This window comes from Papio anubis, chromosome 12 (assembly GCF_008728515.1).
Source record: "Papio anubis isolate 15944 chromosome 12, Panubis1.0, whole genome shotgun sequence".
Taxonomy (NCBI): Eukaryota; Metazoa; Chordata; class Mammalia; order Primates; family Cercopithecidae; genus Papio; species Papio anubis.
In genome coordinates, this window is record NC_044987.1 from 31,938,275 (window position 1) to 32,215,265 (window position 276,991).

Genomic DNA, 276,991 nt, shown 5'->3' on the forward strand with positions numbered 1-276,991 from the left:
GTTCTATTTTTATTCTTAGGTTTGATAAAGAATGGACAGCCATGTAGAAATGTGATTGGACGAAAGTCAGAGACTAGGGAGGCAAACCCAGCAAGGCCTGTCCGTTCAGATTCTTCTTGGCCTCTCTGTGTAGCATTCTTTCCTCCCTGGCATGAGGCAGGACCCCTCCGGAATGAAGGTCTTCCAGGGAGAAGGGAGAGAGTAACCTTTCTAGATGTTACGGCTCGCTTTGCAGGCAGAGGGATTCTAATTTGTATGACCCAAAGTGGGGAAGAGGAATTATGGTTTCTGTGACTCACCTCAGGGAAGAAAGGTGGATGGGAAACAGGCAGGTGGGAGAAGGTCAGAGAAAGACTTTGCTTCTTTGCTTTGGGGGGTTTTTTGTTTGTTTTTGAGACAGGGTCTTGCTCTGTCTCCCAGGCTGGAGCTCAGTGGTGTGATGTGGGCTTACTGCAGCCTAAATCTCCCGGACTCAAGTGATCCTTGTGTCTCAGCCTCCCAAGTAGCTGGGACTACAGGTATGTGCCACCCCATTCAGCTATTTTTAAAATTTTTTGGAGAAATGTGGTCTCTCTATGTTGCTCAGTCTGGTCTTGAACTCCTAGGCTCAAGCGATCCTTCTGCCTCGGCCTCCCAAAGTGCTGGGATTACAGGCGTGAGCCACTGCCTGAGACTTTGCTTCTTAAACTGCCTCTGAGGCTTTCTAATCTCCTTTAGTTCAAAGTACTCAGAATACAAAAATTAGCCGGGCGTGGTGGTGGGCACCTGTAATGCCAGCTACTCGGGAGGCCAAGGCAGGAGAATCACTTGAACCTGGGAGGTGGAGGTTGCAGTGAGCCGAGATCACACCACTGCACTTCAGCCTGGGCGACAGAGTGAGACTCCATCTCAAAAAAACAAGCAAGCAAAAAAAAAAAAATCAAAGTACTCAGCAGGCCAAAGTGCCATATTTGGGGTATTGTTTCCTGAGCCCCAAGAGATGCATTCTCAAGAACACTAGAAGGTGAAAGAGAACTCCCATTCCTCATCTCTCCCCATGCCAGAATTTTCTCAGATCATCTTCCCCTCACTCCACTCTCCAAGATACCAGAACAAAATAGGTTGCCAAAATACAAAATGTCTTTAATTCTATTTTACTAAAAATACAACCAACAAATATCATATTAAACAATTTGAATAAGTCAAAATGCAGTGACAAATATTTTAAATACATATGTTCAGAAAAAAATACCTTGTGTGGCTTTTTCTTCTTTAATTTACTTTTCTCTATTTCCACATAGAGAAAGTGTCAACCCGTCCCCTTGGAATAGATTTTTTACTATAAAAACTGGCCATCTTAGCTTCCATTCTGTTTTGTTTTTCTTATAGTCTGGGCCCTAGGTTTTTCAAGCCGAATAATAGTAAAGGAAAATGCAGAACTGAATAGAAATCCTAACAGCTGTGCCAGCTTCATTGGCATCTTTCTGGCTATTTAGCTCCATATTCCTGGAGTTCAGAACAACCAAAGTTTTGCTATTTAAAAGTCCATTGACCCTCTTAGGAAGATTTGGTCCCATTGGCACTTTTTTTTGAGACAGAGTCTGGCTCTGTCACCCAGGCTGGAGTAGTGATACAATCTCAGCTCATTGCAACCTCTACCTCCTGGGTTTAAGTGATTCTCCTGCCTCAGCCTCCTGAGTAGCTGGGACTATAGGCCTGCACCACCATGCCTGGCTAATTTTTGTATTTTTAGTAGAGATGGGATTTCACCATGTTGGCCAGGCTGGTCTGGAACTCCTGACCTCAAATGATCCGCCTGCCTTGGCCCTGGGATTACAGGAGTGAGCCACCATATCCAGTCCCCTACTGGCACATTTTAATGTGCTAATGTTTATCCATAAAATGAAAGCTTGCTTTAAAATCAGGTTTGTGCCATTAGTCAACGATTTCAAGATCAAAATTTAAATAGTTTATTTAAATAGAAAACATATGAAAGTAGATATATCTGTTTACTATTCTTTGCATGTTGGGTTTACTATCCTGTAACTTCGATATTTTACTAATTAAGGCTCTCTGAGTTGCAAAAAATGACCTGTGCCAGCTTCAGCAAACCCCAAAGCACAAATTAATCAGAATGATGTAGGTTTCCCTTGGAGTAAGCAAGAAGCAGAAACAGGAGGCTGCATCAAATAGCCTCAGGCCCTGTAACCCCCTATTTACATTTGTAGTTCAAAATTCCAGGCTCTTTTAAAAAAATGATCTGATAGGCCAGGATCAGGATTCATCCATAGACCAATCACCCGTAGCCTCTGGGCAGTCTGCTAGGAATGTCCCAGCTGTTGGCAGTTCCTGGAAAGGGAGGAATGATTCTGAGCAGGGTGTGCAACCCAAGATGCACCTGCCGCATGCACTTCGACTCATTTTCATGACATTCCTCCTCACGGTACAGATAAATGATGTTGCTCAAGTCCAACACCTACTTTTCTGCAAATGTAATCCTCAGGCTTAACTCAGTTAATGGAACTCAATGCCTATGATATGTGCAAGAAGCTACATATAAACAAGTATAAAAAGGCAGAAAAAGGTATCCCCATTTCATGCTATAACTTCCAAAGAGTTTTGTGGTTTACATGTAGTTTCATACCGACTTCTCAGTAAAAAAAAAAAAAAGATCTATTTTCCTGATATGAGAGACTATGCCAGCACTTTATACCCAGAATCTTTGATTATCATAATAACTCTGTGTAGTACACTGAATAGTATCCCAGAAAAAGTCACATCTACTTGGAATCGCAGGATATGACTGTGTTTGGAAATAGGGTTATTGCAGATGCGATTAAAGTAAGAATGGAGAGTTCATACTGGAGGGGGGTGGGCCTCAACTCCAAGGAAATCGTCACTATAAGAGACAGAAGAACACACACAGACACAGAGAAGATGAGGCAGATTGGAACGAAGGGCCTACAAGCTAAGGAAGGCCAAGGACTGCCAGAAACCGCTACAGACCCAGAGAGGCCTGGAGTGATTTCTGTCTCAGAGCCTCTGGCAAGGAAGCAACGATGCTGATTCCTTGATTTTGGATTTCTGGCCTCCTGAACTGTGAGAGAATGCATTTCTATTATTTTAAACTACCCAATTTGTAGTAATTTGCTATGGCAGCCCTGGAAATCCAATACAATCCACAAGGTAGATATCCTTAAGTAATTTGCCCAAGTTAGGCAGCTACTATGTCAGTGACTACTAGTCATCTACCTATTACCACCCTTTCCTTTTTTCTTACCAACAGAGAAAAGTTTTATTTGGGTTGGCAATATGCCCACCCTAATTACTACTTTTTCCAGCCTACTCAAAGTCACTGAGAGAGAAGCAGAAGTCATTGGGAAGACTAAATAGAGGAAACTGAGTTTTTTTCTCCCACCCCAACACAGACATCATGACTGAGCTCCCATAGCCAGGAAAAAACTTTAGAATGGAAATCATATTCTATTTTTTTTCATACAGGGTCTCACTGTCATCCAGGCTGGAGTGCAGTGGTATGATCCCAGCTCACTGCAGCTTTGACCTCCTGAACTCAAGCAATCCCCCACCTGAGCCTTCCAAGTTCCGAGTATCTAGGACTGGAGGCTCGCGTCATCACTCCTGGTTAATTTTTTTTTTTTTTTTTTTTTTTTTAAGACGGAGTTTCATTCTTGCTGCCCAAGAGTTTCACTCTTGAGCAATGGCGCGATCTTGGCTTACTGCAATCTCCGCCTCCCAGGTTCAAACGATTATCCTGCCTTAGCCTCCCAAGTAGCTAGGATTACAGCCCATCACTGCCCAGCCACTTTTGGCCAGCAGAAGCCACCCAGCGCCGGGCCATGGCTTGGTCTTTAACCCCTATAGTCCCAGGTTCACCTGGCTCTCAGCCTCCTAAAGTGACGGCAAGTGGTTTCAGAATGTACCCTGGTCTAATTTTTTTACCTTGAGACGGAGGTCTCATTTGTTGCCCAGGCTGGGAGCGCAATGGGTGATCCTACCATGTTCTGGCCCCAAGCTGGCCTTCCAAGTCTGTTCCTATAAGCATCACAGCCGCCTCGGCCACCTGCATTTTGCCTGTAGCCACCACACACAGGCTGGTCTCAAACTCCCGACCTTGTGATTCACCCTCCTCAGCCTCTCAAAGTGCTGGGATTACAGGCATGAGCCACTGCACACTGCCTTGCTAATTTTTTGTATTTTTAGTAGAGACAGGATTTTGCCATGTTGGCCAGGCTGGTCTTGAACTTCTGACCTCAGGTGATCCACCCACCTTGGCCTCCCGAAGTAGTGGGATTACAGGTGTGAGCCACCACACCCAGCCCCTGAAATTTGAATTTAAGACAATTTTTAACATGTCATGAAATGTTATTCTTTTGATTTTTTTTTCAGCCATTTAAAAATGTATCAACATTCTAGTCAAAACAAAACAAAACAAAACAAACAAAAAAACAGGCAGTAGACTGGATTTGACCTGCAGGCTGTACTCTGCTAACTCCTGCTTTAGACAGATGTACATTTATTCTATTTTTTTCTTAACTTGGTACATTTTTTTAAATGCATACTAATGATGAACTTCTTAAAGTCACAGTGCTGGTTATCTTGACCCACCAAAAAAAAGTGGTTGTAAATCATAGTTCCAAAATGTATTTAAGGCAGAAGATTGTTCAGAATAAAAATCACTGAAAAGATATATTTTTAGACAGAACTCCTTTACAATTACTTCTTGATACACAATGGAATTTAACTCTGCACTTATATTCTAATTCTACTTTGACAACGGAACTATTGGAAAAATTTTGGCATATATTTCTCTAGTTTTGGTTTTATATTTTCTCTATAACTTAAAAAATCTAATTATCATTCTTTTTCACGAAGGCACTCAATAAATGCTTTTTGAATGAATGATCCAGTCTGTTAAAACTGAAACATTTGCATTCACCCTGCCTTAGGCAAAATTGTAATGAAAGTTATCTTGAACAGGCACAGCCCGTATTTTTCTCTCTACATGGTATGTCTTCTGTTAATATTGTTTTTAAACCAACCTTTTCCCTTTCCTTCTCTTGGTGAGATCTCAATACCCTTGTGATCCCTTCCACTTTTTATTAAAACCTGTGCTCAGGGTGAATAAGAGTGTTACTCTTGCTATATTGTAAATAACTTGTAGCAGCAAACTGTTTTACTACTCTGTTGGGCTCATTTGCGTTTTAACAGAATGAATGAAGCTTTGTATCTGGCATCTTAATACTCAGGGAACCAACAGGTGGGGAAAGCATTTTTTCCAGGAACCTCAGGTAAACTTCTGCTTCAGAAATCATGTCCCACAGGAAGTCACCTCCTTCGCCTATGAGGAAAGACGACCACGCTGTCACTGGGCAGAATGGTCACAGCTGGCCTGTGGTGGAATCATGCATTGTAACAGGCAAAGGTTCCAATCAAGCCTGTCCTCGCCCTAGATCTGGGGCTGATAGTATTCTACGAGAAGAGCCATAAAATAAGAACAGGAATCATCTGCATTTTGGAAACACCAACACAGAGACCTATTTTGGAAAAAAACAGTGTCTGAAACGGAAAGCTTAGGGGAGACACTTCAAAGAACTCCCTGCTGAAATTTTAAAGCCCCACCACATAAAGAAAAAAGCTTGAAGTGTTTGACTAGCACCTGACAATTTATGTAGAATATCAACTTTCATATCACTAATATTTATATTGCCTAACTTTTATAAGGAACATAAAATATACACATGACTATTCAACCTGCCAAAAAATGATAGCTCAGGACACTGTCATTGGCCTTGGATCATCGCTTGCATTGAGCAACATAATAATTCAGAGCACAGACAGAGTCTCAGACTCACGGGGAATATAAAATTCTTATCCAAGGACAATGTAACCCGCTTGCAAATATAACAGCGCACGTGCAATTTGTCGTGTCTCTCTTTCTGCTTTTGTTCATTTGCTCTCCACTAGGGGATGTGATCTCTGAAACTGCTCTTTATGCAGATAGTTTGCAGGGGCTGAGTGAGAGCGGGAGCTGAAAGAGAAACAAGACCTTCAAGTTCTCACATTACATTATACTTTCCAACCGTTTGAAGTTAGTGTAACCCTTCGCTAAGTACTTCGCAAACTTTAAACTATACATCTGTGAAGCTGGGTTAATTTTTTTTTTCTTCACATTACCTTTCACCTACTTTAAAATAAACCACTCATTGTTCAAGAGGGAAAAATCAAATTCGTTTTTCCAAAGCAATCTATAATGGAGTAAAACATTGTTAGAAGGTTTGCAATTAACTAATTTACTGTGCAATAAATCTCAGAGGGAATGTAAGTTAATGAGGAAATCATTTTTGACCTTCAATATTTAGGCTTCTTTTATTATTAACAAAACATAAACTTTTTTAAATTGGAAAAGTATATGAACCTGATTTTTTAAATGTTTGCACCATGGAGAAACATAAAATTAAAGTGAAAAATGAATAGCTTGTTTTCTTGTATATCTGGGTTTGTTTGGGTATTAAAATAATGAAAGCAAACATATGGAAATAAGAAATTTGTTTGCAAATTTATTAGTTTAACTTTAGTTTTAACTCTATTTTCCCAAATTTTATCACTTAGAGATGACAAAAACCATTTTAAATCAGTTTAGAAAGTGTAAAGCGAAGGCCTACTGTGTTCCAGGCATGATGTTAGATACCAGAGGTGATATGAGGATGGAATGACCTGGAATCCTTAACTCTATAATAGACATTTGTATAAAATAAAATGGAAACTTCATATCTTGGCTGGTAAGGCCTTTAATGATCTTCTTTGCCTGGTTTCCACTGCTTTATCATACACACCTTGTCCTGCAGCCATACAAAATTATTTTTAATTCTCCAAACATGCCAGACCTTCCCAAGCCTTTATGCCTTTGCAAATACAGTTGTGTCTTGGTATCCGTCGAGGTTTCAGGACACTCCACAGATACCAAAATCCAAGGATGCTCAAATCCCTGATATAAAATGGTGTAATATTTGCATATAACTTACATACATCCTCCTGTACACTTTTGTTTGTTTGTTTGTTTCTGAGACAGGGTCTCACACTGTCATGCAGGTACGATCTCGGCTCACTGCAACCTCTGCTCCTGGGTTCAAGTGATTCTCGTGCCTCAGCCTTCCAAGTAGCTGTGACTACAGATGTGCATCACCATGACTGCTTGCCTCAGCCTCCCAAAGTGCTGAGATTACAGGTGTGAGCCACCATGCCTTGTCTCTCTTGTATACTTTAAACCAGTTCTAGATTACTTATAATACATACTACAATTTAAATACTATATAAGTTGCTGCTATACTATTGTTTAAAAAATAATGAAAAGAAAGTCCAGGCACAGTGGCTTACACCAGTAAACCCAGCACTTTGGGAGGTTGAGGCGGGTGGATGACCTGAGGTCAGAAGTTCAAGACAAGCCTGGCCAACATGGTGAAACCCCGTCTCTACTAAAAATACAAAAATTAGGCTGGGCGCAGTGGCTCACGCTTGTAATCCCAGCACTTTGGGAGGCCGAGATGGGCGGATCACGAGGTCAGGAAATCGAGACCATCCTGGCTAACACGGTGAAACCCCGTCTCTACTAAAAAAAAAACCAAAAAAACTAGCCAGGCGAGGTGGCAGGCGCCTGTAGTCCCAGCTACTCAGGAGGCTGAGGCAGGAGAATGGCGTGAACCCGGGAGGCAGAGGTTGCAGTGAGCAGGGATCATGCCACTGCACTCCAGCCTGGGCGACAGAGCAAGACTCCACCTCAGAAAAAAAGAAAAAAAAAATTAGCCAGGCGTGGTAGCACATGCCTATAATCCCAACTACTCAGGAGGCTGAGGCAAGAGAATTGCTTGAACCCAGGAGGCGAACTGTACTCCAGCCTGGGCAACAGAGCAAGGCTCTGTCAAAAAAAAAAGGAAAAGAAAGAAAGAAAGAAAGAAAGAAAGAAAGAGAGAGAGAGAGAGAGAGAAAGGAAGGAAGGAAGGAAGGAAGGAAGGAAGGAAGGAAGGAAGGAAGGAAGGAAGGAAAAAAGAAAGAAAGAAAGAGAGAGAGAGAAAAAAATGTCTGTACATGTTCAGTACAGATATGATTTTTTTTTTCCAAATATTTTCCATATGCAGGCGGTTGAATCCACAGACGCAGAACCCATGGATGTGGAGAGCTGACTACTCATCTCTCTACTTACAAGGCCCTTTCCCTTGGAATACTCCATGAAGCTCTAGTCATCTTTCACATATCCACTCAAATCACCACCACCTCTTTTTTTTTTTTTTTTTTTTTTTTTTTTTTTGAGGCGGAGTCTCGCTCTGTCGCCCGGGCTGGAGTGCAGTGGCCGGATCTCAGCTCACTGCAAGCTCCGCCTCCCAGGTTCACGCCATTCTCCTGCCTCAGCCTCCCGAGTAGCTGAGACTACAGGCGCCCGCCACCTCGCCCGGCTAGTTTTTTGTATTTTTAAAGTAGAGACGGGGTTTCACCGTGTTAGCCAGGATGGTCTCGATCTCCTGAACTCGTGATCCGCCCGTCTCGGCCTCCCAAAGTGCTGGGATTACAGGCTTGAGCCACCGCGCCCGGCCTTCCACCACCTCTTCTTTAATGACTGCCAGGTCCCTTAGGTAAGTAAAAGTCCTTGGGTCTGCCACACTCAAGCACGCCTATGTAACATATTTCTCACAATGGTTTCTTTTTCTTTCTCTTTTTTCTTTTCTTTTTTTTTTTTTTTAGACAGAGTCTCACTCTGTCACCCAGGCTGGAGTACAGTGGCGCAATCTTGGCTCCCTGCAACCTCCGCCTCCCAGGTTCAAGCGCTTCTCCTGCCTCAGCCTCCAGAGTAGCTGAGATTACAGGCACCCACCACCATTCCCTGCTAACTTTTTATATTTTTAGTAGACACAGGGTTTCGCCATGTTGGCCAGGCTGATCTTGAACTCTTGACCTCAAGTGATCTGCCTGCCTCAACCTCCCAAAGTGCCAGGATTACAGGTGTGAGCCACCTCGCCCAGCCCTCACAGTGGTTTCTAATTAGTGATTTCTTTTTCTGTCTATGGTGAGCTCCTTGAGAGCAGGGGGTGGGAATTTGTCACCTTGATATTCTCATTGATTATCCATCGTACCTAGCGCACGGTGGGCAACTAGGTTGAGAGTGCTGTGGAAGCAGCCAGGAATGAGTGACTTCCTCTTTCTGGCTGTAGGGAAAGACTTCCCAGAGAAGCTGACACGTGGCTTTGATCAGGAATTTCTCAGGAAATACCAAGTAAAGAAAATACAATGTGCCAAAGTATGTGCGTTGGTGTGGAAGCAAATGAGGCTCTAAAGTGGGTTGTGACTGGACTGAGAGGTCATTCCTGAGAAGTTCCAGAGTTTGGCAGCAGCATGATGGACACATTGGAAGGTGATGTGATTAGACATAGGGAGAACTGTTAGGAGACTATTCTCATAGTCTACGTAAGAATAGATCATGGCCTATGTTAAGATCACAGCAATGGGAATGGAGAAAAACATTAAGATTAGAGAAGTGTTTAGGGCATAGAATTGAGAATTGATTTGATGTAGGGTTCTGGGATACGTTTTAAGGACTGAGTCATATGATGAGGCTTATACTTTAGAAAGATCACTGGCGGCGGCTGCGTGGAGGGCAGATGGGATTAGAGGTGCAGGCAGAGGAGGAGGCCATGTAGAATACTACTCCCACCAGCTCAATTTCAGCCATGTTGTGTGCTAAATAGACTTTGGGGAACCAGTCAGTTGACTGGACTTTTACTTATTACATTGTTTCCATGGAAAAAGTGATTTGAGTCTTAAACTGATTTTCAACCACGTTTTTGGAACATAGCCCATTTGTAGTTTGAAACTGGCTGTACTGAGGGATGTGGTATGGTGAGCCAGGGCTTAAAGCAATATGGGTGCCAGTGTCAGTTAACTTCACAATAAGGACAAACAAGTGATGTTGTGTATGTGAAGAAATTACCACTTTTCTGCATCAAATACAATTTGTACTTTTCCACTCCTATTAAGTGATTACTACCAAATTGCTAGTTAGTAGCAACAGAGATCAACTTTCACAGCGTTTTCCTTGACTGCCAGTAAGTCCACAAGCTATCTATTTCTCGTAAATAATAAAAAGTATATGATGACAGGAAACATTCATACATGCAACATTCGTATTGTGAGAACAAACGGATGATGATATGGGAAATGAAAATCAGGTGGAAACAGGTAAAAGCAGAGGTAACCACTTGAAAGAAAAGTCTTCCATTGCCTTTAGGTTTAAAACAGGAAAAAAATGTCATCAGTGCACAAAACAATCTCAGGACAGGGAACTTTAATTATATACATTGTTTATAGTTTAAAACTTCAGTTTTCTCTGCAAGATAGATCTTGGCTCAATCATATGGCAATTAATAGTTAGGGATTTTTACATACTGCAGAATACCCTGTCCCACCACAAGATACGTCCCCACAAAACCTGCTGGCCCCAAGGCTAATAACTAGGTTAAGTCACAATATAACCCAGATGGGGTCATGCTGGGTCTGATAAGGAAGGAAAGGAACTGGTACAAAGAGGCTGCAGGTCCCAGCCAGCAAGTACTGGCAACAGCCAGGAGACTATGCGTGGAATTAGACTAAGGAGAGTGAAACATGAAAAGATAAGGGAAAGGATAGTGGATAAGGGAAAGTTAGAGTTTATCAACTCAGAGCAGAATATAGCATTTAACACCTGGAAAAGACCCGCAGAAGTGTCGCAGATAGGCTACTAGGATGACTTCTAGAAGCAGGGAAAAGTGAAGCCCACACTAAGTGAGGTGGACATGCTGGAAAGCAGAAGGTATTAAAAGGCTAAGAGAGGCCTGGCGCAGTGGCTCATACCTGTAATTCCAGCACTTTGGGAGGCAGAGGAAGGCAGATCACTGGAGGCTAGGAGTTTGAGACCAGCCTGGCCAAGATGGTGAAACCCCATCTCTACCAAAAATACAAAAATTAGCCAGGTATGGTGGTGCACACCTGTAGTTCCAGCTATTTGGGAGGCTGAGGCACGAGAATCACTTGAACCCAGGAGGCAGAGGCTGCAGTAAGCTGAGATTGCACCACTGCGCTTCAGCCTGGGTGACACAGCAAGATTCTGTCTCAAAAACAAACAAACAAACACCATCAGGGGACTATGTTCCATGGCAGGGCCATTTACCCAATAGATATATCAATTTCCAAAGCAACAGAGAAGGTGCTGATGAGAGTGGCGCCAGTATTACTGCCATGGTTTGAATGTGTCCCCTCCAGAATTCTAGTGTTGCCAATGTGATAGTGTTAAGCAGTGAGGCCTTTAAGAGGCAATGAGGCCATGAGGGCTCCTCCCTCGTGAATGGGATTAAGTCTTTTATGAAAGAGGCTTCACACAGCATTACCTTAGGTTGCTCTTCAGTTCTGCCATGTGAGGTCACAGCGCTCTGCCCCTCTGGAGGATGCAGCCTCACCAGACACCAAATCTGTTGGCACCTTGATCTTGGACTTCCCAGCCTCCAGAACTGTGAGAAATAAATGTCTATTTTTTATAAATTATCCAGTCTCAGGCATTTTTTTGTAGTAGCACAAATGGACCAAGACAATCACCAATAAGGTCAGTAGGGGCTTTTCTCTCTAGGCCAGGACTGCTATCAGGAGGCATCATTACAGGATAGAGGTCATTAACAGCCACAGGGTTTTAGGACCCTAAAGCAGAGGCCAGGTGGAAGAGCTTAGCTATTAAAAGGTGGGTATATGCAATTACCATAATGAATGGCATGATCAGAGGGGCAGCCAGGGACGATTGACCTAAAGAGTCATGGAGATGGTTAATAGAACTCAGCCTCCACACAGGCAGCCAGCAAGGGGGAACTCAAGCTATACAATCCAAAGAAATCAAAGATGGATAAACAGGAGGCTGAGAGCAGTTAGTTCAATAAAAAGTCATAATGCTTCTCCAAGTTTCTGAACCTTTTTTTTTTTTTTTTTTCTTCCTGAGATGGAGTCTCGCTCTGTTTCCCAGGCTGGAGTGCAGTGGTGTGATCTCAATTCACTGCAACCTCCGCCTCCCAGGTTAAAGGGATTCTCCTGCCGCAGCCCCCTGAGTAGCTGGGATTACAGGTGCGTGCCACCACGCCTGGCTAATTTTTGTATTTTTAGGAGAGACAGGGTATCACCATGTTGGCCCGGCTGGTCTTGAACTCTTGACCTCAGGTTATCCTCCCGCCTCAGCCTCCCAAAGTGCTGGGATTGCAGGCGTGAGCCACCATGCCTGGCCCCATTTCTGAACCTTGAGCCAGTTTTTCAACTTTGGAACCCACTAACTAAAAGAGAGGGTATGTCTCCAAGAGGAAGGACCCTGCAACACCATGGCAAGTTTATATGGTAAAGATTCTCCCAGCCCAAGAGACCAGTGGCCATGTGCTCAAATAGCTGCACACTGGAGAAGGGGCATTTCAGGAACCACTGGATGCCAATCTGATTTGAAATTGATACTCAGAGACTCAAAGCAATATCATGAGTCTCCTGTAGAGTGAAGCATATGACAATAAAATAATAAATGGAGTTTAACTTAATTCATAAATGGAATGGCTGTGCATTCCAGTGGACATTCCAATGTCCATTTCCCTACTCCCTAAATGTGTTACTAGAATAGATGTATTCAGCAGAAACCCACGCTGAATCTTTAGCCAGTAAGGTAAGAACTATCCACTAACGTGGTAGCCTAGGGGAAGTTCCTGAAACTACCCTTCCCTCCTCCCTAGCCAAGATACTAAACCAAAAATAGTATCTCATCCACAGAGAAATGGCATACCTTCATAACACTCTTTATGGAAGATGGAAAGGAATGCTATGGAGAAGAATAAATTGGGGAAGGGTGACAGACAGTACTTGTAGGAAGAGAGTTGCCATTTAAAATATAGCAAACAGGGCTGGGCTTGGTGGCTCACACCTGTAATCCCAGAACTTTGGGAGGCCGAGGTGGGCAGATCATATGAGGTCAGGAGTTCGAGACCAGCCTGGCCAACATGGTGAAACCCCGTCTCTACTAAAAATACAAATATTAGCCAGGTGTAGTGGCATGTGCCTGTAGTCCCAGCTACTCAGGAAGCTGAGGCAGGAGAATCGCTTGAACCTGGGAGGCAGAAGTTGCAGTAAGCCAAGAGCACACCACTGCCCTCCAGCTTCAGCAACAGAGTGAGACTCCATGTCAAAAAAAATAAAAAAATTAAAATAAATTTATAAAAAAATACAGCAGACAGGAGGGACTCACTGAGAAGATGACATTTGAGCAAATACTTGAATATGAGGGCTGGACGTAAAATAAAGAACTTCAAGATCAACTCCAAGGTTTTTGGTTTCAGAATCTAGGAAAGATGGCATCATCATTACTGAGATGTAAAGAAGAGAAGACAAGGCTTTGTTGAGCAGCTAGATACACAAGTCTGTAGTTCAAGGGGGAGTTTTAGGCTGAAGATGAAAAAGGAGATATTAGCATATACTGGTAGGCGGGGTTTAAAGCCATGAGAGTGGGCGATATCAGGAAGAGACTAAGTGTACAAGAGACAAGAGGACTGAACATTGAGCCTTTGTAATAGGGGAAATGAGGCTGTAATCAAGGGAGAAGAGGATCAACAAGGAATTTTATAATGCTAGAAATAAGATGTTTGCGATGGAAATGTTCCTGTAAAGAGAGGAAATTTGATCATGCAGAAAAGAAAGTGGAAACTGATAGAATGACATCCTTAGGCATTTGAAGGGATGGGATCTAGAATACAAGTGGAGGTGTTGATTTTAGGAGTGTAAACAGTGCGTGCCTAAAAGCACAAGGAAAAGCAGAGCATATGGGCAAAAAATGCAGGAAGGTGGGTACTTGTGGTATCAGGAGGATATGAACATTCTCTTCTGATTGCTTCTATTCATTCAGTGAAATAGGAAGAAATGTTACCAGCCAAGAGGGCAAAGATGTTTAGGCTTTATACTCTGTGGGATAGAGAACCACTGAAGTATTTTGAGAAGGGCTATAACGTGATCAGATACGGGTCTAATGATCTAGGACTCAAGGTAGTGAAGGGCGTGAGATAGTTAGAGCCATTCAGACAGAGGATGATGAAGTGCCTTAATAATGTCAGTGGAATGGGAAGATGTGGTATGGAGGCTTTTAGGAGATTAAATTAACAGATATGGTCAGGTTTCCCAAAATAGCCCCCCACTCTTCATCTCCTTATCTTTATTTATTTTCTGTATAGCACTTACCAATATCTGACAATAAAATCTACACTTGTTTGTAGGTTGACTGTGTCCCTCACTAGAATGAGAGAGAATGTGAGCTGTGTTAGGGTGAAGACTTTGTCTGGTTCACCCTTCTGGCCTTCCACATACAGAAACAGTGATTGGCACTTACTGGAGCCTTAATAAATACATATAGAAACAATGATTGGATGGAAGGGACAAGGTAGAGGTAAGAGTCAAGGATAACTTCAGAGGTCTGGCTGGGGTCATTGGGAAAATGTTGGTTTGAAAACACCCCAGTAGCTGGGATTACAGGCACTGGCCACCATACCAGGCCTAACTATGCTAGTTTCATCATTACTGTGAAAGATACTTCTGTGAGTCACTGATAAAGGAAAAGAGGAAATACATCTAGACAAAAAAGATAAATGAAAGAAAAAATTTTGCTGGCAGCCAGGCGCGGTGGATCACGCCTGTAATCCCAGCACTTTGGGAGGCCAAGGAGGGCAGATCACCTGAGGTCAGGAGTTTGAGACCAGCCTGGCCCACATGGCGAAACCGCGTCTCTACTAAAATACAAAAGTTAGCCAGGCGTGGTGGCAGGTGCCTGTAATCCCAGCTACTCAGGAGGCTGAAGGAGGAGAATCGTTTGAACTCAGGAGGCGGAGCCAAGATCGCACCATTGCACTACAGCCTGGGTGACAAGAGCGAAACTCCATCTCAAAAGAAGAAGAAAAAAAATTCCAATTAATAAGCAAAATATATTTTTAAAATTAGAACCATGAGAGGTATTAAAAATGGCTTTCTTTGGCAACAGAGTTTAGAATATACTGGTATTCAACACAGAATGTTAGACCTCTTAAATCCCTTTTGAAACAAGACTGAAGATTAATAAATGCAGGAAATAGTGATATCCCAAAAAGCCATTTAAAACGGACACTAAAGGGAAACCAAAATTTCATAGAAAAAAGTTTGGATTTCATTTTGAAAAACAATGAAATTATAAAACAAGTATATATTTATAATTCCAATAAATCAAGTATTTACCGTTTTATTGACATCACTTTTCAGGTATTTTTCACTATGTTTGACTTATCATTTTTATAAAAATGTAAATAGGCTTCGCCAATTTTTTTCAAAATGTCTCTATTAATCCTTTGCTAATCTAATCATTCTCTTTGGAAGCACTTACCTTGTCATCATTCTTGTTGATTTTTTTTTTCTTCAGCTTTTAGGTAATTTCCCTAGCAAGATTCCTGTTTGTGCAAAGAACTTGCTATCTCCATTATTACTTTCGTCAGCTTAATGTAATCCTGTATATTAGACAAGATTTGCAATTTCATTTAGAAATCAATTTGCAATGACCAAGAGACTGCTTGCCAGGCAAAGATGTAGACCCAGAGGAGTGTTTGAGGATAATTCTTTATAGTTTCACGCTATGCCTTTAAATGTAGGGATTTGATATTAACTACTCTGATGACCAGGAGCCTCCCAGAGCTGGAAGGAAACTTCCAGCATTTTATCAAACTCTTGTTTTATAACTAAGCCTCAAAGAATGGAAAGAGCAATTCCAGATCACTGAACAAATTAGGAGCAACTCAGGGCAAAATTTCAGACCTACATTCTGCCTCATATAACCACACACAAAAAAGGACTTGGTGCTGACAAGACTCACTCTTTTAGAACTTGCCCACCTGGAGGAACTCTGAGGAGAAGCCAATTAACTCATCCCCACACCAGCTCAGTCACCCATCCCATGCAATGATAGGGCTAGACAGAGAGAACCTGAAGCCTGCACTGAGCACATCTGAGATTAAATCACTGTTCACTGGGTTTAAATAGGGATGACAGCACGGTTATTCGCTAATCCTGCAAACTGCTGTTTCAAAAGCAATGCTCAGGGGTGAATCATTAAAATAAAAACATAACCAGCTCACATATCACCTAACAGGAAATGATGGGAGAGGAACAACCCAACTAACTTGTTTAGGCTTTTAATCCCCCAAATCAGCCTGCAAGCCTGAGCCTGAAGCCTCAGCCCTGCCCAGCTCCACCTGATTAAGCTCTGTCTCCAGAACATCTTCAAGGAGGAGCTGGTCTTAATGCAAGTCTGATAACACTTTTCACTGCCTCCTGGCTTCTTGATCCCGGAAGCTGGGCACGTGGAGGCGAGTGAGAAAGCAAGTTTACAAAGCGGCAGTTGATTAATGTAGGTATAAATGTTTTATTTTTCCAACTGAATAATAAAATTTGGTTTGAAATCAAGCCTGGTTTACAGGAGGGATATTAAAACCCAACTCAATTCCAGTTATAAAGAACTAACCGATCCTTCTAGTCATTTTTGAGAATTCAGAATGACATGGCCTGACCTGAAAAATTCCAAATACTTTAGACTCTAGGGGAATTCTTTGTGTGACCCTCAAATGAAGCTGCTAATAATGAGCTTAGGAGCTAAACTGTGCCTTGCATCGATGTGATCTCTACCCAGAGGAATCTTTCTAAAATCCAAATCACATCATATTCTCTTGCTTAAGATATTCAATGTTCCCTCTCTGCTTCAAGATAAAAATCTATAGCCACTAGAATTTATAATTTAGGAATTCTTTCATGATCTGGCCCCATGATCCAGCTTCACCTTTCCAGAGGGTCTGTACTACTTCCAGCTTCTCCCTGTCCTTGCTCTTATCCTACCTCTCTAACTAGCTGCAACGTGCTCTTCCTCCACAGCCCCCTCTACCTGTCCAACACCCAGCAATTCCACCCTCACAGCACTTCCCACTGCCCGTTTACCTGTTGGTCTTCTCCACTAGACAATAAGCTTCTTGGGGGTTATTTTGCCATTAAATCCCCAGTGTCTGGAAACAGGTAGACCCCCGGTAGCTATTTGCTGAATCAGACTGAATTTGGAAAGAAAAAAGAAAGAAACGAGCACTAATGAATACCTGTCAGAGCTTGGCACATAAACAATATAGATACATCATTCTTTTAATCCTCAGACAACTGTGAAATGTAACGATCATCAACCCCGTTTTGTGAATAAGGAAACTGAATCTCGAGAGTCCAGTCACTTGAGCAAGGTATATACAGGAGGTAGTACAAAATTGTCGCTAAATCGGGCAATGCCCTCTGCAGCAGCCGAGCGGCGCTGCCTCCTGACTACCGGAGATGCCTGGGGCTGCCAGAGCTCGCTGAGCAGAGATCCAAGCTCCGGGCCCAAGTACAGGCAGGTGTTCGTGCAGAGGCCCCACCCACCCTGGTTGGAGCCCCGCCCCACCCGCATGCCCCGCCTACTCCGAGGGCTGCCCCAGTGGAGAAAGCCCCGGGGCCGCCGGGCGTGCAGGATTGACAGGGCATGCCCTGGCATTCCGGAAATGCCGTGGAAAACAGCGAAACTTCAGCTCCAGGTGGCCTAGAGGCGTAGCAAACGAGAATGTGGAGGAGGTGTTCACTGCAGAAGGGTCGTCCCAAATCTGGGACCCAGGGTTCCCCGCAGCCCCGCAGAAGCCAGTCAGGCCGTGGTGCTGGAAGCTTCTCAGACTTGCCTCTCATTAAAGTCCTAGGGTGGTTATAAACTCCAACTGTCACGGCAAGTTGTGTTTTTGGAGACTCTTCCAGCTCCGCCAGGCTGTAAACAACGACTTTGCCTTAGAAGTTGCAGTTGAATAGGAAGAGTTTGGAAGAGCCCTTTGAGTTGTATTGCCAAGTCGGAGCTTTTGAAGCTTCTCCGAAGTTTACTTGAATTTCAGCCCGAACTACATCTTTTCCACAAGGGCTGGACATATTTCAGGAATCTAGTGTTTCCTTGGGGAATGTTTTCCTCCCCCTGCGCTGGAAGCTGCTCTCCATGTTTTCCCCCTCTTTCATTCCCATGGGCTGAAACTGACCCGCCCTGTGTGGAGCAAGTCCTCTGTAGGACTCTGGAGATCCGACCGGGACATCCACCAGGGCATTTTGGACCCCAGCGCCTTGCTTCTGTGTCTGATCTGCATTTGCCTTTCTGGACACCCTCTTCTGTGCTCCAAGACACCCTATACTTTTCTATCTTGACAGGGAACTTGACATCTTTAAACTTAACTATTTATTTGTCCGTCTCCTCCATGAGATTATGAATTCCTTAGGTCAGAGACATTCTATCCTTATGTCAGTACCTGACACATTTGAACTATGGTTGTGGAGAGAATAAGTTCCCTTAGCCATTATGAAGGGAAACCTCCCCAGCTTGTAAACTGTCTCCTTGACTTATAGAGGACTGTTCCAAAATAGTCAGAGGGGAAGATCCATCCAGGTAAGTCGGAAGCATTGGCAACAAGCAGATAAAACTTTCTTCATTTGATCTTTTATACATTGGAGCTATTCACGCAGATAGATTTTTGAAGCAAATAACTGCATTTTGCATCTACCATCCCTTGTCTCCCACATTTAACCCACACATATATAGATAAAATTTACTTGGGAAATTCTGGAACTGTTAAGTTGTTTATATTCAATTAAGAGATTTTTATCTTTATTAATCTCCTCCTCCGCATATTTTCATGCAAAATAATTATTGGGTAGTATAAGGGACTTTGGGATCGTTTTAATGATCAAAAAGGCCTGAGTATGATTTTTCATTTTTTGAAGGAAGAAATTTGTGCTTAACTCTGATGTTCATTTGGTTACTGATGGTTTTTAAATTTTAACTTGTATATTCAAATGAGTATTGTCTTTTTTTGTTATGTTTATTTAACAATGCCATCATTTCTCAAAGCATTTTATTTTACTTACTTTAGGCCATAAGAAAAGCAAGGTGGGCATGGTGACTCACAACTGTAATCCCAGCACTTTGGGAGGCTGAGGTGGGTGGATTGCTTGAGCCCAGGAGTTTGGGACCAGCCTGGGCAACAAAGTGAGATCCCCCGTCTGTCTCTCTCTCTTTTTTTTTTTTTTCTTAAATAAGAAGTTAAAAAAGAAAAAGAAAGAAAGAAAAGAAAAGCATACTTGTGGTAGGACGCAGTGGCTCACACCTGTAGTCCCAGCATTTTGGGAGGCTAAGGTGGGAGGATCCCTTGAGCCCAGGAGTTCGAGACCAGTCGGGGCAACACAGGGAACCCCTATCTTTTTTTTTTTTTTGAGATGGAGTCTCACTCTGTTGCCCAGGCTGGAGTACAGTGGCGCAATCTCGTCTCACTGCAAGCTCCGCCTTCCGGGTTCACGCCATTCTCCTGCCTCAGTCTTCTGAGTAGCTGGGACTACAGGCAGCCACCACCATGCCCGGCTAAGTTTTTGTATTTTTTAGTAGAGACGGTGTTTCACCGTGTTAGCCAGGATGGTCTCAATCTCCTGACCTTGTGATCCACCCGACTCGGCCTCCCAAAGTGCTGGGATTACAGGCGTGAGCCACTGTGCCCGGCGGAGCCTCTATCTCTAAAAAATAAAATAAAATAAGATGTATATATTTTTAAAGCAGACTTGTATCTTTATATAATACCTCATATACTCCAGAATTCTGAAGATAAGACGGTCAGGCCAAGTCCAGACTTAGGGCCACACTCCCCCTCCACGTTTTTTAGGGCCACACAACCCCTTCATGTTTTTTAAAATCAGTTAGTGTTCTTTCAACACGAATAGACTAAAATATCTCAGTTTTCTGAAACAAAAAGGAACATGATTTATTGACCTCATTTAACCAGAGGAAACATATGGTGTCATTTAACACTAAGTCTAGATTTGGATCAAATTTTTAGAATGAGCAATGCCTCTGATTTAACTAAGCATCTCCTGCAGGAAAGGAGTCATGCAAAGCTTCATCTGCTCAACTGAGAACAGAACAGGCCAAAGTTTAACTTTACATTCCCTGGGATTCTTCAGGTTATTAAAATATTTGGCTAAATGATTGAATACACTTTACGAAAGTCACAATATTTTCATATACAACATTTGGAAATGAGCTAATTGCTGCTCATGTGCTTCTCAAATGACAGACAGTACAGCCGCCTCAGAGATTCCCATAGCAATGGCCTATAGATTTTGCAAAATCATAGACTAACAGGGATGCAGTTTTTTTGGAGGATCAATTTTGCTGAATGGTGATTAGCCTAAAATATTTTATATTAAAAACCAAACAGAATGCAACATTTGTATGAATTTTTAAGATCAAACAGGAAATTCTAAAGAACAGCCCTCTCACCCTCAGATATATATTCATTTTCTTTTATTCAGGATTGTTTGGCGGAAGTTTAAGATATTCTGTAACCTAATATGTTGACATTAGTCAGAGCTCACTGACCTTGAGGAAAACTAATCTGACTTGTGTTGTGGTCTTTATCATTCTGGTTCTTCCCTCCACCCACCATCTGTCTCCTAGGTAGGCTAACTCTAAAACAGGCACAACTAAGGCTTACTTACCTTCACTTTTTTTTTTTTTTCTGAGACAGAGTCTCACTCTGTCACCCAGGCTGGAGTGCAGTGGTGCCCTCTCAGCTCACTGCAACTTCCACCTCCCGGGTTCAAGCTATTCTCGCGCCTCAGCCTCCCGAGTAGCAGGGACTACAGGTGCACACCACCACACCTGGCTAATTTTTGTATTTTCAGTAGAGACGGGGTTTCACCGTGTTGGCCAGGCTGGTCTCGAACTCCTTAAGTGATTTGCCCACCTCGGCCTCTCAAACTGCTAGGAGGACAGGCGTGAGCCACTACGCCCGGCCTACATTCCCTTTTAAAGGTTGCCTTTCTTCCTAGGCTGCACTTCGGTACTGTAAGAAGAGTGCTAAACCCTTATGAACTTTTTCTTTCTTTTAGAAAAAAGTTTGTCTGGACATACCTAAGTATTTTTCACGAGGCCCATGGTTTTAGACCATGCTGGTTTTCTCATATTACGTGTCCCTTTTCTGAGAGTGCTAATCCATGGACACACATGCACACTGATCTCTCCCATCCTGCACCCGTACCCTGACTCACCTGTTCACATGGCTCCATTCCCTCTCTAGCACCTGCAGTTACTTCTTCCAGTTTCTTTCCATGAATACAGACCTACTTCTCTGGCTGTACTGTAAAGACAAAAGGCAAAGGCAGGAGCCGTTTTCTGTTAAAATCTGCTAATGCTGATATGGCATTTTCCACATTGGCTAAAGTTAAACATAATTGATGATTCTATTTTATATACTTTTTTTTTTTTTTTTTTTTTAAAGACAGAGTCTCGGTCTGTTGCCCAGGCTGGAGTACAGTGGTGTGATCTCGACTCACTGCAACTTCCACCTCCCAGGTTCAAGTGATTCTCCTGCCTCAGCCTCTGGAGTAGCTGGGACTACAGGCAAACACCACCACACCTAGATAATTTTTGTGTTTGTAGTAGAGACAGGGTTTTGCCATGTTGGCTAGGCTGGTCTCGAACTCCTGACCTCAAGTGATCCACCTGCCTCAGCCTCCCCAAGGGCTGGGATTACAGGCATGAGCCACTGCACCCAGCTTATTTTATATAATTGTAAAGCTTTGTATCTTCTTTATTTTTTTCCCCATTATTTCAGCTCCTCCAGTTTTTGCACAAAACTTGATAAAATCTCTAAAATAAAACATTCTATAATCAAAAAACAGGACCATGCTCTAAAATACCTGGAATATGAATAGAAATGATATTCTAAATGATGGTTGTATGTTAGAGATACTGTCAAAAACCTAACAACCTCCCCTCTCTTCCATAACACAGAATAAGGCAGGACAGAAATGACTATAGGCCACTGAGAGAGAAGATACTTACTTTCCAACTTCTCATTATCCTCTAGAGAATTAAAAGGCAGTGTCCAGGAAGAGAGCAGAACAGGGTGTCCCACCTCTGGACAGATTTACAGTCCCCTCATCCACTGAAAATGTTATTTATGAGGAGCATGCAGTCAGGCTGGTGGAGAGAATAGAGAATGCATGACTATGGACTTGACTCTAAACCCCATCATTAACTACCACACAAATCATGTTTCCCATTCAAGCACGCAGTAACTTAATGCTGGTTCTTGAGAGGTGTGCAATTAACTCATACCAGCACTGGGCAGAAGTTTTAAATTAAACAGATGTGATGTATATTAATGGCCTAATGGGACATCAAAGGAGCAGTTTGGAATTATTTTCTTTTTTTCTCTAAATGGGCTTTGATCTGGCTCTCTTGCTCTCATATTGCCAGGATTAGTGTGATGGCTGGAGGCTCTGAGTTAGAAATGGACTGCCACTTAAGGACTGTGTGTGGCTGCAGCGGCCCCTCACTGAACCCAATTTCCTGCGAAGAGATGGGACCATCATTAGTGCTATTTAAAGCAAAACAAAACAAACCCAGGAGGGTTTAGTATATTGTACCAACAAATATTAAGAATCAAACTTTTTTTTAAGAGGCTGTTTTTATTATTCTCTTTGATGACTCTACTATTTTTCAAACATTTTTAATATATAAGACATACACTTTTGGATTTAATATGTATAAAATCTAATACTTGAAAATACAATAGGTTTAGCATATCAGTAGAGTACAAAGACAAAACAAGATATTATAATTCTCGTGTTTTTCTCCTTCTTTTTTTTTTTTTTTTTTTTTTTTGAGACAGTAGTCTTGCTCTGTCACCCAGGCTAGAGTGCAATGGTATGATCTTGGCTCACTGCAACCTCCACCTCCTGGATTCAAGTGATTTCTTGTGTCTCAGCCCCCCAAGCACCTGGGACTGCAGGCATGCACCATCACCCCCAGCTAATTTTTGTATTTTTAGTAGAGACGGGGTTTCGCCATGTTGTCCAGGCTGGTCTTGAACTCCTGGCCTCCAGTGATCTGCCCACCTCAGTCTCCCAAAGGTGCTGGGATTATAGGCATGAGCCTATATCTTTTTTTCATTGTAATTTTGGGAAGGAGTCTCACCCTGTCCCCCAGGCTGGAGTGCAGTGGCCTAATCTCAGTTCACTGCAACCTCCGCATCGTGGGTTCAAGCAATTCTCCTGCCTCAGCCTCCCGAGTAGCTGGGATTACAGGTTCGTGCCACCACGCCCAACTAATTTTTGTTTTTTGTTTTTTTAGTAGAGACGGGTTTTCACCATGTTGGTCAGGCTGGTCTCAAACTCCTGACCTCAAGTGATCCATCTGTCTCACCTCCCAAAGAGATGGGGTTTCACCATGTTGGCCAGGCTGGTCTCAATCTCCTGACCTCAAGTGATCCGCCTGCCTTGGCCTCCCAAAGTGCTGGCATTACAGGTATGAGCCACCATTCCCAGCCCAATAAAAAGATCTTGAATGCCCCTTTTTAATGATGAGGAGTTTGAGAGATAAATTTACTCTTTTGGTGAGTGTCAAGTTATATGACACTTGTCATATAACTAAGTGGCCATTTGTCATTCTTTTTAGTTTCTCAGCATTTAAACATCGCTTCCTGTATTTGGAGAGACCCACGCCTCCACTATAGAAGCTGAAAATGCTGGGTGTTTGCTTTCCCAAGCTACTTTGCAATCTAGAATGAAGACATTGGCATGAAGTGTCCATTCATCAGATGAACCTCTAATTGAACTGGAAGCAAGTGATTCAAACGAGCAGAAACCATACTGACTCTGTTTTGGCACAGGCAGCCTCGCTCTTATAGCCACTTCCCAGAGGAAGCAGGAACAGACATTTCGTGTCCCTGTCCAAGACTGATGATGTTAGAGGTGCAAGTGGCTGTGTGTGTCTGCCCAGCAGACTCACTCTGTAGCGTGAGTTTGGGCACGTGTGATGGATAATGTTGGGTGTCAGCTGAACTAGATTGAGGAGAGCCTGGATGGGACTAATGAGGCAATTACAAAGTCAGACTAAGGGGAGAGTTTTTGCTGCTTTATATTAGGGGGAACAAAATAGACTACCTAAGGTTTATTCTGAGGGTGCCAGATTAAGTAGGAAAGATGAAAACTTTAGGCTGAAATCATCAATGTGAATGAAATTATCAGAGATTCTGAAATCACTAGGCTAGATCGAACGGCTGGGAGCAATTCTCATTGTATGCTCCATTTCTATTTTAAAAGCTGGCCCATTGGCCAGGCGCGGTGACTCACATCTGCAATCTCAGCACTTTGGGAGGCTGAGGTGGGTGGACCACTTGAGGTCAGGAGTTCGAGACCAACCTTGCCAACATGGCAACATGGCAAAAACCTGTCTCTACTAAAAATACAAAAATTAGCCAGGCATGGTGGCACGGACCTGGAATCTCAGCTATTTTGGAGGCTAAGACACGAGAATTATTTGAACCTGGGAGGTGGAGGCTGCAGTGAGCCCAGGTGGCACCACTGCACTCCAGCCTGGGCGACAGAGTGAGACTGTGTCTCAAAACAACCACCACCACAACAACAAAACAGCTGGCCCACTGTGGCAAGCCATTGCCCAGACCTGCAACGACAAAGCCTCAAGCAGGTCTGAGGATGCAGAAAGGCATAAAAACAACAGGAACCAGATTATGTCCCTGCAGTGAGATAAGAAGTTTTCTTTTTTATTTTCTGGAAATAGGTGGGACCCTTGAATAATGGACAGCCTAAAGTGGTGTCAAAGGCAGTCATGTTTCTCAACTCCGTTTACCTGATGAATTCATCACTCTGGGAGGGCTGTTGAGACCATCAACTGAGGTTACACCTCTGTAATTAACGATGGGGATCCTGGCCGGGCACCATGACTCAAGTCTGTAATCCCAGATACTCCAGAGGCTGAGGCAGGAGTACTGCTTGAACCCAGGAGGGCAGAGGTTGCAGTGAGCCAAGATCATGCCACTGCGTTCCAACCTGGGTGACAGAGTGAGACTCTTATCTCCAAAAAAATAAAGTGGGGGATCCCAGCCGGGCACAGTGGCTCATGCCTATAATCCCAGCATTTTGGGAGGCTAAGGCGGGTGGATCATTTGAGGTCGGGAGTTGGAGACCAGCCTGGCCAACATGGTGAAATCCCATCTCTACTTTAAAAAATATGAAAATTATCTGGGCATGGTGGCGGGTGCCTGTAATCCCAGCTACTCGGGAGGCTGAGGCAGGAGAATCGCTTGAACCCAGGGGGCAGAGGTTGCAGTGAGCCGAGAATGTGCCACTGTACTCCAGCCTGGGCAACAGAGTGAGACTTCATCTCAAAAAATAATAATAATAAATACATAATTTAAAAAAGGAGATCCTGAGACGCTTGTTTACTCACACCAACATGTATTCTTAATCATGCGTGAAGGTTTTGAAGCAATTGTAAAGTCAAGTGAGAGAAGCCTTAGCTAAGTCTGAGCTGTCATTCTCACCAGTGCACAAACCTTGGTCGCCTTTGTGGTCTGCCCTAGCTTACCCATGCTAATTGAAGTTGAGGTGCCAGAAATTCCTTAGTATAATACAAAGGAAGTAATTCAAAGGCTTAGGAAAATAGGAATGCTGGAGTGGATTTTTAATGGATGAACTGCTCACTCCTCACCTAAATATGTCCCTTAAAGAACTAGAAGGCAGTGTTCACTAATACTTTTTTTTTTTTTTTTTTTTAAGATGGAGTCTTGTTCTTGTCACCCAGTCTGGAGTGCAATGGTGAGATTTTGACTCACTGCAACCTCCATCTCCCGGGTTCAAACAATTCTCCTGCCTCAGCCTCCCGAGTAGCTGGGATTACAGGCGCCCACCACCACGCCTGGCTAATTTTTTTTTGTATTTTTAATAGAGATGGGGTTTCAACATGTTGGCCAGGCTGGTCTTGAACTTGTGACCTCAGGTGATCCACCTGCCTCAGCCTCCCAAAGTGTTGGGATTACAGGCGTGAGCCACCATGCCCGGCCAGTGTGCACTAAGACTTTGAGAAACATTGGAAAGGGAAGCACCAGCATCTTTGAATATTGCTATCCTGGCCATCAGAAAATGTCTACATTGAACTGAGCTTCCTGATTTCCATGGGGAGAAAAACCATGATCCAGGGTGGCAGAGGTTAGGCAAAGGCATGGTGGATGTTCTTAGAAAAACAGGCAGCATGGTCGGGGGAGTTTTCAGAATGGTCTGATCTCATTACCTGGCAGTAGCTGATTGATTATGGGTCCCCTATGAACAGATTATAGAGCAGCTGATGCAGGTTCTGCCTGATCTGTATAGTAATTTAAAAACAAGAAAGTCTCTAGCATACGGTGAACAGAGGCCTGACTTGAACCACCCTGTTGGTGATTTAAAGATTCACAACTGCAGGACATAGCAGATGACCAAGATGGCTTTAGTAAGACACTCACCTGCATTCCAGGAGGGAAGATAAATCCCACAAAAACACAAGATCCCAACACTACATCATGTTTCTCAGGGTCTAGAGGTCGGGAGCAGATTGACAGATTTTCTCCTAAGTAAAGGTTAAAAGGACTGATAAACGCAACCATTAAAAAGATTTCCATCAACATAACATCCCAAGCAAAGTCAAAACACTAGTGACAAGCTGGAAAACTTTTCTACAACTTCTAATCTCTTATAAAGAACTCCTTTACATTCGAGAAAAATCTAACAACCCAACAGTAAAATGAGAAAAAGACCTGAAGAGACAATTCTGAGTAAAAGAAATACAGACGGGTGTCCGGGCGTGGTGGCTCACGCCTGTAACCCCAGCACTTTGGGAGGCCGAGGCAGGTGGATCACTGAGGTCAGAAGTTCGAGACCAGCCTGGCCAACATGGTGAAACCCCATCTCTACTAAAAATACAAAAATTAGCCAGGCATGGTGGCACGTGCCTGTAATTCCAGCTACTTGGAAGGCTGAAGCTGGAAAATTGCTTGGACCCGCAAGGTGGAGGTTGCAGTGAGTGAGACTCCATCTCAAAAAATAAAAAATAAAAATAAATAAATACAGAGTGGCCTTAAATATATGAAAGATGCTCAACTTGATTCATCATAAGTTACATACAAATTAAAACTTTGGAGATACCAGCTGGGCACGGTGGCTCACGCCTGTAATCCCAGCACCTTGGGAGGCCAAGGCAGGCAGATTACCTGAGGTCAGGAGTTCAAGACCAGCCTAGGCAACATGGCGAAACCCCGTCTCTACTAAAAATACAAAAAAAATTAGCTGGGCATGGTGGCGGGCACCTGTAGTCCCAGCTACGCAGGAGGCTGAGGCAGGAGAATAGCGTGAACGCACGAGGCGGAGCTTGCAGTGAGCTGAGAGCATGCCACTGCACTGTTGCCTGGGCGACAGAGCGAGACTCCGTATCAAGCAAAACAAAACAAAACAAAACAGAAAACTACTGAGATACCATTTGTTACCAAATTGGCAAAATTCCAAAAGTAAGATGTCACACTCTATCGGTAAGATTGTAGGGAAACTGAGACTCTCATAAATTACTGACAGGAATACAAAAATAGAACAAAACTATATGTTCTAACATTTATCTGTATGCATCAGATTATAAATGCACACATCCTTTAATTCAGCATTCTTGCCTCTGGGACTGTATCCTACAAATATAGGTATTCTTGCACATGTACAAAATGATATGTGTGCCATGGTTGCAGCATTGTTTGAAATGGCAAAAGACTGGAAATGATACATGTTTCTCAATAAACTATCAAATAGCATATGGTACAGCTGCACAACACTGTGCAGTTGTGAACTTTTTTAATGCACTAATATAGAAAATACATATTGTGAAGTGAAAAAGTGAGGTACTGAAAAGTGCATACATGTTATTTGTTTAAGAAAGATAAAAAGGAGGACTGGGCATGGTGGCCCCAGCACTTCGGAAGGCCAAGGGGAGGTGGACCACTTGAGGTCAGGAATTTAAGACCAGCCTGACCAACATGGTGCAGCCCTGTCTCTACTACAAATACAAAAATTAGCTGGGCGTGGTGGCATATGTCTGTAATCCCACCTACTTGGGGGGCTGAGGCAGGAGAATTGCATGAACCCAGGAGGCAGAGGTTGTAGTAAGCTGAGATCATGCCACTGCACTCCAGCCTGGGTGACAGAGCAAGACTCTGACTCAGAAGGGAAAAAAAATGATAAAAAGGATATTTGTTTATATTTGATTGTATTTCTATAAAGGAACTTCAGAAAGATGCTGAAGATGCTTATATGTGGAGAAGGAACTGTATTAGAGGAGGACATAAAAAAGACAAAGAATGAGAGTTATGGGAAGTGGGGACAAAGCTTGGTGGCCCTTTAGCTATTGGAGGTAACACATATTAAATGTGTGATTTGTTCTCCAGTCCATTTGTATTGAATGTATTAGTTATTGGTGTGGCTGCAAAACAGATGACACTGAAATTATCAATGCCTTAAACAAGACAGAAATGTATTTGCCTCTCACAAGACAGTCTTGAGGTAAATGGCCCAGGCCTGGTAGAACAGCTGTGCTCCATAGAACATCCAGGGACCCGAGGTCCTTCAATTATGTGGCTCTGCTGTGCCTGGGGTGTTGTACTTGTTCACATGCTTCATTTAGCATGATAGACTGGGCAGTCATTGCCCAGCTAAAATTCTATTTTAAATTTTAACTTCAGATTTAAAACATAATGGGAAAAAGGGAGAATGGACATTTTGGGTCAACCCACATCAATATCTGACATGCTGAGTGACCTGAAAAGGCTGTCAACTCTAAAGGAGCCCAGAGCATCAGAAGAATCTCCAGGTGGTTCAGGTTGGAGTACAAGATAGCTCTGCCACTTGGCCCTTGTGAGCCAGTGGATTTGATGGTGTGCAAAGTGTCTGTGGCCCTTCAGGAACCTGTGATGTCTTTATTGGAGAATCACAGTGAAGATCCCTAACAAAGACATACTTTTTAAAGCAAATTACTATTCTTTCTTTCTTCTTTTTCTTTTTCTTTCTTTCTTTCTTTTTTTTTTTTTTTTTTTTTTTTTTTGAGACGGAGTCTTGCTTTGTTGCCCAGGCTGGAGTGCAATGGTGCACTTTCAGCTCACTGCAACCTCCACCTCCCAGGTTCAAGCAATTCTCCTGCCTCAGCCTCCTGAGTAGCTGGGATTACAGACACCTGCCACCACACCCAACTAATTTTTGTATTTTTAGTAGATACGGGGTTTCACCATGTTGGCCAGACTGGACTCGAACTCCTGACTTCAGGTGATCTGCCCACCTCGGCCTTCCAAAGTGCTGGGATTACAGGCGTGAGCCACTGCGCCCAGCCCAAAGTACTATTCTTTTGAGAAACAGACCTTGTTTTACTACGGGGTGCCTGTAGCAAATAAATGCCATATCACAGGACACTAGGAGCATAAGCAATCTGAGCTGTCTTTCATCAAGTTGATGCTCTCTGACCCTCTAAGCTATATGATCAGGCATGTCCAGAAAGATTCTATCATTAAGATGAAGTAGTCTGTACAAGATCAGACATGAGCAGGTCCTGAAGGCACGAGCAAGTTATGTGGGCAGGTGAGTCACACTCCCACCATTCCCGCCCCTGCCACAATTCCTCCCTCAACACGCAGCAGAAGACAGACTAGACAGACACAAAATGAACAAATCTGAAAGGCTGGGATAGGTGCCTGTAAAAGGGAAATTCACATGCTTTCCCTTCTAAACTGCTGTTAAAGAGAACATCAGGCCGGGCACAGTGGCTCACCCCTGTAATCCCAGCACTTTGGGAGGCCAAGACGGGCAGATCACTTGAGCCCAGGAGTTTGAGACCAGCCTGGGCAATATGGTGAAACCCCATCTCTACAAAAAATTAAAAAAAAAAAAAAATTAGCCAAGTGTGGTGGCGCATGCCTATCGTCCCAGCTTCTTGGGAGGCTAAGGCAAGATGTGAGCTGAGATGGTATCACTGCATTCCAGCCTGGGTGACAGGAGTGAAACCCTGTCTAAAAAAAAAAAAAAGACATCAGACAAGGTAAAGATGTCTTACAGTTACTAAGACAGCAATAATGATGGACATAAAGAAGTCTAACAGAGAAAGCAGCGTATCAGAGTGCAGTCTAGATGATTCTCCCAGAGGGGCCAACGACCAGGGAATGATTTAAGGTGGTCTCCTCAAGTTAAAGAAAAAATCCAGAATTATTATAATAGAGACACCACCTTCTATTTACCAGGACAGCCATACTAAATGGTGGCAGAATGTTAGAGCCAGTGATCAAAATCAGTGTAACACCAGTACAGACTGACCAGTAATTAGTGAAATTACTGGTAAGTTTTATTGTGCACACAATCATTATAGTGAGTTCAGAGTCATTGTTCTGAGGGAACCTAAGAATCCTTAGGAAAGGCTCTGCAAACGTGAGATTAAAGAGGAGCATGAAGAAAAATGATAAATTGCATCCAGGTATGAACTGGATGATGGCCTGACAGGGAAACATGTTTCCCAGCTGAAACTATCCAACCGAGAGAACCAAAGGTAGACAAGATGTATTTGAACAATGGCTGTTTTTCGTAGACCAAGAAGTTATTCATTTTGTATCTCTCACCATAAACTACTTCATGAGACAAAGCTAGATGAATGTGTTAGATAAATAAATATCTAGGTAAAAAGGAGAGTACTGGATTCCAGGATGATAATTTTGCCTGGGATGCTCTAGGGACTGGGGATAGTTTGTTTCTTAAATTGGTTGGATCTGGCTAGGCGCGGTGGCTCATGACCATAATACTAGCACTTTGGGAGGCCAAGGTGGGCAGATATGTCTTGAGGTCAGGAGTTCGAGACCAGCCTGGCCAACATGGCAAAACCACATCTCTACTAAAAATACAAAAATTAGCCGGACATGGTGGCAGGTACCTGTAATCCCAGCTACTTGGGAGGCGAGGCAAGAGAATTGCTTGAACATGGGAGAATCGCTTAAATGTGGGAGACGCAGGTTGCAGTGAGCTGAGATCATGCCACTGCACTCCAGCCTGGGCAACAGAGCAAGACTGTCTCAAAAAAAAAAAAAAAAAAAAATATATATATATATATATATAGGATGGATCTAGCACCAGTGTTCTAATTACCTCATGTGTATGGTAACTCAGGCTCTTTGAAAAGGAAGGTTCATGAAAGACTTGGCACTGAATTAATGCAGCTTCTGAGGCCATGAAGAAATGATATACTTTACAATAAGAGAAACTCCAGACTTTCCCTGTTGAAAAAAGCTTCAACTCTCACCCAGACTTGAGAAGCGTGTAACTGAGGTTGAGCAGAATGAGCAACTGAACATTTAAAGTGCAGTTTATTTCAGGCTTTAAAATTTATTTGGATTTTAATGCCATTGAACTTTAACATGCAAGGGGATTTAGGTTTTTGGACTTTAATTTTTCCCTGGGAATTTCATATTGGGAGGGGGCTTATATTCACATTTGAGACATTTTAAAAAATATTTTGGGCCTTTTATTTTTGGAGTGTGTCTATGCACAGTACTATCAGAGGACCTTCTTTTCAAGATTTACTGTCATTGTGGAACTTCCAGTATGCTATGTTTGACAATATAGCTAGGTATCTTGGACTGGGGACTGAATATTTAGCCTTAGGAACACAGTGGACTTGGACCATTTGGGCCCTTTTTCAGTGCTTTCTTGGGAGACATTTATACTGCCCCCTAGTGATTCCAGGAGGACTCCCAAATAAGGAGGAGTAGTTGTGGGCGAGCCAGCACATGCAGCTGGAAGCTAATAGCCTCACTTCTGTGAACGGTGAAACCAAAAGTGTTAGAAAAAAAAAATCTGGGCCAGGCGTGGTGGCTCACGCCTGTGATCCCAGCACTTTGGGAGGCTGAAGGGGGCAGATCACTTGAGCTCAGGAGTTCAAGACCAGCCTGGGCAACATGGTGAAAGCCCGTCTCTTTGAAAACAAAAAAAAATGAGCCAGGTGTTGTGGCGCATGCCTGTAATCCCATGCCTGTAAATCCCAGGTGTTTACTTGATGGGGCTGAGGCAGGAGGATCACTGGAGCCTAGGAGGTCAAGGCTCACGCCACTGCACCCCAGCCTGGATCACGCCACTGATCACGCCACTGCACCCCAGCCTGGGTGACAAAGGGAGCCAAGATCACGCCACTGCACCCCAGGCTGGGTGACAAAGGGAGACTCTTTCTCAAAACACAAACAAACAAAAAACAACACAAGAAAGCAAAATCTGAAAAATGTGAGAAAAGTTAGGCAGAAACAGTTTCTCCCTCAATCCTGATTTCCAGGAGGTGGTGGGATTTATCTTATCTACTAATTGGGGAAGCATAAGGTAGGCTAGTGGCTTTCTCCTTCCTCTTGAGTGGGAGCTGCATCCCCAGGAGTGCTTTTTATCTTTGCTTGCATGTCTGAGTCTTACCTTGAGAGGGCTCACCCATCAGGAAGTGTGCCCTGATCCAGAGCTGCCTGCAGCTGGGTGTGGAAGTCTGCTTAATTCTAGGTCTCCAGTAGAAGGCCTGTTTGTCTCTCTCTCAAAGCTACAACATCCAGCTTAGCCTTTAGCAGAAACAAGGGGATGTTTTGGCTTCCATACAACTTCCTTGTTTTATTTCTCTCTTTTTTTTTTTTTTTTTCAAAAACCAATTGTGGAAGAGGTGTGCTATTTATTGGACCTGCTAGGATTTGAATGTGTCCCCTAGAGTTCACGTGTTGGAAACTTCATCTCCAAGGCAACAATGTTGAGAGGTGGGCCCTTTAAGAGGTGATTATATCAGAGGGCCCTGCCCTTATAAATCAATTAGTTGTCTCTGGAGTGGGTTCCTGATTAAAGGATGTGTTCCACCCCCTTAGCGCTATCTCTCAGCTCTTTCTTGTCCCTCTTTCAGCTCTCTTTCCCTTCCACCTTCCACCATGAGATCACACAGAGAAGGCCCTCAGAAGAGGCTGACACCTTAATCTTGGACTTCACAGCTTCCAGAAATGAGAGAAATACATTTCTTTATAAATGACCCAGTCCGTGGTATTCTGCTATAGCAACACAAAATGGACTAAGACAGGCCCCCTGAAAACTGCAAACTATTTCTTTTTCATTCCAGGGTGGCTGGGTACCAGGCCGATTGGGGCTGCATAACATTTGTTGATCTTGCTTGAATTCAAAGAAAATGACCAAAAAAGGAGGCAATAGACATTGTTTTTGCATACATGAATAAAAATGGCATTTATATTTTAAATCTCTATTTCTCTGGAAATTAGGAACCACCCTTCTGAAGTTAGCAGGAGCCACCAAGAACTTCCAGACAACTTCCGCTTAACAGCTCATCTTATTTCTGACATCCCCAGATGATGGTCAGGAGTCAGAAGTAAACAATTCAGTGGCATTTAGCAGAGAAGTAAGAAGGCTGGAAGGGGAAAACAACAGCTGAGTCAGGGTACAAAAGTAAAAACCATTTCCTCCCCCTCCTGTATACAGAGGCAGACAGTGGTTGTGTTTTATTCCTCAGATTTCTCGCTTTCCATTCACTATTCAACCCACTGCAATCTGGCACCCACCCACACTGAAACTGCTTTTGACAACATTTTCAGTGACTTCCTAGCTGCAAAATGCAATGGACGGTTTTCGGCCTTCATGTTATTGGACCTTTTTGCCTGATTTGAAAGTCTTGATTTGCTATCCTCTTTGTCCACATCTTTGACATAAGTTTCGCTTGGTTCTTTTCCTGCCTCCCGACTGCTCCTTCTTAGCCTGCTTCATTCATGTAAGGTCCTATGCTAGGTGCTGGATATAGCAGTAAACATGACAGACACAGTATCTTCCCTTACAGGGAAAAGCAGACATTAAATCAATAATTATATATCAATTTTTTTTTTTTTGAGATGGAGTCTCGCTCTGTTGCTAGGTTGGAGTGCAATGGCACATTCTCAGCTCACTGCAACCTCCGCCTCCTGGGTTCAAACGATTCTCCTGCCTCAGCCTCCCAATAGCTGAGACTACAGGCGTGCGCCACCACGCCCAGCTAATTTTTGTATTTTTAGCAGAGATGGGATTTCACCATGTTGGCCAGGATGGTCTCGATCTCTTGACCTTGTGATCTGCCCACCTCGGCCTCCCAAAGTGTTGGGATTACAGGTGTGAGCCACTCACCTGGCTAATACATCAATTTTTAACTTAGGATTATGAAAAGTACAACAAAGAAGAGTACAAGGGGCTTTGAGAGCACATGCCAGGGGTCTAGTTTATACCAGGGGCTCAGCAAGTCTTCCCTGAAGAAATGATAGTTAAGCTAAGACCTGAAGGATGAGTGGGGAATTGGGAGAACTGTCCTCCAGGCAGACGGAACAGAATTTCTATCTCTCCTTGTGAGATAGAAAGGAGTTTGCAGGTTTCAGAAACAGAGAAGCCAGCATGGCTAGAGAAGAGGGAGTGAAGGGCAGAATTGGGAGGGACAAGATTTTACAAGGCCCTGCAATCATGTAGGGTTTGGGACTAAATCTTAAAAGTAATGAGAAGCCACTCAAGTGTATAAGATAGGAACGTGATATGATTAGATCTGTGTTCTAAAAAGATCTCACCAAGTCTAAATCTGAACTTACCATATCCCCGAATCTGTTTCTCCTCCTGTCTCCCTTATGTGGCACCACTATCCATTAGAGACCCGGAATCATCCTAGATGACTTCATCTCCCTTAGCTTCCACTTCCAATCAATTACAAGTTTGTGAATTTATCTACTAATTATTTCTAGATTCAAGCCCTTTCACCATCTCTACTACCATGGACCCACTTAGGTCCTTATTATCACTCTCTTGGCCTATGCAATAGCCTCTTAACTAATCTTCCAGACTTGTCCTTCCTTCAAGCCATCCTCCACACTGTAACCTGTGTGCCTTTGCCTATCTCCAGCCACTGCTGCTTCCAGTCTCTCACTGGACAGCCTGGGAAAACCCATACTGTTTCACTGTATCAGTCTTTGCTTATATTTCCTTTTTTCTTTTTTCTTTTTTTTTTTGGAGACAGGGTCTCAGTCTGCTGCCCAGGCTGGAATGCAGTGGGTGATCATGGCTCACTGCAGCCTCAACCTCCCAGGCTCAAGTGATCCTCTCGCCTCAGCTTCCTGAGTAGCTGGGACTACAAGTGTGCGATACAATACCTGGCTAATTTTTGTACTTTTTGGTAGAGACAGGGTTTCACCATGCTGCCCAGGCTGGTCTCAAACTCCTGAGCTCAAGCAATCCATCCACCTCAGCCTCCCAAAGTGCTGGGATTACAGGTGTGAGCCACTGCACCTGGCCTTATATTTCTTCCGCCTAGAATCCCCTTTCAATTTTTCTTTCAGTGGCTATCTCTTACTCATCCTTTAAAACTTAACACAGGTGGCCGGGCGTGGTGGCTCACGCCTGTCATCTCAGCACCTTGGGAGGCCAAGGTGGGCAGATCATGAGGTCAGGAGATCAAGACCATCCTGGCTAACACGATGAAACCTTGTCTCTACTAAGAATACAAAAAATTAGCCGGGCGTGGTGGCACGTGCCTGTAATCCCAGCTACTAGGGAGGCGGAGGGAGGAGAATGGGGTGAACCCCGGAGGCTGAGCTTGCAGTGAGCAGAGATCACGCCACTGCACTCCCCCCTGGACGACAGAGCGAGACTCCATCTCAAAAAACAAAACAAAAACAACAAAAACAAACAAAACTCAACACAGGTATTAGCCCATCCCTCAGTGGTTTTGGGTCCTCCCGAATGGTTAATAACTGGAAATTCTGAGAAGCCCCAGACACAGGTCTGTCATGCTTCTGAAGCTAGAGAATATCCACAGGCCAAGAGAATATAAATGGAAGTCTGGGTAGGCCAAGGGGGTATCAACAATGCATCAACAGTACAGTTTCCACCGGAAGTGACACACATCCCTTCTGCTCACATTCCACAGGCCAAAGCAAGTCACATGGCTTCCAGAAGGGCATAGAGGTCACCCCTACCATGTGCTAAAAAAGCAAAGAGCTGAAAATATTTTATGCTTAGCACGAATGATCACCACCAAGCAATGTCAAAATTAATAAATGATAGGAAGGAAAATATTGGACCAAAACCAATTTTCATCTATACAGTTATTTACTAGCCAATTTGGAGGCACTTTGTATGTGTCATGCAGTGTATTAGGCTTATAATATTCAGCTTATATGTTAACCAAGAAGACCAGAATGATTGATTAAATATTGAAATATTATTGTATCAATTGGTAAACAGTATAACTTCAGTAAGTTATAAAATGAAATAATAATATAAATTCTAATGCAAACCATTTGTTGAAGCTAATTATTTCGAAAGTTGCAATAATAAATCCGTGAGCTCCTGTCCTTAAAACCTCTGAAGAACTCAAGCACTTTACTTTGGAGTTCAGTCTGTGTCAAGGTGGGCACGATGGTTGCAGCTGCACATCCTCTACAAGGCTCTCTGGGTGCTGGTGGGCTCACCAGTTTATAACTATCCTCAAGTGACACGGTTGTTGTTATTTCTTTTTTTTCGTTTGTTTGAGATAGAGTCTTGCTCTGTCACCCAGCCCAGAGTGCAATGGCGCGATCTTGGCTCACTACAACCTCCCACTCTGGGTTCAAGCGATTATCCTGCCTCAGCCTCCCAAGTAGCTGGGATTACAGGCGCCCGCCACTGCACCCAGCTAATTTTTTTGAATTTTTAGTAGAGACGGGGTTTTACCATCTTGGAAAGGCTGGTCTCAAACTCCTGACCTCGTGATCCACCCACTTTGGCCTCCCAAAGGACTAGGATTACAGGCGTGAGCCACCTCACCTGGCCTGTTTTTTTTTTTTTTTTTTTTTTGAGACAGGGTCTTACTCTCTCATCCAGACTGGAGTGCAGTGGTGTGATCTTGGCTCACTGCAACCTCTACCTCCTAGGCTCTAGTGATTCTCCTGCTTCAGCCTCCCAAGTAGCTGAGATTACTGGTGCGTACCACTACTGCCCAGCTAATTTTTGTATTTTTAATGCAGATGAGATTTCACCATGTTGGCCAGACTGGTCTTGAACTCCTGACCTCAAGTGATCCAGCTGCCTTGGCCTCCCAAAGTGCTGGAATTACAGGCGTGAGCCATGCGTCCAGCCTGCTACTTAATAGTGTAGGTTTTGTTCTGGTTTTATTAAGTTGTAATTCTGGTATAAGTAATAAGTATGTTGATAAGTAGGATTTTGAGGATTTATAATAAAACGTTAAAAACAAACAGCATCAAGAGAAATGACAAAATGTGGATAAGTTTTTTTATGTCTATTTTAAATGTCATACACACGAATCTTCTGAATCTGTGTAAGAACAAAACAGAAATGATGCTAAAATGAATTATACCTTGAGCTGGCTCTTCAAAGAGGGGGGCAACTTTGGGACCACTGAGAGGCTCCAGAGGTGGCAAAGGGGTTCCTGCACAACAGCAGGGGCTGTGATTCCCGTGGCTCTCGGGGCAATCGTTGTGGCAATGTAGAAGGCAAGAGAAAGGCAGATGTGGGGGCTGGGTGTGGTGACTCATGCCTGTAACCCCTGCACTTTGGGAGGCCGAGGTGGTAGGATCACTTGAGCCCAGGAATTCAAGACCAGCCTGGGCAAGATGGTGAGACCTCATCTTTATAAGAAAAATTCTAAAATGAGCCAGATGCAGTGGTATGCACCCATGCTCCCGGCTACTTGGGAGGCTGAGGCGGGAGGAGTGCTTGAACCTAGGAATTCAAGGCAGCACTGAGCCATGATCCCGCCACTGCATTCCAGCCTCGGTGACAAAGTGAGACCCTGTCTCTAATAAAAAATATAGAAAAATAAGAAAGAAAAATGACCAACACTGGATAAGGAAAATAAAAATTACATATAATTCTGCCAGTAAGAGATAACCTCTGTGATTAGTGCATGTTATTCCCTTTTAGAAATGTATCAACGTATTTTTCAACAAAAATGGGGATATATTGTCAGGGTGCAGTGGCTCATGCCTATAGTGCCAGCACTCTGGGAGGCCGAGGTGGGTGGATCATTGAGGCCAGGAGTTTGAGACCAGCCTGGGCAACATGGTGAAACCCCGTCTCTACTAAAAATACAAAAATTAGCTGGGTATGATGGCGGGTACCTGTAGTCCCAGCTATTCGGGAGGCTGAGGCAGGAGAATCGCTTGAACCCGGGAGGCGGCGGTTGCAGTGAGCCAAGATCGTGCCACTGCACTCCAGTCTGGGCGACAGATTGAGACTCCATCTCAAAAACAAACAAATGAACAAAAGAAAACTGAGCCAGGTGTGGCAGCAAGCGCCTGTGATCCCAGCTACTTGGGAGGCTGAGGCAGGATAATCACTTGAACCCAGGAGGCAGAGGTTGCAGTGAGCCGAGATCACCACCTCACTCTAGCCTGGGCAACAAGAGCGAAACTCCATCTCAAAAAAAAAAAAAATTCCCAGTCTCTAAAGTAGCACATAAAATTCATTTGATGTATAGTGCACTTGCAATGCTAATCAGGGGTCCTGTGGCCAAGACCCCAACCTTTGACCTAAAGATTATACAGAACTATGGAGGCTTATGTCAAGAAGGGAAAATTTTTCAAACAAGCCAGTTCCCTTCTCCCTGATGTCCAGCCCTGGTGAGTCAGTTGCCCTGGGGGACAGAGGCTCCCTGGTTGAACCTCAAAGCCAGTCAGAGAACAAGCATCTGCTGTTGGGTGTGGAAACCAATGCCTGGCTTCATGGGGGGACTTTTTACCATCAGGAATGCTAGTTTGACTTTAATTGGCTCAGGGTCCTTAAAACTAAACGTTTCAGCTGGGACAGGGCCAAGTGGGTAGATGTGAGCCAAAGAAGCGTGGTGGGAACAGAGACTCCCTTACAACATGCCTACAGTGACCCTCCCTCACTTCTTCCTCTGAGCATCTTCCTGACCCTCAGGGTCTGGGTCAGGTGTCTCACGTACGGGCTCCCTTAGCACAGAGGGGTGACTCAGACTGAGGTACCCTCAGGTGTCACTGCCGCTCAACATGTCTGTCTCCTTTATTCTGGCCCGGTGGTTCTCAGTCCTGGCTGCACACAAAAGTGGTCAGGAGAGCTTTGCAAAAACCCTGACACTCATACTCCCTCGATCCCTTGTCCAATTAAAGCCAAATCTCTGGGAGGTGGAGCCTACACACCAAGGTGTTTAAAAAGCTTTCCAAGAGATTCTAATATTCAGCCAGGATTTAGAACCACTTCCCTTGACAACGAGCATTTTGAAAGCAAGGAACATGCTTATTCATCATTGGTATTAAATGAGTTAACAAAGGTCTTAGAATAGTGCCTGACATACATTAAGCTCTTAATAGCTTGGCTGCTAGTAGTAGGGGTTTTTTTGTTTTTTGTTTTTTTTTTTTGAGACGGAGTCTTACTCTGTCATCCACTCTGGAGTGCAGTGGTGCAATCTCGGCTCACTGCAATCTCCGCCTCCTGGGTTTAAGCGATTCTCCTGCCTCAGCCTCCCAAGTAGCTGGGACTACAGGTGGGCACCACCATGCCTGGCTGATTTTTGTATTTTTTAGTAGAGATGGGGTTTCACCATGTTGGCCAGGCTGGTCTCAAACCTGGCCTCAAGTGATCTGCCTGCCTCGGCCTCCCAAAGTGCTGGGATTACACGTGTGAGCCACCGTGACCGGCCATTATTAGCGGTATTAACTCCCCATTGTCCATTCCGGTTCCTGACATACAGCAAGCACCTCATCGCCCATTTAACATACATAAATTAAACCATATATTCTAGAGAAAGCAGAGAGAGCAAGAGAGAAATAATGTTTCAGAAGCCTGGGCGATTCCACTGACGTTTCCACTCAATAAGCACAGGCTTCAGAGTGAGCTTGAAATGGGCAATCTGGACCTTCTGTTCTTCCATTGCTGTTAGTTCTCTAAGTGCCTTTCAGAGTGTGAGCCTTTGGCCGAACTGTATTACAGGCAAGGTCGTGGGGATTTGAGAGCAATTTTGACTCTGGGGTTTTTACCAATATAGCTACAGGAGAAATTCACTGGGAGTGAAAAGTCTAAGGCTCTGTCCCCTGTTAGCTATATGGCTTTGAGCAAGTCACTTTGTCCGTGGCCTCATTTTTCTCCCTAGAGTTCTGCAATTCTCTTTTCTTTCTTTCCCTCTTTCTTTTTCTCTTTCTTTCCTTTTTCTTTCTCTCTTTTCCTTCCTTCTCTTCTTTCTCTCTTTTCCTCTTTTTCTGTCTTTCTCTCTCTCTCTCTCTTCCTTCTCTTCTTTCTCTCCCTTCCCTTCCCTCCTCCCTTCTTCCCTTCCCTTCCCTCCTCCCTTCTTCCCTTCCCTTCCCTCCTCCCTTCTCTTCCCTCCTGCTTTCCCTCCTCCCTTCCCCTCCTTTCCCTTCCCTCCTCCCTTCTCTTCCCTCTTTCCTCTTCCCTCTTCCCTCTTCTCTCTTCTCCCTTCCCTTCCCTTCCCTCTTTCTTTCTTTTTTTTTTTTAATTGAGATAGAGTCTTAGTCTATCACCCAGGCTGTAGTGCAGTGGCACAATCTTGGCTCATGCAACCTCTCCCTCCCAAGTTCAAGCAATTCTCCTGCCTTAGCCTCCAGAGTAGCTGGGATTATAGGCATCCACCACCAAGCCCAGCTAATTTTTTGTATTTTTCATAGAGATGGGGTTTCACCTTGTTGGCCAGGCTGGTCTTGAACTTCTATCTCAAGTGATCTGCCCACCTTGGCCTCCCAAAGTGCTGGAATTACAGGCATGAGCCACCATGCCTGGCCTGCGATTCTCTCATTTCGAGACCTGACTGAACTCTGCCTCATACCTCCTTGTCTGCTTCGGTGATCCTGAGGGATCCGGCTCCCGAGTCCTGACTGTGTGGGGTCACTCCCGACCACCCTACTCAGGCTACCCTGGGCAGGGTGTCAAGGGTCTTGACCTACAAATATCATGAAGCACCTGTAACCCTCCCGACGCCTGGGATGGTTCAGGGGAGGCTATTGGTACCAGCCCAGTGGTTCAGTAGCTATGTGAATAAGTGGTTTTGGAAACCAGTTGCCATTTATACCTTAGCTCAGAGGGAAAACACTTCACAGTAGCCAAAGAAAAAGAGGGTAGGGCTGTAGAAATTCTCCTCTTTCGGAGATGCTGGTTCTGGGGAATAAAGGGCCCTAGGAGTCTATCTCAGGCTTTGGGACATCTCTCCCCACATCCCACCAAAAATAAAAAAGACCATCTGAACTTTCCTTTTTCTTTTTTTTGAGACAGTATCACTGTCACCCAGGCTGGAGTGCAGTGGCACCATCTTGGCTTACTGCAGCCTCTGCCTTCCAGGCTCAAGCAATCTTCCTGGCTCACCCTCCTGAGTAGCTGGGACTATAGGCATGCGCCACCACGCCTGGCTACATTTTTTATTTTTTGTAGAGATGAGGTCTCACTGTATTGCCCAGGCTGGTCTTGAACTCCTGGGCTCAAGCGATCCGCCCACCTCCACCTCCCCAAGTGCTGGGATTACAGGCATGCGCCACCAGGCCCAGCCTCAGCTGACTTTTCAGTCAGCCTGGCCTTTGTTCCAGTTGTCCCAATCCAGGGAGATTTCTCAGCCTGGCAACTCATCAGGAACAGCTGGACAGATGCCAACAACAGATAGTTCCTCTAGCGAATTGTAAACAAGGTGTGAGGTGCTAATCAAACACACACGTGGCATTTTGGTCAGTTTTTCAAAACACAAAGCCAATTGGAGAAATGAGGTCAATTTGTGCTAGAGATGAAATAACAGAACTGCCAACATTCTCTTATTGTGCTTATTGGGCAGGGATTTGTATTTTATCCACAGACAGATAGGTTCTAATGGGATTCGTCCTGCATTTAAAAATAGTGACATGACCAACCATTTAAATCCATGTTTTGTATTTGGGACGGTTGCATGTTTTGTTTTGGTTTCTTTCATTTTGCTTGATTTTTTTTTTTTTTGAAACGGAGTCTCGCTCTGTCACCCAGGCTGGAGTGCAGTGGCATTATCTTGGCTCACTGCAAGCTCTGCCTCCTGGGTACAAGTGATTCTCGTGCCTCAGCCTCCCGAGTAGCTGGGATTACAGGTGCACGCCACCACGCCTGGCTAATTTTTGTATTTTTAGTAGAGATGGGGTTTCACCATGTTGGTCAGGCTGGTCTCGAACTCCTGACCTTGTGATCCTCCCAAAGTGCTAGGATTACAGGCGTGAGCCACCGGCCATGCTCTTGATTTTAAAGGGGTTGTGGACTGGTCTTGTTTTTGTGTTGTGTTAGAGTTTAATGAGATCAAACATACTCTAGAGTTGCCCATTAAGTTCACCATCTAAATCAATTGTCCTTTATGGTAACACAGGATTCATGGAGCAGCAACCTCTTTTTGGATCAGGCAGCAACCTTTATTTGTGCTATGCACTTCACCAGCATGTTTTTGTCTGGGATATTTCCCCGATCCCACTCTTCTGTTGTTTTACAGTACTTCTTGTCCTTCTCTCCCACACCTAGGCAGTTCCAAGCCTGAATCTTTTCTCTCCCACCGCCACAACCACCATCTCCTCACCACTGCACTGCCACTGTAGTTTCCAGTTGGCCCCACCATGCTCGCCCCCTCCCTCTAGTTCACGTCACACAGCAGCTAGAAACATCTTTTGAACATACTCACGTGACCACGTCATTTCCCTACTTAACACTCTTCAAGGACTGCCCATTGCTGGTACTGGTGACTCAGCAACACTCCAGGACACTGAGTTCCTGTGCCCATTGCGTCTCCTCCTGCAGGCAGGGGGTCTTGGAGATATTCTAGAACAACGCATTTTGACATGGCAGCCACCCTCTTCGACAGAATTCTACTGGTGAGCCTGGTCTTTCTGCTGCCACTGGTATCTAGTAACCACACCAGAGCAGGGTTTGACTGAAGAAGTGTCGCTTGCTCACACTGGCTCATGATGTCTGCACACCAACCGCACATCACTGCCGTGCAAACAACCCACCTCTACTCCTGGGCAGTGAAGGGTTGAGTGAACCTTTGCATTAGCATATATGGGATCCTACTAATCCTTATTGGCATGGCTACCCAAAACACATTTTGGACTCTGTGAACTTATGCTTTTATTTTCTGACCACTGGAATGTGCATTTTCCCCCAATGATCATGATACTTTTAATTGCTTGAGGTCTGTTTTCCCACTAGACCATAAGAACACACTTTTTTGGCATTGCATTTCCAGGCCTAGCCCAATGCTTGGCATGTAGTGGGTGCTCAAGTGTTTATTGAAAGCACCTAGCAAACAGTGACAGATATGACTAAACAGAAAATCTAGACTGGCCAAAGCATTTCCCTTTTCTGACTTCAGTTTTGTTCAGGTCTTTTAGTTGATCCATTCCTATTCAATGACCCCGAAATGGGTTTGCTATCTTTGGCTTTTGAGTAGCTGCTCTTGATAACCTCATGAATTCAGATCTTCCATAGTTTTTCTTTAGGTAAGTTTCACAAGTCAGGAATCTGCTCAGATGGCAGCTTCCCTAATTTTTATCTCTGTACAATAAATTGCACAAAATTATTTCCATTCTGCCAGATGTGGTGGTTCACGCCTGTAATCCCTGCACTTTGGGAGGCCGAGGCGAGTGGATCGCTTGGGCCCAGGAGTTTGAGACCAGCCTGGGCAATGTGGTGAGACCCCATCTCTAAAACAAACAAACAAACAAACAAACAACAAAAAAAAATTAGCCAGGTGTGGTGGTGCATGCCTTTAGCGCCATCTACTCGGAGACTGACGCAGGAGGATCAATTGAGCCTGGGAGATTGAGGCTGCAGTGAGCTGTGACCATGCTACTGCACTCCAGCCCGGTCAACAGCAAGAGACTGTTTTAAAAATGAAAACAAAGTTATTTCCATTCTACAGAACCTACCACATGGGTAGATGAATTATACTATTGGGGAAACTGATTCAGTCATCTTTGAAATCATCACTTCTCCTCCTGTCTTTCATTTGCCAGTTAGAAAAAACCAAAACAGATCCACAGTATTATGGGAGCAAATCATAGGTACTCTGCGTTCACTGTTAATGTCTGGAAAGGTATATGCAGCTATCTGTTTTTTCTCTACTTGTGTGTTCAGCCCATTTTTGTTACCCTTTGGGTAAGTTCAATCATAATTTCCTCAAACTGTGATGTAATAGCCTGGACTTGAAATAATTTTTGCTGTTATTGTCCTCTAGTTTGACAGACCTTCAAAGGCCTTCATTCTCATTGGATATTCAGAGTTCTCACTCTGGAATTCAAGCAATAGGCAGCACATGGTGGTAATAGGTCAGATTCTGGAGCCAGATTCTTGAAATCCCCTACTCAGATATGTGACCTCTATGTAAGTTTTAAAAAAATGTGTATTATCTTTTAACCAGCAAAACTAGGATACTACCAACCTTATTGTTGTGGGGATTAAATGAGTTAATAAGAAAGTGCTTGGGAAAGTGCCTGGCATATAATGGGCACTTGAGACATTAATTATCATTACCTGGTTCTGGTCTGCCAAGAATGTAAACCCCACGAGGGCAGGAATTTTTGTCTGTTTTGTTGCTTACTGTATTCCCAGGGCCTAGAACAGTTCCAGGCACATATTAGATACTCAAATTATTTGTTGAATGAGTTAATCCATTATATATTTATTTATAGCTCAGCCAAACTATAATACTCCCTGATATGGTTTGGCTCTGTGTCCCCACCCAAATCTCATCTTGAATTGTAATCCCTATGTGTTGAAGGAGGGCCCTGGTGGGAGGTGTTTAAATCATGGGGGCAATTTCCCCCATGCTATTCTCATGATAGTGAGGGAGTTCTCACGAGACCTGATGGTTTTAAAAGTGGCAGTTTCCCCTGCACTCTCTCTCCTGCTGCCATGTAAGATGTACCTTGCTTCCCCTTCACCTTCTGCCATAATTGTAAGTTTCCAATTCCAGAGGCCTCCCCAGTCATGCAGAACTGTGAGTCAATTAAACCTCTTTTGCTTGGGAATTACCGGTCACAGGTAGTATCTGTATAGCAGTGTGAGAATGGATTAATACACTCCTCCTTCCTCCGAATATTCTTAGTTTTCCTTACCTAGTGCTTTCTCTGTCACTGACCACTTCTGTTGGGTTAGTCATAACCACTCAATGCCCAGCTTAAATAGAACCTGTACAAGGTCTTTCCCTGATCATCCTAGGAGGAAGTAATCTTCCCACAGACTATGCTCTCTCAGTACATTGTGTGAACTAACTTCAGCACTTAACAGTCTTACCTTTACTCTCGGTAAGCTCCCTGAGTAAGTTACCATGCCACTTATTACTCAAGCTGGAATATTTTCCAAGTGTGCTTGTTGAGCAAATGTACATGATTTTTTCAAATGGATGGAAGATCTAACCTATTAGAGCATTGTCTTATTGTGGCAATTTTCCCAGGATTCCCTCTGTGTGGAGAGCAAAGTCCTGCCTGCAGTGGGGCCAGAGGTAGGGAAGCTCATAACTGAGAAGACAATTTTGAGCCCCAGGGAATAGGGTTTGCCTTGAATACAGAAAGTATTTTCCAGTTATGGGCTACCCCCTCAACTTCTAGTCATCTCACAGCCATAATGTGGGATGTGAACCTAGGTTTGAGGCACACAATTAGGTTGTAATAATTATGTCTTATTTGATCTTGGTATGATCAAACAAGGAGGTCATATGTGGGAGCATCTCAGTAATTACAGAATATTAAAATACTGAAAAATAGCGTAGATATAAAATTGAAGAGGGTGTGCATCTTAATGACAGAACAAGACAGAGCCTTATATACTTGTGCAGACGCCCTGGGTAGACCTACTCAAGTTTGAAGGACTATTTTGAATTATTCACTAATACTATGTCTTTAAACAAGATGATATTGAGAGGTCATAGTGATTTTAAAATACAGTATCACTTTTAACGAATGTTAATAGTTTACCAGTTGCTCTTGTAACACTTTGATCTTCTTTATCAGTGTCTGAGGTAGTGTAAATTGTAATACGTTCACTTTACCCATGATGGAGAAAAAGTCTGAGAGATTATTGCTAATCCCACTGTAAGTGATGGCAGTGGGACATCAACTTAATTGGAATAATCTGCCTTTCAAATATGTCATATTGACCAGGATAGAACAACACAACTATGAGAACACTGGAGATGTTCAGGTATTGAGAATTTTTCTTCAGTGACTTTGGAAGACTGATAGGGATTTGGTCAAAGTTTTAGCTCCAATCAGTGTAAAATTTCCTCAACATCCTGAATTTGGGGTCGGGTTTGCCACTGCATTCCACATAAAGATGTGGCCTCGAAGGTGAGCTGTGAGTTGGCTGTTAAGCACCCCTCACCCCCATCCCCGCCCGCTGCCCCTCAATGAAGCATCAGCTGTTTTCTGAATGAACGCTAAATGGGCTTATGCTGGTTTTCTGAAACTCCCATAGCAGAATTCCTTTGGCCTAGAATATAGAAAAGCTATGCTGTCTTTCAATGGTTTGGACTGTGAAAGAACAACTAAATCTCAAATCCACATTCTCCGCTGGGCAGTCCCATTTGGGATTATTTTACAGGACTCAAGAGACTAGTGCTCAGAGACAAAACACCTGAGCACATGGCCTCCCTTTGGAAGATAATGCACATGTGGTTTTTGTGGTGTGACTTCAAATTACCTAACAGTCTGGCTGCCCCTGAATATGAGTCATTGTATCTCTCATAAAATCTAAGGTCTTAGTTCATGGTCATTCAAGTGATCAGTCTTACCTAGTTGTGATCCTAGATTCATTTAGATTCCGCTGGGCTACAGCCCATGAGGTAGATGCCTCTGCTGAACTCTGGCTGCAGATGTGCATACCTCCTCTTCCCTTTTTCTTTCCTGAGAGTCTCGCTCTATTGCCCAGGCTGGAATGCAGTGGTGCGATCTCAGCTCCCTGCAACCTCTGCCTCCTGGTTTCAAGCAATTCTCCCTGCCTCAGTTGCTGGGATTACAGATGCCTGCCACTGCGGCCAGCTAATTTTTGTATTTTTAGTAGATATGGGGTTTCACCATGTTGGCCAGGCTGGTCTTGAACTCTTGACCTCAGGTAATCTCCCTGCCTTGGCCTCCCAAAGTGCTGGGATTACAGGCGTAAGCCACCGCGCCCGGCCTTCTCTCTTATTCAGTAGAAAAAAGTGCCAAATACAAGTTTCTGGGAGGTTCCCTGAAGGAGAAGAAAGTGTCTTTAGCTAGGTTTCCCAACGGCTGCATCACTACTGAAGCTGAGTTTCGAGTAGCTGGCTTCAGTAGCTCTCGGAGATAGCATTGAAACACAGATTTTCCCTCGGATTCTGCCATTTAATCCAGATCCTTGAGAAAATTAGTTTCTCTTTAACTTGCCACATATGCCATCATTTTAATTGTGTAAATCCACTGTAACATAAAAACCTGATTTGAAACAGAACAAATGCTTTAAAAGGAACTGAGATGCGGGACCGGGCATGGTGGCCCAGGCCTGTAATCCCAGCAGGCGATTGGAAGGCTGAGGTGGGCGGATTACTTGAGCTCAGGAGTTCCAGACCAGCCTGGGTAACATGGTGAAACCCTGTGTCTCTACAAAAAATACAAAAATTAGCTGGCTGGGTGGCGCAAGCTACTTGGGAGGCTGAGGCATGGGAACTGCTTGAGCCCAGAAGGTGGAGGTTGCTGTGAGCTGAGATTGCACCACTGCACTCCAGCCTGGGTGACACAGCGAGACCCCGTCACAAAAAAAAAAAAAAAAAAAAAAAAAAAGGGGGGGGGGGGAACTGAGATGTGGCTTCTAATAATATCCCAAATAAAATTACACCCAAAAGGTGAAGTTTAACTCATATTTTATATAGATTCTATGAAGGTCATGGGAACTATAATTTCACACAAAAAAATATACCTGGGACAAGACATAAGGAAACATGGGGAAAGGTATGTCACAACCCTAAGGTTTTTTTTAAAAGTTCCTTTTACAAAAAAATCAAGCCTTATCCACTAACTTGAGTGCAAACCAATACCAATTGCGCAAAGTTACAGTACCTCTAGTTCTTGTTTCTTTTTTTTAACAGTTAAACAGTTTGCTTCTAAGTTAGACCAGTTGTTCAAAAATTTTATAGAAGTAGATTCTTTGCTAAGAGGTCTCCAAATAATTGCTTTCAGTGGGAAAGATACTAGGTTTTTTGTTTCCAACAGGATCACAGCAGCTTGTAACTCAGGTCACTTTGGGGGTTTTGTTTTTTGTTAAAAGATGGCAGATTTTAATTCAGAATACCTTTTCGGTATCATTTTGTTTCGCTAATGTCTTGATTCTGCAAATGTTTTCATTTGTGGCAGAATTAAGGCTACGTTTATGGTTAAGAAATGATCCATTTTACCTATGTCAGAGCTTTTTGTATTCAATGTAGCAAAACATATTCCATGTGTGACTTGGAAAAACTGTAGTATTAAATGTCACAGACTTCTCATCTGAATTTTAATTTAGTAGTTAAGCTTTAAATCAGAAAAGATTGTTTATCACAAGGTTCTCATGGCTAAAAAAGACTAAGTGTCAACAGTTTAAAGTGGAACAGGGATGACATGGCAGACATCCTGCCAGAGCTACTGTTGATTCCAACAGCATTAGCACATGTGGAACCCCAGAGCCAGGAATTTACCCGCAATAAAGCCAGGTTTTCAGTCAGTAAAACTGATGATTGCAGAAGCAGAGAGAGTCTGGCTGCCATTAGAGAAGGTAAGAAAACATCATCGGCTCCTTGGGGCTGCCTTTCTTTTGTAACCTCAGCTGTCAAGAAATGGAAATCAGGGTTGGGGAATTAAACAAAACCCACCAGTCTACCCATCACTTCTGCAGTAGTGACCTAGGTTTCCTTTTATTACTAGTTATTGCTCTTTTTCTCCCTCCCTCTGGAAGACTATTTTCTTGCTTATTGCAGCTGAGCAATTCACTTACTGAGCTGTTAAACTTTAATTTGGGGTCTAAGAAAAACATTATGTAAATCAGGTTTTAAGTATGACTATTATACTTCTCAAGTATCTGGAATGTTCCTCCTCATTCTCGTTAGAGGCTATTCCCAAATCTAAATACATTCTTCTGAGTATTCTGTTAGACTCAGAGTTAACTAAAGACAATTCTGGTTCAGAGATCCAAAATGAAGGCAGATTCACATTACTGGGCTTCACACCATCCGACAAAAAGTCGGAGCAACAAGCACAATGCCTACAGACACAAGGTATGGTTTCCAGCCAAGATGTACCACCACTGTATTTGAACTACAACAAGGAAATAATTTCAAGCTACACGAAATTAGTGTTCTAACATAAAGAAATTATATATTGTAAAATATGAAGCGTTTTCAGATTTGCCTCACCAAAACAGATGTGTCAATAACTGAAGCTATTATACATACAACACAGATATCAATTTTTTTTTTATTTTTTTTTTGAGATGGAGTCTCGCTGTGTCACCCAGGCTGGAGTGCAGTGGCGTGATCTTGGCTTACTGTAGCCCCTGCCTCAGGGGTTCAAGTGATCCTCCCGCCTCAGCCTCTCAAGTAGCTGGGATTCCAAGCGTGCATCACCATGCCCAGCTAATTTTTGTACTTTTAGTACAGATGGGGTTTCCCCAGGTTGACCAGGCTGGTGTCGAACTCCTGACCTCAAGTGATCCGCCCGCCTCAGCCTCCCACAATGCTGAAACTACAGGCGTGAGCAACCACGCCCAGCCATCTTTAAAGATATTAAAATCTACTTCTTATTGAAAGGTCAGGACCTACCACTTCAATTTGTAAATGTTTTTATTTATAAGCCAATAAGTAATGCTTTTTACTAATATATATATTCTCTCATGACCTCCAAAATAGAACAGAATATATATATATATACACTCAGCCTCCTGAGTAGCTGGGTTTACACACACGTGGCACCACGCCCGGCTAATTTCGTATTTTTAGTAGAGACAGGGTTTCTCCATGTTGGTTAGGCTGGTCTTGAACTCCCAACCTCAGGTGATCTGCCTGCCTGGCCTGAGAGAATATATTAAATAAGTAAAACCAAAGGCCATTCTGAAAGACAGTGCTGTCTTCTTACGTTTTCAGTTTCCTCTGTGCTGTCACATGTAGTGAAGTCATTTAAGAATGAAGCAGACACAATTCTGCTTAGACACTACCATTGATGAGGATGGTGTATGTGAAGAACACAAAGTTAAAAAAATTGTATATATCCATACTTCAAAAGCTCCAAATGCCAAGCCTAACTTAAAGCAAAACGAACCTTAAGTTTAACCTGTCTTCCTCTGATCACCTTTTATTTCCAGTTCTTGTTCTATTCGAAGACCATTAAGAAGTAAAAAAAAAAAAAAAAGTTTTAAGTATCAATTGTTAAAAACAACAAAGAAGAGTTTAAGGAAAGAATATATTTGAACCACATAAACAAATAAAAAGGTATTACATAAGAAAAAATAATGTAACAATTTATGTAAGTACCTAACATATGAGCATGCTCTTACATCTAAAACAAAAAATAAAAAGGTAACATTGGTACTATATATATATATTTGACAAGTGTGCATTAAAGAATTCTCTAATATAAAACATTTAAAATGTGGAGAATACTTTTTCAAGATACAGAAAACAATTGTTATGATAGGCACACCCACAATTCTTATAAAAACATGCTTGCAAGGATAAAATCCACCTGAGCACTCATTTCTCAGATGTACCAACGCTATAAAATTGTTAAGCACTGAATATTGCCACCCACTTTTGCAATGTTTGAGTTTCAACACTGATTGATATGAATTCTGAATTACACAATTACTGTTATTTTTCAGTCTTTCTGCCATGTTCCATATAGAAGGCATGTATTTAATATGAATACTTAAAACAGCAACATTATTTGTAGCAAAGTCACTTCCCTGTGTTCATTTTTCCTTTAAAGGCACTATATTTAGAAAATAGTTATTACAACAAATAGTGCTTTGGAAGATCTGAAACTCCAAATCAATGTGCTCCATCAACCATAAGTAGATCTAAGAAGCCCTGACTGAAAAGAACACAAATGTAAAAAGCTGATAAATTCAAAGATTATAAAATTGGTTTATTGTAAAAGCAATTCAAGAATACCCAGTTAAAATCTTATCCCAATGCTACCCAATACAACCAAGAAGCAGTTAAGCACTTTTACATTAGGAACAAGGACATAAAACAAGAGACCACATCAAGGCTATGATTCAAACTCAAAAAGGGAAAGGACTCTTAGGTCTCCTTCAGGTCAGTACAGAGGGCATCATAAGATCAAAGCACTGTGCCAGGTATCACAGTACTGCTACAACACTGAGGTATAACTGGGCAAATCAAAGTCGAGGGGAAATGAAGACCTCCATATTATTGTGTTGTGGGTGTACTTAAGTGATTGAAATTCTAGGAACAGCTGCCTTTAATGGCAGCAAGGTGTGAAGACAAGTCTTTATTAAAGAGAAAGAAGTTTATCAAGTTCTCTATCAAGGTCCCCCCTAAATCTTCACAACCCCCCAAACTTTCCCACCCTCCCCCTAAGCTAAAGCTACTCTGCTGATACATAAGATATAATCTTAATTTGTGGCTACTGGCAAATTATAGGCACTCCTTCCAAGTAGCTTTGATCTTCTGCACATTAAAAAAAATCCCAACAACATGCTATATAATTCATATACCCAATTTTGCATTCTAGGTAGAATTTCATTACTACTCTAAAACTCCATCTGCAGTCGCCATTTCCCCCCAGACTTAATGCAAGATTTAATCTTTCTGCTGTTTTCTTAATAAAAGCCTTAGAGTCAATTATTATCAGTGATCAACCTATGAACTATTATATACAACACAGTGATTGCATTTTTTTTGAGCACTGAAAGTACTTAAAATAAAACTTCTTACTTCCAACTTTTACACTCCTCCAAACTGAAGGGCCAAAATACTTAGATTTTGTAATTGGGGGGGAAAAATCTATCTTCCCAAGCTGAGGCTTTTCATAGCAGCTTTTGCCAGGAGAAGAGATTTTATGCCTGTTATAAACCCTTGAAAATAAGGGCTTATTCTAGAAACATTGAAAGACCCTTAAAACATAGAGGTGCTAGCTGGTGCCACTTTAATTCACAACCAACTATTACTTCATAGCTTATACTGAAGAGTTAATTCATGCTCACTTTTGTTCCTTTAAAAAATACTCTTTGGAAACCATTATTACTCCTGTAGACACATACTCTAGTTACATCATCTCTTCCTGTAAAAATAAAGGTATAATCATGATTATCTCTATTTCTTTGCTAAATTCAACTACCAATATACATTTATTAATCTGGTCACTTTTCCAGCTAACTCATGACTTTATAATTCTATCCAGGGTCAATTTTCAGCATAGAAGTAGGAGCAAGTCTTATAAGTAAGAACAATCTTGAAGGCAATATTTTAATCTAGTCGTTAATGTGTTCATTACAAATGAGAACTACAAACTAGAATTTACTTCCAAAACTAAGGTAAAGGTAAACTTCCAAAGCTAAATGAAGGTAAACCACTATAAAGCTTATTTCTGTCATGCACATTATGAACCTACTCAGTGATTTCCAACAGAGACTTAAAAATTAGTCCAAGGGAGTCAATTAGTCCAAGGGAGTCCAAGGGTTAAAATAAAGCCATTTCTGGTTTGCTGCTTTCCAATTCATCAGATATCTACCGTATGTCCAGAGGGCATGGAGCACTCCCCTAGAACTATCCATAGTAATAACTCTTTCTAGAACACTAAACTACCTCAAACATCTGCAGACTGCCCCAACCAGATTTAAACTACCAGTGAAATATAAACTACTAGTCACGTATTCTAAATGCATACAAAGCGCTACCATTTTAAAAATTAACTGGAAAGTAGGGAAACCTAAAAAAAGGATACATTCCACTACCACACTATTATAAATGTTACGTTTGGGTGTGTGTATGTATATAAAAGAGAGAGCAGATAATCAAGATTTAAATAAGGTGGTAAAAAAACCAGGAAATGAAGATTTTACCAAAACAACTATAATAACCGTCCCAAGCTACAACTATGAACAGATTCACTAATATGGTCATTTGCCTAGGTTCCGACAAAACCAACCAATCAACACCCCCCACCGCCCCGCCAAAAAAAACCCCAACAAAACAAAATGCACACCCACAAAATTATCCACCAAAATCTATACTAGAGTATGTGGCAATAATTAATATATTTCTATGGAAATTGTCTCATGCCTTATAAGCTCCTAAAATAAAATCAAGGTCACTATGTGACTAATGATAGCACTAGGAGGAAAGGAAAATACTGAAAGTAAAACAGGCTTCAGCCTTGGTTTCAGCTATCTCTTCAAATCAGCATTAAGTATTTAATATCAGATAGAACATTTTTGGCTTGTCAGACCAGTAAATCATGTTTTTCCACTGGCCAAAGGCAGCTGAAGAAACAACTGGTGAGCAAACTAAATGCTGTGACATAAAGCATCTGACTTCTAAGTCTGAGTATTTAGTTAAAATGACTGGTGAACATTTAACTGGGCAAAAGGAATGGCATCCATCATCCAAACAGGCTCACTTCCCCCAGCCCCCAAAATGAACAGTAGTTATAATAGCAAAAGAAACAAAAAGTTTTTTTCTTTTTTTTGATTCTTTAGAGCCAACTGTGAAAGAGGTCAGCAATATATTAACAGCAGCAATGGACAAGGAAGAGCAAAATAGAGGATTAAAGTATCTTGCTGGACGTTTGTTCATCTTTTTCTGTATTAGCCAGAAAACTGCAACTGGCTTATGGAAATTTCAGGTGCGTATGTCTCCTTAGATCCTTCACAGATTTAGAATTCAGTCTGCCTGAGGGCTCTATAACCATGTAAGAAAGCTTTCTTTATCTAGCTTGGTGGCAGCCAAAACAGACTCCATGTCATTAAGGATGTCAGAACTCAAAGCTTCCTGCAGACTTGGCATCAACTCCTCTCCTTCTATGTTCATTCCATCTCCTTCCAGTGTTCCAAGGTCCACATTTGTCCCAGGAATGGCTTCAAGGTAGTCTGGGAAACGGTTCTGCTGTGAGGGCAGGGTGCTTTGGTTGATAGTATCACCTAGTGGAAACACACACAGAGAGATAACAAAGTCCTTTTTGAAAAGCTAACATCAGGGCTGTATCATATGAGCATACAGAAATGCACAGGGAAAGAAAAGCGCTCCTGACTGACCTAAACTGATACCTAGAATTTATATCAGGTCAAACAACTCACAGGTAACAAAATAACAATGCCGAGTTTACTTTTGCTTCAACATTTGTTCAGATATCCAATAACAGCTCGATTGCTATTATGTGCTGAGCACTAAAGGGAGTCATTAAAAAAATAAAAAAGTCCTTGAAAAATTATATGCAGCAGGGGGAGAAAGAACAAGAACACAACACAACAGCATCACTACCCTGTCTTCCAGATAAGCACCACCATAATAAGACTAAACATAAAAACGAGTGGTATAGAACTTCCTTGGTCTTAAAAACACTTTGGGAAACATTAAAATAAAAGGACTGCATGAATACTTTATTTCACCCTTATGCACCTTCATAACAGCAAAACAAGCTTCCCAGAGGGCTTTGAAGAAATACATCTTCTTAGCCTTGCTTCTAGGTTTCCCAAACTTACTCCGCCACAGAGCCTTTTTTGCATATGACAACATTAACATTCCTCAGAGCTTCAATAGAACATACTTTCAGAAAAACTAATACAAATCATTAAGTGCTATAGGGATCTAGAGAAGAGAGAAATACAGATTAGAGAAGTAAAAGTGTTGTGTGTGAAATGGGTTTGAAGTGGCTCCTAAGGATGATTTAAAATCTAGGTAAGCAGAGAGGAGGGGGTAGTGTGGATTCTAGAAAGCATCAAAGCCAGGAGCTGGATGAGTACAGGCACAAAAGCCTTGCTAAACACTTTCAGAAGAGAAGCAGTTAGCGAAAGAGTTGGTAGCTAAAGAACAGCTTCATTTCCCTGCCAATTCATGCAGTCTGGCAGTTGTCAAGTTTAAGGCAATGGTTGCCAGGTAAGCCACAGGAGAAATGCTTCCTTAATTACCCCTGTGAGGCAGGTATTTCTTAGCTCCTGCAAGACCCCTGTAACTATTCCTTTTTTTTTTTTTTTGAGACAGAGTCTTGCTCCGTCACCCAGGCTGGAGTGCAGTGGTGTGATCTCGGCTCACTGCAACCTCCGCCTCCTGGGTTCAAATGATTCTCCTGCCTCAGTCTCCTGAGTAGCTGGGATTACAGGCGCACACCACCACACATGGCTAATTTATGTATTTTTAGTAGAGACAGGGTTTCACCATGTTGGCCAGACTGGTCTTGAACTCCTGACCTCAGGTGATCTGGCCACCTCGGCCTCCCAAAGTGCTGGGATTACAGGTGTAAGCCACCGCACCTGGCCTTCTGCAACTATTCTAATAAAGTAAGTGGGCCCCACCTCCTAGTCTTTCCCATCTGGTTTCCTGAGCCCCGTAACACCTAAGGTGGACCAAAAACTCTTTTAGAGAAAAGATGAAAACAAACACTGAAAAACATGTAGACATTTCTCAAAATTAAGGACACAAATCCATAATAAGGAGAGAGATGTTCTAACAGGCACTTCAGTTTGTCTTGCCAGTTAAGATCAACATGCTAACATAAGTCATGCTGCCAGAGTTTTATTCAAATAGAGCTAATATATCCAATTTATGATTTTCTTTTTTTTTTTTTTTTTTGAGAACGGGTCTCATTCTGTCACCCAAACTGGAGTGTAGTGGTGTGATCACCAGGGCTCAATCCATCCTCCCACATCAGCCTCCTGAGTAGCTGGGACCACAGGCACGTACCACAACACCTGGCTTATTTTTGTATTTTTTTGTAGAGATGGGGTTTCACCATGTTGCCCAGACTGGTCTTGAACTCCTGGGCTCAAGAAATACGCCTACTTTGGCCTCCCAAAATGCTGAGGTTACAGGCATGAGTCACCGCACCCGGCCAATTCATGATACATATTTTTTTAAACTAGGAAAATACCAGTTACAAATCACCATATAGAGACAAAGCAGGCTCAATTTAATTCGAATTTACAGGATTTTAATTGGTTTTCTTCTGAATAATCTTTGCTTACAATACCTTATTAGACCTGGTGATAACATATCCGACTGTAAGTCAGGCTACTAAGAGGAATAAAGAATACCAACCTGTATCCATCTCATCAACGCTGTTCAGGAAGTCATCTGGGGTGCGAGGGACACTGTAGCTGCTCATGCTTAGTCCACTGTCTGTACTCTCATCTCGAGAGTGATAGGTGCCACTACAAAAACATGACAGTTAAAGACCAACACAAAAAATTTTAAAAATCAATTCAAGGTAAAAATAAACACCTGCTGAGTACCAACATAATTCTCAAAGAGGATTAGTGAAAATTCCTGCTCTGCAATGTCTGAAACAAGCCCCTCCCTCAGGGCCGTAGACAGGGCTTGTGCTATGAAGTGAAATAGACAAGTTAATCCTAATTGAAGCTAGCAGCCCTAAAGAGCCAAGATTTCTCCTAAGGTTCTGTGCTTTTTGACAATAAGGGACAAAAAAAGGTACCCCCAGTTAGTTTTCCTGGCTGGCAGACAATTCTCTGCATGAGTATTCTCCTCTCTGTAATACCATTTGAATCTGGAGGTGGGGAGGAACCCACACAACTTACTTGTCCCAAGGTCTCAATTCTCCAGGTGGTGGTGGCACAGACAGAGAGGTCAAAACACAAACTCCAGGTGGGCGAGGAGACAGGTCTGCACTAGATTCAAGTTAAATTCCTAGCTCTTGTGCAGAGAACATAAGCCAAGGAAAAATCAACCCCAAATAAACCACCAGAATTCCTTTTAGGACTGAACCAAAATAGATGAGTCACTGCTGATAAGATAAGAATACTCATGGCTTGATCTCCCTGCTTCTGTGTTTGGGCGGGGGAGGAAAAAGCCTCAAACACTTTAGTACGAAAGGAAACGGGAGATCATATAGCTCCAGTTAAAGAAAAGAGCAAAACAAAAAACTGCAAGGCACATCCCTTGAAAATAAAATGACCCGACACAGATTTTCACTTTAGACTAAGCAAGGTTTCCCAGATTTACATTCAAGTATGGTAAATATCCATTACTCTGATAAATGGAACACTCTCCTAAGCTGGTAGCATCTAGACATCAGCGGGCATTCACTGAGTTCTACTAACTCTAGAAAATTCTCAGTTCTACTAACTCTAGAAAATCTTGGAGAAAAGCATAAAATCAAGGCAGCTGTTATTCTTCAATGGTCTGTGTACATGTGTGAACTTTAACTTTCTCTATAGCTTGTACATTTAAAAGCAGCTATTTAACTTACATAAAAGTTAAAAAATAAAAACAAGTTTAACAATTGCTCAAGGCTACAAGCTCAGTCAGTACCCCAACTGCCTTCCCTAAATGATGCAATGCGTTTGCCTTGTTCTCTCTCTCCCCTCATTCTATATACTGCAATCACTGGTTTACTCTAATGCTTCTGCCAGATTTTGCCAATGCTCAAAAGCTTCACACAGATCCAAGAAAACATATACTTGCCTCTGAGACCACTGATATACAATGCAGCCATGGATGAGAAGGCCTCAGGATTTGGCTTGTTTGTATTTTGCCTGCCCTGATCTGGGACAAGAGCCTGGTCCTAGTCATCACTCTATTCGGCTGCTAAGCATGGGACGCACATCAGACATTTTAGTCTATTACTGAATAGCTGAACTTACAGAGTTGTGCAGAGTTCATTCCAAACCACAGGGGAAGCACATGGGCATTCCTGAGGACAGAGTTTACAGGGCCATTTTTCTGGTGAGGAACTGCTCCCTGCAGAACCTCACCTCCTACAGGCCCCACTCATTCAATAAACATTCACTGAGCATCTGCTACTACATGACAGGCATTAGACTAGGCTTTGAGGATAACGAGGTTCACCACCACCACCACCTACAAACAATGTTTTGTGAGAGACTCACAACTTCAAGGAGGGAAATGAACAAATATACTACTGAATCATATACAGGGGCTATATGAACTATGTAAGCACAGTACTTTCACAACAAACAAGGAGCTTGAAAGTAAAGGGTAAAGGTTTCATGGAGGGGGACATCTGAGTGAGCTTTGAGGGATCTCAAAAGTAAAAGGGAGATAAGGGAAGTTTGCGTTACTACTAAGAGTCAATGCCATGGCAAGTTGGGGGAAAAAGTATTTAGAGCTTAAGGAATATATATAAATCAAATAGTAAACAAGAGAAAAACCATCAAGAGGTTTTTTTTTGTTTGTCTTTTTGTTTTTGAGACGAAGTTTCACTCTTGTTGCCCAGGCTGGAGTGCAATGGCATGATCTTGGCTCACTGCAACCTCCGCCTCCTGAATTCAAGCGATTCTCCTGCCTCAGCCTCCCGAGTAGCTGGGATGATAGGCATGCGTGACCACGCCCAGCTAATTTTGTATTTTTAGTAAAGACGGGGTTTCACCATGTTGGTCAGGCTGGTCTCGAACTCCTTATCCCAGGTGGTGGTCCACCCGCCTCGGCCTCCCAAAGCGCTGGGATTACAGGCGTGAGCCACCATAGCCAAGAGTTTTTTTTTTTTTTAAAGAACAAAAAAAAGCCAAAGTCAGATATATGTTATTATTAGAAACTGGGGGTACTGCAGATAATGCATATATAATTCTGTCCTTAGATTAGTAACATTGATTATCTGCCACTCTGATCTTCCCAGAAAATAGAATCTCAAATTATAGCCCAGCTCTCATCAAAAGTTTTAAGAAAAAAAACTTCATAAGTGACTGTCAGAAGGATATGCAGCCTATCCATTTTTAAAATGGTCTAATTTTTATCCCTGGGATTAATATAGGTCCTTCAATAAGACAGGAGATGAAATTTTACATGGAGATGAAATTTTCCTTGTTGGAAATAAAGTTTTGAGGCTATGCCTCTCTTAATTAGCCTCAGTTTAAGTCTAGAACTATAATCTTACATAAATACACTTACTTTTAGACAGAAATGTCAGAAGAGTAAATACAAACTTAAAATACATTTTAGGTGGCCTTCAAAATCAAACCTTCCAACTAGGCCACCAGCACTAACCTTAAAAACTGAGTAAATGGTGAATTCTATTGCACTAAATATTTTTAGCAGGGTAAGATATTTTCTCTTGGAATTACTAAGTTTCCAATTTAATTGGTGAGAACTGAAAAGGTGATGCAATAGTTTTCCTAGTGCAAAATACTTTTAGGTGTTTAAGAAAGTGTGTTAGTATCCCCATATTTTAAAAAGTTTGAAACTCCACAGATATTTTACAACCTAGAAGAATTAATTTTAGTTAAATCTTAATCTTTTTTTTTTTTTTTTGAGACAGAGTCTCGCTCTGTCGCCCAGGCTGGAGTACAGTGGCGGGATCTCAGCTCACTGCAAGCTCTGCCTCCCGGGTTCACGCCATTCTCCTGCCTCAGCCTCCCGAGTAGCTGGGACTACAGGCGTCAGCCACCTCGCCCAGCTAGCTTTTTGTATTTTTTAGTAGAGACGGGGTTTCACCGTGTTAGCCAGGATGGTCTCGATCTCCTGACCTCGTGATCCACCTGTCTCGGCCTCCCAAAGTGCTGAGATTACAGGCTTGAGCCACCGCGCCCGACCAAATCTTAATCTTAAATGACTTCCTAGGCAAAGAATATGACCTGTTTCAGCTTACAGACTTCAAAATGGCAGTTTATATAATACTGCAATCTGTCTGAAACCCAGGATTTGTGGTAACTCACTAAGAAGCATCCCTAAGCTATGTTATTTTCAAATACTGCCGTTAATCTTAATGCATTTTTGAAAGAGGCACAACCTTACACTTTATCTCCTTGGACTATAGCCCGCAAGAACATGAGGCCTTACAGTGCTGCTGGGTAAAACATTTTAGGTTGAATAGCTATGTGGAAAATTCCTTCCAGTGATCCTTACAATGCAATCCTAAATAGGTTTAACATGCAATTCATGCCTTTGACATTCACATGTTCCTTCGTGATTCTGTAATTTTAAGTAACTGTTAGTCAACAGTATAGGCAGAAGCAAACACGTTGTGACTTTGAATAAGTATCCCTTGTACAAGTCTGAACAGCTCACTTCCTCTCACAGGAGACAACTTTTAATCCTCAACTCTGCATGTACTTGCCATTTACAGAGAGATTCATTTACAGCTATGGTTTCTGGCCCACACAGATGTTCCAAATAACTATTACAAGCACTAAGCAGAATGATTTTAAAGCAATGATCCTTTTCAGACATTCATCAGTAGCAACTTTCACTAACCTGTTAAGGAAAGGATCTGAACTATTGGTCGTCATTGTTCTCAATTCCTGAGACATCCCGGGAGAAGACACTGGATTTTGAGTCCCACCATCCTGCTCCAGTGTTGGTAACTGGCTACGCAGTGCTAATTCCTAATTAAAAATAAAGCAAAGCCAAAGAGAATCAATCTACTGATTAACATATTTAATGTTAGGTTTAAAGAAATAAAACGTTCATCAGAGTAACCGTGCAGACAGATTAAAAACAGATTAAAAACATCTAGTTTAAAGTTAATACATTCCCCAATCAAAATGACCTAATTCTTCTATCCATTTCAAATGACTAAAAATTAAGTTACATATATTTAAAGTCTGTCTAGTTATATTAATCCCCACTCCCCCATATACGTTTTGCTACTTTGTTTTCATTTTGTTATTTTCCTTACTGTGGCAGACACTCCCAAATCCTACTTTGGGTTATTATAGAATGGCAAGTCTGGCCTTTAAAATGTAATTCTTAAAGTTTGTTTTTACTCACCAACTCTCATATGGTTTTGTGTTTGGAACCCACAGGAAAAAAAAAAAAAAAGTAGGAAGAATAGCATCTGATGATTTTCCTATAAGACACCAATCCTTCCCCAATCCCCAACACTATTTCACACTTTGCTATTAAATGTCTCATTCTGACTTCAGGTTTTTCTATCCTGAGCTGGATAGAATATGTTCTATTCTCTAGCAGGGAGAGAGGAGGAAAATGAAAAAAAGACATCAGAAGTAAAAACACAAGCCCAAGGCTTCTCCACCACAAACATAATATTTAAAATGGGGTAAAATGTCTTCAGGGACATCCAACAATTTCTCAGCAGGATTCTCCCTGGAAGCCTGAGCAAAGGCCGTGGGCTGCTACTCTGATGGTTCCAGAAGGCCTGCCTTCATGGGTTTCCAAACATCCCAGGTTTCAGCCTGTATTTGCCTAGAACCTCAAAAACGGTTCATCTCACTGTGACCCATCCCTAGCACCCTCATTACTACTCTGTCTTTTTTCTCTATCTGTTCACTGTTTCTTACCCTCCTAAGAATTTTCACTGTGCTTCTCCACCTATCGTAAACATCATCTTTACTTACACCATCAGCTTCCTTTCCCTCTACTTTTTGGGTTTGATTTGGAATACATACAGTTTTTTATCACAAAGGATACTGGCCTAATTCCCTCATCCTTCCACACAGCTTTCTGAGTCAAGTCTGCTCACTAAGGCACAGCCCCACCATCTCCAGCCCTCACCTCTACAATAGCCATGGGGTCCTGAAGTATGGAAAGCTTCTCCTAGCTCTACGCTGCCACTGCTCAGCTACAATTCTCCTGCATGCAAATACCACTTATTTTTCTTTAGGTTTATGCCTTCTGGATATACCATCCTTTAAACCAGAGTTGCTTAACCAGTGGACCATGACAGAATTCAGTCTCTGAAGTGGGGTAAAATTGGATGGGGTTAAAAAAAACAATTGTACATTAATTTTCGCTAACTTTATCAACATTTTCTCCAATGTAGTATGCACCATTAGTATTCACTGTACCTAACTTTTCACCAATAGAACATACAGATGTTTTCGTATCACATTGTAGTTGCTGCAAATATTTTAAAATACCATTTATGATCAGTGCTATTTCAATGTTGCAGTGGTTATAAGATGTGCTTCTAGATTTTTTTTTTTTCCCAATCTTTTTGAGACAGGGTCTCACTCTGTCACCCAGTCTGGAATGCAGTGGTGCAATCATAGCTCACTGCAGCCTTGACCTTTCAGGCTCAAGTAATCCTCCTGCCCTCAGCCTCATGAGTAGCTACAGCCACAGGGGCACACCACCATACCAAGCTGATTTTTTTTGTATTTTTGTAGAGACAGAGTTTTGCCTTGTTGCCCAGCTGGTCTCAACCTCCCAGGCTCAGATGATCTACCTGCCTCAGCTGCCCAAAGTGCTGGGATTACAAGTGTAAGTAAGCCACTGCACCTAGCTTTAGATCTTGTTATTTATACATTAAAAAGAAGCACATTATATCACAAATTTCTATTTAATATTTTGTTAATAGTATCAATAAAATTCCTTTTCTTTTCAATCCTATACATTAAAAAAACAATCCCCAATGTCCTGAGAGGGGACCTAGGGTCTTGGCCAAATGCCAAAATTGTTTGCCCATCTTCCCTGCAAGGCAAACAGCTTCCTGCACTCAAATGTACTGATCTCTTCGTTACTCCATCTTATATACGGGAGAATTCTGGAGCCTGGTCAAAGTCTCTTGCCACTCCAAGTATTCTCCATGCCTCTTAACATGCTTCAGTATTAAATGGACAATTCACTTAACCCGACAGCTTCCTGAACCTTCTGGATTCCAGTGACCTTCATCTCTACCCCACTCAATCACCCATTGCACAGCCACTAAGATCCTGTTATTTGAAACCAAACCAATTCTAAAATCTTAAGTCATGTTTTGAGACGACGATCAGCGTTTCACTTCATTCCAACTGCATTTATCACATGGGAATTATGACATCCACACATAAAACCCATATAATAACCCATTGTTGAAATGCTGGGATCGCCTTTACACTGAAATGATACTGACCACTTCATCACTGTATTTCAGTCATTAAGTCTGTCAGTCATATCCTGGAACTGGCTTAGAAATTTCTCTCCCAAAAATCTTACATGCACTTATCCTACTTTCTCACCACATTTTTTCTAACCAGTTCCTGCATAAACTCATGTCCACTCTACCCGCCCTCCAACCTCAGAGACTCCAGACCCATCTCTCCTTACTATTCTAGTCTATTGGCTCTCTTTTGGTATCTTATTTTTTTTTCCTCCTTCCCTACAAGCTTGAATTCAGGACTGATCATTCAAAACAGCATAAGCACCTTTTAGATTCCTGATATACATAGAATTTTAACTCAGCCCAGCAAATCCCAACCCCAAAGCAATGCCAAAGTGTGTTTGTTCCGTTTTTATACTGAGATTGCTGAGAAATGCTAAGGGAAAAGGAAAAACAACAACAACAACAAAAAAAAACCCACACAACTATCCAGAATGTTATCATTACAAATTAATGGTCTTTGGTTTTGGATGGACCCTTAGTATCATTTATTGTTTTTTTGTTTTGTTTTGTTTCATTCCTGGTCAGTTCTTTCTCACATCCTCATGGTCACTACTCCAAATATGGCATACTCTCTCAAGCCCCTATTCAGGGAAGTCCATTTCTTTTTTTTTTTCTTCTTCTAAACTTTTTGTAGAGACAAGGTCTCACTATATGTTGCTCACATTGGTCTTGAACACCTGAGCTCAAGCGACTGGCCTCCCAAAGTGTTAGGATTACAGGCGTGAGCCACCATGACCAGCCAGTGAAGTCCATGTCGATTTCTTTTCCATCTACATTAGAACATTGAGGCCATCGGCCAGGTGCGGTGGCTCACGCCTGTAAACCCAGCATTTTGGGAGGCCGAGGGGGGCGCATCATTTGAGGTCAGGAGTTGGAGACCAGCCTGACCAACGTGGTGAAACCCCGTCTCTACTAAAAATACAAAAAAATTAGCTGCGCATGGTGGCACATGCCTATAGTCCCAGCTACTCAGGAGGCTGAGGTTGCAGTGAGCCGAGATCGCACCACTGCACTCCAGCCTAGGTGACAGAGTGAGACTCTGTCTCAAAACAAGCAAGCAAGCAAGCAAAAAAAAAAACAAACCCAAAACAACAACAACAAAAAAACAGGCCATCAGGTATAATCTTTGATTTTTCTGGCCCCTCTTGCCACCTCTTCCTGCTCCCCTCAAAAGTAACTTCATTTACACTCATCATCTTTTTAACTTTTCTTGCAGTCTTATGGGGGTCCCTCTTATTTCTTTTCTATCTTCTACTTTTGACACCTCCCCAGGCTCTTCTTACAAAGTGAGAAGTGACTTTAAAAACAATGATACTACACTCGTTGTAGTCTGTCTGTGGGAGGACACATCTTCTCAATACCATGCCTTTCTTCTATATTATTTAAGACCTGGTGAAGGCACTATCTTCTTGAAGATACTCTCAGTGGTGATCCCATCTCAATCTTGAGATTGGATTAGACACAAAGATGTCATGTCTTTAACACCCTGAACACAGCACTTATCACACAATATTGTAATTATTTTTTCTGTGCCCCCTGAGGGCAGAGTGAATGGATTACTTTGGAGCATAAAACAACTTATAATTCCTTGAAGAATCTATATTGCTCTTAAAATACGAGGATGTATTTAACAGTAAACTTTAAAATGAATACAATTATAGGCTCCAGATGAGGCTGATGGCTAGAGTTCTGTGACAAAACATGGGAGTATTTGAGAATATCCTAAAGACTTTCATTTGCTTTGTCAGAGAAGGTATGCTCATATTTGTAGCACAAAACAAATATATAACACTAACCTGTAAGTCATAACTAAAATAACTGAATTGGCTATAAATTTCATATTATTTTTATAACTTTTTATTTTAGCCTTTAAATAAAATTGACTTTTATTAGGTTAAAACTAGTATCCTGTGTAGACTAGACTCTCCACGTTTTTGATGCTTTGAATTTGGCCACTATGTATGTTAAAAGCCATGAAATTTTTACTTTTTACAACTGAATTTCTATGTCAGCACACACTACAGAACCAACTATGCAGATTTATAAAGAAAGATAACTTAGAGGTGTCAGTAAGCAGGAAAATCATTTTATGTTACCTAAGGAGATATCTGACCCTTTGAAGGGCTATGGAAACACTCTTCTCATTAAACCTATATTTGAGCCATGACTAAGAGTAACTTAAGGATTCACCTAAATTAGACTTGAAAGAATCAATTAAAAAAAGACACTTTACTTACTGGTGGCAGGAGAGTGTATTATTAATCAAAGAGGGAAGAATCTGGCATGAAAACAAATATAGTCACCCTTTCATATCCATGGAGTCAACCAAGTATGGATCAAAATATTCGAGAAGAAAAATGGAAGGCTGTGTCTGTACGTAACATACACAGACTATTCTTCTTGCCATTATTCCCAATACAGAATAACAATACAGTTATAACAGTGTAACAGCTTTTACATGGCATTTCCATTGTATTATTGTAAGTAATCTAGAAATGATTTAAGGTATATAGGAGGATGTATGTAGGTTATACGCGAATAGTATCCATACAAGGGACTTGAGCATCTGAGGATTTTGGTATTCGTGAGGATTCCTGGAACCAATCCCCTAGGGGATGACTCTATAATGTAACAAGGCCAATGATACAAACAACATATATGCAGATTATGGATAGCATACTAAAGGTATAAATACTCAGCTGAGTTTTGAAACTTTCAGTTACAGGTGATTAGATATTCCAAGTAAATTTTGAAAAGTTTTATTGATAGATAACTGATGTACAATAAATTTTAAAGTGCATGAATTGATGAGTTTTGAAATGTGTATACACCTGTGAAGCTGCCACTACAATCAAGATAATCATCCTCAGCCAGGTGCAGTGACTCACACCTGTAATTCCAGTACTTTGGGAGGCTGAGGTGGGCAGATCACCTGAGGTTGGGAGTTCGAGACCAGCCTGACTAACACGCAGAAACCCTGTCTCTACTAAAAATACAAAAAATTAGCTGGGTGTGGTGGTGGGTGCCTGAATTCAAGCTACTCAGGAGGCTGAGGCAGGAGAATCACTTGAACCTGGGAGGTGGAGGTTGTGGTAGCTGAGATTGCGCCATTGCACTCCAGCCTATACAATAAAAACGAAACTCGGTCTCAAAAAGAAAGAAAGAAAAATCATCCTTAAAATTTTATCCCACTACTTCTCACCTCCCCTACTTCAACCTTCAGATACTAATGATTTGCTTTTTGTCATTATAGATTAGTTGGTATTTTATAGAATTTTCTAAAATAAAATCTTACAGCATGTACTTTTTCACTTAGTGTGATAACTTCGGGATTCATTCATGTTATATCCACACAGCTCATTCCTTTTTATGGCTAACTAGTATTCCACTGTGGGAATATATTACATTTGTTTATCTGTTCATCTGGGTGGTTTCTACATTTGGGTTGTTTCTACATTTTGGCTTTGTGTAGACACATGCTTTCGTTTCTCTTGGATACTCTAAAAAATTTTAAAAACCCTAAAAATATTCTAAGTGTTTCCAGACTACTGACTACTTTTACTGCCTTTCTCATTATTTTTCTAAATGATGTGGATCAAGGCATCAATTTTATGTAAGGCCAAAATACCTTAACTACCAAAAATACATGATCTTAGCATCTTTTTTGCCTTCTGGGAAATTATATTGCTACTTACATGAGAGGAGGGAAATGTAAGAAGAGTCAATGGCTTATGGCTAGGTCTTGGTTCCATAAAAGTCCACAAAATAAAGCAGGCAAACTCTTGTTTTCTTTTATGAACCACCCTGCAAAGTTTCCTCCAGAACAAACTGGGACCCTTAGTTTTACTTATAGCGCAGATAGCTCTGACTCCAAATGTGTCCCAGATTAGCTAAGATTTACAAGCTCAATGGGAAAAGCTACCACATTTTTCTATTATTACAGAAGAAAATGGCTAAAAATACTTGCTTCAGTTAGAAAAAACTATTTGACCTTTGAAATACAGAACAGAAGCATGATTATATTTTGGCTTAATTTCCTGTAACTTATTTCCGAAGTTTTGAAAGTTTGTCAAACTATTTATCCTAGTTACCTTTGGGAAAACAGAAGTTTAACAAACTTGTATTTTTAGTCCAGTATTCTAATTTTAGGCATTGTGTTCAGGATAAAATAATCCAAAAACTTCTTAGAGATAGAGGTAACTTTCAACATGAAATGTCTGAACTAAAATCAGTTTTGTAGACAATCCAATTATGTCCCAAGGTTAATGGCTCAGGATATAACTGGACTGTCTACAAAAGAGCTATGCCAGATTTACCCAATTATGAAATAATGTTGATATTCACTGAAAATGTGTTTTGATAAATTACTCTATTGAAATATAACTGGCATTCTTTTACACAGGTGTAAGATATATACAGGCTTATTTTTAAATGCAATAAAATGGAGAATTTATATAAAATATTTTTGATTAAAAATTCAGATTAATTTGACTTCATGCTTATCCATATTATTTTTTAAAAGTAACTAGCAAAATGTCTAGATAACCCTGAAACAAATTTTCACTATTTTACATCTAAAATTCTTAGTTTCCTATGGTAACTTCCCTTTCACATTTACAATCCTTTGCTAAGAATACAAGGAATTGTAACACTTACTCACGATGGAAACACATGATTTAACTGTTTCTCTCTAGAAGCAGGACACCTTACAGGAGAAAACTCTTTCTCAATTGTCTAACTTCACGGTCATTCTCCTTCATAATCTGACTAGGTAAAACATGGAGTAGGATACATTCCGAAACTTCCACTTCACGTCTAAGATCTGCCTCCTGAAACCTTCGTTATCTGAGTGTGTACACACTCATGCACGTGTGACTGTGTGGGAGGTAGAGGTTGTTGGTTTTTTTTGGCAAGACTGAACTACAAAGACATATTGTTAAGAAGGGGAGAAAAAGGCTGGCCTATTTTCTTATATAAATATATGCAATTTCCCTACCCCATGTCTAGCAATTTCCTTAAATATCAACACTATTTTATTTTCCTTATTGAACCCAATGAAACACATTATATTCACTGCATATAAAAATATTAACATAGGCCAGGAGCAGTGGTTCATGCCTGTAATCCCAACACTTTGGGAGGCCAAGGCGGGTGGATCACCTGAGGTCAGGAGTTCAAGACCAGCCTAACCAACATGGTGAAACCCTGTCCCTACTAAAAATACAAAAAAATTAGCTGGGCGTGGTGGTGTGCACCTGTAATCCCAACTACTTGGGAGGCTGAGGCAGGAGAATCACTTGAACCCACGAGGCGGAGGTTGCAGTGAGCCGAGATCATGCCATTGCACTCCAGCCTGGGTGATGAGCGAAATTTCATTTCAAAAAAATAAATAAATAAAATAAGAATTAATGACTCGGGGAGCTACCTAGTCAATGTTACTTTCTTAAAGCTATTCTGTCTTTAGCAAATACTGCATTACACAAGAGTGTATCCGTTTCTGGATGATATATGGCATAGGAGTAAGAGTTTTTGCAGGGAGGGTGGTAATCAATTTGTTTAAGGAAGACTCACTTAGTGAACTAAAAATCCAAATTTAGAAAAGGAGAATAACTCTAAAGATATATGTCTTGTAAATAGTTTGCCTTAGTGATAGCAGTTTATGTCAACAATTCTAAAAATAGAAAAAAATGCCATTTCTTCCAACTGTTTTAGAGGTCTTGCCATACCTCATTTTCCAACACAGCTTTAAACTATAATAGAACATTTTATTATTTCTAAAGTCATTAAAACACTGAGCCAATGCTTTATGTTTTTTTAACGTTTATGCCATTTACCAAAGAAGCTTTAACTTCAGAACAACTTTTTTGATTAAAAAAAGTATACACATGGATTCGGGGACAGTTATGAGAACTGTATGATAATCTTAAACTCTGAAAAGTCACATCCAAAACAGGATGGCAGTTTGGTGTTCCCTAGCATTATCCTAGGATTCTACACTCTTTCTCACAGACTTCTGGAATTAGGCCTTTTGTAATCTGTATTACTTAATCATGGTCTCAAAGTTACTACGGCACTGTTCAAATAACAAGGAAGAGGCAAGTGAAATAACAAATGAAAAAGCAAATGAAAAAACAAGTGAAAAAACAAATGAAATAGCCAGTTAAAAGTGTGCAGGGTGTGAGGCTAAATCTTCCCTCTTATACAAAGTTTTCAACATACCCATTAAAAATAAAACATAATATATCCATTGGAAAACATTCAAAAAATCCATGATTTATTTAATATTAGAACTTCAAAGAGAAAGATAATGTTAGAAAAAGTATTAACAGGAATTTGAAAAGCTAACATGAAAGACAGTTTGAAAGGAAAAATTCCAAATATTTTACTTTTACTAAATTCAGGAAAAAAAATGGTTGTTGGCAATTATTTTCATAAAGGTCAGAACAATGGTATTATTTTGTTCTCATTAACTACAACTGTGAACATCTGAACCTCTTCAGTACTGAGAGGTAATGGTGTAGAACAATAACCTCAACAGCAATACTGTGGGCTTTATCATTCATTAAACCAGTGACTGACCCTGCTGTCTATTCATTACCACCCATAAGGAAAGGCAATTACACATTATTCAATAGTTGCAAAATATTTATACTGTAATTTCTATACAGACTGAAGCAATTACTTGCCCAGAAACAAAGTAATCCCATATCACTTTTGACCACCTAAACTGGAATTACACTGGCTACTGAGTTAAGATGTCTTTATACAGCAGTATTGTCCTTATTTCTGAGTAGTTTCAAGAATTCTCTAATTTTCTTTTTTTGAGGCACTCTCACTCTGTCACCCAGGCTGGATGGAGTGTCGTGGCACGATCTCAGCTCACTGAACTTCCCAGACTCAGGCCATCCTCCCACCTCAGCCTCCTGAGTAGCTGGGACTATAGGTGCATGCCACCAAGCCCAGCTAATTTTTCTATTTTCAGTAGAGACACAGTTTCACCATATTGGCCAGGCTGGTCTCGAACTTCTGACCTCAGGTGATTTGCCTGCCTCATCCTCTCAAAGTGCTGGGATTACAGGCGTGAGCCACTGTGCCCTGCCTCAAGAATTCTCATAAGGGCACTTGGGAATGAATCTCACCCAAAGCCTTAAAAGAGAAATGAAGAGGGGAGGGGGGAGGGGGGAGGGAGATATAGCATTAGGAGATATACCTAATGTAAATGACGAGTTAATGGGTGCAGCACACCAACATGGCACACGTATACATCTGTAACAAACCTGCATGTTGTGCATATGTACCCTAGAACTTAAAGTATAATAAAAAAGAAAAAAAAAAAAAGGAAAAAAAAAGAGAAATGAAGAATCTTTACTGGTAAGAAAGGGTATAAGCAAGGTTCTTACTATGGGGAAAAGCTTGTGAGCAGAGTAACAGCAACAAGGTAGCAGAGTGCATCTAGCTACTGGAAGAGTTACTGGCTTAACTGGAACCAGTGAGTGAGAAGGCTACTGACCACAGACCATGAGCCAGTTGCAGAGTTTAAACTTGATCTCATAGGTACTAGGGAACCCCAGATACCAAGAACCAAATTCTCTCTCTCTTTGTTTTTTTTTTAAGATGGAGTTTTGCTCTTTTCACCCAGGCCAGAGTGCAATGCCACGATCTGGACTCATTGCAACCTCTGCCTCCCGGGTTCAGGTGATTCTCCTGCCTCAGCCTCCTGAGCAGATGGGATTACAGGCACCTGCCACAACACCCAGCTAATTTTTGTATTTTTAGTAGAGACAGGGTTTCACCATGTTGACCAGGATGGTCTCAAACTCCTGACTTCAGGTGATCCACCCGCTTCAGCCTCCCAAATTGCTGGGATTACAGGCGTGAGCCACCGCCCCCAGTCCAAGAACCATATTCTTAAGCACAAGAGAAGGTAGAAGGGTTCGCACTCAAGGGGGACTATCTTTCCTCAAAGTGCTTCTCTCAAAAGACCTTGAAACAGAAGCTAGAGTGCATTCCTAAATCCACTCGCTCAAAAGGTCTCTCCAATTTACAAGTGAGCACTGATGTGTGACAGAGATACAGCTAGAAAATAGCATTAACTGCTCAATCTCACAAAGCAAAGATGTTTACAGTTTCAAAAAGTTTCTTCTGAGAATGGAAATTGCTTTTGAAACATAAAAATCTTAAGTAATCAAAATGAAATTAAAATGTTAAGTTCTTTGGCCGGGCACGGTGGCTCACGCCTATAATCCCAGCACTTTGGGAGGTCAAGGCGGGCAGATCACCTGAGGTTGGGAGTTCGAGACCAGCCTGACCAACATGGAGAAACCCCATCTCCATCAAAAATACAAAATTAGCCGGGCATGGTGGCGAATGCCTGTAATCCCAGCTACTTGGGAGGCTGAGGCAGGAGAATCACTTGAACCCGGGAAGCAGAGGTTGCGGTGAGCAAAGATCACCCACGCCACTGCACTCCAACTGGGCAACAAGGGCAAAACTCCGTCTCAAAATAAAAATAAAAATAAAAAGTTAAGCTCTGTAAGGATGAATTTTTCTAAAATTCTGCCAACACAGTGTAATAAATTAAGGTGATAATTTCCATATTTAACTAAGAAGATATATAAATGCCTTTAAAGTTTTTTCAAAATTTTACATTTCAGTATCACTAAGCCCATGGATCTTGGAATTTTCCATTAACCTCACTCATACTGATGTTAGTGTACACAGCACCCTACAACAGCCACGTGATTTGTTAATCCTGCTGGAAGTACTTAAAGACAGCTTTTGTAGTACTTCATAAGCATTTTGAAGTTTGGTGGCTTTCCACATCCCACAGCATATGAGGTATATGATGTGTCATTAGAAAATGACACTGCTCTCACTATTGCTTGCTAACTCAGCTGCATTAATATCTATTAGAAAAGTATAACTTAAAGAACCAGTAACTTTGAACAACAGTGTCTGGTATTCAGATATTGAATGATGTCTTTATACCCTCTGTTCTTTGGGACTGAAATATCCTTTCTAGCTTTCTTGACTATTCTGAGAAACACTATTTAAAGCCATCTTCACTTAAGATATGACTCTTCTGGGCAGACATGGTGGTTCACGCCTGTAATCCCAGCACTCTGGGAGGCCGAGGCAGGCGGATCACGAGGTCAACAGATGGGGACCACCCTGGATAACATGGTGAAACCTCGTCTCTACTAAAAATACAAAATATTAGCCGGGCGTGGTGGCAGGTGCCTGTAATCACAGCTACTCAGGAGGGTGAGACAGGAGAATCGCTTGAACCCGGGAGGCGGAGGTTGCAGTGAGCCAAGATCACGCCACTGCACTCAAGCCTGGGCAACAGAGCAAGGCTCCGTCTCAAAAAAAAAAAAAAAAAAAAAAAAAAGAAGAAGAAGAAGAAAGAAAAAGATACGACTCTTCTTTGTGATCTATTTCCTGACAACTACCTTATGGTTATTTAGAAAATAACAACATGAGAAAAATATACACATGCTTTCCTCATACAAATACCTCCAGATTTCTTGATCTGAGCTATTTCAAATATAACCCTATACTTGATTTTCATACATTTAACTGTTAATTTTCCACAATTATGTCAGGTAAATATTATACATTGACAACTAAAGCATATATAACAAACCAGTATTTTAATCTCCAGCATATGCAAAGATTTTAAAAAACCTCTTTCAAGTTTTTTGCTGTGGTCTGGGCAAATCTAAGTAATTACCACTAATCTTCCCATCTTAGAAACTTTACTACTAATAAGGCTCATCTTTTCTAAAGCTTTACTATTTAAAAAAATCTAAGAATTCCTAATAATTTTAATAACAGTAAGGATTTACTTTTCTATTGAAGTATGAAACAAAGATCAAGAAGAACTTGACTATTTACCAGATTCAGGGTATAAGACCTTGGGAAAAAAGGAAACAAGTTCAACATTTTTATGGCATGGAGGACTTTTTACCTGAATCCAAATCTCCTTTGAGTTAATTTCTGCTCCTATATTAGTTTCTATTTCATTTATCATGAATAAAAGTCTTCTTTCAGAAACACTTCAGGCCTGGTGTGGTGGCTCACGCCTGTAATCCCAGCACTTTGGGAGGCTGAGGCAGGCGGATCACGAGGTCAGGAGATTGAGACCATCCTGGCTAACATGGTGAAACCCCGTCTCTACTAAAAAATACAAAAAAAATTAGCTGGGCGTAGTGGCGGCCGCCTGTAGTCCCAGCTACTCGGGAAGCTGAGGCAGGAGAATGGCATGAACCCAGGAGGTGGAGATTGCAGTGAACCGAGATTACGTCACTGCACTCCAGCCTGGGCGACAGAGCGAGACTCTGTCTCAAAAATGAAACAAAAAGACAAAACAAAACAAACAAAACAAAACAAAACAAAACACTTCAGAGAAATGGCAAAGAAAAAAATGGCTTCATGTTATAAAGACCCAATGCTATGCTGCACTTCACAGTCAAATGGGATATTAGTGCCCCCTCATCATAAGAATGTCTATGCTTGACTTTGGTGAAGATGGGTTATTATGAGTTATCCCTTGCTTGGTCTTTTGATGAATGGAGGCATTTATGAGACAGATAAAGAAGAATAGAGATTTTCCTTCTCACAAAATTAACTGGTCTCTATGAAGACTGTATCTGACTTTTATCATCATGGTGCCCCAATGGACAACTTAACAGTATCCAAAATGAGCAGAATTTTGCCAACTCCTACTTCTACAGCAGATTCTAAAACAATGTACTTATTTAGCCTAGTGCAGAATAAGCTACATAGAATGTGAGGCATTTTATGGTTGCTTTTGCCCCAAGAGAAGTAGAATGATCCTCTGGCTCCAAATTTCTTCTAATCTTGCAGACCCCAAACACCTAAAATCTTTTTGGTTTTAAGAATGAGATTCTTCCCACAAGTCAGACAAGTGCCTGTGTTAGAAGAAAAAATGGCCACAATCTTTCCTTCTAAATAAGATGCCTTCACAACCAGGGCTCCCTGGGGTCCATCAGAGAATGCTGATAAAAGCCAACAAGAAAACCTGAAACACTATCCAGGCAGACCCTCTCCTGATAATTTTGATGTTTTTCCTTTAGAATGTCCACTAGAAAGAATTTTTCTCTTCCACATAGTATCATGACTAAAATTTCCTAAACTAGCCTACCCAAGTAAGTACTGCTTTTGTTACTGTTCAATTTATTAATTCCTTTAAATCATTACACATACTATTTAAGCTATTCAAATAAAAATTAGACATACCTAGAAGCTGATAGGATGTACGACTGAGACACAATACATTTAAATATAGAATAAAAAAGACCTCCATGGAATCAAAACAAACAGAAACTCCCTAGGAGGAGCAGGGAGGGAGCAGACTGTGTAGACTTTCTTGGAAGGGCGATGTTAACCTCAGTATCAAAGATGGCTCAAAGTTATACTCTGGACTAATGTCCAATAAGGATAGGACCCTGGAATGTAAGTTTATCTTTCCTAATTTAATATCTTTTTTTTTTTTCCAGTGCTAAAACATCAGATAAGAGCCTACCTGACATTTTGGAGAATTTGCTGTGCTGGGATTGATATTCCGCATTGCCTAAGAGTAAAAAATAAGATGGATAAAAATTACTTTAAGCCACATGGTCTGGCTGTGTAGGCTGACTTACAAATTGTATCCAGACATATCACCATAGCACAGAATTCCCAAGCTACCCAAGAAGAAGCAGACTGAGGAAGACAGGAGCCAATGGAGTCACCATATAACAAAACTGGAACCTCAGAAGTTTTTAACAGCATTGAGGATAGGACAGCAAGACTTTAGGTGTCAGAACTAAAAAAAATTTGATATTGGTCACGAAGGTTCTTTGCTTCTGAGTATTAGATAAAGCAGATACAATATATTTGATGTTTCAGTGGTAAGATAAACTATCAATGGAAGAAGTTCACAGGAAGCCAAAAGACTTAAGATACACTGAATTCATTGTGATTACTTTAAAAAAAAATCCAAAAAATAGTCTATTAGTATGAGAATAGAGCAGGTCTGTCAACTTCAACATAAGAAAAGACGACACAGTAGGTAGTAAAGATGAAACAAAGAAGTTACCTTTAAAGGAAGTGAAGCTATTCTGTCCAGGACCCATCACCCAGAGTAAGATTGAGAATTAAGATTTAGGGAAATTCTTTGAAAGTAGAGTTTTACAAATAGCAGCGTTTGCCCACCAAAAAACCCCAGGATGATCTATGGCATAAAACAAAATGGCGAATGGCCCCATTTCTAGACTTTACAAATTATCTTAAAAACAGTAATGATTTTAACATTAGTAATTAAAGAACTGTTTTTTAGTTTTTTGATTTTGACAGTTTTTATTCATAGTGAAATTGAGACCTGTATTTACTCAGAACAACTACTACTCGGTAACAACAAAATGAAAAACAATGAAAATAGGTTACATAAAACATTTTTAAATTGCTTTATTTTTTTCTATTAGCCACATAATTATATTTTTGATGGTTCTACCGTGTTCTAACAATAGCAGGTGAAACATCTTCTTTATGGTAATTTGTTAGAAAGTCAGAGGTACAATAATGCTTCCTTTCTCCATCTTTTTTATGTCAGATAAAGAAACATTTCTTTCAAGATCACTTCATAGGGGCCAAAAGGAAAACTTCCCCTCTGCTCTCTAAAGGTTCGCTGAAAATGAACTAATAGACAAATTAATTGGAGAAAAGGGCATACAAATTTATTTAAAGTACCCAAGTATGGGGGAAATTGCAAGAGAATGATTACCCAATAACTAAGTTCCAGATACTATATAATACCCTTCTTCACAGGGGAAGGGAACATGAGGGAAATGAGGCCATTTTGAAGGGCAGTAAATGATTTGTAGGAAGAATGAATGGGCCCAGTGCTCAGACAATGGTTAGTAAATAATTCTCTTTGGAAACTGAATGGGATCTGAGAACAGACAATAGTCTGGGCAAAGTTCCTCTGAGCTTTCTAGGTGTGATATTTAATTTTTAGTCTTTTCCTCTGTCATACAAGTTTCAGTCTTCTCTGGTTAATGAAATTTTGGGGAGGGGATCAACGGCAATTGTATTCCTTTTTGGGGGGTCTGGTTTCTAGGTAGATAAAGGAACTTCAAAGAACAGCCTCATCCTGTGCTTTGGGAGAGAACTTGAGGCTGCTTCCTTAGTTTAGTCTGTCAAAGAATCATATTTTGTAGCATCATTTTCTGAGCCCCAACAAGTTCCTGACATCATATGTTGGCACATATTGTCTTACTCCTTCTATCAGGGTTTACCTTTGATGCCAATCACACTAGAGCTGTATGGACAGATTACCGACAAAGCACAGTTTAAAAGTGAGCCTGTCTCAGAAGCCATGGCTTAATTTAACTCCTTAAATACCAGTTCCTCAAACCCCAAATCAGAGTTCAGATAGTACTGAGTTCATATATTTTTACTGACACTCAAGAGATACTTTTAAAATATAGCCCTAAAAAAAAAACCCAAAAAAACAGACCTTTAAGTGCCTACTTCCTGGTAACAGAAATGTAGACTTGTGTTTTTTTTTTTTTTTTTTTTTAGAGACAGGGTCTCACACCATGTTGCCCAGGCTGGTTTCAAACTCCTGGGCTCAAGGAAGCCTCCTGCCTCAGTCTCCCAAAGTGCTGGGATTAGAGGCATGGGCCACCATAAGCCACCATGCCTGGCCGCGTATGATGATTTTTAAATGTTTATACTTAGCATGCTGTGATTTAGGTGGGGAAAAAACAGCATAGATACATGTATTTTATGTATGTAAACAGAATATCTCTGGAAAAATGAACAAAAAACAAAAAACCTAAGAAACTCATAGTTATTCAGGCCCCATAGGAGAGAACCAGAAAAACAGGGAAAAGCTCTTATTTTGAGTCTACTTTCACCTTTCGTACATTTATCACTATTATACCATGTTTCTATTATCTATTCAAAAAAATTTTATATAGAAATTAAAAAAATATCTACACTACTTAACAAAAGACCTTATCCCCAATAACTGAACTTAGATTTAACCACTCTGAAATAAGTAAAAATTAATGTTGACATTAATTATATATATGAGGAACATAAAGACCAACAGTACCTTCTAGAAGAAAGCTGATAGAAATGGTGATTAAAGGGCTTCAAGCTCTCTACTGCTATGTCCTACTTTTCCCAACATAAAAAAACATCCATAAGCAGGTCATTTTAAAGCACACTGGCATCTTCTAAACTTGAAGATAACTTTTTTATTTTTGAGACAGGGTCTCGCTCTGTCACCCAGGCTCGAGCGCAGTGGCACAATCTTGGCTCACTGAACCTCTGCCTCTGAGGCTCAAGTGATTCTTGTGCCTCAACCTCCCGAGTAGCTGGGATTACAGGTGTGCGCCACCACACTTGGCTAATTTTTATATTTTTAGTAGAGATGGGGTTTCACTAAGTTGTCCAGGCTGGCCTTGAACTCCTGGCCTCAAGTGATCTGCCCACTCTGGCCTCCCAAAGTGCTGGGATTACAGGCGTGAGCCACCGCACCTGGCCAAAGGTAATATTTATTTTGTTTTAAATGAAAATTCTTAGATTCGGTAATACTGAAGTATATTTCATTTGAGAAATGTCACATTGGTGTATCCCACCACATAAGTTATTAATAAAGGATATTTTCTCCCAAGTGATGTTCTAGAATTTCCCCTTTAGTGAAATCCTCAGAAAAACAGCAATCCATAATTCCATGTAGGTTAGAGAAAGCATCCTTGCTTCCTTCACTTTTTGCTCAATTGCAATGACCATGACCAAAACAGCTCTTCACGATACAGGTTTCCAAGTCACATCCCTTGTAACCTGATCAAAGGCCATTCACAGTCACGAAACTAAGACAAGGACAGGGCTGGATAGAATGCTTCTGTGTCGCTCAGTTTTACAAAGACAACATTCCTCTGTAACTAATAAATGTTAAAATGCAATCTGCCCAACTTTAAGAAAACAAACCCCAAAAAGTGGAAGGCTGGTTTCTAACCTGTGGCCTCACCTGCCGAAGCAGTTCTTGTTGTTTCAGCCGCAGTCTCTCCTTCTCCATCTGGAGTTGCTGCAGTCGCATCTGTTGCTGCTGGTTGGAGTTGCTGCCACCCATGACGCCCCCCTGTGGGCTCTGGGGAGCCAGGGGTGGTGGTTGTTTCACTGGAGCACTTTGACTGATTCTCTGGTTCATGGCTGAAATGAAAAGAAAAAAAAAATCTGTCCTAAAAAACTAGCGAAGGAAGAAAAAATGATAATTTAATTATTCAAAAGCAATTTGGGATATTCAATGTAGCTTTTCTGGGCAGGAAGACTGGAAATAACCTAAAAATCCATCAATATTACAATGACTACATTAATTTATTATTACTGTTGTCACAAGATACAAGGAAGTCACAAGAGAAAAGAAACAAGAGGTAGTTTTAACAGGCAATGATGATAAGGAATAGTTTCTAAGGACTTACTAAATTAAAAGCAAGGTAAAGTGTTAAAAAAAGAGGGGAGGGAGTGGGAGTGAATATATATTGCATATTCAGAGAATATAAAAATTGATGAATAGCTAAGAAGCAACTAACATCTTTTGGTTCCAGAGATGAGAAACTGGGTGACTAAAGGACAAAGCTGGAGAACCTTATTTATAACTTCTGAAGTGTGAATGATGTAAATTCATTACTTCTTATGAAATATAAAAATGTAATTAAAAATTCATCCACAAAAACTAAGACAAAGCATTCCAAGCAGCAAAGCCCATGAAAATAATCAGCCCTTAATATATCCACATACACATCCCAATAAAGCAAGTAGATTAAAATGATATGATGCTTGCTCATATCAAGTTGAGTTCACAAGTATTTGGATGACACAGATTTGTCTCATTTGACACCACGGCACACACAGCACAAACCCTAGATAGCAAAAAAAAAAAATTTTTTTTTTGAAGCTGTAATACACTATTTGGTGGTCAGAAACGGACTGGGTTTTCATACTGGTGAATTTCTGTCACTGATACAACACTGATCAAACTGTGGATTAACCTCAGTGGGCAGAGGGAAGTTTTATGTGAAAATGTTAGTAAAAATAATAAACCTTTTCAGATACATATTCGACTTAAGTTGAAATTTTGGGTCACTCTTTCTACTAAATGTTTAGTACACATTGACTAAAGAAAACCCCAGGTCCCAATGGCTTTGTAGTCATTCAAGGAAGAAATAACACCAATCTTACACAATCTCTTCCAGAGCATAACAAGGATAGAATATTTTCCAACACTTATAAGGCTAGCATAACCTTGATACCATACAAGGATATTAAAAGAAAGGAAAATTACAGGCCAATCTCTCATATAAACCTTGCTACAAAAATCCTAAATAACATACACTGACAGCTCTTATAACTTAATGGTCTCCCAGTCACACAGCAAACTCCTCGTGATTTTTAATGTGTCCCATTATAACAGACTGGCTGCTTGGTAAATGCCATTTCTTCTTGGAGACTACTTGAGGAAAAAACTCACAAAGCTGAGTCCATCCTATACATTAAAAATTTTCTTCTCTCAAGGAATTGCCTGGGAACGTTTCCATATTGTCTACTGACGTTTCCTGCCTGATTCTAATTTTTTGTTTACAAATTTATATGCTCCCTCAGACTGAGTGCCAGAGTATGGGCCATATCCTAGTCATCTACGTGTCCTCAATACCTAGCACAGCATCTGGTACGAAGTGCGTGCTGAAAAAATACTGAGCCATTTCTACATAAATTGAGTAGTTTCTCACTGAGGCAGAAACTATTTAAGACAATAGAGAAGTCCTATTAATTTCTCTTTAGATTACCACACTTTTTTTTTTTTTTTTTCCTTTTCTGTCTTACTATGTTGCCCGGGCTGGTCTCAAACACCTGGCTTCAAACAATCCTACTGTCTGTCTCTCAAGTAGCTGAGACTGCAGGCAAGCACCATACCTGGCTCAGGACTGCCCAATTCTTCTATCAGGCTAGCATAGTACCGAGACAGAACCAAGGATATTACAGAGAGGAAAATTACAGACCAGTCTCTCTCAGAATAATGCCTTGGTTCAATCCAATCTTCTCAGCTACCTGTTAATATAAGATGACTGCATTATTCACTTAGTTCCCTTTTTTCTGCTCTTATTTTTTTCCCTCCAGCTTTTCTGTATTTCATTTTCTAACTTTTAAGTTGAACTTAATTCATTTCAATCTTTTTTTGGAAGACTTAAGTCAATTAATTTACCCTTAAGTCCTGCTTTACCTGCATCCCACATGTTTTGAAATAGTATAATTCATAACTGTTCTATTCCAAAAACGTGTAATTTCTATGGTGACTTACATTTAAGTCCATGAGCTATTTAGGAATATATTTTTATGTTTCCAAACATATATTTTACATTTTGAAGGTAATTTCCATAAACACAGAAAAGTAGAAAAATTAATACAGATAATGAATCCTTGTATACTCATCACTCGCGTTCTTCCCAATTGTCAAAACCTGGCCAATCTTTTTTTACCTCTATCCTCAACTACTTTTCAGCGCCAATTATGTTCAAGTGAACAATACAGCATTTTACCCATAATTTCAACATATATTTCTAAAAAGATGGGGCCTTCTTTAAAAAAAGAAAAATATAATTACAATACCATGATTACACTATCAAAATTTACCAATTCCTTAAAATTATCAAAAGTCCATCCCATGCCTACACTTCCCTATTATCAAGGGAATTATTATTATTTTTACAATTGGCTTGTTCAAAACAGAATCCAAATAAGATCCATACATTGTATTTGATTCATAATCCAAGACTTCTTTAATAACATGGTTCTGCGGTTTCTGGATCATCAGGAGGAAGAGCACCTAGCAACGTTTTAGAAATGCAAATTCATGGGCCCTGACCCAGGGCTAATGAATGAGAAACTATGGGATGAAGCCAGCAATCTGTGTTTTGACAAGCCCTCCCAGTGACTTTTGATTCATGCCAGCACTCTGAGGACCACTGTTTTAATACACAGGTTCCCCCTTTGTTTTTTCTGTCATTTATTTGTCAAAGAAACTGTGTCATTTGCCTCATAGACTTTTCTACAGCCTGGACTTTGCTGACTGCATCCCCATAGTACTATGTAGCATGCTTTTCCATTTCTTGATTTCTGTAAACAAGTTCGAATATAGAGGCCTGATCACAATTTTTGGCAAGAATACTTCACTGGTGGAACTACATGAGGACAGAAGGCACAAGATGACTGTCTTCATGATAAGGATGGATCAGTGGTGCAGACGTGGCAAACCTATTATATCCACTTTAGGTTATTTTCACCCAATGGTTTTTTAGCAACCACTGATTTTTTAAAACCTAAACCCATTATTTCATTAGAGGTTACAAAATGATGGTATCATTCCTTCCCATGTATTATTTGAAGTTCTATAAGTAAGAATTTTTCCATATTAAGCATTTCGGTACCCTGAAACATAATTTGTACAGGTAAGGTACAGAATAAATGTTTGATTCATTCCCTTTTTGTGTATATTTTCAGGATGATGAGTTGGTCCCAGAGTCCTCCCAAAGGTAGCCAATAAGGGTTTAAAAAAAAAAACATCGGCCGGGCGCGGTGGCTCATGCCTGTAATCCCAGCACTTTGGGAGGCCGAGACAGGCGGATCACGAGGTCAGGAGATCATGACCATCCTGGCTAACATGGTGAAACCCCGTTTCTACTTAAAAAAAAAAAAAAAAAAAAGAAAAAAAAAGAAAAAGAAAAAAAATTAGCCTGGCATGGTGGCAGGTGACTGTAGTACCAGCTACTCAGGTTGCTGAGGCAGGAGAATGGTGTGAACCTGGGAGGCAGAGGTTGCAGTGAGCCAAGACCATGCCACTGCACTCTAGCATGGGTGAAAAAGTGAGACTCTGTTTCAAAAAAAAAAAAATCATTCTGATACTCTGCTACCTAGAGCAAAGGGAATGCAATCATTATGAAATCACAGATTTTAAAATATGTTTATGATGGGTTTTAATCCAGCACAGTTATTCTGATGAATGCCCAAAGTGTGCCATATTTGACCAAGGTAAGCCCTTCAAGCTGGATCTTTTTGCTATGGCTACAATGGGCTTGGTCTACTTCCTTGTTTGCTTTTAGGCATAAAAAGATGTTCCAAGATCATCTAGTATATTCCCTGCCCCAAATTTTAGTCAGCCTTTTTTGAAGCAGCCCTGATTTCTCTGACTGGGAAATGGTATTTAAAGAACATTAATCTGGGTACTAGGGAGTACCTATTATTATTTTGTTGCTTTTTTGTAACTATTTCTAGGTGGTACTCTCCTTCAGAAAATGCATATTTCCAATTCAGATTTAGGATGCATGGTTTTCACTTTGATTTTATAACAACTATTTTTTCTCATGCTGAAAAATTGGGTTCTAACAACATTAATATGTATTGTCCTCTATATATATGCAATAATCTAAAAACAACATATTATGATCACTAAAACGATTGAAGTTTCAGATTTCTTTGCAATTTTATCTCCTTAAGATATTCCATTAAATACATAAAGTAAAATCACTGTGCTTTAAAGTCACCTGAAATTATTCTTCTATAATTAGCCAACTACCTGAAATACAGGTGTACTTGTGACATTCTGCTTTTGAATTTCAGAGATGGGCTTTATTTCCCACCCACTTCCTCCTACCTCCAATAGGTAACAGATAAACTGTATTAGTGTTTCCTTTACTCTACTCTTAAAAATGTAAGCAAACACATACACATCCCTTCTTCTTTGATATATGGTAGCATACTATGGATACTTCCTTCCACTTTGCTTTTGTCTTTCTAACAATACAACCTGAGATAACTCTAAAGCAGTATATAGAGATTTTCCCTCATTTTCCTATTGACATAGCTGGTTAATATTCTATTCAACCAATTTCCTATTAGGTTTTCATTATCAGTAAAGAGTACTGTACAGAATATACTCATACATAATTTTGTATTTCTGCTACTATATCTTTGGGTAGATTTCTATATGGGAGACTGCTTAGGTGAATGTGAAAAGCATAAATAATTTTGCTAGATATCGCCAAATTTGCACCACCCCAGGAGTTGCACTTTGATGTATCCTCACTAGTAATGTAAGAGAGTGCTTTTTCTGCCCCCAAAGCCTTGCCAATTTTGGGTTTCTGCCAATCTGAAAGATGAGTAGTATCTCAGTATGATTTTTGTTTTTGCTATGTCTTATTATACAATCTATACACGAAGGGTAAGAAATCTGTATCTGTGATGTAAGTCACAAACAATTTTCCTCAGTTTATCATCTTTTTTTCTTGTTTTTCCTAAGAACTTGGTCTTAGCCCGGCGTGGTGGCTCACGCCTGTAATCCCAGCCCTCTGAGAGGCTGAGGCAGACGGATTACTAGAGGTCAGAAGTTCGAGATCAGCCTGGCCAAAATGGTGAAACCGCATCTCTACTAAAAATATAAAAATTAGCTGGGCATGGTGGCAGACACCTATAATCCCAGCTACTCCAGAGGCTGAGGCAGGATAATCACTTGAACAAGGGAGGCGGAGGTTGCAGTGCGCTGAGAGCGCACCACTGCACTCCAGCCTGGGCGACAAGTGCAAGACTCTGTCTTACAATAAAAAAAAAAAAAAGCTTATTTAGTCAAATTTATCAATCTTTTTAAAAATCTGAATTATGTTTTCTCACTTTCAAACTAAAGAGAAATTCACCCATTTTAATTAAAAAACTATAGTTCTCATTTACTTGGCAACTCAATCTGATCCACTGCAATTTATTCTGGTGTATGGCGGGAATGGATCTAATTTCATCTTCTTCCATATGGCTAACCATTAGTCCCAACACCACTTGTGTTACAGTGTATCTTTCCACTCATCTTCTTTATCATAGACTAAATTTTGACATTTTGTTATTTCCAGACTTTTTATTTTGTTTATTAATCTAACTAGTCTTATACTAGTACCACAGTACTGCCTTTATGTTTATACTATATAAACATGTAAGTTATATATATGTATATAAACATATACATTATTTAGTATGTACAATATATACAACAGTACAACCTTAGTAATATGTTTAATAGCTGGTAGGGCAAGACATGTTTTTTGAAACTAACTTTTTTACTATGAGTTTAAATTTAATTGCATTGAGGTTTAAAAAACATAGGCTATATAATATTGATTCTAGACAATTTGTGACTCTGTGACTTGACATGTGGTCAATCCTTGTAAATGTTTGTCCTAGGCCAGGGCCAGGTCAGCTGCACGCCTGACTTTTCCCATTGACCTGTTTTGTGTGTCCTCTTCCTTATTAACACTTTTATTAACAGTTCTTCTCAGGAGCCAAATGGCCCCTAAACCTGGCAGGCCTCTAGCACTACCCACAATGCTTTATGTGGTTTTATTTTCTGCCCTACATATATATTTTTTATTCATACTCTAGTTGTGTCTTTTTGGTTATCTTGTTTTAATATTTTGTCTGGAAGAGAGAAAGGATGTCAAAACACGACATATGGCTCCAGCTTGTTCAAAGCCTTATTAATCGCATATGGGAAAAAAATCATACTTATTAACTCAGGAAGACTTAGGAAATGGCTTTATAAGAAAGTAAATGGCTAAAAATTTCATCCTTATAAGTTAGTTTAGTATTTTACAGGGCAATGGATAGGAAAAAAGCCAACAATTTTTGGGACCTAAGATTTGCCAGGCATCAACAACCTCATTTAATAAAATTGCTCTTTTCTGTTACCAACATATTTACATAATTGACAGGTATCATAGCATATATAAAAAAACATAGCCTTTAGAGTCAAATGAACTTGAATTAGAGTTGGGCATACTAATTCAGTAATTCACTTAATCCTCGGTTTCCTCATCTGTACCAAGGATACTGACATCTCCATTTGAGTTATTATGAGGACTGATTATTCTATCACACACCTGGAATAGTGGGTGCTCCATAAACCTTAGTCTCCTCTCTTCTCCAGAACTTCTTTCAAGACTCTGACTCCTACAGACTAATTCCATATTTTGATGATTCCTATACCTCTCTCCTCCTCCTCCACAAACACGCACAGACATATACATACATTCTCTTTCTCCCTCCTCCTATTTTATCATACCATTTACTGTTTCCAAATATCCCTATGATTCACAAAGACATGCATGTTTATCTTTCCTACAAGGTCTAAATAGAAAAAAGATGGGTAGTGGAGATTGAGCTAAGGACATAAGGGGATCCTTCTCTTTTGGTGAAACATCTTCTTGGTGTTTCAATATAACACTCAACATATTTCCACATAGAGACATTTTAAAAGTGTGCTGTGCCAGGTTTTATAGCATGAGTTAAATATGAATTGGGCAACTGAACTGAGATTCATCACATACAATGAATATATCATAAATTGAGGCCCAAGGCAAACAACTACTGGGGAAAAATGTTTTTGGTTCCAAGCAATAAAAAAGCAAAACCCCAAAAACCTGCTATAAAATAGCCCATCAGTAAGGTGAGGAGTGTTGGAATTATAAAACTATTGATTTCAGAGCAGATTCTAGAGCTAAACATTGTTAAATACTTCATCTATTAAGAAACATTTGGATAAGCTTTTGAGCTTTCCACACTATATTTTCATTACGTAACATAACATTTTTATGAAATAACATACATTCTTGGTAAAAAAAAAAAAAAAAACTGAATAGTAATAAAATTGCACAAAGATAAAGTGGTAAATAGCCTTTGCTTCTCACCAGTTTCCCAGAATTAGATACCATAAGCAGTAATCATTAATGACAATAGCCAATGCTGATGGCAAACTGAATTGGTTGGTAAGGTCTTTTTCAAATCTAAGCTTATCTGACTATTCAAAACCATGGAACAGGAAAAATAGGATATCAAAAGATGAAGGAAGAACCAGTCCACAGAATTAAACAGAAACTTGCACAAAATTATGTAAGAGAAATACTCTGATGACTACTGTCAGCACTTTTGGCTGTGTTTACCTAAATGTTGTTACCTATGGATACCAGCAGCACTACAAGGTTTCCATATAAAGAACTCACTTAAATGACCAATTCAAACAACCTTGTTTATCTACTGAAGCTGGGATTTATTCCTCTCCAGAAGCATCCTGTTCTTTACCTTCTGAGTATCTTAAGCCTTTCAACAAAGCACAGAGCGGTGCACCCACATGGGGTGCAGCAGAGACCTCACAAGCAGGCAAGAAACAAAACCGGCTTTGTTTCCTGGGGAAAGGGGGCAGGGCAGCAAGAAAAGAAAAGAATAGCATTACCAACTTCTTCCTCTGGCTATCAACTATTGAAATCCCAATGTTTCCAGTTTTAAAAAAATTTCTAAAAGGTAAAAACAAAACAAAAACTCCACAAAATGTCAGAATTTTAAAAATTGTAATCTGCTATGTTTTAAAATTTATAGTCTGTGCTTCTTGCACTACGAATAGTAACTGTTTCAAGTTTTGCTTAACAAATCAGCCCTGACAGCTTTATGGTAGAAAACCAATGACTGAGCAATTACTGAAAAATAAGGGACTACTTTCTCAAAAATAAATGAAAGGGGTCATCACCATAGGTTTTTTCTCCAAGTTTCATTCTAAACATGTGAATTTCCAAACTTCAAACAATTTTTAGATTTACATGATTTGTAACCTCTAAACTTGGACTGTAACAATGTACTACAGATTTGTTAGTCATAAACTTTCGAATAATGAATTTAATTCTAGTAATCTTATTGGGTATACATTTAAAATAAGAAACAATTCTTAAACTATTAAAACATTATATCAAATCTCCCACAACAAAAGCTTTTGTCTAGTATTTTTTTCAAATCTCAGACACTGCATATTTCCGTATTAGCACAGCTATATTAATTTGTTCAAAACATTTAGAAACAAAATTTGGGTTTTCCTCATACCTATGAGTATACTCAAAACTACAAAACAGTAGACTTGTTAAAAGAAATTAAGGTTCTTCTAAAAACACAAACCAATAGGCCATCTGTGGGTCTTAAAGCAATAAAAACAAAACACAAAACACCTATTCCTGGCTCTTAGCGTTTACTGCATGACCTAAAGGAACTGAATCATCTACAGAGAGTTGCTATAAAGTGGCATAATCTACTTAAACATAAATACTTAAAACATAATCTACTTAAATATAAAATGTAGTTTTTCAGTAAAAAATTGCTTACTTAATTCACACTGAAAAGCTGTCTTTTACAAAAAAAGGAAAAGACGGGAGACCTAACCTAATGACTGAACACATCTTTTTATGATCAATATACAAAAGATATTTCCCAACTAAGCTATATACCTAAATGACATCATGCCTAGAAATAATTTTTTCTCTTTACTGAGATAATTTACCCTTGTTACATGTACTGTCTGGTAGTCCTTACATATTCACAGAATTGTACACCCATTGCCACTAATTTCAGAACATCTTCATCACTTCAAAAAAAAAGTCACAAAAACAAAAACAAACCAAAAAACCCTATATCCATTAGCAGTTCACTACCTACTGCCCTTCCCCGCAGTCCCTGGCAACCACTAATCTACTTCTGCCTCTATGAATTTTCCCATTCTGGACATTTCTAAAAATGGAATTAAGCAATATATGGCCTTTTGGGCCTCGCTAGTCTCATTTATAATGTTTTCAAGGTTTAGCCATGTTTTAGTATGTATCAAGCACTGCATTCCCTTTAATTGCCAAATAATATTCCATTACATGAATATACCACATTTTGTTAGTCCATTCATCAACTAATGGGCATTTGGGTTATTTTCACTTTCGGGCTATTTATTATAAAGTAATACTGCTGTAAACCCGGATACAGGTTTTTGTGTAGACATATGTTCCCAATTCTTCAGCCTCTGTACCGAGGAATGGAATTGCTCGATCATATGGGAATGTTATAGTTAATGTTCTGAGGAACTGCCAGCCTATTTTCCAAAGTGGTTACATCATTTTTCAATCCCAACAGCAATGTATGAGGATTCCAATTTCTCCACATTCTGGCCAACATTTGTTATCTTTTCCAAAAAACTTTAGCCGTCGTAATGGGAGTTAAGTGTTATCTCATTGTGGTTTTGGTTTGCATTTCCCTAATGATCAATATGTGGGGACAGTTCACCTGCTCTAACATCCTACTCTAGGTTTTGTCACAGGCCAAGTAACCTCTCCATCCCACACTCTGCACTTCTTTCCCCGACTTCTGGTACCAATTTACTCTATTAGTTTGTTCTAGTTTGCTGTTAATAAAAACATACCCAAGACTGGGCAATTTACAAAGAAAAGAGGTTTAATAGATTCACAGTTCAGCATGGGGAGGTCTCAGAAACTTAGATCATTGCAAAAGGGGAAGCAAACATGTCCTCCTTCACATGGCAGCAGGAGAGAGAAGAATAAGTGCTCAGCAAAGGGGGAAGCCCCTTATAAAACCGTAACATCTTGTAACAACTCACTAACTATCTGAGATGAGAACAGGATGGGCGAAACTGCCCCCCCATGATTCAATTATTTCCACCTGGTCCCTCCCAGAGCACGTGGGGATAATGGGAACTACAATTCAAGATGAGATTTGGGTGGGGACACAGCCAAACCATTTCCCCAGTACCAACTCCCAGCCTCCCCAAACTGGATTAAAGTTTTCACATCTTTAGCTGTTCAAAAATACTGTTAACAAGTATCAATACTTTCATCAATTCAACTTCCCCCTCCTTCAAACATAAAAGTTCATTATAATGTTATTTTTCAAACAATACAATCATGAATGCAGCTAAAGAAAACAAAAAGAAATCCAGCAGAACATTTTCTCCTCATCACCTCATCAAGCAGTTTAGGGCAGGACACAGGGTTTGGTAAATGAGGTGAGGCAGAAAAGGGAGAATGTGTTCTCATTAGCTTTCAGCTCTCTTTGTCCCCAGAACACAACTAGACATTTCCCCCCACTACAAAAACAAAGTTTAAGGTCTAGTTAGGAAAGAAAGTTCAGATAATGAGACTGTAGAGAAGCAGCCAGACATGGTGACTTGCACCTGTAATACCAGCTACTCGGGAGGCGGAGGCAGGAGGATTTCTTCAGGACAGGAGTTCAAGACCAGATTGAGCAACACAGAGACACACCGTCTCTAAAAAACTAAAAATTAAAAAAATAAAGAGAAGGGGCATTATCTTTTAAAATATACTTGTCACTATGAATTCATGTTACATTAATGAATAAACAGTTCAATTATAACACTTTATTTCTAATTTTATTTATTACTAGCTCTTTCACAGAGGGGAATTTGTAATGTAGAAGTGATGCATACCTCAGAGTTTTTACTGAAAAGCACAAAAACTGCTCTGAAATTTGACTGGCGGCTTCCTATGTGCCTTTTTGCAAAACCCCCCTTGACCACCCAGGTGCAAGCAGGTTCCCACCACCCTAGTTCCTGTCACCCCACGTTGTTTAGCACCCTTTACCGTACTTAACACATTTGTAATGATTTATTTACTTGTTTAGTAGCATGTTCCTCCCCACCCATGGCTAGCATAGTGCCTGGCACGTAAATGGCACCCAAACTTTTGTAGCATAAATAAATAAATCCTAAAATAGTTTCTCTCCCTAGTTAGGAGGATGCTATTAGTAATGCACAGGAGAATCTCCAAGTTGAAGCCCAGTCCAGAACGAGTTCTAAAATGACCTTAGCAACTAGGGTAGCAGAACAAAATGAGTATAAAACAAAACAAAACAGAATCTGAACCACTCTCCTTCAAAATAACTCCAATTACTTTTCAACAGAAATTTGACCTTTCCAATAATTCTATAATCTCTTTTTTTTCTTATATCTGAATCTTTGGGTTGGTACAAAAAGGAGCAAGCAACACCAAATGCCTCTTCTTTTCCGGCATATAAGATGCTTGCTGTTAATACAGTTACTACAACTATAACTTAAAAAACAGTTTTCTTTTAAAAAATATGTAAGGGGTTGGACACGGTGGCTCGCGCCTGTAATCCCAGCACTTCGGGAGGCAGAGGTGGGTGGATCACAAGGTCAGGAGATCGAGACCATCCTCGCTAACATGGTGAAACCCCATCTCTACTAAAAATACAAAAAATTAGCCGGGTGTGGTGGCGGGTGCCTGTAGTCCCAGCTACTCGGGAGGCTGAGGCAGGAGAATGGCATGAACTCAGGAGGCAGAGGTTGCAGTGAGCCAAGATTGCACCACTGGACTCCAGCCTGGACAACAGAGCGAGACTCTGTCTCAAAAAAAAAAAAAAACAAAACTATGTAAGGTCTTTTTGAGTGTGTTTGATAGGGACTTTAACAACACGAATAAGGCACCAGTTTAAACTATCATCTCAGTGACGCTGGTGGTCTTCAACTTTCATGTTTAAAAAATCCAGTATGAACAATGTACTCATTATGTAAACAAAGACAAAAACGTTTCTTCATTGTATAATTAACTAATGGCATCAATGAAATATTAATCAAGTAGAAACTACCTATTAGTTTATCCTCCTTAACACATGTCTACTCAGCCTTGGTTAGTACGGGAGAGATTGCTTACTGTAATTGATAAACTATTTTGGCATTATCTTACTGGATCTTTTCCCTAGCTAACCAAAGTATTTATTTTTAGATAAAAAATAAAACATTTTGAAAAGGAACAGCGAAATTTTACAAAACATACTTGAGACATACTGGACAGACGAATACACACCTAAAGTTGTTTACTTTTTAGAATATATCCTATTGAATTTAACATAAAATTTTAAAACAAAACTGCAGAGCTCAAGTGTGCAACTAATTTTTAAATATATTCTACAATCTTTTGTATTCAAGTATTCATTTCAGCAAATGCTTGCTTTTGAAGGAAAAAGAAAATGTAGTGAGGGCAATAATTAGTAACAATCTCTATTAGTATGTCTTAAATCAGGTTTTGCTAAGCACATGGCCTGGAACTAGGCTTCAAATCTGCTTACATTAGACTTTCTGTCATGGCAACTTTATGGGAGTTTTAAACTTTGGAAACAAAGTGTACCAACAAGGCATCATCTTTAAGGCAATAAAGCTGAACTTTGCTAACATGAACATGTTTAAACTCCCATATGCTTCCAAGAGTTTGAGAGTGTGGACAAAGCTTAACTATTCAGCTCAGCACTTCCCACACCCCCCATCAGATTTGTTTGCCTGGACATACTCAACCATGTGATAAGGCTTATCTTTAGATTAAAGGTTGGAAGATTTCCCTGTCTCCTCTTCAAAAGTAATTCCACACTGTGACCAGAGGACCAAAGTTAAACTTAAATGGTGCAATAAATAGTTCAAAAGTATCTCTGAAACCTCAATGCACTCAAATCAAAAAGGCTATTGAGAAGTAACCTTAAGCAAGGGTCCAAAGCGGTTTCTGAGCATAATGCATTCAGTTAAAAACTGGAAATATTCTTAAAAGCATCCAGTCTAATCCAGTCACATTTTACAGATGAGTCAAAATAAGTCAAGAGAATTTAGGTATCTTTCTGATCCAGTTGGTTACATTGTGATAGCAGAACTTGGGTCTCTTGATTTCCAACTGAGAAGGTAACTTTTTCTACATCCCAATTTAATTCAGTTGAATCAAGTACATTGTTGTAACTACCACGTGGAAAAGAGATGCTAGCCTCTACTGCAGATGGAAAAAAGATTTCTGGACGGCACTGAAAATGACAGGTCAGAGCAATGCCATAACTATTTTTCTCACAGGATAATGTACATACGAAACACTACAGAATATAACACTTAAAGAAGCACTAGCAAAATGAAGGACATCCAGAGGAAGTGAGTAAACTGATAAAGAACAGAGAACTCTGAACACATGAAAAACCAGAAAAACCACAGTTAGAAGACAACACTGCTGGGATTAGAGCTGTATTCACACATGTGAAAGGAAGTAAATTTTTGGGTAATCAAGAAACATAAACTTTGTGGTCATTAGAATTTTCCTTAAGTAGAATGGGCTACACCATAATGAAGTAAACTAGTAAAAGGAAAGGTCAAAGCTGAGATTGGTGAGGCATGAATTGGATAAATAATTCAACCAGATGCCTTTCAAGTCTGTTCCAATCAGAGATTTTAAATTCTCTTATGTAATTAGAAACTTGGCCAGGCCCAGTGGCTCACGCCTGTAACTCCAGCACTTTGGGAGGTACAGGCAGGCGGACTGCTTGAGCCCCAGGGGTTTGAGACCAGCCTGGGCAACATGACAAAACCCCATCTCTATTAAAAATACAAAAAAATTAGCAGGACATGGTGGGACATGCCTGTAGTCCCAGCTACACAGGAAGCTGAGGTAGGAGGCTTGTTTGAGCCCAGGAATTGAGGCTGCAGTGAACTGAGATTGAGCCATGCTGCAGTCCAGTCTGGGCAATGAAAGTGAGACCCTGTCTCCAAGAAAGAAAGAAAGACAGAATAAAGAAAGAAAAGAAAAACTCATTATCTTTGGGTAATTTATTCAAGATGAGTCACAATACAAGAAGCAAGTGCATTACCCACTATTTTTCTCCCTCTCAAATTTTCATGTATCAGCATTAGTAGGTATTTCTGAAAGATTAACTGCATTCAATCTAAATTTCTTATAAATTCTAGGTATCAAAAGATAAATTCAAATTTCAGTTTTGTCACTTAACTATATAACCTTGGGTATAATTTCCCTGGATCTCAGAGGAGCTCAGACTTTAGACAATATTCCCTAACTCTCCTAGCATTAAAAAAAAAACAAAAAAAAACACAAAAAACAAAAAACAAAAAAACAGTGTTGGTGGTCCGAGGAATCACAATGGCTGTGTGGATGTTCTGCAGTGCTCAGAAGAGTAGCATTCTCCCCACTGAAAAAATGATTAGAGGAATCATTATGAGGGCCAAATTTTGTGAGTTTTATCGGTTTATATATATATATTTCTGAGATGGAGTCTCGCTCTGTTGCCCAGGCTGGAGTGCAGTGGTGCAAGATCTTGGCTCACTGCAACCTCTGCCTCCCAGACTCAAGCGATTCTCCTGCCTCAGCCTCCTGAGTAGTTGGGACTACAGGCACGTGCCACCAGCCCAGCTAATTTCTGTATTTTTAGTAGAGACGGGGTTTCACCATGTTGGCCAGGATGGTCTTGATCTCCTAACCTTATGATCCATCTGCCTCAGCTTTTGAGATGGAGTTTCACTCTGTCTCCCAGGCTAGAGTGCAGTGCACTATCTTAGCTCACTGCCGGGTTCAAGCGATTTTCAGTGTCTCAGCCTCCCAAGCAGCTGGGACTATAGGCGTGTGCCACCACGCCTGGCTAATTTTTGCACTTTTAGTAGAGATAGGGTTTCACCATGTTGGCCAGGCTGGTCGGGAACTCCTTACCTAAAGTGATCTGCCCGCCACAGCCTCCCAAAGTGGTGGGATTACAGGCGTGAGCCACTGCCTCCGGCCTGTTACTAATTTTTATTTTTGTTCTTAATTTTTTGAGACAGCATCTCACTCTGGTGGCCAAGCTGGAGTAGAGTGGCACAATATCCACTCACTGCAACCTCTGCCTCCTGGATTCAAGCGATTCTCATGCCTCAGCCTCCTGAGTAGCTGGGGCTACAAGTGTGCCCCACCACTCCCAGCTATTTTTTTCTATTTTTAGTAGAGATGGGGTTTCACTATGTTGGCCAGGCTGGTCTGGAACTCCAGGCCTCAAGTGATCCATCCACCTTGGCCTCCCAAAGTGCTGGGATTACAGGCATGAGCCACCGCACCTAGCCATCTGTTAATAATTTTTAGTTAGCAATAGCTCTTTTTACCTAAAACACACATCTTTTCCTCTGTACGCTAAGTAATTAATATAGTCCGTAACCAAATACTGACAGCCCAGGATAACCAGGAAAGACTTAAAAGAGCTGATAAGGGGGAAAAAAGCCCCAAACCTCAAAACAAAACAAAACAAAAACCAAAAACACCTTATTTTTAGCATATGGCTATCAAGAGACTTGCTTTGATAAAATTGAAATAATTAGATGCTGACATTCTCTTTACTCAAGACTCCATTAATGAAGTTACAAATTTGGTTTCTAGAGACTTCAGTAGATTTCCCTCAACACTAACAGGATGGATTCTTAGTTACTGAGTTGGTTGCTAGGTGTATTTTCATCAAAAGGAAAATATTATTTTTAACAACAGAAATATTCGGCTTAAAAAAGAAAAAATGTTAATGAATGTCTCAAAATTTTTATAGATATTTAATTATTAATGCCAAATATTTAACTCTGATGAGAAAAATGGGAACAACTTTCGGCTTTAGTCTTAGTTTAATAAACTGCATATAGGTATTTGTATTTTACTTATCCTTTTTATTTATTTCAAGACATTATATTAACACATACACATACGTGTATGCATATGCACAGATAGCAAGTTTTGGGAAACTGAAACAAAGGACCCAAAAGCAACATATGAGGCTTAATACCGCTGACATTTCTACACATAGAATTTCTGTGCATAGAACTGTAATTAGGAATTAAATATTCTGTTTTTGTCACTCTAGACTGTTTATCACTTGCTTTAAAATTCAAAGGTATAATTTTTCCCACAAATCTCTGCCTCCAATATTTTCCCCAAATCTCTGCCTCCAATATTTTCCCCAAATCTCTGGCTCCAATATTTTGTTTACACCAAATATTTTTATCCCAGTGGTGCCATCAGTACTTATTTTCTAAAACACAGATTGGTAACAATATTTTAATACATCTTTTTATAATATAAACAATAGGGAAAATAACATTACATAAAAGATAGTTTATCAACTGTTAGTGTTTTAAAGATCTTTTTTCATTCTGAACAGCAATTATAATTTCATTGTGTTTTCATTAGGCCTTTTACTGGAAAATGTCCATGATTACATTATATAAAATAGCAGATCTACAACATACAAGGTGATGTTTAAACCTGATGTTTGCCAGTACAAAATCTCCAGGAAAAAAAATCATCTCCTATGTGTTTATATGAAATAATTTAACGGCTTGCATAATATTCAAGGATCCATTTTCTTGAACAAAGAGTAAAAACATTCCTAATATGACTCAAAAAAACCAAAGCCCTATTTTTCTTAAAACTCAACAAACATCAGTGCATCCTTATTGCCATTTGATGTCACTTCATGATTTACTATAAATTACTAATGAATTTTCTAAAATTAAAATATTAAATAGCTTTTAAATGTTAAAGAAAATGAATCAGATAAAAAACCCAATCTACAACAAATTACTCTTTGATTCCCTAAAATTACATAGATAACTTATTAATTTCATGTGAGATGTGAAGGACTGACACTATAAATATAGTCATGTGTCACTTAACCAGGATATGCTTTATGAAATGGATCATGAGGCAATTCTGTCATTGTGCAAACATCTTAGAGAGTACTTACACAAACCTAGATGGTAGAGTCTACTGCATGCCTAGGCTGTAAGGTATAGCCTATTGCCCCTAAGCTATAAAACTGTACAGCCTGCTACTGTGCTGAACACTGTAGGCAACTGTAGCACAACGGTAAGTATTTGTGTATCTAAACATAAAAAAGGTACAGTAAAAACACAGGATTAGAATCATATAGGACCACGATTATATATGTGGTCTGCCACTCACTGAAACGTTATTATGCAGCACAGGAAGTGTAATTACTAAATACGGTTAATCTTAAAGCAAATCACTGTATTCTAAATATAATTAACCTGGAAGCATCTGATAAATAAAAATATAAAACGGGTTGATGTTTGAAGGAGGTAAAATTAAGCTTCTCTAGGGGCTTAGCTCCCATTCTAAGATGCCAAAAGACACACATCTACTTGATTTAAGTTAAGAATTGACAAATATTTCAATACAGATTTGAAGAATATAGAAAAGCAAACTCCACAACCATGAAAGCAATATCCTACACCATTTGTTTGTGTTTGCATGGCTCAAAGGGTCAGAAATAAGGGGATAGTTTATATATCTTTGGCAGAGATAAAACATAATCCACTATGCAGAACTTTTGATTTCAAGGAAAACTTCAAATCCAGCAGCTAACAGCTTGTCTCTATTTGCTGTCACTCTAGATCAGAGAAACCCACACGTTTTCTTCTTTCCTGCCCCCCTTCAGTTACACTTGAGCTCTCTGAGTGAAAAGGTCTGGAACAGATTAAAAGTCGGGCCACAAAATAAAAAGCTTTGGCATATTGTCAAGCCTGTCTGGAATACACACACGGTGGGCCCAAAAAGGGAAGCTAAATGCAGTAAGAGAATTTTATGAAAGTTTTTCTGGGCACATCTCACTGTACGCCTATGTGTACATAACATGCTGGAGGGTGGGAGTGTTTTTTTTTTAAGTACCTCCTCCTCTTAAAACAAAAGACCAAGCTGTGTGTGTAATCAATAGATCTACTTAAGCTTACAGAAAAGTTGTTTTATTTCACTGTTTTAAAGGAAAAATTTTTTTTCTTTAAAAAGCTTTGTTCTAATTCCTCATCTCTGCAGTTGGTAAAGCGTTCGTCATCATCTTTCATAACCTTATGTCAGGGAAAAAATTCTGCAACACCATTCTTTAGAATTTCCAAAATGTGGAGAAACTGAATTCATTTCATTAGAGATAATTTAAGGAAACATGGCTGTTATTGTTTCAGTCCATACAAATGGCCGTATTTATTAAATTCTCTATCTTACTTGGTTTCCTGTTCCAACCACAAGGGCTAATTCAAATAGTAAAAAGAAACTGCAGTTGCAAATTATTAACATACTGCATTACTTTTTTAACACCCAAACAGGTCTCAAAGCTTAAAAGGCTAGTATTTAAGCCAAAACGGTTATCTGTCAAAATGGCATCACTGCCCTGACCCTACGATTGACTTAGCTTGAATGGGGGGTTCAGTCAGTTTGGGGCAAACTTGAATTTTTTTTTTTTTAAAGGTATATATAAGACAAAAAAATAACTGCTCATAATGTTCCCGATGGGGAAGTTATTTTATCCAACCAACTCCAGATAGAGTTTTTTTCTTTCCGCCCGCCGCCGGGTTGTGTTTTGATGGCATTCACAGAGTTAACTCCTCTTTCCCATAAGGGCCCCGCAGTTGGTGTTAGGTCAAACCCTGTAAAGCTTCAAAGGTTCCGAGTCCCCTCAGTCTGACCTATTCAGTGATCTGCACATTGTTTTCATTTAGCTACATCTAGTCCAAGATGAAGCTTCAAAACCACAATTATCTGCTCTTCTTTAGATGCATATTCCACGGGCTTGGAAAAATATCTCAAAAACCCAAAAGAAGAACTGAAAACACTTTAACACACACACACACACACACACACTCTTTTTAAAAAAGCACTGAAGAACTGGTATACTCTTATAAAAATGTACACATTTGGAAGGGGAGGGGTTCCTTTGTGCAAATGTGATTTATTCATGAAATCTGGAGGGGACTATGGCTTTTTGTTTTCTGAATGAAGAAAAAAAGAACATTTATTTTTCGAGAGAGACAGAAGAGGGGGCAAAATGCTTTCACTGGGCCATTTCCGGGGTGCCATTTTCCCCCTTAGGATGGGAAACACTGTAACACCCAGGCATGGGATGGTACTCATCACTCTCAGAAGCTAAGCACAAGCAGACATCAGTTCACTGACAAAAGCTGGTATTCCTGGTCTGAGGTGCTGCATGACAGCCTGATTATTACTGCAGCTAAAAAAAATCATTTTAAATATGATCACTGTGTTTCTCCCAAAATGTGAAAGGAACAAGTGATTTCTGGTTAGTTGGCCATTACGACATTCCCCAACCCCAACCTGAGGAGCCCCAAAAATCTGATTAAGATCTAAACTTCTCAAGTTTCCAATGAGAAGGATAAAAACTCTACTGGTAAACGTTGGGTGGGCAGGGTCATTTTTTAATACTATAAAGCAATGCAATTGTATTTAAATGTGCTTTCCCAAGTATATATACAAAAAAAAAATTAGTAACTAAAAGCATCTAAAAAGGTTTTGAGATGAACCTTTACCAAAACGAGGGTCAAGCCTTGGGTCTAGCCAAGAGGTGGTCTTGTTCTTATGGTTTATATAGTAAATTTCTCCATCCTGAGTCATGGCTTGTTCCCATCCATCAGGAAGAGGACCTATAATACAGAAAAAAAAAAAAAATCACGGTTTTTATTTGGTGTACCTAAAAAAAGTGGGAGGGGGTACTAATTTAAAAAGAAAACACATCTTAACATAAAACAATTCATTGAAACATATTTAAGGCTGTGTTCAGAGAAGAAAGGTAAACCTATATACCTGCTTCTTCTCCACTAAAAAGAAACCACCAAATAATAAAATGAACATTCCTCAACACAGAGCTTCTGAAGAAAAAAAAATTTTCTCCAAAAAATCCTTTTGGAAGTCATGGCCCAAATAATTATTATTACTGTTAACTCAGGACACGGAAGAGTTTGCAGCTCAGAAACTACCACCCAATCCAATCAGTTCTGTGACAATACCTTCCTAGGAACGCCAAGGTTCATTAATAAGAAATATATGCAAGTATTTTTAGAACATCAAAAATCTCATAAACATTCTATTTAATATAAAGCACACTTTAGCTAAGACAGCCAAGCTCCATTTATTTCCATGTTTTATGTGACTGGCTGACACCAAGAACACTTTAAGACAGAAAACTACAGTCCAAACAAAGCTTATTTTTAAGCAGACCAGAAATTGCTAATGGGTGGGGGTTGCAGTTTGAAGTCTAAGCTTGTTGGAGGATTGTGAGGAGGCAAGATAAGTGCTAAAGTTGTTGGAAGGCAAACATTAAGGAATCATCAGTTGAGAGACAGGACTAAAGAATACAGTTAACTCTAAAAGGACTTTCCTATCTTTATGGGAATAGAGAAGTTAAGACAATTGCTCTTGGGAGGTAACAGCAATGAAAAGAGAGGCCCAGAATAAATTACTAAAGTATTCAAACCTAATTCCTCCTTATTTCCCTGTCCCTCCCAACTCCCCCAGTTCCCATTTCCAAAAGGTATCAAAAGAGGCAGGGCAGGAGATACAAACTGGGATAGTCAGTACATGGCTAAAATTTTTTCTTCTGTGGACTAACACGAGTTGAATACTTATCTTGTGCTAGTCACTGTTCTTATATATTATGTACATTAATTCATTTAATCCTTACAGTAACAAATGACATAAGAAGTACTACTACTTATTCTAATGAGGAAATTGAGGCACAAAGGGCCAGGTTGATTAGTCTGGTACAAGATCACAAAGCTAGTTAGTATCAGGAAGGATAAACCCAGACAGTGTGATTCCTAACCCACTGACTGCTCTTCACAACTATACTTCTTTTCATTCATCTCCCACAGATGACCAGAGCCTAAGTATGCCTCCTATGCACAAACAGAACAATTCCCTTCTTCCTGTATTGGCAGTCCACACCAGTCTCGTGGGTGATGTTGAGTAAGTAACTTTGGTTAAACTGACCACTCACACAAGGCCCATGGGACCCCAAATCCTAATTTTAGGCCAGTTTCGTTTGTATTAGGAACAGATCAATTTGCAGCTGCATTTTCAAAGGTCTACTTTGATGGGGTAAAATCCTGTTAGGAAATGCAGACGTGTGGAATTAAGTTTTCTCTTTGCCTAGAATCCTTAAAAGGAAGGCTCTCCTTCAGTCCTGGATGTGTAGTATACGCTGCTAACCAAGTCCAGAGGTAGAATTTGCTGTACACATCCCAAGTTTACTAGAGGGTGAATGACAAGCAAACCTGTTTAACACATGTATATCAAACCTTTTCCCACCAGTTTTCACTGTCATTTTGGGCTCTATTTTCTTCCCAGAAAGACAGAACTCCAAAACTGAATATTAATGGTTTGCTACTATCTTTAACTGTAAAATGGCTGAATTATAAAATGCTTTTGCAAAACAACTAACTGTATTTCAAATTTTTAGGTACTCAAAATACCATGTGACTATATCTGGTGATGAACAAGTCAACAGCAGTCACCGAATGCCTTTGGGAGCCTCAACTCAACAACCCCCAAAAGATCTCATCATAGCTTTCAAATCTGCTTGAATATATGGGATTTCCTATGTGTGGTTTAAATACACACACACAAACACACACACAGACACACACACACACCAGCATTATTCTCCACCTTAGCTGTCTGAATGAGAGCCACAAGAGATATCTTGGATACAAACCAACCTTCCCTACCTGCTCCACTCACTTCATTTTGTAAATTCCACTTATATTCTCTGTGATGGGTCTGTCCCAGTCCATCTCAGAGACCTCAGCCATCAATACTTACCAGCTCTCTTTTTTGACCACTTCCTCAGTAACTGGATTCTCATCTCTTCTCACTCCAGGGTCCTCTATCAAACAGTCACCAGGGGTTTCTCTTCTTAAAATATTTTCGAATCAAATTTTTATACATGTCATTCATTCTGACTAAAACACATTCCCATTGCTCTCTATCAAGGGGAAAATGCCTAAATTCTTTACTAGCTGGACTCACTTCTGAAGTCTTCTTCAGATACCCAGTTTTCCCACCAACTTTCCACAAAATCATGCCATCTTCTTGTATATGCCGTTCCCATTATCATACGTACTCTGTACCTCCTAAACTCTTAGTCATCCTGCAAGAGAGAGCTCAGATGTCACTTCTTTAATTCAGCCTTTCCGGCTGATAAAGCCGGATTACCTCAGACAGAAATTACTTTCCTCTTCTATTCTCCATGACCATTTAACAGGTAGAGTTGTAATTACTTGTTTACATATGTATTCTCCTGGCAATGATCAAGTCATTCATCTTTACAAGCTTCTAGGCTAATACCTGAATAGCTGCTCAATAAATGTTTGATGGAAGAATGAATGTCCTGCCTTTTAAGTAATACTTTGAACTTTCTGTAAGCTTAAAATCATGTAGAATATATACTATTTGCAATTAACATTTATACCAACATATATATACCAAATATAAAATAATGCTTTATATTCATTTTATCTTTCATTTAGTACTCTCTGGGTAAAAATATAATGTTATGTGGAAAGAAATGGCCCAAAATAGGATACTTTCTTTATACTGAAAGAAAGCTGCTCACCAAAGGCAAGCAATAGACTAGAAAAGATCACCTTTATGTAACTTTTCACCACACTATCTTTGTCACAGAATTAAGATAGAGAAAACTGAAAAGAAACAAATCTTCCAGTGTTAATGAAACAATACAGATCCAGGCTTTATTCACAAAAACACAATTTTTGCTCAAGTGGTCCTTAGAAGAAATTCAGTGACTTGATTCTTAATGCAGGATTCCAAGTCATTCTCCTAAACCAAGCTAACTGTTGAATAACCATGAAAAGGAGAGAAAGCAAAAAGTGGTATGTTTTCTGAAAGTGAAACAAGTCACACTTAGTGAAAATGTGTTTCAATCACCTGTTTGGGCTAGGGTTAGGATGCAGTAAGGTTAAGTCCAAGGGGCGAAATGTAGGATTCCCACAAAAATAAATGCAAGAGGAGACCACAGGGGCTTGATCGAAATAAATTTAGGATGCCTTTATGTTCAATTTATATTCTGATTGTAATGTGCTATAAATATCCATCAGAATCACCTGGGGCGGTTGTTAACACGCATGTTGCTGAGCCCTACCCCTATACTTTCTGATTCAGCAGGCCAGGGGCTGGGCCTGAAAATTCCCACGTGATGCTGATGCTGGTCTAAGGAACACACTTTGAGAACCACTGATTTAAAACCACCACTTAGGGCCAGGCACGGTGGCTCATGCTTGTAATCCCAGCACTTTGGGAGGCCGAGGCAGGGGATCACGAGGTCAGGAGTCTGAGACCAGCCTCACCAACATGGTGAAACCCCGTCTCTACTAAAAAATATAAAACAATTAGCTGGGTGTGGTGGTAAGGGCCTGTAATCCCAGCTACTCAGGAGACTGAGGCAGGAGAATCACTTGAATCTGGGAGGTGGAGGTTTCAGTAAGCTGAGATCGCGCCACTGCACCCTATCCAGTCTGGGCGACAGGGTGAGACTCTGTCTCAAAAAACAACAACAAAAACAAACAAACAAAACACAACCACTTAGAATTCTTCAGCTAGTACAGAAGTATTTCTTATTATCTGAGTTATACACAACCACGTCTATTCATTTTAGGCAGTTTGGAGATAAATCTATGAAGCCCTGCAGGTCTGGGAATAGTACACAGCCACATCTGCTAGGAATAGGCAAATCTACCATGACAAAACAGGCACCAAAAGGGCAGTACTTTTTTTTTTTTTAATTCCCATGGGAGTTATTATTATTTTACTTTTTTTGAGACAGGGTCTCATTGTCACCCAGGCTGGAGTGCAGTGGTGCAAACCCGGCTCACTGCAGCCTCGAACTCCTGGGCTCAAGCGACCTCCTGCCTCAGCTTCCTGGGGAGTTAGGACTACAGGTGCACACCACCACACTCAGCTATTTTTAAAATTTTTCTGTAGAGATGTGGTCTCATTACGTTGCCCAGGCTGGTCTCGAACTCCTGAGCTCAAGAGATCCTCCCACCTCGACCTCCCAAAGTGGTGGGATTACAGGTGCGAGCTACCATGCCTGGCCGAGAATTACTACTGGGCATTTAGCTTCAAACAATTTTTAGTTGAGAACTTTTCACTTCCTCAACACAGATGAAGAGTTCTTTCTCTGTGCTAGTAAAAAATTTTGTTTATATCTATGTCATAGCATTTATCATTCAGTATTTTCATTATGCATGTTTTCTCCCTGGCTAGACTGTGAAATTCCTGAACACAGGAGTATATATTTTGCATTTTCCATTTTTGTCCAGCATAGGACCTACTAATTAGAAATAGATTAGGAGGCTGAGGCGGGAGGATCATGAGGTTAGGAGTTCAAGACCAGCCTGCCAACATGGTGACATGGTGACACCCCATCTCTACTAAAACTGCAAAATCAGCCGGGTGTGGTGGCGCACACCTGTAGTTTCAGCTACTCGGGATGCTGAGGCAAGAGAATATCTTGTACCCGGGAGGTGGAAGTTGCAGTGAGCTGAGATTGTGCCACTGCACTCCAGTCTGGGCAACGGATCCAAGACTCCATCTCAAAAAGAAAAAAAAAAATAGAATAAACGTTGGCTGAAATGAATGTAATCAAAATGAAATTCAATTAAAATCCTTTGTTTATGCTTGTAAAACAAAATACTCTGTTTCATTCTTTCTATGTAAGCTCAATTTCTACATTATTTTAATGTGTCATGTGAACTGAAGGGACAGGGATATAGCGAATACTTCTATTCAACAAGTATTTATTGAGTTCCTACTATATTCAGGCCCTGGAGATGCAGCAATAAAAAACATAGCCCCTATCTGATGGAATTTATGTTCTAGACAGAAGACAGTACAATGCTGGCTAATGAAAAGGGCAGCAAAAATAAAGCAGCATGCATGAAAGAAAGAAAAATGAAAAATGGGAAAGAAAAAGAAAAATGGGAAACAGATTTTTAGAAAAGCAGATCAAAAGAAGGGCAGGAAGTGACCTGTAAGCTTTGACCTAAATGCATTCCTAGCCAAACATGTGACATTCTGGGCATGGGCATTCCAGGCAGGGGAAAGCATGAAGAGGCTACTACGTGTGGATGGGGCAGAATAAACAGTTCACTTTGTTTTTAGGGTTAAGAATCTACCAGAAAAACTTTCATCATTTCAACCAGTAAAGGGTCAAATAGGTAATACTTAAAGGGGATTACCATTACTGTCCAATCCCCCAAACTCATGACAACCTCTACACTGGTCAGAATGGGTAATACACATTTTCACCCCAATTAACTTTTACACACTCGAAAGCTGGGCCCTTAGACACGAAAAAGATGTGGAAGCTTTAAGGCTGGGCTATCATGCCTGACCACCACACCAAAGCCTTCTTTAGAAGGAAAGATTAAAAGTAGGCCCTATAGCAAAAAGGAAGAGAAAAACAGGCCAGCATTTTAATGAGACGTAAAGAGGGTGATATAGTTTGGATGTCTGTCCCCTCCAAATTTCATAGTGAAATGGTATTCCCAAAGTTGGAGGTGGGGCCTGGTGAGGGTGGGGTCCCGCATGAATGGCTTCCCACCATCCCCTTGGTCATAAATGAGTTCTCATTCAGTTCACCTGAGATCTGGTTGTTTAAAAGCCTGGGACTTCTCTCGCTCACTTTCTTGCACCCTCTCTCTCACTGTGTATCACACTGGTTCCCACTTGCCTTTTGCTAGGATTGTAAGCTTCCTGAGGTCCTCACCAGAAGCAGACGCTGGCACCATGCTTCCTATACAGCCTGTAGAACTATGAGCTAAATTAAACCTCTTTTCTTTATAAATTACTCAGTTTCAGTTATTCCTTCATAGCTACACAAAACTAGATTGACACAGGGTGAGAAATTTGAATCAGGATAAGCAAAAACAGAGTAGTAGGCAATATATAAAATAATTCATAAATCAGAATTACTCAAACTTGAAGGAAGCAAGTTTTTACGTAAGATTTACTACTAGTATTACTTGATTGACAACTTAGCTACTACAGCAAAAACCAACTCCCTGTGATATTTTAAAAACAAATACTCTATGTCATAATACTGAAGGTGACTCACCATCAACTTCCTGCTCTTGCCTAAGGACCTTCTTGCATTAGTAATGACTAACTAAAACCATCTGCCATGTCTATTCAAACAGGAAAGTCTTGATTAACTACACCACGAGTTAGACGACTAACCTTCCCTTGTCACCTGCCCCACAATTTGGGAATAAAGAAGTCACCCAGGACACTGAAGTTTATACTAAACACACCCTGATGAGTGGTACAAAGTACAGGATTATCAAGTAGTTTCCTTAAAAAGTAACAAGAGTAGCTGGAAAAGTAGATTCAATGACCTTTAAAAGAACTGAATTCTAACACTTTGCCTGATGCTTGTTTTGAAAGTCTGATCTCATGTATTTATGATTCACAAACTGTTCTTACTATATACAAGGCACTTTTCCTAACTTCTTTGCAAGCAAATATTAACTCACTTAACAACCCTATGATGGAGGTACTATTATTACACCCACTCTACAGATGAGGAATCTAAGGCAAAGAAAAGTTAGCTTGTACAGGATCATTCAGCCCAACCTGGTAAGTGGCAGAGTGAGATTCAAACCTTGATAGTTGGGCTCTCCAGAAACCATGCTCTTGCATACTGTGCCACAAGTATGACAAACAGTAATCACATGCTGTATTTTTTTTTAATCCTCTTTTCTTGGAATTTTCATGAAATCCCATGGCTTGTCATATTCATGTAAATGACTTCCATATCTTTAATGCCTCTCGCAGGGTCAATATTAGTTTTTCTCTTCCAACTGGACATCTGACACCTCACATGTATTCCCATATTTTGAGTGGGGTTTACTTTAAAATGTCATTTCCATTTGTCCCTCAAATAAAACTTTCACATAATTTTTTTTTTTTTTTTTGAGACTGAGTTTCACTCTGTCGCCAGGCTAGAGTGCCATGGCACAATCTTGGTTCACTGCAACCTCTGCCTGCTGGGTTCAAGCGATTCTCCTGCCTCAGCCTCCCGAGTAGCTGGGACTACAGGCGCCTAACACCACGGCTGGTTAATTTTTATATTTTTAGTAAAGATAGGGTTTCACCGTGTTGGCCAGGCTGGTCTCGATTTCTTGACCTTGAAATTTTCACATTTCCATGACGAAGTTTTAGCAGTAACTTCCAAATTGGTCTTATTCAACTCAACATTAAACTCTGTGTATACCACAGCCACATGATCATCTTACCTCACCTCCTCTAAGGAGGAAGTCCTCTGACTCAAGGCTCAGCTCCCTAAAGGAAAATTTGCAAATTTTTAGCAGGTTATCCTCTACAGTCAGGCATTATATAGCACTGCTTCAGTACTGAAAGCATCCAACATGCCAGGCTCTATCTATTCCTCCACAATCATTTCACATCCCTCCTCATTCAATCTTCTTTCAGTTCCTCAAACATCTCCTCTCCCACCTCCAGGACCTTCACAAGTGCAGCTGCTCCCTTCAGGAACTCTTCTCTCCACCTTTGTTGCTTAGCTAACTCCCTCTCATCCCTTCCCACTCTGAATGTCACTTCTTCCTAATAACTTGTCTACATACAGTTTCTTCTCCTACTTCATCAGTTGTTTTCTCTTTGGTAAGATGATTCTATCACTTTAGTAATTCATTCAGTCTTCCCAGTCGCATGGCTTGTTCACTCCTGTCTTTCCAGTACCTAGCAGTGTCATGCACTTCCCACCTCCATACATTCTCAGTATGTCCACCCCAAAGCCTGTGTCTTCCTAGCCTCCACTGTTTTCAACCCACTGAAATTCTACTCACTCTCTTTTTGAGACAGTCTTACTCTGTTGCCCAGGCTGGAGTGCAACGGCGTGATCTCAGCTCAATGCAACCTCCGCCTCCTGGGTTCAAGTGATTCTCCTGCCTCAGCCTCCTGAGTAGCTGGGATTATAGGCATGCACCACCACGTCCAGCTAACTTTTGTTATTTTTAGTAGAGATGGGGTTTCACCATGTTGGCCAGGCTGTTCTCAAACTCCTGACCTCGTGATCCGCCCACATCGGCCTCCAAAAGTGCTGGGATTACAGGTGTGAGCCACTGTGCCCGACCCAATTCTACTCTATTCTTATGCTGTATCTTTGTGAAGCTTTTCTCCAATTCGTCCCACTAGTAAAACTCTTCCCCACCTATAAATTGAAATTGCACCTGTTCTGATTTCTTGAATACAGTACGTACTGTCTTGTGTTCATCACTCTTCTACACTGAGTTTAACTATAAGCTACGTGGAATTATGAGAAGAAAAACTTATCACTCTGCCCTAGAATATCAGGAAAAAGTTCTCCATTTTTTATGAGTGGGAATGTACAATTCTGCAAGGTTGCTCAGGACAAAGATAGCAACATTGATTAGAAACTACTGCCTTGTTAGTAGTTTGTGATACTTTGGTCTGCAATTTGTGCCAACTTTTGGTTTTCAAAATAAATAGGAACTAAAATGTATCACCTCTGATTCTTCTTTAGTTTTCTTTACAAAGGTGTCTTCCATAAACATAAATATCTGAAATTCATGCTTGATGATATATGCCGTAAACAATCCCTAATGAAGTTCTGCCCACACTACTAAGATTTTTAGGCAGACGCAATGGAAAAAGTCATATACAAATTTGCTGCATAATGACATTTCAGTCAATGATGGATCACATGTAGAATGGTGATCCCAGAAACTTATAATAGAGCTGAAAAATTCCTGTCACCTAGAGACATCGTGGCTGTCATAAGGTAATGTCATAGTGCATTACCTCTTCTATGTTTAGACATATTTAGATACACATATACTTACCACTGTGTTACAATTGCCTACATTTTTCAGTATGGTAACATGCTGTCCAGGTTTGTAGCCTAGGAGCAATAAGCTATATCATAGAGTCTAGGTGTGTATAACAGGCTATATCACCTAGGTTTGTGTAAGCATACTCTATGATGTTTATACAATGATAACATCACCCAGCAACCCATTTCTCAGAACTTACCCCAGTCATTAAGCAACACATGACTGTATTATTATCACTAACTTATTTTGTAGCTTCGATAAGCCGAATATGGGAAAATAAACACATTCACTGAAGAAAAGGCAGTCTACACATCAAGTTTTGGTGAAAGAAGTAAGTTTTTTTTGAGACAAGGTCTCGCTCTGTCACCCAGGCTGGAGTGCAGTGGCGCGACCTCGGCTCACTGCAGCCTCCACCTCCCAGGTTCAAGCAATTCTCCCACCTCAGCCTCCCAAGTAGCCGGGGATTACAGGGGTGTACCACCATGTCCAGCAAATTTTTGTATTTTTAGTAGAGACAGGGTTTCACTATGTTGGTCAGGCTGGTCTCAAACTCCTGACCTCGGGTGATTCACCCGCCTTGGCCTCCCAAACTAACGATACTATAAACATACTGATGAAAATAAGCTTTGGCAAACAAATATAAGAGTGTGGTGGCTAACCCATCCTGCCCACCCTGTCCTGAGTTCAGGTTCACCTGTGTCCTATAGGTAACTAGAAGATTCTTCTGCCAAACTACTAGAACACGCTGATGAATCCAAGCCCCTTCTGGATTACAATGGGCAGTGTGGTAGAATAAGATGAAACTCTGGACCATACATATGAAGGCTTAGATTGGAATTCTGGCACTACTACTTACCTGCATTCTAGCACCAGCATACTGGTGCCCCAACCACTATATTTATGTCCCCTTTATAGCAGATGCCTCTCTGATATTAAAAGTGGAAGAAAGAAAAATAGGCAAGTTATGGTCAGAGTGATTGACTGGGGATGGAGGGAGATGATAGCTTAGATTACCTTCTCCAGTGCGGGCCTCTGTAATTGACGTCTTTTGAGCAGAGATCTGAATGAACTGAGAGTGAGAGCCATGTGAATATCTGGGGAAGGGGGAGAATGTTCTACACCCCAATCATTAGACTGCGTCCTTCTGTTCTCAACAGACTCTAAGCTCTTGAAGTAGAGACACTGACTTTTTTGTCTTTGTATCTGTAGGACTTAGCACTGCTTTCAAATACAACCAAAGTTTGCTAAGCTGGCATGATTAAGAGCCTATCTGTGGGAAAGTATGATTGGTCTTTGTCAAGTTGCAATCTCTCAGAAACTTAGTTTGTGACTTTATAAATAACAATTTATTTATTTATTTATTTATTTATTTATTTATTTTTTTGAGACGGAGTCTCACTCTGTCACCAGGCTGGAGTGCAGTGGCGCAATCTCAGCTCACTGCAACTTCTGCCTACCGGGTTCAAGTGATTCTCCTGTCTCAGCCTCCCGAGTAGCTGGGACTACAGGTGCGCACCACCATGCCCAGCTAATTTTTGTATTTTTAGTAGAGACAGGGTTTCACCATGTTGGCCAGGACAGTCTCAATCTCTTGACCTCGTGATCTGCCCGCCTTGGCCTCCCAAAGTGCTGGGATTACGGGCGTGATCAGCCACCACACCCGGCCTGTAAATAATAGATTTAAGAAAAATAGATAACATTTATTTTGCAGGGTTTTTATATTAAATAAAAGCTCATGAAATGATGGAACCACTCATTTGTATTTAGGTACTCAGTAAAGGTTTCATTCCAGCCTAAAATAAGAATGATAAAACGATCTCTAATGATATTTCTATGGATTTAAGTTTAAACCATACAACAGTATTCTATTTGTGTACTCCTTTAACCAGCAGTATCAGTATCACCTGGAAACTTGTTAGAAATGCAGAATCTCAGGTCCCAATCCTACTAAATCAGACCCACTGAATAAGAACTGCATTTGAACAAATCCCGAGGTAATTCCTTGACACATTACAAATTAAGAAGCACTACTCTAGAATACCAAAGACTAACAAGGATCACTTGTTTGATTAAACCTTTTCTAGAGTTACCATTAACTCAAACTTTTAACAGTATAGCAAAAGTACTACTCATTGGGTTACTTGATTTAAAAAATCTTTGATACATTATAAATAAAATTTATATGACTTTAGTTTCATACTCAACTCTAGAAAGACAGTATAGTTTAGAGACTATAAAGGGTTTAGATTCAGACAGACCTGGGCTCAAATCTTGAATCCAATACTTATTAGCCTTCTAACCTTGGGCAAATTCCTTAACCTGCTTGATGCTCACTTTCTTTATCTATAAAACAGAGATGAATACTCAATGGATCGTTGAGAGAATCAAAGAAGGTGTGTGACACAGGTCATGGTTCACAGTATGCTTAAACGTCAGTTCCCTACTCTTTCTTAGAACAGTTCTACCATTTTGTTCCAATAATATATTAAACTTTTTTATGTATACTATATCTAAGAAAGTAGCTTTAAATATAAGAAAATGAGATATTTGGATTTCAAAATTCAAATGAGCAGATAATAAAAATAGGGGAAAAACCATAGAGGAAGACCCCTAAAGAAGATTTTTAATGGTATCCCAACATTTTCAGGACAAGGTTCAAACTTCTTAGCTTATGACAAAAAGCCATTCTGAGGTGGTCTTCAGTCTCATCGCTCACCTCTTACCACTAGCGATATGGTATTAGAGGTTCCAGGGCTCAGTAATTGCTCATCTACTAGCTACTTTTATCTTCCCTTTTCTTCTAACTTAACTTCCCACTCGTTCACTAATACTCAAGTCCTGAGCCCAATCACTTTTATCACCACCACTTTGGTCATCCTCTCCCTGGGTTACTGCAACTGCCCTCCAAGAAATCTCCCTATTTTTTAAAAAGTTACTCATACCATGTCACTCCTCTGTTCAAAACCTACAAGCACCTCTGTAATGAAGCCCCATTCTGCCTTTCACAGAATCTGTTCGTGCTGCAGTGGCCTTTTTGCTGTTCCCCAAACATGTCTCAGGGCCTTTGAACTGGTTGTTGTGTTATGCATGGAACATTCTCCCCCTTCCCCAGATATTCACATGGCTCTCACTCTCCGTTCATTCAGATCTCTGCTCAAAAGATGTCAATTACAGAGGCCCACATTAGAGAACGTAATCTATCATCTCCCTCCATCCCCAGTCAATCACTCTGACCATAACTTGCCTATTTTTCTTTCTTCCACTTTTAATATCTGACTCATTGTATATCCATTCTTATAACTTAGAACCATGCCTGGCACATAGTATATATTCAATATTGGATAAAGAAATCAATGAACCTCCTTAAGGGTGTCTTAGCAGAGTGCGGTGGCTCACACATGTAATCCTCAGAAAAGCTGCCAAAAAGCTGGGACTATAGGCATACACCACCATGCCCCACCGTTTTTTTGTCTCTACCAAAAAAAAAAAAAAAAAAAAAAAAAACAGTTGGGCATGGTGGTGTATGCCTACAGCCCCAGTTACTTGGGAGGCTGAGGCATGAGAATCACTTGAGCCCAAGAAGGTGAAGCTGCAGTGAGCTGTGATCGTGCCACTGCTCTCCAGCCTGGGTGATGGAACAACACCTTGTGTCCCCCCACCCGCAAAAAAAAGAAGTCTTCACTGTTCTCCCTTTGCACTACTGACTCATGTGTTCCTCTTTCTCTCTACTTTCTCAGCACTCAGTACCATACATCTGCCATAACATTCTTTGTTTTTTTTTTTTTTTTTTTTTTTTTTGAGAAGTTGTTTTGCTCTTGTCACCCAGGCTGGGGTGCAGTGGCACAATCTCAGTTCACTGCAACCTCTGTCTCCCAGGTTCAAGCAATTCTCCTGTCTCAGCCTCCCAAGCAGCTGGGATTACAGGTGAATGCCACCACACCCAGGTAATTTTTTGTATTTTTAGTAGAGACGGGGTTTCAGCATGTTGGCCAAGTTGGTCTCGAACTCCTAACCTCAGGTGATCCACCTGCCTTGGCCTCCCAAAGTGCTGGGAATACAAGTGTGAGCCACCACGCCCGGCCCTGCCATAACATTTTTAATGATAATATACAAAAAGTCTGTCTTCGCTTGATTCTGCAATCACAGTGCATAGCAAAAAGCAGGGCATGTGATATTTGTTGAATGAATGATTTAAGAAGGGAAAAATACAATTGTCTCAAGGTAAAACTATGAAACTGTTTAAAAAATCATTTTCCTGTTTGTCAGGTTATAGCTGTTAAGAACCTTCTAGAAGAAAAGGTCAAGTATAAGCTTAGAGAGCCCACTAATATGCAGCTCTTCAGACTTTCTTCAGTGCCACTTAAGTCTTTTAGATTTTAACTCAATGAAATGGCTTAGAGTTAGTTTACTAAGTTTATTTATGAAAGACTAGCTTTCTGTAAAGATTTACTGAAGGAAAAACAAATAGCACACTTAGACTTCAGACTGCTCAAATAAATACCTGTCACTAAGATTTTAACCTAAAATAAGTTTTACCATTCCCTTACCTTACTAACATCAAAAGAAAACCTTATCTTGGAAAACTGTGACTACTGTTGCAAGATTTATTCTATTTCACTTACGCTGCCTATATATGGTAGTCTATGAATATCATTTTTAAAGAATTAGCATCTTAATCTTTCACACAAATATTCCTCCTATGAGTCATAAAATTATTGTAGCAATAGAGTAACCAGAAGGATTTAGAAATCAGTGGGAAAGACAAAAATAATATTCCAACACTTATCAAGAGAATAAAACAGGCATTTGAGCTGGTTCTTAAATGGAAATAATTTAATCTCTTTCTCATTCTCTCGACTCCAAAACTGAGCAAAGTTTCCAAAAATCTACAAATAATCACTGAAGAAAAGTTGAACACAAATACTTCTATTTTTATGCCCCAATATGTAATAAGTCATTTTATTAAGAGAGCTGGTAGAAATGATACTCATGGATCTAAAATTTCTTTCTTTTTTTGAGACGGAGTCTGGCTGTCTCCCAGGCTGAAGTGCAGTGGTACAATCTCGGCTCACCTCTGTCTCCTGGGTTCAAATGATTCTCCTGTCTCAGCCTCCTGAGTAGCTGGGACTACAGGCACCCACCACCATGCCTAGCTAATTTTTGTATTTTTAGTAGAGACAGAGTTTCACCATGTTGGCCAGGCTGGTCTCGAACTCCTGACCTCAGGTGATCTGCCCACCTTGGCCTCCCAAAGTGCCGGGAACACTTTGGGAGGTGTGAGCCACCGCACCTGGCCTACCTGAAAATCTTAATAACACTCAAAATGTAAATGAACTTTACTATCCCAAATGATTACTTCAAAGGTTTCTAGTAAATTTTAAAAAATATTTGGTATGTGTGCTCTAAGATCAAGTCAAGAGCACTCAACAGTCTTGAGTTTCTATATGTTTCCCCCTTTTTAGAAGATAATCTCTAAAGTAAAGCAAAGAGGACAGGAAAGAATTACCTTATCTGGAATAATCAAGCATGTAACTAAGTATACAAAACACAGTACTCCTCAACACATTTGAGATTTAGACAGTTATTGTAGATAATCATGATTCTTAAATTGAAATAATCTTTTAAAAATATGTGGCACTATTAGAAAAAAATACTGATCTGCAGCTACTGAAAAACAAAGTAACTATATACCCACATCTCAGCATAATGAATGTGGGTTTCTTTAAAGAAAGAATGAAGAAATTAATACTTTAAAAATCATGACTGGAATTAAACAACATCAGAGTGATTCCCAGTGGAGAGGAAGTGAAAGGCTCTCACCACCAGAGTCAAATCAAAGCCATTAGTTGTCCTGACATGAGTGGCATCTTCATTACGCAGCTAAGTCAAGAGCGATGATTAAAAAGTGCCATTTATCAGCCATCACTGGGTTTAACAAGGACTTCAGAAGAACTCCCATACTAGAGTAGATACAATAATTACAAGCTAATGTCATCTGCAACTTCGATATTATAATTGACTTACTTTTTCTATTTCAAAAAGAAAAATTTTAAGTCTTCATATTCCATATTGGCATCTTTTATTAAAATGAAATGGATTGGCCATAGTTTTAAGTAAGAAAAATGGTGGTTGTTTCTATATTATCATTTTTTAGGAACTAAATCATCAAATAGATCAAGCCATAAGCTATATAAAACAAACCAAGCTTCTTAAGGATTGGTTATATTGATTTTGGATTGTTATGTTTTTCCTTGTGCTATTTCTCCATTTCATAGGGCCATTTCTCTTAATTTACCTGAATTTCTACATGGGAAAAAGAAAGCAGCAATTTTGTTTAAAAAAAAAAAAAGTGCTTTTATTTAAAAAGTTTTTAAAAAGATATTTGGAATACAAGCCTGAGAGTAACTAGTCAAATACACTGTCTCTGTCTCTTCATTGCTCTGACTTTGGGCTTTATTTGTTTTTTTTTGTTTTTGTTTTTGTTTTGAGACGGAGTCTCGCTCTGTTGCCCGGGCTGGAGTGCAGTGGCTGGATCTCAGCTCACTGCAAGCTCCGCCTCCCGGGTTTATGCCATTCTCCTGCCTCAGCCTCCCGAGTAGCTGGGACTACAGGCGCCTGCCAACTCACCCGGCTAGTTTTTTGTATTTTTTAGTAGAGACGGGGTTTCACTGTGTTAGCCAGGATGGTCTCGATCTCCTGACCTCATGATCTGCCCGTCTCGGCCTCCCAAAGTGGGCTTTATTTGTTATAGTTCATTGCTAATAGGCTTTCAGTTAGTATAGTCTTTTCCCATATATTGTGACTTCAGACTGACAATTTCCAGCTTATAATAATCCAGAACTGTTAGAAGAATCAGGAACTAACTACTTGGATAAGAGCCAATGACCTCAATTTGATGATAAAAAGCTTAGAGATAAACATAACTTCAAAGACAGTGTGGTAACAGATTTTTAACAAAGTAACAGTGGCTACCAGGTATTACAAACTCATTAAATTGTAAAATATCAGATCACATTTATTTACCTATTATATATGCAAGACACTATACCAGGCACTGTATACTATTAATAATACATTTTAACTATGTGATATGGATTCTGTCTTTTAATGCTCGCAACAGCCCTATGAGTTATTATCTCATTTTTCCAAGTGAAGAATACAGGTAGATACGGTAACTTGTCCAAGATTTCATGGACAATAAAGGATGCCTGGGATTCAAACCAGGTCCATGGGATTTCAAGAGCCCTTGGTCTTAACCCTTATTGTAAACTGTCTCTCAGTTTCAAAGGTGAAAAGTAGAACTTTAAATGAACTACAGCACATAAACTACGAGTTACCAACACCTCAACCCTGTCGGCTCTGCAACTTCTCACACATCTTTACCCTCTCTGTGCTTTTTAAAGTTAAAGCTTAAATCCATGTGTAATTTACCCATCATTTTTATATTTCACATCTATTTTCCAGCTCTCTCATTTTTCTTGGTAACAATCTCTCATTTGATCTTCGGTGCTGAGAGATATTACACAGGCAGGAGAACACTTAAGGCAGCTCTATGCTACTCACTTTCCTTGCTTCTGAACATTTTTCCCCACTTCAAGGAAGGTGCTCAGCACATTCCTCTAACATGTATCACTTTTCATGATCAAGAGAGCATTTTCTCCACCCATCTTGAGGTAATTCCTAGGAATTCCTCACAGTTTGCCATAATAGAGAAATCTGAGTGCTACACTGGTAGAGTTGGGAATTGTCAAATAAATCCCAATAATTTCTAACTTTAAAGCATACAAATAACGAATTCTCTAAAATGTACCTGTAATAAGACGTTTGGGCTCTGGATTGTTATCAAATGTACATTTCTCAAAAGCAGATAAATGGGTTGATTCTGCTTAATATAAATCTAAAGACATAACTTTTAATGATCCTAAATAGTCATTTGGCATACAGTTATTTCTGGATTATCACAGAATATACTTTGACTTTACTGTCCCTTTAAGATTCAGTAATCTTGTGGATCAGTGTTAACAAGCATACTATTAAAAAATTTAATATATATCATACACATAGAGCTAAGGAAGTATCACTTTTCACTCCCCAGGGCTTTCTTTTCTAATGTTGAACACAAAAAACATGAAATGTTTACCTGACCCTCAATATGTGGAGAAAAACTACGGCTCCTAAGCAGGCATCAAAACGCTATTATAAATATATATTTAATAACTAATTTATATTATAACTTTTTCTTTCTTTTTTTTTTTTTTTTTGACAGGGTTTCACTCTGTTGTCCAGGCTGGAATGCAGTGGTACGAACATGGCTCAATGCAGCCTTGACCTCATGGGCTCAAGCTATCCTCCCAATCTCAGTCACCCAAGTTGCTAGCACCACAGGAGTGTGGCCACCATGCCTGGCTAATTTTTATTTTTAATACAGATGGGGTCTCCCTATGTTGCCCAGGCTGGTCTTGAAATCCTAGGCTCAAGCAATCCTCCTACCTTGGCCTCTCAAAGTGCTCGGATTATATGAATGAATCACCACACCCAGCCTTATAAATAACAACTTTTTTTTTTTTTTTTTTTTGAGATAGAGTCTTGCTCTGTCACCAGGCTGGAGTGCAGTGGTGCAATCTCAGCTCACTGCAACCTCTGCATCCTGGGTTCAAGTGATTCTCCTGCCTCAGCCTCCAGAGTAGCTGAGACTACAGGCGCGTGTCACCACGCCCAGCTAATTTTTGTATTTTTAGTAGAGACAGGGTTTCACCATGTTGGCCAGGGTGGTCTCAATCTCTTGACCTCGTGATCCACCCGCCTTGCTCTCCCAAAGTGCTGGGATTACAGGCGTTAGCTACTGCGCCCAGCTATAAATTATAACTTTCAAAGGACAATCACCTCAAGTAATTTAACGGGCTAGACTTTATATATACATATACTTATACACTGAACATTTTAATATAGAATAAAGTAAAATAAAACCATTATCTTAATAAATTATTCCATTTCCTCTTATTTTTCTATTTTCCTATTCCTCACCTTTCAAATTCTTTCACAAAGTTCGCTGTCATTTACCCTGCAACTTAAGTGGCATAGTTAAAGAATATAAATTAATCTTCTTTTAAGGGTGTACTGAGTGTTGCCTCTAGAATATTTTCCAGGTGCACCTTTGTTTTGGGTGATTCTCGGTTATAGATATTTGGAAATTTGCTCAATCACAAACCAGTGGTCTCTAGTCTATACATAAAATCCACCATTTCAACCTCATATTTTGAAAAAGGACTTATAAAAGCATAATCTGATCATTTTTGCTAAAGCAAATTAGAAAACAAAATAGGGTTTCATAAAATCTTAAGAATTGGAAAGAATCTTAAAAGATCTTTCAGCCTAGTCAACCACAAAAATTTGAAGCAAACAGGTTTGGGGAGTCTAGAGAAAATGACAGTATCTTAAGGAAAGCAGTCGGATGAAGAACAAGAAGTCAGAGCAGAACATGAAGCTGGACTCAATTATGAATGACAAGAATTCTTTTTCAAAAAAAAAGCAAAGCGAGAAAGTCCTTATTAAATAATGAGTAATAAAAATGTAAATCAAGTTGCATTTAGCATGATTAACCCAGGAGAGTGCTTCAAAAGCATGGTGTAGCTTTCTCTTTTATGTGAAGGCTTCAGGTCAGCAGGTTCAGAAGACATTCCCTTCAGGGTGAAACTTTTCTGTAGATAGCCTGCTTCAATGGAAGCCATTTTCTGCTTTGTTACATTAAACGCCCTCAAAATTTACTAAATGCTCTCACAGTTGTCCTTGTTCCCTGTCTGTAAGATTTTTAAAACTCCGTAAAAGATCATTTTCCAAGTAGAGAAGAGCATCCTTTTGCTTATTGAAACTTTATTAACATGCTAACACGACGTTATGGTTATTTCATGTGAACATGAGGTATATCAAGATTACAGTGACATTCATTCCAAAGCATGTCAAAACCATGGGCTTCCACTGAAATGGAAGAAAAGACAACAAACAAGTGCATGTAATTTAGAGGAAAAAGAGGCATGTGCTGTAAAGATATTACCAATACCCTTGGCACTGGACCGGCAGGCCTCCATACGACCCAATTCAGAATAATCCACATATAAACTTGTCTGATTCTGGGAATTCATATATATTTAAGATAACACTTCACTCTAATTTTGAAAGTTATGACTGACTCCTAGGATCAGTGTTGCTGTTTATGTTTTAAAAAGCCTTTGGTTTTGGACCCATCAGCTAGTCTCTTCCTTTCCCCATCATACTGTCTGACCGTCCCCATAAAGGCAATGACCTCGAGTGTTTCTTTGAATATTCTCTTCTCTTGAGGGAACAATATTTTATTTGAAACAAGACCTCCTTAAGCAGACATAATCTCCACACCCACCACCTTCTGGAGAAGCAGTTACCCTATATTATCTACTATTAATAGTATTTAAAAACAGCGCCTCCAGGACGTTCGTTAGTGGTTCCTTCTCGTTTCTGCCTTCTCTGAGGCTTCGCTCTGTCAGTTATCCTATCCTTGGTTAACATACAGGGAAGAACACGGGATCTTAAATGAGACAGTGCAAAATGGACCTTCACTGAATACCTGACATACAAATAAGAATTATTATTATACTATTATTATTGTTAAATATCTTCTAGTACCATGTACACATACTCAAGCCTCTTCAGAGGTGACTTTTCCCATTTCAGTTCCTCCTTCCAACTCTCTCCTCACAACCCTCTCCTTTATGCCTTCTCCCCCTCACTCCTAACCCTCCAGTCATGCTTTTTGCCACTCCACTGAAACTGTATCAAAGTCACCTCTTTACTACATACAGCTCTATTATTTAGATATGTATATGCATACTAATTTTTACGTACTATATTAAAACATTTCGTATTTTAGAAACAAGACAAAAAAATTTTTTGTTGTTGTTAAGACAGGGACAGGGTTCCACTCCAGCCAGGCTGAAGTATGGTAGTGTAATCACAGGTCACTGTAGTCTCAATTTCCCAGGCTCAAGCCATCCTCTCACCTCAGCTTCCTGAGAGCTGGGTGAGACTTCACTTATGCACCACCACGACAGACTAATATTTTTTTGTAGAGACAAGGTTTCACCATGTTTCCCAGGCGGGTCTCAAACTCCTGGGCTCAAGTGATCCTCTCACCTGGGTCTCCCAAAGGCTGAAATTATAGGTGTGAGCCACTGTACCTGCCTAGGACATACAGCTGAAATAAAACATCCACAATTCTTTTCAAACCCACTAAAAACGGCTGGGCACGGTGGCTCATGCCTGTAATCCCAGCACTTTGGGAGGCGGAAGACAGGTGGATCACCTGAGGTTGGGAGTTCAAGACCAGCCTGACCAAAATGGAGAAACCCTGTCTCTACTAAAAATACAAAATTAGCCGCACGTGGTGGCACATGCCTATAATCCCAGCTACTCGGGAGGCTGAGGCAGGAGAATTGCTTGAACCGGGAAGGCGGAGGTTGTGGTGAGCTGAGATCATGCCATTGCACTCCAGCCTGGGCTACAAGAACAAAACTCCATTTCAAAAACAAAAACAAAAACAAAGAAACCCCACTAAAACCAAGTTGATATATACCTTTGATTTAAAGTATAAATTTCAGCCAAAATACTCTCATTTCTCTAGATCATTACCATCAGAAAATGTAATGGGACACAACCAAACCAACGTTCTAAAAGAATTACAGTCAACCTTGTTAGATGCAAAATACTTACTCTTTCAAAATAAAGTTTAAATTAACGTTATCTGTCATTAACTGCCTAGATAGTTTTTAGATGGAGCATGACAAAATGAATAATGTGAATCATCTTGTTTAACCATAAATACAGGGCAGATTTCACAACTTTATTTGAAAATTTGGTAATTAAAAAACATAGTAATAGTTGCCAAGTAAAAATATTAATATTTGTATAATTTTTGTCTTAAAAATGTTTAAATTAAATGTCACATATAAAACAGATTCTGAGAATGTATTCATATTATAATGAGTTAAGTATTTAAGGAATTAATTTTTCTTCAGAATTTAAAGTCTATGTCAAGAAAAGCTCAATCACAAATGTTGCCCTTTTTTTTGTTTTCCACTCTTAACTCTTTAGAACTCAAATGTTCAACCCACCAAAAGCAAGAGCAGAGGTATGTAACAACAGAAACATTCCAGCATGTTGGCATCATCTTCAGGGGCAGAAGGACGTTTCAAGTTCTGTGAATTCGCCTAGTCAAGGAACCCTCCTGTCAACTAATTGTACCACCCTTTCCACCCAACCACAACAGTCCCTTGCCAAAGACTGCTGTTTAAGAAATCTACTGTGTAGCTACTAAATATTATGTTCGTCAGCTTGTTGGCTAGGGAAAATGCATGGGCGGTGGAGAAAGCCATCAAGTCTACTAGAGCTGCCACATACTATTGTTAATATCTATGTCCTGAACCTGGGCACTCAGCAGTGGAGTAATGTGTGGGGGCCAGGGGAGTGGTCAGAAATCCAGCCCAAATGCTCTAATCTCATATGCCAGGCATACTGTTACATCTTCCCAGAGGAAGGGCACCTTTTCCTAGCAGGTACAAAGGTACATAATGGGCTAAGTGGCCTTCGACCCACCTAACGAAGGAGAAAGAGGCCAGACGGTATCCGACAGGGAACATGAAGGAGCTAAACTTTCACTTAGTACCTACTCTGTAATTACTAGAAGCTTCATATGAATTCTATTATTTCCTTTCATATCCTCCTTTTTATCATAAGGGGCACTGTTACTCCCTATTATGTAGATGAGAAAAACTGCAGATTCAAGTAAATTGCCAAATAAGAGGTAGAAAAAAAAGATTTATACTCTTCTGTAAAAATGTGAAGATATGTTTAATAATCCATGCTCGCCCTGGGAATAACAAATACTCTTTTGGGTTTACAAAAGTTACTGCCTTCTAGGTATTTTCAGGGTCGAATGAATAACCACATTAAAGGTTGGGTTAAGAACACCATAGCAAATAAATAAATAAGAACACCATAGCTTGGCTTTCCATCCAAACCACAAAGGGAAGAGGGTAACTTCAACTCAAATACCTGAGACACAAGAAAGTAGCAGAACAAAACCAAACAGGTCAAAATTAACAGAACTTAAAATCTGAGATACTCGCTTCAGAATCAGATCTTAAAGAACCATTGGCTTTCAGTTATTGGTCCCCTTATGCATTAACGACTATACAAGGCAATAATATAGCTTATGTTATTTTTAAATAGACTATGTCTTCCGTATGAAACTGGAGAGACAATAAACATCACCCATGCCCCAGTTTCTATAAACGAGTAATGACTGTTTTCCACATCAACTTTTACCAATGCATAAGCATTATTTCATGTGCTGTAATTACAGTGTCTCACTCACCTGAGGCCGAGTTCATCATATTCTGCTGCACTGGTGGACTGGTGGGGGCTGTAACGTTCATCTGGGACAGCATGGCCTTCCTGGGGTCCTGCCATGTTGTTGTCTGATCGATGTGACTAAGACAAAACAAACCACTGCATTAGGAAACAAATACCAGGTTCCAAAAACAATTCTTATCTTGTGGTCTCATAATCAAAGGGTGCCAAGAGAGCTCTGTAAAAGCATTAAGTCACAGAATCTCACTGCTCCCACCAACCTCCCTCTGCAACACACATTTTTCACCCTTAAATCACTCAACTTTCACCTCTTAGATCTTACAAGCGCAACATCTGAAGAAGTTATGCCTGGAATTTTAAGTGAAAGGAAATCATCTTCAATTAGTAAGATAAATATTATCCACTTCTAATGCAAAGATACAATGCAGTTTGTAAACTAAAAGAGTAACCACATGACTAAAATCCAAGATTCGTAAGAAAATCATACACTTTTCCCCTAGAGATAAGAATGAGATAAAAATAAGAATAGAGATAAAAATGACATAATTTTTAGGCCTAAAACCCCTTTTTAAGGTAAAACACCACAGAACCCCAAAACTTGTCTTCTTATACTCCAAAGCCAAAGCAGAATTTAAAACTTCATCTGTAAGTTTTCATTTTCTCCTGTGGCTGCTGAATAACATGTTCTTACACAAAGCCCTTTGATATTTGCTGAACATTTTCTACATAATTGTTAACTTACTGAGAAATACATGTATACATATAGATTTCTTCATCTATAAAGTTGGGAATTAAACCAGCCAAAGACTATGAAATGTAAGACTGCAAGGTATCTAGCACATTATCTGATATATAAACTTCCAGTAAGTACTAAGTTTTCTTGCAGCAAAGTTTCACTGTTTCAATGAAAGAAAAACTAGATACATTATACAAATAAAACTACCTGAAAAAGTATCCTGCATTAATAGCCAGAAGTAATCAAAACTTTATATATAAACATCTCTTCAGTATCATTTATTACAGCAAACATTTGAAAGCCAGTTAACATTTAATGATAGGGAATTGGTTAAATAAACATGGATATATACGACGGACTGTATGTAGCTGCTGAATATGTTTTAGAAGAATATGTAATATGAAAAAATATTAAAAATACAGTTTTTAAAAATAGGTTATAAAACAGTATGTACTGGATAAGGCTAATTGTTTAAAGTGTGTGTGTGTGTGTGCAGTGAAAGTATATAGAAAGAACTAACATCAAAATGTTTTAACAGTGTTTATTTCTGGATGGCCAAATCACTGTTTTGTTTTGTTTTTTTGTAGCTGTTTAAGTTTCAAATCTGAGTTCTCTCTTCTTTAATCATCCTATTGATAACTATGTAAATGGCAAAGAAATGACGCTTTGTGCCATTAGCTATCCAGAAATGGATCCAGACTGCTATCTCATCAATAATTCTATCTTACCACTAATACACTAAGAAAGAATCACAGGCTTTAGTTAGAATGGGACTTAAATAAATATTTGTTGGAGATGGGAGAATAATTCTTTCTTTGTGTGTCTTTTGAGATAGCCTCACTCTGTCACCCAGGCTGAAATGCAGTGGTATGATCTCAGCCTTCCAAGTAGCTGGGATTATAGGTGTGTGCCACCACACTGGCTAACTTTTTTGTATTTTTAGTAGAGATGGAGTTTTACCACGTTGGCCAGGCTGGTCTTGAACTCCTGACCTTAAGTGATCTGCCCACCTCGACCTCCCAAAGGGCTGGAATTACAGGTGTAAACCACTATGCCTGGCCTGGGAGAAAAAAAGAACTATGTCTCTTTAAGGAATAAAGATGCTATTACCTAAATTTCCAACTATAAATACATGCACCCAGCCAGGCACGGTGGCTCACGCCTGTAATCCCAGCACTTTGGGAGGCCGAGGTGGATGAAACACGAGGTCAGGAGTTTGAGACCAGCCTGGCCAACATGGTGAAACCCCGTCTCCACTAAAAATACAAAAATTACCCAAGCATGGTGGTGCATGCCTGTAATCCCAGCTTCTCAGGAGGCTGAAGCAGGAGAACTGCTTGATCACGGGAGGCAGAGGTTGCAGTGAGTCAAGATCATGCCACTGCACTCCAGCCTGGATGACAGAGGGAGACTCTGTCTCGGGGGAAAAAAAAAAAAAAAATACATGCACCCATTTAGATGCCAAAGAAAACGTCGAATACAATTAACTTTAGAATATTTTGTTTTCATTTATTCTATAAACTATGAAAAAGAAATAACGTTTTATCAATTTGCAACAGTGTACAGTTGGCCCATGAACAATGCAAGAGTTAGGGGCACCAACCCTCCCATGCAGTCGAAAATCCACATTAACTTTTGATTCCCAAAAATTTAATTACTGACAGCCTACTGTTGACAGTCCATTATGCTGTATTTATATACTATATTCTTACAATAAAGTAAATTAAAGAAAAGAAAATGTTATTAAGAAAACCACAAAGGGCCAGGCATGGTGGCTCACACCTGTAATTCCAGCACATCGGGAGGCTGAAGCAGGTAAATCGCTTGAGCTCGGGAGTTCAAGATCAGCCTGGACAACACAGCAAAACCCATTTCTACACAAAATATAAAAAATTAGCCAGGCATATGGTGCACACCTGTGGTCCCAGATACTTGGGACACTGAGGTGGGAAGACTGCTTGAGCCTAGAGGGTGGAGGTTACACAGTGGACTGAGATCATGCCACTCCAGCCTGGGCAACACAGTGAGACCCTGTCTCAGAACAGAACAGAACAGAACAGAACACCATGAAGAGAAAATGCATTTATAGTACTGTATTGTATCTGTCAATGCCAATACCATTAAGTTTATATCCTTTGTTTACAAGATGAATCGTTTGTCTGAGATGGTGACAATCACAGCTACCTATCAAGGAATTCAACTTTTTCTTCTAATGCCATGACTCGTCTCTGCTTCACAGGAGTGTGTAAAAGTTTTGATAAATTTTAACTTTCATAATAAATTTATATATATTTTATGGTAGGAAATGATAAAATAGACTACTGTCTATATATATTTTATGCATTCATGAGACACCTAGATTTTCCTTAATTTTTTTGATATTTCCAGGATATGAAGTTCATCTGAATTTTTCCAAATTGTCACCAATCTACAAAAAAAATTTCCAATATATTTATTGAAAAAAATCCACATATAAGTAGACCCATACAGGCCATATCAATATTGCTCAAGGGTCAACTGTACACACACACAAAATCCTTCTTTTTAATCACAAGGACTCTACAAAAACATCGCATATTACAAATGAACTATTTTTGCTAAGACCAAACAAATTGCTTGCCAGGTTCACTCGTCCCCAGCCCCAGATACCTGCAATGGTGCCTTCTCTTACCTCCCTGTCTTTGCTCAAATGTCATGTTCTCAGTAAGGCCTTTGCTGGCCATATCATCTAAAATTCACCATATCCAAACTCCTAACTTCCTCTGCTTGACTTTATTTTTGCTTGATAATATTTTACTTATTTTGTTTGCCTGTTTTCCCCAATGAGAACATAAACTCTAGAAAAATAGGAACTTTGTCCATTTTATCTAGTACTATATGGTCAATGACTCGAAAAGTGCTCAATAAATATTTATCAAATAAATTAATAAAAAGAAAGCTATTTTCTTTTGCCATCACAAACTTTCTCTAAACATCTTTGTAGCCTTACTGACTTTAGCAACACCTACCTTTTCCAAAAATGAAATTACAAATAAGGATTGCAGACCTACTAGGATTAGCAATACAGAAATTATTGGTGACACTGGACAACAGCCATTTCAGTGGGACAGTGAGAGTACAGTGAGTAGGAAGTAGAGAAGCAGACAAATTTAGTTGTGCACAGGAAATCAATAAAAAGCTAACTAGATGGTTATGAGTTTTCGTTTTTACAAGAGGAAGGGACACAAGTATTTAAATGTGAACACAGAGTAGCTGAAGATGTGTGAAGGGATTATTGATGGGGCACAGTCATCCTTCAGACAGCGGGAAGGAACAGGATACAAACGATACAAAGCATTGCTTCCACTGTAACGGGAGGTAAGAAAGCAAGCAAATAACTTCATTGGCTGGTGAAAGTTAAGCAAGTTCTCGTGTTACTGGCAACTGCAATGCCAGTTATGTGGTATCACCAGGATTAAAAACACGTCTTTTAGCTTCTGGCTCAGGAGTTCTTGTCACTCCATCTCACTGGTCTCAAAGTAGAAAAGGATTTTTCTAAAATGATAGTTTGCTGCTAGCCGAGTAGAATTTTTACAGAGAATAATCAGTCAGTAAAACCAGAATCCTTTTAAATGCTTTCTTTTTCAAATCATCTATTAAGACAAATCCAGAACTAGCACATAAATTCTGCTGTCAGAACAGAAAGCCACATATACTAGACATAATACGCAATGTTCATGACTTGCTAACTGATAGCACTGGTAAAGAGAGATATTGGTTATGGCGGTATTACGCTTACTATTTCTACGCGGTTAAATTGGTGGTTTGAAGCTTTAAAAAAATATGCTGGGCTGGACGCGGTGGCTCAGGCCTGTAATCCCAGCTCTTTGAGAGGCCAAGGTGGGCAGATCACCTCTAATTGGGAGTTCAAGACCAGCCTCACCAACATGGAGGAACCCCGTCTTTACTAAAAACATAGAATTAGCTGGGCATGGTGGCACATGCCTGTAATCCTAGTTACTCGGGAGGCTGAGGCAGAAGAATCGCTTAAACCCAGGAGGCAGAGGTGGCGGTGAGCCAAGATCAGCCATTGCACTCCAGCCTGGGAAACAAGAGCAAAACTCTGTCTCAAAAAAAAAAAAAAAAAAAAAAAAATCCTTTATGTAAATCAGGTGTTGTCAGCTATACAAACTTAATACAGATTTTTGATTCTTTTGAAATATCTGCTACATTTCTTGAGGCTACTCTTCCTCCAGGGGTAATGTTTTCCCAAACTGCCCACAAAGCACCTAATTTCTATCCAACCTTTTAAAGACCCAGAAGCCTCCTCCTTTTAGAAGCCTCCTCTGTGGAAAAGTAAGGCAGACGTGTATTACGATCCCAGCTCTGCCAGTGACAATCTGGATTGTGTGGGCAATTTTTATCAATCTGCTCCACCTTTAATAAAGTGGGGTTGATTTATTTACTTACTTTCCAGGGTTGAGGTAATTAAATTCAGCAACATATATAAAAGCAACCAGGATTGTGACTTCTGGTACACAATAAGCCTTCAAATATTTCATTCCGTTGCTACCCCAATATTTAAAATAGGAAAAACTTCATGGTGAATGGGCCAAGAATATGTTTTGTTAATGAGATAAGAGTTCACTTAAGTGAAGATGACAGGCCTCGTTTAAGAGCTTTAAAAGGAGTTTGGTTTTCACCGATAAGTAATGAAGAGATGCAGTAGGTAGACGCTACAGGTTTGAAGGCAAGGAATAGAAATGATAAAAATGTTTCTGGACCATTACTTCAACCTGCAGAGAGCTATCAGCTTAAAGGAAGAATGAACTAGAAGCCTGGACATGTGAATGGAGACCCTCCTGCCACAGGCCAAGCACTGCGCCCTGGGTACCTGCTGGCTGGCTGGGCTCTGAGAACCTGTGTGGCACTGCAACCTGTCAATAAATACGTCACCAGCCAAAAAAAAAAAAAAAAAGGGAGAGAATGAACTAGAAAAGGAACTCAGCAAGTGTAGACATACTGGCTCCTAGGGGAAAAAAAGCAACATAATAATTTGGAAATAAAATAAAAATCTCATTCCTATAACCAAATGTCACAAAATATTAATTGCTAAAAACCTTTCCATACAATCGATTTTTACTTAAGCCATAAGACAGTCAGATCTGTCAATGTAAACCAAAGCAAAGAATAAACAATATTTCTTAAGTATTAGTCAAATCTCATCCTAATAAATTCTAAGACACATTTCAAATTCTTGGTTGTATGTTTTATTTTCAAATGCTGAATCTATAACCCTTATTTAAGGAACACTGAACAACATAATAAAAATGGGTTTTATAGTAATGAAAACACTGATGACTTTCTTACATCTATCTTCAAAGTTTAGGATTATAATTTTATAATGCTAATTTGTGAAAGCACTAGTAGGAAGTTAGTACTCATGTAGGTTAGTAAAATAAATTACTAAAAATAATATACTAAGAAAGAGATTAACATTGATACTGTGATAAGGTTTGGAAACCTCAAAGAATAGATACTATCAATTCTTTCATACCCCTGCTACTCGAGTGTGGGCCTTGGGCCAGCAGCACTGACCACACCCAGGAGCTAGTTAAAACTGCAGAACCTCAGGCTCCACCCAACCCAATGATGAAGAATCTACAGCCTAATGAGATCCTCTGTATGTTCCTTAACGTTTGAGAAGCACTGCCTTAGATACTACTTTGAGATTTGATCATCTACATTGTTTTAAGAATGACATATGCCTGGAGGGTAAATATTTTGTGTACATGATAAAGCAAAACCACTAATCTGAGGAGTTAATAAGCATCCTCTGCAACTCTCAGTTTGTAAAATGATTCCATCTTCGTTAAAATCTAGAACCAGTATCAGTAGAATGAAGCTGTTTTTAAACTTAAACCTAACTATATTGTATCTTTTGTCCTCTTTTCATAATCCGTTTTTGAAAATATGTTTCTTCGAAACTAAAACACTTGTAAAATCGATTTTTCACAAAATCCCAGCAGTGTAATCTTAGATCGTTTGTACCTGTGCACAGCTACCTAACAAACTGGTTCCTTCCAAATCTGCTAAGATTTCGTGATGTCAGATGGCACAAATTAGGCGTTAGGAATTTAACATAATCTACAAACGATAAATAGAAGCTTTTTATGGACACTGCTAATAACATAATTAGAAACTTTAAAAAAAAATGCAGCTGTCAGGTGTTTAAGCCCTTAACACACCTTTAAGACCATCTTTGGCCGGGCGCGGTGGCTCACACCTGTAATCCCAGCACTCTGGGAGGCCAAGGTGGGTGGATCACAAGGTCAGGAGATCGAGACCATCCTGGCTAACACGGTGAAACCCCATCTCTACTAAAAATGCAAAAAATTAGCTGGGCGTGGCGGTGGGCGCCTGTAGTCCCAGCTAGTTGGGAGGCTGAGGCAGGAGAATGGCATGAACCCAGGAGGTGGAGCTTGCAGTGAGCTGAGATCGCGCCACTGCACTCCGGCCTGGGCAACTAAAAGAGACTCCGTCTAAAAAAAAAAAAAGACCGTCTTCATTGTGTTGTAAGGGGAAAAGAGAATGCACTTTTGATGATAGTGACCTGCTCAGACACTGAATTTTTTCTGATAAAGGTGAACAAAGATAACATGACAAAAATGTGCTTTATGTGCCCAAAAGAGACATCTGGGCAACCAAGTCACCCATTTCCCTGAAGAAAAGTGAGAAAACTTAACTTAAATATATTTAAGACCCCAAAGCCTAATATTTAATGAGAAATCAAGTGACCAACTAGTTCCTTTTTTTTATTAAGAAAAATTGACTTTTAGGAAACAGTAAGATTAAAACTGGAAAACCAGGAATAATATAAAATGCTGTGAAGAATGTTTTAAGCTTCTAATATTGTCAGACCCTCAAAATACTACGATGGCTGTCGTGGGAGTGGGCAGTCAGCCCAGATTTACTGCTCACTTATCAAGCTCATGTTTGCTGTGCAAGTGTTACGGAGTCACATGCTAGAGGCTGTTCCCAAACTAGCTAAACCTACACGCTTAATTGACTCTAGGAACAATGATACATTGTTCAATCTAATCCTTTCATGAGCCACAGTTCCTAAACCACAACTATATCCTTTTTATATTTGTATATGCGCACGGTGGACTATTTCTAGAACCTCAAAAATTCAGTGATTATGCATATACTATATTTCCTTAATATGCATGAGAAGACTTAAACATTTTGCCTCTATGGTAATACGGTTTCTGCATTACAGGAAAGCAGAATCTTAAATTGAAATTTAAATAATTAAGCTATCACTGCTGTTAATGAGTTAAAATTATGAACAAGTATGAGCAGAAATTCATAAAAGCAAAGATGACCATTTATTGTAAGTCTACAAACTGTACACCACACTATAATCTGACCCTATAGCTTTAGGTTTGATAAAATTAACATTTGCCCGCAAGCATGAAACCAATTTAAACACAACTTAACCATGCTGACAAATAAAAAAAGTGACATGCTGACATGTTTATATATAATACATCTCCCCCGAGAAATGATTACTCCCTAAGGAAGGGATGAGGATGGACCAGCCATGAGAATAATGCCAAAGCTCAAGTGGAGGCTTCCTGAAGCAAACACAGTTCTCTCAATCTTGATCCCAAATGGCGTTTATCTGAAGTTACGTTCAGTAAAATTGAACATCTTTTCCTAATGCCGTAGTGACTGAGAATATCCCTCCCAAAAGTTCAACAATTGTATTTGTCCTGATTTCATGATATAGAAAATCACAGATGTCATTAGAGTATGAACTGAAAACAAAGACTAGAATTCCAATTACAAGGTCCACCTAGCTCTTTTCGTAATAATCACCTTACCGGGAAATGGGGAAGAAAACAGAAATGGCAGAACTAAAAATAAATTTAAAAACAGCCCTGAGAAATTTTAGTTACACAAAGTCTACTGTGAATGTTTTTCAAAATGTGATTCCCAAACAACCTGCATCAAAATTAGCAGGGGAGACTTATTAGCACACCTGGGTATCTTTACAAATAAGTTATTTTAGGAAAATAATTGACCTAGCAGTTTTACATGTTCTTTCATAATCTCGGATCCTTACATACAATATGACACTTACTTACCCAAAAGAGCCAAATTAGGAATTCAACTTCTTCAAAAGATGGTTAGTGGTTTTCTCATGTTCTACTGTTTTGCTTAAACTGACATTCCTGAGCAAATACTATTTTAAATGGAACTACTACATGTCAGATGCCAAAAAGAAGTGAACTTTCTTATACAGGTTAGAGACACTGGCAGTATTGTCTTTTCATTTTATAATTGTCAGTCTAGGCAAAGAATAAAAACAAAAAGTGTGAAGATGACACAAATGTGATGGGTACCAACTCTGACCTCATTTGTCATGACATGACTTAGGAGTAATGCTCTCAACCAAGGACCAGTAAGGAAGACAGGTTTAGGCAGTCAAACAACGTTATAATCAGTGTTCTGTGGCCACATCAGACACCAGTGGCTTCCAAATAAGGATCTGTTCAGTCGGCTGGCTCATACGACTACAGTGAGGGAATCTAGTTACAAATCTGGAACCACATTCATTGTATATTTATGGTTACATTCAAATTTTCAACTGTTAACAACATAACAGGGCTTCAGCCACCCAAAATATTAATACAACACAAGTCTAACAGCCAGGGAAACATTTCCCAAAGGGTAAATTACCAGGAAGAGAGTCAGGAAAATCCACACTAAACACTTCTTAGCTAAGTGGGCAAATGGTCTTCATCAAAATAAAGTGTATATGGAACTTGTAACATAAACTGCTGACACAACCCACTCCTCCTCCAGCCATTTTGATGAAAAGAATACAAACAGAAAAGGAACCTTCTGTATTCTTTACCACTTACTTTTAACAAGTTTGGTAACACTACAGAATGTCTTCAATCATCTAAAAAGATTCATATTGTTAGTTAGTAAAATAACTTGCGGAGGGACCCCAAAACATAAAACAATTTAACTTTTACATATTCTATACATAATATATGTCAAATAATGACATGGTTTCTATACAAATAGATACTAAGCACAGTCTTAACTACTCAATAAATGATACAAAACATCTATTTCACTTTGATGTTTCATTATTTGTTAGATGTCATTTTAGGAAATGTTATTTAGATAACTTTGAAACTTTGCTAATGCTTTCAGGGCTTCCACAATCAGAAGAGAGGGCAGGACAGTGGTGGAAAGGCTAGATTTATTTAAGTTGGGAGCTAGGTTACCCAATCTCAGTGAAGTAATTTGACTTTTCTGAACCTCTACTTAGCAGCTGCGATATATAATAGGCCACCATTAAATAGGAACAAATACTTCACCTATTGATTGTCTACTGTGCTGTGCAAAACAAAGCATGTTATCTATATAACCATTTTTAAAGTAAATAAAATAATACCTGATGTCAACACTGTTCAGTCTTTTGGCTCACATGTGTGCTGTGAGGGAATCATATTTAGCTACAAACCTGAAACCATATTCATTGCATATTTATGGCAACATTCAAGTTTTCAAATGTTAGTAACACACCTGGGGTTAAATTACCAGTAAGTAACAAATTACTTTAAAGTAAGTAAAGGAACCCTTGGCTAAATAAAGGTTACTGGTGATAATAATAAATTAATGAATAAATTTTACATGACAGATATTAAGGCAGTTTACCAGATCTGTGGATTTCATATGTGGCAAAAGAGTGATGGGATTCTTTTAATCATGGCCAAAAATTCTTGCAGTAGTCACCCATCATTCTTCCATTAATATCTCTTTGTATGATTATAACATGCTGTGTTTTCTCTGTATATATGCATATACACACATACATATATACACACACACGCATGTATAATTCTTTTAAAAGAAAATAAATGCTAGACACTCATACAAATCAAGCTTACAGGACTGGCTTACTTAGAAGAGTCAGTAGTCTTTCAATACGAAATTATAAATACAGATTAAATGTCTCCCTTCTGTCTCCTCTGGATTTAACGTGTTTACAGAGAGACAGCAAGAGAACACAGTGTGGTATAATCATACAAAGATACTTTAAATTCCCTAGGTCACCAGAATCAGAACATTTGTTCAGGCTGAAAACTAGGATTCAACTTGCTTTCTGTTAAGTTGCAGTGAAATGTGATCCTGTCAGTGAAAATATAGCTTTCTTCTTTGACTCTCTCAAGTTAAATGACTATGAAATTCCATTATACTATGAAATACATTATCACCTTTTTGAGGGGGAATTTTTATGGATATTGGTAGAAAATGTTACTAATAGTCACAGTCATGGTCATTAAAAAGAAATTATTAAAAAGGTTATACTGTAAATATTAAATAACATGATCACTTAGAGACTGCCTCAATCTATGAGACCCATGCTAGCAGGTTGGATCTTTAGTGTTACTTACATGAGGATTACACAGAGCGTGTGTTCACAGGTTTCTAGGTCTTACGGACTTTTTTTCTTTTTTTTTAACAGTTCCTCTGTATGGAGAGGAATATTCTTCTAGTCTCCTTAATATTAAGATGTCAGATGTCAAATGCCTAGCAGCTCACTAAGAACAAACTCAAGCTCTGGGAATCTAAAAAGTTAGTAAAAAGGCTGTTTACTAAATTGCAAGAAAGATAATTGAGTACAGCAAATACATTAGGAGTTTCATTGAAATTCTTTTCAAAATTCTTCCAATAGCTAAAAAGATTAATAATTACTGAGAAAGGTTCCTGAAGCAGGAACTCAATTTGGTTATCCACAGAACTCACTTCATTGAATTTCTAATTCACGTATAATAAATGCATAGAAAATAACTGATACTTTAATGGTGTATCAGAAAACACTCTTGGATTTTAAGGTGAGAAGACTGACATAGCTAAGAAATATAAAAGAAAGATGACTTCTCTACTATCTTTTTTAAAAAGAAGACAAAGTTCTATACACATAAGAGCTTTCATAAAATGTTTTGTCCACTACAACTGCGGTGGGGAGGAGCAGTGGTAGAGTGGGCAGTGACTTTAACCATCTGTGGATCACTCATATCTGTGATACTGTGGAAAATTTTGGTCACTGTTGCTCAAGACTGACATGTAACTGCTACACAAAAGATGAACTATGAAAATGGCTTAAGGGATGGAACAAAGAGTAGGCCTAACTGGACTTGGAACACCTCAGTCTATATGAAGTCCACGTGGAGATGTGACTAAAATCTAAGAGAAAAGGAAAATTTGAAAGTTCTCAAAATATAAAAAACACTTCAAACCTGAAAGGAAACTTCAGCCACAGATCACTATGTCATGTCTCCATGCCCTTGTTCACATAGTACCTCCGCCTTCAATTCCTTTCCCATCCCCACTCCTCTCCTGTCAGGTCTTTGAGGCCAGCTCAAATGTCTGCTCTTAGGAAGGTTTTCCTGAGCTCTCTCAGCTTCCACACAGCAGCTAACAGATCCGATGCTCCTCTCCTGTATTTCTGAGGAAAAATCCAGAATACATATATTTCCAAGAAAGGCTGTTAAGTTTCCCTTTAATTACCCAAAGACAGCACAACTTACTTCTACTAATTGAAGCAAACACTAAAATATATTCAGATTACTCCATTATGTTCCAGGCATAATCTGAATCTTTTGAAACACTCAATAGTTTAACCTTTTGAATGGCTTCATTTGGTGATTAAGCAAACAAAAATAGAATTGCTGAAATCGAAGGGCAAACTTACACAGAAGAATACAATGTTAGAAGGAAACTTGGAGACCACCTGACCAACTGTTTCATTTTATACAAAAAGAAATGGACATTTAATTAAGGGCCCACAATGAGACTAAAACACGTATTTTCAGACTCACAGAGTCAACTGGCTTTCCCTAGACAAAACCCAGACTTACCTCTCAAATCAACAAGGCTAATCTACAGAGGCCAGAGTGAAAGGCACATGGCCACCGCCTTACCTGTCACCTCCCCAACAACTGCTAACATTGGGGTCACTGGCAGAAGCAGCATCTATGACTACTTTCAGGTCAATGACTGAGAGGTTGAAAAACGACTTACTACAAAGCTATTTCATCAGCATCTTACAGCTAGCTTTTCATTAGCCAGGTAAGAAATGGTTACTGAAGACTATATATGAACCAGACTGAATACAATAATAGTTCACTTATCCAGGCCATCAATAAAGACAGTATAGGCCCAAAGTTCCTTCACAGATAAGTGAAAGGGCCTCTTCGTTTGGACTCCCAGGTGTCTGGCATCTCCTATTAACTACTGTTTCTAATCTGTTGTCTTAAGTTATGGGGAAAATATCCGGCGGTTACACTGAAGCCTGTTTATTCCTGGACACACAGCTGTGCTCAATAAGGTTGTCTGCCCTCGGTTAAGTGAGCTGTGATACACAGCTTATGGGATGACTGCTCCTCTTTGTAGCCCAATCCTCCCTCACTCTGTACATAATTAAAGCTTACAATGGTCGCTCAACCATGCCTGAGGTGATGGCACTAATGCAGGCAGAACTAGAATTCAAGTCTCCTGTCAATCAGCTTCTCTCTCCACAATCCCAACCCTCTCCATACCACCAAAAAAACCCCACACGAAACCTAAGCCAAACAATATTATCTGAGCTACGGTTTGTCTAAAGCACTTACTGAACACCTACTAAGTGCCAAGTACTGCTGATATCAAAATGAATAACACATAGTTCCTGAACTGGAGGAGCTTATCTTCTAGTGGGAAAGATCCATAAAGATAAAACTTAAATACAAAATGATAGAGGTTAGAAAGGAATATAAAATGATCTATGAATGAATATAAAATGATAGAGGACAGAAAAAGGTTTAGGGTGTTTATGGAAAGGTTCTTGGTACAATCTAGCCATACAGAGGAGGACACATAAAGGTGATAGCCTCTGAAGGGAGTGCTGAATAATCTATAAAATTAGCCAGCTGGAGAGACTGGAGAAGCATTCTTGAAAGAGAGGCAAGGGGAAACCATGGACTACATTACAGAGATGTGATTTCTGTACCACTTAAATGAGAGAACCCAAGTACATTTCAACTAAACCCCTCTGGCTGAAAAAAGGCTTAACATGATTCTAGCAACCAAATATATCTCCAGACATAGCCAAATGTACCCAGGAAGAAAAGGGACAAAATCATCCCTTGTTGAGAAGTACTGTTCTAGTCTTAAGAATAAAGGCCATGTTCAGCTGGGCGCTGTGGCTGAAGCCTGTATTCCCAGCACTTTGGGAGGCCAAGGCGGGTGAATCATGAGATCAGGCATTCGAGACCAGCCTGGCCAACATGGTGAAATCCTGTCTCTACTAAAAATACAAAAATTAGTTTGGCATGGTGGTGCACACCTGTAATCCTAGCTACCCAGGAAGGCGAGGCAGGAGAATCACTTGAACCTAGGAGGCGGAGACTGCAGTGAGCCAAGATCGTGCCAATGCACTCCAGTATGAGTGAAAGAGCAAGACTCTGTCTCCAAAAAAAAAAAAAAAAAACTATTTGTATGTATGTGTTTTCATTGAAAAAAGATTTGCACGTGTAAAAAATTTTTGACAAGGTTCTATTAATATTCTTAATATGACAATCTATTTTTTTAATGTTTGAAGGTTTAAAGCATAAATTAAGCCAATACACGTATTTTTAAATTACTGCAAGCCATACACAATTCTATAGACGTAGACATATGGGGGCTAAAAAATGAGTAGTAAAAGACAGAACCCCTACACTCGAGGATGTCATTTAAAGGGAGAAAAAGATTTGGGTGAAACCATTAGACAATCAAATACATTATATAATGCAGGCTTAACTTGATAACTAACTATTTGAGAATAGATTTCATATCTCGACAATTTGCTGTGTAAGATAACTAAGCACTATGTCATCACTTTAAAATCTCCCAAGACACTGACTGGCAATACTTTACTTGGCCAAAGATCAAAACATTCTCAAACTTCTCGGTTGGCAGACAAAAGACAAGAGACACTAAAACGATATCTCTAATTTCTGTGTAAAGTAGTAAGCAGGCTGGGTGCAGTGGCTCACGCCTGTAATCCCAGCACTTTGGGAGGCTGAGGCAGGAGGATCCCCTGAGGTCAGGAGTTCAAGATCAGCCTGGCCAACATGGTGAAACCTCGTCTCTAGTAAAAATACAAAATTAGCCAGGCGTGGTGGTGCATGCCTGTAATCCCAGCTACTAAGGAGGCTGAGGCAGGAGAATCGCTTGAACCTGGGAGATGGAGGTTGCAATGAGCTGAGATAGCCTCACTGCACTCCAGCCTGGGCCACAGAGCAAGACTCTCTGTCTCAAAAAAAAAAAAAAAAAAAAAAAAAAAAGCACACTACTCAAAATCTCTTTTTTAGCAAATATCAGCAGAGGAGTGAAAAGATATGCTCCAGTCATCTGTATTTCTTCATATATGCAATTAGTTAATGAATGTTCCTGAGCAACAACTATGGGCAAAGTCATCGTGCCAGGTGATGTGAGGTACAAAATAAGGGAGATCCAGTCTCTAACTGGAGTCCAAAGTTGCAACAGAACAAGAATTTAATCTTTTATGTAACTGAAAACAAAGGTATTCATCGTTCCTTTCCCAAATTCTTCCTACTTTTCCAAGATCACAAAAGCAATATTAAGTTATTTACATATCATTTCTGTTTTTACTTTCTATACTCAGCAATAACAAGTTTGGCCAATCATTCACATACACCTTACTTAAAGTGTACTCCCTGCCACACAAGCCACATCTTCAACACAATTCATGTTAGTCTTTCCCCTCCCTTGACAATAAACCTGCCTTCCTCTTTCATCCATCTCCTTGCTTAACATTCATTTTGAACCCATTATCTCACCAGCTTCTTCTCTCTCTTGAAGGTGTCCTATCAATTTCTAATCCAGTATACATATCATATCCATTGTATTCCATCTCCCTGTACAAACCATGCCCCTTTCTTCTCTTACCCTACAGCTCCTTCAAAGCCTGGCTCTAAAATATGTCTGTTCAGGAAGTTGTAGGTTGACCCCAATGGCTGGTGATCTCCTATCTAAATGCGTTCAGGTTACATAGCATTAATATACCTTCAATTTGTTGCTTTATAGGAACAAGATTTCCTCCAAATCCTCCAGCATTGCGTTTTGCCCAGAAGGGTCACTTTAATAACCAAAAGCAACTCATATTTCAAACTGTAACTAACAAAAACTACATAGCAACACATGAAGAGGTAAAAGATATCAGAATACCACACAAAGCAGTAAAAATGTAGTATTTTAACAGGCTCTATCATATGCAGCTAGTGGAACAACAAATAGTTATAACTGTATTAGAGAACTGTTTGGCAATATTCAAAGATTATAGTTAAACAGTCTGAAAATATACAGCCAATATGTTATCAATGGGTTATGAGATGATTTATTTGTTCTTTTGGCTTTTATATATTTTCAAACATTTCCTCCTATATTAAATCTCTACATGTGCAATAAAAGGCATAATTTGTATATGTTCTTAAAAGTAGATTGATATAATGACCAAGAACAGACAGAAGGTGAGGAAAGGCATTTCAGATACCGATGTCTTGTCCAGAGAACAGTAAGAGAAATAATATCTTAAAAATATATTGAATAAATACCTTATAATGATTCTAGTGCTCTATGGCTACCCTTGAGTTGACACCAATACTGAGTATCATGAACTCTCATGGGATCCTTAAACCAGACATATTAATGCCATCCAAAAATCATCAGCTTGAAGAACACTTTAAGTACATGGGATTTACTGAACTGAGTGAACCACCAGTAAACCATGTAAGTCTCTGTTATAGCTCTTGTTTTTTCAGTTCTTGTCTATTACACAAGATTTCTCAGATAAACTTAATCCAAAGCTTCTCTTTTTGCAGAAACACAAGTGTCATAAATGTACACTTATTTCAGCTTTCAAACCAATGATCTTCTTAGGCTCCCCCAAAGCCTTGAAACCATGTGTTTATAGACAAGTCAGATGTTTACTTGCAGCTTAGAGGTCAAAGCTGCAATCTCTTGTAAGTCAACTAAGAAACACCAAAGTTTCCCAATTTTAAGCATGCTCTACTAACTTCATATGTTATAAAACTGGCTGGAATTTTAAAACAGAGTAAAACCATTCAAAATTCTTAAGTGTCTAATACAGACTGTACTCTGTTAATTATTCTAAATAACCAAGGATAGTCATAAAGTTAACACAAATCTAGAAAATTCAAAGATGCTTTCAAAAATCCTTTGTAAAACTTTAACTTCCACAATACACTCCAATAATTTCTAAAATCCACATAGTAGACATTTTCTTCTCCTTTCACATGACTATCATTCTAATATCTCTAATATGCCAGTTTTTAAAGCCCGTGGTATAGCTGGCAGAGAAATGGTGTGGTTAACATTAAGTAATATGTACACGGTTACAAAATGTTTAGTAAAAGCTGCTGAATATAATTAAAATACGTAAGCAAAGGACAGCTAATGACCTAGTTTTAAGATAACTTAATGGTGGAATAAAAGAATGGTGGAGAAGAAAGACTTCCTAAAAACCCCAAAAACAAAAATAATGTCACAGAGGCTCTGCCTGTGTAGAAGCCATTCTCAGGGGTGGAGATCCAATGCTGAAACTGATTCTGCCTGTACTTCTTGTTCAATAAGTTGGTCATATTATTTAATCTTTAAACTTCCTCTCCTCATCTGTAAATAGGGATAATGTGCACCTGCCTTAAGCATAAAAGGTGCTCAATGTTAGTTCATTTCCACCAGAGTCTGGATTTGTTTCAGCAATTACATTTAATAATTTCAAAAAGTATAAAAGACTAGAAAGATCATCTTTTAGCCCTCAAACTCCAGCACGTACATGTAGAAATTAACTATAATATGTTTATCTCTTCATAGTATCAGAATAGAGACTAGAATTTAAATCTAAAGATGACTGCTAGAGTGCTCTGGCATATTACACTATAAATCCTCATGAGGCTACAATGAGGATTACATTAAAAAAATGCAGCTAAAGCACAAAGCGCAGACCTGGTTAAATAAACATTCAAATACATTTCAGTATATAATAGTGGTTACATGGGCTTTGGTGCCAGATTAACAGAGCTAGAATCCTAAGTGTGCCACTTCTTAGTTCTATGATTTTGGCTGAACTGTACCCTAGCTTTCTCAAAAATAAAATAGAGATAACAGAGTTACTGTGAAGACTCACTGAGTTGCACCAAATAAAGGAATTAAAGCAGTGCCTAGCACACAATAAGAACTCTCTAAATGCTAGTCATTATCATTATTATTAACAGATTTCAGAACAAATCATGCCCTTGAAATTCCCCTGAATATAGTAAAAGCCAGATACAGTATTTTAAATCCGCTTAACAACGTTTGAGCATAATGAGCTGCCGTGCTGGAAGAGGAATTAGAGATATGGACCCAACGAAGAATGCAAGTTCCAGAAGCAAGGCAAGCACAGAATCTTAATTCTGCACCAGAATGGAAGGAAGTACCTTCCTTCCTAGCCAGTTTTATAACATACTTCCTTGTTATATTAAACAAGGAAGTACCTTGTTTAATCAAAACTAAGACCCCATGAATTATAATAAGTACCCTAATTTCAGAGGTTAAAATGTAAAAAAGAGACATATTAGAGTTGAAGAAACGCTATAGGAATAAAAATGAGTGAAGTAATGCTATGAAAGTTGGGATGAGGGAGGGGTTCAAATGTTATTAGTACGAGCTACAGGAAAAAAATTGTGACACATTTGAGTTAGAACTGAGCTTTAAATGATAAAGTAAAAATGAGGGGTGTGTAAGACCTTCTCAGGGTAAGTAGCCGAAGTAGTAAGAGCATGTACAATGCTCCAATGCATGCATGAATATACAACATGCAGAAGAGGTGCATCTCTTTAGTGCACCTGATTGGTGGTGTCTCACAGGCAGGGAGAGAGGAGTGAGGAGAAGAGGTGGCAGATGGAGATGAGGCTAGAGGCCAGGGCATGGTGGCTCACGCCTGTAACCCTAGCACTTTGGGAGGCCTAGGTGTGAAGACTGCCCGGGGCCAAGAGTTCAAGTCCAACCTAGCCAACATAGTGAGACCCTGTCTCTATCTGTTTTTTATTAATTAAAAGAGAGGGAGAGATGAGGCTTCTTAGAAAGGTGATGTGGGGCCAGGCTATGGACCTTAATCTGTAGGTCATTGTTGTATGACTTGTCCAAGTACATTACTTGTACATAATTTAAATAACTAAGTAAACTGATTCCTTGATATACTGACTTAACTAACTTGACCTAACTGAATTTTGATCAAATGATCTGTCTTTACTATCTGGGTCAAGGAAGAGGGCTTCTCTTTTAGTCTCTCTGGCAGACGGCAGTTTCATAGCCACTCATGTCCTGAAAGACTTCAAGACAGTCAGGAATCAAAACACTGCAAATACTGGCAAGTCCAATGAGCAAAATGAGTGAGCAAAGGAGTAAGGAAAGTAGAAATATATATAAGGCATCTTGGATCTGAGAATAGGAATACCGAATTTATGAAGTATTATTAATCCTGTGCATCAGATGGAAACTTGTGAAGCTCACTAAGTTCTGATTTTGAACAGTTCGAACTAATAGGTTAACAAATACAGTCAACATTTTACATTTACTGCCTCACAAATAACCTAATTCTTTACTTGTCCTAATAATGTCTTTTACCTTCCATTTTTTTCATTTTTTTTCTCAGTTCAATATTTACAGTTTATAGAACTTAGGTCTCCAAGTATTAGAGATCTAGATGATACAATTATTATAGGTTTCTTATCAAACTGGTTATATTTAACATTAAAAATGGACACTTCTTTCCACAGTGTCTTTCCACATTTGATAGTTAACTTCTATGGGGCAGGAACAGAAGCAGGTCATACATACATATCAGTGGTATTTCTGATATACCAGAATTCCTTCATGAACTCTTCAAAGAAATTATTCACATTACACCTCCCTTTATCCCTACAAAGAAATACTGCTTGGCCACTCAAAACCCAATTGGTGAGATTCTCACCAATTACTGGAGAACACCAAAAGCACTGAGCTGAACTCCAATCATTAGGCAGAGCACTTCTATTCTTAGGAAAAGGAAGGGTATGGTTCAGTTGGCAACAGTCCTGGCCTCTGGATCAAGAGGTCACAGTCTCACATTTCACATATGAACTCCGGTTTACAACTCTTGCTAATACTCCTGCAGAATAATTCAAGAGGCATTAAATGACAGCCCTATCAAAAACCAAGTATCCAGTAAAACTTCAAACCCAGAAATATAATATAGAAACAAATTTGATATACTAATCCTTCTTTTAAACAAAAGACTCTGTGCTCAGAAATAGCCGAGGGGGAGGGAAGGAGAAGGAGAGAGAGAGAATGAGTGTATGTGTGTGAGCGTGAGTGTGTGTGTGTGTGTTTTGGCCAAAGGTAGTATAAATGAATTATATTGCATAACTACATCGACACATGTTTTTAAACACTAACCTATTCCAAAAAGGGTAAGGCAACATTTGCAATATTAAAAGTAAGCTTCTGGTCTCTAAACATTTCTATTAAATAATTTAACTTCACGCTAGGCTGGTGGGCTAAAAATATAGAAAAAATTCTTGCAGAAATGAGATGCCATATCAAGTGATTTCATGTGAACAATCTACAAGCACACAACTCAGACAGGGTGGCACCAAGTGATTAACAGCCCTTTACAAAAATAGATAAATAATGTTGCAATACATGAGCTGTCATTTGAAATACTAGGCTGAATTCCTGAAAGCAGAAGCTTATTCGGTTCTTTAAAAATGTGCATCCTAATAAAATCAATAAGCCACATTACCAACTCATACAACCGCTGACTTACTTTAAATACCAGAGGTTCTAAAATGGCATAAGGTAAATTTCTTTACATAAAATTAATTTTTTTCTCCAATTTAAATAATGCAATTGAATATGTACTTTACTCCTATAGGAATAATTTGGCCCTAAGAGCATGACAAGAACTATATAACCTCAACTACTTCTGTACATAGTTGAGAAAATATTACTGGGATTTCTCTATGTATATAGGTATAAAAAATCGTTTCTACAATGCCAAGAATTTTCACTTTTCATTAAAAATGGGTTTCTCTGGTACCACTACTTTCAATGCTCAATCAGCTATACTTATGGACTCTTGATCACAGGTCCGGAGTCAGAAAACACCCTGGAGGTCATCCTGTCTCTTCTCAGGCTGTACTGCCAAGGTTGGAATGCCCTCTACAAATACCTGTCAGCCTCTACATTTGCTTAATTTTCTTTACACGTCTTTATGATGAAGGCCACTTTATCTAAACCAGGTACTATGAAAGAAATCATTCCTATTGCTTATCATTCCCAGAAGTGGGACATTCCAAGCAGGACAGTTCCATTAAGGAGGTTACGACAAGTGACTGTCAATTTGAATTTGCTACTGCTTTCACAGTTATCATACAAAAACTGAGCAACACAAGCATAAATGAAATCTTTATCAACTTCTAACTCAATGTGTAAGTACTAACAAGTAATCTGTTCGATTAAAACACTGGTTTTCAGATAAAACAAGATGGCTATGTATCCTTCCTTTCATGCCTACACTATGTGACCTGCTGTTAGCAATAAATAGGTAATAAAGGGGAACATATATATGGCCCTTTATAGTTTATGTAGTAGTAGTATCACACATTATCACACATACATAAAATAATCAAGGAAACTTCAGGGTTGGGGCAGAGATGGGGGGTGTGCTGGCGAATGCTGGTAAACATTTCCACATCTGTACAATGAGGGTCCACCCATCTCACGGCCTGATGGATGTATTTGATGATATGAAAAAGTACATACCAATCGTATCTTGAATCTGAAATTTTTCCAGTTCATTCAACAACTATTTGGTAAGTGGATGGATACATCAGAATCACCTGGTGAGCTTCTGCATCAGTACTTAATTCTTCCTTATTCATGCTACTTCTTTTAAGGAACACAGCAAGCGCCCCAGTTTAATTCAACAAGTATTTACTGATCACCAAATGAGTAAGTATGCCATATGAGACACTACAGAAAACACAATATAGTCTATATTTCTCTTAACCTATGCCGAAACTTGTTGAAGGGCAAAAACAGAAAACAAAAACAGAAAAAAACTTTTAATGGTTGTAGAGATGCAGCCATAGGGTCACAGAAACTGTTCCTGCTTTGGAGTGACACAGACCTGGATGGGTGAACCTATTTAAGTTACTTCACCTCTTCAAAGCAGACCCCCAATTTATAAAACAGGTAACTATGAAGAAGATTAAAAGAGATAACACAGGCCGGGTGCGTGGTGGCTCACACCTGTAATCCCAGCACTTTGGGAGGCCAAGGCAGTGGATCACAAGGTCAGGAGATCGAGACCATCCTGGCTAACACGGTGAAAGCCCGTCTCTATTAAAAATACCAAAAATTAGCCGGGTGTGGTGGCAGGCGCCTGTAGTCCCAGTTACTCGGGAGGCTGAGGCAGAAGAATGGCGTGAACCCGGCAGGCAGAGCTTGCAGTGAGTGGAGATCGCGCCACTGCACTCCAACCTGGGCGACAGAACGAGATCCTGTCTCAAAAAAAAAAAAAAAGAGATCACACACACACACAAAAGAGATAATACAAAAAAAGAGATAAGAGACTACACCTAAGTATTTAAGATACAGTTGCTCTCACTTTAAAGCAGTAATATCAAATGCAGGACATAAAACAAATGTTATATGCTCAAAAGGAACTTCCTTTAATATCCAATTACTAAAAAAAAGTTTGAAAATATCTTATTAGCAACAAATGGTTCTTTGAAATTAAATCTAAGTATAAATCATTACCCTACTCATAAAATACAAAAATTCTTCCATATACTTGAAGGGATAAAGCAGCTAATCATCAGCAATTTTCATTATTGCCCTGAATAGTTTTTAAAAAAAATCCTAAGTTTTACTTGACAACACAAACAATCTAAAACTCAAACTGATTGTAAAGAATAAATTCTGAAAGCTATGGAAAGTGACACACACAAAAATTCTGAGTTGTACTTGACAATCAAAACAGTCTAAAACTAAAACTGACTGTCAAGAATAGATTCTCAAAGCTATGGAAAGTGTCCGGCTCTGCCATGGCTCTGACATCAATGAATAGCTCTTCACTCAGAAGACTGAAGATGGCCCTTTTTTCGCTCTCAGGAATGGTGACTGCCTCAGTCATCATGCTAAGAGAGGAGTGCAAATCAGAAACAGCTGCAAGTTAAAATCTCAAACTTCTTTAATTTCTTTTCTACAGTTTGACAGATAATCAACAATTTGTGATGTTAGTATTTTCTCAAACAGGACAAACATTGCTTAAAATCACTTTGCATTCTTACCAAAACTACAACCAAAATCTAATCATTGATTCTTTCTCTAGAAAGGCTGGCCCTCTCTTTTTCAGTCCTAAATATCAACTCACTCTTCATTTCTACCTAAATTCTATCTTCATTTTCCTCCAAAATATCGGTTAAGTCACAGTAAGAAAAATCCTTCTGAAAATACTCCTCCTATTACTAAGTCTTCTGGATTAATGGTAACATTTATATATTAAACTTATTATACTTTATTCTAAACGAAAAACACTGCAAATACAATGTTATCACACCAGAAAATACTTACATATATAGACCTGGGAATTCACAGGAAATTTTTTGTTGAATTTCACAGCATTTTAGAGCTGGAAAGGTTCTTACGAATCACATATTCCAATCCCCGAATTTTACAAATGAGGAAAACAACGCTCCAGAATTCAGTCAGTAAATCAGCCAGCACAACACATTCTTAAATATCTATTGCATACTAGACACACTGTGCTACATGCGTAAGACATAAGGGTGAGCCCAATGGGCCTTACCACATCTAAATAAGCAATCAGGCAGCTAAAATTCAAACGAGAGGGAATTTTTTTAACCAAATGTAGAAGTACTAAAATTATATGTTATAAAATCATTACAGATAAAGCAAAGTCAACAAAAGGATTCAATATAGAATAAAATCCTATTCTATCCATCCATCCTATCCATCATCCAAATCCATCATCCAAATACAACCAAAGACCAAACTTCTCCAAGAACTCCAACACAGAAGAAAGTCTCTCTTTTTCCCCCTCCCTGAGTTCCTAAGCTGTATTACTTAGGGCTTACCACGTTGTTTAGTGCCAACTAGATATTTTTTCATGCCACTTCTTACTGTTACATCTTGCCTCCTAACTGAGGACAGGGACTGCATCACTCTCAATCCTTGTCCCATAGCTCTGAGCATGGTGCTGAAGCTTTATAAAGACACCAAAACAGATAAAAATAACTCGATGCTTCTGAAATGACTGGAAACAACATTTAAAAGTGGTTCTCGACTTCTTTTTGGTAAGCATTCATATTGTGCTGTATCACTATGCTAGGCACACAGGACACAACATCAAGTCTAAAGTGAAAATTCGTATTTCCAATGCAGCCTAGTCATGAAAGGCAACGAGGACTCCCAAGGCAGACTTTAGAAAGGAAAAACCTAGGAAGACTCCTTAGGGGAATTAACATCTGAGCTGAATCTTAAAAGAATGTGTATTTCATTTAAGTAGTTCTGGAAAAGATGGGGGTGAGGCACAAAGGTGAGGCAACAATATCTAAGGACCAGTTCCCAAAAGCCACCATTTAGTGAAATAGAAATGTCCTCAATTTATGTAACAGAACCAGAAAATTTATCTCAGTTATAACTGCCACAGTTAAGAAACTCGCCATTTCACCCAACCTTACTGAAACCCAAGTGAATTTAGGGATTAAGATGCTTTTTTTTTTTAAACGGAGTCTCACTCTAGGCTGGAGTGAAACGGCACGATCTCAGCTTACTGCAACCTCTGCCTCCCAGGTTCAAGTGATTCTCTTGCCTCAGCTCCCCCAAGTAGCTGGGATTACAGGTGCGCACCACCACGCCTGCCTAATTTTTGTATTTTTAGTAGAGACAGGGTCTCACCATGTTGGCCAGGCTGGTCTCAAACTCCTGACCTCGTGATCTGCCCGCTTCGGCCTCCCAAAGTGCTGGGATTACAGGCCTGAGCCACCACGCTGGGCCTAAGATGCCATTTTTAAAAGGCCTAGTAATTTGGGGGACATCCTTCAATGACACTGCTCTTTCTGTTTTTAGTGTGTGTTGCTATCATGCGTAGTTGTGTTGGCATGGGCGGAGGGTACTGAAACAGATTAAGAAATACTTCTCTTTTATAGAATGCCCATATGACTTTTAAATATCCTAGATTATTATATAAAATATGAACACTTTCAAAGAATCTTAATTTAGAGCAGATTTCAATCCTTAAAACATAATTCCTATCAATTGATGCTTTCTTGAAATGAAAATCATAGATATTGCTAAAAACTAATTTTCTAGTAGTTATATAAAATTTTCCCAAAATTGAATTTTTTCCAGAACAATGGAAAAATACAGATTTTTTTTTCACAGGGACAGAGAATACCATGCAACAACACCCAATTTTTTTACACTGTCAGACTACATACAGAAAAGCTACCATGCTTTAAAAGTTTGACACCAAAATGTGAAAAGGTTGTAAGATTCACAGGTTAGAAGAGTCCTATTTAGGACAAACCCCTGTTAATATTGTCCTGAGCAGATAAAAGCTCATTGATTTTCAGTTCTTCATTTGCTGATACCAAATAAAATTTTCCAGCCAAATTCAGATAAGCCAATTTCATCCTTTGATGATAAAAAACACAATTAGGCCACTTATTTTCATTTTCTGTCACCATTTAAAAAAAAAAAAAAACCTCACAAAACCCTACACAGAAATAAATGATGTTTTCATAGATAGGCAACAAAGGTATCTAAAATCTAAAATCAAATTCCCCTCAAACATAGATTCCAGGTCAACAGGATATAATTTCTTTGACAGACAACCCAACTTCTGTTTTTATAAGCATAAGTAAAACTGCTGGAAAAAGTCTGCATTTTATGGTAAGATGATTTGATTTTAAGTAACTAAAAGGGGATAGGGGATGGGGGAATCGTATTCTCAAATGCTGAACAACCTCCCAAAAACCCAAAAACTAGCTTATATCCTATAACTGCTTAATAATCTACCAGTTAACAAAGTGGGTTTAGAAAGCCTGAAACCCTCTGCTCTTTAAAAAGTAGGCAATTGGTAAACACCGCAGAGGGCAAACTTTGCACAGCAGTAGTTCTGAACTCACTCCACACAGGCTGCAGGATGGGGGCTTGAGTGACTGTTGGCCTGCAATCACGGACTTGCTCAGCAACTTTGCTATAATAGCTTCAAATTGCAGGCCTGAGGAAATGCTCCATAAATAGCTGCTCTTTTTTCTTGCAAAGCCTCTTCATAGACCCAATACAACTCCACTACCAAAAATGGAGGAGTCACCATCGACTTTTTTTTTTTTTAAGTCAAGAGAACAACTAGGAATATCCTGCTAATCATGTTACTCATTTTGGGAGTATGAATCACAGTGCCGAAATCTGATTCACTGTTTAAATTCAACTTTTGGATAACAAAAAATTACAATGGACTAAATCAGTTTTTATAATCACTCAGTTTTATGAAGAGAAAAAAAAGACTTGTTTTCATGGGCCTTTAGAAAAAGACATATATGCTTTGTTTTTGAAATTAAATATTTAAGAATGTGTTAATTACACTCCAGTGAAGCAGTGCTCCTTAAGTGTTCATTCATAAGAAACCTGGATATGTGTGGTGCAATCACAGAAAACATTTCTGGGAAGCAAGAACCACAGGAATATAACAATCATCCTAAAGCCACTGCAAGTATTCGCCTCCTGCATTACTTTACCTATATTTGTGTATATAAATACCCACATACATGTGCGTAACTTGGTAACTCAGGTAGTTTACTAGTCTGTAAATTAACTGAAATGTTCAATGAAGAGCAAATAAAGTCTAATCCATCAGTAATAACAATGAACACTTTTCTCAACTTAATTGAACTCAGGGAGGGAGAGAAAGCAACAAAATAATTAAATGAAACACAGGTAACAGAAAATCCAGGATCCATTTCTGCTACAGTCTTCCATTTCAGTTCATGCCTAAACTAATCCACAATAGAATGTGGTAGAAGTGAAATTCTACAGCGGCCTCAGGAGGCCTTAAAGCTTCCACTTTCCTTCTCTTGGAATGCTCCCAGCAACATGTAAGGAAGCTTGGACTAAACAGATGAATGATGAGAACATGTGAAAAGAAAGGCCCAGATGAGCTGGCACCAGATATTTGAGTACGAGACCTTCCTAGACCCTCCAGCCCCAATATAGCTGCCAGATACAGATGCATGAGTGACTTCAGGCAGTATCAGCAGAACTGCTCAGCTGAGCCCAACTCAAATGACAGAATTACTACTTGAAGCCATTAATTTTTTGCACAGTCAGTTAATAAAGCAATAGATAACCAATGTACCAAAGAACTTAGTTCCCTACCAGCTGGGCGCAGTGGCTCATCCCTATAATTCCAGCACTTTGGGAAGCCAGGGCAGGCGGAGCACGGGGTCAGGAGTTTGAGACTAGCCTGGCCAACATGGTGAAACTCTGTCTCTACCAAAATACAAAAATTAGCCAGGCATGGTGGTGCGTGCCTGTAATCCCTGCTACTCAGGAGGCTGAGGCAAGAGAATTGTTTGACCTTGGGAGGCGGAGGTTGCAGTGAGCTGAGATGGCACCAGTACACTCCAGCCTGGGAGACAGAGCAAGACTCCATCTCGGAAATTTAAAAGAAGGAAAAAAAAAGAACTTAGTTCCCTTTCACCTCTCCAAAAATCAGTTAATTATGAGCTGTGTTGTAAACATTTTAAGAAGATCTTATAAGGTTAACAATATTGAGAAAAGGAACTCTATGACTTAAAAAAAAAAAAAGAAAGAAAAAACTCAATGACTCTAATAACATGTGAAATATTTAGAACTAAATCAGCCCACAAGAACATGTGTGTGTGCTAATAGTTTCAATAAAACATTTAATCTAAAAAGTCAGATTTAACTTGGCTTTACTGTGATTTCACATGAAGCAGGGACAGACAGCAAAGTCTTTTAAACATTCTGTATTTTTCATGTTATTTTTTCTCAAAATCTTTTGAAAATTCTTCACATACAGCAAAACTGAAAACTTGTACAGCGAACATTCATATACCCATCACCTAAATTTTACCCATATGTTATTTTGATAAATTTGTTAACAAGGATATTAAAAAATTATATGGCACCCAGTTTAAAAATGAATATCCCACAAACTCAGAGGATGACAGAGAGATGTAGTATTCACTAAGAGATATTTATTATGCACTAGTTTCTACACTCAGGGTTTTAACATGATACTTTATTCTCTTAATAACTCTGCTTGGTAGGTATTACCACTTATTTTATAGATAAAAAAAAAACTGAAGTTTAGAGAGTTTATGTGACTCGCCTGAGGTCTTAAGGCAATAAGCAGCAGAACTGAGGTTTCAACCCAAACCTTGTTAGTTCCATCTTCAGATTACAGAAACATTTACGTTAAGGGGCAAAGGAGGCAGATGCTTATACCATTGTCACAGACTAGAAGACTGAATGTAAAGATGCCAATTCTCCAAATTTTTCTATCGATTCATTGCAATCTCAGAATTTCAAGAGGTCCTTTTCAGAACTTTACAGGCCAATTCTTAAATTTATTTGACTATAACAAAGAACAGCCAAGACAAGACAAGATAAAAGGACTTTCTCTACTATCAAGACATATTCTAATGTTCTAGTAAATAAGACAGTGCAACTGACACAGCAATAGAAAGACAACAAACAGGATAGAGTAAAAGATCTATGCAACTTTTATGGACAGAGGTGGAATCACTAATCAGTGAGGAGTGAACTTTTCAGTAAATGGTCCTAGGAAAACTGGATACCCATTTGAGAAAAAAAACTCCTACACTCATACTATTCACAGTCAATTCCAAGAAGATTAAAGACATATATATGAAAACTTTCCGAATACAGAAAAATGAGGCGTGCAGTGGCTCATGCCTGTAATCCCAGTACTTTGGGAGGCTGAGGCAGGTGGATCACCTTAGCCCAGAAGTTCGAGACCAGCCTGGGCAACATGGTGAAATTCCATCTCTACCAAAAAAACAAAAACAAAATTACCTAGGCTTGGTAGCAGTACCCACCTGTAGCCCCACCTACTTAGGAGGCTGAGGTGAGAGGATCACTTGGGCCTGGGAGATAGAGGCTGCAGTGAGCTGAGATTGTGCCACTGCACTCCAGCCTAGGCGACGGAGACCCTGTCTCAACAAAAAAGGAAAAATGGCTCCATGTCCTAGGCACATGAGAGGATTAAAAGCAAGCAGTTATCATACAGGAAAAGGGTGAAAAATTCAAAAGAACAGTGGATAAAACATTTGAGCAAGCACTTTAGAAAGTAAAATAAATGGCCAAAATGTATATGAAAATATATCAGATCCACTGGTGATCCAAGCAATGTAAGTTAAAACCACAATGGTATACTAATATAAACACAGAAGACAAGCAAAAATAGCATGCACTGGACTGTCATGTTAAGATGCACATACTTATCCTGTGACCCAGCAATTTCACTCTTACACAGCCTAGAAAAATTCTTATATATGTACACAGAGAAATCCTTGCATAGAAGACATACACATGAATGTTCACTGCAACATCATTATATAACACAAATGTTCCTCAATGACAGAATGGATAAACTGTCATCTAGCCATACAATAGAGCCATACAGCTATGAAAATAACTATACAGCAATAAAGATGAACTACACTAACATTCATGAGTCCCACAAAATTGATCAGAAGATGCCAACTGCAAAAATGTTTGCAGATATTACTTTATATAAAATTTTAAAAATTAGATCATAAGAACTGTGGCAAATTAAAAATGACCACCATTTTTTGCTATTCCTCCCACTGAAAAATGAAGTCTAATTCCTTTGGCTTGAATCCATTCTGGTCTTGGTGATCAGCCTGACCAATACAAGGGGATGTCTAAGGTTAGGTTGTAAGAAGCTTGAAACTTCTGCCCACGCCTCTTGAAGTCGCCTCTCTAGGAAATCTCAGCTGCCATTTAAGAAATCCAACTGCCTTCAGACCGCAATGCTAGAAAGGACACGTACACACACTCTGGTAGATAGTTCCAGCTAAGCCCTGCCTTCCAGCCATCCACACCAAAGTGTAAGCAAGACCTATGAGTGAAGCTATCTTTGGATCCAGTCTGCCAGCTGAATGGCACTGAGTGACCTCCATCAATGCTACACGGAAAAGAATCACCCTGATGTGCCTTGACTGAATTCCTAATTCACAAATTTGTAAGATACAATAAAATGGTTGTTTTAAGCCATAAGTTTTAGGGTAGTTTGTTATGCAGTAGTAGGTAACTGAAACAAATACACATGTAGATGGTAAAACTAAAAAATAATCCAGCCTAGACAACATAGTGAGATACCATCCCTACAAAAAATTAAAAATTAAAAATTATGGTCAGGTTGTAATTCCAGCACTTTGGGAGGCTACAGTGGGCAGATCACCTAAGGTCAGGAGTTCAAGACCAGCCTGGCCAACATGGTGAAATCCTGACTCTATTAAAAATACAAAATTAGCCAGCGTGCGTCTTTAATCCCAGCTACTCAGGAGGCTGGGGCAGGAACATCACTTGAACCCAGGAGGTGGAGGCTGCAGTGAGCTGAGGTTGCGTCACTACACTCCAACCTGGGCAAAAATAGTGAAACTCCGTCTCAAAGAAACAAATTAGCTGGTATGGTGGCATACCAGCTACTCAGGAGGCTGAGGTCAGAGGATCTCTTCAGCCCAGGAGGTCAAGGCTGCAGTGAGCAGTGATCAGGCCACTATACTCCAGCCTGGGCAACAGAGTGAGACCCTCTCTCTCAAATTTAAAAAAAGGTAAGATAAAGGCCAGAAGTTACCTCTGGATAGAGGGAAAGGGATGTGATCTGTGAGAGGTACATGGACGGCTTCTAAGGAACTAGCAATATTCTCTTTATTAGCCTGGAGAGTGGTTAACCTGGAAGGGTATTTCCATCAAAATTGCTATTTAAAATAAGTGTGTTTTATGCATTCTTATATATATATATATATATTTAATTTTTCATAGATTAAAAAAAAACATACCATAGCATATTAAGACAAAGTACATACCTCTAAATAACATGGAGAACAATACTGAGATGTAAAAAAGAAATCCCACTCTCAATCGTGTATCTGCACATAATTCCTTGCTGTTTATAGCATCTTGATATTTCTAAATCATAATAACAGATTAAGTATGATAATAAGGTGCTAATCTAGCACCTTGAAATGAGAAAGCAAAAGGTTTCCCTAACAAGTCAATGCCAAATAAAGTGAGAGACCATCACTACCTAAATAGCTGATTTTTTCAAACATAAATGTCCATAATGCAAACTCTTTTCAGTTAAGACGGTGTTTTGGACTAAATATCTGTGTCCTCCCAAGTCATCACTGAAGCGCTCATCTCTCAATGTGCTGACATTTGGAGACAGGGTCTTGGGAGTTAATTATGATTAGATCAGGTCATGAGAGTGGTGGGGTCCTCATGATGAAATCAGTTCCCTTACAAAAAATGACATGAGAGTGTGTATTTTCTTCCTCTATGTACAAAAAGCAGTCGTCTGAGCAAGCAGAGAGATTGACAGCCACCTACAAACCAAGAGAAGAGACCTCAGGATGAAATCTACCATGCCAAAACAATGAGAAATAAATTTCTCCGTTTGGGCCACTCGGTCTATGGTATTTTTTTTAAATGGCTGCCCAAGGTGACTAAGATAATCAGTAACAGTAAACGACCTCCATGTGACTTCCTATAAAACAGCAGAGTTGAAATCTTAACAGCCTAATATGCTATTTATTGTCAACTAAATTTACTTCTTAATTATAAGCATTTGTGAAACTCATAACTTCCTTCCAAAACCGTATTAAACTTTGACATTAGATAAAGAATTCTAGGCCAGGCGTGGTGGCATATGCCTGTAATTCCAGCCCTGTGGGAGGCTGAGACAGGCAGATCACTTGGGCCTAGGAGTTTGAAACCAGCCTCGGCAACATGGTGAAACTCCCTCTCTACAAAAAATACAAAAATTAGCCGAGCATGGTAGCGCATGCCTGTAGTGCCAGCTACTCAGGAGGCTGAGGCAGGAGAATTGCTTGAACCCAGGAGGCAGAAGCTGCAGTGAGCTGAGATCACCACTGTACTCCATCCCTGGGGTAACAGAATGAGACTCTGTCCCCTCAAAAAAACCAAAAATCCTGTGTGCCACAAAAGTTTTATTAATACATTTAAAATCCTAGAGTTTAGTAAGAATTATAGTTTAAAAATCTTTTTAACTAAAATCCTAGTATTTTTTAAATGAATTAATTTATTTATTTTTGAGACAGAGTCTCACTCTGTTGCCAGGCTGGAGTGCAGTGGTGCGATCTTGGCTCACTGCAACCTCCAACTCTCGGTTCAAATGATTCTCCTGCCTCAGCCTCCAGAGTAGCTGGGATTACAGGCACACGCCACCACTCCCAGCTAATTTTTGTATTTTTAGTAGAGACAGAGACAGGGTTTCATTATGTTGGCCAGGCTGGTCTCCATCTCCTGACCTCAGGTGATCTCCTGCCTCGGCCTCCCAAAGCACTGGGATAACAGGCGTGAACCACTACGCCTGGCCCCTATGCCATTAAAAATTAAAAAAGGTAAAAAATAGTAATGTTTTACACATTTTACTATTAATTCAATTTGCAGTGATAATTACTAACTAAAACAGGAGTAACCAATGTGTGTAAAAGGTTTATATTCACTTTTCACAATTCTAATAAGTTTATTGGTAAACAAATGAACATGAAGCTGAATTTACCAAAAAAATGAAATGCAAACAATCCCTTTCAACCAGCATTTTCTGGCAAACAGGGTCAAAAAGTAGCAAAAAAGGAAAATCTTAATCAGGTGCCAACATCAAAACAAACCTTTAAAAAATGTATACAGGATACAATTATAGTTAACAATGTTCATGTAATGCATGGTCCTCACTTTGAAACAATCTGTCTCAAGCAGTGAATAAAACCAAGTTATTAAATGGCTTTTCAAGTGTTTTGATATCAGAAGAACTGTTTTTCAAAAAATGAAAAAAAAACTCAAAGAGTGCAAAGTAAACTGAGATTAATTAATTAACAGCATCAAGCGAAGACTCTCTTGAGATGCAATGTCATTCAAGGTGGGGAGGGAAAAGACCTTTGGTTTTACCAGAAAACCTTTTGGCAGCTCTGTCTTTGACTCCTCCAATGTCCGCACAATCACTAGTTGAAAATGCTAACTCCTTTAAGTGTGACTTGAGTACTATCTGACCCATGCTACCACCTCCTGACTTTTCTCTCAGCCTCCCAGAGTTGTCTGCTCATTGGTATCACTTTTTTTTTTCTTTTTTTTGACACAGGGTCTCGCTCTGTTGCCCAGGCTGGGATGCAGTGGTGAGATCTCAGCTCACTGCAACCTCCACCTTCAAGTGATTCTCCTGCCTCAGCCTCCCGAACAGCTGGGATTACGGGTGCACACTACCATGCCCGGTTAATTTTTATATTTTTAGTAGAGACAGGGTTTCGTCATGTTGGCTAGGCTTGGTATCACTTTGACAACAGAATTTCTTACTCAATTAATCCTAAAGCAATCAGATATTCACTGTCCATGGAACAAAATTTGTAACACCATATAATACCATATACTGTTGCTTTATATCCAGAAGACAGAGAGTATCTTTTTTTAATAGTTCCTGTTAAAGCTTAAAAATAACCTCAAACTCATAAAATTAACTTCAGAATACACATAATAAATACTCTAGTTCGCATATGTAATTTATCATCCATTGTGGGATACTTTCAAGAGTGAAAAGGGCAATCAGAATTATGCAGAAACTACAGTCATCAATCAGGAAGACTATCGACCGATGGACTCTGAAATAAATGAGCCGTCTATGGCGTGTCATCTGCCAATAAATGTATCAAGAGCTACACACACAATGCTGAACAAAGATGGCAAGATCTCTATTGAACTCATAGCCTCAATCGTGAGGGACAGTTACCATGAAAAGGCAAACAAGACAGACGACTAACAATGAAGTTTTGAGACCTACCCAGTCCATCAAGACTGACATGTTATTAATTTTGTCCCAATTACACAGAGTGGAATCCAGTAAACCCTTAGAACAATGCCTGCTACATAAAACCACTTCATAGGTGTTTATAAAATCAGGAGATCAAAAGCACTTATAGTGAGTTCATAGAAAAGAATGGCAGGAAGAACAACATTGACAATGGCCTACTAAAGACTAAGCATTGGCTACTCTTTTGGGCTATAGTTTTAGAAACTATAACTACATCAAAGCAAGTAATCGAACACTTCATCCAGAACCATGTGGGTCTTTTTTGAGAAAACCACCCAGTATTTGAGGGAAGAGGGAGAACTGGCTTATTGATAAGCTGTGCAAATTCTTATCTGCAGTATGACAGGCACTAACTCAAAGCAGACAGGTATAAAAAGGGCATGGTTTATCCTCAAATACAGAGGACAATGACACTTACATATCATTGTGAAGAAAGAGTGATTATTTTCTCACCCATAAGAAGAGATCTGTACTAGTCCTAACAGGAAAGCCTGCATACCCTCCAGCTGGGAGGGGTCAAAAGTGATCCTATTACATCATTTGGAACTCATCCAAACTACATGATTTTGAAAACATAACCTCTATCAGTCTGAACATGTGTAGAGGAAAAACAGAAACATCTGTATTTGGACAACTCTTTACCAGTTTTTTTAAATCTTAAAAAAAAAAAAAAAAAAAGTAGTTATCCAGGATAGGCCAGGTGTGGTGGCTCACGCCTGTAAACCCAGCATTTTGGGAGGCTGAAGTGAGCAGACTGCTTGAGTCCAGGAGTTTGATGCCAGCCTGGGCAACATGACAAGACCCCATCTCTACTAAAAACACAAAAATTAGCCAGGTGTGGTGGCACACTCTTGTAATCCCAGCTATTCAGGAGGCTGAGGTGGAGAATCATCTAAATCCAGAGGATTGAGGCCGCAGTGAGCCTAGATCATGCTATTGCACTCCAGCCTGGGCAACCAGAATGAGAGCCTGTCAATCAATCCATCAATCAATCAATCAATCGTTATCCAGGAGAGCTCGGGAAATTTTAACTGTGACCCTAACACTGGTAAGAATTGGTTCCAGGCAGGGTCTCTAGGAATCTCCATTTATTTAGCTCATTTTAAACCTTAGCACTTGGCTATTCTAACACACTTTCTTATTTTACATGAACTAAGGTGTACCAAATTCTGTTCCACTCTTCCTCACACCATTCACTATTTTAATACCTTTTACGACTCAGAAAACCCTCTTCTCTGACAGCTATACAGTGCTCTGGTCTGGTTTTGCTTGCATGCAGTTTTAAAAGGTTTCTGGCCGGGCACAGTGGCTCGCGCCTATAATCCCAGCACTTTGGGAAGCTGAGGCAGGCGGATAACTTCAGGTCAATAGTTCAAAACCCTGTCTCTACAAAAATTAGCCAGGTGTGGTGATGCATGCCTGTAATCCCAGCTGCTGGGGAGGCTGAGGGAGGAGTATCATTTGAACCCCGGAGGTGGAGGTGGAGGTTGCAGTGAGTTGAGATAGCGCCACTGCACCACTGCAGCCTGGGTGACAGAGCGAGATCCCACCTCAAAAAAAAAAAAAAAAAAAAAAGGTTTGCTTCCTTTTCACCCAACACAACAGATTTTCCCACGTAACCACTTTTTACCTAAACAAGGACGAGATTGCTGAAAAGGAGACCTGGAGAAATTCAACTTGAAATAAAAAACAATAAGGGGTCCTAACACATCTCAGCCATCATCTATGGGTGAATTTTTTTTTTTTTTTGGAGACAGAGTCTCGCTCTGTCGCCCAGGCTGGAATGCAATGGTGCAATCTTGGCTCACTGCAACCTCCGCCTCCCGGGTTCAAGAGATTCTCATGCCTCAGCCTCCCGAGCAGCTGGGATTACAGGCACCCACCATCATGCACGGCTAAATTTTGTGTTTTGGAGAGACAGGGTTTCACGATGTTGGTCAGGCTAGTCTTGAATTCCTAACCTCGTGATCCGCCTACCTCAGCCTCCCAAAGTGCTGGTATTACAGGTGTGAGCCACTGCATCTGACCCAGATGAATGTATTTTAACCTAAACCCAGCCTTCATGAAATTCTAACTCATTCTCTAAAAATGCTTACTTGACCATATGATAGTATATAGAAAAAAAAAATATTCTATGACATCAACAATGGTCTATTAAGGACTGAACGCAGGCTACTCTTTTGAGTTCTCTATTAAATGAACACCACTTGCCAGGGAAAAACTGAGACAAAACCCAGTTAAATACATCTCAGGGTTAACCTATGCAGTATACTGCATACTTACAATTACTGAATCAATTTAGATATGTATAAACATTTTCCTATCACCATCTATACTGATGAGAGAAAGAAAGAGACAGCGTCAGGAGAGTGGGGAGGGGACACAGGGTTTGGGGCGAGGGAAGCAAAGAGGGAGGGAGGGAGGTAAGAAAGGAAGAGAGGGAGAGGCAAAGGAAGAGAGGGAGAGGCCAATAATTCTATAAGGCTGTTCTACTTTAAAGCCCTAATTTTTAAAGCTGTGTATATTAACTAGACAAAGAACTTGGAAATGGCATATGAACAGATAGGACTACCTCCCTTATCATACGTAAGAATAGGAATTATGTCTCCAGTCTCTCTGACCAGAATCCAGACCTTCTGAACAAAATTCTGTCCAATCAATGCTAACTACTCTGGTGTCACAGTCTATAATTCTCCCTTTAAGAAAATCTAACACACAAAAAGGTAAGCTAGCAAAACTGATACTGATAAGGACAAATATAACTGAAGTAAGCACTTGCTTGTTAAAAGCACTTAAGGATTGTATTAGTTCATTTTCACAGTCCTGATAAAGACATACCTGAGACTCGGAAGAAAAAGAGGTTTAACTGGACTTACAGTTCCACGTGGCTGGGAAGGCCTCAGAATCATGGTGGAAGGTGAGACGCACTTCTTACATGATGGCGGCAAGAGAGAAATGAAGAAGCGGCAAAAGGAGAAACCCCTGATAAACCCGTCAGATCTCGTGAGACTTATTCAATATCACGAGAATAGTACAGGAAAGACCAGCCCCCATGATTAAATTACCTCCCCCCGGGGTCTCTCCCACAATACATGGGAATTCTGGGAGATACAACTCAAGGTGAGATTTCAGTGGGGACACAGCCAAATCATATCATGCCGCGGTTGGCCCCTCCAAATCTCATGTCCTCACATTTCAAAACCAATCATGCCTTCCCAACAGTTCCCCCAAAGTCTTAATTCATTTCAGCATTAACCCAAAAGCCTACAGTCCAAAGTCTCACCTGAGACAAGGCAAGTCCCTTCCACCTATGGGCCTGTAAAATCAAAAGCAAGCTAGTTACTTCCTAGATACAATGGGGGTATAGGTATTGGGTAAATACAGCTGTTCCAAATGGAAGGAATTGGCCAAAACAAAGGGGTTACAGGGCCCACGTGAGTCTGAAATCCAGTGGGAGAGTCACATTTTAAAGCTCCAAAATGATCTCCTGTTACTCCAGGTCTCACTGACATAAGAGATGGATTCCCATAGTCTTGGGGAGCTCCACCCCTGTGGCCTTACAGGGTACAGCCTCCCTCCTGGCTGCTTTCACAGTCTGGCACTGAGTGTCTGCAGCTTTTCCAAGAGCACGACGCAAGCTGTCAGTGGATCTACCATTCTGGGGTCTGGAGGATGGTGGCCCTCTTCTCACAGCTCCACTAGGAAGTGCCCCAGTGTGGATTCTGTGTGGGGGCTCCAACCCCACAGTTCCCTTCTGCACTGCCCTAGCAGAGGTTCTCCATCAGGGCCCCGCCCCTGCAGCAAACTTTTGCCTGTACATCCAGGCATTTCCATACATTTGAAACCTAGGCAGAGGTTCCCAAACCTGAATTCTTGACTTCTGTGCAACTGCACACTCAACACCAAGTGGAAGCTGCCAAGGCTTGGGGCTTCCATCCTCTGAAGCCACATCTTGAGCTGTACGTTGGCCCCTTTCAGCCACAGCTGGAGTGGCTGAGACACAGGGCACCAAGTCCCTAGAGTGCACACAGCAGGGTGACCCTGGCCCAGCCTACAAAACCACTTTTTCCTCCTGGGCCTCCAGGCCTGTGATGGGACTGGCTGCCGTGAAGGTCTCTGACATGGCCTAGAGACATCTTCCCCGTGGTCTTGGGGATTAACATTAGTTTCCTTGCTACTTATGCAAATTTCTGCAACTCTCTTGAATTTCTCCTCAGAAAATGGGTTTTTATTTTCTACTGCATTGTCAGGCTGCAAATTTTCTGAACTTTTATGCTCTGCTTCCTTTATAAAACTAAATACTTTTAACAGCACCCAAGTCACCTTTTGAATGCTTTGCTGCTTAGAAATTTCTTTGGCCAGATACCTAAATCATCTCTCTCAGGTTCAAAGTTCCACAAATCTCTAGGAAAAGGGCAAACTGTCACCAGTCCTTTTGCTAAAATGTAACAAGAGTCACCCCTGCTCCAGTTCCCAACAAGTTCCTCATTTCCATCTGAGACCACCTCAGCCTTGACCTTACTGTTCACATCACTATCAGTACTTTTGTCAGAGCCATTCAACAAGTCTCTAGGAAATTCCAAACTTTCCCACATTTTCTTGTCTTCTTCTGAGTCTTCCAAACTGTTCCAACCTCTGTTACCCAGTTCCAAAGTCACTTCCACATTTTTGGGTATCTTTTCAGCAATGCCCCACTCTACTGATACCAATGTACTGCATTAGTTCATTTTCATGCTACTGATAAAGACATACCCAAGACTGGGAAGAAAAAGAGGTTTAATTGGACTTACAGTTCCACATGGCTGGGGAGGCCTCAGAATCATGACGGGCAGCGAGAGGCACTTCTTACAAGGCAGGGGCAAGAGAGAAATGAGGAGGAAGCAAAAGCGGAAACCCCTGATAAACTCGTTATATCTCATGGGACTTATTCACTATCACCAGAATAGCATGGGAAACACTGGCTCCCATGATTCAACTACCTCCCCCTGGGTTCTTCCCACAACACGTGGGAATTCTGGGAGATAAAATTCAAGTTGAGATTTCAGTGGGAACATAGCCAAACCATATCAAGGATTCAGTAAAAAGTGACTTTGTAATGTTTAAATCAAATCATAAAAAATGGCTAATAGTCACTGTTTTGGGTTTAGAAAATTGGCAACTTTCTATAGTCAACCTGTAATTATAAGCTGGATTCAGAAAAATTCAGCTTACATATAACTTTTTAAAAACCTACTGCATACCTCTCTGCTCAGCCCAAGGAGGAAACTGATTATTCAGATTTCAGAGAAACAGACCTGGAGACTTTGGATTCAAACACATGACATAGCTGAGAGCAGGGATGAGGCCCCACACTGTCAAGCCCAAGAACACTGGTATTCAGTCCTAACCCCCATCACCACTGGTACTCTCCAGACTGGCAGACTTTTAGCTAGAGATAGTGGCCGCTAAAAGAGGAAATTACTAAGACAGTGGCATTCAGGGGTCCCTGCAACTTCAGGGCTTGGCCCCTATTGTATTACTCTCCAATGAAGCCCACCTAGACAATGAAGGCATCAGCACAAAATATAAAAAGAAACAGTATAATATCCCAAGGAAGATATTACATTACTACATCCATAAAGTAAGAACAGCATGTTATTAAAAATAACAAACAAAAAATGAGCTCACAAAAGACTCACTGGAGATTAAGAACAATAAACAGGCCAGGCATGATATGGTTGACATCTGTAATCCCAGCACTTTGGGAGGCTGAGGTGGGCGGATCACTTCAGGTCAGGAGTTTGAGACCAGCCTGGCTAACATGGTAAATCCCCATCTCTACTAAAAATATAAAGAAATTAGCCAGGCACGGTGGCAGGTGCCTGTAATCCCAGCTACTCAGGAGGCTGAAGGAGGAGAATCACTTGAACCCAGGAGGCGGAGGCTGCAGTGAGCCGAAATTGTGCCACTGCACTCCAGCCTGGGTGACAGTGCGAGGCTCTGTCTCAAAAAAAAGAATGAGAAATAGTTTTTTGGGGAAAAAAGAAAATCAGGCCAGGTGCACTGGCTCACATCTGTAACCCCAGCACTTTGGGAGGCCAAGGTGGGTGGATCATTTGAGCCCAGGAGTTTGACACCAGCCTGGGCAACATGGTAAAACACTGTCTCTACAAAACATACACACACAAAAATTAGCCAGTCCCAGCTACTTGGGGAGGCTGAGGCAGGAGGATCACCTGAGGTTTAGACGTCGAGGCTGCAGTGAGCCCTGAGCGTGCCGCTGCATTCCAACCTGGGCAACAGAGGAAGACCTTGTCTGTAAATCAATCAATAATCAATCAATCAATCAATCAATCTGGCTAGGCACCATAGCTTATCCCTGTAAGCCCAGCACTTTTGAAGGCAGACGCGGGCAGATCACATGAGCTCAGGAGTCTGAGACCAACCCTGGGAAACATGGTGAAACCCCATTTCTACCAAAAACACAAAAACTTAACCAAGCATGGTGATGCGCATCTGTGGTCCATCTACTTAGGACACTGAGGAGGGAGGACTGCTTGAGCTCAGGGGGCAGAGGTTGCAGTAAGCTGAGATTGCACCACTGCACTACAGCCTGGGCAGCAGAGTGAGACCCCCCTCCACATCATCTCAGAAACAAAACAAAATCAACAGAAAAATTAAAAGTTAAATTTGAAGGGATCTCCCAGAAAACATAACAAAATGCTAAGTGAAAGAAAACAGTGGGATAAGATAAGAAAATAAAATAAGAGTTACTTTGACTAGCAAGAATTCCAGAAAAAAAGAAAAGATAAAACAGTCTGGAAGAAATTACCTGGGAACTAACAAAAGAAATGTCTTCCAGGACTGAAAGATCCCATGCCTGAAATTGTACGTTAGGGCAACTGTACTGCAAAATCTTGAGGGGCATCATCCATACTGAAGACCGAGTTTCTTTATATGAACTGATACATGACCAGGCATTGTTTACAATGAATTTTAAAAGAGCATATCAAAGGACATAATGAAATTTCAGAACCCCAATATAAAGAACAAAACACTAAAATCCCCAAGGAAAGCAAACACTCAATTAACAAACTGGAAGCTAGAAGAAAATGGAGTGCTAGGCACAGCAGCTCACTCCTGTAATCCCAACACTTTGGGAGGCCAAGGCGGGCGGATCACTTGAGGTCAGGAGTTCAAGACCAGCCTGGCCAACATGGTGAAACCCTGTCTCTACCAAAAATACAAAAATTAGCTATGTGTGGTGGCACACGCCAGTAGTCCCAGCTACTCGGGAGGCTAAGGCAGGAGAATCGCTTGAAACTGGGAGGTAGAGGTTGCGATGAGCTGAGATTGCACCCCTGCGCTCCAGACTGGGCGACAGAGCAAGACTGTCTCAAAAACAAACAAACAAACAAAAAAAAGAAAATGGAGTAATGCCATCAAAATTTCAAGAGAAAATAACCTTAAATGCTACAACCAAACTGCCCACTAAATGTTAACAGAGAAAGATAGTTTTAGACACAAGAGATCTCAGCACAGCTACCTCCCATGTACCCGTTTCCTCTGCAAATTTCTAGGGGATGAACTCAAAGAGTGAGCAAATAAAGAAAGAAAAATAGGGTATCCAACCCATAAGAGTGATCCAGAGACTCCCTAGGATGAAAACCAAGGAACATCCTAATATGACAACTCCGAAGCAACAAGTCTAGCACAGAGCAGGAAGACAAAGGACTCTGAGGATACCTCCAAGGTGGGCAAAAAGCAACAGAAATAAAAACAAAAAATCATGGCAATTAACAACTGGTCAGGCAAGGAAATACAGAAGTTTCCAGAAAATCATAGTACATTATATGACTCAGCTGTAGGTACAACATGAATTGTCATATTGTAAACACATTTAACAAAACAATTATAGGCATTATAATGGGATGATTAAGAAAAGAAGGATTTTGAGGGGTGATGAAAATTCAAGAAAGAGCAATGTAACATATTTTATAAATATGGAAATTTTAAAAGTACCTGGGGAAAAAACACCTAAAAGGAGTGGAAAGTGTTTGCCTCTGAAGAAGGCAAGTCAGAGATAAAGAAAAGAGGGTCACTGCTGTTTTTCTCTTTTTTTTTTTTGAGGGAAGTCTCTCTCTTGTCCCCCAGGCTGGAGTGCAATGGCTCGATCTCGACTCACCGCAACCTCTGCCTCCCAGGTTCAAATGATTATCCTGCCTCTGCCTCCCAAGTAGCTGGGAATTAAGGCACCTGCCACCAGACCTGGCTAATTTTTGTATTTTTTAGTACAGATGGGGTTTCACCATGTTAGCCAGGCTGGTCTCGAACTCCTGAACTCAGGTGATCTGCCCGCCTTGGCCTCCCAAAGTGCTGGGATTACAAGCATGAGCCACTGTGCCCAGTCTGCTCTTTTTTCTTTATAAACCTTACAGTATTAAGGGATTTTCTAAATCAATGTACAGGTTACTTCCCTAAAAATTAAATTTCAAAACATATGTTTATACACAGACTATGAAAACAAGGTCCTTCAAACACCTCTCATTGGCAGAAATCTGGTGCTTCCTTCCCTTTCTCTCTTTTTTTTTCCCCCTTCCCTTTTTTTTGAGACAGAGTCTGGCTCTGTCACCCAGGCTGGAGTGCAGTGGCGTGATCTTGGCTCATTGCAACCTCTGCCTCCCGGGTTCAAACGATTCTCATGCCTCAGCCTCCCAAAAGGAGTAGCTGGGATTACAGGCATGTGCTACCATGCCCAGCTATTTTTTTTTTCTCCTTCTATTTTTTGTAGAGACCGGTTTTTACTGTTGGCCAGGCTGGTCTTGAACTCCTGGCCTCAAGTTATCTGCCCGCCTCAGCCTCCCAAAAGGCTAGGATCACAGGCATGAGCCCCCGCACCAGGCCCCCTTTCTCTTTTCCTGAATTTTCTGATTCTGTCTAATAAATGTTAGTTTTATAATAAAAACCATGTGCCTGGCCAGGTGTGGTGGTTCACGCCTAAGGCTCACTTGAGTCCAGGAGTTTGAGACCAGCCTGGGCAACATAGTGAAACTCTGTCTCTACAAAAAAATTTAAAAATTAGCCAGGCATGGTTGTGGATGCCTATAGTCCCAGCTTAAGAGGCTGGGTGGAGGATTACACAAGCCTGGGAGGTAGAAGCTGCTGTGGGCAGCGATCATGCCACTGCACTCCAGGTCTGGGTGACAGAGTAAGACTCAGTCTCAAAAAAAACCAAACAAATACAAAAAAATCATATACCTTATAAAACAAATGCAGAAAATCAGAGGCAGCAGCCCCTCACTTATCCTCAGGGGAAATGTCCCAAACCCCACAGTGGATACTTGAAACAGTGGATAGTACCAAACCCTATATCCTATATATACACTACGGTCTTTGGATCTGACAACTGAGGTGGCTACTAAGTGACCAGTGGGGTGGTGGGGTGGGAGGTAGCATAGACAGTGTGGATGCATTGGCCAAAGAGAGGATTCACATCCCAGACTGGACAGCACAAGATTGCAGGATTGCATCATGCTACTCAGAACATTGCAATTTAAAGCTTATGGTTTTTTGTTTTTGGCTTTTTTTGAGACAAGGTCTCACTCCCATTGCCCAGGCTGGGCTGAAGTGCAGTGGCACAATCACTGCAGCCATGACTTCCCAGGCTCAGGTGATTCTTTCACCTCAGCCTCCTGAGTAGCTGGGACTACAGGCAGTGCCACCATGCTTGGCTAATTTTTTGTATTTTTAGTAGAAACGAGATCTTGTTACGTTGCCCAGGCTGGTCGTGAACTCCTGGGCTCAACTGATGTGCCCACCTCAGCCTCTCAAAGTGCTGGGATTACAGATGTGAGCTACCACACCTGGCCATGAATTATTTCTGGAATTCTCCATTTTAATATTTTTACACCACAGTTAATGGCAGGTAACTGAAACTTTGGAAAGGAAACTCATGGATGGTGGGGAGGGACTACCGTACATGAAGAAATAAGAGTGAGGGAGGACTGTTTTATAAATATAAAACAAAAGAACCCCCACATCTATTTCCATATACAGGAAAAAAAAAAATCCACATCTTGTTTCACCTCCTAGGTGGTAAGGTGTGTACTTCTTATCCCAAAAGCCTGCTCCGTATTACAGTCAGTTCAGGATATACTCAAGCAACTTTTATATACTACATTCCATTTTGTCGAAGCACTTTAACAAACACACTATCTTTACTCTAAATCCCAAATCAAATCTGCAGCAATTTTCATGCAAATATCAACTCTCTAAACATACTTACTGGCCAAATAAATACCTTACTTTAAAAACAAAAATCCTCCTCCCTTTAGGTTAAGTAAGCAACTGCAAGAAGAGAAAGGAAGCAGCTTTTAATAAAATGTCCCCTCACCCACCCCCAACTGAGAATCCTGCTGAAGAATTTGATACTCTGAGAATTCTGCTGAAGAATTTGATAGTCAAGTGACTAACATCCCATAAACAGATAAGAGACACAAATTAAAGTGACAGCAAATGAAGTAATGGCACTCACCACAAATACAGCACTGAAAACATTTGGTGGAAGAAAACCCAAATAATAGATACTGCCATTTGCATTATTTTATTAATTTGCAACATCATTTAAAGAAACAACAGACTATCACTTGGTGTGTTTAAAAATTATGATTCTTCTCATGCTAGGAGCAAAATGAGGATTAAATACCGACCATTTTCCTTGTCTAGAATATTAAAGAGGGGAGGGGGAAGACTGCTGTGATTTAAACCAAACTTCTTTGTTTGCATTTAGAAGGGGTCAAGCCCTACGTAAATAAAAGTGCTTCCACGGTGGCAATACTTGTTCCCAGGAAACTTGGTGCTACAGCACTTGAGCAACCAGAACCATGAAGCAATTCTTCTTCATAGAAACGGCAATGTCCCTTTCATGGCTTGAAGTTCTGATTAATCCTAGAATCAGAAGCTCTTTTTGTCAGAAGTGCATCACTTAGTAACCACAGTTATAGAATGACACAGCTCTTTAAGACCTCCCTTTATACAATGCTACTCAGCTATTATTAAAAACTTTCAAGCCACAATTAATGGCTAAATTATGCTATTACAGAGGGTAGCAAATTAAGTCTGAATAATCTTAAATCTTAGCAACTGATTTTTAAAATGACTTCACTTTGATTGGTCCTAAGCCTAAATTTCAATATACATTTTCGCAACAAAAAGGTTTAGCATTTACCTCCCCTCAAAGCCTTAAGGTACAAGGCAATGCAGAGTCATGATAGCATGAGTATTTTAAGCTGTAAATTCCCATTATTTTTCTAACTACAAGGTAAAATATTTCTCTACGTAACTAAAGAGGACCGATCTTAGGGTTGTAAAAACCTGGGTTTTTTTGGGGTTTTTTTCCCCCCAAGTTTCAACTATTTAAATGCTACCTAGATGTTTTGGTTTTTATAATGGCTAAGATAAAGCTTTAGGAAAGGGTATTTTTTTTAATGTGACTTTAAAAAGAAAATTAGCCTACCATCTTGCAGTCAATTGTGTCTGCTACATTTAAACTTCGAGATATTTCTTAGTTCTAGTGAACTTAGAAAGAAGTTCACTAGAACTTCTTTCTCAGTTCACACTAAAAAGATTCCATTACTTTTCCCAGGCAATATGTTAATCTCTATGTTCTATTTACTCTGTCACATCTACTATTTTCCAACTGTTTTTCTTCTGCCACCAGTGAATACGGTTTCTCCAGGGTTTTCTCCCTAAATCACTGTGGCACTGTGTGCCATTCTTCCCCGTGATGCCCACCCACTGAGCAGAAGTAAGCTCTCCCCCACCCCCCAGAGCTGAGGGCGTACTTTCATCTTCTCTCTCCACTCAGCCTCAACAGCAAGACAAACACCCAGAGACTGGCCTTCCCTCAAATAGGGAAATACTTTGTGATTGCAATTTGAACTGGCTTTTTGTTTGTGTATACATATGCATGTGTGCAACTTAACATTTAATGGCGAAATTACAAGCTTTTCAGTTTTAAAGGGAAATTGGGTTATACTTGATACAGAAAGAAACAGCATAGCCTTATTCTTCATGAAACTTCCTTTTTAAAACATCTAATCTTTATCACAAAGATACATTCTATATGTTCTGAATACACTGTATACATATCAGGTACACTGTATACGATAACAACATACACTGTATGTGGTTTTTTTTTTTTTTTTTTTTGAGAGAGAGTCTGGCTCTGTTGCCCAGGCTGGTGTGGAGTGACTCAATCTCAACTCACTGCAGCCTCCACCTGCCAGGTTCAAGCAATTCTCCTGCCTCAGCCTCCTGAGTAGCTGGGACTACAGGTGTGCGCCAACACGCCTGGCTAATTTTTGTGTTTTTAGTAGAGACGGGGCAGGGGAATCACTTGAACCCAGGAGGCAGAGGTTGCAGTGAGTCAAGATCACGCTACTGCACTCCAGCCTGGGCGACAGAGCAAGACTGTCTCCAAAAAGAAAAACAAAAAAAGAAACAAAGAAAGAATCAGCCTATAGATAGCAATCAATTATATCTACAGGGCAAATTAATATTGGAAGATGGGTAAGCTGTATGCCACACAACGTCAAAAATCTTTGAAAAACATATCCTTTTAAAATTGTATACCAACATGCTCAATATAACTTAATCAAATCACAGCCACAAAAAACCCTGAATCTTCACAGACTAAAAACATTGTGGCCAGTTATTCAGAAAATGATAAACAATGGAAATGAAACAAAACTATCCTTTAAAAATTATTAGAACATTATTAAAACAATGCAAATGTACAAACTTTTAAAATCACTGATCCAGATTCCTTAAATCAAATTATAAGGTCCTACATGGTACATTATATATACGGACACATGTCTTTGAACATGGTAATAGTTACAAGGCATCAGAGTCAATACCATAAACTTGCAAGTAAAAACACTCCTTGAAACCAGAGATATTATAGAATACTGATTCAGGAAGTTATTCAGCAGCTTATAAAGAAATAGGAAGTTGTTGACCAACTACTTGAAGAACTATTTCCTGTAGGAAAACCATAAGACAGCTGAAGAAGGTAGTAACTCTCAGAGTCATAAAGACAATGAATTCTTTTAAAATGAAAGCTCAATGCAATGGTAAAGAAATTGGTTTTGAATAGTAAATGCCAATAGAACAAACATTATATGGCTAAGCCTTGTTTACATACTTCACATTCATCCCAGAGCTTGAAAACAAGCCACTGATAAATGTAGCTAGCACCATACTTCCACCATATCACTTGCCAAAATAAGATACGAGTCTTCTCCACAAGATCTCACTGACCTAAGGAGGGCTTTAAAATGACCAATGATTGCCTGCTTATAATCTTTCAGTAATCATGCTGCCTGGAAACTAGACGATAGGCCAACTAACTTCAAAAACTCAATCATCTATGGTCACAAGGCAACAACTGGGTAGTTTCTTAAGTTAACATTTCTAAGTTTTTTCTCAAATTACATTGCCTTGCCTGTCTGGACCATTTATAGTCAGGTTCTTCATGCCAAATATAAATCTCAGTAAGTTATAGACCTTGTAACTTAAAAAGTCAGTTCCAACGAATATCTAAAAAGATGCATTAAAATAAAATGTTTCACTCTGGAAGTAAGTGTAAAACATGCAACTAATTTAAATCCTCATTCTACATCTGGTTGACAACAACAAACTTCTTTAGATACAAGAGGAAAGTATATAAATATTGATTACAAAGACAGCCCTATTTTAAAACATCAAAACTAGGATAAAAATGAACTTTTGACAACAGAAACTTGGCACCAAAAGCTTAGTTGATCATCATCTTTGACTAATGGTTAGGATATTAACCTCACTTATCTGTTCAGTACACAAAAAGAAGTTATAACAACTATACAGCCCATAACATCACGGAAGTAGCTAACTAGAGAAGGTGAAATAATCTTATTTCAAAACATTTCTCCAAATTGCATATTGTTCATAAAGCAGATACTCTTTATAATACAAAATTTTATAAGCCCACAGCATTCATCTTCCACATCCAAGGTTTAGGGGCCTGCACAGAATCCCTGACAGAGACCAAGTAACCATGATTTTACCTACATTTATTGAGCAAGATTTACCTGTCCAGGAAAACTCTTCCAGTTCTGAAAAGTTTTATATAAGAAAATTCTTCCAAGGAATCAAAATTCCTCACATTTCTTATATAATAAGGACTAATCTTACTCTCATATGAAAGTTCCCCAGAAACACTGAAACAACAATCATGTCTTATCTCTCCTCCTCCCAGTTTTTTCTTTTCCAGGTAAGTATCTCTCTACCCTTGCAACCTTTTCTCATATGACATAATTTGAGATTTATTTATTTTGGCCTGGTTTATCTTCCTTACAGGCCCATAGGTGACAGGTGTGAACTGAGGTGACTGGGGCTGGAAGGTATATACCCTTCATTAATCCATCTACATATATCAATACCTTTAAGACAAACATTTCTTCACAAAGGAAGAATCACTGGAAACGTTGAAAAATGAATAGTCATTCCTTAGCATCTGTGGTTAAGGATTGGTTCCAGGACCTCCTACATGTACTAAAATCCACAGACACTCTGGTCTTTCACAGAAAGTGGCATAATATTTGCATATAATCTATACATATTCTCCCATATACTTTATATCATCTCTAGATTACTTATAATAATACAATGTAAATGCGATATAAATAGTTGTTACATTATTTAGGAAATAACGACAAGGAAAAAAGTTTGTACATTAGTCAACAAAGATGTAATTTTTTTTTTCTGAATATTTTCAATCAGAGATTGGTTGAATCCATGAATACTGAACCCACAGATACGGAAGGCCAACTGTATCTAGAATACTGATTTCAGCTCAAAAAAAAAGATCATTCATTCAAAATAATGAAACTGTAGGCAGATATCACCTACAAGCAATTATTACAAGATACAAAGAACTAACAAGAAGAGCATAAATGTTGCTCTTTAACCTTATACTTTTAGCCACAGCATCCACCAAAGAAAGAAGGCAAGCAGGCTATTAAGCTGTTTAAAAATCTCCCCAGGTCAGCATGTGACCCAGCAGGGAGAGGTTCAAAAAAGTGCAGCCTTTCTTTTTCTTCCTAACAACCTGGTTTGTTTCCACTCCCTTCCCCTTCAAGACACATCCTTCACAGCTAGCAGCTCTTTCAATCATTTACTTTGGATGTCTGCTTGAGAACAAATGATCTTGCTCATGCAGATGAGTTTGCCAGACTTGTGTGTACTTTCCAGTCTCAGGCCCTTTACTGTTCTGGTTGAAACCTGATCCTCTGAAATGGATACCAGGACACCAGAAAATGAATTTTAAAAAGAAGAAGAAAAACAAAAAGTTGCAGGAAAGGGGGCAAAAAAGAAAACAAACAAACAAAAAAAAAACTACGAACTTTTCATGATCAAACTTTTTCCTCTGCTCTTTTGTAACTCTGTCACGAAATTTTCTATCTTACATTACAAAGCAGCAACCCACCCTGGAAGACAATCAATATAAAACACATATTAGGATTCACACAACAAAACATCCTTAATGGTATTACCTGATATGATAAATAAATGTTACACTTGCCTTAGGAGTAGACTATCAAGACAGATCTGAATAAAAACTTACACTGTTTTTCACTTTATTATCTCAACTTGATTAAACACTATTAAGTGAGCTTTTTTAAAGACATCAATTTCGGTCTATAATAATTAGTTTTAGTCAACATTTTATATATACTTGATCCAAACAAGCCAGAAAAAAATTGAGGTCCTATCTGTAATTTCAAAATTAGAGGAGAGAAACTATTTAGATCTTTTCAGCCTAGTGCAATTTTGCCATTTTGTTAAACACAAAAAGACTGATAAAAAAATAAACAACCCAATGGTCATGTTTTTGTTTTCCCAGAGAGGAGGGTTTCTATTGTGAAGATCTACTAGCTTGAAAGAAGTTTGCCACTGAGAGACTGCGTATGAAACCTAAAAATTTATATTTCCCTTTACATTTTGGGGGGAAATATTGGTAAGTCACATCAAGCTTCAGTTGTAGTGCTTGTCATTTCACAATTTAAAATACTGTAAAATTAGACTCCCCAAAAAGCCCTACTTATTTTGTAGTTCTCCACCAATAAAATATTTATTTAAAAAGATACAAGTAGCACCACACGTACTTCATAAGATGCTGCTAGCCCTAATATTCTCAGAATTTGAAAATTTTCACGGTATTCTTTCTGTTTTGTGCTAGGCTAATTAACAGGTTTGGCACAAGCTCAAAATGAGAATAACCAAACTTCCACAAAAGAAAAGATTATAAAGAGGCTCAGAACCAAGACTCAGTAAAGCTCTCAAAATATTACCCATGCTAACAAAGGTATTTAGGTCATACCAAACTTAAACATATACATGGGAGATATAACAGAGCTCTAGAGCTTAACATAAATATTAAAAAAACATAAAAACAAATGATATTCTGTATCTTCACACCACTTTACTGTGTCTTCCAATACATATTTTTCTTAGATAACTGTCTCCCACCATTATTTTCACTTACTTTAAGAAGTATCTCTGACCAGAAGATGTCTTTGCCATCTCCCAACCTGCTGGCAGAGGTACATCATCAGGTATCTCAAAAGAAGACTGTCGAAGATGCTGAGCTGTGGGTGTAGCTGCTGGACCAGAGACTACTCCAGTGGGGGTCAGTGTCCCAGGAGAAACAGCTCCCAACTGCAGAGAAGCTGGAGAGGAATGAGCTCGAACATGCTGTGGAGTCAGGGCTCCTGCAGTGCCTGCATCAGTACTGGCCTATTAGGAATATTAAGATGAAAAATTAAAAAAGAAATACAACTTTTTAGAGAGTCCCTTTAAATTTCCCAGTCAGTGCTTAATTGCAGCCGAGTATCTAAGTGCCAAAGGAAAATTTCAACATTTAATATTCGACACTGGAGAACACAGGTTTTCAAACGGATACTTTTAATATTATATAATTTTAATATAAGTTTTATATTTGTACTTTTATTGATGAGCAGTCCATCTAATGAATTTCCACCTACTACACACCAGACATGTAAGGGCAACTAGTACTGAATGAATAAAACATTCCAAAAATAATAGTGAATTTTAAAACCTAATTTTTAAAAAGTCACTGCAGTTACGGGTGCTTTTCTAAGTTCTAAAATGTTCTAAGTATAAACACAACGCAAACAATATGCATTTTTTACTAGGTTTTAAGTAATTAATTTTTTTTCTAGGTCAAGCCCAAGAAAAAACAAGCCCTCGTCATTTTTTCCCACCATGATAAAACGCCATCAATAAAGAAATCATAACAAATTACACAATTTTTAATGAAAGCAACAAATTTGAACTGCCCAAATGTTCTTAAAAGCCATCTACAATGAACAAGATGAAAAAAACTCAACTATATCTTTGTATGTAGAAGATAATGAGGTTATCAGTCCAATTATAACTTAAGAACTCACAGACATTCACAACTCTATACAAGCAGAAAAAATTCTGCATTCAGACCCCAAAGATCTGAGTTCCAGTCTAAGCTGGCTAGTGTGACACTGAACAAGTATGTTAACTTCCATATGCCTGTTTTCTCGTTTGTAACATAGTTTTCAAGACAGAAAAATGGATGTATATAAAACTTATAGTCACCAGTTTGTATTGTGAACAATAGTATTCACAACCTACATTCTACTATTCACAATCTTGCATAGTTTTTAAAATGTGTTTAATTAGAATTAAGAGTTTGATTATCAAAAAGTTAGAATTTCCTAGATTCACAAAGGTAAGGAAACCGGAAGGACTCAGTAGAGTCATTAATGCCTTAAAGTGATATACCTTTCTGAGTGTCCCATCAGAATAAGTATGATTTAGAAAATCACTAGCAGAAATAAAAGTCCAATTTACAGATGAGCAACACTTAGTTAAAAACTTATTAAAAACAAAACTATAATAGTTTATGAATTTTAGAACTGCTGGATATAAATTCTTGTAAAAATTATCTACTAGAAGAAAAAGTACACTTTCCAGTTGTGACTCTTTGTCACAAAATGGGGGATCCAATCTATGTGTAGTATACTTTGAAAAAATACCGTGTAGTCTGCAGGGTGCATGCCAACACACATTTACTTACAATGAGTCCATAAACCAACTTCCAGGGGTAAGAAAAAAAGCATACCTAAGTCTATTTCTGACAAATTGAACTGTTTAGGCAAGCAGCTAAATTGTTTTTCCTTCCTTCCTCCTCCTTAACCCGGGTTTTTGTCATCAGGTTAAGTGAGTTTTTCTGAGTTCCAAAACCCTGTGGTCTCTGACAGAAGAATATACAACAGGCCTGCAAATAGGAGAGAGAATGGGAGTGGGGGCGGTAACTCTTCTTTCCACTCAAGTTACAGCCCGAGTAGGCTAACTACATTGCAGTATTTGGAAAACCTATTAACTTTTGGGCAAAGTTCCTATGCTGAAGTTTAGCCTGAAGCAAGTTCTTTTAAAAAAAAAAGAAGAAGAAAAAAGAAAAGAAGGAAAAAGAGAGAACCCTACACTAAACAAAACCACTGGGACCTATCGGAATGTTAACACTCTCATTATAAATAGTTTCACTTCTATGCTGAATCAAGCTGGCAAAATAATCGAACGTTGTGTATGTGGAAAAGCAGCCATGTTCATATCCGCAATAAGAATTAAAAAGCAATGGCGATCCTAGAATTAGTCATCGCTTCCCAAACATTAACTTTTAATCACAGTTGAACTAGGCAGGACTTGGCCTATGAGTCAACCCGCAGTGTATTATCAAAGGCTTGTGTTAAAACCTCGGTACTGTAAAGCGCAACTCAGTTCCTGCGCAACGTACAGATGTGGCTAATTCAAAAGCTTTTCAGCCGACTGTAAATAATAGCCTACAATCGGGAAACCAACACGCAACCTACTAAGTTTGATAAGAGCGAGCCGACCCAAGTTCCAAGACACAAGGGAAGCGCAGGGGTGAAAGAACTCCATAAACAACTTCCAGGAAAGTCTGGGCAGGGGAAGCCCGAAACCTGTATTCAGAAATCGCCTAAGCCGCGAGGAAAATAAATGCTTACGGGAGGGGGAGGGGGAGGGGAAATGGGTAGGGGGGAGGGAAAGAAAGAGCAAAAAACTAAATGGACCGGTTCTACCCCCACCTCTAATCAACACTGGAAAACAAGAGAACAATTATTTGACTCCCCCAGGAGACTGAAGTGGACCGAGAGGCCGCAAAGGAAAGGGGCCCAGGGCTCAACTTCACAAACTCGGCCGCCGCTGGCAACTCACCCACACACAAATGCCAGAGGCCCCCCTCCCCCTTTCCCGGCCCGGCCCCGGCGGGAGCGAAGGTGCGGAGCGCGCGGAGGCGCGCGCATTGTGCAAGCCCACCGCGGCCCAGGCTCGGCTCTCCCCCACCCCCTTCCTTCCTCCCCACCCCTCCTCCACTCCCGCCAACCTCCCGGGAACCCCGGGAAGAAAGAAAGGAAGGAGGGAAAGCACGCCCCCCGGGGCCGCAACCGCAGAAAGAAACTCCGAAAGGAAAAACAAATCTCAGCCCCGGACTCTGGGAGGAGTGGGGAGCTGGTCACCGCGGCCGAGCGGACGACTCCAGTTCCTCCACTTCGCCGCGGGACCCCCACCCCAGCTAGAGCTCCCGCAACCCCCTCCCCTGGCCAGAGCTGGCGGCCGCGGCTCCCGAGCGCCCCCCCGGTCTGAGGCCCGCCCGACGGGGAAGCGGGGAGAGGGGCGACAAGGTTACCTGTCGGGAGTGGGATTTGGGCTCCGGCGGCTTGAAGAAGGAGTCGGGCAGCTTCCGGAGCCTCATAGGCACGGTCTGGGGCACGTTAGCCGTCTTGGGGTTCATGACGGCGTTGAAGAGCGCCTCCAGGTCGGTCTCCGAGTCCCCGCGGACGTGCACGATTTGATGCCCGGCGGGGGGTGCCTGCGGCGCCGCCTGGGTCGCCGCGGGTGCTGGCTGCCCGGGTCCGGACGGCGGGCCCTGCCCCTGGGGGGGCTGCGCAGGCGGCTGCCCTTGGCCCTGGGGGGCCGGTTGAGGCGGCGGCTGCTGCCCGGGATCCATGGCTTCTGCCTCCCCCGACGCGCACCCCCTAAACCAGGCGAGCGAGGGCTCCGCCCGGACGCCCCGGCTCCACAGGCCGAGGTGGAGAAGCGGCGACGGCTGCGGGCCGGGCGGTGCTGGGCGGCGGGAGCGACGCTCTCCTCGCTCTCAGGGCCGGGGGGCTGCGCCGCGGCCCCGCATCCCCCGCCCCGGCGCCTCCGCCCCCGCCCTGCGCCCCGGCTCCACTGGTCTGGCGGCTGCGCCTCGGGAGGGGCTGCGAGGGACTCGGACCTGCGGCGCCTGAGAACTTTTTCCCTCCAACTCCCTTGACGGAGGCCGGACAGCTCGTTGCCTTTCCCCTCCTCCCCCTTTCTCTTTTATTTCCTTTTCTTGTTCCTTCCTTCCTCCCTTTCTTTTCCCTGGCGGCGGCTGCGCCCGACTGAGACAGAAACTCGCCTCAGACGCCAAAACTAAAGTTGTGAGAAGCGCCCGCCCGCGCCGCCGCGGCCCCGCCTCCTCTCGGCTCTTCCTTCCTCTGCGCGCCCGCCCGCACCGCGGCCCGGCCGGCAGCGCAGGGAAACTTTTCGCTGCAAGTTGCTACATTCCTGCACACTCCCAGCCCTCCGCGCCTCTCCCGGTTGCACGTGACCCGCTCGCCCTGGTCCGGTCCGCCCTTCGCCCGCGCTCAGCCCGGCAGGGGCCCGGAGCGTGCCCCGTGTTCTACGCCGCGAACCACAAACGCTGGGTCCATTCCGGGGCCGAACTGTGGTCTCTGCGGAGAACGCGGCCGCCCTTGGCCGCAGGAAGTCCTTCCGCCCCGCTCGGCCCCTTTTCCCGGCCCGTGCTCGGGAAAGGCGCTTCCAGCTCGCCTGGACCTGCGAAAGGACCAAGGCCGAAAGAAGTGGAGAGAGGATGTGCGAACCCACCTCCTCCTCCCCGCGCTACCCCGGCTTGACCGAGCGGAGCGCCAGTGCGGGCTTAAAGCCGCCAGGATAGATGGGAGTTAAAATAGATACGGTGAGCCGGCACTGATGTTAATAAAGGTCCATTGTTTTCAGCATTAACTTTATTTTGTGATTCTGTTTCACTTATCTGTTAGTGTGCGAAAACTCACTTGAAAGGGTAAACGGTTACTGTAATTGAAGCTTTGAGACCAGGTCTGTGAGTCAGTGTAACTTAGTAAAAGAAACAAAAACACTACATTTTCTAAATAGTGAAATCACATCAACTGTTTTAGTACTCGAATTTGCAACATAGTCACTGGAAGCCTCAACCCAAAAAATCAGTGCTTCTTCAGGTACAAGCATTCATTCCTCTGTACCTGCCTTTCATCCTCAGGGAGCTGGGTGCCTACCCCTGCTATCCCTGTGCCTGGCCCAAGGGTGGACTCCGTTAATGTGGACTGAATAAGAAATGAATGGGCAAGTAGGTCACCCCAGGCACCTGATGTACAAGGAGCCCATTGGATGCCACTCAAAAACAATGGAAATATGTTGTTTAAGTCATACACTCTGTTGTTTTTTTTTTTTAAGCATCCTTGTTGAGATGTAATTCATATACCATACAGTTTTTGTAATATTTGTACATATTTGTATATTTAAGCAATTCAGTGGGGTTTTTTTGGTTTTGTTTTGTTTTAGTATAGTCATAGGATTGTGCAATGTCAGTCTAATTTTAAATGCACTAGCCCATTCTAAGGAAATCTGGCTTTCTTGTTTTAATGATTTTGTCTACAATGCTAGTGAAACAGAGGTATAAATAGGATTAAGCAAGGAAAAAGTCCGGTAGCAAAAACATAATCTCTTCTTCCAGCCAGAACATGCCCCAGAGAATTCTGAAGGATCTGTATCACTTGGTGTGGTAGGGCTCGGCCAAAGGAGCAGGCTTCAGACACTCAAAATTCTAACAGAAGATTCCAATCAACTACTCTGAACCCCCAGTTTCCTGTCTGAAGAAAAGGATCAGAGTAAATGACACCCATGACTAGTTCTTGGATTTGTTCCCACTCCTAAATGTCAAGTGCGTTTAACGACAAACTTGTAGGTTCTGGAGTTACAGAGTTTTGAGTTCAGGTCCCAGTTCTGCCATTTACTAGCTGTGAGATTTTGGACAACTTATTTATTTCCTGTGCTTTAATATTAGCATCAGGGGTAATAAACCTGCCTCATAGTTGTTGGGGCATTAAATGAGTCAATGGATATAATGTACTTAGCCTAGTTTGGGACGTGCAGTGAGTTGCGCATCAATGTCAGTTGTCATTGTCCCATATTCACAGATGACTTCACAGGTAGTAACACAGCCTCTCCTTGCAGCAACCCTCTCTTTCTAAGCACAGCCTTAGGGACCCTGTTGGTAATCCCTTCCTCTCCTATCCAATAATCAATCCACACAAACAAAATCTTTGGGCGGAAACTGTGCATTAAAAATTTACCTGAAAGAAAACTTTAGGAACCAAAGTGGACCAGGCGTGGGGGTTCATGCCTCTAGTACCAGCACTTTGGGAGGCTAATGCAGGGGTCAGAATCACTTGAGGTCAGAAGTTCGAGACCAGTCTGGCCAAAATGGTGAAACCATGTCTACAAAAAATACAAAAATTAGCCAGGTGTGGTGGCATGTGCCTGTAGTCCCAGCTACTCAGGTGGCTGAGGCATGAGAATCACTTGAACCCAGGAGGTGGAGGTTGCAGTGAGCTGAGATCACACCACTGCACTCCAGCCTAGGCAACACAGCAAGACTCTGTCTCAAAAAAAGAACCAAAGTGATTGAAAACCTGGGATTGGAATGGAAGCTGTCCTTTTACTAGAGCATTTACTACTATGAACACTAGCTAAAGGGCTTAAAGTACAGCAGAGGCTGCTTTGTTCAATATTGTTTCGCCTGCCATTAAAATGAGGACAAAATTACTTTGATAAGTGGAGTGAAAGGGTCTTTGGAGTGACTACATTCTGTAAGCACTTCTGTATCATCAACCAAGATTTTGGAACTTACTATTCCTCGTTTATACAATTTCAGCCACAGTGTAGTAGGGGATACAGATAACATATTCAATCCTTTGTCTACTCCCTTCCTCTTCTGCCCATTTTGTGGAGCAATTATCTGTTGACAGCATCTTAAAATAGGGAGTCACCTTCTTCATACAAAGATTAATGCTTATCCTGAATCATTTTCAATGTCCAGGTAGATCGCTATCTCAAAATACTCGTCTCCCAATTACTTGACCTCTCAACTACAATAGACCCTCAGCTGTACTTCACTTTAGCCACCTACCCGTTCGTCTGTACTCTGTCATCATCAGAAATACTCCAGTAATGAAGTCAGATTATGGTATACCATATTCTTAATAATCATCTGGTTCTCTTATTTCATTACTCGCACCTCATTTATTCTTCACCTCTCCCTTTTCTGCAACCTATCACTCCCTTCCCTTTTCATTTCTGTTATGGTTTGGATGTTTGTGTCTCTCCAAAATTCATGTTGAAACGTCTCCAATGCATCGGTATTAAAGAGGTGGGGCCTTTGCGAGATGATTAGGTCATGAAGGTTCCTCCCTTCTAAATGGGATTAAGAACTTTATACAAGAGGCTTCACACAGCATTCAACTGTTTTGCCCTTTCATCTGTCTGCTGTGTGAGGATACAGCTTCCATCCCTTTAAGAGGATGTAGCAACAAGGCACCATCTTGAAAGCAGAAAGCAGCTGTCACCAGACAGCAAACCTGCTGCTGCCTTGATCTTGGACTTCCCAGCCTCCAGAACTATGAGAAATAAAATTCTAGTATGTATAAATTATCCAGTCTGTGGTATTTTGTTATAGCAGCACAAACAGCCTAAGATAACATCCTTGCCAATTCAGTTTGGAAATCATAATTCATTGTTTAAACTTCTCATGCTGGCCATGGTGGCTTATGCCTATAATCCCAGCACTTTGGGAGGCTGAGGTGGGTGGATCACCTGAGGTCAGGAGTTCAAGACTAGCCTGGCCAACATGGCAAAACTCTGTCTCTACTAAAAATACAAAAATTAGCCAGGCATGGTGGCACAATGTCTGTAATTGTGTCTGTAATTACAGGCGGCCTGTAATCCCAGCTATTTGGTAGGCTGAGGCAGGAGAATCACTTGAATCCAGGAGGCAGAGGTCGCAGTAAGCTGAGATTGTGCCACTGTCCTCTAGTCTGGGCAAAAGAGTGAAACTCCGTCTCAAATAACAATAATAATAATAAATAAACGTCTCAATTATCTATGTCTTCAATCCCATTCTCTCATGGATTTTAATGAACTGAATCTGTTAAACTGTTTTAATCTGATTTTCTGTGTTTTATTACAACACCTAAGCTTATGGGGCCCTAGCCCCACATTCATGAGAAGCTTCAATCAAAACTTTCGACATTTTGTCCAAATCAGGTATACCTTCCCAAAGATATGCCTACTCTATACAATTACAAGGAGGCATCCTTTGTAGAACTTCAAACTTTGTCTCATTACCAAATGACCCTGTCTATAACACATTATGAATTAATAGTTTAAGTAGGTTGAGTGTGGTGGCACACGCCTGTGGTCCCACCACTTTGGGATGCCGAGAGGGATGTATCACCTGAAGTCAGGAGTTTGCAACCATTCTGACTAATACGGTAAAACACCGCCTCTACTAAGTACAAAAAAATTAGACAGGCTTGGTGGCACATGCCTGTAATCCGAGCTACTTGGGAGGCTGAGACAGGAGAATCACTTGTACCTGGAAGGTGGAGGTTGCAGCGAGCCAAGATCGCACCATTGCATTCCAGCCTGGGCAACGAGAGCGAAACTCCATCTCAAAAAAAAAAAAGGCCGGCACTGTGGCTCACGCCTATAATCCCAGAATTTTGGGAGACCAAGGCAGGTGGATCACTTGAGGTCAGGAGTTTGACACCAGCCTGGCCAACATGGTGAAACCCTGTCTCTATTAAAAATACAAAACTTAGCAGGGTGTGGTGGCGCATTCCTGTAATTCCAGCTACTCCGGAGGCTGAGGCAGGAGAATCACTTGAACACAGGAGGCAGAAGTCGCAGTGAGGTGGGATTGCGCCACTGCACTCCAGCCTGGGTGACAGAGCGAGACTCCATCTCAAAAAAAAAAAAAATAGTTTAAGTAAATTCTATAATTATCTGGTGAATATCACAAATTTTTTCTTTGTAATTATCCCATGTTAAAAGTATTAACTTGTTAAGCGTAAACGTTTGAAACATACTCATGTTTTAGAACCTTCTCTTGGCATTCTGGCATGCTAAGTACACTGGGAACTTGAAAGAAGTGGTCAGCTGTCTTCCAGCCTCCAAGAAGCCTGGCTAACACCTTGGTTTCTGGGGCCAACAGAAGGGAATCTCACAGGTGAATGGATTAGTGTCCTTCCACATTTATAGTCTCTAACCAAACCATGTTTCCTTGCATCTGTAATTAGCCTTTTCTCATATGATATAGCTATTCTAAACTTAGTCGCGCAACTCATCACATTTATTCATTATCCCCCTGCCCTGCAGAAAATGACATCTTCTCCAATTGGTCAGAGATACGGAGGACACCATATACAAAAGACTTGAAAGTCTTTCCCTGGCCGGACGTGGCGGCTCACGCCTGTAATCTCAGCACTTTGGGAGGCTAAGGCGGGTGGATCACCTGAGGTCGGACCAGCCTGACCAACATGGTGAAACCCCGTATCTACAAAAAATACAAAAACTGGCCGGGCATGGTGGCACATGCCTGTAATCCCAGCTACCCAGGAGGCTGAGGCAGGAGAATCACTTGAACCCGGGAGGCGGAGGTTGTGGTGAGTCGAGATCGCACCATTGCACTCCAACCTGGGCAACAAGAGCGAAACTCCGTCTCAAAACAAAAAAAAAAAAAAAAAAAATTCTTTCCCTGACCTACATAAACATGTCTACATCCTCACAAGTTCTTCCCTTCACAGGTACATTTTTGGAAAGAGCAATCCACATGCCTGTTTACTTCACTTTTTGTTCATTTACCTTTGACTCAATACATCTAAAAGTGAACTCTTGGCCAGGTGCAGTGGCTAACGCCTGTAATCCCACCACTTTGGGAGCCCAAGGCAGGCAGATCACTTGAGGTCAGGAGTTCGAGACTGGCCTGGCTCACAGAGTGAAATCCTGTCTCTACTAAAAATACAAAAATTAGCTGGGCCTGGTGGCACACACCTGTGGTCCCAGCTACTTGGGAAGTTGAGGCACTGAGAATCGCTTGAACATGGGAGGTAGGGGTTGTAGTGAGCTGCGATTACACCACTGCACTCCAGCCTGGGCGACAGAGTGAGACTCTGTCTCGAGAAATAAATTAATTAATTAATTAAAAGTGAACTCTTTACCTCTGCCCTCCTCCGTCACCAGCCATGTACACAACCTTGCAAGCCACATCCTTCTTCTGATTCACCAGCTCAGTTAATGGCATCACGGTCCAGATGCTTGTTTAAGCCAGAAAACTGGGCGTCCCCTTAATCACCCTCTTCTCACCATCACTTACAACTTACTTATTACTCATTTTTGTTAATTTTCTTTCAGATATTTGAAAGTCTACCACCCAACCACATGCCCATTTTCACTTCTGTAATACCTCACTTCTCATCTTTTTTTTTTTTTTGGCAGAACCACCAAAATCATGCTCCTGGTTCTAGTTTTTTTTTTTGAGATAGAGTGTCACTCTGTCACCCAGGCTAGAGTGCAGTGGCGCAATCTTGGCTCACTGCAACCTCCGCCTCCCAGGTTCAAGTGATTCTCCTGCCTCAGCCTCCCGAGTAGCTGAGACTACAGGCGCATGCCACCACACCCAGCTAATTTTTGTATTTTTAGTAGAGACGGGGTTTCACCATGTTGGTCATGCTGGTCTCCAAACTCCTGACCTTAGGTGATCCACCCACCTCGGCCTCCCAAAGTGCTGGGATTACAGACATGAGCCACTGCTCCCGGCCTCCTGCTTCCAGTTTTACCTGGCTCCATCAGATTTCTATTTTGATGTCAGAGTGAGCTTCCCAACATGTAAGTCTGATCAAGGTGTGATACCATTCAGGACAAATTCAGTCCCCTTAGAATGGCATATGAGGCTTTTAACCATTCTGGTCCTTGCTGCTCTCCTCAACCTATCTTTTGCCACTCCTCTTCTATGTCTGCTTTGTTTTCCAGACATATTGAACCACTTGTGGTTTCTTGAGTGAGCCATTTTTCCTCTCATCCTTTTGCCACTGCAGATGTTTTTACTGCTGCTTGGAATTCACTTGCCCCCTTTTCACATAGTTTCCCCTGAAACTCAACCTTGAAGACTTAACCTCTAACAGAGAGCCCTCATGGTTCTCCCCTGCTCATCGGTCCCCACCCAGAGTAGGCAAGGGGCTTCACCTCTGGGCTCTCAAAGAATCTAACTTTTGCCTCCATTATGGCATTTACCATAGTTTGTTGTAACAGTTTACATACATGTTTGTGTCCCCAGCACTCCTCTGAGTGCTTCTGCAACAGTATCTCCCATCTCTGTATCCCCATGACAGCAATGCTCAACAAATAACAGGTGTTCAATAAATGTACAAAAGAGGGAGAGGGGGAGAGAGGTAAGGAGAGAGATGTTGGAGCCCAAAAATGAAGATACGGTTGAATCTCAAACAACTAACTTGCTGCCACGATTCTAATTTTGAAAATTCAGCCTCCACAGACCAGACAGATGTTTCTATCCCATATATCTCCAAGACATCACAACATGGACTAAATGCTAATGCATTTGTCTGTAAGCTCAAATGTTTTTGATGGAATAAAAGTAACAGTTGGCCAGGCACGATGGCTCACGCCTGTAATCCCAGCACTTTGGGAGGCAGAGGCAGGAGGATCACGAGGCCAGGAGTTTGAGACCAACCTGGCCAACATGGTGAAACCACATCTCTACTAAAGATAGAAAAAATTAGCTGGGCATGGTGGCACGCGCGTGTAATCCCAGCTACTTGGGAGGCTGGGACAGGAGAATCACTTGAACCCAGGAGGCGGAGGTTGCAGTGAGCCAAGATGGCGCCACTGCACTTCAGTCTGGGTGACAGGGAGAGACTCTGCCTCAAAAAAAAAAAAAAAAAGCCAACATTTAACTGGCTTCTCTGACACTGGTTTGTATATTGAGCTAATTTGTTCAATACTTTTTATTTGTTTGTTTGGTACGTTGGAGATGTCAGGCCCCTTCCAGAAAGGCTTACTCCTTTCAAATATATGTCATTCTCATATTATCCCAACTATGGATGCATTTCGGTTAATCGGCTTCTTTTTTTTAAAATATAAAGTCATATGTGCTACAGTAAAAATTAATTTCCAAGTAGATTTATTTTTCTTCTAAAATCTAGCTAAAGTTATCCTTATGAGAGAAATTAAAGTAGGGCCGAATAGCCGGGTGTGAAGAATTTTGGAGTATGAGGCCCTTCACGCTTAGGGCAGAACTGGGTGTGGCATGTACCAAATAGGCCCCCCAAATAGTCTCTCAAATGCTATATACAATACCAGTTATCAGATTCAGGCTTGTACTTTTCCACATCCCGGCCTGAAAATAAAGGCTACTAGATCTCATTATTTACTATATTTTACTAAATTATACTAAAAAATTTAAAGATGTCTTCTAAATATATTAAATATATTCCATGATTATCTGTCAATGGTTCTCACAGTGTGGTCCCTAAACCAGCAGCATCAGCATCACTAATCTCTGGCCATAACCCAGACCAATGAAATCAGGGACTCTGGAGGTGCACACAGCATTCTGGGTTTTTTGGGGGTTTATTTTTATTTATTTTTTTGAGACAAAGTTTCGCTCTTATTGCCTAGACTGGAGTATAATGGCGCGATTTCGGCTCACTGCAACCTCCACTTCCTGGGTTCAAGCGATTCTCCTGCCTCAGCCTCCCGAGTAGCTGGGATTACAGGCGTGTGCCACCAAAACCAGCTAATTTTGTAGTTTTAGTGGAGATGGGGTTTCTCCATGTTGGTCAGGCTGGTCTTGAACTCCTGACCTCAGGTGATCCAACTACCTCAGCCTCCCAAAGAGCTGAGATAACAGGCATGAGCCACTGTGCCCAGCATAATCTGGTTTTTAACCAGCCCTCTAAGTGGTTCTGGTGCATGCTGATGTTTGAGATCCACTGCTCTATATTATCTTCTACATTCTGTTTTTGTTCTATTAATATTAAATATCAGCTTTTGTAAACATTATGCATCAAAGTAAATGTCTTCATTTTATAGGCAAATCCTTTAATCTCATTTTCCCCACAAATATCAATATCTAGCATATAATATGTATTTAATTGATAATTGAAAATATCTATCTGATTCATAACATATTCATGTTGTAAAGGATCTTACAAACTGAGGTCTTGAATCCTACCTGAAAGCTGACTATTAATCCTATTTTAAAACATCTCTTAAGCAGTGATTCCAATTTGTTTTGTAGTTTTTTTTTTTTTTTTTTTTTTAACATGGAGACTCTGTCACCCAGGCTGGAGTGCAGTGGCGCAATCTCAGCTCACTGCAACCTCCGCCTCCTGGGTTCAAACGATTCTTCTGTCTCCGCCTCTTGAGTAGCTGGGACTACAGGCATGTGCCATCATGCCCGACTAATTTTTCTATTTTTGTAGAGACAAGATTTCACCATGTTGGCCAGGCTGGTCTTGAACTCCTGACCTCAAGTGATCCACCCGCCTTGGCCTTCCAAAGTGCTGGCATTACAGGCGTGAGCCACCGCACCCAGCCATGTTTATAGTTTTAAAATTTTGTGACCCCTGCTTTGTCATACACGTATCCCCAACATAACATAGAACATTTTTTTTTTTTTTTTTTTTTTTTTTTTTTTGAGACGTCGTCTTGCTCTGTTGCCCAAGCTGGAGTGCAGTGGTGCGATCTTGGCTCATCACAACCTCTGCCTCCCAGGTTCAAGAGATTATCCTGCCTCAGCCTCCCGAGTAGCTGGGACTACAGGTGCATGCCACCATGCCCAGCTAATTTCTGTATTTTTAGTAGAGATAGGGTTTCACCATGTTGGCCAGGCTGGTCTCAACCTGACCTCATGATTTGCCTGCCTGGGCCTCCCAAAGTGCTGGGATTGCAGGCGTAAGCCACCGTGCCGGCCGCACAATTTCGTTTTAAAAACCGTTAAGTAGGCCGGCGCAGTGGCTCAGGCCTGTAATCTCAGCACTTTGGGAGGCTGTGGCCGGTGGATCTCTTGAGCTTAGGGGTTCGAGACCAACCCGGCCAACATGGCAAAACCGCATCTCTACAAAAAAATATAAAAATTAGCCAAGCATGGTGGAGCATGCCTGTGGTCTCAACTACCCGTGAGGCTGCGGTGGGAGGATCACTTGAGCCCAGGGGACAGAGGTTGCAGTGAGTCGATATCGTGCCACTGCACTCCAGCCTGGGCAACAGAGAGAGACCCTATATCAAAAAAGCAAAACAAAAAAACTATTAAGTAGAAAACACTAGGCTGGGCACAGTGGCTAATGCCTGTAATCCCAGTACCTCGGGAGGCCAAGGAGGATGGATCACCTGAGGTTAGTAGTTCAGGACCAGCCTGTCCAACATGGTGAAACCCTGTCTCTACTAAAAATACAAAAATTAGCTGGGTTTGGTGGTGGGCACCTGTAATCCCAGCTACTTGGGAGGCTGAGGCAGGAGAATCGCTTGAACTTGGGAGGTGGAGGTTGCAGTGAGCCGAGATCATGCCACTGCACTCCAGCCAGGGTGACAGAGCAAGACTCCATCTAAAAAAATAAAATAAAATAAAAATAAAAATAATTAAAAAAATAAATAAAAAGAAAACACTAAATTTCTTTTGATAATTTAATACATCAACTCTCAACTCTCTGGAAGTGCCTTCTAATACCCACTTATTTCTTCTTTAACCTAAGTTCCTAGTGTTTTGTCTAATAAGTGGAGAACAGCTGGATACCATTTCTGTCTAACAACCCTTCATATACTTGAATGTAATCATTATTCCCTCAGTCTTTTTTCTAAACAATCTGGGTCGCTTAACCTTTACTCAGTCTGTTTCTCAACTCTTTAATCATCTCACAGCCCTCTGAAGCCTCTCCAAGCAGTCCACAGTCTTATTTATTTATTTTTTGAGACGGAGTTTCACTCTTATTGCCCAGGCTGAAGTGCAATGGCACAATCTCGGCTCACCCCAACCTCTGCCTCCTGGGTTCCAGTGATTCTTCTGCCTCAGCCTCCCGAGTACTTGGGATTACAGGCATGTGCCATGCCACCACGCCCAGCTAATTTTGTATTTTCAGCAGAGATGGGGTTTCTCCATGTTGGTCAGGCTGGTCTTGAATTCCCTACCTCAGGTGATCTGCGCGCGTTGACCTAACCAAAGTGCCGGGATTACAGGCGTGAGCCACCTCACCCGGCCTCTTCTCTATTTATTAATGTCATGATATATGCTACGGACAGTCCAAAACATCATTTGTGTATATACAATTGATTAAAACGTATCATGATTTTCTATATATAAAAAGTGTATAATTTAACATTCTTTAAAAATATTTTTTTCTTAGGAAATAAAAATGTAAGCTCTTATCTTGTGCTCATGTATTTGCTGTGCTGGATTCAGAAAAGAACATTTTAGAACTAAAAGGCAAAGGAGATCACTTAACTTCCTCATTTTACAGAACTCAAGGGCTTGGGAGGTTAACCTGCATCATCCAATATGGCAGCCGCTAGTCATATTTTAACAAAAAATTCAGTTCTTTAGTCACATTAGCCACTTTTCAAGTGCTCAGTAGCCACACATGTGGCTAGCAGCTGTGGTAAATAGCACAGATATAGATAATTGTCTCTTCATCACAGAAATTTCTCTTGGACAGTGCTGGTTTAAATGATTCGCCCAAAGGAAATCATTAACCAGTGGCAGAGCCAGAACTTCCAGTTCCTAGTCTAGAGATATCCCACCATACTATCTACTACCTTTTAAAATAAGATGAAATATGAGCAATTACATCTCTAATATACAAGCATTTATTACGTTTATGCAGAAAGCATTGTGGTAGGCATGGATCCTGACCCCAAAAAGGTTGTTTTTGCTTTGTTTTGAGATGGAGTCTTGCTCTGTCGCCCAGGCTGGAGTGCAGTGGCGTGATCTCGGCTCACTGCAAGCTCCGCCTCCCAGGTTCACGCCGTTCTCCTGCCTCAGCCCCCCCGAGGAGCTGGGACTACAGGCGCCGGCCACCACGCCTGGCTAATTTTTTTGTATTTTTAGTAGAGACGGGGTTTCACAGTATCAGCAAGGATGGTCTCAATCTCCTGACCTCGTGATCCGCCCACCTTGGCCTCCCAAAGTGTTGGGATTACAGGTGTGAGCCACCAGTTCCGGCCTTTCTTTTTTGTTTTATAGACAGGGTCTCACTATGTTGCCCAGGCTAGAGTGCAGTGGCCACTTACAGGCATGATCATAGTGCACTGAAGCCTCAGACTCCTGGGGGTCAAGCGATCTTCCTGCCTCAGCCACCCCAGTATCTGATAGTACAGGCACAAGCCACTTGCCTTGCTCCAAAAAGGTTTTAAAAAGGAAATTACTTTAGACTAGGCACAATGGCTCAAGCCTGTAATCCCAGAAATTTGGGCAGCCGAGGTGGGCAGATCACTTGAGGCCAGGAGTACAAGACTAGCCTGGCCAACGTGTTGAAACCTCGTCTCTACTAAAAATACAAAAATTAGCCAGCTATGGTGACATGCACCTGTAACCCCAGCTACTCAGGAGGCTGAGGCAGGAAAATCACTTGAACCCAGGAGGCAGAGGTTGCAGTGAGCCGAGATCGTGCCACTGCACTCCAGCCTGGGCAAAACTGGGACTCTGTCTCAAAAAAAAAAGAAAGAAAGAAAGAAAGAAAATCACTCTAAATAGGATTGCTGCCTATACAGAAAATGACATACAGTTTGGTCACATTTTTCCTTTTGGCCTCTAGCTATTTAATGTATTTATGTATATAAATGTGTATATGTTTTACTGAAATATCTCCAATCCCTTTGACCTTCCCTGGGACATCAGATACTTCTCAGCTCATACCTCAATTTCTGCAGCCAATTCCTGGCTGGTTTCACAGGCTCCATACAGCCTTTCCTGTTTCTATCAATCTTCTTCAATTCTACAGCCATTTCCCTCAAGTACCATTTTCACCCTTGCTCACCCACTCAAAACTGTGTTTGATCACTATAGTGTATCATACACTAAAAACAATCATGATGAAGTTAACAACAATGACTTACGTTCGTGTGACACACTTTTCTCAAGGCTTCCACACATCATCCTGTTTCATTTAATTCCTGCCCTTCTCTCTGGATATTAAAGCCTTCAATCAACTGTTGCTCTTTTATTTCACAAGATTGTTTCTTGTTAAATATTTCAAGTAGATCAAGGCTGGATGCAGTGGCTCATGCCTGAAATCCTAGCGCTTTGGGAGACCAAGGCGGGAGGATCACTTGAGGTCAGGAGTTTGAATCACCCTGGCCAACATGGTGAAACCCCATCTCTACTAAAAATACAAAAATTAGACCGGGAGACTGAGGCATGAGAATTGCTTGAATCCGGGAGGTAGAGGTTGCAATGAGCTGAGATAGTGCCACTGCCCTCCAGCCTGGGTGACAGAGCCAGACTCTGTCTCACAGAAAAACAAAAACAGTCAGGTAGATCTATTCTAAAAGTTCTATAACTAGGAGGCTGAGAGTCTCCTTGACTTTCCCAGTTCAATCCATCAGCAAGTAACATTGGTTTCAGGTCCAAAAGTACATCTGGATATACCTACTTCCTTCCATGTATATTAGTTTGCTTTAGACTGTCATAACTAAGTACCACAGATTTGGTGGCTTAAACAATAGAAAGTTATTTTCTCACACTCCTGGAGGCCAGAAGTCCAAGATCAAGGTTCCAGCAGGATTGCTTATTCTAAGACTTTTCTCCTTGGCCTGTAGATGACCATCTTCTTCCGGTTTCTTCACATGATTGTCCTTCTGTGCTGTGTTCTTCTTCCTCTTATAAGGACAGCAGGCAAATTTAATTAGGGCCCACCCAAATGACCTCATTTTGCCTTCATTACCTCTTCAAAGGATCTATCTCCAAGTATAGTCCCATTCAAAGGTACTGAGGATTAGGATTTCAACACATGAATATGGGGGACAGGGGCCCACAGTTCAGCTCATGACACTCCATCGTCACCGAAACCATCCTTGCTCAAGCTGCCCTCATTTGTCGTTAGACCGTGATGCTAGTTTCCTTGCTTCTGCATGTCCTCTTGAATCCACTTACCACATAACTGCCACAGTGATCTTTTGATCTTTCAAAAATGTATAGCACTCTCTTGCTTAAAATCTTGTACTGGTTTCCCATTGCACTTAAGTTAAATTTCAAACTCCCCTCATTGGCTTACAAGAGGTATGTGATTTATCTTTCTACCTTTCCAACTTCAATTCATGCCACTTTCTTTCTTGTCGACTTGTTCCATCCACAATGACTTCTGTCAGGTCCTAGAACATAACAAATTCATTCCATCTTGGAGCCTTTGCATATGCTATCATTGTTTTCGAGAACATTAATATGCTTAAGTCTCAATTTAATTCTTAACCTCCTTAGAAGAATCTTCTCAGACTTACCACTATTATTTCCTAGTATAATCATAATTTATAATTACTTTATATATTTTACTATATTTTTCGGTCACTAGATTGTAAGTTTCTTCGAGCCATGGTAATGTGTTTTGTTCACCACTGTTTCTCCAAGCTTAGAATTGTGTCTGGCACACAATAAACATTCTTTGAACAATCTACTCTTTTGGCAGATCTCTTGCTCTATTCAAGAAAGTTTGTAATTGCACATTTATTTCCTACCTCTGCACCACAGCATGGAACATTCTTTCTACCTAGAATTCTTTCCCCCTCTAAGCCAATCCATGGCTATCATTTCTTTTAAAATAAACCTCAATTCCCTTCCCAAGGAAGCCTTTGACTATGGTCAATCCTTGACTGTCATCTCTCTCTCTTGGTTTCCTTAGAACTTCACTGATATGTCTAAATTTATATTTATTAAGTACTTAAAAACACAGTTTTTTCTTTTTCTTTTTCTTTTTCTTTTTTTTTTTTTTTTGAGATGGAGTCTGGCTCTGTCACTCAGGCTGGAGTGCAGTAGTAGCGCTATCATGGCTCACTGCAACTTTCACCTTCCAGGTTCAAGTGATTCTCTTACCTCAATCTCCCGAGAAGCTGGGATTATAGGCACCCATCACCATGCTCAGCTAATTTGTGTAGTTTTAGTAGAGATGAGATTTCACCATGTTGGCCAGGCTGGTCCCGAACTCCTGACATCAGGTGATCCACCCGCCTAGGCCTCCTAAAGTGCTGGGATTACAGACGTGAGCCACCATGCCCGGCCAGTTTTTTCTACAAAATGTTTTATTTTACAGTATATTAAAGGAATAAAGGGTGCTAGTTGATTAAAAAAATTGGCTAAGTAAAAGTTAATTTAAAAGTTAACTTATACTATCATACATGATTTTACATTACTATCACCCTCATACCTTTCTAATAGCAAAGCCGATAAAGAATATAATTTATAGGCCGGGCACGGTGGCTCATGCCTGTAATCCCAGCACTTTGGGAGGCCAAGGCGGGCGGATCACAAGGTCAGATCGAGACCATCCTGGCTAACACGGTGAAACCCCGTCTCTACTGAAAATACAAAAAAAAATTAGCTGGGCATGGTGGCAGGTGCCTGTAGTCCCAGCTACTTGGGAGGCTGAGGCAGGAGAATGGCATGAACCTGGGGTTGGAGCTTTCAGTGAGCAGAGATTGTGCCACTGCACTCCAGCCTGCGTGACAGAGCAAGACTCTGTCTCAAAAAAAAAAAAAAAAAAAAAAAGGAATATAATTTATAGATCCATAGTGTTTGTTAAAGCCCCATGAGGTTACTTTTTTCTCTTTGCCAAAAAAAAAAAAAAAAAAAAAAAGAGAGAGAGAGAAAGCATGAGGAAAGAAACATAAGCAGGAATGGTATTGCTTCTCAGCCTTTTGGCTAATATCAAACGTAGCAGGAATGGTAAGTTTCAACCTTACTTAAACCAAGTTTAGCCTGCTTATTCCAATGAACTTGGCACGTGTACCAAGTCAGGAGATTGAAGACTTACCTTAGAGGATATCAGGTATACTAGCTACTAGAGTTTACCAATTGGGACACTGCTAAATGTGGCACTAAATGTAGCTTTTAGTGTTAATGAATGCAGCTTTCACTGTAAAAGAATACTGTCTTTTATTCTTTCCTTTGTTGTTTTGTTTTCGTCTATTCTTTTCTTTCTTTTTCTCTCTGGTTTTTTAAACTAGAGGAGTAGAGAGTGGAGTAGTCATCCCCAACCCTGGAGTTGCCAACCAGAATGAATACACATTTTAAAGGCAATATACGAAATAAAGCTCTATCTCATAAACAAGTTAGAGCAATTAAAATAATACCATTTTGGCCTGGTGCGGTGGCTCACGCCTGTAATCCTAGCACTTTGGGAGGCCGAGGCAGGTGGATTGCCTGAGGTGAGGAGTTTGAAACCAGCCTGATCAACATGGAGAAGCCTCGTCTCTACTAAAAATACAAAATTAGCCGGGTGTGGTAACGCATGCCTGTAATCCCAGCTACTGGGGACGCTGAGGCAGGAGAATTGCTTGAATCCGGGAGGCAGAGGTTGCAGTGAGCCGAGATCACGCCATTGCACTGCAGCCTGGGCAACAAGAGAGAAACTCTGTCTCAAAAAAAAAAAAAAAAACAAAACAAAAACTTCAGGCTGGGCACAATGGCTCTCGCCTATAATCTCAGCACTTTGGGAGGCTGAGGCAGGCAGATCGCTTGAGCTCAGGAGTTTGATATCAGCCTGGGCAACATGGTAAAACCCCATCTCTACCAAAAATACAAAAAATTAGCCGGGCATGGTGGTGTGTGTCTGTGGTCTACTCAAGAGGCTGAGATGGGAGGATCGATTGAGCCCTGGAGTTCGAGGCTGTCGTGAGCCAAGATCATGCCACTGCACTCCAGCTTGGGTGACAGAGTGAGACCCTGTCTAAAAATGAAAATAAAAATGAAAACACCACCATTTCACATTCATCATATTGAAAAAAAATACAGATTTGACATATACTAAGTGTTATCCAGAAAGCTGTAAAATGGGAGTTCTTACATCCGTAGTGGGAGCATAAATTTGTGCAATCATTTTGAAGAGCAACTTGTCAATATCTAGTAAGGCTGAATATATACTACTAACCAACAATTCTATCAGATAGAAGCCTAGAGATCTAGGAGCTCAAGCCCAGCCTGAGCAACACAGACAGATCTCATCTGTAAAAAAAGAATGAAGGCTTAGAGAACACTTCAGAGGAAGACATGCCCAAGGATATTCATTCCAGCATTATTCATGCAACCAACATGTCTAACAACATGAGATGGATAGGTATGGTAAGGCCATCCAGTTAAAATGGATAAACAGGCTGGGAGCTGTGACTCATGCCTGTAATCCCAGCACTTTAGGAAGCTGAGGCGGGCGGATCACCTGAGGTTGGGAGTTTGAGACCAGCCTGACCAACATGGAGAAACCCCGTCTCTGCTAAAAATACAAAATTAGCCAGGGTGTGGTGGCAGGTGCCTGTCATCCCAGCTACTCAGAGGCTGAGGCAGGAGAATCACTTGAACCCAGGAGGCGGAGGTTGCAGTGAGCCGAGATTATGCCATTGCACTCCAGCTTGGGCAACAAGAGCAAAACTCTGTCTCAAAAAAAAAAAAAAAAAAGGATAAACAGGAGTTATTTGTATCAACACAGGTAAAATTTGAAAAAATGCTGAGTAATAAAGGTTTGCAAAAATTTTAAAGCAGTATAATATATAATATATATAACAGTATATAATGTTAATAGAAACATATGTAGTAAAAGTATAAAACATACAGAAGGGCTGGGCGTAGTGACTCACACCTATAATCCCAGTACTTTGGGAGGCTGACGCAGGAGAATCTCTTGAGGCCAGGAGTTCAAGACCAGCCTGGGCAATATAGGAAGACCTCACTCTTTAAAAAATTTTAAAAGGCCAGGTGTGGTGGCTCATGCCTGTAATCCCAGCACTTTGGGAGGCTGAGGCAGGTGGATCATGAGGTCAGGAGTTCAAGACCAGCCTGGCCAAGATGGTGAAACCTCGTCTCTACTAAAAACACAAAAATTAGCTGGGCAGGTGCCTGTAATCCCAGCTACTCCAGAGGCTGATGCAGAAGAATCATTTAAACCCAGGGGCAGAGGTTGTAGTGAGCTGGGATCCCGCAATAGAGTGACACTCCATCTCAAAAAAAAAAAAAAAACCAATAAAACAAAACAAAACAAAACAAAAATTAGCCAGGTGGTCCCAGCTACTCGGGAGGTTGAAATAGGAGGGTTATTTGAGACTGGGAGTTTGCGACTGCAATGAGCAGTGTCCGCACCACAGCACTCCAGCCTGGGTGACAGACTGAGACCCTGTCTCAAATAAATAAATAAATAGATAAATAGATAAATAAAAAAAATATAAAAATAACAAATATCAGATATATAGTAAGGCCACGAGCAAGGTCGCTGTGGTTATAACAAGGTAATATGAGATATCATTGTGTTGTTGGAATTGTTCATTATCTTTTTATTTCCATTTATTTATTTATTTATATTTTATTTATTTATTTATTTGAGACAGAGTCTCATTCCATTGCCCAGGCTGGAGTGCAGTGGTGCCATCTTAGCTCCCTGAATTCTCCGCCTCCTGGGTTCAAGTGATTCTCCTGCTTCAGCCTCCCTAGTAGCTGGGATTACAGGCACCCACCACCATACCTGACTAATTTTTATACTTTTAGTGGGAATAGGGTTTCACCATGTTGGCCAGGCTGGTCTCAAACTCCTGACCTTAAGTGATCCACCCGCCTGTGCCTCCCAAAGTGCTGGGATTACAGGCATGAGCCACTGCACCTGGCCTTTTAAAAATTTTTTTAAATTTATTTTGGAGTCGCACTCTATTGCCCAGGCTGAGTGCAGTGTCATGAAGAAGGCTAACTGCAGCCTCAACCTCCTGGGCTCAAGTGATACTCCTACCTCAGCCTCCTAAGGAGTTGGGACTAGAGGCACACACCACCATGCCTGGCAAAATGTTAATTTTTGTAAAGGCGAGATCTTTCTATGTTGCCCAGGCTGGTATTGAACTACTGGGCTTGAGTGATCCTCTCGCCTTGGCCTCCCATAGCCACTGTGCCCAGCCTCGGTTCATTATCTTGACTGTTCTAATGAATAGAAAAACTTACACAGGTGATAAAACTGAATAGAACTTAATATACATACCACACACACACACACACACGCACGCACAAATGAGTACAAGTAAAACTGGATAAATCTGAATAAGATAAGTGAGTATCAATGTAAATATTCTAGTTATGATATTACACTACAGTTTTGTACAATGTCACCATTAAGGGGGAAACTGGGCAAAGTATACAAAGGATCTCTGTATTACTTCATACAATTGCATGTGAATCTACATTTGTCTCAAGAATTTTGATTTAAAAATGTTAAATATGGTAAAATTTTAACTGTCAAATCTGGGTGGAGGGTATGTTATGTATTCCCTGCACTTTTTTCATATTTAAAAGAAAAAAGCAACATCTGGAACCCACTACAGAACTGATTCAATCACCAGAAGTAGAAGTAGAGATCAGCCATCTATATAGACAGTCCCCAACTTATGATGGTTCAACTTGAGATTTTTCGACTACAATCGTGCAAAAGTGATACACATTCCATAGGGACTGTATTTCAAGCACCCAGGCAACCATCTTTTTCACTTTTAGTACAGTTTTCAATAAATTACATGAGATGAGATTCAACACTTTATTGTAAAATAGGCTTTGTGTCAGATGATTTTGCCCAGCTGTAGGCTAATATAAGTATGCCAAGCACATTTAAGGCAGGCTAGGTTAAACTATGATGCTTGGTACGTTAGGTGTCTTAAATGCATTTTTGACTTCTGATATTTTCAGTTTACAATGTGTTTATTGGGACATAACCCTCTCATAAGTTCGGGAGCATTTGAATTTGTAAAAAGTTTACCTCATTATTCTCAAGCAAAGGCAGGATTGTAAATCATTTGTTACTTTGGAGTAAGACCAAATTGGGCTCAAATCCTGGACCCAGCAATCACTTGTCCTGTGACCTATGGCAAATTACTTAACCTCTTTAAGTTTTAGCCTACTCATATAAAGTGGAAATGTAACAGAACCTTGGTAATCCACTTTTTGGGATATATAGCATATCTTCTGCTTCCATAACTATAAGCACATCCTTGACTGATGCAGGAAGCTAGCTTACTCCTTTTCCTAATGTCAGGCAATGCTGCTCATATACAGTGCTGCTCCTCTTATTCTAGTAACTGCTCCTCCCCATTTTGAGCTTAGCGTTCTCGTTACTCCTTCCATCTGGTTGTCATGTTGTTGATTCCACCTCTGGATGAGTAGTATGTATCTCAGATCTGGCCAATCTGAAGCTAGCATTTCTAAGGCTGCAGGGATTAGTTAACAGATGGTCACAGTACCCCACTTGAGCCAATGTGACAAGATGGGATTTTTGTTGAGATTCTTGGGAATCTTGAGATAGATGTTATTTTCCCACTGGTTTTTTAGAACTGACAGGATGTATGTTAGGTATGCTAACATTTTTGTATGTGCAAAGACACAAACTAAGAATGGAGTCAACAGAGAGAATATGAACTGAGAGAGAAAACGGGTCTTGCATTAAATCAGACCAAAAAGCAAGCCAAACTACTATGAGACTCTTCAGTGATGTGGGCTAATGAATTCACTTTTTGCTTAAGACAATTTGGATCAAATTTTATTTCACTTATAACCCCAAAGATTCTACTGACTTAACCTACTTTGAAAGGGTAGTTGAGAAGATTAAATAAAGTAAGACATGTCAAGCACTAACTTTGACTAGAAACAAATACAACAGGCTGGGTGTGGTGGCTCATGCCTGTAATCCCAGCACTTTGGGAGGCTGAGGTGGGCGGATCACGAGGTCAGGAGTTCGAGACCAGCCTGACCAACATGGTGAAACCCTGTCTCTACTAAAAAATTAGTTGGGCATGGTGGCAGACACCTGTAATTCTAGCTCCTAGGGAGGCTGAGGCAGGAGAATCGCTTGAACCCAGGAGGCGGAGTTTGCAGTGAGCCGAGATCTTGTCATTGCACTCCAGACTGAGTGACAGGGTGAGACTCCGTCTCAAAATAAATAACTAAATAAATAAATACATATGTACATACATACATAACATAAATAACAACAATAATACTGTCTTTCTACTTCCAGAACTATACCCTTTGACTTATAAGGGATGCTAGTTTGTTCCTGTTATTAATGTCAGACAATGCTGCTAGTATAAAATAGAAATAAATAGGTAATCTGATTTGTTGCCAATTAATATTTTAACCCTTCAGTTAATACAAGGGAGAAAGAAAAGGAAATCCCTACAAAACTTTAAGTTTCTTTGGAAATATACTCCTGCCTGTGGAACAGTTTAATCTTTCTTGACTTTTGCCTTTCTTCAAGGTACCTTTCCCCATTCTTTGTTTCTTCAAAAACATTACCTAATAGGACTTCCAGATCCATTTTGAAGAATTTCCTGACTACTTCACACAGGCACGATTTCTTCCGAAATTTTTTTGCAGTTATGGTCTTTGCTAGACATCTGATACTTACGTGCTGTTTTATACTATTAGTAATACTAACATGTATGATTGCCTTATGTCTCCAACAAGACCAACTTTCTTGAGTAATTGAGTCTTTCTCTTTCTCACTGCACCTAACACAGTTATGGGCACTAGAATGTAAGCTCCCTAATTTAGAAATTTTTGTTCATTGGTGTATTTGCAGTGCCTAGAAAGTGGCCAGAACATAACAGGTAATCAATAAGCATCTGTGGGGCTGGGCGTGGTGGCTCACACCTGTAATCCCAGCAATTTGGGAGGCCAAGGTGGGCAGATCACTTGAGGTCAGGAGTTCAAGACCAGCCTGGCCAACATTGTGAAACTCCATCTCTACCAAAAATACAAAAATTAGCCAGGTGTGGTAGCGCGTGGGGGTAGCCCCAGCTACTTGGGAGGCTGAGGCCCGAGAGTGGGTTGAGCCCAGGAGGTGAAGGTTGCAGTGAGCTGAGATCGCGCCACTGCACTCCGGTCTGGGCGATGGAGTAAGACTCCGACTTAAAAAAAAAAAAGCACCTGTAGGATGCATGAGAATGAACGGTAGTTCTTTAAATTTTCTTGTTGATTAACTGGATGACTGAGAAACCTTCAGGGTAGATAGTTTTCCTTAAGAAGCCTCCAGTCTGTTTCTAGAACCTTCAGACCAGTTTTCAAAGTTTTAAGGACCAGCGCTAGTTAGAGATGAGTTGGAACAAGGATGACAGACCAGTGAATCTGAATACAAGGAGAGCTCAGGACAAGGGAGCTTTCCTCTCTGATCACAGCTTCCTATCACAGTTCCCACTTTCCAGTTCTTAATACGTCAAACACCAAAATTTAATAATTCACACACTCTGCTACCCATTTTGGGGCCATATTTGATTTTTTTTTCTATCGAGCATTCTGTTGTCCCATACTTCATGATGCCTTGAGATGTTACCATTGCCATGAGCTCAGTTCAGTTAATTCTGTGCTTTGACAACTACTATATACCTCTATTTGATCTTTGGACTTTTTTCACCCCAATTTATCACTGCCTGACTGATCTTTCTAGAGTATCACTTTCATGATGCTACTACCCCAATTCAAAAGTCCTTAACGATTGCTGTACATCACCTACTTAAAAGATTTCAATGTCTTAGCTTTGTGCCCACAGCCCTCAGTGACCAAGTCCCCAGTAATCTATCTTCCCTGTTATTATCCAGAACTCCAGAAGAGAACTTACTAGTTTTAACTACTCAAATATACTCATGTCACCCCAAATCACCTTGTTTTTGTATCTTTGAATTTATTTTTGCTCATGTGACCCAAATATCCCAACTTCTCTAAGTCCTTCTTTTTAATGTCCAAATTACAATTCTGCAAGACTCCTCTCTTTAAGTAGCTTTTGGAATTTTTGAAGAATGTTCTCAGAAAGGCTCAGAAAACCATTCTGTGGTCACTTGTCACCATGGCCAGTTGTCTCACTCCAGACAACCCCTCTTCTCTCACTTGATCACAGTTTGCTTTTACAAAGCTGGCTTCTACGGGCTGTGGCTGCTGCTCTCTAGGGACAATTTTTGCCACATGCATATTCCTGGGCTGCATATCTAATCCCATGCTGGGCAGCTAAATCCAGACTACAGTATGAATCCAGACTATAATAGTTTGCAAAATTTAACAAAAGGTTGAAGTATAACTAGAGGGATGACTGTACAGTAAATTTAAGGTGGGCACTAGGTATGAAGGCTGCTAGAGTCCGCCAGCTCAGCCCCCGCAGAGGAGGCTTCCATGCTGACGATCTATGACCTTCAGCACCAACCTTTCCTCTCCCTCACTTTCCACACTCTGCACAGTTGCACTTCAAAGGCCAGTTTCTCTCTACCAACAGTACTCTGTCTGTCAGAGAATGGATATTTATTGTCTTTCAAGTTCTAGACATTGTGGACACAAAGGTAAACAAAATAGACACAGTACCTGTTTTCATGAAAGATATTAAACAAATTATGACAAGTAGCTGAGCAAATAGTTCCAAGTGTACAAATGCTGCCAAAGAAATACCTGGAGTCCATGCTCAGGACCTCTACATTCTCTGGGGCCTCCAAAGAGGAAGAACCAATTTTCCCATCTCTTATACTCTATCTAGTCAAATTAATAATAATCTGTACAAAAGCAATTCTGGCCCCAAGAAGACAGCTCTTTACATTATCATGTAGACAGTTCACTGTTTCTCTTTTTTTTCTTCATATTTTCTCAGTAGAGAATGAATGCAGCCAAAATTCATGAGCAGTTAAACTATGTGCCTGTCATCATTGAAAGCCCAACATATGTATTAATTTATATAATTTTCCAAAAAACTTACGAGGTAGTCCTATTTTTTTATTTTTATTTTTATGTTTTTTTTGAGATGGAGTCTTGCTCTGTCGCCCAGGCTGGAGTGCAGTGGTGCAATCTCGGCTCACTGCAACCTCCACCTCCCGAGTTCAAGCCATTCTCCTGCCTCAGCCTCCCGAGTAGCTAGGACTACAGGCACCCGCCACTACGCCTGGCTCACTTTTTTTTTTTTTTTTGTATTTTGTTGTAGAGATGGGGTTTCACTGTGTTAGCTAGGATGATCTCAATCTCCTGACCTCGTGATCCGTCCGCCTTGGCCTCCCAAAGTGCTGGGATTACAGGTGTGAGCCACTGCGCCCTGCGAGGCAGTCCTATTATTTTTTTCCATTTTATAGAAAAGACAATTCAGGTGCAGAGAGTTAAGTAACCAGCTCAAGGTCACACAGCAAGTAATGGTAAATTTAAAAATCCAGGCAACCTGACAGCCCAGCCCAAAGTCTTTATCACTACTCTATTATGCCTTACAATACAGATAATTTGCCTAAACACAAATGAGTCATCAAATGATTTTTCCAAAACAATGGAGCAATCTTTCCTCAAAGGTCCTATCTACCTCCACCTTTAGAGCTGAGAAAAAATAGTGGCAATTCCTCAGTATCACTTTCCCATCTTTTGCCTCTGCACTTTCATCTGAGGGCCAGGCCTAGAGTACTCTGCCACATCATGCACTCCCTTCAACTGCTGTTCTCTTCCCTTGTTGAAATCCCACCGGTCTTTCCACAGAAGCCAGACTAAGCCTATCTTAGTTCAGAGTGATCTCTTCTATCTCTGAATTCATGTGACAATCACTATTGGTAGTCACACTCTTAAACAGTACCTTCCTAAATAGGTTTATAGGGAGTGTATGTTTCCCCAAAGTAAACTGCCCAGTGCCTTGCATAGAATTGGTGTTCAAAAATATTACTGATTGGCTGCTTGATTGATCGAAAGGGTCTCCAGGTCATAGGGAACTGTGAGGTAAGCAGCAAAGCTGGTAGCAAACAGACATTTCAGTTCTTGATTTTATGTTTTTATGTAATTAAAAAAATCTATGGGTATTATGAGCATATCTGGAAAGTAGTTATTCGTTCAATAAACATTTAATATGCCAAGGCATTGTGCTAGGTATTAGAAGTAAAACATACTCTTTCTCCTGAGCTCTATACCCAAATTGCCAGCTGCATTCCAGATTCAAATCTAGGTTCAAGTCCAATATAATCATCTTTATCCCACAACACAGAAACACATCTTTCAAACTTGCTCCTCCTCAAAACCTCAACATTTCTTACAGGCTTCCCATGACCCATGGGATATACATCAATGATTTTTGCCATCAAAAAAAAAAAAACAAAAAACAAAAAACAAAAAAACAAAAAACTAGGTTATACATTCATTCTATGAATGAAATACGGAACAGTACTAAGATAACCTGCTTCTCACTGTTTGAACAGCCTACTAATACCATCAGGCCAACTTTCTCTGTTTACATGTAGCTCTTGTATTAGCTGTGGGACAGCTGCAGCCTTAATTTATTATGTGATAAAAGAGTTTACGACTACTTTCAGAACCTTTTTCTTTTTTTTTTTTTGAGATGGAGTCTTGTTCTGTTGCCAGGCTAGAGTGCAGTGGTGCAACCTCGGCTCAGTGCAACCTCCGTTTCCCGGGTTCAAGTGATTCTCTTGCCTCAGCCTCCTGAGTATCTGGGACTACAGACATGCGCCACCACACCCAGATAATTTTTGCACTTTTGGTAGAGACGGAGTTTCACCATGTTGGCCAGGATTGTCTCGATCTCTTGACCTCGTAATCTGCCCGCTTTGACCTCCCAAAGTGCTGAGATTACAGGCGTGAGCCACCGTGCCAAGGCCCAGAACACTATTTTTTTATTGAGGCTTTTAAGTGGAACAAATAAAGCAAAAGAATTGTTATGCTTTTCCTAGCTTTAGAGATGTAAACGTTTGTGCAATGAAGAAATGTAATTAAATGAAACAAGTTAAATAAACTAACAATTTATATTAATGATCCATAGTAGAAATGTTTAGTTTTCTGCTGCATTTGCAATCCAGAATTAATTAGCTTATAAATTAAAATACGTGGAAAATTGAGGATTCACTTGAATCACAATGCAAATCAGAACTAGATTTCTAGTTACAAGGAATTCCTTGTAACTTTTGTAAAAATTCCACAATTTTTTTGGTATAGATTTTATTAGGGATGAAATTTGATCCCCGGTTAGTATTCCACACAAATTTTTAAAAAGGTATCTTGGTGTTTGCTTTCTTCTGCTCTAAGTAGGTTCCTTACATTTTTCTTGAATTAATTTGCAAAGTAAATGTTTATCTATTAGTGTTAAAAGAGAAAAATGATAAATAAAAAATAGTAGAGGTACATAATTTGAAAGAGCATTAAGACATGTCTCCCACACCATAACAGTGGTATAAAACATGAAGATGACGCCTGATAGGATCCACAATAAAGTAAGAAAATGTCTGTTCATGATTCTTTGATGAAGGATAGCACATACCAGCAGAATCCTGAAAAAGACAAACCTAAATTATTATTATTATTTTTATTTTATTTATTCATTTATTTTGAGACAGAGTCTTGCTCTGTCACCCAGGTTGGAGTGCAGTGGCACCATCTCGGCTCACTGCAACCTCTGCCACCTGGGTTCAAGCGATTCTCCTGCCTCAGCCTCCCGAGTAGCCGGGATTACAGGCGTGTGCCGCCACGCTCGGCTAATTTTTTGTATTTTTAGTAGAGACGGGGTTTCACCGTGCTAGCCCGGATTGTCTCAATCTCCTGACCTCCTGTTCCACCCGCCTCGGCCTCCCAAAGTGCTGGGATCACAGGAGTGAGCCACCGCACCCATCAACATTTAGGGCATTCTTATTTATCTGCCCTATAAATGATGGTTTGACAGACTAAGAGAACTGTGTTCTACTCCATCTGAGTCACAGATTTAGCTCTAAAATAAGCAGGCAATGTTATTAGATACAGATGACAGAAAGGAAGCCAGGGAAGAAAGTTCAAACTGTTCTCCAAACAAAAGCATACTCTATCAACTTTTAATTTTAACAAAACTCTAAGTAACATTGTCTTTTCTCCTAGGCATAACATTGTCCTAATTGTTAACTCCAGTTGTAACAACTGTATTAACAAAAAGTAATTAAATTCTTTGGTTGCAAAAGTTCTCTCACACTTACATAGGCTGAAACTTTAAAGACAGAAGAGGTAATTTGTATTTTCTTGGTTTGAGGATTCTTTCGAACACTAAAAAAAGGAAGAAAAGGTGCTTTTAACATAAAATAGGCATTGGCGTATACATTTAAGTAATGATCCCTTTTAGTATTTACATATTCTTATTCATATAGAACATGGAAATACATACCATCCAACTAAGTGGTTTGAAGAAATGGCATCTGAGGCTTCAACCAAGAATGGGCAAGGTCAACTGAATTGAAATAGCAGAAAATTGAATCTTACAGTTAGAAGGTTTAAAGTCAGTCTGAGACCCAGATGATGAAATTAGCTTCACAGGCTACAGAGACAATTATTGGACAAATGAGGATTCGTAAAAATCAGACTGAAGTGTAGACAACCATATCGGGTAGATAAAAGCATGCTAGACTGAAGACTTAAACAGTGTAAATACAAATGCTAGTTCTGCCACTGACCTGTTCTTTCACTTTGAGTAAGATTAACCTTTCTGAACCTCAATTTTCTCATATGTAAATTGGGAATAATATGTTCCTTTTAGTATATGAAAATCAAATGAGATAATGTATACAAAAACTATTTGTTGGACCGTCACAGTGGCTCAAGTCTGTAATCTCAGCACTTTGGGAGGCCTAGGTGGGCGGATCACCTGAGGTCGGGAGTTCGAGACCAGCCCGACCAACATGGTGAAACCCTGTCTCTACTAAAAATACAAAAACTTAGCCTGTAATCCCAGGTACTTGGGAGGCTGAAGCAGGAGAATTGCTTGAACCCGGGAGGCGGAGGTTGCGGTGAGCCAAGATTGCACCATTGCACTCCAGTGTGGGCAACAAGAGCGAAACTCCATCTCAAAACAAAAATAAAAACAAAAACAAAAACCCAAACAGCTATTTGTTAAATTATATATTGCTAAGTTATATCATATTAAAAATAATTTTTTCTCAGTAGCTTTCCTTCAGTTATTCTCCCCACAAAAGATTTCCTGTGGCAATATGTAGTGAGAAAGCAAACTAAGGATTGAGAAAATAAGCTACAGATATATATTTAAAATTTGTTACATATATAAATAAATATACACACACTTTCTAATGCTTTACAGTTTGTAAAACAATTTTTACACAATTTTAAACTTTTTATTATTTTTTATTTTTGTAGAGACAAAGTCTTGCTATATTGCCCAAGCTGGTCTTAAAACCCTGGCCTCAAGAGATCCTTCTGCCTTCGCCTCCCAAAGTGCTGGGATTACAGGTGACGGCCACTGCAACCAGCCTCCAAAATACCTTTATATACATTACCTCATTTAAAGATCACACAATTCATTGAGGTAGGTATTATTTTGCCAATTTTATGGACAATATAACTAAAGAAGTTAAATGATATAACTAAGATAAACTAAATAAAAGTGGTATTTCTGGGAATAGAATACAGGTGACTCAGAGTCCAATCATCTTTCTGCTACACCTCAGCTGCTTATCCCAGACCTATACACTCTATAAATATTTAACACATATGTATCAAAGGTATTATTAATGTGTGACATGTATAGGTAAAATGTGAAGGAAGATACCCTCTTCTCTACTTTTTTAGGTGAAAGTACTGCTTCTCTCTCTACTACACATGTAAAGGTAATTGGGAGAGGGAGAGAAGAAGGAGGAGGAGGACGAAAAAGGAAGACTCAGTTTGAGCGGTGTGTGTATGTATGTTTGAGCTTGTGCACCTTTTGGGGATGACCAGCCATAGCCATTTCAGGGTTCAAGAATCTTAGGTGGTTTTCATCTCTACTAGGTATTTCATTTAGACTTCAACCCAGGATTAAATTGATTTCCAAATATTTCTATGACATAGGTCAAGTTCATTTTCTTTTGTTTTCTCTATTGCTTAACATACTGCTTAAAAGTTGAATAATACTTTTAAGTTTTTGTGCTTACCCAAGGGATGACTATAACAACTATATATAAAATACTTGCATACACCTATATAATCACCTAGATCGATATAAAGAACATATCTATTTATATCTCATTATAAACATTTATCTGTGGGTGGTTATATGGTATAAACATACATATTCACCAAATTTTATGTATATTTATGATTTGTTCATTTTACTATACATAAATTATTTCCAGTTTGAAAATCTGAGGAAGAAAAAACTTTGTAAAAGTGCTTATCAAATCAGTTTAGGGGAAAATTTAGTATTTGATACTAGAACAATTACTTAACACATATAAACATGTACCACAAGTATATCGGCCGGATGTGGTGGCTCACACCTGTAATCTCAGAACTTTGGGTGGCCAAGGTGGGCAGATCGCCTGAGGTTAGGAGTTCCAGACCAGCCTGGCCATCATGGTGAAACCTCGTCTCCACTAAAAATACAAAAATTAGCTGGGCCGTGGTGGCATGTGCCTGTAGTCCCAGCTACCGGGGAAGCTGAGGCACAAGAATCTCTTGAACTCAGTAGGCGGAGGTTGCAGTGAGCCGAGACTGCACCACTGCATTCCAGTCTGGGCAATAGAGTGAGACTCCATCTCAAAAAAAACAAAAACAAAAACAAAAATATTGTTTTAGAAAGAAACTACCATTTGTACATTATTAGAAGTTAGTTACTAATAGAAAGAAATCATACTATTCTATTACCTCCGATCCTACATTAGTATTACTTTAAAATATCTCTAAAATAATTTGTCTAATTTTTTATAGGCCTAGCAAGAATGTACAGTTATCATCTGTCCTATATCTCTTAAGAAAAAATGAAAAGGAAATATAAAGTGATATTGATTAGTGCTCTGTGGTGGTCTACTAATAATTGCATTATATCAGATCTTTATCCATCACTAACTCCATCCTCTGATAAGCATGGTTTTTAAGGATACTGGAACATAATTTCTATATAATATTTTTAAAAAGTGTAATTATATTAATGGTTTGGACATAATATAGTTGTTTCTTGTCAATGTCATTTGCGATTATTTCTGAGGATCAGTCCCATATTGACTCTAAACTCCAGGGTGTCCAGACTATTCTAAGTAACTGCACATTTTAAAAAACAAGGACCTGGCTGGGCACAGTGGTTCACACCTGTAATCCCAGCACTTTGGGAGGCTGAGGCAGGTGGATCACCTGAGTCCAGAAGTTCAAGACCAGCCTGGGTAATATGGTGAAACCCCATCTGTACAAAAAATATGAAAAACTTAGTCAGGTGTAGTGGTGCGTGCTTGTAATCCTAGCTATTGGGGAGGCTAAGGTAAGGTGGGAGGATTACCTGAGCCCAGGAGGCAGGGGTTTCAGTGAGTTGAGATTGTGCCACTGTACTCCAGCCTGGGCAACAGAGTGAGACCCTGTCTCAAAAAAACCCAAAAAAACCAAAACGATAAAAAATAAATAAAACAGGCCGGGCACGGTGGCTCATGCCTATAATCCCAGCACTTTGGGAGGTCAAGGCAGGCATATCACAAGGTCAGGAGATCGAGACCGTCCTGGCTAACACGGTGAAACCCTGTCTCTACTAAAAATACAAAAAATTAGCCAGGCGTGGTGGCGGGTGCCTGTAGTCCCAGCTACTTGGGAGGCTGAGGCAGGAGAATGGCATGAACCCAGGAGGCGGAGGTTGCACTGAGCCGAGATCGTGCCACTGCACTCCAGCCTGGGTGACAAGCAAGACTCCATCTCAAAAAAATAAATAAAAAATAAATAAATAAAATAGAAAAAACAAGGACCTACTGCTTAACTAGTATCTGAAGGGCCTAATCTAAACTTCTCAGTTCAAATAATAAAATTTCACATCTGGGGTGGATACATGGCTTGGGGGAACTCTCCTGAAACTTTGACAAGAGCATGTGTCTAATGTCTAAAGCAGAAAAGACACAGGCACCATTATTAACTACGTACATTTCTGCATATACATTTTTGAAACGTAATAAAACAATTGTTCATTTACTCTTTAACAAAATGGGTGGTTCTAAAGTATTGCTTATTTGGTTTAAAGAAATCTCAATCTTTTTAAGGAAAACATTTTTAAAAACATTAAAGAGGTATATTTTGGCCAGGTGCGGTGGCTCACGCCTGTGATCCCAGCACTTTGGGAGGCCGAGGCGGGAAGATCACCCGAGGTCGGGTGTTTGAGACCAGCCTGGCCAACAAGGTGAAACCCCATCTCTATGAAAAATAAATAAACTAGCCAGGCATGGTGGCTCAAGCCTGTAGTCCCAGCTACTTGGGAGACTGAGGCAGGAGAATCCCTTGAACCCAGGAGGTGGAGGTGGCAGTAAGCTGAGATCGTGCCACTGTACTCCAATCTGGCCTGGGTGACAGACTCTGTCTCAAAAAATAAATGAATAAAATTAAAAAAATAAAAGGTGTGTTTTATAGGACCTGTTATAATGGATGAGGACAAAAATATTTTAATAACATTTTTACCCTTTTGTTTGAGTTAGAGACTCCTAAAATCACACTCTGTAGTGTGCTCCCAACATGTACAAACATAAGGGATGGACTGTGTTAGAATGGATTAGCAATAACGTTTATTTGCAACGGCAGGTCAGACACTGTAAAGCAGTCATACTTTTTCTTAGCATCTAAAAATGTAGAAGAGAATTGCAGATGAGAATCTGGGGAAGGGAATGTTGGGAAAAATAGCAGTTTCTTCAATGTGTAGGTTCTAAACTTATTTCTACTCCAAATATCTCCAACACAGTCTCCTCCTTCATAGCACACAGTAGTGAGGAATTCCACAAGTTCATGTGGCTGATGGGGTACAACACGTTGTGGTGGTAGTGGTAGTAGTATGTGTGTGCATGCATGAGTGCGTGTGTGTGTGTGTGTGTGTAGGGTATACAGAGTAGTATCTTCAGGGAGTGCTAGAAGCAGACTAGCAGGTTTACATGAACTTCAAATAATTAGGACAGTATGTTTGATGTATTAATAGGTATGTACATGCTTTTTCTGAAATTGTTTCTAACATTTCTTTGTCCAATAATCTGTATGTGTTGACAATAACTTGTCATTAAAATCATAGGGAGATTATAGAAACATTTTTCTGTTTTTAAAACCATATAATAAATTAATTGAATAAATAACTAAATTATGCAGTTTGCTGTATAGCTATATGACACAAGGAATGGATATGAGAATTAAAGTGTTGAGTATAAGTAAATTAACAATTATGAGTCCAATGAGAAGCTAATTCTGGTTTTCTCCTATGAAAGTAAAATTATATAACTAACTTTTAAGACCCTTTACTCTCTGTTGTTTTGCCTATTAAGATGATCCAATATCTTCATAACTGAAAAACCCTACCAAAGAACATCCACTTCAGTTAAAAGAAAGGTACAAACAAGAAATTTGTAAGGTTTTAATTCTCATTAGATCTTCCAAAAGAAAAATGCTACCAAAGTACCTCAAACTGTATAGCACTGGGATTAATTTGAAAAGGTAAATATTACACCTACGTGAAAATTCTTTCACTTCTTTGGAACAAAGGTAATAATTGTTTTTACTATTAGTTAAGCAAACTTAAACATCTGGAGGGATCTCTTGTGTTCCCTTCAGATTTAAAAGGAGGCTTGGTAAGAAAAAAAAGAAGGCTTGGCAGATGGCAGTTGGTAACAGGTCTGAATAAGGAAAAAAGCAGAAGAGGTAGAGGAAGAATGAGAGGACTGAGAACTAAATAAGAAAGAAAACCAGAAATCTTTCTATTCTGGATGAGAGGGGGAAGGTTATGAGAGGGAGGTGAGGGTAGTGCTTTTTACATGCTTTGGTTGTTAATATGACCACTGAATGATGTTGTGTAATTCCATCATGGTTAAACAAATAATTTATTCTATTAACTAGAGATTTACATATTGTGATCTAGCAATATTACCTCACTAGATCCTTATAGATAAGCTTTGCTGTTTCCAGATATGGGCTAATCACATCTTCATATTGACAAAGGGCTCCACCAAGGCAAAGATGTTTGAAAAGACAAAACAGGAACTCTTCTCTATCTGGTTGGCTGAATATTTCATATTTTTCTGAGTCTTCCACTAGCAAAACCTAAGATGATAAAATTCATCTTAATGTAACATAACTCAAGGTTTTAACTTTTATGTTTTCAAAGGTTTCATTTTATATACTTAAAAATAATCTTACACCTATTTTAAGAACCAATCTTGAGTCAACTGAAGAGAGTAACCTGTAATCTGCATTTATTTGCCTCTATTTTATCATTAGGAACTGACAATCAATGAAAAGAACAAATCAAAATTTAAAACACAGTGGCTAAGTCTTCCCTCCTTCCACTTTATGTCTTTATTTAGTTGATATTTTTAGTAATTGTTTTAGTGTTATGTCACCTCAAATCTTATTTGGAAATAAATAGGAGCATAAATAAATGAGAACACTTCTCCATCCCATAAGGCCTCCTGCCTTGGCTTCTACCCAGAGACTAAATGGTCATGTTCTAAGCTCTCTCCTCTTATGGAGTTTGGATGAGTATTGTTCTTAATCCCACAAGTACTCCTTTTTGAAACTTTCAGGTGCTGGAGCCTCATATCCAGCTCTCGCTTTCCTGCTCTCTAGTAAGATCACTTCACACATCACCTATTGACATTGACTCTTGCCCCTCTGAGGTCTTGCTACCTCATACAGAGAGCAGAAAAACTAGATATGATGTAGGGGATTTTCTTATGCCATTGGGAAATACAGACCACTGATTCATTTATTGATTGTAGTGGGTATAAAAAGGTGACCAATGTAAGAAATATATTTCTTCCATTGGATTGTTTATATCTTACCTGCTTTGTTTATTTTTTCTTTTTTTAGAGATGGAGTCTCACTATGTTGCCCAGGCTGGTGTCAAACTCCTGGACTCAAGTGATCTTCTTACCTCAGCCTCCCTATTTTTAAAAAAGAATGTGAAGGCTGGGCACAGTGGTTCATGCCTATAATCCCAGCACTTTGGGAGGCCATGGCAGGAGGATCGCTTGAGGCCAGGAGCTTGAGTCCAGCCTGAACAACATAGTGAGACCTCATCTCTAGTAACCCCCACCCTAAAATAAGCTGGATGTGGTGGTGAATGCCTGTAGCCCTAGTGAATGAGGAGGTTGAGGTGGGAGGATTGCTTGAGCTCAGAAGATGACTGAAGCGGCAGTGAGCCATGACTGCACCACTGCACTCCAGCCTGGGTGACAGAGCAAAAAAAAAAAAAAAAAAAAAAAAAATAGCATGTGAAATAGCTAAAAATAAAATATAGATATAATAAGACCCAAATAATAAAGGACAAAAAAACTATGGTCAAGAAATAAAATGAAAAAAAATAAATACATATAAACAACTTTAGATAGGAGGGATGTCAAGATGGTTGACTAGAGGCATCTGGCACTCACGTTATGAACAAAGTAGAACCAAAATAGCAAGTAGATAATCACACTTCAAAGACAGAGTCTAAGAGAGAACACTGGAATTCAACAGAGAGGTAACAGGAAACACACAGGCACAGAAGGAGCTGGGATTGGCTGGGAGTCTGGAGAGGCTTCCCAATGCAGAGAAATGGTAAGTGAAAGACCCCTAGCAGTCCACATTTCTACTGTGGACCTCTGCAATCCTCACCATGGGAGAGCTCCTCAACCCTCATGGGCCCTGAGACTAGTAATAGCGTGCTGCCTGGAGACCACACAATGGTACTGCTCCAGAGAGGAGCTCATGCTGGCTCCCACAACCCCTCCTCCACCTCCAAGTCCTAAGGAGCTGCAGGATGGCACCATTTTGAGAGTCCAACTCCTACCAGACTGCATCCTTCCTTGGGGCCCAACAGTCCCTGCATTTCCACATCCCTAGATCCCCAATGACATCCCCAAATGTCCACCTGGATTCTGCATGGTGTCTTTTACCCCGGGGAATGAGTAATGCAGTACACTGACGAGGCTGTCCTTGAGACAAAGGGAGACAAAGTGTGTGCTCCCCAGAACCTGAAACCCACTTACCTGGGGCTGCTGTTACTGATAGCAACCTTGCCACCACCAGCAGCAGGTCTACCATGCATCTGCATGCTCCCTGAAGATGGGGTCTCCCACCCACAGCTGAGGGCCTGAAGCATATGCCACTGGCAGCAACCTTGTACTCCCCATTCCCTTGGTAGCAGGGCCGCTACATGCTTGCATGTGCCCTGAAGACTGGCTCTCCCTACTGTTGCTGCCACTACTGCCATGGCCACTATTACTGGGAGCTGAAATGTATGTTCTCCAGAACCCAAGAGCCACCTGCCAGTGGCTGCAGCCACTGACGGTAACCCCACCCCAAAGCCCTGCAGCAGGGCCACGGATGAGCTCTCTCCACTTATTGCCACTGCTGCTGCCATCTGAGCACTTTGCTAGGGGGCTTGAGGATCACCCTGCCCAACTCACAAGAGGCTGCATCTGTATGCACCACTGGGGGATCTGAGGACAGCCCCTCTGGCCTGGCACTGTCCCCCATCCAGTGCCCAAGCACACCCAGGACTCTGGGGTTTGCCCTGTCCCATCCACCACTGCTGACATTTGTGTACTCCTCTCGGGGACCTGAGCACAGGCCCATTCAACTGGCCACCACCATAGCATACTTGCTCCCTGGGGGCCTGGGGACTGGCCTGCCTAGCATGTCACAGCCACTGCTAATATAAGTGTGTACTGCTTGGGAATCCAAAGGTTGTCCCACCACTGCTACAGCCATCATCCATTTAATGCACACTGCCTGGGGACCCAAACACACATCCACATACCCAGCCCACCACTAACACTGCTGGCACATGAGCAAGCTGCCTGGAGGCCCAAGAGTCAGCCTGCTTGGACCTGCTAACACCACTGCCTGCCTACACTGCTCAGGGGCCCAAGGACAGGTGTGCTTTGGCCAGCTGCTGCCACTACTGGGACCCAAGAACTGGCCTACCTGTCCCCAGCAAAACTTCACCCCAGCCTCTACTAACAATTGCAACCTAAGCCACTGAGGAAACCACAGACACCAGTGATGCTGAGTACACCTGAATAAATCATATGGAGACTACACTACTGCTTGCACCCAGAATTAGAACCAAAGTGCTCTACCCAATCAACACCATAAGTACATTTTCGGGAAAAAGTTTTCTCCTAAAAAGCCAATCCAATAAATTCAAAGAAGTGACTGTTAAACTAGATGCACAGATATTAATATAAGGACACAAGAAATATGAAAAAGCAAGAAAGATGACACCTCCAAAGGAGCACAATAATTCCCCAGCAACAGATTTAATCAAAAATAAATTTATGAGCTATAAGAAAAAAATTCAAAATAATGACTTGTCCGGGCACGGTATCTCACACCTGCAATCCCAAAACTTTAGGAGGCTGAGGTGGGTGGATCGCTTGAGCCCAAGAGTTTAAGACCAGCCTGGGCAACATGGTGAAACTCTGTCTCTAGTCCTGAAAAAAAAATTATCTCAAAAAATGAATGATATTAAAGAAGCTCAGTGAGATACAAGAAAGCACAGATAAAGGATACCAAGAAATCAGAAAAACAATTCAGGATATGAATGAGAAATTCACCAAAAAGATAGATATCATTAAAAAGCACCAAACAGAAATCCTAGAACTGAATAATTCAATGAGTGAAATAAAAGATTCAATTGAGAATTTCAACAATAGACTACATAAAGCCAAAGAAATTGTTTCAGAACTTGAAGACGGGTCTTTTGAAGTAACCCAGTCAGACAAAAAAAAAAGAGAAAAAGAACGAACAAAGCCTATGTGACATATAGGATACCATAAAGCAAACACAGTTTTGAATTATGGGTGCTCCAGAAGGTGAAGAGAAGCCCAAAGGCATTTTAAAAAAAATCTATTTAACAAAATAATAGCTGAAAACTTTTCAATTCTAACAAGAGATTTAGATGACCAGATACAGGAACCTTAAAGACCCCCAAATAAGTACAACCCAAAAATGTCTTCTTGAAGGCACATTATCATCAGACCATCAAAAGTTAAAGAAAAGGAATTCTAAAAACAGCAAGAGAAAAGTATCTAGTCACATATAAGGAAACCCTCAATAGACTCACAATGGATTTCTCAGAAGAAACCTTACAGGCCAGTAGAGGATGAGATGATTCAAAGTGCTGAGAGAGAAAACAAAGAAAAAAAAATGGCAGCCAAAAATACTATACCCAGCAAAATTATCCTTCATAAATGAAAGAGAAAGTATTTCCTAGACAAGTAAAAATGGAGGGAATTTATCATCACTAGGCCTGCCCTGTAAGAAATGGTTAAGGGAGACCTATAACTGAAAGCAAAATTTGAAAACACAGAAAAGATTCAAATATTACCACTGCAGAAAACCACCAAACCACAAAGATAAACAAAAAGAGAAAAAGGAACAAAAGATATACAAAATAACCAAAAAAATTAACAAAATGACAGAAGTATGTCCTCACATATCAATAATAACCTTGAATATAAACAGACTAAATTTTTCACTTAAAATGTGTAAACTGGCTGAGTGGATCTAAAAAACAAAAAGCATGATCCAACTATGTTGCCCATAGCAAACTCACTTGACCTGTAAATAAAACAGTAAAAAGGGACAAAGAAAGTCATTATATAATGCTAATGGGGTCAATTCAGTCAGAGGATATACTATTCTTAATATATATGCATCCAACACCAGCAGACATAAATATATAAAGCAAATATTATTAGAGCTAACAGAAGAGATAGACTCTAATACAGTAATAGTTGGGAAATTCAACACCTCACTCTCCACATTAGACAGATCATCTAGACAGAAAATTCATAAAGAAACACTGGATTTAAGCTGCGCTTTAGACCAAATAGACATCTACAGAACATTTTATCCAACAGCTGCAGAATATCTATTCTCATCAGCACATGGAACATTCTTCAGGATAGACCATATGTTGAGTAACAAAACAAGTCTCAACACACTTAAAAAATTGAAAACATACCAAGTATCTTCTCATACCACAGTGGAATAAAATGAGAAATCAATAACAAAAGGAATTTTAGAAACTATACAAATATATGAGAACCAACAACACACTCCTGAATGACCAATGAGTCAATGAACAAATTCAGAAGAAAAATTTAAACTTTCTTGAACAAATAAAAATAGAAATATAATATACCCATGCCTATGGAATATAGCAAAAGCGTGCTAAAAGAGAATTTTACAGCAATAAATGCCTACATAATGAAAGTACAAAGACTTCAAATAATCTAATGATGCACCTCAAGAAACTAAAAAAGCAAGAACAAACCTAAAGTTAGTATAAGGAAATAATAAATACCAGAGCACAAATAAACAAAATAGAGAAAAAAATAAACAAACAAACAAACAGAAAGGAACTCTAGATGGAGAAAGGCTATCAAAATTGTACCTTATGCTTAACACTACCATACAAGGGAAAAAAGAAAATACAATGAATTATACAACAATCAGTGTCTAGTAGAAAGTGCACTTAATTATGAAAATTGATTAAGCTCATTTACAATCTCTACAGAAAACTTACCACAGGTCATTGCATATAAGAAGTATTTAAAAAACTCAACTCTATGGTGTTGTCCATACACAGTTTATTTATAATGTCTTGATGAAAACCAAGGTTGGGTATGTCTAGGAAAATATAGGTAAGGGAAAGCAGTCCATACTTAATTGCTCTCTAGGTGTGCCACAGGTAACACTTACACATCTCCACTTCCTTCCTTCCTCTCTCCTTCCCTCCCTCCCTCTGTAAGAAAATAATGTGTTATTGCGGCCCATGTTTGCAACTATCTGAAGATCTGACTTAAGAGAAAGGTGAATAAAGTACTTAGGAATGAATAGTTAACACATTTCTTACATGAATACTCTCATATATTGAACTGATTAGGCTGTGCAATTATTGGGGGGTGGAGGAGACAGGGTCCCACTCTGTCACTCAGGCTGGAGTGCAATGGTGCCATCTTGGCTCACTGCAGCCCAACTTCCTGAGTTCAAGCAATCCTCCCACCTCAGCCTCCCAAGTAGCTAAGACTACAGGTATACGACACCATGACCAGCTAATTTTTTTTCTTTTTTTAGACAGAGTCTCGCTCTGTCGCCCAGGCTGGAAAGCAGTGGTGCAATCTCAGCTCACTGCAACCTCTGCCTCCTGGGTTCAAGCGATTCTCTTGCCTCAGCCTCCCTAGTAGTTGGGATTACAGGCACGTGCCACCTTGCCTGGCTAATTTTTGTATTTTTAATAGAGATGGGTTTTCACCATGTTGGCCAGGCTAGTCTCATACCCCTGGTCTCAGGTGATCCACCCGCCTCTGCCTCCCAAAGTGCTGGGATTACAAGCATGAGCCACCATGCCCGGCTCGGCTGTGTAATTTAAAAAAATATAATAATTTAAAAAAATTTTTGGAATGAATGTGAAAACATAATATTCTATGACTTTTCTCCATCTCCATTCACATACAGATCTCTTCAGCAATGTAGCTCTTAGACAGTAGGTCAAACTTCTGAGCCACAGTCAGGAAAGTAGTTGTTATTAGTACTTACATTACAGTGAGCCAATAGAATCTGTAGTGCTGCACAATGGGGGACGCTTTTTAGTTCAGGCTGAAGCTGGATGTTAGTGTTTTTTTTTATTAGCCATAAAGCAACCAAGTTAAAAACTTTTCCTCCCTGTTGCCACAGAGTAGCAATGAACCCAAGAGCAAGCCATACAGGCAACTAGTAGAAAAACACTGAGCTCCAGCATTTCATGAATAGAGGTGCTATTCATGGCAATAAATAAGATAGACAGCAAGCAGTTTTGCAGAGTATTCTGTTGGAAAACTAATCCTTCTTTTTAAAAAAATGTCCACTGATGATACTCTTTCTTAGAAGTGACAGTGAATTATCTAACATTAGAGGTAAGGGTCTTTAGACCCTTATGCCAGAGAAGAAGTGTGAGAGACAAGAGTTGACAGTAGTATCCAAAAGGAGGGAAACCCAGTCCAAACATTTCCTAAATAGTAATTTCCAATCCTTGGTAAGAAGAAGTAGAAATTAATATCAGACCCCTATTGTATAGTATTTTTTGTTTTGTTTTGTTTAATTTTTTTCTTTTGAGACGAAGTCTTGCTCTTTCACCTAGGCTGGAGTGCAGTGGCGTGATCTCGGCTCACCGCAACCTCTGCTTCCTGGATTCAGCGAATTCTTGTGCCTCAGCCTCTCGAGTAGCTGGGATTATGGGTGCCCACCACCACACCTGGCTAATTTTTGTATTTTTAGTAGAGACAGGGTTTCGCCATATTGGCTAGACTGGTCTTGAACTCCTGACCTCAGGTGATCTACCCACCTTGGCTTCCCAAAGTGCTGGGATTACAGGCGTGAGCCACCACGCCCGGCCATGTATATTATTTATATTATCTCATGTTAGATATACTTCATTTACCTAAGAGCAAACTATATGTAGTCTCATTCAGTTGTGTGTGTTTGGGTATTCTCAGCAAGTTAATTTTATTTTCTTCTTTAACTAAGTTAATGAGTTCTTTTAGGTATTGCCTTAGGTATTGCCTGGTTGGATGTCTCCCTTTCCCCTACAGACAAGATTCCTGTGTCCGGAATGATGGATCAGTAGCTTCCCTAGTTCATTGCTATCTGGATTTGCAATACATCTGACTTGTATGTCTTCCTTCTCTCTTAATTGAGGACAATAATAACAGTAGTAATTAATAGAAGTTGTTAATATTATGGAAAACTTACTAAGCGCCAGCCATTATGCTAAGCAGAGTAAGTACATTATCTCACATAAATCTCACATTATGCCTACTTTATAGATGAAGAAACTGAGGCTTAGAGAGGTTAAGCATCAGTTATTAAGTGACAAAGGCAGGATTTGAACATATGGCTATTTGACATGAAAACCTTCATTTTTAACTATTTTAATACTCTCAATAATTGTAACAATGATAATATCAATAATACATTTCTTTTTTCTGTTTTTCAGAGACAAGGTCTCACTCTGTTGCCCAAACTGGGGTGCAGCGGCACAATCATAGCTCACAGCAGTCTCAAACTCCTGGGCTCAAGCAATCCTCCCACCTCAGCTTCCCAAGTAGCTGGAACTACAGGTGCACTCCACTGCACCTGGCTTATTTCTTCGTATTTTTGTAGAGATGGGAGTCTTGCTCTGTTGCACAAGCTGACATTCCATTTTAACAGCATTCAATATTTCTAAAAGGTACATTTAAATGCTTCCTCAATTAATTTTCTCAATGATTTTAGGAAGAAGGTACAATGGGCACTTTCATCTTCATGTTGTATAGATAAGATCTTGAGGCTCAAAAGATGGAGAAGTTTGCCTAAGATTATTATCTTCTAAATAATAAATCAGGAATCAGGTAAGTAATCTATATATTTTCATTCCAAGTTCAGTATACCTTTCACTAAAACAAAATTGAATTTAGTTAATCCAATGGCTTTGTTGATATTAGCAATGAGATAAAAAAGATCCTTTTACTCCTGGGATGTTTTTTTTTATTTATCTAAGTTTATTTTTCAGACAAGGTCTTGCTCTGTCACCCAGGTTGGAGTGCAGTGGCATGATCACAGCTCATTGCAGCCTTGATCTTCAAGGCTCAAGCAATCTTCTCACTTCAGCCTTCTAAGCAGCTGGGACCTCAGCCTTCTGAGCAGCTGGGAATACAGATGTGAGCCACCAGTCCCAGCTAATTTTTGTAGTTTTTGTGGAGAGGGTTTTGTCATGTTGCCCAGGCTGGTCTTGAACTCCTGGGCTCAAACCATCCACCCACCTCAGCCTCCCAAAGTGCTGGAATTACAAGCGTGAGCTACTATGCCCAACTTCAGGATGTTTTTTGGGATGTTTTTAATATTAATTTGATAAGTTAAAAGGCCCACATTGAACAAAAATGACCTTACTAAATAGGCCAGGATTTCCCTACTTCAGCACTATAGACATTTTGAGCCAGAAAACTTTGTTGTGACTGTCCTGTGAGTTATATAATGTTTAGCAGCATCTCTACGTATCAGATGTTAATAGCACCTATTTGAGAATTACTGAAATACACAAATAATTAAGTTGACTGTTAAAGTGCCATCTAAGTAGAAATCTACCAATGTTAGGATTATTACTGATCATTATTTATAAATAAGAGGTATTTTATGAGAAGGTATTTTATGCTTTAAGCAGGCAGAGTTTTTGACATTTTTGCATTTCCCGAAATAAAATTCCACTGTGAAATTTTAAAATTCTGTACTTACTCTTCGTAACTCATCAGAAATGAGAAATGGATCACAAAAAGAATCTAAACATTTAACAATATGTCCACTGTCTCGTACAATATCTTCATCATATAACCGATGAAAAAATGACATTGAAACCTGTGTGCAAGGAACATTTGTAGCTTCAATTTTTTTCACTTCAGTTCCTGAAAAAAGATATTTTATAAAGAATGGAGATAGAAAAATTAATTTAGCATTCTCAACTATTTCCAAAATAAATTGCTATGCAGAAATTCTAAGAAGTTAACAAATATGACATTTTTGGTATATTTAAAATATTTATTAGTTTATGAATTTTATTAAATTCTTATTTTGTAGCTTCTTCATTTGTGTTAATCATTAAGAGTTTATAACAAGGCCAGGCATGGTGGCTCATGCTTGTAATGCCAGCACTTTTGGAGGCAAAGGAGGGCGGATCACTTGAGGTCAGGAGTTCGAGACTAGCCTGGTTAACATGGTGAAACCCCGTCTCTACTAAAACTACAAAAATTAGCTGGGCGTGGTAGCACATGCCTGTAATCCCAGCTACTAGGGAGGCTGAGGCAGGAGAACTGCTTGAACGTGAGGGGCAGAGGTTGCAGTGAGCCAAGATTGTGACACTGTACTCCAGCCTAGGCAACAGAGTGAGACTGTGTCTCAAAAAAAAAAAAAAAAAAAAGTTTATAAGAAAAGTCTCACCATTTCAGGACTAGATGAATATGAATTAGAGGATACTTAAAAATGAAATACATTTTTTAAAAATGTAGTAGAGGATTCTTAATGCATATATTATCAGAATTGCCTATAAAAGCATAGGAATTGCTTCATATGATTTTTGATTCCTATTACGCTTAATGCTTTATAACTCACATTTTTTTTTTTTTTTTGAGATGGAGTTTCGCTCGTTTCCCAGGCTGGAGTGCAATGGTGCAATCTCGGCTCACCGCAACCTCTGCCTCCCTGGTTCAAGCAATTCTCCTGCCTCAGCCTCCTGAGTATCTGGGATTACAGGCATGTGCCACCATGCCTGACTAATTTTGTATTTTTTAGTAGAGACGGGGTTTCTCCATGTTGGTCAGGCTGGTCTTGAACTCCTGACCTCAGGTGATCTGCCCACCTCGGCCTCCCAAAGCGCTGGGATTATAGGCATAAGCAACTGCACCTGGCCACAAAAATTTTAATTGAGCATTTGTAAAGTCCTTGAGTGTATCTTGAAAACATTTTCTCTTCATTTAAAAATTTCTTAGCTGGTGTGGTAGGTCACACCTGTAATTTCAGCACTATGGACGGCCGAGGCAGGTGGAACACTCAAGGTCAGGAGTTCGAGATCAGCCAGGTCAGGAGTTCGAGACCAGCCTAGCTAACACGGTGAAACACCATCTCTACTAAAAATACAAAAGTTAGCTGCTTGTAGTGGCGGGCTCCTGTAATCCCAGCCACCTGGGAGGCTGAGACAGGAGAATCAGTTGAACCTGGGAAGCGGAGTTTGCAGTGAGCCGAGATGGTACCACTGCATTCCAGTCTGGGTGACCAAATGAGACTCCATCTCAAACAAACAAACAAACAAAAAATTTCTCCTTTGTGATTTCATTTGTAGTATTTACTACAAAAAAAGGTTTTCTAAGTGAAGGTAAATTTCAAATCAGGCCCTAATCAAATTATCACAAATTCAGAATTACAGAAAATTGAAATAACAGCATTTTGTCTATTTTTCTCTTGTAGACTTAGTTTTGCCCCTATCCTCCATCCCCTATCCCACACTTATTTCCTGAATTTATCATTCAGGAATGGATTTTCTGCTACTAGAGATTCCATTAAATTACAGAAAGTCACAAAGATTAAAATGAATATTTTTATTATTACCTCCATCGATCACTGAATCAGTCTCTCTCAAGGTACACACATATACACACACACTCATTCTGATAGAAGGGGGTGGTGTTCTTTTGTTCAAAGTTCTAAGATTGTAGACCTAGGTGTGGTGGCCCTCGGTGTATCCCTACCCTGGATACATTTGCTGGATCTCTGACCTGAGAAGCAGCTTGTGCTTAAGAAGAGTAAGTAATGCTGGTGAATGTTTACGTTAGCTATTTTTGCTGTCCACTTGAGAGTCATGCTAGGACCTGTTATTCTATGTCCTGGGCTGGGCTCATGTGGAGGCATGAAGGATGCCTGGAGCCAGGAACTGTGTCTGCCTCAGTAATTGCAAAAGCTATGCTGCTAAGAAGCTTCCTTTGTTTAGAGGTAAGATCCTCTGAGGGATTAGATAAAGAAAAAAGAGGACCATAGGAAATGATAAGAGGAGTTCTAGGCGATGTCGAAAGACCAAAAAAACAAGAGCAGTGGAGAGTCTGACACTTTCTGAAGACTGGCCATTTTAATTAGTCTACCCTAGCTCTGATTTGGGGAGTAGAAGGAGGGTTTGGATGGTGAAAAAATGTGATTAAATTCAAACCACTTAATAAGAGACATGAAAATAGCATTTGCTATGGACTGAATTCTGTCCTTTCAAAATTCATATATTGAGACATAAAAATAGCATTTTCTATGGACTGAACTGTATGGCCAAATATTCATATATTGAAACTCTAACCCTCAACGTGATGGTAGTTGGAGATGGGGCCTTTGGGAAATAATTGGGTTTCAATGAGGTAGAGGGAGGGATGGTCATGGGACTTCAAAATATGAATTAAGGAGGACATAGTTCAGACACTTAGTCTATAACATGTAACCACTAGGACCCCAAATTCATGTTCTTCTCACATGCAAAATACATTCATTCCGTTCCAACAGCCCCACAAACTTTTTTTGTTTTCTTAGACAAGGTCTCACTCTGTCACCCAGGCTGGAGTGTGGTGATGTGATCATGGCTCATTGTGGCCTCAACTTCCTGGGCTCAAGAGATTCTTTTGCCTCAGCCTTCTGAATAGCTGGAACTACAGGTGTGTGCCACCTCGGCCAGATAATTTTTCTGTAGAGATAGGGTCTTGCTGCATTGCCCAGGCTAGTCTCAAATGCCTGGGCTCAAGTGATCCTCCCACCTTGGCCTCTCAAAGTGTTGGGATTACAGGCATGAGCCACTTGTCCTGCTCCCAAAATTTTCACTCATTCCAGTATCAACTTTAAAGTCCAAAGTCTCTTCTAAATATCATAAAAATTGGATAAGGGTAGACTTAGGTATGATTCATCCTAAGGCAAAATTCTCCTCCAGCTGTAAACCTGTGAAGAAGGACAAGGTATGTGTTTCCAAAATACATAGGTGGGACAGACATAGGCTAGTCATTTACATTCCAAAAGGGAGAAACAGGAAATAAGAAATGGGTGACAGGTGTCAAGCAAGCCCTTAACTTAGAAAGGCAAATTCCTTTAGATCTTAAATGCTCAGGGATAATCTTCTTTGGTTTGATACTCTGCCTCTGGACCCACTGGGGTGGCAGTCTTGCTTTTACCCTGGTGGCGGTAGAGCCCTGAAGGCTCTGAGTGGTCCAACCTCCAAGGTTCCACAGGGCCAACTTAGCCCGTATGCTCTGCAGAGTGGCCCTGCCTCCAAGGCTTTGGTTGGAGGCCATCTGCCCTGTTTAATGGAGGCAGTGGCCCTGATGGCCCTGAAGCTCTCTGAATTGCTTCGGGGTCTTTCTAATCTTTTCTGAAGAATAGCGCATGTTCACAGCCCAATAGCTCTATGGTCCAGTCTTGTAGGATCTAAGAAGTCCAACAGCCTTCCTTCATCTCATCTCATTGTTCAAACTAGCAGAGTCTTTGCTGCTGATATAATTCCATCTCTATTCCTGACTCTGTTGAAATGGCTGATTAAGTCCATGAGTCATACCCATGATCTCTTTATCAAATGGCTATTCAGTGTTCTGAACAGTGTTCTCTTCAGAACAAACTTCCTCATTTTTTACAATAAGGATAGGTTGAAAACTTTCCAAATCTTCAAATGTTGGTTCATTTCTGGTAAACAATTCCTTCTGCAATTCATCTCTCTTCTTTCATACTTTACTATAAGCAAGACATTGCTTTAAGACTTTACTTAGAAATCTCCTCAGCTAAATCTCCAGTTTCATCACTTATAAGTTCTGCCTTCCATACAACAATAGAAAACAGTTCATCCAAGTTATTTGCCACTTTATAACAAAGATCACCTTTATCACAGTTTCCAATAACATATCCCTTATTTCCTTGGGAGCTATCACCAGAATTGCCCATAATGTCCGTATACATGCACCTCAAGCTTCCATCCATTATTCAGTTCCAAAGCCACTTCCACATTCTTAGGTATTTGCTACAGCAGCACCTCACTTCTCAGTACCAAGATCCGTCTTAGTCAGCTTGGGTTGCTATAACAAAATGCCATAGTCTGGGTGGCTTAAACAATAGATGTGTGTTTCCCAAAGTTCTGTAGGCTAGAAAGTCCAAGGTCAAGGTCCAGATGATTCAGTTGCTGGTGAAGGCACTCTTCTTGGCTTGCAGAAAACTGCCTTCTTTCTGTGTACTTAGATGGCTCTAGTGTTTTTACTTCTTATTATAAAGGCACTAATCCCATCACGAGGGCTCCACCCTTGTGCCCTCATCTAAACCTAATTTATTTTCCAAAGGCCCCATCTCCAAAAACCATCACATTGAAGGGTTAGGGATTAAACATGTGAATTTGGTGGTGGGGACACAACTCACTCCAAAGCAAATGCTATTTTTTTATGTAGGAATTTCATTAAATTATGTCCCCAGCATTTATAAGATATGTAATGCATCACAGTGATCACATACAGAAAGAATACAGTTTTTCCCCTAATACTAGCATTATAAAACACTGGGTGCCTCCTTATCATTTGGTGTCTTAAGTTAGTACTTTTCTGGCAACCCCATCAATGTGGAAGTGACAGAGGCAGGAGAGTGAAGTGGTCAACGTCTTGAATTCTGGAGCCTCGATCTGAATCTCAAATCTGCTCACTCAGCCATGTAAAACTGCACACATTACTTAGCTTATGCCTCTGACTATTCATTTGTAAAATAGTAATATATAATACTACCTTTCTTGCATTGTTTCCATGAATGAAAGGAGGTGATGTGCATGATGCCCTTAGCTGAGCACATAGGAAGTATCCATTATATGTTATTTAAAAAAGACAAAGTGTATCTAAACATAGAAGCTATGGCGGCTGGCTGAGAGGATAAAACAGCACCGAAAACTGGTAATCTCCAGGGAATGCAGCACAGTGAACGAGGTTCCATCATCACTTTCTTTAGAACTGGTTCACTTGCCAAAAGAATGTCTCTTCACCTATTTTAAAAAGCGGCTTCTTTTGCTTTAAAAGAGCCCCAGAGGAAAATAAGAGGGGGGTATAGCAGAAAAAGAAATATAGCAGAAAAAGAAAAAAGAGATAAAAATGAGTTAATGGAAGAGTACTAACAATCCACTAGAACTTCTACTTCTGAAATAGAGTGCTATCATTCTTCTGTCCTATTTTTCAAAGTATTTATAATTCATCAAGTCAGGCACATGTGGTATTTGATAACCTCTTTTTGCAATGATTTTTTCAAAAATTAGTAAAAAGTTAATGCTATTTTGTGTATGTACTAACATGGGAGAGGGTTGAGCACTTATTTCAGTGAACCTTACTGTTTCAAATAGATTGACTGAAGTTACTGTAAACATGCTTTATAAACACTGTGATACATGGCTCTGATTATTTCCTTTTGAAAATTTTGAGTTGGGTAAATGTATTCTCTCAGATACTCAGTTTAATTTTGTAAATAGTCTGTACCAGCTTTTTGCTCTATAAATTTTGCAGTAGTCTTTAGCCAAAAGCAATAAAATCTGACCTACTAAGTCTAACATCATGAACTGTTTGTATCTTGTTCTTGACTAATACTTTGTTACTTTTGTGTAAGGCTACTAGGCTTCCATGAGAATATAATGCAGTAATTTACCAAAATACATTTCCAAACAAACAACAAAAAAATCTAATTTAAAATGCATTTTATTGAGTATAAATCCATATCACCAATCAGATTCTCCTTCTAAACGGAATGTTACTTTTATTCATTCTGTTGCTAAGATACCTCAACCTAAAATTTAAAATATAGTTTTCATTTTTTTTTTCCAAAATAGTCTTATATTAACTCTCTGCTTTCTTCCTTGACCCAGGAGTTATTGAAGGGATTTAAGTGACTGTTATTAAGTGTTTAAGTGTTTGGGTAATTTTCTTAAAAAAAATTTCTGGCTCTTTCAATGTATTATGAAATAATACATTATGAAAATATAATCTAGCTGGGCACGGTGGCTCACACCCATAATCCCAGCACTTTGGGAGGCTAAGGTGGGTGGATCACTTGAGGTCAGGAGTTTGAGGCCAGCCTGGCCAACATGGCGAAACCCTATCACTACTAAAAAAAAAAAAAAAAAAAAAAAACTTAGGCTGAGCATGATGGTTCATGACTGTAATCTCAGCACTTTGGGAGGCCAAGGCTGGCAGATTTACTTGTGGTCAGGAGTTCAAGACCAGCCTGGCCAACATGGTGAAACCCTGTCTCTACTAAAAACACAAAAATTAGCTGGGTGTGGTGGCACACTCCCGTAATCCCAGTTACTTGGGAGACTGAGGCAGGAGAATCGCTTGAACCTGGGAGACGAAGGTTGCAGTGTGCTGAGATCACGCCACTGCATTCCACCCTAGGTGACAGTGAGACTCTGTCTCAAAAAATAAACAAGCAAAAAAACAAAAATTAGCCGGGAATTAGCCAGGTATGGTGGCTCACGCCTATAATCCCAGCTACTGAGGAGGCCGAGGCATGAGAATTGCTTGAACCCAGGAGGCACCACTGCACTCCAGCCTGGAGACAGAGTGAGACCTTGTCTAAAAAAAAAAAAAAATTCCTGTGGTTGGCTGATTCCTCTGAGAAATCCATGTACCCATGTACTCATCTCAATGGAGATTCTGCCCAAATATCCCCGTATCAGTGGAATCTTTCCTGATCTTTTCCCTCTGGGCAAAACTGACCACTCTTGTCCACTTTCTAATTTTTTTTATTTTTTGAGGCAGTCTTGCTCTGTCATCCAGGGTGGAGGGCAGTGACACAATCTCAGCTCACGGCAACCCTCCATGTCCCAGGTCCAATTGATTCTCCTTCCTCAGCCACCAAGTAGCTGGTATTACAGGTGCTCACCACCACGCCTGGCTAATTTTTGTATTTTAAGTAGATAAGGGGTTTCACCATGTTGGCCAGGCTGGTCTCGAACTCCTGTACTCAAGTGATCCGCCCGCCTCAGCCTCCCAAAGTGCTGCAATTACAGATGTGAGCCACCACGCCTGGCTCTTGGCTACACTTCTATGGTAACACCTTTGACACATTAGTACACACACACATACACACACACATTTTAACATATCAAGTTCCTTTAGTACAGGTTTTCTTATTTACCTTAATGTTCCCTATATCTAGCAGAGTACATGGAAAATACACAATAAATACTTTTATATGAATAAAAAGAGATAAAAATTGCTCTTATGTGTTAAGCCAGGATAGTAGCAGTAGACTCCCAGGAAAGAGATGCAGGGCAGGCCTGGCACAGCTGGTCATACTTGATCGTGATATATCAAACAGATGAGGTATTCACAATTTATATTTTAATAATGAAAATTTCTGAGGCAAAATTTTGTTATAATAGTAAAATAGTATTTGAAAAGATGAAAATTTTATTTACCTAATGTGATCCATTGTCCAGAAGAATCTGAAAGTAACTTCAAATTGGGAATAACATTTGGGTCTTTGAAAAAAGCCTAAAATACAAATTTGAGGGGAATAAGTTAGATATTTTATTATAAATGATAGTAAAAATTAACATAAAATAACTATAATCTTGTTTAATTCAAATGGAAAGGACAATTTTAAATTGGTAAAATGTCTTGAGTAATAGTTTATAAATAAATGAAGTTTTATTACATACAAGTTGGAACAGTATGAACATTGTGTGTCCAAGTACAGATGTCTTTGGAACTTAATTTAGGTAATAATGATATACAATAAACATTAGGAGGTTATATAATATTTGAAAACTTTGTTTTCCTTCAATCTTGCTTACTGAATTGCCTTAGTAACAACTCATATACTAGATCTAAATCCAAAAGTAACTGTCAATTTAATTCTTTCCAAGAGGCATTTAAAAAAGTGAAAAATCTAACTTCCTAAAAATGAAACGTTTTCTGTATGACAAAAGACAACAAAGCAGGAAAGAGTTTTAGTTCCAGATCCTTTTGTAGTTTATGAGTATGATGACTAGGTGTTCGCAGGTATGTGTGAGATGTGCCACCCTCGAACCTTGTTATGATGTCAGCATATTGTTAGTCTGACATGAAAAAATAAAAAAATATATAAAATAAAAAAGAGCTTTAGTTCTAAGCACCAGCAGCTGATTGAAGCTGAAAAGGCAGAAGAAAATTTATTGGAAGCATCTCAGGGTGTCCACAAAATGTTCCGGAGGTGGAGGGCATCAGGTTGATGGCTGGACCCAGGAACGATGCAAAATCATATGTAGAACCGCCCTCATGAGGAAACTGTCACCCCTGCTGCAGCCCCATCAAGCACTACAGTTGATCTTAGCCAAAAGGCCAAGAAGTGATAGCCCCATCAAGCACTAGAGGAAGCCACCACCACCCCTTTCTCCTACTCAAGTACTAACCAGGCCCAACCCTACTTAGCTTTCAATATCAGGTACACTCAGGGTGGTTATGGCCATGAACATCAAGTACTACCCAGGCCCAATCCTGCTTAGCTTCCAACATTCAGGGTGGTATGGTCATAGACATCACTATCACTCCCTTCTAACCTAGGCCATTGCTGTGCCAGGTCTGTCTGACCTGAAAGTGGTCTCTGCCACTGCCTTTGCCAATGAAATGAATTCTGTGTGTGCCTCCTTCCTTAAGTTGCTCGCTTCAAAATTCCAGTCTTGCACTGATGAGTCTGTTTGTAAACCTAGGTCCCACACTTATGATCTGGATGCAAGGGAGTTCCTTGCATTTTGGGAGGTTTCACTTGCATTTCCCAAAGTTACCCCCAAATTGCATGGTTGTTCACAAGGTGTTGGACACCCAGAAAACATGTCTGTGAAGAGCAATAAGTAAAAGAAAAATAATAGACTGAGAGAAAATCTTTGCAACACATATGTTAAAACGGAGAAACTGACATCCTAGTGGTTAAAAAAAACCCCTAAAGGTAAGAAAAACTGACAAACCTAAATTTTCTTCTGCCTTTTCAGCTTGAGTCAGCTGCTGGTGCTTGGAACTAAAGATTTTTTTTTTTTTTTGAGATGGAATTTCACTCTTGTTGCCCAGGCTGGAGTGCTGTGGCGTGATGTCGGCTCACTGCAGCCTCTGCCTCTCAGGTTCAAGCGATTTTTCTGTCTCAGCCTCCTGAGTATCTGGGATTACAGGTGTGTGTCACCATGCCCGGCTAATTTTTTGTATTTTTAGCAGACACAGGGTTTACCATGTTGGCCAGGCTGGTCTCGAACTCCTGACCTCAGGTGATCTGACTGCCTTGGCCTCCCAAAGTGCTGGGATTACAGGCATGAGCCACCGCACGCAGCCTAGCTCTTTTTTATTTTATAATTTTTTTTCTTTTTTCATGTTAGAAGGGTAATATGCCAATGTCATCACAAGGTTTGAGGGTGGCACATGTCACCAAAGGATAAAAATAGGCATATAAAAAATAAAAATAGGGCCAGGTGCGGTGGCTCAGGCCTGTAATCCCAGGACTTTGGGAGGCCAAGGTGGGTGGATCACTTGAGGCCAGGAGTTCAAGATCAGCCTGGCTAACATGGCGAAACCCCGTCTGTACTGAAAAAATACAAAAATTAGCTAGGCATGGTGGCACACTCCTGTAATTCCAGCTACCGGGAGGCTAAGGCATGAGAATTACTTGAACCTGGGAGGTGGAGGTTGTCGTGAGCTGAGACTGTGTCACCGCACTCCAGCCTGGATAACAGAGTGAGATTATCTAAAAAAACAAACAAACAAACAAAAAAACCAAAAACCAAAAAACAAACAAAAAAAACCCCACAAATAGCCAATAAACTTTAGGAAAAGATGCTCAATTACAAGAGCAGTGAAAGAAATGAAAATAAAATCCAGAAGACACCACTTTTATCCATTACATTGCTAAGATTTAAAAAGACTGGTAACTTTTGGTGAGAGCACCAGAAGACATGCACTTCCACAAGCTGCTGGCAGAAGTGTGAATCTTCATAACCCATTGAGAAAGTAATTTGCTGTTATCTTGAACAATAAAAACATGCATACCTCATCCAACAAACTCTACTTTTGGGTTCTGAAATCACCAGTGGATAAGATTTAGGTATAAGGAGTTTTTTGTTTTAATATAGTATTGTTTGTAGTGTCAAAACTTGGAAACAATTTCAGTATCTATCAGTAGAAAAACAGTTGAATAAAATATAGTCCATCTATATCAGACAGAATGCAGCTATTGGAAAGAAAGTATTAGAATAGAATGTAAACTCCCTAAGAGCAGGAGTCCTGTTTTTCTTATTCACTGCTATATCCCGGGACTTAGAACAGGGCCTAACATATAGCACTTACTCAATAACCATCCCCTGAACAGACCATGTATTGATTTTGAGGAAAAACCATAAATACTTTCAGTTAAAAAAACGTAGTTTAGGGCTGGGTGCGGAGGCTCACGCCTGTAATCCTAGCACTTTGGGAAGCCTAGGTGGGCGGATCACGAAGTCAGGAGATCAAGACCATCCTCGCTAACGCGGTGAAACCCTGTCTCTACTAAAAATACAAAAAATTAGCCAGGCATGGTGGTGGGCACCTGTAGTCCCAGCTACTCTGAGGCAGGAGAATGGTGTGAACTCGAGAGGCGGAGCTTGCAGTGAGCCAAGATAGTGCCACTGCACTCCAGCCTGAGCGACACAGCAAGACTCCGTCTCACACACACAAAAAAAGGGTAGTTTAAGAGTAATGTATATGTTCAGGTGCGGTGCCTCACGCCTATGGTACCAGCACTTTGGGAGGCTGAGGCAGATCACTTGAGCTCAGGAGTTCGAGACCAGCCTGAGCAACGTGGTGAAAGCCCATCTCTACTAAAAATACAAAAAATTAGCTGGGCACAGTGGTGTTCACCTGTGGCCCCAGCTACTCGGGAGGCTGGGCTAAAGCCCAGCATAGTGGAGGTTGCAGTGAGCTGAGATCGCACCATTGCACTCCAGCCTGGGTGACAGAGTGAGACCCCATCTCAAAAAAAAAAGAGTAATGCATGTGATAAAACAAAATAAAACCTCTGTACATTTATATGAGCATAAAGAAAAGTATATAAGAATATGTATCACAGGCCGAGTGTGGTGGCTTACACCTGTAATCCCAGCACTTTGGGATGCCGAGGCAGGTGGATCACGAGATCAGGAGTTCAAGACCAGCCTGACCAAAATGGTGAAACCCTGTCGGTACTAAAAATACAAAAATTAGCTGGGCTTGGTGGCACAGGCCTGTAATCCCAGCTACTCAGGTGGCAAAGGCAGGAGAATTGCTTGAACCCGGGAGGCGGAGGTTGCAGTGAGCTGAGATCGCACCACTGCACTCCAGCCTGGGTGACAGAGCGAGACTCCGTCTAAAAAAAAAAAAAAAGGATATCAAACTTCAGAAGTGGTGGTTACAGACTCGTGGTAAGAGGAGGATCAAGAGGGTAGGGAGTAGGAGTAGACTGGGATAAGACTGACTTTTTCTATGAATTATTCTTTGTTGTTAAAATTGTTGCAATAAATATTTTAATTTTTTCAACATTCCCTTCAAGTGATCACTCACTTTTCCTAAATACCTTCTTGAGAGAGGAATCTAAACTCTCTCACTTTTTTTTTTTTTTTTTTTTGAGACCAAGTCTTGCTCTGTCCAGGCTGGAGTGCAATGGTACGATCTCAGCTCACTGCAGCCTCCACCTCCTGGGTTCAATAGATTCTCCTGCCTCAGCCTCCTAAGTAGCTAGGACTACAGAAGTGCACCAACATGCCCAGCTAATTTTTGTATTTTTAGTAGAGACGGCATTTTGCCATGTTGGCCAGGCCGGTCTCGAACTCCTGACCTCAGGCGATCCAGCCATCTCAGGCTTCCAAAGTGCTGGGATTACAGGCGTGAGCCACCAAGCCTGGCCTTACTTCTCTTACCTACTTCTCATTCCTCTCTATCTGGCTCCTGCTCCTATCACTTAATGAATAGTACTCTTGACTTCCTAATACTAAAATCCAATGGACAGTGCTTGCCCTCATGGGCAGGCAGATAGTAAGAGAGGAGATAGTTACGTGACACGTATACTACAAAAAAGTGCAGGTGCTATCAAAGTACAAAATGGGCAGACATAATCTAATGGTATTGGGAAGAAATGTTAATAAAGAAAGAACATTTAGGTTTAGATCAGAAAGTTGAGTAAGAGTTAGCTGGGCAACAGGGTATACTGGGAAATATTTAACAACTGGCCACCCTTCTTCCCCCAAAAAGCCCTGATTGTAGTGTTTGCCTGTTTCCATGGTGGATTTCAAGTTGCCAACAGTATAACAACCAACAAACAAAGATTCCTGAAAGTCTAGCAATCAGGCTCTCCTAAACTGGTTCCAGTATGCCACTGGAATTACCATTTTTTAATGGAGAGAAAATGGCAAGTTTGAAAGCTGTAAGGTGAGAAAGGATGGTACATTCCATTCAAGGAAAGTGAAGAGGTTTGGTGTGACCCAGAAGGCGCAATGGTCAGATAAGGCTGGGGAGTTAAATTGACCTTGCAGTCAAGTGAAGAATTTTAATCTTGATCTAAAATCGATCTAGATCTTGATCAGTATTTTGATCTAAGGGCAGTGGGAAAACACTGAAGTTCTTTTTCTTTTTTCTTTTATAATTTCGTAATACAGACAGGGTCTCACTTTGTTGCCCAAGCTGGTCTCAAACTCCTGGCTTCAAGTGATCCTCTTGCCTTGGCTTCCCAAAAAGCTGGGATTACAGGCATAAGCCACAGCACCAGCCACACTGAAGTTTTTTTTTTTTTTTTGGATGGAGTTTAGCTCTTGTTGCCCAGGCTGGAGTGCAATGGCATGATCTCTGCTCACTGCAGCCTCTGCCTCCTGGGTTCAAGTGATTCTCCTGCCTCAGCTTCCCAAGTAGCTGGGATTACAGGCGCCCGCCACCACGCCCAGCTAATTTTGTATTTTTAGTAGAGATGGGGTTTCTCCATGTTTGTCAGGCTGGTCTTGAACTCCCGACCTCAGGTGATCTGCCCGCCTCAGCCTCCCAAAGTGCTGGGATTACAGGCGTGAGAGCCACCATGCCCAGCCTTTTTTTAAATTTTATTTTTTGATTAATTAATTATTATTATTTTTTGAGAAGGAGTTTCACTCTATTGCCCAGGCTGGAGGGCAATGGCGTGATCTCAGCTCACTGCAACCTCCGCCTCCCAGATTCAAGCTATTCTCCTGCCTCAGCCTCCTGAGTAGCTGTGATTATAGACACCCGCCACCCATGCCCAGCTAATTTTTGTATTTTTTAGTAGAGACGGGGTTTTACCATGTTGGTCAGGCTGGTCTCGAACTCCTGACCTCAGGTGATCCACCTGCCTCGGGTTCCCCTAGTGCTGGGATTACAGGCTTGAGCCACTGTGCCTGGCCAGACAGAAGGTTTTTAAGCAGAGGAAACAGTTATCAGAATCATCTATCTTTCTTTAAAGTTCATTCTGTATGCAGTGTGGAGAATGAATTGAAGGGCTGGAAAAAGACTGGTTAGGAGGAAGGTTACTGTTGTAATTATGGAAGAGCTGATGTTCCCATCAGTCAAGGAGATACCAAGTGGGGAGGAAGAGAAGTAGATGAATTTAATGTTATTTAGGAGGAAGAAACAAATGAAGAAGGAAGAATTGAAGATGACTCCTGGGATTTCTCTTCATGAAAAACCATTTAATAAATGCTATTTAACAAGAAAGAGAACAGAGAAGAGATGTGAGCTCAGGATTATTTACAAATGTCTACATTATGCCAAGCAAGACACAGTCCCTGTTCTTATGGAATTTACATTCTACTGTTGAAGAATTGAAGGTAAACACATTTTTTTTTCAAATAGGTATCATATATGCTTAATTATAAAAAGATAAATTTTCCCCAAAGTTATTTCTAGACAAAAAGCAAGTTGCCTTATGACTTTTCAGGCTTTCAAATAAAAGAATATTTATGCAAGTATTTTAATTTATATACTGGTACATTTTGAAAAAGACACATACACTGGAATTAACCTCAATTAATATTGGTTTTGAATGCATTTTAGGCCTTCTGAATCTCTTAAGAAAAAGAAAATTTAATTTGGATTTAGTAATTACTCCTGGAGGTTATTAACTTAACAGTTACATGTTAGCTGTCATTATAAATGGAGCAGCAGGTCAACTGGCCTGCAGTGAATTGACCTAGAACCAAAGGAAATGAGTCTATACAAGGGACCCTCGAATAAGGCAATGCAAGGTACATTATTGAGATTACGATTATATGTCTAATAAGTGAATTTTTAAAAAATGTCCTAATACGTGCAAATTGCGTTTCTGGAATGGAATTTCCAGCAAGGCATTAGAAGAGATTTTCTGTATCTCAACTTTAGGAAAGCTGATTGTGCTTTGGAAAAATATAAGATGATTCCTAAACTAGTTACAGTAGTAACAAAGACATTGATGTCAAAATGCATGTGAAAACGTTAAATAAACTTGTTTCATAAAATGTGAAAGTGGGCTGGGTGTGATAACTCACACCTGTAATCCCAGCACTTTGGGAGGCTGAGGCAGGAGAATTGCTTGAGCCTGAGAGTTTGAGACCAGCCTGGGCAACATAGTGAGACCCTGTCTCTATTAAAAATAAACAAATAATAAATAGAAATCTGAAAGTAGAAAAAGATAAGTTTCTCTATTCTCAATTTTTTATTAATTTAATTTTTACATCCAGAATGCATACTGGACAGACAATATTTCTAAATTATTTAAGTATATATTTGAATATATCATCTATCTGGCAGACTGATGGTTTCTAATCCAATATCAATTCTTTCTTCCTTAAGGAATCCCATTTTTATTTGGGACAGCAATATGCTCAGCTTAGTCTGCATTTCCAGCCTCCCTGGGATGTGGGAGGCCTAAATTCTGGTCACAGGCCTAAGATCTGGTCATGAGATGTAAGCAGAAGTGTTGTGCAGGCTTCCAGGAAAGCTCTGTAAATTAAGGTGCTTCCTTGCAGTTGTTTATGTGGAAAATTCTCCTTATCATCCCTAGTCCCATCGTGAAGATGTCAACACTATATACTGAGCCCAGAGCTCTCTTGAAATCCAAAGTTAAATGTTATATTCAACTATCTAGAATACTGCCACTTGTATGTACCTCAAACTCAGCATGCCTAAAACTGAACTCATTTTCCTTGTAATTCTGTGTTTTCTACACATTTAATGGCATCATCAGCCACTCGAGTCAACCAAGCCAGAAACTTGGGAGTCATCCTACATGTGCCCCTCTCCTTTACTCTCAATATCTTACCGTTCCTTAAGCCTTTCTCCTAAATCTGGGCCACACTGGTACTCGACATCATCATGTAACTGTCTAGAGGACAACAGTTTCCAATTTGGTGTCACTACTTCCTAACTCAGTCCTAACAACTCACTCTCCACACTTTTGGCAAGGTGATCTCAATATTTTAAAATTTAAAGTCTTTCTTAAAACCTTTTCCTTCTTAGCCCAAATTTCTTTGCATGGCACAAAAGATCTTCTAAAATATTATCCCACCCATCTCTCAAATATTATCCTTGCCAATTCATCGACCTAATGAATTCCTACTCATCTTTCAGGCCCCACCTTAACAGTCTTGTCTTGTTAAATGCTCTTCTGACCACCTCAGTCAAAAATGATCACTTTCTCTTTTGTGCCACCAAAGTACCTTATGCCTCTGCTATGTATTATATCTCTTCTCTCTCTGCAATGCAGTTTTGGTTATTTCCCTTGCTTTAATTGTGTCTATGCATCTATATAGACCTAGGAACTAAACAAATGTTTGCCATATAAATGTTTCCTCCCATCCATTTATCATCTCACAAATACACTTTTGGAACATAATTTTAAATTGAAAGGGAAAATTCAAAATCTGGAATTCTAGTTTAAACAATACCCTCTGTTCAGTAATGAGTTTTTGTAGTAGAAATAGCATGGTATCCAGAGTCAAAATGCCTGGGTTCTGCCCTTTGCTGAATGTTTTTGCATAAATTACTTACCTTTCTGAATTTTAAGCTATAAAATGGGAGTCAGAACACCACCAAACTTAGCAGATTATTGTAAAGATTAATGATAGGCTGAAAGCTGAATCAGCACACACTGGAGTCACTACTGCTATAGAATCATACTTTGTAAAGTAATATAGAATTTTCTTTTTTTGAGACAGGGTCTTACTTTGTCACCCAGGCTAGGGTGCAGTGGCACGATCACAGCTCAAGCAATCCTCCCACCTCAGCCCTCAAGTAGCTAGAACTACAGGTGTGTGCCACCACACCCAACTAATTAAAATTTTTTAAAAAAATAGCCACAGGGTCTCACTCTGTTGCCCAGGCTGGTCTCAAACTCCTGGGCTCAAGTGATCCTCCTGCCTCAGCCTCCCAAAGTGCTGGGATTACAGTTGTGAGCCACCATGCCCTGCCTCAGACTTTTTTTTTTCTTAACATTTCTAGCTCCCCAAACTATACATGCCTTGTAAGCTGGGATCAGTTCTCTTCATCTTTTTAATACCCTCTAGAGGGACACAGTAAATATTCAACAAATATTTATTGAATAAATGAATTATATTAAAATTTTTACAGTATTCTAAAATTCAGTGACCTCAAATCCTGATCTTTAAAAAAAAATTATAGACAGCTAGTACTGGTATAAATAAAAAATATAAAACGCTACATAATAATCTAACCATGAGTATTTGAGAAATGTTATTAATGTCATTATCAGTAGCATTCTAATATAATGGCACTATCACACTATCTTAGGGAAAGGGAGATAGACATTTAACCAATTTACTCTCTGTTATGGGTTGATAGTGTCCCCCAAAATTTACATCCTTCCTGAAATATCAGAAAGTGACCTTAGTTGGAATTAGGGTTGTTGCTGATGTAATTAATTAAGATTAGGTTATGCTGGGCCCTTAATTCAATATGATTGGTGTCTCTATAAGAAGAAAAGAGATGCAGACACATGAAGGGAAAGGCTATGGGACTGACAGGCAGAGAAGAAAGTGCTGCAGCTGCAAGCTAAAGGATGTCAAGGGTGGGTGGCAACCGCCAGAAGCCAGGAAGCGGCAAGGATGGATTCTCCCCTACAGGTTTCAGAGGAATGATGGCCCTGCCAACACCTTGATTTAAGACTTCTAGCCTCCAGAACTATGACACAATCCTACCTAATGTTCTCCTTTCTTCATTTCCTCCTCTTTACTGCCCTTATCACTATATGAAATAATCAGATTTTTAAAAAAATTTATTGTAGTCTTGCCAAGGCCTGTACAATCTTTGACAGCTGGGCGCTTGTCTTGTTCCTCCTCTTATCCGTAGCACTGGAAGGAATTCCTAGCACATGACAGGCCCTCAGGAAGTGCTTATTATTCCAAACTATAAACTACAGTCAATGCGTGAAGAACATGAATGGCAGAGAATGAAGATAATTTCATAAACCATAACAGCATTTTCCATTTGATTGAGGAGAGAAAAAAGCAAAACAGGATTGAAAATAATGGACTAAATTTTAACAAACACATCAAAACTTAAACTTTCAAGTGAGTTTTACCTCTCTCAAAGTAGTCACCTCTAGCAGTCAAAAGACTTATTCAAATCACTGTGCTACGGCTTCAAACTTTTTTGGGGGAATTCTCATTTGGAACTGCTGGTAGAGCCTGAAGCCCAGTTCTCAGAGTGGGTGTGATGTTGAGAAAAAACTCAAAAGTAATTTGGAGCTAGTAAGTAAAGCGGTGATAAAGCTGTGTGATAATATTTAATTTTTTTAAAATGAGGTAGTGCCTATTTAAAAAGAGAGGCTGGGGGTGGATCGCAGCACTTTGGGAGGCCGGGGTGAGCGAATTGCTTGAGCCCGGGGATTCAAGACTAGCCTGGGCAACCTAGTGAGGCTCTCCCTCAAAAAATTTGTTTTGTTTTGTTTTTCTTTCTTTCTTTCTTTTAAATTAGCTTGACGAGGTGGCCTGCACCTGTAGTCCCAGCTACTCAGGAGGCTGAGGTGGGAGGATCACTTGAGCCCCGGAGGTCGAGGCTGCAATGAGCTGAGATGGTGCTACTGCACTTCATTCAGCCTGGTTGACAGAGAAAGACCCTGTTTCAAAAAATAAGTAAATAAAATAAAATAAAATAAAACAAAACGAAATAAAATGAAACAAAAATTAGAAAAGGGAGAAGCTAATCTTCTAGAGAGCAGGCGATTTTCCAGAACTGCAAACTTCCCTGAGGCAAGATACAAGATGCTGAAAGTAGAGAAAGAATGAACTAAATGACAAACAAATTTATGATGGGTGATTCGAAACGTAAAAGTTCCTTTAAAAAAATCATTTGCACCTTTTATTACTCCCAAACGCCAAGAAAACGACCACATTAAGGAATGGCGTGCTCACAAGAATCCATGCCAACGTTGGGGGGAAGTTTAAAAATCGGCAGAGACCCAAGGAACTCTCCGACCCCCATACTAACCATAACGAAATCATCCTTCCGATAAGCCTGAAAGGTCTGGTCAAAGCCGAACGCCTGCGCCTTGATTCTGCCCAGCATGGACCTGGGGCAGAGAAGGAAAAATAAATCATCTGGGGGCTGGCACCCTCTCAGAGCGCACCGATAACCGATCCCACCCACAGCATCCGCCTGCCCGGGTGGTTCGGGGTTCACTCAGGAAGCCTCGGGGTTCGCTCAGAATGGCGCCGACCCGCGCGGGTCCCTTCGATGCCCGGCCCGCGCCTCCATAGCCGCGAAGACGAAGGGCCTCTTCTCTCCCTGCGCCTCGGTTCCTCACCACTGGCGGAGCCGGCTAGTGATCTCCTTAGAGTTCAGAGACTGGAAGGTTTTCTGAGGCAAGAACCTGAAGTAGTAGCCGCCCACGTCCCCGAGCTCCCCAGTAGCCATCGTGCTCTCGGCTGCGTGGATGCCAGGGCCGTTTCCATGGAGACGCGGCGGCCGTCGGGTCGAAGCGACGCTGCGGGGGCGGGGCCACGCGTCTCTAGGGACCCAGAGGTCCCGGCCTTGCCGCAGTGGGTGCAGGGAGGTAGGTCAGCCTGTCTTTCCCGGGAGCTTGTGCCACTCCACTCCCCCACCCCGGGCTTGGCGGTTAGGGAAACTAGGGGTCGGGGATGGAGACAAATTGCCAATCGATACTTGTTGACGTTGACTTTTAATAATAATTACATAGCATGGGTTAATGTCCTAGTCTCAAGAGCTATAACCTCAGATTTAGAGTTATCTACGTTTGATGACTCAAACGTTTCCGAAGAAAACATTATTCTGAATTAGGTTTATCTATTTTGGAAGACAAATGTCTATGTGACTACTTAGGAAACTATTCTGTTTTACCATCTGTGGGGTTTTTTTTTTCCCTTAAAATGTACATTTAAAGGCCAAAAAAAAAAAAAAAAAAAAGTTTCCATACACAGTACATTACAACATGCTGTTTATTTATATTTGTTTTTTTAGACCACTTGTGTTCTGGTACAGCATGCTGTTTAATAGAAAACACACTTTTCTTATTTTCTACTGAAAATTTCCTTCGTTTCTACTTTTTTTTTTTTTTTTGAGATGGAGTCTTGCTCTGTTGCTCAGGCTGGAGTGCAGTGGCGCGATCTCCGCTCACTGCAACCTCCGCCTCCAGGATTCAAGTGATTCTCCAGCTTCAGCCTCCCGAGTACCTAGGATTACAAGCTAAGTTTTTGTATTTTTAGTAGAGACAGGGTTTCCCCATGTTGACCAGGCTGGTCTCCAACTCCTGACCTGGAGTGATCCGCCCGCCTCAGCCTCCCAAGGTGTTAGGATTACAGGCTTGACCCACCGTGCCTGACCTGTTTCTGTAGTTTTTATTTTTGCCTCATAACAATGCATTTGGACTTCAGAATGGGGGGGATAGTTCTTTTCCATCTCGTTGCTTTCTTTCCTTTTCCCCTAGCCCTTAAGAACTGACCTTGATTATTTTTTAGCAGCATTAGCAGAAGAAGAGACAGGGAACAAGGACAAAAAAGAGAAACAGGGAGAGAGAAAGAGATTATTCCTTTTCATTGATGTTTAGTATTCTGTAACTTGCCTATACTACAGTTTATCCTTTTGGGCTGTTTCCTCTTTGAGGTTATGATGAAAGCAGCTATGAACATTCCTGTGTATGCCTTTGGATGGACTGATGCACCATTTCTGTTGGAAATATATCCAGGGTTGGAATTGCTCAGTTACATGGTGTCAGTATGTCTAGTTTCACTACATACTGTCAAAAAGTTTTCTAAAGATAATTGACATCCCAACCAGCAATGAATGAGATTTCCCGTTGCTCAACATCCTTGCCAACACATAGTATTGCCAGTCTTTTAAAATTTTAGCCATTCTAGGGAGGTTATGTTAATTTTTTATTGTGATTTCAGTTTGCATTTCCTTGATAGTTAATGTTGCCGAGCAACTTTGTAATATGGTGGGTCATTTGGATATCTTCTTTAGGGAAATGCCCATTTGTTTTATCCATTAGGAGGAAGAAGGTTGTCAGTCTTTTTCTTACTAATGTTTAGGAAGTTTTTATTTAATATGGATATGAGCCCATTGCCAGATATACATATTACGAACATTCTCTTTGCTTGTAGCTTGCCTGTAGCTTTGATGCTCAGAAATTCTTAATTTTAATGAAGTTGAATTTATTGATTTTCTTTTTTATGTGTCAGGTTTGATTTCTGCCTAAACAAAGTCATGAAGGTAGTCTCACATTTTTGTCCATAATCCATCTCAAAATAATTTTTTAAAGCTGAAGGTTAGTTCTTTCCCTGTGGTTTTTCAGTAGACCCAGCTCTATATATTGGTAAGACCATTTCTAATCCAGTGAATTGCTGTGGCACTTTAAAAAAAAAAATCAAGTGACTGTTTTTGTTCTTTCTATTCAGTTTATTGGACTGTCCTTACACAAATGCCACATTGTGTTAATTACTGTAGGATCATATAAAGATGTAATATCTGATGGTATAAATTGGGTAACTTTGTTATTTTTCTTCAAGATTGCATAGGCTGTTGCCTTTTCATTTCTGTATAAATTTTAGATTGGGTTTATCATTTTCCATTAAAGAAACCTGATGGGAATTTTTTTTTTTTTTTTTTTTGAGATGAAATTTCACTCTTGTCGCCCAGGCTGGAGGGCAATGGCATGATCTTGGCTCATGGCAACCTCCGCCTCCCAGGCTCAAGCGATTCTACTGCCTTAGCCTCCCAAGTAGCTGGGATTACAGGAGCCCACCACCATGCCTGGCTAATTTTTGTATTTTTAGTAGAGATGGGGTTTCACCATGTTTGCCAGGCTGGTCTCGAACTCCTGACCTTAAGTGATCCACCTGCCTCGGCCTCCCAAAGTGCTGGGATTACAGGCGTAAGCCACCATGCCTAGCCCACCTGATGGGATTTTAATTGGAATTACATTGACTATCTAGATGAATTTAGGGAGAATTAACCTTGTAACAATATTGTCTTCTAAATTATAATAAATATCTATTTATTTAGATCTTTAATTTCTGTCAACTATGTTTTAAGGTATTGAGTGGAAGAGTATTGATATCTTTCATTAGATCAATGATTCTCACCCACGGTTAATTTTGCTTCCCTTGGGGATATTCGACAATGTCGAGATATTTTTAGTTGTCCCAACTGAGGTGTGGAGTGCTGTTGGCATCTAGTGGGTAGAGATCAACTATCCTGCTAAACATCCTGCAGTGTACAGTATAGGCCCCCACAACAAGGACTGATCTGGCTGAAAATGTTGATAGTACCAAGGTTGAAAAACCCTATGTTAGGCCAGAAGTGGTAGGTCATGTCTGTAATCCCAGCACACTGGGAGGCTGAGGCAGGCAGATCACTGGAGGCTAGGAATCAAGACCAGCCTGGGCAACATAGTGAAACCCTGTCTCTACTGGAAATACAAAAACATTAGCTGGGTGTGGCGGCACACGCCTGTAATCCCAGATACTAGGCTGAGGCATGAGAATCACTTGAACCCAGAGGTGGAGGTTCCAGTGAGCCGAGATCACACCACTGCACTCTAGTCTGGGTGATGAGGTGAGACTGTCTCAAAAACAAAGAAACAAACAAACAAAATTGCATTTTTTTGGTGCTGTTATAAGTGATACTTTAAAGAGCTTATTTTCTTCCTGTTTGTTGTATTATATAGTTACACAATTTATTTTGTATATTGATCTTGTATCCAGAGACCTTGCTAAATTATCTTTTTATGTCTCATGTATTGTTAGATTTTTTTTGGAGTTTCTATATACATAATTGTGGTATCTGGTTATAAGAAGAGCTTTACTTTATTTTGTTTAATATTTGTGCTGCCCACCCAGCTGCCCCCAATTACTTTAGTGCACTGGCTATGATGTCCAGGATAATGTTAAAAAAGAAGTGGTAGTAGAGGACATTCTTGCTTTGTTTACAACATCATAGCAAAAAATGTTCGGTTTTGGGTTATTTATTTTTGTATTTATGTTTATGTTTATTTTTTGATTAAAAAAAATGTTTTAGCCATTACATAGGGTAAAAACTGTAAGTGTTTTAGCTGATACCTGTTAACAAATTGAGAAAATTTCCTTCAGTTTTTTTTGAGATTTAAAAAATTGTGTAAAAGCGTTAATTTTTTTTCACATTTACCAAATTGACCATATATTTTTTCTTCTTTATTCTGTTAATGTAGTAAACTAATTTGTTTTGTTACTGTTAAGCCAACTTTGCATTTATAGAATAAGCCCCACTTTGTTATATTTTTCTTTTTATAAAGCACATTATTAAATGTGATAAATGTGATAATACTATGTTTAAGATGTCTGATTCTATGTTCATGAGAGATATTGGTTTGTGATTTTCCTTACCTGTTATATGCTTGTTAAGCTTTACTATTAATGTTTTTCTGACCTCCTAAAATGAATTGAAAAGTTTTGTCTAATTTTTTGTTGCTAAACTTTTTTTTTTTTTTGAGATGAAGTCTCGCTCTGTTGCCCAGGCTGGAGAGCAGTGGTGCAATTTTGGCTCACTGCAACCTCTGCCTCCTGAGTTTAAGCGATTCTCCTACCTCAGCCTCCTGAGTAGCTGGGATTATAGGCATGCGTCACCATGCCTGGCTGATTTTTGTATTTTTAGTAGAGACTGGGTTTCTCCATGTTGGTCAGGCTGGTCTTGAACTCCTGACCTCAAGTGATCCACCTGCCTCGGCCTCCCAAAGTGCTGGGATTACAGGCGTGAACCACTGTGCCCAGCCTAAACTTTCTATAATATTGGTAATATGTATTTCTCAAATGCTTTTTAAAATTATGCCAAAAAGAAACCTCCATCTATGACTTTTGTAGTTTTTAAGGAATTTGAACACCTCATCTAGATTTTCAATTTTATTGGCATAATGTTATTTCTTACATTTAAAAACTTATCTTTTAAATGTTTGTGGAATCTATAATGGTGCTATTTTTTAGTTTTACTATTGATGATTTATATATTTTCTTTTTTTCTTTACCAGCCTTCCCAGTGGTTTATTGACGTTATTCTTTTTTTTTTTTTTTTTCCAGACGGAGTTTCGCTCTGGTTGCCCAGGCTAGAGTGCAATGGGGCAACCTTGGCTCACCACAACCTCCACCTCCTGGGTTCAAGCAGTTCTCGTGCCTCAGCCTCCCGAGTAGCTGGGATTACAGGCATGCACCACCACGCCAGCTAATTTTTGTATCTTTAGTAGACACAGGGTTTCACCATGTTGGTCAGGCTGGTCTCAAACTCCTGGCCCCAGGTGATCCACCCACCTTGACCTCCCAAAGTGCTGGGATAACAGACATGAGCCACTGCCCCCGGCCGTGGCCTTGATGTTATTCTTGACAACCAACCAACTCTGGCTTTGTTGAATTTCTACATTGCATGTTTGCTTTCTACTTAGTTGATTTCAGTTCTTATCTTTATTGTTTTCTTCTTCTGTTGAGTTTAATCTGCTGACCTTTTTCTAGGTCGTTAATTTCTAAGCTGGGATCATTGATTTTTGACTTTTTTTTTTTTTTTTGAGGCAGTCCCACGCTATTGCCCAGGCTGGCATGCAGTGGTGTGATCTCAGCTCACTGCAACCTTCGCCTCCTGAGTTCAAGCGCCTCTTCTGCCTCAGCCTCCCAAGTACCTGAGATTACAGATGTGTGCCACCACGCCTGGCAAATTTTTGTATTTTTAGTAGTGATGAAATTTCACCATGTTGGTCAGGCTGGTCTCGAACTCCTGACCTCAGGTGATCCACCCCGCCTTGGCCTCCCAAAGTGCTGGGATTACAGGTGTGAGCCACCATGCCTGGCCAAGTTGACATTTTAAATGATATATGCTTTAAAAGATGTAAATAGGCTGAGCGAGGTGGCACACACCTGTAATGTCAGCACTTTGGGAGGCCAAGGCAGGTGGATCTCTTAAGCCCAGGAGTTGGAGACCAGCCTGTGTAAAATGGTGAGATCCCGACTCTACTAAAATTTCGGAAAAGTAGCCGGGTGTGCTGGTGCGCACCTATAGTCCCAGCTACTGGGGAGGCTGAGGTAGGAGGATTGCTTGAGCATGGGAAGTCAAGGCTGCAGTGAGTCATGATCCTGCCACTGCACTCCAGCCTGGGCAACCAGAGTGAGACCCTGTCTCAAAAAAAAAAAAAAAAAAAAAAAAAAAAGATATAAATAAATAGCTTACACTATTTTAGTTACATCCTACATGTTCTGACATGACATATTTTCTTCATCATTCAGTTCAAAATATTTTCTAATTTCCAATAGAGTTTCTTATTTGATGAGTTATTTAAAATATGTTTAATCTTAAGTATTTAGATATTTCTATTTTTCATTTTGTTACTTATTTCAAGTTTATTCTACTTGGTCAGAAAACATAAAACATACTCTGTACGATTTCAGTTCTTTCAAATTTATTGAGACTTATGGTTTTGCATATGCTTTTTTTGATGACTAGTCTATGTACACTTGAAAAGGATATATATTCTGTAGTTAAATTTGGTGTCACATATACGGTAATTGTTCTGTTCAAATATTTTATATTTTCACAGATATTAAGTTTGCTTTTCTTAACAGTTACTGAGAGAGGAAGTTTAAAATCTGTAGTGGTTGTTGTGGATTTGTGTACTTCACCTTTTTGTTTACAAAAATTTATACATAGGCCAGGTGTGAGGCTTACACCTGTAATCCCAGCTCTTTTCGAGGCTGAGGTAAGAGGATCGCTTGAGCTCAGAAGTTGCAGACCACCCTAGGTAACATGGTGAAACCCTGTCTCTACAAAACATAAAAAATTAGCTGGGCATGGTGGTGCATACCTGTAGTCCTAGCTATTCTGGAGGCTGAGGTGGGAGAATTGGTTGGAGCCCAGGAAGTCAAGGCTGCACCGAGTTGCAATCACACCACTACACTCCAGCTTAGGGATGTGTCTCCATCAATCAATCAATCAATCAATATGTTAGTCATTTCTTTCTATTGCAATGATCCTTTTATCAATATGAAATACCCCTCTTTGTCTATTGTAACAGTTGTGCTTGAAAATCTACCTGTAATATAGTAATATAGTTACTATAGCCTTTTTTGGTTAATATTTTCATGATATGTCCTTCCATCCTTTAACTTTTTCTTCTAAAAGGCACATATTTGGGGCTTATTATTCTTTAGCAAGCATTTGTCCATTCTTATACATTTGCTGAGGAGTGTTTTACTTCCAATTATGTGATTGATTTTGGAATTAGTGTGATATGGTGCTGAGAAGAATGTATATTCTGTTGATTTGGGGTGGAGAGTTCGGTAGATGTCTATTAGGTCTGCTTGGTGCAGAGCTGAGTTCAAGTTCTGGATAGCCTTTTTACTCTTCTGTCTCGTTGATCTATCTAATATTGACAGCGGGGTGTTAAAGTCTCCAATTATTGTGTGGGAGTCTAAGTCGCTTTTTAGGTCTCTCAGAACTTGCTTTATGAATCTGAGTGCTCCTGTATTGGGTGCATATATCTTTAGGATAGTGAGCTGAGCACCACATTGCACTTATTCCAAAACTGACCACATAGTTGGAAGTAAAGCACTCCTCAGCAAATGTAAAAGAACAGAAATCACAACAAACTGTCTCTCAGACCACAGTGCATTCAAACTAGAACTCAGGATTAAGAAACTCAATCAAAACCACTCAACTACATGGAAACTGAACAACCTGCCCCTGAATGACTACTGGGTACATAACGAAATGAAGGCAGAAATAAAGATGTTCTTTGAAACCAGTGAGAACAAAGACATAACATACCAGAATCTCTGGGACACATTTAAAGCAGTGTGGAGAGGGAAATTCGTAACACTAAATGCCCATAAGAGAAAGCAGAAAAGATCTAAAATCGACAGCCTAACATCACAATGAAAAGAACTAGACAAGCAAGAGCAAACAAATTCAAAAGCTAGCAGAAGGCAAGAAATAACTAAGATCAGAGTAGAACTGAAGGAGATAGAGACACAAAAACCCCTTCAAAAAATCAATGAATCCAGGAGCCGGTTTTTTGAAAAGATCAACAAAATTGATAGATCAATTTCAAAATTGAATTGATCAATTTCAAAATTGATAGAAAGACTTAGTCTTTCTAGCAAGACTAAGAAAGAAGAAAAGAGAGAAGAATCAAATAGACACAATAAAAAATGATAAAGGGGTATCACCACCAATCTCACAGAAATACAAACTACCATCAGAGAATACTATAAACACCTCTATGCAAATAAACTAGAAAATCTAGAAGAAATGGATAAATTCCTGGACATATACACCCTCCCAGGACTAAACCAAGAAGAAGTTGAATCCCTGAATAGACCAATAACAGGCTCTGAAATTGAGGCAATAATTAATAGCCTACCAACCAAAAAAAGTCCAGGACCAGACGGATTCACAGCCGAATTCTACTAGAGGTACAAAGAGGAGCTGGTACTATTCCTTCTGAAACTATTCCAATCCATAGAAAAAGAGGGAAAGCTCCCTAACTCATTTTATGAGGCAAGCATCATCCTGACACCAAAGCCTGGCAGAGACACAACAAAAAAAGAGAATTTTAGACCAATATCCCTGATGAACACCCATGCAAAAATCCTCAATAAAATACTGGCAAACCGAATCCAGCAGCACATCAAAAACCTTATTCACCAAGATCAAGTTGGTTTCATCCCTGGGATGCAAGGCTGGTTCAACATACACAAATCAATAAACGTAATCCAGCATATAAATAGAACCAACGACAAAACTACATGATTATCTCAATAGATGCAGAAAAGGCCTTTGACAAAAGTAAACAGCCCTTCATGCTAAAAACTCTCAATGAACTAGGTATTGATGGAATGTATCTCAAAATAGTAAGAGCTATTTATGACAAACCCACAGCCAATATCATACTGAATGGGCAAAAACTGGAAGCATTCCTTTTGAAAACTGGCACAAGACAGGGATGCCCTCTGTCACCACTCCTATTCAACATAGTGTTGGAAGTTCTGGCCAAGCCAATCAGGCAAGAGAAAGAAATAAAGGGTATTCAGTTAGGAAAAGAGGGAGTCAAACTGTCCCTGTTTGCAGTTGAAATGATGGTGTATTTAGAAAACCCCATCATCTCAACCCCAAATCCCCTTAAGTTGATAAGTAACTTCAGCAAACTCTCAGGATACAAAATCAGTGTGCAAAAATTACAAACATTCTTATATGCCAATAACAGACAAACAGCCAAATCCTGAGTGAACTCCCATTCAGTATTGCTACAAAGGGAATAAAATACCTAGGAAGCCAACTTACAAGGGATGTGAAGGAAGTCTTCAAAGAGAACTACAAACCACTGCTTAACGAAATGAAAGAGGACACAAATAGATGGAAGAACATTCCATGCTCATGGATAGGAAGAATCAATGTCGTGAAAATGGCCATACTGCCCAAGGTAATTTATAGATTCAATGCCATCCCCATCAAGCTATCAATGAAATGACTTTCTTCACAGAATTGAAAAAAACTGCTTTAAAGTTCATATGGAACCAAAAAAGAGCCCGCTTTGCCAAGACAATCCTAAGCCAAAAGAACAAAGCTGGAGGCATCACACTACCTGACTTCAGACTATACTACAAGGCTACAGTAACCAAAACAGCATGGTACTGGTACCAAAACAGAGATATAGACCAATGGAACAGAACAGAAGCCTCAGAAATAACACGACACATCTACAACCATCTGATCTTTGACAAACCTTACAAAAACAAGAAATGGGGAAAGGATTCCCTATTTAATAAATGGTGCTGGGAAAACTGGCTAGCCATATGTAGAAAGCTGAAACTGGATCCCTTCCTTACACCTTATACAAAAATTAATTCAAGATGGATTAAAGAGTTAAATATTAGACCTAAAAATATAAAAACCCTAGAAGAAAACCTAGGCAATACCATTCGGGACATAGGCATGGGCAAGGACTTCATGACTAAAACACCGAAAGCAATGGCAACAAAAGCTAAAATAGACAAACGGGATTTAATTAAACTAAAGAGCTTCTGCACGGCAAAAGAAACTACCATCAGAGTGAACAGGCAACCTACAGAATGGGAGAAAATTTTTGCAATCTACCCATCTGACAAAGGGCTAATATCGAGAATCTATAAAGAACTTAAACAAATTTATAAGAAAAACATCAAACAACCCCATCAAAAAGTGGGCAAAGGATATGAACAGACACTTCTCAAAAGAAGACATTTATGTAGCCAACAGACACATGAAAAAATGCTCATCATCACTGGTCATCAGAGAAATGCAAATCAAAACCACAATGAGATACCATCTCACACTAGTTAGAATGGCGATCATTAAAAAGTTAGGAAGCAACAGGTGCTGGCGAGGATGTGGAGAAATAGGAACACATTTACACTGTTGGAGGGACTGTAAACTAGTTCAACCATTGTGGAAGACAGTGTGGTGATTCCTCAAGGATCTAGAACTAGAAATACCATTTGACCCAGCAATCCCATTACTGGGTATATACCCAAAGGCTTATAAGTCATGCTACTATAAAGACACATGCACACGTATGTTTATTGTGGCACTATTCATAATAGCAAAGACTTGGAATCAACCCAAATGTCCATCAATGATAGACTGGATTAAGAAAATGTGGCACATATACACCATGGAATACTATGCAGCCATAAAAAAGGATGAGTTCATGTCCTTTGTAGGGACAGGGATGAAGCTGGAAACCATCAGTCTCAGCAAACTATCACAAGGACGGAAAACCAAACACCACATGTTCTGTCTCATAGGTGAGAATTGAACAATGAGAACACTTGGACACAGGGCAGGAAACATCACACACCAGGGCCTATTGTGGGGTAGGGGGAGGCGGGAGGGATAGCATTAGGAGAATTACTTAATGTAAATGATAAGTTAATGGGTGCAGCAAACCAACAGGGCACATGTATACATACGTAACAAACCTGCACATTGTGTACATGTACCCTAGAACTTAAAGTATAATAATTTTAAAAATTGAATAACTTTTATTATGTTGTTGGTCAAATTATCATCTTTTATCAATCCTATAATCAGTGATTGGACTTTGAGTGTGTAGTTTTAAGTGCAATATTTACTGGAAATGGATAGTTTTCTAAGTGTTGGTTCTCACTCAAATATGCATGACTGGTGTATGTTCTATATAACCTTCATTAATTCAGTCTTGACAGTGTATTTTTATTTTTTAGTACCTTCCAATCATCTTTATAGTTTAAAAAAAGCTTGTATAAGTAACACACGTTTAATATAGAAAACAAGCAAAAGAGTAAAAATTACCTATCATCCCAGACATAGAATTTTACATTCTATGTGTTTGGCATTTTTATAAAGTGTATTTTCTTCTAGGCCGGGTGCAGTGGCTCACACCTGTAATCCCAGCACTTTGGGAGTCCGAGGCGGGTGGATCACGAGGTCAGGAGTTCAAGAACAGCCTGACCAACATGGTGAAACCCCATCTCTACTAAAAAATACAAAAATTAACCACACGTAGTGGCTTACACCTGTAATCCCAGCTACTCGGAAGGCTGAGGCAGGAGAATCACTCGAACCTGGAAGGCAGAAGGTTGCAGTGAGCTGAGATCACACCACTGCACTCCAGCCTGGGCGAAAGAGTGAGACTCCGTCTCAAAAATAAATAAATAAACAAACAAACAAACAAACAAACAAACAAATAAATAAAAAGTGTATTTTCTTCTAGACCTTTTGTTGCTTAGCCAGAACTCATCTTCTTATTTTTCCACCTTAACCCAACCTCTGTGTTGTTCATACAGCCATGTGTCTTTGGCACATAAGGTAAAATTTCACATCATCTGTGGCCAAATGAGGTAAATAATATAAAGGTAAGCTAATATATGTTCTGATAAATCTATTCTGTTAAGCAACCTTCTTTATTTTAAAATTGCGTTATCTTTTTTAATAATTAAAATCTATCTTTTATAAAATTGTAATGATTAAATTAAAACATTATTCTTGGCCAGGCAAGGTGGCTCACACCTGTAATCCTAGCACTTTGGGAAGCCAAGGCAGGAGAATCACTTGAACCTAGGAGTTTGAGACCAGCCTGGTCACATAGCAAGACCTTATCTCTACAAAAAATTTAAAAAATTAGCCAGGTGTGTTGGTGCCTGCTTGTAGTCCCAGCTATTTGGGAGGCTGGGGTAGGAGGATTGCTTGAACCTGGGAGGTCAAGGCTACAGTGAGCCATGATCACACCACTGTACTCCAGCTTGGATGACAGAGCAAGACCCTTGGCAAGACCACTTGGCCACCAAGCTCAGCTCAAATCCCCTGCAAGAGGGGGAGCATGTAGGTGAGCAGGTGCAGGACCTGGGGTAACTGCCTTTGGGTGCTGGCAGGAATAAAGCCTGGACCGGCCTGCAGCCGCATCTAGGGGCTGCCCATGACCTCAGGAGCCCTAGAAGGCATGTGGTACAAAAAATGCTCTTTTAGCTTTGCCATCTATGGACAGCATAAGTGTTAAACAGCTCAGTGAAGAATCAGTGTGACAGCCTTTTTGGGTTCCCACACACAGTGCATGCTGAATCCTTGACCGGTGTCCAGGAAGAATCAGATCACACGAACGGATTGAAGGGTGGTGTACGTGGAGGGTTTTATTGAGCAATGAAAGTGGCTCTTAGTGGCCATTTTTTGTTGCAAGAAGTGTTGAGGAAGTGTCTGTATGTGCTTATCACAGTGCCTGGTATGTGCTGACTAAATGAATATCATTATTATTTCCTTAGTGGGATGGAGAGCTAAAGGGGATGGAGTGGGAAGATAATCTTCCCTTGGAGTCTGGCCATCCCGGCTGAACTCCTCTCCAACTGTAGTCTCTGATGTCCAGCTGCCTCTTCTCCTCTCAACATTCAGATGCTTCTTCCCTTCTCTCCTTCTCTGCTGCGCGGCTCTGCTCCTCTGCCAGTGGAGCTTGGGGTTTTTATGGGTACATGGTCGGGGATGTGGCGGGCCAGGGTGGTTTTGGAATAGGCAACATTCAGGTGTGGAAACAGGAATGCATCTTCTCATTTATGACCATGGGTCCAGGCTTGAGGGTGTAGCCCCCGCCAGGGACCACCTTTTTCTACCCAGTATTTCCCTGCCTCCTGTCTGCATCAACACTATTGAGAATTCTTCAGTGAATTTTCATTTGCACATGAGGTAAAAATACAAAATCTTTACGGCTTACATTGTCTTTCTTTCCAATCTCATTTCTCTTTTCCTGGTTCCCTACCTAAGGATCACTAGCTTGGAAAAAGCCAAGCTCTTTTCTTGCTCAGGGCCTTGGCACAAGGTTTGTCCCCTGCCTGGAACACCTCCCTCCCTCTCACTCTTAGCCTAACTACTTCCTATGCATCTTCAAGTTTCAGGTGACAAGTCATTTCCCTACAGGGACTTTTCTGACTCCCAATCAATATTAGTCTTTCTGGTTATTCTCTCATAACAATGTACTTGTTCCCAACAGCACTTATAACAGCTTGCAATTATTTAAATATTTGTATGCTTCCCTACTTAATGTTTGTCTCTCTCATTAGCCAGTAACCTAAGAGGTCAGAGCTGGAATATTCTGTTCAACGTTGTATCCTTAGTGGTTGGCACACAGGAGGGGATTCCAAAAAATTTAATGAGTAAATGAATCAGTGATTCCAATTTTACTGATCTATATTATATTATAGGTGTGAAAAATACAACTGATTTGACTAAGTTGATTGGTTATGTTTTTGTTGTAAGCATTAAGATTAGCCACAGGCACACTTGCTCCCCAGATATATTTAATTTAAAACAATACAAGTTTTGGCTGGGCGCGGTGGCTCAAGCCTGTAATCCCAGCACTTTGGGAGGCCGAGACGGGCGGATCACGAGGTCAGGAGATCGAGACCATCCTGGCGAACATGGTGAAACCCCATCTCTACTGAAAAATACAAAAAACTAGCCGGGCGAGGTGGCGGGCGCCTGTAGTCCCAGCTACTCAGGAGGCTGAGGCAGGAGAATGGCGTAAACCTGGGAGGCAGAGCTTGCAGTGAGCTGAGATCCGGCCACTGCATTCCAGCCTGGGCAACAGAGCGAGACTCCATCTCAAAAAAAAAAAAAAAAAAAATACAAGTTTTAAGGATTACCTTTAAATAAATAACATTTTATAAAATTAATTTATAGGTAATTTATTTATAAATAAATTGATAAATTATAGTAAACTAATTTTAATTTAGATAAATTTATAGAGATGTATAAATTTAACTTACAGCTTTTAGGTGTAGCTAAAGCTTCGATTTTATGGGGAAGCAGATCTGCTCTTTACCTTGTCACTTACCAGTTGTATAAAGGTAACTGACTAGTTACCTTTCTTGTCATAGTTTCCTCATCTGGGTTGTTGCAAGAAGTGTTGAGGAAACGTCTGTATGTGCTTATCACAGTGCCTGGTATGTGCTGACTAAATGAATATCATTATTATTTCCTTTTTAACTTGTACTTTGTTTAGCACAGCAGCAGCCTGTGGTTCGAGATGCAATTAATATATCTGCTGGCAGTTAAAAGGCCCCGTGGTGAAGGAAAGGGTTAAACTGGCCTGTCTTTTGTTTCTGGAAGACAGCTAGTATGGGGCTGGGGCAGAGGGGGATAGGGTGGGGGTGCAGTTATGGCCCCAGGAAGACATAAACAAGTAGGGGCTGGAACGTGTCTTTTTGTTCTGTGACAGGACTCCTTCTTTGACATTAATTTAAAGCTTTCTAGGGCTGTCAAGAAAAGCACTTTCTTTGCCTTCCTAATGGCTGGGTACAACTTATGTTAGTCTTTGTTTGGTTTCTGCAAAAATACTTTTTATTGCAAAATCCTGTTTTTGGTTTACTCTCGTTTAAACAAAGTTTATGAAAAGTTACAAAGCAAGGTACCCCAACTTCCTGCTCAAATCAATCTGGCACGCCACCAGCACCAAGGGGTTGGAGTGGACATTGGCGGGTGGCTAAGACCCAGTGAGGGGCTGTAACTATTGCCTGAGATGGAGGAAAATGCTAACGAGACAAAGTAGAGGGTCTAGTTAGAGAAACTGAGAAGCAGAACTACTACTCTAATGGGAAGCGGATAGCTCCTGATTATTATTTACATGTTTTTTTTAAATCACGGGTAAACCTATAGATACATCTATGCTTACTTAGTCCAAGAACTGGGAGTGCTTGGAGAAAAGAACCATTAAGCTGCTTCCCACTCATGTAATAAAATGGAATTCAGATCAAAGTTCCATATTAACAGGAACGAGCGAGCACATCGTGGCCTCACACCTTTATCTGCCTTTCCTCATCTAAGATGCCACAGCTCATTATGTTGTGTCTCATTTGGAACTCTGCACATACTTGTAAGGCTCAGTCAGTGACTGTTCCTTAGTGTCTCTTTTAAGTGTAATGTTTGTCTAGCTTCTCATTCAGGGAGACATAGCCACTTTCAGTCTGCAGGTGAGTCTTTTTTCATTTGTGTGTTGCAATATCAGGGGGCTGGGTGTGGGGAGTGTCCCTCAATCAGATAGGTCTCTTTGGAGATCCCAGATAACACATTCCCAAGGTTTTTTTTTTTTGTTTTTAATTTTTTCAGAGAGAGAGAGATGGGCTATTATTGATGCCTTAAGAGGTTATTATGATGAACAGTTCCTCAGAAAGCCCAGTGATTTTGCTAAATAGGCTCGTCATGTTCTTTAGGCATATGCTTTAATAATTATCAACACAGATGATAGGATAAGGGTCTTAGAGACATGAAAATGTGTACACCAGTCTTTTTTGGGCAATAGGATCACGCAGTTTTCCTGTCTACGTATTTCTTAGCTTTGCAGCTCATTGTGAATGTTCGTTAAAAAATTGGTTTGAATCAGATTCAGAGGCATATGGAGCTGTGTGTGTGGCATTTTGATTTTTTTTTCTCACCCACTGCTTACTCCTTCCCCCTTACTGTACACATAGTCTCTATCTGTAGACTCTCAGGTGTGTCCAGGTTCCTATGCTCCAAGTAAACATACCTCCTTCCATTTGGCCAGCCAACTGACATGGTGGGTTGTAAGGATTAATGAGTTGATACATGGAACATGCTTAGACCAGTTACCAGCACATAGAAAACACTCAAATGTTACTCACTGTTATTTTTTGGATGTCCATTATTTGCAAAGGGACCTTATATTCTGAAAGGCAATTTAGGAAAAGAGGAGTCTTCCAATAGCTAGAAATACAGAAGGGGAGACAGGACAGGTACACTACAGCCAGAGAACTTGTTGAAAAAACAATCTGATCATGCCTATGGCATTAAAAGCCTTTTTTGTTGTTGTTGTTGAGACGGAGTCTCGCTCTGTCGCCCAGGCTGGAGTGCAGTGGCCGGATCTCAGCTCACTGCAAGCTCCGCCTCCCGGGTTCACGCCATTCTCCTGGCTCAGCCTCCCGAGTAGCTGGGACTACAGGCACCCACCACCTCGCCCCACTAGTTTTTTGAATTTTTTTTAGTAGAGATGGGGTTTCACTGTGTTAGCCAGGATGGTCTCGATCTCCTGACCTCGTGATCCGCCCGTCTTGGCCTCCCAAAGTGCTGGGATTACACGCTTGAGCCACTGCGCCCGGCCGGCATTAAAATCCTTAAATCCTGACTGGGCCATTAGTGGTCTGGCCTCTACCTAACCCTTCAGCCCCATCTTGCACCACCCTCACTGTTATTCTCTAAATTCTAGTTATATTAAGTTCTTTTATTTCCTAGGATGTAAGCTCTAAGGAAGAAGGACTTTTATTCTGCTTTTGTTTAGTAATGGAGTCCTTGCACCTGAGATGGTGTCTGCCATATAGGAAGAGATCAACATATGTCAGGTTTAGCATTTGCTGCTCTCTCTTGCTTTTTTTTTTTTTTTTTTTTGACACAGAGTCTCGCTCTGTCGCCCAGGCTGGAGTGCAGTGGCATGATCCCGGCTCACTGCAACCTCTGACTTCCTGGTTCAAGAAATTCCCCTCTTCAGCCTCCCGAGTAGTTGGGATTACATGTGTGTGCCACAATGCCCAGCTAATTTTTGTATTTTTAGTAGAGATGGGGTTTCGCCATGTTGGCCAGGCTGGTCTTGAACTCCTGACCTCAAGTGATCTGTCTGCCTCGGCCTCCCAAAGTGTTGTGATTACAGGCGTGAGCCCCCGCACCTGGCCTTGGTTGCTCTTACTTGAACACATCCCATTCATCCCTACCACCACCCTTCACTGAGCTGCTCTCTACTACTGGGTTTCATATCACTTCTTTAGAGGATCATTTCCTGACACCTTCATTTGAATTAAATTTCCATCTATGTACTCTTTTACTACTGTGAACTTTTTAAACTTCTATTTGTTTAAAGCATGAAGAGGGTCATATCTGTTTTGATCACTTTATATCCTCGGGTCCTAGTTTATTGCCTGAGTAACTGAAAATTCTCAATTTATTGAAGTAAAAAATAGCCCTTATGGAAGGTAGAACAAGATAAGTGTCATAATGCCATGAGAGGAAGATAAAGTACTCAACATTTAGAGGTGAAAAATACTATTTACAATGACAAGAGTCAAGGAATGTTTAATGGAGGATATAGCATTTGAACTGGGCTTAATCGGAGGTGGTAGGAATTGGAGGTGGTAGGAAATGTCCTTGAGAAAAATCAGTAGCCTGAGTAAATTCAAAGAAGTGGTGTAGATGCTGTGGTGTGCCACCAGGAACCCTCTTCAGAGCTAAGGCTCTCATTCGCTCAACTGATGGAATCCTGGTCTGTGGATGGCTTAAGGTTAAGTCCCTTTCCAGGAACTGTGCACAAACAAAGTGAGCTCCTTCGCCTAAATTGATGCTACTACCTCCCCAGGTCAATCAGAATACATTGACTGAACAGCGCTGCCCCCTTGCCTCAATCTGGGACATCTAGGATTGACTGGAATCTCTGTTGTAACAGTTTCATAGTTCCAACATCTCCCTCTGTATAACCCTACTTCCTTCATTTCTTTACAGGAGAGCATGCCTCCATAAACTTCTTGTGCACAGATCTCTGTCTCAAAGTCTATTTCCTATAGAACCCAATCAATGACAAATAGGCAGTGTAAAACTTGCACAAGAGGATCATTTAGTCTAGAGAGGAGGGTTTTTTTTTTTTTCCTAAAGCAACCGAATCTAGCCAGGCGTAGTGGCTCATGCCTGTAATCCCAGCATTTTGGGAGGGGGAGGCAGGCAGATCACCTGAGGTCAGGAGTTTGAGACCAGCCTGACCAACATGATGAAACCCCGTCTCTACTAAAAATACAAAAAAAATTAGCCAGGCGTGGTGGCACATGCCTGTAATCCCAGCTACTTGGGAGGCTGAGGCAGGAGAATCACTTGAATCTGTGAGGCAGAGGTAGAAGTGAAGCGAGACTGTGCCACTGCACTCCAGCCTGGGCAACAAAGCCACACTCTATCTCAATAAATAAATAAATAAGCAGCTGAATCTCTTCAGTAAAATTCCTTTTTTGAGACTCTGGCTCTGTCACCCAGGCTGGAGTGCAGTGGCACAGTTTTGGCTCACTGCAACCTCTGCCTCCTTAGGTTCAAGTGATTCTCCTGCCTCAGCCTCCTGAGTAGCTGGGGTTACAGGTGCCCACCACCAAACCCGGCTACTTTTTGTATTTTTAGTAGTGATGGTGTTTCACCATGTTGGACCAGGCTGGTCTCAAACTCCTGACCTTAAGTGATCCGCCCACCCTGGCCTCCCAAAGTGCTGGGATTACAGGCATGAGCCACCTTGCATGGCCTCTTCAGTAAAATTCTCATTTGGAGGCATCAACATGTAAATCAGGAGAAGGGAGAGTTCTAGTGTTTGAAGTGGGATGAGTGGCAGGATCCTTAACTGTTTGCTCTGTTATCTCACGCCAAGATGGCTCTGAGAGGGCTTTACACAGCCCCTAGGGCTTATTCACAATTTGAAAACCAGTAGGAAAATCATAATGTCAGTGAAATAGATCAGGAAAAAAAATAAGACCAAGCAATTGAGTGCTTTGAATGCCAGAACAGGAAATCTAGACATTATTCTGGAGGTCGGGGGGTAGGAGGATAAGGAGAGTACTGATAGTATTGAATTAATGGAATAATGTAAGGATTGCACTGAGGCAGTTATTTTTCCCGTTTGGGAAAAATAAAATCTCTACCACATACTGTATTACAATTTCCGGTGGATTAAAGACATACATATACATAAACCACACAATTACTAGAGAAATGTAAATATCATCTACATGCCAATTTAAAAAATCTCTGGCTTTAGGCCAGGAGCAGTGGCTCACACTTGTAATCCCAGCATTTTGGGAGGCTGAGGTGAGAGGATTGTTTGAGCTCAGGAGCTTGAGACCAGCCTCAGCAACATAGCGAAACTTCGTCTCTACTAAAAATAAAAATAAAAATAAAAATAAAAAAAATGAGCCAGGTGTGGTGGCATGTGCTTGTAGTTCCAGCTACTCAGGAGGGTGAGATGGGAAGATCGTTTGAGCCCAGGAGTTTGAGGTTACAGTGAGCTAGGATTGTGCTGCTGCACTCCAGCCTAGGGGACAGCGTGAGACCTTGTCTCCAAAACATAAAATAAAATCCCTGGCTTTGACCCCTTTCTGAATTTCCAAACTTCTATTTCCAAATGCCTCCTTAACATCTTGCATGGTTGTCTAACCAGCACCCACTTAATATGGCCAAAACAGGCTATCTCTCACTTCTGTTTCTTCCATCACTTTCTAGTCTTTTTTATCTTAGTCATTAGTTCTCCATTTTATTTAGGTACTTATTTTTTTTTTTTTTAATAAAGAATAGAAATGAGGTCTTACTATGTTGCCCATGCTGGTTTTAACCTCCTGGGCTCAAGCAATCCTCCTGCCTTGGCCTTCTGAAGTGTTAGGATTACAGGCTTGAGCTACCTCACCCGACTTCTCTATTTTATTTACAGTTTAAGGTCAAAATAAAATGACTGTTACTGGCCAGGCGTGGTGGTTCACGCCCACAATCCCAGCACTTTGTGGGGCCAAGGCAGGCGGATTACCTGAGGTCAGGTGTTTGAGATCACCCTGACCAACATGGTGAAACCCCATCTCTACTAAAAAAAAAAAAAAAAAAAAGAAAAAAAAAATTAGCCGGGCGTGGTGGTGGGTGCCTGTAATCCCAGCTACTCAAGAGGCTGAGGCAGGAGAATCGCTTGAACCTGGGAGGTGGAGGTTGCAGTGAGCTGAGATGGCGTCACTGCACTACAACCTGGGAGCAACAGAGCAAGACTCCGTCCCCCACAAAAAAAAATTTAAAAAAATTAAATAAAATAAGAATTACTGTTACTGGGCAATGAGGGAGATGCCATTCGTTTTTCTTTCCAACATGCAAGCATTGCCTTCCCATAAAACGACAACAACTGGATAGTTAATTTTTGTGGGATTCACTAACTCTATGATGTTCTTAGTCCATGACTTGCTATAACAGAATATCACCATCTGGATAATTTATAAAGAAAAGAAATGTATTTCTCACAGTTCTGGTGACCGGGAAATCTAATATCAAGGCACTGGAATCTGGTAAGGGCTTTCTTGCTGCATTATCTCATAGTAGAAGGGAGGAAGATCTAAAAAGCACACGTGGGAGAGAAAGGGGAAAAGGGGCCAAACATATCCTTTTAACAGGATCCTGTTCCTGAGATAACAGCATTAATCCACTCATGAGGGCAAAGCCATCTTTGTTTTTTCTTTTTTTTTGAGACAGAGTCTTGCTCTGTCACCCACGCTGGAGTGCCTGGGTGGGATCTCAGCTCATTGCAACTTCTACTTCTTGGATTTAAATGATTCCCCTGTCTCAGCCTCCCAAGTAGCTGGGGCTACAGGTGCCTGCCACCACACCCAGCTGATTTTTTTGTATTTTTAGTAGAGAAGGGGTTTCATCATGTTGGCCAGGCTGGTCTGGAACTCTTGACCTCAGGTGATCTGCCTGCCTCAGCCTCCCAAAGTGTTGGGATTATGGGCATGAGCCATCGCTCTGGGCCCATGAGCTAATCACCTCTTAAAAATCCCACCCCCTTAGTACTGTTGCATTAGGGGTTAAGTTACAACACATGAACTTTAGGGAACACATCCAAACCATCGCATGTTTCCACTATAGTACTCTCTTCCATGGCTATCTCCCCATCTTCACCACTTCTTGGCATCACAAACTAGCTGGCTAAAGCCATGCCTTGGACACCACACCCATATCTGGCTCTGTTAATCTGAGATGGAAAACTAAATAGATTAGAAAAGCATTAGATTGCTTTAGACACCAATGTCAGTTGGTAATCAATGTACTGGGAAGAGTGCTTAGGGGTTGAAAGAGCAGTCATGTGACTATATCTTCACTTCAAGGATAGCCTGGGACTTATTACAATTTCCCATTGGGTTAACCAGGAAAATACTCACTTTACTATACCTTGGAAATAATTGTGTCTATTTCAACTCCAGAGTTGGATGTTTAAACTTGGCTGACCCAGCAAAGTTTATATAAGCAAAACAAAAGAAGATCTGGCCCATACTATTGTGACCCATGAATCATTTATCACCTGTCTCCCTGGTTTTTACACCTTGGCTCTTCACACTGGTTTTAATATCTGTTTCTAGAACATTTAGTTTAGAGTTCACTTTGGCCTTTTCTTTCTTTTTTCTTGGTTTTTTTTTTTTTTTTTGATGGAGGCTTGCTCTGTCACCCAGGCTGGAGTGCAGTGGCGCGATCTCGTTTCACTGCAAGCTCTACCTCCCGGGTTCATGCCATTCTCTTGCCTCAGCCTCCCAAGTAGCTGGGACCATAGGTACCTGCCACCACGCCTGGCTAATTTTTTGTATTTTTTAGTAGAGAAGGGGTTTCACCATGCTAGCCAGGATGGTCTCGATCTCCTGACCTCGTGATTCACCCGCCTCGGCCTCCCAAAGTGCTGGGATTACAGGCATGAGCCACCGCGCCCGGCCTCTTTCTTTCTTTCTTCTTTTTTTTGACACAGTCTTGCTCTGTTTCCCAGGCTGGAGTGCCACGTGGTACCATCTCCACTCACTGCAACCTCCGCCTCCTGGGTTCCAGCGATTCTCGTGCCTCAGCCTCTTGAGTAGCTGGGACTACAGGCACGCACCACCACGCCTGGCTAATTTTTGTATTTTTAGTAGAGATGGGTTTTTGCCATGTTGCCCAGGCTGGTCTTGAACTCCTGGCCTCAAGTGATTTACCCAGCTTGGCCTCCTAAAGTGCTGGGATTATAGGCATGAGCCACCATGCCTGGCCCACTTTGGCTTCTTGAAGTTTAGTTTTTCTGTTCTTTTGGTTTTATCATTCTTTGTGATCTTGTGAGCAATCCATTTCTGCTGTCTTGTGTGTGTAGGTGAGTGGGTGGGGGAGTCATACCTGGAAAGTTAACTGTGCAAGGATGGAGGTGAGTTAACTTTTGGGTTTATTAAGGATAAGATGAGGTCTTGAATGCCTTACTCCTTCAAGGGTCTAATTTTGCACTCTAGGTCTCACCAAAAAGGATTTCTGTGGAAAATATTCAGCATTAAAAAAATGTATACTTCTGAAGTGCTTGCAGTTCACTCTTTGACTATGTTTGGTGATGATTTTATACCATTTTCCTTTTTGTTTCCTAGGCATAGCTTCTAGGACTTCATCCAATTTATTGATAAAAAATGCTTAATGGAATTGGACCCGATACAAAGTCCTCTGGCATGATACTAAACACCTTCCATTAGATGGACAGATCTATTGTTACACATAACTGTACTGTATTGCAACCTGTATTCTTCTATTTTGTCTACAAGAACATTGTAAAATATTTTGTTCTGTGATTTTTGGAAAATAAGATCCAATGGGCCCATAACAATCCTTCTGTCTGCTTCAATGGTTTTCAGGCTGTCTTCCTTGAAATCCAGCATTTTTTGGAAGTGTCTCAGGGTCTATTTTGTGGAATGGAGAAAAGAGGCTTTTCCTCTCCCTCTTCAATCAGAACAAGTCAGAGAAGCTCTACTCTTATCTATTTTAGGTCAGATTTCATTGGCCTAGATAATTATTTGGCTTTATAATGTTTGAAAACCATTTTTTTTCAAGGTGAATGGCTGCTGCTAAAGGAGACAAAACACCCCTTATGCTACCAGTTCCTTCTGTGTCTGAACTGGGTCATTCGTCATTACAGTTCAGTTGTGTACTTATAGACTATTGTCTAGACATGTTTCCAGGCTTTTGTGGACTATCTTGTGAAATTAATTACAGTTACAATGTGATTCCACAGGAAAATTCATTCTGAGTTTCAAGAAGCAGCATTAAGGAGTTAAGAAAGAGTGTGTGTTCTGAGGTCAAATTTCCTGGTTTTGAACTTCAGCCTGCCATGCTTTCTGTGTGGCTTTGGGCAAGTTTCTTGACCTCTCTCTGTTTCATTCTTCTCTTTTTTTTTTTTTTTCTGAGAAAGAGTCTCGCTTTGTTGCCCAGGCTAGAGTGCAGTGGCGTGATCTCAGCCTACCTCTTGAGTTCAAGGGATTCTCCTGCCTCAGCTTCCCAAGCAGCTGGGACTACCGGGGCCTGCCATCACACCCAGCTAATTTTTATATTTTTAGTAGAGATGGGTTTCACCATGTTGGCCAGGCTGGTCTTGAACTCCTGACCTCAAGTGATCTGCCTGCCTCGGCCTCCCAAAGTGCTGGGATTACAGGCGTGAGCGACCGCACTTGGCCTGTTCTCATCTTTTAAAAGAGGAAAATATTCCATCTACATTATAAGACTTTGAGGGCATGAAATGGGATTGTCATGTACTGTGCCTCACAGAGTGCCTGGCATGTGGTAAGTACTCAGTCATTCATGGTTATTATTACCGTAATTTGTTCAAAAGCTGCTCATGATTGCACACTACCGTTTACTTCTGAAAAATTATCTGCAGTACCTTAATTTATGAGGACCTGACATAAAGTGGGCCCTCAATAAAAACTGACTGAAGATCAAACTGAAGCTTTCTCACCTTTCCCTTTAGGGGAAAATTCACTGTTGGATTATATACATTAATCCAACCTTCACTGAAGTTGTTTTTGTTGGATTGTTTTAATAGGGGGAAAAAAGGCGTATCAACAAAATTCATTACTAGGAAGCTTGAATTTTATCCCAAAACTTAATGTGTTCTGGCTGGGTGCCGTGGCTCATGCCTGTAATCCCAGCACTTTGGGAGATCAAGACAGGTGGACCACTTGAGCCTGGGAGTTCGAGACCAGCCTGGGCAACATGGCAAAACCCCGTCTCTACAAAAAATATAAAAATTAGCCAGGTATGATGGCGGGCATCTGTAGTCTCAGCTACTCGGGAGGCTGAGGTGGGAGGATTACCTGAGCTGGGGAGGTCAGGGCTGCAGTGAATTGAGATCACACTACTACACTCCAGCCTGAGTGACAGAATGAGATGCTGTCTCAAAAATGAATAATGTTTTATTTGATGTTTCTTTAGGTATCCATGCTGAAAGATGAAGTTATACAAATTATTTAAAAGTTACATGAACTATTTAAGAACAATTTAAGAACTATTAAAGAACAAATATGTGTCAATGAAACCACTATGTAGGATCAATACTTTAGCAGTTGCTTCTGGGAGGAGATTACCTTTTGTTTATTTCTGACTTATAAAACTGACTAAAAAATAATTTAAAAACTAACGTGGTCAATGAAATCTCATGAAATTTTTAGCCGGTTTGTCATGGAAATAAACTGGAAAGCGATGAGTTAGCTTTATGGAAGAGGCTGATTTCATTCTCTCCCATTTAAAATGATACTTTTGGCTCATGATTTATTTGGATGAAAGTTCCTCTTGGCTTCCTAGCTGTGCACACCTTCCAAGTTTTTTCTTGCAATGCTCTTAAAGCATCTTTGGGTCTTTGATGCTATTTTTGCCTTCCCAATTCATTTGGCAAAAAGCTGTTTGAAAACCTTACTCACTTCAAATAGTACATACATTTAGAAAGCAATCTAAATATTTTGCATTAGGGTAGATCAGCTAGATTCTCCTAGAAATACGGTATCCACTTGCTAAGCTAGTGGCTTTAATAGCTTTTTTCCTTAAAAAAGACAAAACAAAACCCATTTATTCTTTGTTTTTTTCTGAAGCCAAGGAGAAAACAGTCCTACTTCTCTATGATGATGAAATAGATTTTGTAACAGGTTTTTATTCCAAACCCTAGCCCTTAAAATATATGTATATGTATATCCACTATCTTGAGCTGTTTGCACTTATTTTTGGTGGCAATTATTCTGCCAAATAGAATATTTTGTATACAGAAATTTCACAACAAAAGGAATATGACTCTTATACTTACTGTGTTCAAATCGGAGACATGAATTTCAGTGTGTGGCCCTCCCATAAACAAAAATCTCTATACTGTTTTTTACTCATTTAACCATGACATGCATTTGCTTGAATTGTTTTTTTCTTTTGTTTCTTTCTTTTTAAATCTTACTATTTTCTTCTGCCTTTCTCATTTCTTTGTTTTTGTATTTTTAATTTTTTGTGTCTTTTTTTTACAACAGCTGTAGTGAGACATAATTCACATACCATAATATTTACCCTTATAAAGTATATAAAACTCAGTGGCTTTTAACGCATTTGTAGAGTTGTGCAACCATCACCACTAATTTTAGAGTACTTTCATAACCTCACGTAGACTCTATACTTATTAGCAGTTATGCCCTATTTCCTCTTCCTAGCTGCCGGCAACCACTAATCTATTTTCTGCTTCTGTAGATTTGCCTATTTTGGACATTTTATATAAATGGAATCATACAATATGTGACTGGTATCTTTCACTTAGCATAATGTTAATGTTTTCAAGATGCGTCTATACTGTAGCATGTATCAGTACTTTATTGCTGAATAGTATTCCACTGTGTGGATATACCACATTTTATTTATCCATTCATCAGTTGATGCACATTTGGGTTATTTCTTCTTTTTAGTTATTATAAATAATGCTGCTATGAATATTTATTTACAAGTTTATGTGTAGATATATGTTTTCAATTCTCTTGAGTATGTGTGTATCTAGAAACGGTCTCCTTTTTTTTTTTTCACTTTCATTTTTTAAAATCCAAGATAAAATTTCAACAATACATAGTTATTCACAGTTTTAGTTATTTTATGAGTCATTTGTTTAATTGTGGTGTTTGACTTTTATTAATTTCTTAAAACTCTACATATTCACATATTATTGTCAAATTGTTGCAATTTCATGGCTTTAAAAAAAGCATTTTAATTGTTTTTTGACCCAGTGTGGTAGCTCATTCCTGTAATCTAGCACTTTGGGAGGCTGAGATGGGAAGATTCCTAGAGGACAGAAGTTCAAGTCCAGCCTAAGCAACATAGCAAGACCCCATCTCTATTTAAAAAACAAAAACAAAAACAAAAAATGTATTGCCCAATAATTATTTTGAATTTAAAGTTTACAAAGTTAAAGATAGCTTAAACATAAAATACAAGTCTTATTATTATGGAGTAATTAGCAGTATCCCTCTCCATTTCTTCTCCCTAGATAATATTAATTCTTTTAGCTTTTTCTTATAGTATTTACTTCCATATTTCTAAATAACATGCTTATCCTGTCATTCTTGGTATTTGTTTCATATATGACCTGTTAACCTCTTACTATATTCTCCACCTGTCTCCCTCACACTTTCCATTCTCCCAGCCTACTAAAATTCTTATTAATTTTTGTTAGATCAATATTTAACACTTGCATTATTATGACTAAATATAATTTTTGCTGTTGTCATCTAGTATACTATGAATATTTATTATTCCTTGTTCATATTTTTGTTTGGGCTGTCATACAAATTATGATTTTTGTTTAGTTTTCTATGTAATTTATCACTAATTCTTTCTCTTCCAGATTGCAAACATCCTCTTAGTAACTCAAACTTAGTAGATTTCCTGTCAATTTTATCTTCTTGCGGCCATTCCTTCTGTACTTGTCTTGACTGGTTGCTTTCTAGGCTTGCCACACAGCTGAATTTTTCCTTTACTGTCACCCTGGGGATTTCTGTTTGTGTTTTGCCTTTTCCTTGTTCCTCTGCATCCTTTGAGAATCTATCCTCTGGGCTGGGATGGGTTTCAGAGCACTTTAGCTAAGGTCTTTGATCAGTTATGCTCCGTAGCTGGAGGGCTGCAAAGTACATTCTCATGGCCACTGCAGCTTTGTTGCCTCTCAGATTTCTTATCTTTGTTTTCTTGGTTTACTCCCTTGGTTTAGTAGATCCTATCGTCTAGTAGCTTAAGAACATTATGGCCCAAGATCCCGCTTCAGTAGTCCTCGAATATTTGGTTATTCCCTTTCCTCAGTGTATTCCCACTGAAATGACCATAGGTCCCTTTAGACGACTGAGGGAATCTTTGCAGTATATATTTCTTGGGGGAATTGCAGGGTCCTTCCTGGAGACCCAGCTATCTTATCACTTAACGGGTTTCAGTTTAAAAATAGGCTCAGGCCGGGTGTGATGGCTCATGCCTGTAATCCCAGCACTTTGGGAGGCTGAGATGGGCGGATCACTTGAGGTCAGGAGTTTGATACCAGCCTGGCCAATATAGTGAAACCTTGTATCTATCAAAAATATAAAAAATTAGCCAGGTGTGGTGGCATGTGCCTGCAGTCCCAGCTACACAGGAGGCTGAGGCCAGAGAATCGCTTGAACCCGGGAGGTGGAGGCTGCAGTGAGCTGAGATTGTGCCACTGCATTCCAGCCTGGGTGACACAGCAAGACTCTGTCTTAAAAAAAAAAAAAAAAAAAAAAGGCTCAGGTCTGGAAACGGAGCAAGATATTATCATTTTTATTGGAACCACTGTCCTAAGCTACCGACTCCTCCATTCTTTACTTGTTTTGACTGTAGATGTTAAGTAGTACCCTTGTAGGGTGCCAACTTGTTTGGACCCTAGAAACTCCAAATTGTGTTCATCATTTCTACAACTGCCTGACAACCAAGCCCCTCTGCCGCTGCTTTAACCTTGCTGGTTGTTAGGGTAACTGTGGCCCCCGGCTTCTGGCAGTTACCTGGTCTCTCTTACTCTGGGGGCTCATCATGCTCACTACAATGAAGGATCCCAGCTCTTTAACAGAGGAGGCTTGATCTCCTCTCATATCTTCAATCCTGGCCTACAGAGCAGAGCCACCACTGAAGTTCTTAGTGACATCAGTGCCCCTCTCTCACTGCTCCTTGTTAAGAGTTAGCATTTACGGCACGTGAGAAGACCCTACTGAGGCCTTTCCACCACAAGGCAGCCAGAAAATCCTCACAGTTAACCCCCTGTCTGCTGACAAGCAGATAACTAGTGTTAAATCCCAGCCCAATACAGCTGGGGAAGTTCTAGGTCTGAAGGATCTGCAGGGAGAGGCAGCAGCATCACTGAGACCTTGTCGGTTCCTGCAGTCTCCTAATGGTAGGAGAGATGGGCACAGATTTGGGAATCTGGTGACCCAGAATTCTTGGGGCTACCCACCCAGATGTTTCAGGGCTCTGGTCTTTTTGTGACAGATCTGCCTTGCCTGATAAATGCCTCTGCAGTTCCTTATTCTAAGTCCTATGATTGCCCCGCAGCTGAGCTCTCTTCCACTGCAGGGTGATAAGGATCTCTTTGTAAGCAATACCAGCACAAGTGCATCCTGGCTCTCATACTTAACCTTTAGTTGTTAACTGCTCTCAGTTTCTCATCACTCTGAAGGGTTTCAATTCAACTTAGTAATAACTAGCTACTGTCTTTGCAGGTGTTGTCCCCACTGCATCTTTGAAATGCCTGGATTCTTGCATTGGCAAGCCTGTTTTTCTCAGGGGATGTTTCCTCAGGTCATCACCCGTGAAATAGTGGCAATCGAGCCACTACCTTGAGCCAGGGACAATCTGTGACTCACTCTCCACTCAGCATGGGGTTTTCCTTGCCAGTCAGTGATTCCATCCCCAATCTCCACCTTACAGCCTGCTTTCTTGGACCGTTCCTGGTACCAACTATGTCAGTTCAGTTCCTCTGAAAAGCAGATATCAAGATGGAATTAGAGGTGTATGAGATTTATTGGGAAGAAACACCTGTGAAGGATAAAGGTCATGATGTTATGCTGTGTGTCTGACACATGTGAAAAGAGCATGGGAAGGAAGAAGTAGCTCTGAAAAAGGTAGTCTTGCCCAGGGCTATTGAGGCACCCATAAGTAAAGACTGTCCACCAGAGAAGTCCCTCACTGGTTAAGAATTGTCTGTTTCTGGTACACCCACAGTGTTCAGTCACTGGGAACACTCTGCGGGGAGAAAGGCATTGATGTGAACACCATGGTAGATGCAGAAGGTACAGCAGGTAGGGGCTGTCAGCCAACAGTCTCTTTGGCGCAGGTTATCTCTTGAAAGGAAATCTGAGTGGTGTGTGTTCATAGCTACCATAGCTATTGTTGCTTGATAGGTTTGCAATGCCTGCTTTGCTGTAAATCAGGTTTATTTGCAAGAGTTTTTATTGATTTTTATATATATTTTGGTTTTTAATATGTATTTTATTGATTTTTATATGTATCCTGTGACAGTACCACATTATCTTAATTATAAGAGCTTTGCTGGGTGCCATGGCTCATGCCTGTAATCCCAACACTTTGGGAGGCTGAGGTTGATGGATCACTTGAGGCCAGGAGTTTGAGACCAGCCTGACCAACATGGCAAAATGCTATTTCTACTAAAAATACAAAAATTAGCCTGGCGTGATGTTGCATGCCTGTAATCCCAGCTACTTGGGTGGCTGAGGCAGAAAAATCACTTGAACCCGGGAGGTGGAGGTTGTAGTGAGCCGAGATGGTGCCACTGCACTCCAGCCCGGGCGACAGAGCAAAACTCTGTCTCAAAAAAAAAAAAAAAAGAGAAAAACAAAAAGTCTTGTTGTTTGATAGGGCAAGTACCTCCACGTTAGTCTTCGGACACAGGTGTATCTGGGCTATTCTTGTTCTTTCCTCTTTCACATAAATTTTTAGATCATGTCAAGTTCCACAAACAGCCCTTTAGTGTTTTAGTTGGAATTGCATTGAATGTTTAATATCAATGGGAAGAACTGACATGATATTGAGTTTTCAAATCCAAGGATATGGTATATATATCCATTTATTTAAGTCTTTTAAAATGTCTTTCAATATTTTAATCTTTTTTCCAGAAAAGGCTTGCATATCTTTTTAAAGATTCATAGCTGGCATTTTAAATTTTGTTATTTTTGTAAATGGTATCTTTTAAAATGTTACAAAACATTTTTTGGTCGTTTCTTGCTGGTGTGCAGTCATGCCTTTCAAAACGGACCTACCTTGAGGCAAAGGGGCCAGGACTTTATGCCCCACATCAACCAGGCATTGGATAAGGGCGGCCCTCAGGGACTGGGCGTGGCCCCGTGTGAGGAGCCTCTTGGCCTGCGGGAAATGCCTGGAGAGTGACTCAGCTGAGAGCTGTCAGCCGCCGACATTCCCGTCAGCTGGGGAAAGGCTCCTCAGGTCCTGACCGGGCTATCTCAGCAGCAAGCCCTCAGCACTAAATGCCTTCTAACGGGTTAAAGAAATTCTCGTTTATTCATAGTTTTAAAGTTAAATGTTCCTGCTTTGGCAAAAGAAGCAGAGTGGTCCAGCTGTATTGTATGACATTTGGATCTGGAGTTTAACTGTTTGTCTAATAGACTTCCAACTAATCGTGTTTCAGTCTTACCTTTACCCCCAGTTTTCAGAACTACCGGATGTCTTTCAAGCCTGGGCCTTTCTGGTTTTGCAGGAAAGATTGGCTTGCTTTAGGCTTCTCCTACTGCCAGCATAGGTTTTAGCGTTCTTTGATTATCTAAATCAGTTACCACTTCATCACCTGCTTTCTAACCTTCCGAGTTTTGGCGCTGTCTTCCCTTCTTTTCTCTTTGTTTTGTACTCCCTCCTTTTATTTTATTTACAACAATTGAGACATCTAGGGTATCTCTCTTTTTTTTTGTTTTGAGACGGAGTCTCACTCTGTCGCCCAGGCTGGAGTGCAGTTGCGCGATCTCGGCTCACTGCAACCTCTGCCTCCCGGATCCAAGCGAGTCTCCTGCCTCAGACCCCCGAGTAGCTGGGATTACAGGTGCCCGCCACCACGTCTGGATAATTTTTTTGTATTTTCAGTAGAGACGGGGTTTCACCATGTTGGCCAGGCTGGTCTCAAACTCCTGACCTCAGGTGGTCCGTCTACCTCAACCTCCGAAAGTGCTGAGATTACAGGCATGACCCACCGCGCCTGGCTGGTGTCTCTTCCTGGCCTGTATCTCTCCTTTTTCATCCTTAATTGTGATTTAAGTAGGTCTTCAGGAAAGAGCAGAGGTATAATAAAAGCGTGCTTCCAATTGCTCTCTTGCCTGAAAGCCCTGCTTGATTTGGAAGATTTATGAAGTAAGGGCAAAGCAGGCTGAGTTTGACACATGCTGGTTCTAATGCCTGAAATTACATCCTCTTCCATCCTTGCTTGTCTAATCCATCCTTCAGCCCTCACTTTGTAGTCACATTTTCCAGAAAGCCTGGCTTCACAGCCCAAGTCCTGGATTAGATGGCCCTTCTAGACAATCTCATTATAATCTGTGTTCACTCCTTGTCACACTTTGCAGTAATTACCTGTTTAACAGTCTTTAAGATCTCATAGGCTAAATGTTTTGATTAGTGGGATTCTATTTGATCTCTATTGGAGTCCCTAGTCCCAAGCATAGAGATGATTTAAGAGGTACTCAATAAAGTTGTATTGAGTGAATATGTATTACATAGCTTTGGATTGATTTCTGATCAATGCAGTCACTTACAAAGTTCTCACTTTCTGCAAATTTTTTTTATTCTTTCTTTGCTGAGCTGGAGAAACCAAAAAGGCAAAATACTAGTTTTATTTCCATGGACACTGGAAACTTTAACCAATGCCATTTAAAAAGTACTTGGATTTCATCTTTAATACGAAGAGTTAGATGGAGTGGATGATGTATAAATTTCTTTCTTTAAAATTATTTGAAATTCTTGGAAAGTTTTCTACTTAATCTTTAAAAAAAGGCATTGTAAAAAATCTCTAGAAGAAAGGCATTATGACAACTACTGCATATACAATAAAATATGAGGATAAAATATTAAAAACGGAAGAGATTTTTAATGGGTGTTTTAGGTGTTCATAAATATTGTTTACGTCATAATCCATTTTAGGAAATAAAAGCAACATTGGTAACTGGCAACCTTTTAATATAAATTAATATAAAATTGCATATCATATTTGCCATTCTGTAGTGCAATACTCTTAGTGCTGTCATACTTTGCAGTCAAAAGTGCCACTGTGCCTGGCCTGGATGGCAGGAAGATTGCTTGAGCCCAGGAGTTTGAGACTAGCCTGGGCAACATGGCAAGACCCCATCTCTTAAAAAAAAAAAAAAAAGGGCCATCCAATGGAACAAAACTCAGACTGATGTAACCTTCCCAAGGGAAAGTTCTTGGAGAGTTTGTTTGACTGCTATTTATATATAGGAGATAACACAAAATTATACTTACTCATCTTCTGATTCTGAAGGTCCAGGGGCCCCTTCTAAGAATATTTGTAGAAAAGGAATACCCTGGAAGATGCTTTTGTGACAAGCAAACTCATCCTCCAGTATAGAAAACCTATTACAGGGTCTGTAATTCAGCTACACAGGACATCTGGAAAGGCAGACTTTGAGGCGCATTCTTTCTCTTTCATGTGTACACTTTTAACAAAGGAGACAATTTCATTTGCTTTTAATTTTTTTGGACGTCTCTAAAGTTACACATACACAATGTAGATAGTGTGAAAAATATAAAAAAAAATTAAGGAAAAATGAAAATCACCTGGAATCCTACTTCAGCGAAACCACTCCTGATATTCGATTGCATCAGTTTCCTGGCTTTTCTTTCTTGATGTGTTTATTTCCTCCCATGGTTGAGACACTCTAAGTATAGCTCCAGGTCCCTCTATTTCCACTTATCAACGAATTATTGCTATTTCTTTAATTCATTAAATATTCTTTGAATATATAATTTTAATGGTTGTGTAATAGTCATCATATAAATGTACCATAATTTAACAGTTTCCCTGTTTATCATCTTATAGAGTGTTTTCTTATTTGTCCTATTACAGCAATAAGCTATAGTTCATAACTTTATTGTAAGTCTTGTTATGACTGAGGAAATTCATTCTGTAACTCTGAAGAATGAAAGTAAACACAGGTTTTGTTGTAGAGCCTTTTTTGAGATAATACATGTGAAATGTACATAAGTTATTAATAGAAAAGGTAATGTATTTGGTAGGTATGATTAGTATTAGTGTATGGGGAATTTTATTTGTATTATTTATATTATCTGTATTGTTAAACTTAAGCAGCCTGCTATTTCAGAAAAAGTTAAATCATATCTACTTTCAGAATAAATTAAATCATAAACCATAGTCTATGTGACATAGTTAATATATTAAACCAAGTGTTGTCAGAGACCACTGATTGTCAAACTGGATGGCAAGCTATTAGTGGGTGAAGATATATTATTCCTTGTAACCAACATTGTTTTTAAAGTAAAATACAATACAATATAAAAATATCAAAGGGCATCCCTTAGTTTTCTTATTCGAAAGAGTGAAAGCTACTGGCATTGACCGATAGAAAAGTTTATTGTTTTATAACCACTAGAGGGCAGTCATTACATTAGTTAAAAAAAAGGCCAACTAACAGCTTAACACAAGTCGACCTAGTTTTACAACTGATTATGATAGACACAAAATTACATTTAAAAAGATTGTCGGGCTGTTAATGTACTGTTATTTGAGGACCTATTACATGGCACACATTGAGTTAGGGAGACATTGATGAATAAGCCATGTTCTAGAAGGCAGTGAGAAGGTAAGTGTGATATTACAAGGCAGTTATGCATGTCGTTTGGGCTTATGTTTGCCTTTCCAGCCTCATATCCTGCCACTCCCCAACTTGCAACCTGAACTGCAATCATGCTGAGCTACTTGTAGTCACCTTGAACACACTGTTTTGTCTTCCTGGAATATTGTTTGTGTCCCTCTTCGCCTGGTGAACCGCCACTTACACTCTAAGCCCCAATATCTTGACTTTCCCAGACAGAAAAAATATGTGCTTTCTCCACTTGACTCCTTCTGGGTCAAGTTCAGCCCTATTACAGTTGATTGCTTATGTCTCATTCCCCCAGGAAACTGAACTACTGGAGGGCAGGGAATATATCATTCATTTTTTTTCTGTAGCTGGGGTACAGTGCCTGGCACACAGACAGTGCTTAACATAAATATTTAGTCAATGAGCAAATAGAAGTGCTATAAAGAGATACTGTAATGAATTTCTTTGTTATGTAATCTCTCAATTGATCTTCTACCCTCTCATTTTGTATATGCCACTAACATAGCAGCTATTCAACTGCCAAAGCAAACCAAAGACAGACTGTTTGACTTATTGATGGTGAGGGAGGGTTAGGCTTTACTGAATATGAAACGGGAGGGGAATTCTGCAGGATGATTTAGGTTTCCCTAGTATTTCCCCCATGATGACTTGCAAGATGATGTTTACTTTAGGAATACAATAGCTAAGACTAACTTTTATTGTTCCATCCCTTCCTTACTTTTGCAATATTTACTTGGCCAAGTAGGTAAAGCAGTTTTGTTTGCCATTTGGCCAGCAGCTAATGATGCTGCTGACACCTTTGGTATTAAGAAGACAGGGTGCCAGCCGGGCGCAGTGGCTCACACCTGTAATCCCAGCACTTAGGGAGGCCAAGGCGGACAGATCACCTGAGGGCAGGAGTTTGAGACCAGCCTGGCCAACAGGGTGACACCCCATCTCTACTAAAAATACAAAATTAGCCAGGTGTGGCGGTGCATGCCTGTAATCCTAGCTACTATGGAGGCTGAGGCAGGAGAATTGCTTGAAACTGGGAGGTGGAGGTTGCAGTGAGCCAAGATCGCACCATTGCACTCCAGCCTGGGAGATAAGAGTGAAACTCTGTCTCGAAAAAAAAAAAAAAAAAAGACAGGGTTCCTAGTACATTCCACTGATAGTCTATAAAAGCTTAAAAGATTTGAAGTTTCAGTATGTCCTAAGTGCTCATATGGCAAATTAAACAATTCTCCACCCAATTGGTATATGCATTTGTTTATAAAATTTTCGTTATATGTTCACCGTAGTCATGTTTGTAAAAAGTTGAAAAAATATTTTTAGCTAATTCTAAATCTTGTAAATAAGCCTATAGTCATAATCATCTGGAAAATTCTGTTCTGAAAAGAAATTTTCTTTTCAGAAAAAGAAAATTTTTTCTGAATTGGCTGGGCGCAGTGGCTCACATCTGTAATCCTAGCACTTTGGGAGGCCGAGGTGGGCAGATCACTTGAGGTCAGGAGTTTGAGACCAGCCTGGCCAACATAGTGAAACCCTGTCTCTACTAAAAATACAAAAATTAGCCAGACATGGTAGTGGGTGCCTGTAATTCCAGCTACTCGGAAGGCTGAGGCAGGAGAATCACTTGAACTTGGGCAGTGGAGGTTGCAGTGAGCCAAGATGGTGCCCTGGCACTCCAGCCTGGATGACAGAGTGAGACTCTGTCTCAAAAAAGAAAGCTGGTTGTACATGATAGAGGTTAAGTCACTTGTAAAGACAGATAGACTTTGGTTTGATTCTTGGATATCTCTTTCCCCACCTTTGCAACCTTGGGGCACATTACTTAACCTTGCAACACCTCAGTTCCCTTATTTGAATATGGACATAATAATAATACTTCTTTGGGTTCCTAGGGGGATTAGATGAAATCCTGCATATAAAGAGCTTTGCACAAGACTTGGCATATTATAAGCCTTCCACAAACGTTAGCTGTTGTTACAGGAAAAGGTCTTTATTGCAAGATAAAATCTTTTTTTTTCTTGGCATGTAGACATTTTTCCATTTCAAATAAACAGCTCTTAACGGTTCTTTTTCTTCCACTGTGGCAATAAAAAGGAGTATTTTTGTCATTTTGATAAGATATATACCATAAGCAAACGAGTGCTTGTGACTATAAAAACCTTGGTGGTGAAGCTTCCCCTGTGGGATGCTGCAGGTCAGGGACAACTGGATGGGCCTCAAAAAGTCTCCCAGACTGTTTCCCCATTGATAGGGTTTGGATCTGTGTCCCCACCCAACTCTCGTGTTGAATTGTAATCCCCAGTGCTGGAGGTGGGGCCTGGTGGGAGGTGGGGCCTGGTGGGAGGTGATTGGATCACGGAGGCGGTTTCTCATGGTTTAACACCACCCTCCCTTGGTGCTGTCTTCACGATATTGAGTTATCGTGACATCTGGCTGTTTAAAACTGTGTGGCACCTTTGTCCTCTCTCTCCTGCTCCTACCACATAAGATGTGCCTGCTTCCCCTTTGCCTTCTGCCACATTGAAAGTTCCCTGAGGCCTCCCCAGAAGCCAAGCAGATGTCAGATCATGCTTCCTGTGCAGCCTGTGGAAACACGAGCCAATTAAACCTTTTTTCTTTATAAACTACCCAGTTTTGGGTATTTCCTTATAGCAGGGTGAGAACAAGCGAATCCACCCATCCATCCACAGAGTTCATAATCTTTGCAGCCACTGCAGAAGCAGTAGGAAATATTGCTGCAGCAGCAAGCACCTTGAGGCTCTTTTACTACTTTGATGAGATGGAAATTTCTTTTCTTCAGTATCATTGATATTGGGCTTAGAATGGGGTTTTGAAACAGACTGTCTAAATTATTAACTCCTGTGGGCAAGAACATTACCCTGTATAATCTATATCAAGTAAAAAAAAAAAAAATATATATATATATATATTTAATACATTTAAAACTATTCAATGTATGTCCTAATGTTTTATATAATTATAGTGATATTCGCTCCAAATCCCAAATTGGGATACGTAGTTTTACAAAAGATTTAAAAAATTTTGAGAATTAAAAAAAATTTAACTTGTTATTTTGAAATAACTTTAGGCTTACAGAAGAGTGACCATAATGACACAAAGTGTTTCTGTTACCCAGCTTTCTCTAATGTTAATATCCTGCATAACCAGGTACAGTTATCGAAACTAAGAAACTAATATTTGTATATAACACTATTAACAAGTGACAGACATTATTAGAATTCTACCATTCTTTTTTAAATGAATATCCTTATTCTGTTTCAGGGTCCAATCAAAGATGTTATGAAACATTTTCTGGTCATGTGCTTTTGTCTCCTCAGATCTGTAACAGTCTCCATCTTTCCTTCTCTTTCATGACGTTGACATGTTTGGAACGTCCCTCAGTTTGAGTTTGTGTGATGTTTCTCTCTTGATTAAACTGAGTTCTGGTAAGAATACAGCAGAGGCGATGTAATCTTCTCAGTGCATCATATCACATTATATCAGGAGGTACAACATGATATTGACATGTCTTTTAGTAATTTTAACCTTGATCATTTGGTTCAGGTGATATCAACTAGATTTCTGTACTGTAAAATTACTTTTTTTCCGCCTCTTTGTATTTAATACATATTTTGTGGGAGATACTTTGAGGCTCCATAAATACCCTGTTTCTTCTTAAAGTTTTTTTTTTGAGATGGAGTCTTACTCTGTCACCCAGGCTGTAGTGCAGTGGCATGATCTCAGTTCACTGCAAGCTCCGCCTCCTGGGTTCATGCCATTCTCCTGCCTCAGCCTCCCAAGTAGCTGGGACTACAGGCGCCCGCCACCACGCCTGGCTAAGTTTTTGTATTTTTACTAGAGATGGGGTTTCACCGTGTTAGCCAGGATGGTCTCGATCTCCTGACCTCGTGATCCGCCCACCTCAGCCTCCCAAAGTGCTGGGATTACAGGCGTGAGCCACCATGCCCAGCCTCTTCTTAAAATTTTTAAAAAATGTTAGCAGTCATTTGTGGATCTTGCTTGCAACAATTAATTGTGGTTTTCTAATGGTGATTTTTATATTTCTCTAATGTCTTCTACATTTATTAATTGGAATTCTAGTGTAGAGTCATTCCTTCTTCCTCATCTATTTATTCAATCATTTATTCATTATCAGTGTAGGCAGGTGTAATTTGTTTTATTCTTTTGGTTATAACAGAATATTATCATTATTTATTTTGTTGCTCAAATTGTTCCAGCTTTGGCATGGCGAGCTCTGTCAGGTTAGCTCTTGTGTCTTTTTGGAATGTCCCCATTTTATTTATTTATTTATTTATTTATTTATTTATTTATTTATTTTGAGACAGAGCTTTACTGTTGTTGCCCAGGCCAGAGCTCTGTCAGGTTGGCTCCTGTGTCTTTTTGGAATGTCCCCATTTTATTTATTTATTTATTTATTTAGAGACAGAGCTTTACTCTTGTTGCCCAGGCCAGGGTACAATGGCACCATCTCGGCTCACTGCAACCTCTGCCTCCTGGGTTCAAGCGATTCTCTTGCCTCAGCCTCCCCGAGTAGCTGGGATATTAGGTGCCTGCCACCACGTCTGGCTAATTTTTTCTATTTTTAGTAGAGATGGGGTTTCTCCATGTTGGTCAGACTGGTCTCAAACTCCTGACCTCAGGTGATCTGCCTGCCTTGGCCTCCCAAAGTACTGGGATTACAGGCGTGAGCCACCTGCGCCCAGCCCATTTTTATTTATATTTAATATAGTACATCCTTACTCTGTATCTTGTATTTTGCCTGCCCTAGCCCTGGATTCAATCACTTCTCTAAAAGCCCTGGATCCTTTTATTAGAGAATGGTATTTAGAAACCAAGATCTGGGTGCGAAGTCTTCTGTGTGTCAGATCCTGTCAGCAAAGACATATATATGCATATGTACTAACCTATGTAGACACACATATCTATATTTCTGTATCCGTGTATCTGTAGCTATAGTTTTAAAAGCATGAATTTATGCTCATATGTTGTTTTTAAAATTTTAAAAATTATTTGTTTAGAGACAGGGTCTCACTTTGTTGTCCAGGTTGGAGTGCTGTGGTGCAATCATGGCTCACTGCAGCCTCGAACTTCTGGCCTCAAGTGATCCTTCTGCCTCAGTCTCCCAAGTAGCTAGGACTACAGGTACATGCCACCATGCCTGGCTATTTTACTTCAGTTTTTATAGAGACTGGGTCTTGCTGTGTTGCACAAGTTTGTTTTAAACTTTTGGCCTCAAGCAATCCTCCTTCCTCAGCCTCCCAAAATGTTGGGATCATAGGGGTGAACCATCGTGCCTGGCCTTGGTACCTTATTTTGAGAGCCCCTAGCTAAACTGGGGTTCCCATACCAGAGTAGCTAGCAACCCTACCCCAACAGGATATGAAGGGGAGATGGATGTGGGTGTTTACAGTGTGCCTTTCATGGGATACTTCTTTTACCTGGAGGATGGCCTAAGGCCTAGTTGCCTGACCTGACTGGGGGTCTCTCACATGGGAAACTTGTTTATACTGGCAGGTGCCCTTGTGGCTCTTGTCTGATCTGTGTCGTTTATGCCTGCCTGATCATCACTTTGGCACCGGGAGTTCAACCTTGTGCTCTCCGTGGTGCCCCCTGGTTCTTCAGATGGAAAGCACAAATTCAGTACATCACCACAACAGGAAGTAAGTTCAACGATTTTCACGTACAGATCCTGGGCAAGGAGGGCATAATGAGTCAGGAGGGCAGTCCTCTGTCCCCGGGTCATATAAGGCAGAAAGGAAGAGCCAGAGAGAAAGTGTGTCTAGCAGCATGTCTAAGGGAATGGAGTATGGGCCACTTTAACAAGCAAATGTCTCAATGGTCCATTTAAAGAGAGGAAGGAGAGCAGGGAGCCCAGTCTGCTAGGCAGGAGAGATCCATCTAAGTTCTTGTCGCTGGCCACCAGCTTGAGCCATCTAGGTGCAATGTAGAACTGGAAATTGTGCCAAAGATGACTGAGCTCTGCTTTTGGCATGAGAAAGTTAAACTTACATTCAAAATGGATGCTGAGCAACATAAAATTATAAGAATTCTCTATATATCTCCAACATCAATCCAGCACCACAAGTTTTATTCTAGTATTCCCCCTTTCTGGGAAAGGCAAAATAATAGAAACAAAATCCAGAGGAGTGGTTGCTCAGGGCTGTATGAAGGAATTTTTGGTATGATAGGGCTGTTCTGCATGGTACAGTAGTGGTGGGTATACAATGCTATGCATATGTCAACACCTACACAATTCTACAAAGAGTGAATTTACTGTATGCAAGTAAGAAAAACATCCAAGATGTTGGAAGAATCCAACGTGGGATACAGATTGTGACAAATGAATCTAACTGTATTAAAATGAGTAAACTTGGTAAACTATCACTCCTGTAATCTTAGCAACTCAGGAGGCTGAGATGGGAAAGTGGTTTGAGGCCAGTGGTTCCAGTCTAGCCTGGGCAACACAGTGAGATCCCATCTCTAAAAAAGAAAAAAGGAAAAAAAAGAAAAAAAAAAAAAGCCGGGCATTGTGGTGCATGCCTTTAGTCACAGATACTGGGAGACTGAGGTGGGAGGATCTCTTGAGCCCAGGAGTTGGAGGCTGCACTGAGCTATGATTGTGCCACTGCACCCCAGCCTGGGTGATAAAGTGAGACCCTCAACTCTTAAAAACAAAACAAAAACCCACCACAGTGAAGGTGGTAGAAAGGAAGGAACTGGCCTTAGTTACTTTGGAAAACTGTGTGTTGACTGAATAAGTAAGATTGGGCATGAAAAGAA

General features: G+C 40.3%; 2 protein-coding genes, 1 non-coding gene and 1 pseudogene across 15 annotated transcripts; 1 reads left to right on the forward strand and 3 right to left on the reverse strand.

Annotated features, from left to right (window-relative positions):
* Nucleotides 1-50,391: 50,391 nt before the first annotated feature.
* Nucleotides 50,392-175,375, reverse strand: YAP1 (Yes associated protein 1). 12 transcript variants are annotated; one of them, XM_021926468.2, is made up of 9 exons: nucleotides 174,628-175,375; nucleotides 171,409-171,659; nucleotides 120,809-120,924; nucleotides 98,038-98,157; nucleotides 78,013-78,206; nucleotides 74,527-74,574; nucleotides 60,350-60,480; nucleotides 56,222-56,334; nucleotides 50,392-54,108 (listed from the first exon to the last, which is right to left on the reverse strand). In XM_021926468.2, the coding sequence occupies exons 1-9, from the start codon at nucleotides 174,946-174,948 to the stop codon at nucleotides 53,870-53,872; spliced, it is 1,533 nt and encodes a 510-aa protein (XP_021782160.1). In that variant the 5' UTR covers nucleotides 174,949-175,375; the 3' UTR covers nucleotides 50,392-53,869. The 12 variants fall into 12 exon arrangements, with proteins under 12 accessions (XP_021782160.1, XP_021782163.1, XP_017804388.1 ...); XM_021926471.2 differs by having other exon boundaries at nucleotides 53,350-54,108; nucleotides 78,025-78,206; nucleotides 98,044-98,157; nucleotides 174,628-175,260; XM_017948899.3 differs by having other exon boundaries at nucleotides 53,350-54,108; nucleotides 98,044-98,157; nucleotides 174,628-174,948.
* Nucleotides 175,376-201,226: 25,851 nt separating this feature from the next.
* Nucleotides 201,227-236,713, reverse strand: CFAP300 (cilia and flagella associated protein 300). Of its 2 annotated transcripts, none has more exons than XM_003910591.2 (7): nucleotides 236,548-236,713; nucleotides 236,232-236,313; nucleotides 225,197-225,272; nucleotides 217,492-217,658; nucleotides 208,121-208,293; nucleotides 202,245-202,311; nucleotides 201,227-201,572 (listed from the first exon to the last, which is right to left on the reverse strand). In XM_003910591.2, the coding sequence occupies exons 1-7, from the start codon at nucleotides 236,655-236,657 to the stop codon at nucleotides 201,444-201,446; spliced, it is 804 nt and encodes a 267-aa protein (XP_003910640.1). In that variant the 5' UTR covers nucleotides 236,658-236,713; the 3' UTR covers nucleotides 201,227-201,443. The 2 variants fall into 2 exon arrangements, with proteins under 2 accessions (XP_003910640.1, XP_009185429.1); XM_009187165.3 differs by having other exon boundaries at nucleotides 236,614-236,674.
* LOC116269924 lies at nucleotides 225,741-225,844 on the forward strand. The gene has a single exon (XR_004177733.1). It is a non-coding gene; the product is annotated as a small nucleolar RNA U13 (small nucleolar RNA).
* LOC116269939 lies at nucleotides 227,117-227,207 on the reverse strand (annotated as a pseudogene).
* Nucleotides 236,714-276,991: the final 40,278 nt, after the last annotated feature.

Coding starts and splice junctions, on each gene's coding strand:
- YAP1 (XM_021926468.2), bottom strand. CDS start 174,948: ATGGATCCCGGGCAGCAGCCGCCGCCTCAACCGGCCCCCCAGGGCCAA. Junction 120,925..171,408: donor GGTCAGAGATACTTCTTAAA/GTAAGTGAAAAT, acceptor GTTTTGTCTTAG/TCACATCGATCAGACAACAA. Junction 98,158..120,808: donor TATGATGAACTCGGCCTCAG/GTGAGTGAGACA, acceptor TCTGTATTATAG/GTCCTCTTCCTGATGGATGG.
- CFAP300 (XM_003910591.2), bottom strand. CDS start 236,657: ATGGCTACTGGGGAGCTCGGGGACGTGGGCGGCTACTACTTCAGGTTC. Junction 225,273..236,231: donor GGAAGGATGATTTCGTTATG/GTTAGTATGGGG, acceptor TTTGTATTTTAG/GCTTTTTTCAAAGACCCAAA. Junction 208,294..217,491: donor TTTCTGATGAGTTACGAAGA/GTAAGTACAGAA, acceptor TTATCATCTTAG/GTTTTGCTAGTGGAAGACTC.